We start from the raw sequence: 288,358 nt of genomic DNA, 5'->3' as shown, positions 1-288,358 counted from the left end.
TGGGGTCACCTCAGGGCAATATTAAATACTGTATCTTGCCAAAGGTAGGTCTCCCCAGAGTTTGCATGATCTCCTCCCTCATGATAGGGAGGAACTAGGCAGAAGTTGGGTTAAAAAAGCTGTTTGCTTCCATTCGTTTGCAGAATTCCCCTTGTTCTGTCTTACCTCCTATCCCTTCTGCAAGAGCACTCAACATTTGCCTCACCATATTCTCAAGCTGTAGAACTTTCTTTCCCAAAAGCCTCTTTCTCTCTCCAGGGAAACTGTAGCCTGGATCAAGTTGATAAATAGTTTACAATCCACCTCTCTTTATCTTTGAAGGCCATGTCTTCTGGGCTATGCATCACAATAGAGACAAATCTGGAGCAATACAGGGAGCAGGACAAGTCTGTATCTGATGTCTGGGGACCCAGGTTCAAGTGCTGCCTCTGACACTTACTATTCACATGTCCTTGGGAAAATCACTTTAACCTCTCTGAACCCCAGTTTTCTAATCTGTAAAATGAGGGAGCTGGAAAAGATGACCTTGAAGGTCCATTCTGACTCTAAATCTTGTAATCTCTTCAAGGGAAGAGATTTTCTTTTGCCTTTTTTTAAATGTCTCACGCATAGCAGGAGTTTAATAAATGCTTACTGAATTAAATTGAGTTGTTTCTATGACCAGCTTTGCTATTTGTGTGACCTTCATTTCTTGAGCCTCAGTTTCCTCTCCTGTAAAACAAAGGCATTGGGCTCTGTAATGATAAAAATCTATACTGATATTTGGCTTTAAGTCTTACAAAACATTATCCCATTAAATGCACACTAGCCTCGTGAGATAGGTATCACAGGTGTTGTTCACATTTTCTAGATGTAATGTGGGTCCTCTTTGGGGGTAAAGTAGGCTATAAAAAGGAAGTAAAGTGATGTTCTTAACTGAAAAACTACTTTTAAGTTGGGGTACTTTTCCACATTTCCCATTAGGTCTTATTGTATAGCCATTTCTTAACTGAAGTGCTCTCCCCGAGAGAATGGATTATGATTCAGAGTCTAGTCCTAGCTGTTCTATATTGGCACAGAGGATTGCTATTCAGATAGAGTGATATAATGGGAAAAGCACTGGAGAACAATGCCATCAGGGGACCCGGTTTTTAAGTATAGCTTTGCTACTTCCCATCTGTGTAACCTGAGGCATTTTACTTCATCTGTGTCTCCATTTCCTTATCCACACCATTAAAATAAAATAATACATGATAAATCAAAAGATGCAATAGTATGGCAGAAATTCACCCCCAAAATGAATGGATATCTAAAAACAGGACTTATAGGGAGGGAAGGGAACAGAAAGAGGGATGGAGAGAAGGAAAAGGAGAGGGAGAAGAAGGGAACTCTTTAAACTGAACCTGCCACCTCCCACTTCCATACACTTACACAAGCTATCCTCATGCCTAGAATATACTCACTCCTATTCCTGCCTCTTAAAATTCTTAGCTTCTGTTATGTGATGTTGAGTTAACCTCTCTGGGCCTCAGTGTCCTTTTCTGTAAAATGAGAAAGTTGGACTATTTGTTCTCTAAGAATCCCTGCAGCTCTAAAACTATAATCCTTTGATAAATTCATACAATCTTAATCTTAGGTATCATTTAATTTATCAGTCCTCACCCAATCCTAGTTGTACTCTCATCATTAGTTTTTAAAGTTCTCACTTCAAATCACCTTACATTTATTTGTTCATTCATACATTCATCTATACAGCTATTTATCTTATAATTCTTTCTATTTATCTATTCACTCATTTTTTAATTTATCCATTCCTCCATTTATTCCTTCATCATTTATTTTACTTTTCTGTCTTTTCATCTGTTCATTCATTCATTCGCTTATTTATCTGGAGACATGCTACATCCCCTAGCAGACTGAAAACCCTTGAGGACAAGGACTGCTTTCATTTTTGTCTTTGTACCCAGCACAGGTATCTTGCATATAGTAGATACTTAGTAACTGTTCGTCTAATTGAACTAAATCTATAAAATGGAAAGATTGGACTCTTGAGCGTCTAAGATCCTTCCCAGAGATGATCTTAGAATCTCAAAGCTTGTCTCTGAACTTGATGGAAGAAGCCTAGATGAGAGACTTGGGTTTAAATGCTATCTTTGTCACTATGCAAACACCTTAGCGCCTCAGTTGCCCCTCCCCCCTCCCCCTCTCTCCTCCCCCAACCAATTACAGTGGTTTCCATACCTCTTGGATTGTCTTACTTTCTTTAATAGGGCGATTGTAGAAAGCTAATCAATAACCTAATTCCCACGAGGGAGTTAATGACTAATAATTTCTTAGTGTATTAGTCTTCTAAGATGCGTTTGTCTTAAAACAGGTATTCTAGAGATACAAATGGAATTATATCTGTGACAATCCTTTGGATCATAAAGCTATCACATAAATGCAAAGGATTATTATTCTTATTCAAATAGCATCCTATCAATAAAAACAGACTACAGGGTCATGGACATTTGGTTGTTTATTCTGTGCCAGCCTCGTGCCCTTACCTTCCATTTCCCAAATATGTAGGTGCTGATTGACTAACTATGAATTTGGTAATAGAATAGCTGTGTGCCAGGAATACAATTTTCTTTCTCCAGCATTGTCCTAGTTATGCATGATTACACAGATTGTTTCTGGTAGGAAAATGCTAATTTTTTGGCACGGAGTTTGCCTTCTCTGCATTTCATCTTCTGTTCAACCTGGACATTATTCTTTTGTCAGGTAGAAGACCAAGGAAAATGTCACTGCCCCTGAGAGGCAGAGAGAAAAAGCTGATAAAACTGCCTGTGGAAAAAGTAGAAGGTCCAATGTTTGTATGTTTGTTTGTCCCCTGCTTTTGGGTAAGGTTAGAGTTACCAGTTAAGGAGACTTGCTCACAGGTGACGCTAGCTTTGACTGTTGTTCTCCAGGAGCAAAGTTCTATAGCCAGACTCATTCCCTACCTCCTGAGCCCAGCAATGCCTAGACAAGGGTAGCAGACAACATTCAGCATTGGAGAGAAGGATGAAACAAGTCATCCAAAAGGCAGTGTGGGCTAATGGATAATGAATTGACTTTGGAGACAGAAAGACTTCAAGCCTTGCCTTTGATTCAAATTGACAGGTGGCCAATTAAATATAAATCCCTCAAACTCTGAGTACTCTAGTTAAAAAAGTGGTAGGAAAAATGCTCACCTGGATTGGTAGAGAAAGGTTTCCTCAAGGGGAAGTACCATATATCGATGAATAGTAATAAATGAATGTCATCTCTATCCCTATGGAACAGTTCATCCCTTGCCCATTTACTTTTATTTTTTTTACCTATTTCTCAAGGTTCAATGAAGTCCACTCTCCTTAATAACTTTTCTTGATGATTTCAATATTCGTTTATCTCTTATTTCTTGAATTCTTTATGCATTTGCTGTCTATTCCACATCATTGGTACCCTATTTCCTTATTCTCTAATTCAATTTCACAGATACATTTTTTTTTCAGGTCTAATTTAGGGTGAGAGCCCTTGGCTTAAAGGTGCCCATAAGTAATGTGGTAAAGCCACTGGAAAAGGTGTAGGACTTGGATGAAGGGTTGGGGTTGAAGGTAGAGTTGGAAGTTAGTCACATAAAGGTGACTACTGCTACCATTGGAATGGATGAGATTTCTGATAAAAAAAAGAATTGAATAAGAGAAAATAAGAGGACTGAAGGCAGACTCTTGGGGAATCCCAATGTTTAAGGTTTGGGAGGAAGAAGACAAGGGAATCATAAAAAAAAGACATTATAGTTTGTTTTACGTGTGTCTGCTATCACACAAGAAGCCACCACCAGGCATCCTTTCCCAGTAATAGGGGATTGGACTCAGTTATGGATGAACACTCAGGTTGAGGCTGTATTTTGTCAATTTTGTCAATGCTTTTATGTCCTCATTGTCCTTGACTTGGAGTAACCTAGAACCTGGTGAGAGACTACACAGAAAAACTCCCAAGTAACATGGACACATAACACAAGCTTTTGATGTTGCTCCCTAGAGATACAGGATCTGCGGACAATAATGCTGAGGGAAATAGGAGGGAAAAATTAAATCAATGAAATAGAGCTGCTGCAAGCTTTTAGGAATCTGCTTGGCTGCTCATTCTTTCACTCTCCCACTCATTTTAGCATAATCTCACCAAAGATGGAGCCAATTTGATAAAAAGTGCACTAACACTAAAAACTTTGTGAAGCCAGCTTACATACCTGCTCTTTCTTGAACCAAGTATCAGGAGAGGTTCCAAAATTCATCCCTAGTGCTCAACTTGAGCTGTATTTCTCTACCCATTGAGCTCATGTGACCAGTCCTATACTTCTCTTAATGTGATAGTGAGTGCATAATAAATACCTATTGATTGACTTTAATAGCTGCATAGAAGTTGGCAAACCTGTCCTTAAATTCAGTCTTTTTTCCTCCTTAATCTTCTTTATACTTACAAAGTGCTTTGTTAACTGATCATTTATTAGGAAAGAGAATTTATGACTTCTTATGCCAACCAAGTGAGTTAGGTCAAGATGGTGATCTCTCTCTGTCTCTTTCTCACACAGACACACAGACACACATACACACACACAGACACAGATATACACACACACATATACACATACATACTTGTCCTCTTAGAAGATGAGATTTTCTCATTAAAGTATAATTTTGGTGCCTCATTGGGGCATGAACATGACCCTGGCTTCTCAAAGGCTATGCCAGTACCAAGTTGAAAAGACTTCCAGGCGTCAAGAAGGAATGGAAATAGATTGTCATCTGGACAACGGTCTACCGGACCTCAATGTGAAGCTAACAAGGTAGTGATTATTATCTTGGGTGGGCACAACATTATCAACAGTATTATGCCAAGTCATAGAAGGGTTGTACTCTATATTGATGGAGATCAATGGAGAAGGAAATTATATCCTTGAAGTAAGGATACTTCATGCTATAACATGACCTCTGGGACATTTCTCTACCTTGCATTCTGCACATGCAGTTTGGATCACCAGAAAACAACTGTCACTTTGACTTCTAATAGATCTGTGCTTCTAACACTGTCTCAGGAGCCCCCACTGTTGTACTTTCCATTAATAATCAGCTAGCAGACAATTCTTAACAAAGTTATTTACTTCAATGGCTCCAAAAGAACAATAGTTAGAAAGCATTATGCCCTCACCCCAAGGTAACTAGAAACGTGGAATGAATTCTTCTACAATTATACATAGTGCCTCTGGTATCTCTCAGCTCTGGGCATTTTCTCTAGCTGTCCCCCATGTTTGAAACACTCTCTCTACTCCTCTCAGACCATTAACATTCTTACATTTCTTTAAGTTCCACCTAAAATTTCACCTTCTATAGAAAGCTTTATCGAACTCCTTTTAGTTGCAGTATCTTCCTCCTTTTAATTATTTCCTGTATACCTGAGAGCCAGTATGGTTTCAGAAGGGGCTGAGGAACAGTCAATATGGTGTTTGCTGTCCGACAGCTCCAGGAGAAATGCCAGGAGCAGAACAGAGATCTGTACGCAACATTTGTAGATCTGACCAAGGCTTTTGACACTGTTAGTCATGAGAATTTATAGAAAATTATGTTAAAATTTGGTTGCCTGAAGAAGTTTGTCAGCATTGTACGTCAATTTTATGATAACATGCTTGTCTGGGTTCTGGATAGTGGACAATGCTCTCGTGTCTTCCCAGCCACCAGTGGAGTACAACAGGGCTATGTACTTGCTCCCATGCTTTTCAGCATGATGTTTTCAGCCATGTTGTCAAATGCTTTCAGTGAGGATGAACATGGCATCAAGGTCAACTACTGCATTGAAGATAAATTCTTTAATTTGAAAAGGCTTCAAGCCAAGACCAAAGTGGAGGGAGAGCTGGTGCATGATTTTCTATTTGTAGATGATTGTGCACTCAGTGCAGCCTCTGAAGCTGAGATGCAATAAAGTATGGATTGATTCTGCTGCATGTGCTAATTTTGGCCTAACAATTAACACTAAGGAAACATAGGTGCTCCATCAGCCTCCACCACCCCATCCATCCATGGAACCATTGGTTACAACAAATGGAGAAATTTTGAATGCTGTAGATAAGTTCACTTACCTTGCTAGTGTACTCTCCAGGGATGGACACATTGACAATGAGGCTGGTGCACACATTGCCAGAGCTAGCTTAGTGTTTGGGAGGCTCTGAAGAAAAGTTTGGGAGAGAAGAGGTATGAGTGACTACCAAACTGAAGGTCTACAGAGCTGTTGTGCTGACCTCGTTGTATGCCTGTGAAACATGGACAGTCTACCAGTGTCATGTCAGGAAACTAAATTACTTCCATTTGAACTGTCTTAGGAAGCATTGAATGCCAAGCATTCAAACTATGCTTCAGAGAGCACAACTCTGATTGGCTGGCCACATTGGTAGAATGCAAAATGTATGCTTGCCAAAAAGACTATTTTATGGAGAACTAGTATGGGGCAGATGATCACACAGTGGTCAGAATAAGCCATACAAGGACACTCTCAAGAACTTTGGATTTGACTGTGCAACATGGAAGACACTGGCACAGGACCACTCAGCATGGCGTGTCCACATCAGAAAAGATGCTGTGCTCTATAAGCAAAGCAGAATTGAGACAGCACAAAGTAAACATAGGATGCACAAATTTTGAGTGTGTACCCCAAATATTCAAATGGATCATCTGTGCCCAACCCGTGGTAGAGCATTCCGAACTTGTATTGGTCTGATCAGCCACATTTGGACACGCTGGAACTTCACTTTATCATGGTGATGTCATTTGGTCCTCTTCAAGAATGAAGGACAACAACCATTTGTCCTATGTACATTTTGACATACATATGTGTGTATGTATTTGTTTGCATGTTGTCTCCCTCATTGGAGTGTAAACTCCTAGAGGACAGGAATTGTCTTTTGCCTCTTTTTGTATTCCCAGTGCTTAGCATGGTACTTGGCACGTAGTAGGCAGGCACTTAATAAATGCTTACTGAATCTAATTGAGTGGGGCATAATGGTAGCAAAGCACAGATATAGGACAGATGAGTGGCAAAGACAATGGACAGCTCTTAGTACTAAAGTTCTGGGAAATGCAGCATGTCTGTTGGTTGAGTTGCTTAGCAGAGCTCTTAAGTTTGGCTGCTCTCCATATTTTGGCTCTAGATTGCCAGGGTTAACTCCTTGAGTCTGCTTCCTCTCTAGGGGACTACCCATATTTGTGAAGGTATGGAGCGAATGTCTCTGCTCCCCACTAGATTCAGTGACTCCTGCTGGTCCACTGGTTCAGTAACTCTCCTTCAAAGCTCCATGACCAATACTGAGGAGAGGAGGAATTTTCTTCCTCTCCTGGGATCTTCACCAGAGACACCTCTTGGCTTTTAATCTCCCCTACTCTCACACTCTAACTACCAAGATTCATCCAGGATTTAGTTATTTAAATTGTGGCTGCTGTTCAGTCGTTTTTCAATCTTCTTGACTCTAGGCTCCATACTCTTTCCACTGAGTCATCTAGCTTCCCTAAAGCTCCTAGAGTTATGACCAGTTCATTTGCTCAGCCAGTTTACCTTTTTCTCCCTTCACCCTGAAAGATTTGTACCTTACAAAGGGATAAAGGTGCCAACATCTTTTACTGTTAATCACTTTGTGAACAATCCCTCCTGATTACCTGATTATATCAGTTAAGGTAGAGAAGGAGTGCCTTCCTCTCCAAAGAGATTACTGGATAATCTGGGCACATCCCTGTTATCAGTGGCAGAATGTGGTCATTAGCTTCTACTGTCTTCTGAACCTCTGAACCTCTAGAGCATGAGCTGCCCCATAGAGTTACAACATGGTGTGTCTGTCCTTTATAGGGGAATTACAAATACTCAGAGCTGGCCCAAGTAGAATTGTGATGCTGTCCAAATATCTTTCTTTTCTTCATTTCCTTCTCCGATCCTCAGGCCCTCAAATGACTTTACCTTGTTCTCTAAGAGAGCAAGAACCCACCGCTACAACCTGAACCCGAGCTTGTCTTCCCTGAACTCCTGGTCCACATCTTTGTTTATTACATTTCTACAGAGCCTTGCTTTCAGCTATTCAGTACAATCACAGCTAATCCTCAATAAAGAGTTGATGCGAAAAAAAGCTATAGTAATATATGCCAAAAAGCAGAGTGCTCTTGGAAATGCAAATTCTTTACCTGAAGGAATAAACCTCTAAAGAAGAGTTTTCTTTCATCTCAGTAGGTTCATAGGGAAGACGTTTTTCAGTCAGGTAGATCTTTATGTGATCTCTATCCAGTCACTCCATGTAAATGACTTGCTATTTGAAAGAAAAGAGAACCAGAGTTCAAATCATACCTCTGACACTACTTGTAAACACTGGAAAACTCCTGTAATCTTCCTGGACCTCAGTTTTCTCAGCTGTAAAATGAGACAGTTGATTTAGATTACCTCTGGGGTTCCTTCCAGCTCTGAATCTATGATCCTACAAATATGGTCAACTAGGTGACACAGTGGATAGAAGGCTGGCCCTGAAGTCAGGAAGACCTGAGTTCAAAGCCAGCCTCAGACACTTAGTAGCTTGTGACTTTGGGCAAGTTACTTAATCCTGTTTGCCTCAATTTCCTCGTCTTTAAAATGAGTTGGAGAAGGAAGCAGCAGACCACTCCAATATCCTGCCAAGAAAACCCCAAATGCGGTCATGACAGAGTCAGACAAGACTGAAATGACTAAACAACACAAGTAAGATAGGGAATAAGAACTGAACTTATCATTTCATTGGAACAGGAACTCTTGTTGAGGAAATCTCTATGCATTCAGGTTGGCATCCTCCTGAAACTTACAGTCTTAGAGAGCAGCCTGGGAACACTGAGAATCTGAGTGACTTGTCCCTGGTCATACAGCTGCTACATGCCAGTGGTTAGACTTGACCCCAGGTCTTCCTGAGTCAAAGACCTGGTCTTTGTCCACTATACCATACTGCCTCTCATGGTCATACGAATGTGAATATAAAATGTTGAACAACCTAGGAACTGTGGTAGCGTTGATGGGTACAAGATTGGTCACCTGCTTTGATGCTAAATTATCTGTTGGTGCTGATTGGACTCTCTTTCCTTTGAGTTTGGTTGAAACTAGAGAGAAGGGAGAAGAATTACTTTGTGAATGGTTTTATGAGTTCTGTGGCAGATAGATACAGTTGTCATTTTTTGGAGATGCTACTGCCTGAGAGTAAAACTTCTTTGGGGGTAAAGTAATCTCGCCATTGAAAGAGGTTTAATTTCTCTCCAGTCTAATTTAATTTTCTCTATTTGGACAGACTATAATTTGGTGCTAGGAAGAAAGCCTTGTCACAGCTTTGTTGCCTTTTCTGACAATTATACAACTTACGTCACCTCGCCTTCTGAGACACATTGCACAACCATACATGACAGATTTATATTCTTCTTTATTTAGCTGCTATTTTGAATCAATTCTTTGCTGATATGAATTTAGGCAGACAAGACAGATCTTCCGGTTCTACTTACCATCAAATCATATCCAATCCAAAGGAGGAGGTCATTTTAAAATCACAGAATCAAGAGGCAGTACTTACTTTAAAGACCCTAATTGGAAAAGGTAACATATTCAGTGATGCCCTGGGACTCCTGGAGAGTTCATTTATCTCACTCAAATGAGCAGTTATTCTCAAAGAACAGTCTGCTCAGCCTCAGAGCACCTCACACCAGGCTTCATGGAAAGAAGCTATGTTACTTAGAAAGTCTCATTTAATCTAAATTTGTTTTCTGTTCTACCCGCAAGAGCCCAACTTTTATAAACCACTGAGCAAGCAACATGAGTTTAAACACTGTTCTGCAGTTCAGTATTTTTCTATGCATCTAGAAATAGCCCAAAAATATAGGCAGGAGTCAAAATCATACCCATCTGCTCTTGCTAGGCAAAAAGGGTTCTTTTGCATCACCCAGGCCTGACAGCTTCAGATTCAGTTGGAAGGAATGTGGTCTGACAAATCAGGTCAAGGGCTTGCAGTCTTTTTAACCTTTTCCTCCAGCACCACCTGCTAGAAAACTCAGCAAAGGCTACAAGAGATGGTTTAAGGCAGCTCTGTGTAGGGGAAAAGCACTTGATCTGGTTTTCATTTTTGCTGACTGTAAGACCTTGTGCAAATGACATCAACTCTTTGAAATCTCCATTTCCTTGTATCTAAATAGGGTTGTATAGAGCAACCTGTAAAAGCTACTGGGAGACATGCGAGGCCCATGGGGTGCTTGCTGTCTTCCTCTACAGGACACCCTAACTTTAGACCCATATTCAGGGACTGGCTTCTGTTCTGGATGGGGGGGGGGGAGGGCAGTGGTAGGAGGGAGGAAGATGAGTCTCTGAAGCAAAAGGTCAGACTTTTACTCTTGTATTCTGGGTTTTTTTTAATGTGCCAACTCAGAAGCCCAGGGCAAAATAACAAAACTTAGGTTTGAATCATGTCTAGAATTTCCTCAAAAGAGAATAAAAAGATACTCAATGTGCACTGTTTATTAGTTCTAGGATAGCTATGTATTTACTCCACAAAATAAAATGCTAAAAGTACAAAAAACTGGCAAAAGGAATTAAAAAAAAACAACTAAAGCTTGGAACTGTAATTATAACTACCATTGTGAGGATGGTATTTAAAACGTCCAAAATATGAGACATTTCATGAGATTGCTGAATTTTTATTTCACATTTATCTCAGCTCTGTGATATCCAAACAATTCTCTGAAGGTCTCTGTCTTCTGTCTAAGGACTGGCTTGGACCCATCATTTCTTCCTGATCATCTATTCCAAGAAAAGTAGAATTGTGGAAACCTTCTTTTGATGGTCTTTAGATGGACCCAGAAACTCCCAACCTTTTGAAATCACAAAATTTCCTCTAAGTCTAGATATGTCTATCTCGGGGTTTCTTTTTGGTTACCTATGCTTGGGGAAAGATACACAAAATAGAACTGGCAGCCAAAGGTCCAAGCTTGTGCTCTTCTAGCCAATACTTGGCACTAGCTGTCACATGCAGGCACTGGTGAGAGAGAGAGAGAGAGAGAGAGAGAGAGAGAGAGAAAGAGAGAGAGAGTGATCTATATAATATGTATATATATACATGTGTGTGTGTATACACACACACACACACACACACACACACACACACACACACACACACATATATGCCTTCAAGAAAGAAGAGAAAGTCAGGAGAAAGGACAGGGGCAAACTCTTCCTGATTCAGGGTCCACTCCTCTCTGATACACCTGGGGTGCAGCCCTACCCACTCTCATGAGGTAGAGAACTACCCACAATTTGCTATGTCACCTGAAAGTGGAAAATTCTTCAACACTGAACATCTTCCTCCAGAATTTTCCAGGGCACAGACTTGGCTTTCCATAGGAAGTGTCTCAGCTAGAACACATATCACTAAAAGCTGTGAGGGCTCAGGTCTACTTCCATGCATATGCCATGGAATGGCCACTGTTATATACCTGCTCTCCACAATTTACAGAACTCTTTTAAGGATTAAATGGTAAAATAAACATGAAATGATAATCCCAGCTTTCATTTACGTTGATGGTGCTATATCATTATCATAGAGATGCTCAGTCTATCAGAATCAATGGTAATATAGGCATGGCTTCTCATCCTATCGGAATATTATCTATATCATTCTCTAAATCCTCCATAGGATGTTTGCCTGACACAATGAGGTCTTTCCTCCAAGTCTTCTGATATTATAAGGATATCATTGATGTATATGTATGTATATGTATATATACATACACACACATATATACACATACACATGTACATACATACACGTATATACATGTGCTTATAATTGTGTGTGAATACGTAAAATATTTCAACAGACTAGTGGATAGGGAACTGGCCTCTAATCAGAAAGCCCTGGGTTTAATTCCCTCCTTCAAATACAGGTATTATCTACGTGATTCTAGGCAAACCATTTAAACTCTTAATGCTACCGGGCAACTCAGTAAGACTGCAAATTGAACAGTTGCTACTACTCTGTATTTGTGGAGAGAATTTCTTCGTAGGATTTCTTTTGACCAAATTTATAGATGAATTTATGACAGACACATACATATTGCATCTATCATATATAGCATGCATTTACCACAGTATGTTTATAATGCACACATGTACATATACACATGATGGGTGTATTCATGTCTATATGTACACATATATGCATATTTGAACGTAGAGTGCATTACTCTCTAATACTAAAAACTGATTGGTTCAAGACAGCATACTTGTTGTCTCATGAAATTAGAAACAATATAAAAGCTTGAACCTGCAGCCAGCTTCTTTTGTCATCTCACCTTGGAGAATAATACCCTCTAAGCTTCCTCAAGCTAGAGAAGGAATCCCAGATGGCAAAGGAACTCAGACTAAGTGGTAACGGTGCTGAGAGCTGTAACATCAACAAGGACTGTAACACATATCTGTCCCTCAGCTGGGAATGGCAGAGACAAGGCTTGAAACCCTCTTCGGATTCTGAGCTGAGTATGCTTTCCATTATAATGACTCAGCCTGATAAGAGGAAGAGAAGTTCTCTCTCTTCTTTCTTTTGATTGAAGGTGGGCAAGTAAGTTTGAAAGTGAACCTGGCACCTTTCCCTTTAAGGTCAGAGACGTTGAATTAATCTAGTTCTAGATTTCAAAGAACAGAAGTGTGGATAGACATTCTTTAAACTTTGCCAGACTCATCAGGGTTTACTAATAATACACAAACCGTGGGTGGTATACACAAAAGAAATAGCCAAAGGCATAAAAGCACCAGTTTGCTCTGTTGGCCATCCAATGTGTCTGATAACTGTTTTGGTCAAAGGATCATAGATCCAGAATTGGAAGGGACACCAAAAGCCATCTTGTCCAACTCCCTCATGTTGCAAATGGGAGACAAAAGATAGACTTGATCAGTCCAGGAAAAAAATCTAACCCACTCTGAACTACAGTACAGTTCTGAGACCATAGATGTAGAACTGGAAAAAACTTCAAAGATCATCTAATATAATTCCTCAATTTTACAGATGAGGAAATTGAGACCCAGAGAAGTGAAAACTCTGCTCAAGGGGCAAAGCTGGGAGTCAAACAAAGGCCTTTGTTATCCTCTAATTCTTTGTATATTTAACAAGGCTAATAGGAGTTTCATCTTTAGAACATGTTTAGTAAATTATTTTATCCACTTCAGAACTGCACAAAAAGTCAGTCAGAAGTTGATAGGCACTAGAAAATTTAGCACTAGTATAAACCCCAAAGTCTTAAGACACCCATGACTAGAGAGACCAGAGACACATGTAGCCTTCAGGACTCTGTATGTAGAAGTAGGCTCCTATAAGAAAGGCTTAGGGTAGTCAAAAAGCAGGAACCTTGGAAAATACCAAGAATGAGAAGTACAGTTGTCAGAATGTTCAGATCTGGACACTGCAGGCTTAGGGTTCTGAGGTCACTAGCATAGTGTTCTGAGATATCACAGAGGGTCCTGAAGATCCAGTGTTCTGGCTGTCAACAATCTAAGGGGTAGCATCAGGGTGTGTGTGTGTGAGGGGTGGGGGGGAGGCAGGAGGTAGTCCCAGAAGCTGGAATTCAGAGCAGAAATTCAGATGTCACAGGATGATTCCAAGTTGAGCTGACTACCCCCTCCCTCCCCCCACCCACACACAAAAGCAAAACAGAGGAGTGGAAACTAATCCTGTAAGAAAGCTCTAATTCAGAACTAAGGCTGGAGAGATAAGTAAACTAAAGAACATACAGAACGTTATAAAGATCCAAAAATCCAACCTAGAAGGAGAGAACAATTCTGGGACAACTACAAGTAAAGACTCACAGGGGGAAAAATGGATTTTCCATAAAGACTACATGAATGCCTAAAAACAAAAAAGAAGTAAGAGACTTAAAAAAATGTGAAAAAAAAAGTCTTGAGGGAAGAATTGGAAGAAAAATAAATAGCTTCAAAGAAATAATAAACCTTGTCCATATAGGAGAAGCCTTGACAACTAAAATAAACCAAGCAGAAATCAATAATTTTGTAAGACATCAAGAAATTGTATAACAAATCAAAAAACTTTTGAAAATAGAAGAAAACAGTAAGGTATTTACTATAAAAAGTAACTGGCCTGGAAAGCAAGAAAAGGAGAGACAATTTAAAAATTGTCAGGCTCTCTGAAGACTGATATTTTTTTAAAGAAATGGAAAATATATTTCAAGGAATCACAAATAAAAACTTTCAGGTCTGCTAGAACCAGAAAAAAAATTTAAAAAATAGAAATAAGCTTCCTAAAAGAAATACCCAAAGTAAATGTTTTCAGAAATATCATAGCATAAATGCAAAGTTCTTCAGATAAAAAAATACAATTAGCTAGAAAGAAAAAAAATTGGGCAGCAATGAGTCACAAGTCAGAATCACAGCAAGACTTGACTGAGAAGAGGTCGTGAAGCCCAAAAGGTAAAAGATACAAGCTTATAGAAAAGAATAACTCACCTTTCAAAGCTAAGTACAATCCTACAAGAGGAAAAATGGTTCTTTAATGAAATAGAAGACTTCCAAATCTTTCTAAGAAAAAGATCAGAGTTTATTGGAACTTTGAAACGTAATCACAGTACTCAAAAGAAATCAGAAAAGATGTGTGTATGTGTATACACACAGATATATAGAGAAATAGATACAGAGATAGATATAGATAGGTCTAGATCTATCTACACACGCACACACACATATACGTATATATATATATATATAACCACTTAGAAAGTACTATATGATAATGAAGGAATAGCTTTCTAATGGGGGAGAGGAAACAAGTGTCCCTTTAGAAGCTTAATGTGTTCAAAAGGTTTTGAAGGAGTTAATAACAAAAGGGAAATAAACTTTAAGATGGAAAAAAAGAGAAAAATAAGAATGTATTAATGTAAGAGGAAAAAGCAGGCAGGACTTACTCTCTTACCATTTTAAGTGAGTGAGAAGAGTATACAAACATAAAATAAGGTGTTAGAGAAGAGGGCTTCGGCTGAACCTCACTCTTATCTAAACCAAACAAAGAAGAGTTGACCACACACACACACACACACACACACACACACATGCACACACACACAACACACACATAGAGTTTGAAGTGAACATAAAACAAATTCAACAGAGAAATGGGCAGTGAGGGAGGGGGCAGATAATAGAGAAGGAATCAATGCAAGCAAAACAAGATTTCCTGACTCCAAAAAAAAAAAAAAAATTGAAACAAAAGAAAAGAAGTGAAAATTAAGGAGGATACATATATCAACTGCAGAATCACTAGACAAATTATGATATATTAATGAAATGAAATACTATTATTGCTCCATTAAAAATGATGAAAAAATTATTTCAGAGAATCTTGGAAAGTACAAACTGGTGTAATGCGAAAGAAACAGAACAAGGAGAATATTTTATACACTAAGTAAGACATTGCAAATAAAAACATCTTTGAAAGACTTAAGAACTCTGATTAAAGGAGCAACCAGTGATATCTCCAGAAGTCTATAATGAAGCTATCTCCTGAAAAAGAACTGATGAATTTGAATTACTGAAGGAAACATTTATGTGTGTGTTTATTTGTATGTGTGTATATATGCATACATGTAAGTACACATATGTGCATGTACATACACATATATACACACATGCATGTGTGTGTATATATATATATATATATATATATATATAGGTAAACATGGTCTTTATGTGGATATGTTTCTCTGTATACTGCTTACTTGTTAAAAGGTTCTCTTTTAATTTTTCTGTTTCACAGTCTCTGAGTTCTGAGCCAGAACTCTTTATGGAAAACTTCTTTTGTGGGGTTGTATGATGAACCCCACTCTCTCTTCCTCTCAGCATCATTGAAGAAATGGAAAGACTATCCTACCTCCTGGAGGCTGGCTGGTGGATTGGAGATAATACAGAGTTGACACCGAATATAGCCTTAATGTTCAATTTTAATAACTTTATAGACTCAGAATCTCAGACTTAGAAAGATCTTGAGGGTTGTAAGATCGTAAATTAGAAACTGTAAGGGAATTTAGCGATCACTGATTCCAACCCTCATTATACAAATGATAAAAACAAAACCCAGAGACTTATTCGTGGTCACATAGCTAGTAAGTGTTAAGGGGCTACTAGGTGGTACAGTGGATAGAGCACCGGTGAGGGAATCTGGAGGACCTAAGTTCAAATCTCACCTCAGACACTTGACACTCACTAGCTGTGTGACCTTGGGCAAGTCACTTAACCCCAATGGCCTCATCCTGGGTCATCTCCAGTCATCCTGATGAATATCTGCTCACTGGATTCACACGGCTCTGGAGGAGAAGTGAGGCTGGTGACCTGCACAGCCCTCCCTCACTCAAAAGAAAGTCAAGTCCAAGTCACGTCATCATTTCTCTGATGGCATGGTCTTCTTTGGCAACAAAGGACAAACACACACACGGTAAATGTAAAAGGCAAGATTTGAATCCAGGTCTTCTTGATGCTAATTCCAGCATTCTGCACACAAATACAACCTCTTACACCATGAAGGAACTTTCTCTATAGCCATCTTCTTCTTGGACATTTTAAATTATTTGGTATTCACAGGTCTTTCTGTTTTTTTATAACCTTAATTATTAGATTATTTTTCTTAATGTTGAACTAAAATCTTATCTCCCTTTCTCTGTTCTTCTCCAGACTGCTCTCCTGGTTCTCTGGACTTTCTCTACCATGCCTTTCTAACAGTACCCTCCTCCCTTTTGTAATTCCATTTATGCATTGTCATCCTACATTAGAATGGAATCTCCTTGAAGGCAGAGACTGTTCTTCTGCTTGTATAGCATTACAAATGCTTAGCATAGTGCCTGAAACATAGTAGGTGCTTAATAAATGCTCCTTGACTTGACAACTGTTATTTTCAACTTTTGGTTCCAGTTCTGCCCTCTGGAGTCATACTGGATAAATCTAATGCATTTTCTATGACAACCTTTCAAATACTTTTTAAAAAATTTATTTAAGTTTGCACATTCATTTCCACAAAATTTTGAATTCTGAATTTACTCCCCATTTCTCCCCTCCCCCACCCCAAAATGTTGAGCATTCTAATTACCCCTATTACCAATCTGCCCTGCCTTCTAACATCCCTCCCTTCCCTTATCCCCATCTTCTCTTTTGTCCTGTAGGGCAAGATAAATTTCTATACCCCATTACCTATATTTCTTACTTCCTAGTTGTATGCAAGAACTATACTCAACAGTTGTTCCTAAAACTTTAAGTTCCAACTTCTTTTCCTCCCTCCCCACCCATCCCCATTGGGAAGGCAAGCAATTCAATATAGGCCATATCTGTGTAGTTTTGCAAATGACTTCCATAATAGTTGTGTTGTATAAGACTAACTATATTTCCCTCCATCCTATCCTGCCCCCCCCAACTTTTCTAATACTTGGAAGTTGCCCATTCCCCCTGTCTTTTTTTCCCCTCTAAATCAGGGATTTTGACCTGCTATCTATGAAGAGATTTCAGGAGAACTGTGAGTAGGATGAGGAAAAAAATCCATCTTTATTTTTCATTAATCACATATTGACATTTAACATTTCCTTCAATTATTTGAAAATATTCCGAGAAGATGCCCATTGGTTTCACCAAGTTTCTGAAGAGTTCCGACATACAAAAACGGTTAAGAACCCCTGATGATGGCTAAAAATCCAGAGTTCTTTCAGTCATTCTTTAGAAATCTAGTTTCAGGTTCCCTTGACATCTTGGTTACTTTCCACTGGATGGGTTCCAGCTTGTCATGTCTCCTTTAAAGAACAGAACCCAGAACTCCAGAAGGCATCTGAAACAGTACCTTGAAACTGATAATATTCATTGATCTGGATGATATGCATCTATTTAGATCTCTTCCTTAAAACAACATCTAAATGTGAATTATAATTGTTTGTTATTTATCTGGATCATGTTAACTAAAGGAACTTGCTGCTCATTCACATCATACTATTGACTCATATTGAGTTTTCAAGCAATTAAAACCACTGTCTTCACCACAGGAGCATCATCCCTAAGTCACATTTTCGCAGTCTTCCATGTTTAAATCTTTGAATCTAAACTCCATTTCTTCCTATTAAATTCTCTATTACCCTATTAAGTCCATCATTCCAGTGTTTCTGGATCTCAAACATCTGCATAGTAATAATTTCTCTCAGCTTTGCTTCAACCAAATATTCAATAAGTGTATCGCTAATGTCCTTATGTCAATCATTGATAAAAAGACATTGAACCAAGTTGGATTGAAGACAACTGTAGAGCATGATGCTATGCACTGTGATGACTGACATCAATCCATTAATCAATAGTCTTTAGATCTGATCATTCATCCCACTTGAAATCCATTTAATGATATCATTTAGACTACTCCTATCCATCTTATTCATTAGGCTGTCATGAGAGCTTTTGTCCAATATCTTCCAGAATTTCAGATATCACGTAACTATAGCATTACCCTAATCTGCTAGTTTAGTAACTTCATCAAAAGGAGAAATGACCTAAATTTGCAAAGATTCTCTCTTGTGATTCTCGTGATTAATAGTTCACTTTCTTAATTGCTCACAAACTACTTTTACTATCTAAAATTTTGCTAAAGACTACTGAGAATCCACCTTTTTCTCTTCTGAGAAAATTGACAAAATTTATCTTTTCTGAGTTTTCTTTATACCAAGGAATCAACCAATATGAAGGAAAATCAAACCAAATCCATTAGATAAGAGAAACAAATAAAACAAACCTCAGAACCATTTACATCTGAACATTTTTTTGTTTGCTTCCATTAGACATTTTGATTGTGACTAGAAGCACATTTATTGATTGGCTCATTTTTATGGGGTCTTGTTTGGTTCAAAATGAATTAAAGAAGCATTGTTTTCCTATGGCCCAGTTTCTAGGCAAGCAAAATTGGGCTGCTTGGATGAGTATCTGAAATTATTTATCTTTATCAGAATCTGCCAGTCTTTTGTGTTTTTGCCCTTTCCAAGTATACATTTTCCTTTAACATGTCACTTTTCCAGGTGACAACTGCCCTAAAGAGGGTCATTTTCCCACAGCTGTATGTCAAAAACGATAAGCTTTCTTTGGTCACACACAGCCAAACCCGTAGGCTTTAAACACTGGTCTTTCCAGTCTATTACATGCTTACAAACCTTTGTTTTGCTGTCATTTGAGGGGAAAAGTGTACAAAGAAATTGGGCTAGGATTTTTTTTTTTGGAATTAATCAGTGAAACCTTTCTCCACTCCACTCCCTTTATTTGTGTAACTTGCAGTCCGCCTTAATTCCTCACTAATGGTAGCAGGCAGATGGACTGCATGGACTTTCAAGTTGCAAGTAGTCACGATGCTTGGAACTTCAATCAATCATAGCTGTACAAATGAGAACAATCCATGCTAAAATAGCAAAGCAAATTGTCCCTACTTTTCATAATGCAGCTTTGCACACGGAGCACATAATGGCCTTTAAATTAAGAAATTAGTTACATTTTCTTGATAGCCTACCTTCTTATTAGGTCACAGTTGGCTTACTTATTCAGTCTAGTTCTAATTATTCACATAATATCATCTTACATTTAAGAGTGGCCCATTTTCCATGATTTTTTCAAACCTTTCTATTAGCATTATTATTAAATGGCATATGCCCAGCTATTGATGTAAAAAGAGAGACAGGGAAAAAAATCAGCAAAGATCTTGGTCCTAGGATTGAAGGTAGTAATTATGCTCTGCTAAGCACATCACCGCAGCCCAGCTGGCACAATTAAAGAAATAGCTGATCAGTTCCAGTTATTGATTCTGCTAACATGTTTGTTCACGGTTGCTTCTTGTCTAATTAGTTTTTTCTGCCTTCTTGGTCTAAAAGCATACCTTTCAGTCTGGGCTATTTTCAGATCTTGGTGAGCAATGCTTCTTTTACATTGGTTTCTAGCTTGCCTTTTTTTTTTTTGTCCTAGGGAGTTTATTCATTCATTTAACTAGGAGATGGCCTAAAAGCTAAATATTTCTCTGAACTCATTCCATTTCAAATCTGAATTTCCCCATGCTTCTCTGTTTAGATGGATATTTCTATAGTATGATTATGGATACCTTTGAAGAACTTGTTATCATGGGATGGTTTGGGGTCTCTTCAGCTGAATCTCCAAAACAGAGGCAGAGTTAGACAATCCTAAAATCTTTTGTTGGACCCATTTCCCCAGAATTATTTGAGACAGCTTTCCAACAGTCTTTCCCCTTCTACTAGAAATATACTAAGTTAATATCACTTCATCTCCCAAAATCCCATTGCTTACCAAACAACCCAGATCATAACAAAAAGTCATTGTTGAAAGTTTCTTACCCTGGAATATAAATCTAATGGATCCAAGATTGAGGGGTGGAGAGAAGGGGAACTAACGAAAGTTGCAAAATTTAGAGCCTCTACTGCATGTGGAATGGGATCCTTTGACTTTGTGAAAGTTTATGGGAAAAAAAGCTGAAAAATATGGCAACAGATGTTTACTTGAAATGGAAGAAGTACCTCCATGGCCCAGCAGCACAGTTTACTAATAAACCTCTATTTGGTGCTCTATTTGTGCTCAATAACAATGACAGCTGTCAAGGTGCTTGGGGATCCTGCGATGCCATCAACGTTTTAATCATGCCAGGAAAAGCAAAAGAAGTAAATGTTGTTCTTTTAAAATATAGCTCCTTCCTTTCCATACAACATTTAGAGAGAAAGCAAAACTGTAATTTGGTTTTGGATTAAAACTCAAATGAAAAAGCCTCTCAGCCTTTCGATAGAGCTCTTGGTTCTGCTGGCAAAAAAAAGAACAGGGCCATTTTATTGGGGGTTTTGAATGTTAATTGCTGATTTAGATGGTCCTGTTGTCATAAACCTTTCAAACCCCAATGATGAACCAATTTCCCTTCTCCAACAAAAGAGCATCTTGCCGATTTTACAATTCCATTAACTTTACAGTTTTACTTTAGCACTGTATCGAGACATTGGGACACTTGAATTCCAACGATAGGAAATTAATTTTCACTGTTTTATTACATTTGCAATGGAGAAAACCTCCTAAAACTATTGATAGCATAGCTGTGGTCACATAAAAATGGCAAAAGGAAATATGAATTTTATTTCCTTCAGGGAAAAAGAAGGGGACAATTAAAACATGAGCACCACTGTCTCCATCCTAAAACTCACAAGAAGACTGAAATATGAGGAATAAAAACAAGAAAAATATGAAACTCCTTGACTTTTTACTGATGAAACTGAACATTTTGTTTAAGTGATGATATGACAAACTATGAAAGAGTGGGGAAAACACATTAGCCCCTAGGAGTAAATAAGCACAGCAACAGTGATTCATATCTATACAGTATTTTAGGTTTGCCCAAGCCCTCTTCTCCAAATTACCATCAAAGGGAGAGAGGGCAGGTATTGTCCAAGAAAACTAAACATGTAGGTTAGATTTCTGAGGAAAGATGCAGGAGGCAGGCCACGTATTATCTTTTTGTCTTTCTGAAAAAATAAGTATATCATAATACTAAAACATTTTCTTGTCTCACCTCCCCCCACTCCGATAAACATTTCCTAATGTGAAAATTGAAAAAAAAAAAGATGTATATTTAGGATACTCAGTATGATCTTCCTAAAAAAATGATGGAAAAAATATTGTGGACAAATGATGAGCAAATGATGTGGGCAAATATGGCGAACAAAAGATGGCAGAATTCCCAGAAACGTAGAAAGACTTGGATCAAGCAATGAAAAATCAAGAACCATAGATAGAATGACTACAACAATGTAAGGAAACTCAAGATGGAAAAGTATCAGAACTGGTCAAATTCCATAATGCACCATTGGTACCATTCTGACAAGGTTAAAGGAAGTGTCCTTCCTTTCTCTTAATGATCAATAAGCTAAATGCTTTGGGGATAATGAGTGTACTGGTGAGGAGTGGGAAGGACTGTTTGGTTCTTTGTTGTGTAAAAAAAAATTTCAATATATATTTTAAAATGAAGTCAAATACTATTTGAAGGTTATAATGGATTTCTAGAAGGGAAGGGAAAGGAAAAGGAAAAGGTAAAAGGAAGGGAAGGGAAAGGAAGGCAAGACAAGGGAAGGGAAGGCAGAGCAAGGCTAGAGCCTACTTTTCTAGATTTTCTATTCTTCCCCTTCACTTATTCTACATTCCAGACAAAAGAGCCTACTTGATATTCTTCAAACCTAGGATTCCATTTATTCCATCTATGCCTTTCCTCCAATTATCTTCATTGCTTAGAATGTATCCCTGTGACATTGCCCTGGTAGAGACTTTGGTTTTAGCCTTTATGTTGCTTACCCCTCCCATGCCTGAAATAGTGTTTGCCACAGCATATGCTGTTCATAAACACTGATGGGATGATTTGGGAGTCAGGCTGAAGCAGATGAAAAGCTGCATTACAACCAATACTTAGATATCCAGAAAGTACTGCCAGAAACCATGGCTTTTTTCTCTTCTTTGTTTCTCACTTCTTAAATCCAATAATCATTTGTTTTGCTTTTGACTCCATAAAATTATTTTTAATATCTTTCCTTCCCTCTCAGTCATTGCTACCATAGGTTTTACAGATACTGGGTCTTCTTGCTTTATTTCTATTCTAAGAAAGTGATACCTGAGGGGGGTGGAGCCAAGATGGTGGAGTAGAAAGACATACATACTTTAGCTCTTCCCCCACAGCTCATAAAATACCTGTAAAGAAAAACTCACAAAAAATTCTAGAGAGGCAGAAGCCACAGAAAGATGGAGTGGAGGAGATTTCCAGCCCCAGGTGATTTCAGGATAACACAGGATCTGGCAGCTTCTACATTAAGGGATCAAAGGGCTTGGAATAGGATATTCCAGAAGTCAAAGGAACCAGGATTAAAAGCAAGAATCACCTACCTAGCAAAAGGGAGTATAATACTTCAGGGGAAAAATGGTCATTCCAAGATATAGAGGACTTTCAAGGCTTCTTGATGAAAAGACCAGAACTAAAGAGAAAATTTGACTTTCAAACATATGAATCAAGAGAAGCATGAAAAGATAAACAGGAAAGAGAAATTATAAAGGACTTTCTAAAGCTGAACTGTTTACATTCCTACATGGAAAGATAATATGTGTAACTCTTGAGACTTTTGTCAGTATTTGAATAGGTGGAGGGATTACACACACACACACACACACACACACATAGACAGAGAGCACAGGTTGAATTGAATCAGAAGGGATGATATCTATAAAAAAATAAAATTAAGCAGTGAGAGAGGAATATATTGGGAAGAGAAAGGGAGAAATGGAATGGGGCAAACTATCACTCATAAAAGAGATAAGAAAAATTTTTCAATGGAGGAGAAAAGGGAGGAGGTGAGAGGGGAAAAGTGAAGCTTACTCTCATCTTAAGACTTAAGGAAGGAATAGTACGCTCACTCAGTTTGGTATGAAAATCTAGCTTACGCTACAGGAAAGTGGGGGAGAAGGGGACAAGTGGGGTGATGGGGATGATAGAAGGGAGAGTAAATGGGAGAAGGGAGTAATTAGAAGTAAACACTCTGGGGAAGGGAGGAGGTCAAATGAGAGAATAAAATAACTGGAGGATAGGGTAGGATGGAGGGAAATATAGTCTTACACAACATGGCTATTATGGAAGTCTTGTGCAGAATGATACATATATAGCCTGTATTGAACTGCTTGCCTTCTCAGTGGGGATGGGTGGGGAGGGAGGAAGAGAGAGAAGTTGAAATTCAAAGTATTAGAAATGAATGTTGAGAATTGTTATTGTATATAACTGGGAAATAAGAAATACAGGTAATAGGGCATAGAAATCTATCTTGCCCTTCAAGAAAAGAGAAAAGATGGGGATAAGGGAAGGGTAGGATGTGATAGAAGGGAGGGCACATTGAGGGAAGAGATAATAAGAATGCAAGGTGTTATGGGGTGGAGGGAGGGGAGAGATGGGGAGAAAAATGGAACTCAAAATTTTGTGGAAATGAATGTGGAAATCTAAAAATAAATCAATAAAACTATATATAAAAAAGAAAGTGATACCTGAGATTGGCCTTGAAAGAAGATAAGTTTGAAAAGTGGAGAGGAAGCAGGAGTACATTCTAGCCATAGGGGAAAGCTCATGTGAATGCATGAAGTGGGAGACTGCAAACTGAATTTCTGCAATAGACCATTTTGGCTTGAATATAGTGAGTGAAGGATGGTAATGTGAAATTAAGATGGGAAGGTTGGATGGAGACAGATTTTGGAGGCGCTTACAAATGAGGCTATCCACATAAGAATCTTACAGTTTTTCCTAGAGGCAATAGAGAGTCACTGAAGGTTTCTGAGGAAAAGAATAAGGCTGTCAGATCTGTGACTTAGGAAGAATATTTTGAAATAGGCAAAGTATATCTTCAACATCTTTACTTTCTTTTATATCCTTTATCCTCCTCTATAGCACTCCCCATCTCCTTAACAACCCCTATATCAAGACTCTTGTATCTTTATCCTCTCTTTACATTTCCTCATTACAATATAAAACATTAAGGGAAAATTATTTCATAAGTAAATTTACACTAAAGTGTAAATGATTGATAACAGGACCTATGTGTTACTCCTTTCTGGGGAATTTCATTTTCATGGGGGACAAAATTTTAACCCATGGCAGGAATCAACAGGCTGTGTGTGTGTGTGTGTGTGCGTGAGAGAGAGAGAGAGAGAGAGAGAGAGAGAGTCTAGGGAAGCATTCTTCCTAGTACCTTTCAGTTAACACTGGTACTCCTTTACAAAACCTTGAATTTCATTTTTTAATTAAAAAAACTCCATTTTCTTTCCTGGCATAGCAGAGAGAGAGAAGGGAGAAAGAAAAATTCCTGTAACAAATATCCATAGTCAAGCAAAGCAAATTTCCTCATTGACTGTTCTACATATGCATATAGACAGATATTATTATATTGCACACCCTATTATATATGCATATACATGTATGTATGAAGCATATGTATGTATCATTCTGCTCCCTGAATCTCCTGGCTGGTGACCTGCGCAGCCCTCCCTCACTCAAAACAAAGTCAAGTGCAAGTCATGTCGTCATTTCTCTGATGTCATGGTCTTCTTCGAAAACAAAGGATGAACACAACCACCCCTGAATACAGCCTCTCTCTGTCACGAGGTAGTTTGCTTCAACATTGGTCTTCTGGAATCATGGATATCATGTATTGCCCAGAGTTCTTACTGATTTCAAACTTGTTTGTTTTTACAATGTTGTTTAATTGTATAAATTGTTTTCTTAATTCTATTCATTCTATTTTTCATCATTTTATACGCCATTATAATTGTGTATTGCTATAATATTGATGTTACAGTAAAATTTGTTCTTCTAGTTTTGCTCTCATTTCATTCTTTCCAAGTTCACACAAGCCTTTCCATATCTCTTTGAACTCATCTATTGCGTCCTTTCTTACAGTCCAATAAAATTGAATTACATTCATATTTCATAATTTATTTATCCATTACTCAATTGATAGGCATCCTTTTAGTTTCTAGTTTGTTTTATTTTTTTGTTTGCCACCACAAAAAGAATTGTTATAAATATATTTGAACATATAGAACATTTTCGCTTCCTTTTGATTTCTTTAGTTCATATAAAGTATTCCTAAAACTATCTTCCCTCTAATAAATCAGTTTTGACTACAATATATTCCTTCCTCACCAATTAATAACTCTTCCCCTACTGATGATCATGAATAAACTCATTGATTTTCTTCAAAAAATTTCACCAGCTGTCCTCTACTGGATGACTTACTGAAGCATCTGACTCACTGTTTCCATGCATGCAGCCTTTGATTTAAATAAGTTCACTACTTTAGAGTGTCCTATTTTCCTACAATTCTGTTTCTATGGTGGAATTGTCCAGTGATAGAACGGGTGCTGCATCAAGTGGTGAACTTCCCGTTACTGGAAATGTTTAGCAAAGGTAATTTGGCTCAGAGAATCCTTACTTTGGGATAGAGGTTTGGCCAGATGATTTCCATTTCAAATTCTAAAATTCTATTACTTTTCTCTTTTTTAGCTTCTGATTCAATTTACAGTTCAAGATTAACGTTGCTATTCCTTTCCAGCATAACACACCCTTAAATTATCCCTAGTAACTTCCATATTCCATGAACTTTCTGAATGCCAAAATAATCACATCACTTTTTCAATCATGTCATTAAAAGAAGAGATTACTCCCTTACCCATCCAACAGTATGCCATGGGAATCAGAAAACTGTTGGAACCATACCATGGGTGTTTTCCCTTGACCAGCCTTCATATGTACTCAACTGTATCTTTTTTTCCCACAGCAAAGTCAATGACTGCATGAAGTACAATATGGCTTTCATGACCTATACGTACTAAAAATGTATGATTCTTTGAAGTGTTTGGATTATAATCCCATAGGATAACCTTTTTCCATGCCCATATGCATGAGAAATTGAATTGATTATGTTTATCGTTCCTTAGCCTGTAAATTGTATGAAGGAAATACCAAATTTCCATGCCTATTATTTAGCACTCAACATAACTGCAGTGAGCACTCAACATATTGAGCTATGTAATGGGTTGGGTAGGTGGAGAAACATAACCCAAATGAGTAACTATTAAATCAGACATGAGTTTTGGATATATGTGCTCATCTATAAGAAAAATAGGCTTCCATAGGGGACTTCAAGGAAAGACAGAAATATTTCTCCATTAAATAAAACATATTATGACATTTTTGTTTACTTAATATGTTCCTGAACTTTCTAAAAAGACCTCATTGTGTCAGGATTCCATCCTACAGGGCTATAAGTGAATCTAAGACAAGCGTTCCTTTCCAGGTACCAAAAATTAGACTCTTGAAATCCCAAAATAATGTTGGTGAAGGATAGACATCAATAAACAAGAAGAAAATCAGATGGCAGATATCTTTGTTGTTGTTCTGAAGTGAAATGTCCAGTCCCACAAAAGTAATGTCTCTTTGTGGTTAATTGTTGCATTGCGAACACAGCCTGGTGAGTGAGTCTGTCAATATAATCCATGACCAAAAATTTCAGATAGCACTTTTAGGTTTTCAAAGCATTTAACATGTATGATCTCATTTGAACCTCATGATCATCCTGTGGGGTAGATGCTTCTATTTACTCCAATTTAAAGAAGAAACTAAGGGTCAGAGAGATTAAGTAAACTGTTCAATATCACCTATCTAGTTAAGTGTCAGATATAGGATTGAATCTAAGATCATAAGTCTAAATTCAGAATACTCTCCAGTACACCAAGCTGCCTTTCACATTATGAAGAGACAATTGTCTTGGGCTGGCTCTAACTCAGTCTGATCTCTTGGAAGTTTAGGTTTGATACTGATATAAGAAGGAGGTTTACTTATGCAGAAATGAGGCTAATCAAGAGGGCAAGGTAAGGCATTCTCTAAGCAAAAGAGCAGGGGTGGGACTTGGTGGTAGAAGCAACTTGATGAAAGGAAGTAGAACCCAGTGCTGGGTGGGTGATGTTGGTCTGTGAGTGGATGGTGAAAAAAGAAGAGGGAATAGTCTCTCATTTGAAAAGTAGCTTGCCTGTCTTATGTTGGGACATTAATCAGAGGAGGAGCCTGGAAGCATCCAAGCCTCTTGGTGGGTAGAGAGTATTAACTCTGCCTTCAAGTCTTTGCTTAGTATCCTTCCCAGAGACACCTGCCAGTTTGCTATAATGATTACCACTCCAGTTCTACCCCTGAGTAATCAGGATTCTTGGATAAAATATTTAAAGTAATCATTTGTCTTACTAGTACCAAATTATCAAATTAATTTAAATGGTTAGCTACCATATAGTTTTCTTTTCCCATCAGTTTTGTGTGTGTGTGTGTGTGTGTGTGTGTGTGTGTGTGTGTGTGTGTGTGTGTGTGTGTGTGTGTGTGTGTGTGTGTGTGTGTAGGCCATTAGGGAAGGCAGAGATCATTACTATTAATATTCCTATGGTATACTGGGGTCTCTTCTTCCTCCACATGGTGGTTTTCACTCATAGCTTCTAATTGAAGGAGTCTTTCTGGCTATTTGCCTCAGGTGTGGTTTTTGATGCTTGACTCAGATGTAAAAAACTCCTAGTTACATCTCTCTGCCTTTTTTCCAGAAAAACAAATCCTATCTTCCAAGATTCATTCTTGAGTCATTTCAGTTATGTCCAAGTCTTTGTGACCCCATTTAGGGTTTTCTTTGCAAAGATACTGGAGTGTTTTGTCATTTCTTTCTTCAGATCATATTACATATAAGAAAACTGAGGCAAACAAGGTAAGTGACTCATTCAGAGTCACATAGCTAGTGTCTGAGGCCAGATTTGAACTCAAGAAGATGAATTCCTGACTCTAGTCTGGTGCTATATCCACTGTGCTACTTGGCTGTCCCCTTGCCTTCCTCTATAGTTTTTTTAAACCACTTACTTTCTGAGCTAAATATAAAGTATTCAGTTTCCAGAAGAAACTCTGATTCCCATAAATTCTAAGTCAATTTAATTCTACATAAACCAATTCAGTATTTATTTCAATTTTTTTCCATTGTCATTTTTTCCATTCCATTTTCCTAAAGCAAAACAGGGGCAAAATACAGTTATAATTATCACAGTCTAAGGTCCTTTTCAATTCTTAGAGTCTGTGATATACCCCTTTGAAAGTAAGGTTCAACTACCTTCAAATACCCATAAATAGGAGGCAAGTCACTATATCCCAGATACATTTCCTCTACAATTTTCTCTTTCGTACAGTTATTCTTACATAGAACAGAACACTAAGCCAATACTCTCTCTTTGTCTCTGTCTCTGTCTCTCTCTTTCTCCATATATATATATGCATATATATTTATATGCATGTAGCTATCTTTGTAGCTATCTTTCCATCTATTCAGTTAGTCTGTGATCTCAACGTTGTTACAGATTAAAACATGTTTATACCTGACTATCCAGGAAGACCCTTATCATATCCTTCCATTATACTCATACATGCACATGTACACACACACAAACATACACACACATTTATATGTGTATTTATATGTGAATATTTATTTGTGAGTGCATTTTTAACTATATTTGATGCAGTGGCTGAAGTGTTAAACTAGGAATCAGAAAGACTTGGTTATTTAGATCTGACCTCTCTCTCCAATCACTTCTGTAGAGTTCTTCACTAAGGGATAGATGGGATGTGATCTGTATTGGTGGAGGGAATTGCTATGCTAAGGAAATCATAGAAAGTATATATTGATTTTGATACATATGCATGTACGTGTGAATGTAGACATCTATATCGACATATCAACATGTAAGATGTTAATATGCATGGAGACATTCTGAACAATTCTGTTTGAACCCTCTACTTTCTGCTATAGAGTACTTATTTTTTTCAGTCATTTATCTAATATTTCCAAGTATACAATTCACCATTTTAATGGAAAATAAATAAAAGGAAAAATAAAAGCTAACAAATGGTGATTGCTATGACTTTGGACTGTCAGGTGTGAGCTAATCTTAACATTACCCCTTTATCAATCAGTGTTTACCCATCAAGTGGTGTGTTGGTATATGTTTAACAATATAAAAAAAAATGAAAGAAGAAGAAGAAGAAGAAGAAGAAGAAGGAGAAGAAGGAGGAGAAGGAGGAAGAGGAGAAGGAGAAGAAGGAAGGAAGGAAGGAAGGAAGGAAGGAAGGGAGGAAGGAAGGAAGGAAGGAAGGAAGGAAGGAAGGAAGGAAGGAAGGAAGGAAGGAAGGAAGGAAGGAAGGAAGAAGAAAAAGAAAGAAAGGAAAAAAGAAAGAAAGGAAAAAAGAAAAAGAAAGAGAAAAGCATGTATCACAAGGCACCCTTCTAAGTTTAATCCTCATTGTCAGTGTTTTCTCCATCCTTTCTCACAATCAGCCTAACAATAAATCAAGCACTGATTTATATCTTGCTGATTTTGGAGCAGAAACGCTCATGCTAAAAATCACCTAACAATTGGCTCCCCCAAACTGGTTTGAGAAAGGCTGCAGTCTCTCCCTGCTCATCCTTTAACAACCTTCTGGTTCCAACCAGGGCTGGGTGTCCCCAGGGATGCCCATCACCCAGAAGAGAGGCCAAAAGAATGTCACGATCAGTATCTTATGCCTCTTTGCCTCCTTTCTTCTGGATTCTAGACTTTGTCTGTCTAAACGACATGCTACTTTTTCTTCCGTGCCCACTTTACTTGCCTTCTGTAGTTTAACACTCTAGCCACTGCATCCAATGAAGCTCAAAAATACCATCCCAGATAAATATTCTGCTTGTCTTGGTCTAGAGAAGTTTGCCTAATGCTTCCAGCTCTTGTCTGTTTTGGAGATTCCTTGTGCCGAGCCTGAATAACAGTACCTACAAGCACCCTCCTGTCTAACCAATGGCAGGGAGGATGGGGAAAGGGTGTTGGTGCTGGTTCTAGTCAAGCTGACCCCTCTCTCCAGAAATATTGAACCATCTCCCTGTTTACCATAAAATCACAGGAATGTATTGTCTTAGCCTTCTTTTGAAACCAAGTGGAATCCATCTTTGTCTCCAGTCTAACCAAATACAATTGTTAATTAAATACATAAGAATGTAATAAGAGCACTGAGTTCAATGTTCTCATTTTACAGATAAGGAAACAGATGTATAAATGTGGATTGACTTGTCTAATGTACCCCATCAACTAAGCAGCAGAATAGGGTTGCTTGATCCCTTATCTTTTTCAGTTACAATGGAATAATCAAGTTCTCTGGACAGCTAGGTAAAGTAACTAAAGTGCCCAGCCTGGAGTCAGGAAGATCTGAGTTCAAATCTAGCCTGAGACACTTGCTACGATTGTGACCCTGGGCAAATCACTTAACTCTGTTTGCCTCAGTTTCCTCCTCTGCAAAATGAGCTGGAGAAGGAAATGGCAAACTACTCCAGTATCTCTGCCAATAAAACTAAATGGGGGTCATTTGTTTGAAAAACAAATGAAGTTCTCATTACATTCATGGGTATGACATTTTATATTAAACTATGTTCCAACTCTGGGTTTTTTGGTGATAGTATCAGGCAATTGCTATTTCATTGATGTAGGGAATTTCTAATGAGGAATATTCTGTTACTAATACTGATTATCACTTTCTCTGAAATTTGTAGTTTAGAGTTGTCTGTGGCAACTTAGTAGTTATGTCACATAAGGCATATGTATGAGAAGCAGGACATGAATCCAGATTATCTTGACCCATAGACTGTATCCATAGCCTCTTTGTCTCTGTCTCTTTATCTCCTCAATCTCTCAATCTTTCTGTCTGCCTGTATCTCCTTTTCTGTCTATCCTTTGCACCTCTTTCTTCCACATACATGTACAAATGCACATAAAGGACCCAAGTACTATACATAAAACCCCTTAAAAAATCATATAACTGAGTCTGTCAGATTACATGATGTCTATAGGCAGGGTCTCAAATGATTATTTTGTTGGCTGTCTAGACCAGGGCACCTCAAACTTTTCCCGCTCTTACCCCTTTCAAGTGTTATGTGCCCTGAAGTTATGCTCCATACAAAGTGCTCATGCTTTGTGTTCAGATCCAAGGCTGCAGTGGAGTTGTGCAATACAATGCAAGCGTGGCCAGAAGCACACACCTCAGATTCATTATGCATTTGATTTTATATATATATGTATGTGTGTGTGTGCGTGTGTATTCATTTAATTTATTTTTGATGTTCTACAATTACTACCATAAAACTTAGATTTTTTTCCCCTACTTACCCCCCACCACCCCCCTCCCTCCCCAAGACGGCATACGTTCTATATAGGATCTACGCATACATTCCTATTGAATACATTTTCACTATAGTCAAGTGCATTTGATTTTTAATTCATTTTTTATTTTTACCCATTCAGAGAACTTTTACTGTTGTCAAATTTTTCACAACCCCACGCAGGGTCGTGACCCACAGTTTAAACTGGACTCAAGACTTCATAAAGTCATGGAGAAAATGTTAAAAGTGTAGATTAAAATTTAAAATATGTCATGCATACAGTTTTAATGGGGAGTTGGTTGTTAAACATTTATCCCATTTATCAGCACAGATGACTTCTAACTCTATGATGCCATGAAATGCAAACAAAGTAAAATGGAGAATTGAGGCAAAAGTTCATAAGATAAGGTGAAAAAAATGTCAATAATAAAAAATCTAAAACGTATTGGATAGAGAGGTAGCCTCAGAAGACCTGGTTCAAGACCTGATGCTGAAACATATTAACTCTGTGATTGTGGGTGAATCCTTTAGATCTCTTAGTGCTTCCTGGAAACTGTCTTAAGATTTGATTTCAGAATAGTGTCAACGTACCTGGGCAAAAGGAACTTCCTCAACAGGAATTCCTAACCCCAATGCAAACACAGATTTGGTCCAACAAAGAATAAGAGGAGGATTTTGCTAGAGTTCATTTCTGTTGGTCAAACCCGCCAGAAAATTGCCCAACCTTCCATTTACGAAAGATTCTGTGTAATTTCATCAAGCTTTCAAATTGAACTCATAGTTGAAAAGATGAAATTACATATACAAAAAATTCATATAAAGTGGCAATAATTATTTGGTTAATTACATAATCATGTATTTTATTATTATTATTTGGGTTATCAATAAACTATTATTTCTATTCATATTCTTGTAAGGAGGGCTCTGTGACAGTGTCTCTCATCTAAAATCATTAAAAAACAAAAAAGCTTTCCAATCTCCACAAATTTCAGTCCCAAATCTCCCTATCTCCTCTCCCATGCCAACCCTCAAGTGGAAAGGTGTCGGTTTTTATTGTTGTTTGGATTTATAAAGTATTTTAGTTACTCTGGTTTTCCATAGTCATTTGCATAGTTCTGAAAATATATTACATAACGAGGCAGTTCTTTTCAATCAGGCTCCTGAAGTTCTCTGCTGCTCAGCTCTCTGTCTCCCACTGCTCAAGTGTTGCCATGGAGACCAATTTTTGTCTTGTACATTCCTCGGTCCTGTCGGGGCCCCTTTTTTGTCGTTCTTTGCTGTCACTACAGCTAGACACTGCTAGTTGCTACCTTATTATTTTATTTGTCCTTTATTAATACATATCACCTTTCGTCTCCCCAGGTGAATTCTTCACACTCCTTCAATAATTTGTATTTTGCTTAAGCAACGAACCCTAATGAAAGAAACATGTCTTCTAAATAAAATTATGCTGCTAGTAATGTTTCTAAAGGCAATAACGCTTAAACCACCTATAAGCCAAGTGAATTTATGACTTTGCCAGGCTATCATTTGACAACCGGTCATATCATAGCAGAGTCAATCTCATTCTTTTAAGATAACAGAAGTAAGCAGACTGCAAAACAGTTGGAACAAATTGGTTTGACCAGGTGGCAGTCCATTGTTGAGTGATAAGTTGGTATGACAGCCAAAAAATGCACACTGGTAATATTTTGGGAATGTAGGTTAAGGTGTATTGACTGGGCCTTATTAGGTGTGTGGCTAGCAAGACAATATCAACTGATACATGAACATTTCACCATTTGCCTTTTCTAAAGTATAGTCTGAATGTCATTCAGATTATAAAAAAAAGCTCTCAAATAAAACAGATCAAAGACAAAAATAGAACAATATATGCACATGAGATTTCATCCAAGATCAAAGATGTTAAACATAATTATCATGAATGGGAAGAGTAAAGCACACCCAGAAATGAATGCCTTTCACCAGCAAAAACGCTACAAAACAAATACTGTTCTGTGGGAGATCAAGCCTTCCATGTAGCAACAGTTATACATTTGTGTGTGTGTGTTTGTGTGTGTGTGTGTTTGTGAAAGTGTGTGTTGAACAAAAATGTCGAGTTCAGTGAAAATTATCAAAATGGGGTCACTGTGTATGAAACATAAAAGGGAGGAAGGGGACATGCATTAGAACCTTTAAACATTATAGGTTGACTGCCTTTTGAAATTTTTATCTTCAAAAAGAAACTTTAATCTTTCAAGATGTTTTAAATTCACTTAGTAAAGACAGAGTTTTCAAGGGTAGATGAAACCTTCAGGTCAAGACAACAGTTGAGAGAGCAGTTCTGCTTATTAAAACAAAGTAATTAATTTAATGCATATGAGGGAAAAACAAAAAGGGGGAGTTCCCCATATTAAATATTTATCACTGCATCCTTGGGTTCATGCCAGTGGAAGAAGCATATCATCAAGGATGAGACAATGAGGCGAATATTAAGTGTTAGTTTTCTCAAACCAAAAAATTGTTAGTCCCTTGGAAATAAGTTCTTAAGACTTCTAGACAGATCTAGCAAATACCGGGGATGCCACAATAACTAATATTCATATGGTGCTTTTTGAGGCTTGCAAATCACCTTACCTGTATTATTTCATTCGATCCTCATATTAACCCCAGGAGGAAGGGATTATTATTAGCCTCATTTTATAGACTGGGGAGAGAGAGAGAGAGAGAAGAGAGAGAGAGAGAGAGAGAGAGAGAGAGAGAGAGAGAGAGAGAGAGAGAGAATATGCAATATAGTATCCCCAAATGAAGGATGAACGACTATAAAGCTAATATATTGTATTCCTATTTACCAGAGTATTTCTAAAACTTATTGCTGATTTTTCTTTTAAAGAAGCTTCCACCTTGATATTTTATTTGGTTGACACTGCTTCGGATATCAAACGCAAAGAGCAGACTCTCCTTTTAATCCTAAAATCATGTATTGGAGCTCAAAAAATATATCTATTCCTACATACCTGCCTACCTATCTATCAATCTATCCATATTTCAGTGTTATATGAAGAAATATGAAATGTCATTTGAGAACAAACCCCCAAACCTAAAAACAAAAAGTTTTAGAAAGAAATGTATTTGGCCATTTGTCAAGGGAGAGGAAGCTGTACAAAAAGCAGATTGAGAAGAGTAGCATAGTCACTGCAGTATAAAAAGAAAGAGAAAAGAATACACAAATACAGGGATGAATGAAGACAGAGAATAGATGGGAATACAGAGAGAGCAACTATTAAGTTGTTATGGACCTATTATACATAGAAATCCATTTTAAGTATAAATAGTTACAAATGTACGTTAATCTGCTTTTGTTATTTAAAGGTAAGTGCATAATATTTTTAAAAGAATCACCTTTAAAATTATGGGGATGATAATGTAGTGGGTGTGTAGAGCACTCTCCAGGATGTGAAAGTGTTTTTACGTGCATTCAGCCTGATTATTTGGCGAGCCAGGTGGAGTCTGAGTTTATGCCTAAACCCTTCTTCCAGAATATAGTCATTCAATGTGTGATAGCTCCACTTCTGGATCCTCATGCTGTGATTAGGAATCTGGTGCCCAGAGGTGGACTGGCAGTCCCTTACACTGCACACCTACACTTTTCTTTGCATGGAAGACTTTTCAAAATCTTGCATGAGGGGCAGCTAAGCTTCACAATATTGTCTGCACAGCCTATTGGAATGGTTCAATGTTTCACAAAATGGTTGTCTAATGGTGGATTCAGAAGGCCCTTGCCCTACTCTCTAGTTTTCTCCTCATTAAAATGCAGGTGGGGTCCTGATGTTCCCTTTCAAATGCAAAAATTTTGTTTGATGAGTGGGAGGGCTGTGATGGGAGGCATTTATAAATTTGAGAGTCCTTCCAATCCTCTCAGACATATAGGGCTGCATAACATAGTTTTGCACACATACACACACATACTTATATATGTACATATGTGTGTAAGTATATGCATGTGCATGTGCATATACACACATGTATATGTGTATACATGCACACATATCCATTCATCTATCTATCTAAAAATCACCTACTTGGGACATGATTTGTCCTAACTGGAAGAGAATCCATGACTTGGTAAGGTCCTTTAGAATAAGGGTGGGCTTTTGGTTGTTCTTTTATAAATACAGTAGTTTGCCCTAACTCTAGAGTTTTTGAAATTACACAAAAAAATAAGTGCATCTTCCAAAGGGGTGAAGACGAACCCTGTTTTAGTGACAATACATGAATAAAAAATAGAATAGAAATTTGTAAACTGTCTTCTCCACCTGGCAAAAGATGCTCCACTCAACTTCTTGTACCCATGCCTCACTCTGTGCCTTCTGACCTAAAAAAATAATAAATTTATTTTCATACTTCATAGTCCAGTAAATGTCATTTGATTTTAAGTCTTAGTGTTGTACAATAAAGGGATAATTTAGGAGGGAGGTCAGGAGAGAGAAAGTGAAAGGAAGAAACTGATGGTGTTTATATTCCTTATAGTTTCTTTTATAATCAATCTGCATATTTGAAGGCTACTCAAGGCTTACTTTCATTTCTTTGACCCACTTACATAAAATATTGCTAGAGAATTTCTTGGTTATGTTAAGGCACTGATCAATCCTTTTAACATTCACTCAGAGGATATACTGAGTCCCAGAGCCCTGGATACAGATTTCTCATCTTCCTAGCCACATGGAAATTAAAAAAAAAAAATTAAACAAAAACCTACATGAAGAAGACAAATAATGAATACTAATGTCCAGTACTTTGTTTTAACACTTAGTTGTCTGCTTTTTAAATAACTAAATTACATTCAAGATCTCACCACCAGAAAATACAAGGTTTATGTGGAGTTTTAAATGGAGGATGAATAAATTCAAAGGTGAAAGTAAACTCCAGAAAATGAAGGCCAGGCAAATCCCAGGAAATCTCAGATTAACTTTTAAAGATCAGGACTTAAAGCCAGGATAACAAAGAAACTGTACTTAGGGGATGAGAACAAGGCATATGCTTAGATGGTTATCAAGAGAAATGTTGTAATTCATTGGCAGGGTAACTTGTGTGTACAAATAAGGAATTAAAAAGCTCTTTGGAAGGCCCGAGTCTACAGAAAAGATAAGAATGCAACCAAAGCAGAATAGATAGTGGAAAAGAGGGTAAATCTATGCCCAGAAAATTTTCTTAAAAGGTAGAGGAGATGAGAGGATTTCATAGGGATAAATACAGGACTCAGGGCACTATCACCTGAAAATAGTACGTGAATTTTAGTGGATGATCTGGTGAAAGAGAAAACCTTTCTCTAGCCTGTTAATAAGCAGAAACAAGTACTAAAATCACCAGATATCTAGACCACTGGCTGCTATCTATACATCAAGGAAAAAAAAAGCATTTTCCTTTACAACATGACTAATGCGAAAATATTTAATATGAATGTATAAGTAGAGCCTAAATCAGATTGCATACCGCCTTGGAATAGGAGGAGGAGAAGGAGGGGGAGAAAATTTGGAACTCAAAATCTCATGGAAAGGAATGTAGAAAACTAAAAATTAATTAATTAAAAAAAAAAATAAAGACTTTCTCTTCCCCAACCTGCTTTTCCCTCAATATTTCAAGGATAATTCAATTCCAGAAACCCTTAGTAAGTTCAAGATACTGTAAACAAAATGAAACTTCACCAGTATGCACTAATTAGAAGCCAGATCAGTTTGAGTTCTAGAAAAACCTGAACTGTATACTCTCTTTCTTTTCCTCTAAAGGAAGAAGTGTCCAACTACATAGGATAACATGATTTACTGGGTACAAAGGAATTGTCAAGGGGCTTATCTGATATACTTTAATTGATAGAAATGAATTCTTTGTGAAAAACAAGGTTAGTTTACATGTCAGTGAACACTAAAGGGGTTTTAAGGAATGCTCAATGATCTGATTCCTTAAGGAGATTCAGTGTTGCTTTCAGCTCCAGTCTTGGGGCTGTGCTTTTCTGACTGGGGAGAGTTTATTATCATAGATCCAAGAAACTGCATTCTGGTTGGGCCATACCCCATTCTTTACCTCCCTCCCCAATTCCCTGACTTTCCACCTCTTACTCTGGTAACCATTCTTATTATAACTCTACCCACCATCCCTGTGATCTCCTAGACCAAAAAAACAAAAACAAAAAAAAACCCAACCCTCCCTGGACATCACTTCCCTATGGTCCTACGTGAGCTATGTTTTCCTATTAGAAAGTAAACTTGTGGGCAGGTGGAGTTTTGCTTTTTGTATTTGCATATGGTGGGTTTATCACAGAGCCTAGCATGCAACGAACCTGGTTGACTGGGAGGTTTGTGCTCTCAATAGTTATAAAAAAAAAAAGAAAAGAAAAAAGAAGAGAAAAGGAGGAAAGAGAAGAGAAGGGAAGGGACAATAAGAAAAAAAGAAAACAGAGTTGTAAAGAAGTGAGGATTTGAGAGGAAAGACAATGTGTTTTGGATATTTTGAATTTGAAATACCTATTAGACATCTGATTGATCTGGATATAAAGATCATAATTTAAAGCGATAATGATGATAATAACTATAAGTTATTTGGCATTTACTATGTGCCAAGCACTGTGGTAAATGCTTTACAGATATTATTTTTTTGGCCCTCACATCAACTTTAGAGCAGTAAGGTGATACAGGGGATAGAGTACTAGTCCTGGAGTCAGGAAGACCTGAGTTCAAATTCAGCCTCAGATACTTGCTAGCTATATGACCCTGGGCAAGTGACTTGCCTCAGTTCCCTCATCTGTAAAATGAACAGGAGAAGGAAATGGCAAACCACTCCAGTATCTTTAACAAGAAAACCCCAAATGGGGTCGCAAAGAGTCAGACATGACTGAAAAGACTTAATAACGACAACAACTACCACCTTGGTAAGTACATACCAAAATTATCTTTTTTTACAAATGAGAAAACTGAAGCAAATAAAGGTTAAGTGACTTGCCCAAGGTCATACAGCTAGTACACTTCTGAGGATGGATTTAGGCTTATATATTCCTGCTCACTGCTCCATTTAGCTGCACACCTAGACTTAGGAAGCATTTGTATAAAAACAATGATCTATCCAGTGGAAAAGATGAGATCACCAAGTGAGATAGTATAGGATAGAGTGAAAAGAGCAGGATCTTGGCCAGAGTCAGCTGGCGTGACATGGATGAAGAATGAAGGAGACAGTGGAGTGTCACTAAATTTGGTAATTGAGAGATTAATGATAAAATTAGTTCATTCTTAAATTGCTTAGAAAACTTTTTCTCCTCATAGTTGCTGTTAAGGTAAATTTTAGGCTTTCCTGCACCCAATTACTATGAATTTTAAATTAATAGGGTCCAAATTTAAGAAGTCTTTTAATAATAATATTCCAAGTAGGTGAGTGTTGTGATATATTGAGTAATGCAGGTTTACTTGTATCCAAGGATAAGAACAATTATCTTAAAACACACACACACACACACACACACACACACACACACACACACTCACACATTAAAGCAGATTGAATTCATATCTCTACCAGAAGCTTTACAAGTATTTCTTGTAATGGAATCTCTCCAGAAGGACGTGACAAGTTCTTAAGACCTAATATATTCTTGCTAAAAATAATAAAAAAAAAAAGTTGGTCAATAAATGCAGAGAATTAAAGCAATTTTAGGAATTATTCTACTCACACTTCAAACAGACACTTAAAGGTATTCCTTTACTTAACTAATTTTCTGTGCTTTGATTATGAATGAGATAATGTAGGTAAAGGACTTTATGGCTATAAAACTATATATATGTGACTGTTTAATTAGCAGTAATTATGGCTAGTGGTCACTAATAAGTGAATCTCTACAGATTTAATGAGTCTTTACAAAATGCATTCCAATACATACATACATACATATAGATAGATACACACATATGTGTACATACACACATATGTATATATGCATATATACATATGTGTACATGTATACATACATATACATACACACATAATATGTGTGCATTTGTGTTTAGACATCAAGCAGAGTTCAAATTCCTTTGTCTGGCATTCAAAACTCTACCTTCATAGACTTTGTTTTACATTACTCTCTATCCCTACACGCCCTACACTCAAGCCAAATGAATCTGCGAGCTGCCATATTTCTAACCTCAGTCCCTTTGCTTTTGCCCTTCTTTATATCCAAGAAATCTTCTCCATTTGAAATCCTATCTATTCTTTGAGGTTCAGCTCAAATGCCGTTGGGCATTGCCTTTTCTCTGTAACCAGAAGAAATAGTAATAATGGCTAGCACAAATATTATCTTGCATTATCTTCCCAACAAGGCTTCATTAGTCCCACTTTACTGATGAGGAAAATGAGGCAAAGGATCACATACTCTACCTATTGTGTCCCCTAGGTGCCTTTGAAGTGAGGCCTCTTTTTAGTGATGCCTTCTACTCTGCATTTTCCACATACTTGAGCACTCTAGCTTTCATTACATTTGTTTGCCTAATGTTCTTTCTTCTACATCCTCCTCCTAACACACAATTTATCCAATTTGGAATATTTCTTGATGCCTTGCTCAATAACAGTCTCTTAATAAAAACTGAATGGAACTGAATTGAATAGAAATGAACCCACTATCTTAGGATAATACAAGCCCATATGCTGAATAACTGATTAAGTCAGAAAATTTTAGTGAAATCACCATCTTACTTGAAAATGGAAGAGCAGAAGAAGGGAATTTCATGAATTGATTAATATCCCTCTTTTTCTGTGTCAGTCCTAGATCTTATGGCAGGCATACTTATGTGATAGTCCTTTAGAGTATTCCATTTAAGTGGTCTGAACCATCAACACAATTAGTCATGAATTCTTAAGCATGCTACAAAGCAAGATGGAGGTGAGAAAAGACCTAAGGAGATGTAAACCTTCTACGAATCCTGGACACATTTGAGTTCTTTTCATGGAGGTCTTCCCTGACATTGATTACTGTCACTTACATTGTGAGCATTCTCTCCCTCTCCCTCCCTCCCTCCCTCCCTCTCTCTCTCTCTCTCTCTGTCTCTCTGTCTCTGTCTCTGTCTCTGTCTCTCTCTGCTCACACTTGTGTGCACATCTGCATGTGTAGGGTTTTGATCAGTTATAAGAAAGAGAGGTCAGAAGAGACACAATGATAATATCATGCCCTTCCTTCCCCACTCACATAAATATGCAGTGTTTTCTTGGGGGGCGTGCTTCTTAATTAAGGTAGGCAAAATCCATGTTACTGAGAGAAAAGGAAGAAATGGGGGAATGAAAGGGGAAAAAAGGAAGAAAGTTAGAAAAACAGAAAGATAAAAAGGAACGGAGGGAAGAACAAAGGAAAGAAGGAAGGAGGAAAAAAGAAAGAAAGAAAAAGAAAGAAATAAAGAGAGAAAGAAAGAAAGAAAGGAAAAGAAAGAAAGAAAGAAAGAAAGGAAGAAAGAAAGAAAGAAAGAAAGAAAAAGAAAGGAAGAAAGAAAAGAAAATGAAAGAAAGAGGAGGAAGAAGGAAGGAGAAAGGATAGGAGGCAGGAAGAAGGAAAAATAAAGAAAGGAAAATAGAAATAAATGATAACAACTTTTTGTGGATAGGTTATCAGCTCCATATGTCTAATTAATGGATAATATGAATGAATATCTTGACATACATGAAGTTGTAAGCATGTTGTATAAAAGACCATGAATTTCATGAGGTTCATCTGAAATGACCTATGCAAAGCCCGGCTTTTATGACTCTAAATGTGAGGCACAGTTGTTCCCGTTGTTTTTATTAGGAAGGCTTTAGCTGTGGAAGGGATGTCCTTTCCATAGAAGAAATAAACAGTGGAAGAAACCAAAAGCTACCATTTGCTGCTATTTGTCCGCAGCCTCATTCGTTTTATCTCTTACTTAAATGTAGTTGTCACACCTGATAGCATCGCTCAATGGACAATATGTTACTCTTTGCAAAAAAAAAAAAAATAGTCAAACTGCCCAAAGTCATAATTTCAAGTCTTAATTGAATACCAGCCACTCAATTATGACCCTGCTCCCAGAAGAATGGTGAAGTTCTCTGTGGTCTCCAAACAATGGGGATGCGTGGGCAGATGCCATCTGTGGTTCAGAGTAGGGGAAACAAAAAGTCATTTGACCAGGAGGGGATTTCTTACAGATATGATATAATGGGAAAGATCTGAAAGTCATCCATCATGAGGGTGACATAAATTGCAACCCACAAGAGCCTAAAGCCAGGAGATGTCAAGAACCGCCCGCAGCGTGTCAGTCCCTCTGGCATCAGCACTTTTGTACATCCTACTAGTTCTTTGTGGCCCCCTCCCCTTCACTGGATGGAGAGGTCCAAAGAATGCTGGGCTTTCCGCCCCTCCCCCACTCAACAGTCAAGACTACAGGCTTCATTATTGCACACTCTAACAGGCAGTCAAGGCACATTCATCCTTTGACACAGAGTGACAATCAATGTTAAGTGAGGGTGCCAACACCGCCAGATGTTGCTGGACCTTGTAAATTGTGTTAGCACAGTTGCGCTGTTACTTGAGGATGGGAACAATACAGGCCAATCAGGGGCACATGGGTGCTCAGAATCTCTCACATGGACAGCTGGCCAAAGACTCAGAATAAGGTCTAATGTCTCCATCTCCTCATCACCATTTGCATCCCAGACGTTAATTTTAAGCAATCATCTTAATGAATGAAATGATAATGAAGCCAGATTTATTGAATCAGTACAAATGTCTTAGGCAAGTGAACAATTTCAGGCTTTTTCACCGTTAGGAGGCCCTGTTCTTGTTCATTTGATTTTACAACAGTCCTGTCTTGTCCTCAAAGTGCCTGTAAGATACTCATTTGTTTTTCTGTTTCAAAAGAATCAAAATTAATTCTTTAATGCTGTTTCATCTTCTTTCTTGTTTTATATATGTTGGCCTTGTCTCTCCAACAAGAAAATGACCTGGTAGGGGACATAGAAGATATGTTAATGTTGAACATATATCAGTTGATTCATAAATACTCAATGTAAACATTGATTGGTCTTAAAATAAAATTAAAAAAAAAAACCCAAGAAGTTTTCCGACAACCTGGAAGGTGATCTGAGACATTGTTGAGATATATGGCAAAACCAGGGCTGGAATGATTGTCAGGCACAGTTCCATTTAATCACTTGCTCTGATGGATAAGTTGTCTAGCTCAGTTGTAAGCTCAGGAGAGCTATCTAGGCTAACAACCTAAAAATCTGCACCCCCAATGCAGTTTCTACCCTTGCTAAGAACCAGAGTGTAAGGAACTTCCTTTCACAAATCATACATTTCTAATTATATCTGGCAGTGGCTTCTGGGAGTCACATAATGTGCATCCAAGGGAAGTCTATTCCTGGCCAATACTTGACTGTGTATGAAACAATGGGAATGTCATCTGTCTTTAAGAATGAACAAATTCCAGTGGGAACGCATGACCTGCAAAGATGCACTCTCATTTCCTGAACTAGCACAGCAAGTTGACCAAGAAGTATCCCTGTAATATGAAAATAAAGGAAAGGGGTTCTGGTTTTACTTGAATAGCTATGGCGTTTTCATGTTAATGGTTTGATTCTGTTTTCATGCTACCTTGCCTGCTATTTTTGTTTCTGCAAATTAATAGAGAATTTTCTCTATTGACCGGAAAAATACACTGCATTGAGACTGTGCTCCCATATGGAAATCCAGATATATCTACTTTGAGGTTCCTAAAATGTGTATTAGTAACCACGATATCAATAATTCATTGCAGATTGAAATGGCTTTCGTTCTGTATGTTTACATCATGGATAAATATAACAGTACAACCTTATAATAAATTATAATTGTCTTTTAGAGACTAAACTCTGTTCCTATACATACTCCATATTACCTTACCCACAGTATACATTTGTTTGTTTATTAATAATTGAATTGGTGGGAAAATGAGCTTGCTCCAATGGAATTGAAGGTCTTATTCAAGTCTATTCCATATGGCATAGGGCAAGACCTATTCTTCTGATATATTGAGAAAACTTCATGACACAAAACCTTCCCTTCCCTTCCTTTCCCTGTTTCCTTCCCTTCCTTTCCTGCTTCTCTTCCCTTCCCTACAGAGATAGGAGGCACTTACTCAGAAACTTAGGGGAACAAGAGAACCAGATGTAGCTAAGATTTGGGGGTTTGCGTTTTTCCAGAAAGGGATAGTGTTAGATACTTTACAAAGATCTATAAGACATCTTGGGTCATGTAGGAACTGACTCTAGAAGAGAAAAGCCACTCGATCTAGAGAATGTTCAGTGCCAGATGTTGGATTTGTGGTCCATACAAAGATGACTGTGATTGGAAGGAGGCCTTTTCATGGAAATGTGGAAGTTTAGCCTGAGGAAGAAAAGACATATGGGGGACATGAGAACAGTTTTCCAGAGTGTAAAGGGTTGTCATGTGGCCCCAGGGGACAGAACTACGAGGAATTGGAGGTTTTAGTGCGTCTCAAATAAGAAAAGAAATTCCCAACAATTAGAGCTCTCCAAAAATAGAAGGCACTGCCTCAAGATGTACCACTGGAACTCATCAAATAGAGCTAGGATGATCACTTGTTAGAGAGGCTACCGAGGGAATGTCTGTATAAAGTGAACTCAGCCTTTGAGATGCTTTTCAACTGAGATTTGGTGTTTCTCTATTGTACTTGTCTATACACTTTATACTTGGAGAAAAAATAAAATAGAAAAGACAGAAAAAAACAATTTGAGCATAGCAGTATGTTAGAATTTATTAGATGTGTATGATTTATCTAGAACTGTTGCTGTTAGAACTAAGATATACATTAAATCACGAGTGTATGCATAACTATAAATTGTTATAAAGTAGAATATCATATTCTGTATTATAAATTTTTGTCAATTTTGTATTATATTGCTGAGTTCTTCCAAGTTGTATACATGGTATTATGCTAAGAATGAAAGGTTGGTTAGCATCTATTCATTCATCAAACACTTATCAAGATCTATTAAGTAAAAGGCACTATGCTTGTACTGTGAGAGATTCATGATGCCTACCTACTCTCAAGGAGCTTTCTTCCTTTAGGAAAGCTATAATACATCGTAGAATGGACAAGTCTATAAGAGCTGTGCGAAGTACTACAAAGTCTCAGATGGGTCTGTTATAGTTCAGCACAAAAGTAATCCTTTACAGAGTGTATTAGAAAGGCTTTGTAGATCATTATCTTAGAAACTACTCAGTATGGGAATGGGCAGATAATTTCAGTAATTATGATAACACATGCTACTTGTTATAGTGGAAAGGGTGCTAGGGTTGGGATTGGGAGATTTTAGCTGACAATCTATCTCTTACACATACTAATTTTGTGACTGAATAGATTTACTTTTCTAAGAATTGCCTTTTCTTAGCTCTAAAATAAGGGTAATATTCCTTAAACTAACTACTGCCTAATGATGTTCTGAGGCTCAAATGAGATCATGTATGTGAAAGGATATTGCAAGATGTAATGAAAAAGTGCCATCTAAATTTCAGCTATCATGTTATTATCCAGATTTAAGAATGAGTAGGAGAATCAGACAGACCTGTAAGATTTCATCAGTTGAGTGGCTAGAAATGCCACGACCAATACCACTGACAATTCCACCATTACCACCACCACTGATCACCATTTTACTACTACTACCACCACTACCACCACTAGTATTATTACTCCTTTTCTACTACTACTATTACCACTACTAATACTACTGCTACTACTACTCGTACTACTATTCTTCTACTGCTACTACTAACACCACCATCATCACCACCATCACCACCACCACCACTACCACTACTACTACTACTACTACTACTACTACTACTACTACTACTACTACTACTACTGCTACTACTACTGCTGCTCTTCTACCACCACCACCACCACCACCACCACCACTGCTACTACTAGTACTTGGCATTTTTGTATATTTTAAGATTTACAAGGTGCTCTGAATTATATACTTCAAGTACTATTATCTCCATCTTACAAATTAATCAACTAATTCTCAAGTATTTTTAAGTGTTTACTATATGGTAGACATTGTGCTGTGCACTGGAGATACAAATACAAGAGAAACCACTAACTTTACATTCCATTGATATGAAAACTAAAACCCAAAGGGATTGATTAACTTTCCCATATTCAATCAGTTTAATCAGTCAAAAGTAGGATTTTCTTCACCGCAAAAGCACTATATCGAAGTACCTCTCTCTTCTTATTCTAGCTAGTACAACATCAATGGATTATTCAAAGTAAATCCAACTGAATCTTTCAGACATATGGGATTCTGATTCTACCTGGCACACATCACTAGTAGGCTCTGCAAGTGATTTATTCTACATTAGACTAATTGGGAATGTGGGGGAAAATAAAATGAGGACCACACCAATGAAAGCAATGAAACAGATTATAGTAGACCCATAAGAAATTGTTCAAATGTTCATAAACCCTTGCCTTTATTTTATAATCTCATCAGCAGATAGGAATATCTAAGTTTAATTATTTCTTGTATAGTCATAAGAAACTTAAAATGCTTATTAAATCCTGAAATTAATATGTCTAAATATCAGATTATAATGTTCTATTTAGCAGTCCCATGGAACTAAAGAAATATTATTTTGAGAATATGGAATTAGATTTTTAGAATACTACTCAACATAAAGAATTTTATTGGAATTATTTTTTCCAAGTTAGAAATAATGTGAAAAAATTACTTTTCAGTAAGCAGTGCACATGCTTTTTTACAGAGCTAACTAAAAGGAGAAATATAAGAATCTTTTAGATAAGATACAGTATAGGTTTAATTAAAATTTCTGAAATATATGGGATATTGTATCAATACTTAGGCTATAAAGTCAGAACTAAAAAGTTCATTCAATGAGTATTGCAAGTTTGTATAAAGACTCATATTTTCTGTGTCTGGCAAAGTTTCTTTTTAGACAAAAATGATTAGGAATTTATGTTGGCATTTAATTCCACTGATGGAAAGCAGCATCCCCCTCCCCCACAAAAATGAATTCTCAATCAAAGAATCTATATGACTGAAAAGTAGCAAGGTAATGTTACTTAAAAATATGGGTTCACCTTTTCAGGTATATGTATGTACAGATAAAAACTTCAAGCAGTGTACTTTATAATTAAAATTATTTTTTTCTAAAGTTTTCAAAAGTAGCAAGCATCTAATATTCTGTTTAATTTTCAATGCGTAGACATTTGGGATAACCAATAAAACATGAAATTAAATTCCATAACTGCTGAAAGTCATTTCTCTAAGGAACTCAAGATTATCCTATGGACAAACTAGCTTATCCAAGAAACAATAAATTTTCCTTCTCCTACCAGATACCTAAGACCTTCCCTTCCAGATGTCAGTGGCTAGAGGCACCCATGAATATCTGCCTCCTTTTGTTTGTAGATACCAAATGCTTACCTCTCTCAGCAACAGAACAAATTTAAGAACACTAAGGACACAGACAATATTGGTGGCTTAATATATTATGATTCTTCTTGAGAGAAAGAGGACCAAAATTATATTATCCCCACAAAACGGTGTTTTGCAGGACTCTTATTTCCAGTCTTGGGACTGTCTTCTTCTTATTGTACTTGTTCTTTTTCTTATTCTTTTCCTTCACCTTCTCCTTCTCCCCCTTCTCATTCTTCTCCTCTTTCTTCTTCTCCCCCTTCTCCTTCTTCTCCTCCCCCTTCTCCTTCTCCTTCTTCTTCTCCCTCTTTCTCCTTCTTCTCCTTCACCTTCTCCTTTTCCCCCTTCTCCTTCTCTTTCTTCTTCTCCCCTTTCTCCTTCTTCTCTTTCACCTACTCCCCCTTTCTCCTTCTCTTTCACCTTCTCTTTCTCCTCCCTTCTCCTTCTTTTTTTTGCTCTTCTTCTTCTACTTCTCCTTCTTCTTCTTCTCATTGTTCTTCTCCTTCTCCACATCCATCTTCTTCTTCCTTCTAAAACTAACAAGATAAATTCCAAATTACAGTGAGTATACTACAATGAATATTTAATATGGTATACTCAAATATAATCAAACAACGCATCATGAATCAAACTTCAGTGTGAATGTAATCTACCACCATCAACATCAGTCTACCTTGGTTTTATGAGACAGATGAATGAAAAGACACATTCAGTTTTTTAAGGTGTTATGAGAATCATCAATATCAAAACAAAACTATCCACTAAAAGAAAGACGACAAAATTGTGTGACAATATTATTGTGAGGAACAGGCTCCATGCATATTATTGGAAAAAGATAGTGCTTTCAAGTTTGCTTTGGAAAAAAAAAAAGATATTGCCTTCAACTGTTTGAGCTAATAAAAGAAACTAATTTTTCTTAGTGATGACAATAAAAATGAAGCCAATTCATTTACAAATTCAAAAAACCCTGAAATGTGTGAATTTGCTGGAGTCTATATAAATAAATAATTACCAGTCCTCAACTTCATATTTTGATCTAGAAAGATTAAGTGGCTTTACTAATGAAAAAGTAAGAGCTATGGATTATAAATTCACTAAATAATATTTTGAAATTTTGCATTTTAAGTAATACTCTCCCTTTTCACAAAAGAAGAAAATACAGATCTGCTTATTAACCACTTGATTGATGTCGAGAAGCAGTGCTAATAATTTTAAGATCTAGGTATTTCTAAATATGAGCTGATAAGGTAACTATTTGGCCTTACTCCATCTGAACAAGGTTAGTAGGCTTTTCTTGTGATAGTAGATTGAAATAAACTTTTGAAATTGAAAAATATATTTGGAAAAATATTTTTTTCTCAATCATAAAATAAGGCAATCCAAATTTTGTTGTCACTTATTTTATCTTTTTTGTATCAAATGTGGTTTTCTGTTGTAGTTGTTATAAAGGAAAAAAAGTCATCCTGATGCATATTTTGACTGGAAAAAAATCAACAGGAATATGATAACCAGCATCTTGTTTTGAGAAACAAAACTGTCATATTCATAAGAATAATAATCCATTAAAACCTAATAACCAAAATGTTATTACATGATGCTATACCTAATATTTCTAGTTTCCAGACTCTGTGCAATGCGTTCAAAATACAGACTTAAAAGAAGTTAAGACTATAATCAAATGGGATAAGGATGAGTATATATGTTGATGTACATAGATGCATACCATGTTAACCTATCTGCTACTGGAGTTATACTAAGTATGCTTCTGGCAAATCTTCAGGAAAAAAGTTTACATTCTAATATTTTCATTCAACTCCCCAAAGGCCATTAATTTATCCACCTGTGCCCTAGTTTCCATTATTACATTAAATGTAACAAAAAAAAATAGAAGATTAGGGACTTGTCCCCAAACTATTGCTATCTGAACTCCATCAAAGAAGCTAAGAATAATTTTAATAACAATGATGATGATAGCTTACAAATATTAAAAGTATAACAGTCAATTAATAAATGTGTGTGGAGTATACTGTTGTAAGTTTAATATTTGTTTGTGTGGTCTCATAAAATTTCAATAATTCTATGTTTTATTTAGATAACATATAATCTAAGAAAATTATTTTGAAAATTGTGGAACGTTGGCAGGGGGAGGGATGACAAGTTTTACATAACAAAAAAATATATATTTCTTCAAACATTTAGAAATCAGTTCCCTAGACCTTAATAGACTTTTAAACAGTCATTTTATCAATGATTTTACTTTTATGGTCAAATTTCTTGAAATAATAGTCTGTACACATTACGTCAGTTTCACATTATCCACTCCACTTTTTTTTTTTTAACATCCATTGCTTCACTGATGTTTGAAGTTTCAGGTAAAGAACTTCCATTATTGATAAAGAGTTGTGTCTATGAGGCAACTTATAGTCTTAGAGAGATGAAGAGGGACACTGAGAAGACAAATGGCTGCTCTAAGGTGTGTGTCAGAAGTGGGCTTTGAACCCAAGCTTTCCTGACTCTTAGATCAGGTCTTCATCTACTTTGCCATGCTTCCTCTTGTCACTTACTCTTTAACCCACTACAGATTGTCTTTGACCTTGATCCTTCCATAGAAACTGTTCTCTTGGATAATAAATGACCTCCTATTTGCCAAATTGTCTGGACTTTTCTCTGGCTTCAATTTTCTTTACTTCATTCACTTCTCTGCCTTTAATACTTTCTTTCTTTGAAATTTTCTTCTCTCTCAGTTTCTACGATTTGACAATATCTTGACACTATGTACCTGAGTTTTCTCCTTGGATAATTTTACTTTCTCCTCTCAAGTTCTCAATGTGTTTGCACCCTAAGAATCTGTCCTTTATTTTCCACCACTCCTACATTCTTTATCTTAGAGATCTCGTCCATTGCCATGGCTTCAATCCATGACCTCCATGACAAAGCTATCAATTCTAGCCCTAACCTTTCTTCTGCTGACTAAGGGTGACTCCCTGGCTTTCTTATTGTCATTCCAAATTGTATTAAACTAGTCTCTATTGTTTGATTATATGATTCTTTTAATAATCTTTCTTCAGTAACGATTATATAACACTGACAAATTAATCTTCCCAGAATACTGCTTTACGCATATTATCTATTCAAATAAAAAATATTTGATGATTCACCATTCTCTACTTTTTCATCTGAAATTTGAGATCTTTAATCATCTGGTTCATAGCTCAATCTCCAACCTTAACTCCAATTATTTCTTTATACAAACCGTCTGTCCAAGCAAATGGATTTACTAATAGTATTTGGAGAATGCCACACAAAATGCCATCATTTTATTTTGAATATTTCACATAAAATAGTTCTATATACTTTGCCCCTTTATGGAATATTATCAGGCCTCAGAATCAGAGTATTTCAGATTTGAAAGGAGCTTCAGAGACCACTGAGTTCAACCTATACCTGAGCAAAGAATCCTTTTGACAGTAAAGTCAACAAGTCGTCTTTTAACCTTCCCTTAAAGGCTTCTAAAAAGTGGAAACCCCCTAGCTCCTAATGCTGCCAGTTCCATTTGGGGATGGTTAGGAAACTTTTTTTCCATCAGGTCTAAATCCTCTTTCCTCATCTCCTACTTGTAGCTCTTCTGGTACCTAGTAGACCAAGCCTATCTATCTTTCACATGAAAGCCTTTTTGATACTTGATGACAACTATCATGTTCTTCCTAATCTTATTTTCTTTATCCTGAGTCCCATCAACAAATTTTCATATGGCATTAACTCAAGGCTCTTTACTGTTGGCTTTTTCTAATTTGCTGATATTCTGACAGTTTGCTTGTACATAGTTGTCTACATGTTGTCTTTCCCATTAGACAGTAAACTCCTTGAGAATAAAGACTGTCTTTTACCTTTCTTTGTACTTCCAGCATGTGGCAGAATGTCTAACAAATAGTAGGTACTCAATAAATGTTTACTGACTGGCTCACTGAGTGACCATCCTCCAGTTCAGCACCAGTTTACGTAAGCCCTTCCTAAAATGCTGCTCCCGGAACTGGACACAATATTCCAGATATGTCTGGACAGAGGAGTATATGTTCAGGTTACTCTTTTCCTTGTCTTTGACACTATCTTTCTCTTAATGTAGTTTAGGTGTTTAACTCTCCAATCACACCGTTAGTTTGTCCTGAGCTTCCAGTGCACTGAAAGTCTCCAATGTTTTACAAACCAATGGTTGTGTAGCCATATCTTTTTCATGTTGTATTTGTGTTTGGGGAAGGCCTATGGTATGTTAGAATTAATCTATACACAAAATAAGAAGCAAACAAAATTATCATCTCAATTATCTGTATGTTTTAGATGAAAAGATTATCCAGATAATTATCCTCAATTTTTCATTTTTCTGTAGGTATATATGTATGTTTGTATGTACGTACATATGAGCATAGTTTAATAAACCTTACAATTTTTCTTTAAAAATAACCAGTCACTAAAACATCAAGAAATATTCAATAACCACTTTACCTCCTTCCCCCCACCAACCCCAATTTCGCATCTGACTTTCTTGTATAAATATTATTTTCTTTCCCATTTTTTTTGCATCAGCTTCTTCTAAATTTATGGGACCAAATAATGCAAACTAAAAGCAGCACCATAATGTCATTGCAGATTCTTTCCTTGCAGCATTACAGAAGAAGACTGAATTAATTTGGATTACACAAGTCTGCTCAACTGATTTTATTTCAGAAAAATTCAAACAGGTCACTGGCAATAATTTCATTTGTTATAGTTCCCTCCCCCAATTTACTTTTCCTTTTTGCACTCATCCGATAGAGTTAAGTTTAGTTTATAGCTATGCAGAACCCGAATGTATAGCTATCAAAGTGTTGAGAAACAGGATTCTTTTAGGGAATCTGTGATTTTGAGATTGCCTTTATTTTCTTCCAGCCTTTTGAAATATTTTGTTAAAACTGGCAAGAGAATTCCTGAACCAAAGGACAGCCACTGATTGACTAATTAAAAATGCATCCATCTGCTAGGGTGGCTGCTGCCTTGTTATTCGACACATGCCGATCTAAGGAGGTTGATTTATTTATGAAGACCTTATAACACTGAGAACTATGCATTCATAAACATGCAGTAATAAAAGTAGACACTGTTGCAAAAATTAAATATGTAGAGCTTTATAGAGATGTCCTAACTTGGGTTTGGGAGCATGTATGTTTGTAAAACAGAGGTTGCACTATTTCATTTGTTGGGGGAACAAAAATACAAAATAATGTTATATATTTCCATTGATTTATATCTTGCACTGATATTATAGTTTACCGGATTTACACATACATTTTAAAAGTTGCATGGGTCATTTCCAATGTTTGTTTGAGTTTTAAGAATTTGATGCCAAAATCAAAAGAACACCACATTTATTTTTGTCACCAAAGTCTCCTAACAATAAAAAAAGAACATTTTACTCTATTGAGAAGCTGCTTACATTAGAATGATACAATTTTAGACATAACCAGGATCTTAGAGATCAACTATTCCTGCCTATTCATTTTAGAGTTAGGGAAACTGAGGTGAGTGTAATTGTTCAAAATTATAATGTTAGTGAATGGTAGAATGAATTCTAGACTGCACTCCAAGCCCAGTATTCTTTATTCAATATAAGATCTTTCCATAGGACCATTGAATTAAACTGCTTTGTCCCCTCTCCCAACTTTTTAAAGCTAAATATGAGATGCATTGTTCATTATTAAGAAATGGGGAAGGAGAAGATATGATCTGGATGGATATATGCTTAGAAAAAAACTGCAGAAACAGAGTAGAAATTATAGGACCCATTTTATGTATTTAGAAAAATAGACAAGATTACAAAGAGTTTAGATTCAAAGAAAATAGATCATTTCAGATAAGGGGGGGCCCTGTGATGATAACACAGTTCACAAAATCCTAGTTTACAAAGCAGGCAGACTACTGATGAGATGTATTTTTTTTTTTTGTGAGAGGATTCTTTGCAATATGAGAGAGTGATGATCAGATGCCTATATTCACAGTAACTATGTTTGTGTCTGACAGATGATAGGTGGGAAAATAGACAGCTGATTGGCAGACTAGTGACTATGAGACCCTTTTAAAGCATTGCCGAAATTACCATGAAAGGCAATGGGGGAAAAAGAGAGATTTAGGGTTTTGAAATTGATTTACACACAAATTTTAAGGCAGTCTGTAAGTATGGTGAATATATGCTTTGTTATCAAGTTGGAGGGATGCCCCTAATTCCCAGCAAACACAAGTCTCCAGATTCTCTCTGTCTTAGGAGTCAGAAAGCAACAAAATGGAGAATATGGATGATTTCCAGTGTTCATGTATTAAAATGAAGGTGTCTATCAAAGCCTAACACTCTAAAACACAAGGAATTAGCATTTGAGGACAGCAGCATGAATTATTGAAAGGCAATATCAAGAATGAAATAGCAGATTAAAGGGCTAGGCCTGGAGTCAAGAAAACCTGAATTCACATTCAGCCTATGTGACCCTGGGCAAGTCACTTAAATTCTGTCTGCCTCAGTTTCTTCAACTATAGAATGGAGAGAATAATATCACGGAACCTCCCAACATTGTTGTGAGGAAGAAGTATTTGTAAAATAAGTGATAAACCTTAAAGCTTTATATAAAGGAAATATATATGGAAACATATGTGTGCATATATATGTATGTTGGGGCAGCTAGGTGACAGAGTAGATAGAGTGCCCATCCTGGAGTCAGAAAAACCTGAGTTCAAATCTGGCTTCAAATACTAGCTGTATGACTCTGGACAAGTCACTTACACCTCAGTTTTCTCATCTATAAAATGAGGTGGGGAAAGAAATGGCAAACCACTTCAGTATCTTTGCCCAGAAAACCCCAAATGGGGTCACAAAGAGTTGGACACAACTTAATTCAACTACAACAACCTGAGGGTCAGTCATGATCCATTCAAACTGTATAGACTCTAGTCTAATCTGTTCAGAGTTAGAGAAACCTACTGATTATATTTATGTCTTCTCTGGCCTAGGAAAGCCTAATCCAACCACAGATGATCACTACTTCCGACCACAATGGGGAGACTATGCTGTATTTGGATACCAGGAGAGAATTTGAGTTCTCAAGGTCCTGGGTAGATATTAAGGTCTAGGCCTCTTCTTTCGTTATCATTAGGAAAGAAACCCTTATTATTCAGCCAAATGGACACAGTATTATCACTGCAAGAAGAGCCTATACAAATCTGAAAATGAAGAAATAGAATTTTTTCACCCTAAGAATATTCATTAAAGTGCTATCTATGTTGAATCATTTGTGATTGTTGAAAACAGAAAAAGGAATAAAAATCAATACCCAAACTTTATTTTATCCAATAATTTCAATATCTTGCCTGGTTCAGTTTTTATATTTTTCAAACCAGACTTACGAATGAATAGCTAAGTTAAACAATTTGAGTTTTATTCTCTTTTGCTTTCTGCTTTCCAGATCAACTGCAGGTTGGCAAATGGCTCAATGGCAAATAGTAAGAAGAAGGAAAAGCAGGAAATAGACTATTTCTGGATGATCCATAACTAGATAATTAGTTCCTCATATCAAAAGGCAGAGAGACCTAATGGACAGAGTACAGACCTTGGAGTCAGAAAGATTCAAGACTCAAGTTCTGCCTAACTATGTGAGCATAGGTGAGTCATTTAGGTTCTCAGTGTCCAGGAAACTCTCTAAAACTACATATTAAAGGAAATTTCCCATCCATGAAGGAAGCTTCCACTCTGGGAAGTGCCCTATAGTAATGAAATCACAAATCCAGACTATTGCAATAAGCAAAGAAACAAACAAATGAGTGAATGAATGACAAAAAAAAACCCCACAAATAAATAAAGAAATAGATGAATGAATGAATGATCAAAAGCAGTGTGGTGTAACATAATTAATAACATCTGATGTCTTTATAGTCCTTTCAAGACTGCAAATAATAAGTAATTATTTATTTAAATATTTTTATTTGAGTTACACAAAAGCCTGAGATATAGACTTTACAGAAAATGTCATCTGTGGATTTTGTTTGTTACAGATGAGAAAACAGAGGCTCAGTGAGCTTAAGTGATTTTCCAAGGGTTGCACAAGTAATAAATGAAAGAAATTTGGTTCTGAATCATAACTCTCATGTGAATGGTGTGACCTTGGGCAAGTCATTTAACCTTCCTGAGCCTTGATTTGTTCCTCAGCAAAATTGAGTTTCCTCCTCTTAAAAATGAGGGGTTTGGATGAGTTTCCTTCTATCTCTAAATCCTACAGAGACAGACAGGGGTAAGAGTAATCATTGTGTCTACATTGTGGGAAAAGTGGATGTGGTACAATCATCTCATTAATTTTGCCACAGCAGTGACCAAGCAACTGTGTGGTTAACCATCAAGACTGCTGGGATCAGGCAGCAAGCATTCTAACGAATGGCATAGGGCCCCAACAAAAAGAAAACTTGAAAGCTTTCTTCAAAAATCTGTGATTCTGCTATTGTAGGTAGTCTCTTCAACAACACAGATAGCAATCCTTCTACCCTTGGCAGATAGTCGTCTAGAGTGGTTATGGCTGAAAAATCTAGCATCCAGATGCCATCCTCATGATACATCTTTCCATATTTACCAAGGTTAGTCCTCAGAAAATAAGCATAGTCTGCCCCTGACCCCATTCTCAAAGTCTTTCTAGCTTAGTAGAACCTGGCAGAATTTTCATTTCATTGCCATGATCTTTGAGACCCCAAGATCAATTCTATCCCATGACAGTTATATTACACCAATTTAGCTGAGAAAGAAATTAAGGCTCAATCTAACACCAGAGAAGGATAAATTGAGAAAATCTGAGAGTAAAGGGCCACTAAATTCATGAGAAATGCTTCAGTTGCAATAATTTCAGATATCCTTGCTACCTTTATGACCTTGGACAAGTCACTTAGCCTCTCACTTGAACTCTGTTTCCTCCTTGTCAAATTAGGGGATTGGACTGGATGACTTCTAAGATCCCTTCCATCTCTAAATGCATGATACTATGATCGTATCAGAAGCCTTTAAATAATGCCTCTCTTTGCCACTCCGCCAGCTGTTGGTACTTCCCTGGTATTATTATGTATTTACCCTATATATATTTTGCATGTGTTTAAATGTTGTATCGCTAGATAAAATGTAAGCTCCATGAAGACAAGGAGTAATTTATCCTTGTCTGCCTAGTGCCTAGCACAACATTTTGCATTTAGTAGGTGCTTAATCAATGTCTGGGAGACTGCTCTGAATTGATTTTGATTCATTTACAACTACATAATATACAGGTGCTTCAATTTATCTGAAGGAATAAATCACCACTCATTTGAACAATCTTTCCTATTGTTTTGTTTTCTAGACAACCACTACCAAAAAATCCACTTTATGTACAGTCATCTTTTCTAGTGAAAGAATACAGCCATTTATGTGACTGCAGAGAGCAGAACATACAACTAGCTTTTTTCAACACGAAAATAAAAAAAAAAGAGGGTCCGTATGTACAGATGAAGGTTTTTGAATTGCTTGTTTTTAACCTTGCTAATTCAAGTAATCTTAGTTTGGTTTTCTTTTCTCTCTTATGTAGATTTTTTTCTTCATTGTGAGTCACAAAGTAAGAACATGCCATTGCTTAGAATTTATATTCCATGGAAATGACAAACCTCTTCATAGCCTGACAGGTAGTCTTTCTGGATGTGTTTTGACTTGTGTTATATTTACGCAAATAATCTCCAGACACACTTTTGCATTGAAATTATACCAAATCAACACAAATTGGATCGTCATGATTCTGGCATTATCCTTGGCATTGTCTTACTAAGAAGATAACTCATGAAAAAGCAACTTCCATATACAACCGAGTATAATTTATTGAGAATTTCCAGCACTTGAATATATAAATTTTAAGCACTATATTTATTAATAGCAAAGTCATCATTTTAAAAATGAATCAAAAATTAATCAACTTTCAAAAAAAGTTGGAATCTAAATGATACTAAGCTTAAATTATGCATGTGTTTTACCAGATGAAATGAAAATTTTCAAAAAAAATTCCCAGGATAGTTTCTGGAAAAATATATAGTTCGGAAAATAATCTGTCTTTTCACACTGCCTATAATCAGTGACATGGTTCTATTTTTACCAGTTAAAGCCCTTCTAGCATTTGCATATAGTAATTAAGGTTTTATAATCATTCTACTTATTACACACTCTATGAAAAATTCAAATCATGCAAATATCACATTTTGCAATATTTTTATTGCATATTTCTCTCACTTAATGTGACTTTTTTAATACTGGGAATTTCTTATTTCCTAGAACTTCTTTGCTGCTGAGTGGTTACTTAATATAACCTATGTATCTAGAAAGAACAAAACTTGAGGATTAAGAGTTGTCACCAAAAAGAAAAAAAATTCATAAAAGAAATACTTTAGCTTCAGCAGCTTTAAGTAACTGAGGGAATCGCACATTTGCCAAACATTCCTCATTGGCTCGTCAAGCATCTGTGCTAACATCCCAAATAAACTCCAGGGTTATAAAGTTATTTGCACAGGTTTATTGGCTGAATGTCTGCCAGAGAGAAACACAATTTGCCTTTTGCCTGGCCATATGAGGAGACCCAACTGTCACAGGGAATTGTGCTTCCTGCCACGTTGCAGAGATTGGCGTTACTATTCAGTACTTTGGATTTGTTCATAAGACAACAAGTTACAGTAACTCAATTGACGTCATTATCTATGATTTTTTTCTGTTTGACCTATAATTTGCTTTCATATTTTCCTTTCCTTAAAGAGTCTAGCTAACTAACATCCATTGTTTTTCTTGTCTGAATAAAGCAAAATGTAAAGTGCAAACTCAGATAATATTAAAAAAAATATTTTGGTGGTGATATATTCCTTTCTAGAATCTGAGATATGGAAATTGTTGCGTATCTCTAGACTGGTTAAGTGCTCCTACTGATGAAATCTATCCTTTAATGATTCTTGTCTGCAAGGTGCTCAGAGAAACTCAACACTCAGGATTTGGTAAAGAAGTCTAAGGTTGATTCTTAAGCAACAAAGGTGCTAAGTGTCTTGTTTTGAGCCGCTCAGCTGGTAAATGTGTGTCACTCTTTGAACTCAGATCTTTCTAACTCCAAACCTAACAATATATTTTTCTACCATGCTGCCTTTCCAGATTCCTATGTAATTGGTTAAATCAAATTTTTGACAAATTAAAAATTTGCTCCAATCCTTAAGAAGCATAATGTCCATTTGCCAAAGAACATTCTAATCTGCATGAAAGCACAAGATGAAAATTCACAATACATCTTAATTTAGCAATCTCATCTTCTAAAGACCAGACTTCTGATTTTATTAATAATCATTTCATAGACACAACCAATTGTAACCAGTAACTGTCATCATCTATGTGTTATGATTTTATAGTCTAGAAAACAATAATTTTCCCATAGAAATGCATTTACTTGATCAGGGTGAGATCTTTCCAAAGGTCCAAATGCTTCTATCTGATCTTAAATGTTTAACAATAAAACAATAAAAATTCTCAAGCAATTTTATTAGTAAATGTGCATACTTACGTCAGCTAAGAATCTGTCAGTCCATGATAAGAAAAACTAGTTATATAAGAACATCTATACTAGGAAGGAAACTTAAGGCTGTCCTCTGCTGACTACCTCCATGAAAGGACATCTTGGGTATTTTATTCCTTAGGACAGACAACTAGACTACTAAGTGCTCAAGTAATTTTATCCTCAATTCTCAATTTTGGTGTAGAGCTGTGGCTGTGGGAGTTTTGTATGTGTGTGTGTGTGTGTGCGTGTGTGTGTGTGTGTGTGTGTGTGTGTGTGTGTGTGTGTGTGTGTGTGTGTGTAAAAACAGCTTGGAAAGGAGCTGGATACCCAAAACCTCCCACTAACCTTCATCCACCCCCAGCTTTGCCAGAGGATTGCATACGAAAGGGAGCTGCTGGATCCAACAGACGCCCTCCCTCCCCCTCCCCCCTCAACCTAAATGTACCGCTGGGCCTCGGGAGGCCTATGCAACACAAAGCTTTCATCTAAGGCTGTCACTTGACTGACAGCAAAAAAGCTTCTCAGGAGATGGACGGACATGAGTAGGTGGACCAGAAAAAAATAGAAGGCTAAACAGATTAAATTAGAATCCAGCCAAGTGATGGTTTTAGCATCATTCTCTGGAAAGTTCCTAAACTCAATGACCTGGGTCATTAGATGTGTAAAAAACAAATGTAATCATTTTCATGTTAATCTCATTCCTAATCTATTTTTTTTTGTCTCTTCCAAGCATGTGAATAAATGGCATGTTTGAGCTATACAACCTAAAATAATTTTTTTTTACAATATAGTGTAATAGGTTTATAGAAACCTGCAGAACCCAGCATATACCAAGCATGCCACGTTTCCTTGTTCAGTTCATTTACTTTCTGCATTTTTAATCTATTCACTCAGTAACTCAGCCATGCTGAGCTGTTAGGCAATATGGACATTTAGCAAAGTATTTTAAATTGTGATAATTTAAGTGAAGACTGTAAAACTTTTCAATGAGGACATAATGAGGCAAGCAGAGAAAAGTTGGTCATGCATTACTGAGTAACATTAAGCTTACCATCTAATAGTATCTTGTGGATTAGTTTCCGTTCAAATTAAATGACTATGGATATGTGGCCACCATAATGCAAATAGGCAGGTTACTATCACAGGGCTGAACTTGTAGGCTTGAGTGTTGAAAAAACTCTCTCTTGGACTTACAGAATCTTATTTTGTTTTAAGTAAGGCAAGGTTTTTCAGTAATATAAATCCAGAAAAATAGAAATAATGGTGCGGAGGCAGGATAAGACATTTGTTTGCCCTAGGCAGGGTTTGAAAGTAACACCTCATCTGTGTACTGTCCACCAGATACTTGGAGATTTGTTCTAATACATGCAGCTAGATACATAACAAAATACAGATCTGTGTGCCGTGGGGAGTGAACTCTTCTGAGGTTTTCTTTAAAGAAACATAAAAAATGTCCCATGTTGCCCCCTGCCTTCTACAGCCTGGGCAACTGTCTATCCAGCCTGTCTGTTGTTCCCACCACACTTGAATATCACCATGAGGCATGAATTCAGACCGCAGACTGAAAATGTGTACACTACATAAATGCTCTGCATAGGAGACTTGCCCAAATCTGACTAAAACGGGCCTCAGAATCAGTCAGGACTCATCTATAGGAAGTGCCGTTAAAGGGTTGGCTGTTCCTATGGCCACACTTTAATATTAACAACAATAAAACAGCAGTACCCCTCTTCTCTCCATGCCATCCTTCTTGTAGCCACCACATGAAGAAATAAAGCTGTGTACACACACACACACACACACACACACACACACACACACACACACACACACACACCGTAGAAAAATAAAACAAAACCATTTGAACTTATGGGAGGAATTTTGTGTGTGAGTGTGATGGGAATGGGGGTAAGAACAGTTCAATTCAGTTAAACAATTGGTTATAATCTGAATTACATTTCCCACCCCCATCCCTCTACTTCAAATAACTCATTGTTCAACTGAATTCGATTATTTTTTTTATGTATTTTGTGGCTACAAGATGGTAGAGAAGGAATGACTCCTGGAATTGGAATGAGGAGACAAGTTCAAATCCTAGCCCTGATTGTACTTATTCCCTGTGTAACTATGGGAAAGTTACTTCTCTGAGACTTAGTTTCTTTATCTGTAAAAGCGGGAGAATAATACTTGTCACTACTATTTGCCTTCCAGGGATATTATGAGAAAAATACTTTTTAAGTATTAGTGTGCAGCATAAATGGTGGTCAGTATAGTCATGTGTTCAGATCCAAAGTCTTAAGAAAAACTAGTTTCCAAAATTGAGGTGCATAAACTCCATTCAATTGCATTCCTGCTTGTGATAAGGGGGCAAAGGTAGATTTAAAGGAACATAGAGATCAAAGAACATTAAAGTCCTTTGGTGACCAAATATATTTTTCTGAAGATCACTGAGATGAGTGGTGCCATTTTGTACCTATGCCTCATAATTTTGTAGTTAAAACAAATCCTATCAAGTTAGACATAGTCTTTCGTTGCAGTTATTCAGTCATGTTGGACTCTATAATCCGGTGATAGAGTTTTTCTTGGCAAAGACACTGCAGTAGTTTGCCATTTCATTCTTCAGTGGACTGAGGCAAACAGACACTAAGTGACTTGCCAGGGTCACAAAGCTAGTAAGTGTTTGAGGCCAGATAGGAATTCAGGTCTTCCCGACTTCAGGCTCAGCCTTCTATCCACTGAGCTATCTAGCTGCCAAAGTCATCTAGCTACCCATTCTAGTGCCCTAGACACTATCTGGATACTTTGAATTCTGCATTAACAATTGGTTATATAAATCAATCTCAGTTAACTACCATGAAAGAAATATCACTTTTGCATTTCATCAGATGAGAATAGATATGTTTAACTGCTTTGAACAAGTTTTCATGGATTTACAGTGAATCCCAGGAAGTAGCTGATGAAAAATGGGAAGTATGTAAAGCAAAATAACTATTATATTCTGGGAGATTTTAATTGAGCATACCTTTTCTATTTTGGATAAATTGCCAAGGAAGGATAATTCCCTTTCTTTGTGTGTGTGTATGTGGGGAAGCCCCTCCCTATTCCCTACTTGCTATATAATTAAGAAAATGCATCATTTCAAAAGTTACATTTTACAGTTTATAAAGTTTCTTAAAGGACTGCTTTTGTTTCTAAAGAAATACATTAGGTATCTTTTCAGGAATCTTTAGAATGTTGGTTTTTGAAGTTTCAAAATAAATGTTTTTAAAATAAGTGATCCATAAAGACTGCATAGAGTAATGGAAAGAAGGGAAAAGAAGTTGGGTATTCAACATCACTGGTTCATTATGGAGTAAGTCAGAAATTACTTTCATTGCTATAATCTTTCTTTCTCTCTCCATCTCCTTTCTAAGATTCAATTGCAATTATTCTTTCTGAAAAGACTTGGAAAGCTACTTGGAAAGCTTTCCATAATTTTTTTTTTATTTCAGAATAATTAAAAAAAGAAAAGAAAAGCAGTGTTATAGGTACCATTGTAATTCATATAATAAAAACCCACTTTGATATTTGTTTTCATAGTAAAATTACATAGTTTTGAAGATTCTCCCAGGAAATCTAATAGTCACTGTAGCCATATCTTTAAACGTAAGACCAGAATCTAATCAAGAGTTTAGTACTGGTATTTTAAATTAGTGCAAATGAATGCATTGTACCCCGACATGGCTATCCCTGGGTTGGATTCTGCCAGGTATTATGTATGCAAGGCTCCAATTAAGACTTTACCACCCTTCACTGAGGGCATGGCTTTCATTCATAAAAGACCATTCAAAGTCGTAAAACATACTGTTATGCAATAGGATGTCAGCATAGATTGGCTCCTATGTCTTCCTGAAGAAAGGAGCAAGGTCTCTGCAAAATCCTAAGGGGTCAAAGAGAGCTAAGGAAAGCTTTTCAATAATTCTAAGAATTCTGAGCTCTTGGCTCTCTCTCTAAACTGAATTCATGTTGCATGTTTGGTTGTGCTTAGAATCAATTCTCAGCAACGTTGTGGACGAAGAAGCATTTGTTCATTTGCTTCCAGCTTCCTTTCTGTGTTTCCCCTTCTCTCTCCCTGAGACTCCCCCCACCCTTTCCCCCCTTCCCCTATCCTCCAGTCTGCATTACTCTCTTGGTTTCTCGACATGGAGTATCAAAACCTGCTTTCAGATCCTTCATTTTGCTTAAGAACTGAACTACGTTTCAAGTGTCATGCATGTTCTTGGGGATATTTTCATGTCAATAAGGCTCTAAGACTTAACATAAAAGGACGGACATTCCAACAGGCCTTATTATCCTCAACAAACATTTATGGTAGCATACTGGGGGCAAAGACGTGAATTTCTTTATCTGTGAACTGAAGGCATTGGACTGGATGACCTCTATAGTCCCTTCCATTTCTAGATCCTATAGTAATCCTATGATGCCTAGGTGTTGGCCAGGCCTTACTCCATTGTCCCTGAGTGTCTTATCTGATGAAGTGAGCTACATCAACCTCAGATGGCTGCATGATTAGCAATATAGCTATTTGGTTCCCTTGGGTTAGAAACAGCTTCACCACTTTAAAACAAGATCCCTTCATTTGGAAAAAATGATTCCTTGAATTGCAGAGAGGTGAGAAATGTTCAAGAACTCCTTGTGTACCATTCCCTCCTCCCCTCTTCCCACCTTCATGCTTTTTAATATGTGAAAAGCAAGGGGAGCATTGTGGAAAGAAGACTAGATTTGGAATCAGGCAACATTGTAGTTAAATCCTGGATTTTGAACACTTATTGACTGTGTAACTCCAGGAAGTGAGGTGGTACAGTGGATAGAATGCCAGGAGTTCCAATCCAGCCTCAGATACTTACTAGCCATGTGATCCTATACAAATCAATGAACCCTCTTTGCCTCAGTTTCCTCATCTGGAGAAGGAAATGGCAAACCATTCCAGTATCTTTGCCTAGAAAACTGCAAATAGGATCACAAAGAAGTCTGACAGGACTAGAAAAAAAAAATACTGAAGAAAACAACCCCAGGGAAGTCACTTAAATATTTTGAGACTTTCTTTCTTTCCCTTTGAAACTGAAAGACTACTATTTGAAATCACTAGGTATCTCAAAAAGTTGTGTTGAGGGAAGTGATTTGTAACACTCTCAATACTACACCTGTAGAAGGGGAACCATGTAGATTCATTATCTTCAGTATTTGAGGGGTTGTTGTGTAAGAAAGGGATTAGACTAGTTCTATTTGTTTCCAAATCACAGAACCAGAGCTGAGGTAACAAATGGAAGGATCAAAGAAGACTTGTACTTGATTTGTACAAAAAACTTTGTACCAATTGGACCTACTGAAAAGTTCACTGGGCTGCCTTGGGAGGTAGTGGGCTCTCTCTGCTAGAAGTTTTTCAAAAAAAAGCCAGAAGGCTAGATATTATAGAAAGGGTACTGGGTGAGGTACAATCTGGATTGAATGGTCTTAGGTGTCTTCTGATGGAAATGAACTATTATGAGGGAAATATATATATATATGTATATATACATACATATATATTGTTTATTAGTCATGTTTGTCTCTTTATGACCCCATTTGGGGTTTTCTTGGCAGAGGTACTAGACCAGTTTGTCATTTCCTTCTCCAACTCATTTTATATCTGAGAAAACTGAGGCAAATAGGTTAAGTGACTTACCTAAAGTCACTAGTAAGTATCTGGGGCTGGATTTGAACTCAGGTCCTCCTGACTGCAAAGGATGTGCTTCATCCATTGTGTCACTTAGCTGCCCTTGAGGGAAAAGGAAATGGAAAAAGAGATCCTGAGACTTACCTGTTTTTTAGCTAGATAGTGGCAGAACTCAGACCTCCTAATTCTGCCCAGCTGAAAAACAAGCCTTAAATGTCAGAATTTTAGGTGTCTATTTGTAAATTTAATGAAAAAAGAAAGTGAAATAATTTTAAAAGATATAAAGGCATATTAAGCTTTAATAGTTTAAAAAAAAGGCATTAGGAATTTTGGAACATCCTGTATATACAAAGTCAGTCCTAACCAAAGGTGGAACATTGCTTTCCAATTGCATATATACATATATAGAAAAGAAGAGACAGAAATGAAGAATGGCGAAATTTCTAGCCCTGGAACCTTTCGGCAGATCCATTTTATATAATAGTTATAGGATGATTGGGTTTCCACAGATCAATGGAAGGAAATTATTTGAGGACTTGCTTGCAGGTGGGAGAAATCATCTTCCTCTACTACAGTAGAGGTGAGAAGAATGCTTTTGACACTCTTAGACTTCAGAAAATGACCTCCTGCTGTGGAGGGAGAGAATCAAGATTAATTAAAGATTTTCCTTTTCCTGTGCAACATTTTTTCTGCTCAAGAGACTGTGCCATAAGGAAATTACCTAAAAGAGTCAAGGTTTTCATTCATTGACCAAGACTGAACCAATCTCTTGTTCTCTGCTCTATTGTTAATAATCCGTGGGCCAAATTCACTTTCTCATTTAGACTTACAATTGCAGATCAACAGGATACATGCTACTGTTCTAAATATGGTTATTGAATTAGACTTTAAATTATAATAACATTTAAAAAGTTGAGGCAACCTTAAGTTAGAGTATATTAAATGATTCTAAGATAGGACTCTAAGTTAGGACCTGGGTAACTGCTAAACTAAAGGGGATATTTTACATCTTGGCATCTTTCTCTTTGTTTTGCCCTTAAATGAACTTTGAAGGACATTTGACCTTGTTGCAAAGATGAATCCAAAGCATCAAACAATTTTCTGGCAGTGTATATGTCTGGTCAGTGTTTCTTTATAGAGAGGAAAGAGTAAATTTAAAGAGTAGAAGAGCTCAAGCATTGTTGCTTTTTTTTAAAAGAGGTATAGTAATTTATTGTATCACAAGCACTGGTGGGTAAGTACTTTTAGACCTCTCTCAACATCTGTGGGCATTTCCTTTCTGATAAATAAGGAATTCTGAGTTGCTAGTAGACTAGACTCTGGCCAATCCAAATCTCCCATCAACCCCCTGGCCCTATTTTTAGGACTCTGGCTGTTAAAGCACTTTTCTCTGTATTGGAACAATGCAGCAATGTACAGGGGAATTTTAAGCAGCTGATTTCTGACCTCCAGAATAAAGCTGTTCCAAAGGTGAGTAGTTATGTTACAGGTCTTCTTCCAGGTAGGGCTCTTGGCCCTCCAAATTATTAGGCTGCTATGGGGCCTCAAAATGAAAAAGCAGGAGAAAAAGAAAAAAGGTCACCCAGTGTATCACAGTTAAATGATGCATTGGTTTTAGGCAGCTGTGGCTGGAAAGGCTTTCTTTAATATTCTGGGTGCGTATTCCTAAAAGTCAGTACATGTTTGAGAATTTTCCCTGATTTTTTAAGGATTCAGGCAGCCTCCTATGGTCCACTTCAAACAAATACACACTGGCAAAAATAGAAATGCTCATCAGGAGAGACAGCACATAAGCATTTGAAAAATTCTAGTGTTAGTTATTATTGGATGAGTCAAATGGACAGGCCCAGGAAAAGCCATTGTCCTTCTCCCCCAAACCCTGAAGGGAGTTGAAGGCAACTCAGAAATATTTTTCTTTTAATTAGTTTTGTAAAGTAAGCTTTTCGAAGGAGGGAGAAGAAGGGGTTGGGGGTCTTTAAAGCCAATGGTTTCGGATATGAAACTCCACGAGAAACCGGGGCTGCTTCGGTGCAAAGGGCTTATCCAAGTGCTCCTCAGTCCCGAAAGACTTGGGAAAGCTTAGGCAGTCGCTGAAGCAAGGCAGGGTTCTAGCTGGCGGACTCCCTTTCCCCCTTTCCTTCTATCTGTTGTCCCTCTCACCATTCACATGCATAGATCATACTTTAAAGAGACCAGGCAGCTGCCTCTTGGAAAGAACCCTCCTTTTTAACTACCATGAGTTTCTCCTTCAAATGCTTTCCCATTCTTTTCTTTAGAAGCTTTTCCTGGGCTGCACGGGCTGCGGTGGAAGGTTGTACGGCAGAAAGATGCCCTCCTGGAGAGAAAGACCTTTCCTTCTCCATTGATTTGTCACATTGACGTCTTTGTCTGCACCCCCGCCTCCCCTCCCCTTTTCCCTCTTCGCTCGCTTCTCCCGTCCTCGCCTTCTGGGTCTACGTTTCCCCAGAAGGTGGCACTATTGGTTTAAAAAGAGCCGCAGTCTCTGGGCTGGAGCCCGAGCCCGCAGCAAATCCCCGGGCTGCTGCCCTCGGGGGGTAGGGAGGGGGTGGTGTGTGTTAGCTTTGACTGTTTTTTAGGCTTGGGAGGAAATCCCGAGGAGGAAAAAAATAGGAGGAGGGGCAGTTAGAAGAGGAGATGGAGGATGATCTGAAGAAAAGAAAACACGACTGTAAGAAATCCTGGAAGGTTAATGTGCCCCTGGATCTTGCTCTCCATGCGTGCCCTGTCCCCCAACCCCTTCCCACCCCCCCACCCCCCAAAACAGGCCAAGCAGAACTGGTTCTGGGCGATGAGATCAATGGACGGCACGGGGGTGACCTCTATCATGTCATTGCGTTGAGATGTGCCAGGTGCCTAAGTGCATTTTATTTAAGAGAACAGAAGTCCCTCAGAGGACTTGCTCCCCAGACAGAAAGAGATACTTTCTATTTATTATTTTTTCTTTTACAAAGTGATTGGGGAGATGAGAGGGTGGGGTAGGGTAAGAGAATCTATCTAGTCTTTAAAACTGACTTTCATGTACACGTCATTTCATTCCGAGGATCCAGGCTTTCGCATTTCTTTATTCCCAAACTGTGCAAATTTTGGGGGGGGGGGGAAAGGGAGGCATCATTACTTTCCCCTCTCTAGGTTCTTATTTCATTACCCTGGAACTTCACCTGAGAAGAGGAGAGGGGGCTGAAAGCTGCTAAACCAACCCGTGCTGGTGATGATCTGTTTCCTGGCTATGTTTCCTCGGTTTTTACCCCTCTGTTCATCTATATTCTCCCTGATGCACCCTCTCCCAGCTCCTGCACCCTATTGTCGATACCTAGAGGGGGACTGTGGTCCTTGTTTCTGACGCTCTCCTTAACTGATTGGACGAGATGGAGATCAGCATCTCCACCTAGAAAAGAAAAGGATGTGTATGGGGATTGAGCATGGAGGGAGGGAGGGAGGGAGGAAGAAGGGAGTCTTTTATTGAATTGCAAAGGACAGGTAAGAATTATCTGGGTAACCCCTGAACGCCCCACTAGACCAGAGTTGTCTTAAACTCGGCCAATTGAATGGATCATGATTGGAAACAAACATGAAGAAACAGCTACGCGTATTTTAAAGGGGTGGTGGTAACTGGGCATGAAAATATAAAACTTTTTTTAGGGACCTCATCTCTTTGGTGAAAGGGGGTCCCCACTCTTCTTCCTCTTCAATTAAGCATCCGTTTTCAAGATCAACAACTCCCCTTTTCCATACTCTCGGGGTTTTGATTCCTATTTCAGGTACTTAGGTACTGACGACCCAGCAGATGAAGGATCTTAAAAGATGTACCCTTCACTCTCCCCACCACCACCACCCCAGCCCTTTATTCTCCATCACCATCATCCTTAGGCTGGAAAGGGAAAGGACTGACACTCCAGATTAAAGTAGCAACCCCGGAGGCGGAGAGCCCCCAACGCGCCAGCGTCTAGCTCAGCAGAGACAGGCACCCGGCAAAATGCAAAAGCGGGAGGAAACCCGAGAAGTACAGACTTTAAGCAGGAGGCGGGGGCGGAGATGAAGCGGCGCGATCTCCCTCGCCATTGGCCGACCCCTTCAGACTGGCGGCCTGACGTCACTGCTCTCCTCCCCCTTGGCAATGTCTACAGCCCGCTGCACTCCTAACTTAAGCATTTATTCCACTGGGATAGAAGAGGCAGGAGCGGCGCTGGCATCGACAAAATCATGGCTGGGATTTTCTATTTCATCCTCTTTTCGTTTCTGTTTGGGATTTGCCATGGTGTCACCGGTTCTAGGATATATCCCGCCAACGAAGGTAAGGGTTTGCTGGGTGCGCGCTCTGAGGACGGACGGGAGGAGAGAGGATGGTTTGCTCGGCTATTGCGGAGATCCTGGATGCGGGGTCCGAGCGTGCGCCATCCTCCTGGCTGTCTGGGATGGGCTGGGGTGGTGCAAGGCGGAGAAGAGGAAGTACGGAGGGATTGGGGTAGCCCAGGTGGGCGCCGCCGGGGCCACGGTGGGTGCAAGATGCGAGTCTGCCCAAGTTTGGTGAGAAGGGCCAAAGTTCGCTAGCATCCTCCGGCCAGCGTCTCTAGAGGACCTTACAGGGCACCGGGCACCGGAAAGCGGTGTAATCCAACATCATGCAGATCCCAGAAGGGACTTCTTCAAAGGATCGAGAGTTAGTGGTGGGCGAGAGATGCAAGTCCAGCGCCTGGAGAGGGGCGGGGTGCGGATGCTCTGGTTCTTCCAAGACTTCATCCCTTACTCCTGGCATCTTAAAGTTGCTTCCCCCCCCCCCCCCCCCCCCGCTTCTAAGCTATTTTCTTTTCTTTCCTTCTTTTTTTCTTTTCTTAAACCCGACAAATAAGGCTGCGAGGTTGCAGCAGGACGGCGGCGTCTGCGCCAGCCAAAGGACGTTAGTGACCTGATTTTGCAGGGACTTGCCTCCGACGCTGCGCTCCTGACCTGGCGGAGCGGGAGCTCTCCCCTTCCTCCTCTAAAATAACCCTTATTGCTCTCGGAGAAGCAAGTTGGAATCCAACAGATTGTAGGCTTTCCCTTTGCAGCCCTCCCTGCGAGTGTCCCTGGAGGTGGCGTCTTAGTTCCGAAAGAAAGCTTTAGACAGCTTGATTCTGAGCTCTGTCTCAGTTCATTCGCAGCGCGTCTAGAACGAGCGCATCTGTGCTGTCCGAGAAACTGGGTTAATGTATTAGGATGGTGACCTAACAAGGGAGGCAATAGAGAGGTGTGTGTGTGTGTGTGTGTGTGTGTGTGTGTGTGTGTGTGTTTGTGTGTGTGTGTGTACGCTCGCTATCATTTCTATGGATCGATCTCTCGATCGATCTCTAATCCATGCATTCCGCTCCAATCTATCATTTTCTTCCTACCAAGGGAAAGGGGGACTGAAAAACAACCTAGTCCCAGCGACGTCATGTGCAAGTCGACGGATACCCAGAGCTAGAGAGGGTGGAGATCAGAGACATACACACCTGACTACAGAGAAAGACTGTCTATGAGGGGGAAAAGATGTTTCTAGCTCATCCCGTCCTCAGTCCTCCGGATCACGCAGGGCCTACTCTCAGCTATCTTGTCAGGTGTGGGAGGCGGCAGATAATCATCAGGCCCTGTGCGCTCCCTCTGCCACTTCGTGAACTTGATAGTCCGTCCCGGGAGACTCCTCTATTCCTGTTTGCCACCCAATGCAGAGCCCCTTTCCTCTTTCTTTTTCGTTTATTTATTTGTTAGGTCGGGGAAAGGAAGGGGAGCCCTGGGGCTAGGGTAACCTGAAAATCTAAACTTGGAGCTGGGGTGAAATAGCTGTAGCCCAAACCCACCGACGTAGCTGCAGTAGGGAGAAGCCAGGATGTCTCCTCCCTCTCGAACTCCCCCTCCCCTTATTTTTTCAATAAATTCATTTTGTTGCTTCTTTTGATTCTCATCACGTTTCCTTTTCTCCCTTTTTACCCTCTCCTCCCCCCCCCCTTTTTGTAAATTGGGTCGCATTGTTCCCTTTGTTTCCTTAATCCACCTTACATTAATCCAAATGGATGTAGCATGCTTTTTCTCTTGGGAGAGAAGAAAGATGTGGAGGTGGGGGAAGGGTGGAGGGAGATCTAGGTGCTGGGGAGGGGGGGGGGATTTGGGGGGCCCCTGGGGAAATGGCGGTTACATTTTAAAATAATACACAGATCAAAGATATTTCAATCCCTCCATAGGAAGAAAAGGAAGAGGAATTCTGATTATAACTGATGGGTTTGGGAAGGGGGGAACCACTGGAGAGCGAAGAATTCAGAATAATGGGAAGGGGGCGGTGTTGGAGTGAGGAAGGATTCATCATACCCATTCCGGAGAATTGTTATCCCTTATCCCATTCTGGATGGCCTTGCTGATCAAGTTAATAAGTCACTGGTCGATTTTAGTGGATCTTTGAGCCTCCAGATCATCAGAGACTGTGGGAAAGGGGATGAATATAGAGAATTGGAAATTCATTGGAATGCTCTCAATGTCACAAAGGTAAATGACCTTAGCTGTTCCCAAAAAAGAACGTCTTTCATACTTCTGTGGTCTCAGAGCGCCCTGATTTGCAGTTCCCAGTTAAGCGGAGAGAAACACATCAAATCGATTAGATGCTACAGTATATACCTAAAATTCAAAACTCTAGTTCCCTTCAGAGGTGTGAAAGGAAAAACAAAGGCATTCACAGCAAACCATCTCCATCAAGAGACCATAGACTAAGAGATCATAGGCTATGTTATTCTCCATACTTGGCTATGATCTAAAGATGCCACATCAGGCATCTTTACTTTGAAACTTTGCTATTTAGAAAAAACAGCTTATCCCCTGTTCGTGCCCTATAATTTTAGTTGTGATAAGCAAAAAGAGAGGATAAAAGGGGGAAAAATGAACCCCAAAAAAGATCCTTTAGTCTTTTATGATCTTTGGGGGAATCTCATAAAGAATTCAATTATGACTTTGCCAGGCAGTTAGTCACCTGAAACTTGTGAAAATAAATATAATTCCATCCAATGCCACTCACAGATATCTTCATATTTTACTGAGCTTAATTGCCCCATATTGTCTTCTCATTTTATTTTGAATTCTGCATTTGTCTTTAAAACCGAGTGGATTAACAGAGTCCTTGGAAGGAATTTTAACTGCTAGGCAAGTTAAATAAATAAAAACCTGCAGATTTAAAGGGGGGAGAAGATCAAGTGAATAATGATTATTTACATAAGTGAAACAAAGTTTGGGTTTAGATCAGAGTTGGATGTGCTTACCCTCCTCACATATGGAAACGCTCAAGCAAATAGTTTCTGTAGTATTGGCTTTTAGTGATTGGAAATTAATCTATTTTGCTTTGTTTTTCTGCAGTTACCTTATTGGATTCCAGATCGGTTCAGGGAGAGCTTGGGTGGATAGCCAGCCCTTTGGAAGGAGGGGTAAGTTCTGAATGCAGAGTTGATCAAAAGAGTATTTTTTGAGCTTTTTTTTTTTTTTTTTTAAGAGAGTGATTAGTAAGTTTCTGGAGAGTCCTAATGGCCCGATTATTGTTGATTGTGGTGAGGAGGTCAGATTTCCTCCATGGCCTATGAAGTGAATTAGGCTTTGTTGGAGAAATCCTATACTCCCTTTGGATAACTCTGTCATGGAAGAACTAGAAACCAAAAGGGCAGAAAGGAGTTTCAAAATTAGGAGATTGGTTGAGGCATGGACTTAGATGCCTATTTAAAACTAAAATACAGACAAGAAACATGATCTGGGGACCAAATTGGAATCTATGCCTCTTTCTCTTACAGCTGTGGAAGACCTTATAGGGGTTAACTTTAGAGCAATTGTGTTATTTCCAGATTAAGAAAATGAATAAATAAGGATAGAGGAGGGAGAAGGGAGGTCTTACTACATACACGCCTGTCCATTTCTGAGGATACACATGGTGAAATTCTCATACCTCCATATCATAATCTACAATCATTAGCATTTCCCTCTGTACTTTGTGGGAAAGCCATATGATGTCAGACCAGTTGCATTGCTTGACTTCAATAGAAACAGCCCAACAGCTTGGGTTTGTGCATTGTTTGCAGTGAATGTGAAAAGTTAGAGAATTTCCAGTCTAAGGTTGTAGGGGTTATTGGGATGGCTGATTAAGTAGGAGAGACCTCATCTTTGGTGCAAATATTCACTGTTAATTTATCTCAGTATATGTAGCACTTGCCGATCACTGCCTGCATCTGAAGATGTAAGAAATAAAAATAGGCAAACGGCAACATTTCTCCTCCTTCCCCATCCCCCCTTAATTATTAATCCTAGGAAATAGTGTTTGAAATATGTCAGCATTGTGCATTTTGCTCCTGCCAAATTAAAATAACTCTCAAATCCTTTAGAAATTAAACAAATGACCCTGTCTAACACTCTTAGTATTCTGACTAAGATTTGCTGATTGAAAATAATGGGTTTCAAGATTAAGAGGCTTTACTGAGCAAAACACAAGAACTAGTCCCCAGTATGGTGCCACACACCCATGGGCTGAATAAACCCTTGAGTGACTTAGAAGGAAAAAAAAGATTTAGAGGAACTGTTGCAGGTGAACATGTTCTCCTTCCAAAAATAAGGCCAAGGAATGGTGAGTCGGGCTGAAGAAATTTTAGACTGCCTTGTAAAGGTCCTTGTTCTAGCAGAAATTTGACTTGGCCATCTGAGACACATAATGTAATACTAGTTTGCCTCATTTTTTTTTGTTTGTTTTTTTTGCCTGAACTTGACTGAAGTTTTCAGTAGTTCTTTGCTGAAAAATACTAGACAGTCCTCAAAACCATTTGTTTTAAAGGGACACTATGATTGGCAGGGCTCTGGAAGTGTAGACAGGCTGTATTCTCTGTTGATTGTAGGTGATTGCCCTCATCCTTTGACAGTGGAAAAAGGTACAGTTTTATCTCAGTAAGAGTCAGGCTTCTTCTTAATCCTATACCCTGGAAAGGTCACTGATTCACACAGGCTTTCCTGGCTTCGCCAGGGGTACTTCTCTGTAGATTAAAATATATGAGAGCTATCAGTAAAATTGATGATGGAAGGTTCCAGTGAATTATTAATCATGTTCACTTGCCAGATTTTCCTTACGGAAAGTTATTCTTCAGCGTGAGGAGGGAATGCCTACAGTTTCACGTTGGACCTGACATTTCACCAAATCCCCGTGTGTGTGGCCTACTTTAAGCAAGTTAGTGACAAATTTTAGACCCCACTCTACAGCCTGTCTGGTTCTTTGGAAGTTTATATTGCAAATTAACACATTCTCAATTTTTCTTTTCCAGAATTGTTGAATGAACATCCTAGTCACTTTTTGTAAACAGAAAACTTTCTCTTTTTTTTTAAACTGTGTTTAAACTTTATATATTGAAAACTATTCCTGGATAAATGTATATACTGCAGACTTGTCTTATAGGTCTATTCTAGACAATTCTTTACATGTCCAACATTATCATGTTATTTTGGGATGGTGGTGATAAAAGTTAGGAATTATATACCACTACCTATTCCCAGATACAGAGTAGCCCTAGTATAATTAATATTTTGAGTTATAGACTTAATTTATGATATTCTGTAAATTTCATAGTTGAAAAAGTTTAACGCCTCATAGTTCAAAAAGGAGTTGAACTGAACTGTTAAAGCTGTCTTTTTTTTTTAACTGCTTATCACAGGCAGTGATATGTAAACTTTAAAGCGCTCTATGAAGTAATATAAAGTCAGAGAATACTATAATTGTTATTATTTATAACACGATATCTTTTTTGGTTGGGAACCTGAAATACAGTCACCTTGGGATAATAGCGACTACTATGCAGACGCATTGATTGGTTTTTTTTTTTAAGGACACATTTTTAAAAAGACACCAAGCAAGTCATCATAGGTCAGGGGAGACTCCTTATTCTCTCTCACCTTCATCCACGAGATCAATCCTACAGAATCTAATCTCCATGGCATCTTTTTAATGCAGGAGCCATTCTCATTGAAAAGAGCTGGCCACTCATGGTCTTGCACCGTGTACCATAGGATGCAGTGAATGGGGAGTTTTGTCAGTGGTTCAGTTAATTTGAGCTATGTAGTTGGTCAAGCAGGAAGCATCGGTGGAAAAAGCACACTTTGGGGCTTTAGATATCCTGTTTCATACTGTGTAGACAAAACCTGTGTGTCTCCATTTAGATCGGGATATTCCCTTTGCTCTGAGATGGAATAATTTAGTGAATATTTCTTGGGGGGAGATTATAAGTTGGATTTATCAACTATTTTCCCAAGTAAAGGAAATTACTGGCAATTGCTTGCTAATTGGAAGGAAGAAAATCAATTTTGATTCATACTGCATACTTCATCCCTGGCCCCAGCCTCAATCCAACTTTCTTAGTGGTAGCAGATAAAATAAAGAATTTATATATTATGAAGGCTCTCATGTATAGCTAATACATTTTCTCCACTACTAATATTCAATAGTATCTCTGGGGTTGCCTTTGGAAGATATGTAATAATGTTATTACATTATACACATATACATATATATACATTTGAGCAAAATGAAGGAACAATCATGCAATACACATATTAAAATCCCTTCTAGTGATATTCCTCTTTTACCACTCTGACAGATTCATGTCAGGTCTGTAGAAATTCAGTGGATTGGATGTTAATGAAGGATTGGGATGGACAATCCATCTCATGGCTTACCATCCTATTACACTTCCAAACCTATCTCCCTATAGGGAGGGGCATCTTTAACAAGTGATAAGAGAAGTATGTGGTGCAATGGAAAGAACCCTCTCTCTGAAATCAAGGGACCTGGGTGTAGATCCTACCTCCGATATGACCTGTGTGACCATGGGCAAGTCCTTTCCTGAGCCTCAGTTTCCTCATCCATAAACTAAAGGATTTGAATGATGTGGTCTCTAGATCTGTAATCCTTTGAATAACAAATAGGACCAAGCAGATTTTCCAGGCACATCAAATTCAGGCTGCATGTCACGGCTCCCACTCTTGTTAAATTTTCTCATTCTTGGTGACATAATTTCCATCTGCTAGTTTATTTTCCACTCTTCAAGGCAGATTTAGAGTGAAATAAAATGGGTTCAATGCCATATTCCTTTCTTAAAACTTCTGGATTTCTGAAATTTCAAAAGGAATAAACAAACATACATAATGATTATAGGGACAAATGGTTTTAAAGTTGGAGCTGCCATTGCAAATGGCCTCATATCTGATATTCTTGGCTTTACTGTTGACTGCCCATTTTCTTGGGATCACAGAATGGTGTGATTGTTTTTTTTTCTTTTTAAAGAATAGTGATTGTGCCAAAAAGAAAGACTGACATTTTTTAGGTATTAGGGAGCAAAGTTCTGACAGGAGTTCTACTAATTAACTGATAATTGTCTTCCTTTGGCAAGCTACACTCTTCCTGTCCTTAATTTGCAGGTCTCTGCTCAATTGTTGAAACAATACACATTACTGGGTTTTCATTTATAAGCAAATTTGAACTGTTGCCACTTCCAATTGAGATTGTTGTAATAGGTGAACTGAAGGCTCCTGGACCACCAGAAATAACTGTGGAGAACTCACAGACAATAAACTCACCATAAAATGGGATTACCTGAATCTTTGGCTCTTATTCAAGAAATAGAACCAAGGGAAAAATGCTTAGCCACCAAGATATCTTATAACTAATAATGATCGTGTTCTCATAAGAGACTTCTGTAGTGGATTTTTGTACTTCTCAGGTTTAGTGTACCCACTTTGTGTGTATATCACTTTTAGTAGTTCTGATGCTGGAAACAAATAAAATTAAGGTCTTATCGTAGGAAGAAAGAATTATCAAGTAATGCTTTGATGTCAATTTTCATTGAGTTTATTTCTCTTTGGATCTTCACAGTGGGAAGAAGTGAGCATTATGGATGAGAAAAACACCCCAATCCGTACTTACCAAGTCTGCAATGTGATGGAGTCCAGCCAAAACAACTGGTTACGAACTGATTGGATTCCTCGGGAAGGGGCTCAGAGGGTGTATATTGAGATTAAATTCACACTGAGGGACTGCAACAGCCTACCAGGAGTTATGGGAACTTGCAAAGAGACTTTTAACTTGTACTACTATGAATCCAACAATGACAAAGAGCGATTTATCAGAGAAAGCCAGTTTGCCAAGATAGACACCATCGCTGCTGATGAGAGCTTCACCCAAGTGGACATTGGTGACAGAATCATGAAGTTGAACACTGAGATAAGAGATGTGGGGCCATTGAGCAAGAAAGGGTTCTACTTGGCTTTTCAGGATGTTGGAGCTTGCATTGCCCTAGTGTCTGTTCGGGTTTTCTATAAGAAGTGCCCATTGACAGTTCGAAATCTGGCTCAATTTCCAGACACCATCACTGGGGCTGATACATCCTCCCTAGTGGAAGTTCGAGGCTCCTGTGTCAACAACTCAGAAGAGAAGGATGTGCCAAAAATGTATTGTGGGGCAGATGGTGAATGGCTGGTACCCATTGGCAACTGTCTATGCAATGCTGGGCATGAAGAGAGAAATGGAGAATGCCAAGGTAGGAACAGCCATATTGTACTTTTCATTAGAGCTTAGTGCACATAATTAAATCAGAGATGAGACTAAATGGAGTAAAGCCAGTAATTAGCAGCCCCTGTGGGATGCAGTGGGACAGAGGGGTCTAATGAGCAAGTCCAAAAGCTCCAGGTGGCAAGGCTAAGACGTTTATAATTCTGACAAAACAAATGATCTTGCTATAATCAGCAGAAGGTCAAACACATTTGCTAACAGGCTCTTAGATCCGAACTGGCTTGACGTATCCTATGCAATTTAAATGAACCCACTGAAGCAATAGATACACTTGACTGATCCTCACTTAAAGAGAGAGGGCACTCATTTCTTGAGCCATAGTTTTCCTAGTAGTAATGTTTGGTAAAGTAACAAAGCACCAATGTGTGTAGACATGTGTTAATGTATGGGTAGAGTCAGATATGATGAGATGATTGGGTCATTCCAATCCAACTAGCTCAGTTAATTAAGATGGACTCACTGAGCATTTTGTCCATTACCACTGCATCCCTGTCCGTCTTTAAACAACATGCCACAAACTGGTATGGCTGTTTCTCCCAGGCACACTCACTTCCACTATGCACAGATAGATACCACCTCTAAGTAAAATGAATTTTGACATAAACCCTCTTTATTTCCCTTAGGAGGTGGTGCAAAGTTGGTAAGAGTGCTTTGATTTGATTTGTGGTCAGAGGCAGCAAATTGTGATTTATTCTGATTGTTCTAGCCTTCTAAGAAGTCTAAGGAATTTATCTCATTAATGACTAATGGCAATTTTGTTGAGTAATTTGTGTGTGTAGCTTATTGCTACCTCTTTTTCTGTAACTTTCTGATTCAAACAGAAGACTGTGATTTTGTGTATGTGTGCATATATGCATATATGTGTACATATCTATATATGAATACATATATACATATATTAAATTCTATTTGTAGTTATTGTTCTTCTGTGATAGAGACTAAAAAATCCATTTATAATGCCCTCTGGGTCTGTGCATTGATAGGTATAAAAGGTTATTGAAGAGACAAAATTGTCCAGTGCTTTCCTAAACTGATTTTTTAAAATGTGTAGCAATGATTTTTATGTTTGTTGTCTGTTGATATTAGAACTAAACAGTTCCAGTCTAGCATAACTCAGAATTGGCCGATAGGTTGCTTATCAGATTTTGCATTGCTGAGTAATAGATGGAATTGCCACATGTTCATCTGATTTGGTCATTAGGGTGACTAAGAGAGTTATTGCCAAATGGCTGTTCAAATCTTTTAACTAACTTAAAGGAGAGAATTGATCAACTATGTGGCACTCCAGTTGATTGAGGGGCAGATAATATTTATGGCTTTTTAAAAAAGGAACTCAGATCATAGAAATGTATTGAATTTGATTTTCATAGTTCATAGTAGTTAATGAGGTATTTGAAAAGGATTTTTAATGGCAGCTCTCCTGAGGTGTTGCTAATTTTTCTTTTGGGTGAGATAACTATTTTCAGCTCTTGTTTAATTTCATTATAAAATAAGGAGAAAGGTTGTCTGTCAACTGTTCCTGCAGACCCAGTGTAAAAAAGTAATTTGCATTTAAACATCACACTTGAAATACCTTTAAAACCTTAATTCCTTGCCATTTCGTTAGTTTGCCCTTGAGTTAATAACCACTATTTAGCCTACGCCACATTGCAAACTTGTGATCCTTTCTGACATTCTGATGAGAAAATACTTAAGCATATCTTATAGGTAACTAAGTCACAACGATGACAAAAATTGAACAACACACAGTGAAATGACAGGGCATCATATTTAGAGTAAATTATTCTGTCTTTTGGATTTCTGCGAGACAACAACTTACATATCTCTACACGTCAAGAACCGTTGAAAACATGGTTGGCTTCTGGTTCCTGCTAAATGGTCACTCTTTGAGCGTTAGTAGTTATCCAAAGTCATTGATTTCCAATTATTGTAGAGTCCAATAACTCATCCATTTCTATGTGTGGTTCTTGATATTTTTACAATTCAAATGGGGGGAAGGGGAGAAAAAGATGGAAATTGGGAGGAAAGACAGTTGACCTAGCTAGTGATTTTTTAATGAAAATCATCATGGGAATTTAGAAGGGAAGAGACAGAATAAAATACCACCTAACAGAAGGTCCATGAGGAATTGTTGAATGAGTCAGGTGTAGTCCATTTCTGGAGCAAACTGGTTTTAGCTTAAGAACCTCCTATTTATTGATTGATAGTGGAGATAAGTTGAGTCATTTTAGAATGAATCAGTATATGGAGAATTTTTCAGAGGTTCTACCTATACTTAGAAAGATTGAACTTGCCTAGTCTTTCTCCAATATCTTCTACTTTTTATCTTCTGCTGCTGAGTTTCTCTATTTCTAGCCCCCTATTCAATAGCAATCTCTGTTCAAATCATGGGTGTCAGAGAGGAAAAACTTAAATGACAGAATTCTTTCAATGCCAAATTAGTGTGTGGCTCTTTCTTATGTGACTTAAAACACTTAAAAAATCAATGGAAATACAAATTATTTCCTTCCATCGTTATTGTGGTTTCGTTTTTATCATAATCCTTATCCTAAGTTCACAACTATATGCCTGGACCCTGGTTGAAGGTCAGAGTCCTTTATAGTAATATTGGTTTCCCTCTGATATTAGATCCATAGTCCTACCAAAAGAAGTTAAACATTCGAATGTTTTATTCTTCTTAAAAATTTCATTGAGTCAATTTCTACTCGTTTCTTGGTGCCTTAGAAAGAAGTAAAGTTTTCTATTGAGTGAGATGAGTTGGGATGGAGGCTGGGCAAAAGAGAATCTGAGTGAAAAAAGCTTAAGCCTGAGAAAGCCTATAGAGCTGAGTCCTGGTAGAAGCTTCAGAACTCTGGGGGCAGGTTCCGCCCCAATTGTTTTTTCAATGGGTCTACTGTGGCAGGATAAATACAAGAAAAGGGCAAAGGTCACCTGCTTCCTCATCCATCTTTCTTGGGTGCTTGGAGGTCAGAGCTAAGATTGATTAAGATCTTAAATGCTTGACAAAGGATTCATGGGCAAAAATGGCCATGTGGCTGAGGGCCTGTGGTGTCCTGTTGTTTGAGATCTAACCCTGGTCATCTGGTGGAGTCTTCAAGGGACCTTGGGGACAGAACTACATTTCCTCTTCCCGTTCTTACCTACAAGTAGTACATGCTAATGGAGGCCAAGAATGAAGAGGCATGTCAAAAGTTTAGAAGGTGACTGTTGGTTTGCTCCCCAAAGCAGCTGCAAGTTCATTCTGGCTTCTGCTCTCCAATAACATTTTCTGAAATGATTTTGCTCATTTGAACTGAGACAACAAAGGCTGTTAAGTAACTCTTCTGCCCTCTCAAGGAGAGTGTATAGCAGTTTGAACTTGTGGAAGGAGGGCTTGGGACTGAGGATAATTGTTCTGCTGAGACCTTGTCATGCTGTCAAGAAAGGAGAAAGAAATCCACCTTAACGATCCCCCCACTTTTTTTTCCCTGAGGAAATGTTCCAGATGTTTTACAGTGATTTTTCATTACTTCAGAAATATTAAGCAGTTCTATTAGGGGGTGTGGGAACTGGAGGAAAGGAGCCTCTTTTTATTTATTTACTTTTTGGCAAAGTTTGTAAACTGAGAAGTTAATCCCAAGATGTAGAAATATTTATTCTTTTTCGTTTCTAAAACATTAATAAACAATATTGTAGGAGAAACTTCATAAAGAATACTGGCAGCAAACTAGGAAATTCCCTTGCATAATTACTGTCTGAAGGCCAAAATGCTTACAGTTTTGAAATTTAACATAACTTTAAATGCATCATTTTGATGTAAATTACGGGACCTGTTTTGTATTTAGTTATATACACGTCTTTTTCTAGGGAGGGGGGGAAGATATTTTATTTCAAATCTTTTTGAAAAATAGAGGAAAAATAAAGCACCAATAGATCAAGATGTCTTTATGTTTGTAAAACCGAACATTTCGATATTTATATTCTTTTGCTCCAGAAAAATCGATATCAAGAAAGTGAATACTTTTGTTTTTCTATTACACGATAGTGAGCCTTAGGAGAAGGAAGGGTGAGAAAGTATTTAAAATGTAGTTCATTCAGAGAACTGTATTTTCATATCCTTGCTATTTTTTGAAATTTTTCTTTTACCCGTTGGTAAGTGTCCTTAGGAAGCAATCACTTGAATAACATGGTTGCTTTCATCTCAGAGGTTTTGAAACATACCTATGGCAGTTGAAAGGAGAATTTCATTTTATATCAGAAGAGCAGGGTTTAATTATAATCCTTTTTTTCCCCTCTATTATGACTTTTTTTCTTTGCTTGTGACCAGATTTTTGTAGGACTCAAGTATTCTGGTCACATCAAACATGATGTAGCCAATCTTTCAGTTAGGGAATTTTCTGTTTTCTTAAGATTTTCATGTTCCCCCCACACCTCCAGCTTCTCTGTACCTCACAAAGAAACCCCAAACAAAATAAAATTTAAAAAACCCCGCAATTAATTAAAAGTATGATAGGTTCAAGAGGATTTATGCTAAAACATGGGGCAGGATTGAATTAATTCAATTACAACAGGAAAATTTGGATAGACTCATGCTAAAAGTGTCTCACTCCCTCCTCCAGTAGAATGTAAACTCCTTTAGAACTGTTCTTATTTTGTTTTATATTACCAGTACATACTGCTGTATTTTATAAGTAGTAAGCATGGAATAAAATATTCCTTAGGTTGGATTGGATTGAATTAGGATAGTATCTTTCAATTAAACTGACCTATCTGCTATTCCTCCCTCAATTAGCAAACCCCCTTCTGCCTCTGGGGCCTTTGTCCAGGTTGTTCTCCACACTTAGAATGCCATCCCTCCTCTCTTCTCTGCTATTGGAATCCCTAGTTTTCTTCAAGCTTAAGTGCCACCAGCTACACAAGACCTATCCTGATTCTCCAGGTAGTTAGTTCTCTCTCTCTCCCTCAAAATTACTTTGTTTATATAGCAGGAGTAACCAAGGGAATCCTCCATTGTTGAATGGGGCCATATTGCATGAATCTGGACATGCACTTTGGTGAAGTGATATAGGAAACTCCTGATTGGTCCCTAGTGACAGGGAGTTATCTTGAACATGATTGGAGATCAAGAGTCAGAGGACATGGAGTCTTATTGAGGAATCTTCCCCATCTGTGGTTCATGAGATCTTGTGCTTATGCCGCAGTCTTCATTGCCATATGTGGGTGGGGCATCCCATCTCTTCCCGGATGGTTATGGCACTAAATAAAGTACTATGAGAAGGAAGACGGTCCAAAAGGGAAAGGAGCAGAATCATCTATATAGTAGGTCCGTTACTTTGTTACCATTGTCTTTGAGGATCTAACTGGTGACCTATTTAAGAGCTCCCCATGTCATCTTCACAGAATGTAAGTTCCTCCATCCTCTCTAGGAAAGTATAGTTTATTTCTAACTCTATGAGATCTGCCTCAGTCTAGCAAACCAGAAATTCCTCTACCTAATACAATGCACTACATAGAAAAGGAATGTGATAAATACTTCTTTAGATGAATGCATGAATGACTGAATGAATGAACTTCTGAGTCACTAAAATTTGATAAAAAATGCCTTCTTTATAAACAAAACAGAACTAGTTGTATTATATTATTGGTGCAGCTAGGGGAGCAGTGGGTAGAGCACTGGACCTGAAATCAGGAAGACTAAGCTGAAATCTGAAATCAGACACTATCTGTATGACCTTGGGGAAGTCACTTAACATCTATCTGCCTCAGTTTCTTCATCTGTAAAATAGCGATGATAATAATAGCACCTACCTCTCAAGATTATTGTGAGGATCAAATGAGACATTATAAGCAAAACACTTTGAAAAGCTTAAAGCACTATTTAAATGCTTTTATAATTATTAGTCATTATTCTGACTATATTTACTTTGTACAGAAGAGATTATCACCCTTCCATGCATCTCTCTCCCTTTCTCTCTCTCTCTGCATCTCTCTCTTTCTTCCCCCTTTCTGTCTATGTACATATATACAGATATACATAGATGCACATGTATCTACATATTCATATATTATTTATGATGCATTTATAAAATTCATACATTTGTGCACAATTTATAACCTTTGTAATTTATATACACATATATGTGTCTCTCCATTTCTCTCTCTTTCTTCCCCCATGTGCATCATCTTCACAAAACTCATGCCTTCTGCAAAGAGCCAGAGCTCATGTCTAGCTTTGTGAAAGGTGCCTCAGTCTAGCAAACCAGAGGTTCCTCTGTCTAGAATAATGCACTGCTTAGAGTAGAAGTTTAATACATATTTTTTTGGATAAATGAACTTTATATATGTGTGGATATATACACATATAGAAAATACACATCTACCCATATAGATACATATACAACATATATATGCACACATATACATACGCATATATCTATACAGTATGTGTATATGTGAACATATGCATAGAGAAAAGGGAAAGAGAAAAAGTGAGAGAGAGAGGAGGGAGGGAGAGAGGGAGACAGAGATGCATGGAAGGGTGTAATAGTCTCTTCTGTACAGAATAAGTATACTCAGAAAAAGTAGTAGTAATTATAATAGTATATACACACACATTTCTGAAATGTATGTGGGAGGGGCATTGAAGGTAGGGAACATGCAGGGCAACTTAATATGATATTGACTGACTGTTACATCAAGCATCTCTCTTTCATGGAGTTATGCTTTTGCGTTCATGGGAAAGTGGTATATCTGAGTTTGTAATAATAAAGAATCCCATAAGAGTGTTGTATAGGTAGTTCCTATATATTCATAGAGACCCTATAGCACTTTCATGGTGAAAGGCAAGGGACTGATAGCATTTTCTCTGCAATGCCTAAAACTATCAACAAAGCATGGAGTTGTGGAGATTTGGCAAGTCCACCTTTGAACATGCAGATGGTTCAAAGAAATCATTCATGCTTCAGAATGGATTTTTGGATGTAAAGTGTCTGGTTTTTTGGCTCCATTGATTAGAGTGGAGGGACCATTCCCATTACACCCTCAATAGGCATAGTGTAAATTTCTAATTTTTTGCCATAGGATATGCTGCCATTTTAGATCTTCCAGTCTTGAATTAGACTTGAATTTCCACTCACTTTGTGAGTGATTAACAACACTTTCATTGAAATAGAATTTAAAATTTGGTCATTTCTAAACCAAAAATTCAAAATAGGGAAGCTTCAGAGAAAACTTAGGCCATAACTCTATTTGTTCAACATTTATGACATGTCCATACAATTAAACATTCTGCCTATAGATCATGGCTGTTTAAATACTATTTATCTTTGTTCAATAACATGGTTCAATGATCTCTGATTTTTATTGCTCTTGTAAGAAGAAACGATGAAAACGAGCCTTGGCTGTACCCTTGTCTCTTTTGAGACTATCTTTTTTCACTCGTGGTGCAAACCTTCCTCATTGCATCCCATTATGGCTGGTTCTTTTGATATGTCTTTAGGGAGAGCAGGTGAGGTCACAGAATTTCATGATCCAGGAGACAATTAACACTCCCATGACTAAATGGACATTTTATGAATATTCAGACCTTGTTCAGCTCCCTGGGAAACAAAAATGTTGGTACCCCTCTCGTCCTTCCCACTGGGGCCTCCGAAAGTTTTTTTTGTGTGCGTGTGTGTGTGAATGGGGATTGTCAGCTGTCTGGCCAGTCTTCCCTTTTCAAGCAGCAGATTCCTCATTTGCATATTTTGTATACACCCTCATGCAAAACAGCACACCCATTTCCCCCTTTCACAAAAGAGATAAGAGCTTCCTTTGGAAACCCTAGCCAAAATCCCCTTCTGTTTATGCAGAACCCCGTGATTTGGATTCCATGCAAATTAATTCGGTTTTGATTTTAATGCTTTGTGGAAGAGATTGAGGGGTGGAGGTTGGGGGCAGGGAGTTGTCCCTATTTGCACAGGACTCCTTTTGTCCCTGGGGTTTCAGCTTTGCCCCGTGGCTGGGTTTCACTCTCTCCCGCCCTGTACCAAACAACTGAACCCTTTGCTGCTCATTTCATTTTGACCTTTGGTAAGGAGCTGCACATTGGAGAATCCTTCCAGCCTGTCTATGCCAAGACTGCTTCAGCTGGAGGCTTTGGTCTTATCTTTCTGGTGGAGATTGGTGGGAGGAGATGACAGAGCTCAAACACCTGTCTTTTGGCCTGGGATGTTGACAGGTATCTGCCAGTAAAACGTGAAAGCAAATTGTAAAGCGAAAGATACAACTGATTCTTTGTGGGAAATACTGTTGCTTTTCAGAAGTCACCCAAAGGATCTGGGAGTGGAATGATGGGACTATAAGTGACATTGAGAAATGTTTATGTATTGTCCTGGATTCTTTCTTGTATCTTTTATGTACCTAGTTATTTTTACTTTGTATCCTGGAGTAGAAAGGAATGTCCTTGAGGGCAGGTCTTGATTTAACATTTCTTTGTAACTTCAGCACTTAGGACAGTGCCTGGAACATAGTAAGGTCCTAATAAATGCTTGTTGATTGACTATATTCATACAATTGAAATGAATCTGGTTAAGGATTCCCCTTGCTGGAATCCCTACAGTCAAAATGCCTTCAATTTGTTTCTTTATGATATTTTCCAAGTTTATTGAACTGTTTGGTATCCTACATGGGTGGGGGGGTGGTGTGATGTGGGGATGCTGCAGTTGACTGGCCATGTTTCACTTATCTCTGGTATTCTGGGAAAGCTATGATCATTAGCGTCTAATAAACAAAAGGAGAAGATTGTGTCCGGTGTTTTTCAAAGTCTAGTAAACAGACTAGTTTCCCAGGGTGCCAAAGATGGGATCAGACTACAGCATGATTAAGTGAAGGATGCCAGGTCAGCTAGCACATCACGGAAGGGTGGAAAAGCTTTGGTCGAACTCCACCATCCTTTGAAAAACTTTGCTGGTGCGGTTCAAAGTCCATTTGGGATGGATTATTAGCATTAAAGAACAGCCTAAGACTTCTCTGTACTTGGTATTTGCTCTGGTGTCATTAGTGAATGAGAAAATTCAACTGAATTATCTGGCTTTCTTTTCTATAGATGGATTTAAACCGACCCACACTTCACAAAGGTGATCCTGCTAACCTTCCCTTAATAAGTTACAGATCTCAAATTGTTCCAAATCCTTAAAATACCATTTGAAGTAAAGTTGATTGATAATTATCATTTCCCCTCTCTGTGTGCAGATATTTTCAGAGCACCAGTACAAAGCTGTGGTACAGTTTCTTAATTGCCCAGATAATCCTGTTTGCTTGTATTTTTAAACTATGAAGTGCTGGGTAATTATTCAATTCTTATTAGAAGGCAAATGGCAGCGTAAACAATAATTAGGATGTTAGACAGACTAATACGCTTCAAAGCAAATTGGATTTTTTTTTCATACTGTTCAGCATGAAGTCCCATAAAGCCAACAATTTAGGAGCCAGGCAAAAAAAAGCTTCATTTTGATCATATTTTATGGTGTTATCTCTTCATGGCTTGTTTCTGTGAATAGCAGTTTGCACCAGTGAAAATGCCTGCTCCAAAGCCAAATGTTTCTTTAACAATCCCTTCCCTGCTGCTTGACATTTGGCTACAGTCTCCCATGGCTTCAGATTGGCTCTTTGTCTACTTTAGTTCCATAGGGTCAGAGGTTAACAGAATACTGATTTCCTCCCATAATACCATGGCAGGTAAATATGGGTAAACCTCATGATTAGTTAAGACACAGTTCAGTTTGGAATGCCTTTCTGTTGGGGTATTGTCCACAGGAACTTCTCTCCTTTAAGATCAGGAGTTCCCTAGCATTCCTTTGTAGGATTCTGATTTCTAGTCACTTCTCTCATGAACTACCACCATTCATAACTAACATGTCCCCAGAAATGTATGACCCAAAAGCCGTGAGCAAATCATTGCTTTTGATGAATTAATTTTGCAAACTTAATATGATAATACACTCTCCAGTCTTAAGGTGCTTAATTTTGTCTTGTAGTCGCATCTATTCCTTATGTTTCATTGATGGAATAATAAGCAGATAACAAAGGGAGGAGACAAAGATCCTTTAATAATGTTGCTGTCACATTTTTGTGTGTCTGGCTTTCATGGTGTGTTTCCAATCAGAGGTGTAATTAAATGAACAATCAGCTTTATTTCTCATTATCAACACTTTAAGGAAAGGTTCAAGCATTCATCAGTATCAATGCTGTTAATGAATTACAGCAGTTTAATTACAGCTAGCTTAATTTTTTATCCTAAGACCAGGTGGCTAGAAACAAGATCAGTGCCAGCTTTCATCAGGTTATAGGGTTTTGTTTTTGTTTCTTTCTTAATCCTTATTAGTTATAATGTACACATTATCTTTAGAGGTCGATTAACAATATCTTTTAATCCGCTGGAGTCCCTGTCTTTGCAGATTTTTTTTTTGGTGCGCTAATAAGTCTTGCCTTTTTTAATATTAAATACACTGTAATATATTGTATCCACTTGGCCCATTGGGGAAAAAAATGGGATCAACCATATTGGCCTATGAACTTGGTCCTTGAATTCATTTGTTTTCAGTTTTAAGTGTTTTCTGTGATTGAAAAAGACATCTCCACTTTCAAAACAGTTTTCTTTTGAAATGTCCTGCCTGGCTGTGATTGAAACAGCCCTAAGCAAATTAGCATGTTAAAAGAATTGGATCAATACCTTCCCCTGGCCCCACCCTTCTTCCTCCCTTCCAAAGGGAAAAGTTAGAAGCCAGCTAGGAGGCCTTTGACTGATGTGCCAGTATGTTTCAAGAGCATTGTCGATTGCTGGGTGGGTAACATTGACAACTTGATCTGGAGCCCAGACTATGTCTAGGATGGCCATTTGAAAACAGATGCAAAGAGAATTGACAGCTCCAGGAAAGCTCACGCATTTCACGTAATTATAGAGAGGATTAGAAGAAAAGTGTTGGGAGAAATAGGAGATCAATACAAGGGCACTGGAAGACTGAACTTCTCTTTAATTGTTCAAGTACTCAGTTTGGTACCACTTACCCTGTGCATAGAGAAGAATATTTTATAGGTGGGTGTTTTGGGTTTTTTGGAATGGTGTATAAATCTAGCTATAGGAGAAGGGAAAAAACAAGAAATAAGCAGCTCCTGATTTCATAGAATGTACTGAGTGCAGTTATATGTAATTAACAGTAAAATGCTTCCCCCACTTAAGACAAGATGCAAAGGTGCTAATTAACTAATGGTAGAAGTTGTGATTTCATTACTCCATGTTCCTTAACAAGGTGCTGTTACTGTAGTGCAGCTGGAAATATTTATTCATTCAGTGTTCCTTTGTAAAATACCTTTTAAAAAAAGCTGCATTTAAGATCCACCTCCCCCCTCCCATTTGAAAATCTTTGCAACCAGGTTTCACCTCAGCTATGATGTGAAAGACTGTTAGTTGTTACTCTTATAATTTTCAAAGAAAAAAATGCATAGAGTACTTAAACCTAATAAAGTATGTTTTGTGTGCTATCGGAAAAAGGGTTGGAAAAATGTGGTCTCCTGGTAAGCTAGGGGACAACTGGACTTGGAATTTCTTTGATACAGGGAGGTTTCTGAAGAGAAAATTCCCCTTCACCAACTCCAGATGGCATCTCTGTTATTTGCAGGCTTATAAAATTGCCTACAGCACTGAGAAGTTTGATTTGCCCAGAGTCACACAGTCAATATATATCAAAGACTGGACTTGAACCCATTTGTCTTGGTCCAGAAACCGGCCCGCTATCCACTACAGCTAAAAGTTGATCTTGAAAGTATCTTTTTCATGCCATACAGGCATTTCTTTGATCTCAGTTAGGGGGCTTGTAGTGCTACCCTAAAAGAAATATACCAATTTAAAATGTAATCTCAAAAAATTAACTTAAACATTGAAAGACGTATGGCACTTGCCATTAAGAAATGTTATAAAGACATTTAATTTGGATAGGAAATATAGAAGAGGAAAGATAGAGGATAAGAATTTGACAATACAATTGGTACTGTTTGGAGGGAGAGGCTGTTCTGATTTATAGACTAAATCATCTCTAAGAAAATGAACACATATATGTGCATACATATCACAACACTATAAATGAGTACCTCAGCTGATGACAGTATCTCTTCAGACCTCCCAATTCCCTTTGACTCTACACTCACCACATTGCCTCCTGATCTTAAAATGTCATTTTCTCAAATTGAATTTCTTGCAAAAAGAGGTGTGCTTACTAGCTGATGGGAGCATTCATACCATTTTGTAAGTTGTCTATTTCTGTGCAAATTAAGAAATTGACATTCTAGCTTATCACTCAGTTTCTTGAGTTTCTCTGGTGAGACGCAGACCCTCAGACCTTGGATGCCCTTTATTGAACTGAGAAAATGGAGTTTCTGAATATGCAAAGCTGAAAACCAGCCCCTGGACTTTGGTGATCTCATTGTGGGGCATATATCCTATGAGACTCAGATCATTAGGAACAGAATTGCCATGGGAGCTACATTAAGATAACAGTGATAAGACAACTACTGTGAGGTCACTGGTCTTCTTAAAAACTTAGGTCCTTCAAAGGACAAACAGTAACACATATTGAAGTAGAATAAGAGTGTATCCAAGTAAGACACGTTCCAGGTTAGTATTACTCAACTGATCCTACTTTTGTTTAAGCAATTATGGATATTGGACATCTCCAAGACTGAATGCCCTAGGTCTTAAGATCATTATTTTAGAGGTAGAAGTGACTTGATAAGTTTTCTAATTGACTTTTCATTTTATAGATGAGAAAACTGAGGCCTGGAGAAATTAAGTGATTTTTTCCAAGGTCATGTAGTTATATGGAGGTAGGGGAAGGTGAGGTACATACATCCTTTAGAAAAATGTACTCACTTGTTCTGTTAAAAAGATGTTATTCAGTTTTAAAATTCCAATTTTCCTCTTTTCCTAGAAGAAAAAAATTTCTTTTGGGAAAGACATTTTTGTTTGTTTGTTTACTTTGGATCTATCTGTGGATCTGTGATCTCATTGATATAGTAGATTTTCTTTCTCTAGGTACTGTTCACCATGTATTCATACCTTTTCTTCTTCTATCATTCTTGCCCATATTTTTCCATGAATCCTTCTCAAAGGCTCTACCCAAGGTACTACAGGTCTTCTGAGCCTTTTATTATTTCATATCTACCAGCTCAGCATTCAAGATGCCTGTCTTTTGTCCCTCACTTTCACTGCATGCCTGGTCCATTTCCATTTATAATTATAAACTCTTCTTATGATATCTCTTACACTGTATTTTCCCTCTAAGTCATGGCTGGTCATTTAATGTAGATATATGTACTGTACATCCTTTTTAATTACTCTTTGGGCTGACTGAAAGCAAAATGCAGTGCTGTCAAAAGTTCAAGTAGAATTGAAGCTTTACACGGCAGGTATCCCATGCGCTCCAGAGAAATCTAGTTTGTTCACTTTGAGGATAGATAATTATTGAAAAATTCAATCCCACTGAGCTTTTAAAGTAACTCAAATGGCTTAACATACCAATCCCTCAAATGCAACAGTAGATACATTTCACTTGACCAGATCATTCTCAACCTTGCTGCCTTCATTGAGTCAAAACAAGGATTCGATTTCCTTCCCCTTCCATAATCAGGTTACTGGATTTTCCCTTTACTCATGTAAATCCTGAGCATTCAGGCTAAAGCAAAGTTAACTAAAATCGGAGTTAATCTTTGGGCACAGTTGGGTTACTCATTAATCAGAAGGTCATCTGTTAATGAGACTCTAGCTGAGAAAATATTTCAGATCCTCTTGGAAAAAGCTACATTTCATCAAAAAAGGAAGCTTAGGTGGAGCCTCACTGAAGCGTATTGTTTTGTTTTGTTCTTGGGCATATTGATGGCCCAGTGTGGGATTCCTGGGTACTTAATTGTGGATGGACCTGTTTCATTTCCTGACTCTGCCACTGACCAGCTCTGTGACCTTGGACTAGTCATCTTTCATGGGAACCTAGAAGTTGGAAGAGACCCTAGAGATCATGAAAGTCACCTTCTTCATTTGGCAAATTAGGACATCAAGACCTAGAAAAGTTCGTGGGATCATAATCCTTCCTCCATACCACTTGCCCTCTTTGGAACTCATTTTTCTTATCCTTAAATGAGAGATGGAGCAGATAATTGGTCAGATGAGAAAGGACACCTGAATGAAATACTGCTATAGCAACTCTGAAATGATTATTTGCAAGTATTTATTCTCTTCCCCTGTATGACTACATGACTTAAAGAGGAAAAGAAGTAGAATTTCCTATTGTTCCTTCAAGGATCGTAGAATTAGAACTCAAAAGGACCTTAGAGGCTGCCTAGTCTCCCCTCTGTACATCCCCCACCATAGTTGGAAATTAGGTCCAGAAATCTTAAGTGGTTTACCAATGATCACACACATGTGGCATACTTACTCCTTTTATTATAGTACATCACAAAACAAGAGTCATTGCTAACACACGTACAAATTATGCAACTGCATGGGTGACAGATATAGGTGGCAAGGGTAGAATCTTGGAAAGGACTTATGTTCAACTATGCTATCCCCTTCTTCCATTATCCCAGCACCTGCCACTCTGCCATTGGACTCAGAGGATAGACAGCTAACAGAAAGATCAAGAGACGTTGGTCCAAATTATGGCTCCGATGCTCACTAGCTATGTGATCATGGGTTAATCACTTCATCTCTGTGGTTCAGTTTCCTTCTTTGTGATATTGCTTTCTTTTTCTCCCTTACCCCACAAGAAGAAATCACATTGAAAACTTTAGAGCACTATATAAATGTGATTTTTTAAAAAAAAATATTATTAATGTTACATAGTGGCCAGATGAGATAATACTAATGGCTTAGCCTTCCCCCAACTGAGCCATGTCCCTGAGCATGGTGTGGTCTGTGTGCAAGGTAACCTAGCACCAACCCTGTGAGGGAAGTAGTTTATACCATCTATACTCTTTTTTCTTCTAGGCCTGACAAGGCGGGATTGATTCACAAGATGCCTCAAAGTTTCTTAAATCCAATCTTTTCTTTCTCTTGGTAAGTTTGAACAGAAGAGGATGGAAAAAGTTATCTTAGATTGGGAAGGCAGGAGTTGAGGATATTAACAATTTTTACAGAAAAAAAAAATTAATCCAGTAAGGCTTTGGATCAATACTGATAGGAGGAAATGTGTTACTTTTATAAAAGATATCTGATTTGACTTTTTGGGTATTTGTATGTGTATGTGTGTGTAGGGGGAGATAGAGAAGGATTGCCCCCAGGGAGCTTATATGAGGTATAAAACTTAGCGACTGATAAGCTTCGAGATAGGTACTTTCAGCCGCTCTGTGAACTTGACTTTTATTTTTCTTTGTTCTGATTATTCTGCTGAGAATTTCAAATGCCTGAGTTTTACCCTTATGTAAACAGCATCTTGTACTTTTCACTGAGGTCTGTGCTATAAAATTCAAATACATTTATGTCAATCAGGGGCTTCTATATAACTTTAGCCTTTGCTAAGTCTTTGCAAAGAGAAATATGACTATATAATTCTTAAGGTTGGGGGCCTCCAGTTAGAGGGGGTTCCTGAGCAATTACTATTTTTTGATTCTACCACAGCAGGGAGGGATGGCAGATTGTCCTTGGGCTTTGCTAAATAACAGGGTTATGGGCTTTGAAGGATATCTCCAGTCAGCAATAGAGAATCATTTCACATCCCTATGGGTAGGACAGACTAGCTAAATACCTTTTCTGAGTCTTTAAATGCTGACCATGAAATCCATAGAAGTTTAGGAGAGAACTTGATTTGACTGCTGGATTTAGACTTGGAGAATTCTGCTCTTTTCTACTTGTTTGACCTAAGGAAATCCCTCTCCCCACTCTGGGCTTCACTTTCCTTACCTATATAATAAAGAAGTTGGATTAGTTGTTATCCAAAGATTCTTCCAGTTCTGGAGCCTATGATCCAAATAAGAAGATAAATTGCTAAGAATTCTAAAACCTAGAGGTTCAAACCCCACCTCAGAGTCTAGTTGTGGGATTCTGAGAAAGTTACTTAACCTCAGTCTACCTCACTTTCTTCATTTGTAAAGCATAGCAGGGGGGAGGGGTTTGACTTCCTTGGCCTCAAAGATGCCTGCTAATTTTAAATATATTATGTTATGACTATTTGCCTGGAATGTATCCTGAAATAATTTTCTAAGAGAAGATATGGTTATCTATATCCCCTGCAGCATTTTGCCTTTTTTTTAATAGTTTATAATTTTTCTATATCATAAAGGATTAAAAAAGTCAGAAGATAAATTGCATGTAAGTTTCTTGGGTAGTGATCTTGCTACATTGCTTAGTTCCTACAACAAAACAATTCCTGTAATGTGGTACATTATATCCCAAGGAGGGATTCCCTGCAAAAGTCTTTTTCTGTAGTCATTCAGATTATTTCATGAAAGGAACACAGAGGCACTGACCTTGGAATTGGATGACCTGCATCCAAATTGCAACTGCCCAGAGCTGTATGACTATATGCAGATCACGGGAACTTTCTGGGTCTCACTTTACTCCATTACAGGAGTTGGGTTATATGGCCCCTAAGCTCCTTTCCAACTTGACATTCATGATCCAATGAACAGTGTTTCCCAACCTTCCCAATTATTAGGACTCTTTTGTTAATGTTAAATGTTTTGTGTACTCTAAAATACTTTATTGTTAGTTCAACTAAATGAGAAAATATGTAATGATGAGAAGCTAGTCTGAATTGTCATACTTTGAAAGGGTTATATTGTATTGGTTACAATAGAATTCACATACATTTGAAAAATAAAAAATATATGAGTGTGACATTTATTTAGGTTATAGCTAGCATCTTCGCTTATGAATTCATTTTTGCATTTGGGGACTCTTTGCAATACATCCTGGAAGTGGGTGCTAAAGCTTGGAGACTACTGATAGAGACCAGGGAAACATCTTGGACTGTTATCCAACAAAAGGCTGCTTGATCAGTTATTACCAGTGTTATTCTTAATAATGTATAAGTTGGATTCAGTCACCTAAGAAGTACCTTCTAATGGTGACGTTTGTTGTCCTTTGGGGTTCTGGTCTTCTCCCTCAACCTGATAACTGGATGGGGAAGAATGATGTTACTGTTTTCTGCTGAGACAACAGAGGAAGAGACCACTCCTAATTCTGAAGATGATGGAAGTCTTTCTAACTACCTCATAGTGTAAATTTTCCTTCCCTGTACCTTTTGGCTTAAATGAAGAAAGATGGAACCATTCGACAAAGGATTATAGGCCCCAAAAGCTCCTCTCCCCATCTCCAGCAACTTAGGGAGACTCTTTGCGGGATCTTCTGAGACTCAACTTTTTCATAATCTCTTCCCTCCCACCCTCCACTCCATTTTTATCGTTCTCCAAAGGTGTAGAATTTACTGCAGTCTCAGCTGAACCTCTTCTCTGTAGAAATGTTTTTATGAACTCAGTATTTTCATTGATCCTCAGTGTTCTCTGAAGATCCTAAGGAGTATTTGCATTTATGTTTGGAATTAATTTCCTATAAATTGATTCTGGGGAATCCCAGAATGGGACTGTATTTGGGGAGGTCAAAATGTTTTCCTCACCACTTTGTAATTTGTCTTTTAGCAAGGACTCCAAATACAAAATGTTCTGTTATGTAGATATGATCTTGTGTAGACTTAGACTCTTGGTCAAAATATTTTGCTCACCAGTTTCTAATATGTCTTTGAACAAGGACTCCAAAATACAAAATGCTTCTGCAGTGCAGACATGATCCTGTATAGACTTAGACTCTTAGTCACCCAAGTATTCACTTTATTCCCTACCTCTTTGTAAAGCTGGTGTACCAAATTACACTTTTCTTGATTATATCTTTTTTTTTATGGATCTGAAGAGAGAACAATAGATCTTTAAACAAAAATGTTTCTATAAATCTGAGTCTCCAAAATTTAAGAAAAATGTGAACCTCAACATTAGTACCTTTTGAGGATTTGCATGCTGCTTTTTTGGATGTACAGATGAGTCCATCTAATAATCTCATAAATGTGGTAGCTACATTGTCAGTGGAAACCTCAGCCTTTTGAATTGTAGAGATGTGGTTTGAAACCACTTATAAGGAATAGGAGTTATCAAAAGAGCATCGATTGTGAGTTATGATGTCATTACACATATCCTAGGCAGTAAAACCTACAAAAAAAGGATAGATGAGGATCGTGAACGGCAAAAATCTTACCTATGAAGTGGGTATTATCTATTAGCTTTCATACAAAGTCAATGAATGAGATGAAATGAACCTCCACAGTGGATGCAGCAGTCATTGGCACTTGTGTGTGAGAAAGCTTCTCCTCCATTCAGGTTATGCCAACAAAACCTTTCTTTCCATTCTAAAAATCAATTAATTGTTCAAGCTTGTTTAAACAAGGTTCCTCTTGATGGGCTATATTACCTGCTCCAGCTGCCCTCAGTCGCTGCTAGAAGGGTGATCTTTTTAAGGCTTGATAGGAACTATTGTTCCTCCTTCTGCCACTAAGGTTTTATTTTCCCCACTTTCTAGGTGAGATATTACTTTTAAAAAAACTTAACGAAAACCTGTGTTTTGAAGGACACTGTTTGTTGCAGTCATTTTTCGTATAAGTAGTTCCTCTTGTTTTCCATTGGAAAAAAAAATTAATAATGCCTTCATAAGTTCACAGACCGGGAGAGGAAATGACTTCATTGACTAAACTTCAGGTTTTAATACCTACATATACTGGAACCACAGGTTCAGGTCCCACTAGTGTTTGCTAGCTTTCCTTCCTTTTAGGCTGTGGATGACCATGTAATCAGGTTTTGAGTGACCTTAAAAATCACTAAATCATGGTTGGAGAGGCCTTATACCTTTACATCTGGTCACTTTGGTATCTTATGCGAAAATCCCACATGGGGATGTCATGGTCTACTCCTTCACCACTAGATTTTAATTTGGAGAGTTGAATTGTAGTTAGCTAGGTCTAGGATATAAATTTCTAAAATATTTCCCTTTTTCTTTTTATAACTGTATCTTCCATATTGTTATGAGTTGAACATTTTCTTCTTTCCAAGGATGAGGGCCAAAACAGGAATATCTTTGGCTACTCTTTCCTTGCCTTTTTCAATTTTGGTTGAAGTTAATAATAATTATGTAGAATTGGAAGATTTGTAAAGGACTTTGCCTACATTTTCTCTTTTACTCTTCCTGACAACCCTGGGAGGTAGGGGCTATCATTATCCCTTTTTGCAGAAGTCTGAAAATACTTGTTCAGGGTCATACAGGTAAGGGAGTGTCCTAGGTTGCAGCAGCACTTAGGCCATCCTAATTCCAACTGTAGCACTCCTCCAAGGTAACAGGCTCCCTCTCAGCTTGGTCATCCTGGTGAGTGTGGGAACAGGCTAGAAAATCCTCATTGGGTGGGAGATTGGCAGTGAAGGAAAAAGCTATTTGAGGGATGTTGTCCTTGGAGAATCTGGGGAAAGTTGCAAAATGTTAAGGGCTGGATTTCCTCAGTCAGAGGACATCCTTCTTCCTGTGCCCCACCCCTTAGAAACAGGAAAGCCAAAACAAACAAAAGAGTCCATGCTTAGATGGAGAACTTCAAAGGTATTCCTTCTCCCAAATGCTTTTTAGCCAATATGTCCTTTTCCCCACTTCAGCAGTTCAAAATTTTTGAGCAAAATTAATGTGCAATGCTAATGTCTGTCTATGCATGTGGATCATTTACAGCTTATAAGGCCTAGAAGGGATCATAGGATCATAGATGTCCTAATCTAAGAGATCACAAGGGTCATCGACCTCAGCCCCCTTACTCTGTAGAGGACGCCCAGAGGTTGGAGGCTTGCTCAACATCAGGCAGGTGGTAGATGGCAGAACGGGGTTTTGAAACCATACAGTCATAGGTGTTCCCTTTCTGCTTGGTGCAGTCCTTCACATTTCAAGGTATTGTCCTTTGTGTGAGCAGCCTCAGTGCTCCAGTAACTGTGGCAGACTTGGTATGCTCCATTGTTTGTCTTCTTGTTTCAGTTGTGTCCAACTCTTTGTGACCCCAAAGTGGAAGATTAGATGCATTCAGTGTTTGGGAGCCTTACCTTTCTTTTCTTCCTCCATTCATGCCTTCTTCCTTCTTTCCTTTCCCTCCTTCTTTCTTTCTTTTCCCTCTTCCCTTCCTTCCTCCCTCCCTCCCTCCCTTTTTTCCTTCCCTCCTCTCTCCTTTTCTTCCTTCTTTTCTTTGATTTATCCATTTATCTATATCTTTATTTAATTTCTTATTTATCAATCTCTTTATTTATGTATTTATTGTTCATTTACTCATTTATTTATTCATTTCTTTACCTATTTATGTATTTGTTCTTTGTTCATTTATCTATCTATAGTACCTACGTATCTATTTGTTTGTTTATATTTATTTAACATTTAGTAGGGCAGCTAGTGGTGCAGTGGATAGAGCACCAGTGCAGGAGTCAGGAGGACCTGAGTTCAGACACTTGACACTCACTAGCTGTGTGACCTTGGGCAAGTCACTTAACCCCAGTTGCCTCATCCTGGGTCATCTCCAGTCATCCTAATGGATATCTCGTCACTGGATTCAGATGGCTCTGGAGGAGAAGTGAGGCTGGTGACCTTCATAGCCTTCCCCAACTCAAAACAAAGTCAAGTGCAAGTCATGTCATCATTTCTTTGCATCATTTCAGCAACAGAGGATGAACATGTATGTCAGGCCTAGAGGCCTAAGGGCTACCCGAGTCTTTCCTTACCTGTCGCAGGTCTTCGGCTGGCCAAACCGGATAAACGTGTGAGAGAAGAGACTTTCCAGAGTCGAACAAGGGTTAGGCTTTATTCGGGGTCTTGGTTACATGTGTAGGGGGAATACTTCCTCAGGAGAGAGGAATCCTCCTCCCAAGGAGGCAAAAGATTGTACAGCAAGAGAATGGGAGTGGGAGAGGAGAGGGACCTTCTGCCCTCTAAGGGCCCCTCAGCACGAAGAGCGCCTTCAGGCTTTCCTGACCCTACTTAAGCTCTCCCGCCGCATAGTTTGCACCTGAATACCGTGCCTGCTCTCAGCCCTTAGCTAGACAACAACAGGTGTGCTCAGACCATGGATTAATCTCAAGGGTGGAATGCTCTCCCCAGCAAGTTTCCCACGGGGAAGAGGCAGAAATGCACGAGATAGCCTGGGTCTCACTCCTCAATTCCCAGCTGTTCCCTGGGGGGCCTCATGAGAACTCTAAGGTTTAGAAGTCCTCACTTTTACCTGCCCGAGACTGTCCACATGAAACTGAGCTTACACCCCCAACACATATACTGTAGCTTTAGTAATTGTCAGCATAGCACTTGGGCTTTCCATAGGTCACTTGAGAAGATGAAATTTAATAGGAATTAAAGTTAAGTCCTGTGGTTGGACTTGACAGGAAGTTTGGCATCATGAATAGAGCTGGTTTTAGAGTCTGAAAGACCTGGGTTCAAGTGCTACCTCTGATAAATAGTGACTTTGTGGCCCTGGGGTTTTAGTTGACTACAAATATAATATGCTGCATTAAACTATACAACTAAAGTTGTATACAACTTTAAAGTACCACAAGTATACAACTTAAGTTGTAAAGAAAATAACACCAAAAAACAAGCAAGCAAGTGGAATCTTAGGCTGCATTCATAGAAGTATAATGTTCTAGATAAAAGGAAAACAGTAATACTAAATTACTCTGTGACATAGCCATGGCCTAGAGAAATGAGCACCAGATTAAGAGCTGAAGGACTGTGCTCTTATGTTGGCTTTCTATTTACTATATGTGTTGCCTTGGGGAAGTCATTTTATGTCTCTGGGTCTCCATTTCCTCATGTCTAAAATGAAAGAGTTGGGCTTGATGACTTCTAAAGTCTTTTCTAACTTTGTGTCCTTTGACCATATTCGGAAAACGCATTATCATTCTGTCAATTCTGGGTGACACATTTAAGAAGACATTGACAAACCAATCCCTTTCTAAAGTGGGACAAACAAGATGGCTGGATCTGGAAATCATGGCCCTAGAAATGGTTCAGGGACCTGGGAGTGTTTACCCTTGAGTGGAAAAGGTTTGACATGATATATTGATATCCTGATAGCTTTTTATAATACTTAAAGTATTGAGTATTGCTTTGCCAATCTATGTCTCTGGATTTCCCCAGTGCAAAGTCTAAACCAAATAACGTTGATAACAGTGTTCTCTGAATATTCAAACACATGGCCTTGTACTTGTTGCACTCAATCCTGGAACACTAGAAGTGTAGAGCTTTTTATGTAAATTCTGTCTCCCACAGTAAAATATCTCTCACTTTTTTGTGTGTCTCCAGTACTTGGCCTGACATACAGTAGGTGCTTAATACATGTTTGTTGCTTAATAATGTAAGCTCCTTGAGAATAGTTCATATAATTGTTTGTACTAGAATTCCCAGTGCCTCAGCATGATAGGAGCTTGTTGGCTGACTGATTTCAAGTCACACCATATTTATTTATTTTTTCTCTCCCTAATGGTATTGTGCAATTTGCTTGTCTAACTTAGTCATCAGGCTTGGATTTAAATGTTGTTTTTGATATTTCCAAACTCGGATCTACTCCTACTTAGACCAGGAAGATTTTTCAACCACTGGAGACAGTGTCTCAAGTTTTGAAGACAATCCCCAAAAAGGAGATCCACCAGAATTTAGCAACAGTATTTTGAGTGTAGTTGAGTGAGTTGTAGTTCCCAATGTAGTTGCTTTAAAAAAGATATATTCCTTAGGATATATAAACTATGATAGTTCATTTTTAAATGACTCATTTGTTTTTGATGTTCACACCTCTTACATTTTTCCTGCTCCCCCTTGGGCTTCTGGAATGATAGATCCAGGACAGGTATTCACCACATACCTGTAAGACTGAAAACACTACCACAGATAGAGATGAGGAGGCTAACAGGGGCTGAAAGATAATGCAGTGGAGTTTTATATTTCAAAGGCACAAAAATCAAAGATCCCCAGAGATGCAGCAATACCAGGAACTTATTCCTAAATTATTTTTGGACATGTTAATCATTGTCAGTGTATTCTGGGCTAGGGAGGTACATGACTGAAAATGTTGCTTGTGTAGAAATGAATTGCATTCTATCTCAGTGATATGTTGAGGGCTACCTTATGTCACTTCTCTAGGATGATTAAGGGATTGCCTAAAGTCCTTTGATGAGTTACTAGAAACCTTACACTTGTTAATGTTACAATCCGTTGGGTTTTTCAGGAAAAAAGGAAACAAACTTGAAGCTTATTCTTTCTTTTTTTTTTAAAGAGTAACTTGCCAGAATTCACAGAACTCAGATGATTAATTTTTTTTCTTGGCACTTGGCTAAACCCATGAGTTTATGCTGGCAAATAGAATGAGTGCTGAAAGTTGAAGTCATTCTTTGATCTGGTAAATAAACCCGTAGAAAATTCAACTTCAATTACAGTATTTAAATTTATGACATATACAGTGCTGTAACAGGGTGGTGAAAAATGCTGGTTTCATACTAAAAAATGCTCTGCGTTCATATGCCCATAATTTGGAAATCAATGGGCTGCTTACAAACGGACAAAAAAAGTTTTTGCATTTTTATAGTCTTTTTTAAAAAAAAACATCCAGCAGTTCAACAAACATTTCTTAGGCATTTGCTGTGTAGTAGGTATTGTGGGATGTTCATAATGAGAAAAATTCAGTTAAAGAGCTTAGGACTTATGGTCTAGTAGGGAGAAGTAAGACGTGCATATATGAAAGAGAGAGAGAGAGAGAGAGACAGAGAGAGAGAGACAGAGAAAGAGAGACAGAGACAGAGAGAGACAGAGACAGAGAGAGAGATTCTACAGATCTAGATATCTATCAATCAGTAGATAGATGTTGTGGACCTGTTGGACAAGCTAATACTTGCAGAGCTATAGTGAGGAGTTTTTGTGCCTAGGCCAAGAAGCATAAAATATTCCTTCAATTAAGTTGATAGCGTGTGGGAGGAGATGGTAGAAACCTCAGAGTACCATGAATTTGCTGCTGGGGAGGCCACACAGGGGTGGGATATTGGGTTGGGGAGAATCTTCCTGGAGTGTAATGGTTACGTGATGAGAGATAGGTTAAGAAAGCCAGATGGTAGCTTTATATTTTAATTTTTTACTAAGTATTAACCTCAGTTTCTGTGTTGCAGAAGATCTGAAAGCCTAAGTTTAAGGCCCTAGGATGAAGTGCTGATTGACCCTCCCTTAGTTACAGGTCCTTTCCTCTGTTTAAATTAAATGGTACAGGAAATGAGTAAGAGACTGATGGTGGTCATGGATTGTGTTCATCCTTCATTGTCAAAGACCATGTCATCAGAGAAATGATGACATGACTTGCACTTGACTGTTTTGAGTAAAGGAGGGCTGCGTAGGTCACCAGCCTCACTTCTTCTCCAGAGACATCTCAATCCAGTGACCTGAGATTTCTCAGGTGACTGGAGATGTCCCAGGATGCACTGGAAGACCTTGGGTCCTTTAGGCCAAGGTTTTTGCAGGTGCTCACTTAGGGTGAGGCAATGCCCATTCATTGAAAAGGCCTGTTTAAGAAGTAGCCAGGGCATGGCCCCTTTAATGAGGTCAAGAGAAACAAAGACATCAGGCTGGGTGGGAAACAGCAACATTTACTAGTTAGAGGGCCATTAGATGGGGCAGTGGATAGAGCACCAGTGCAGGAGTCAGGAGGACCTGAGTTCAAATCTTACCTCAGACACTTGACACTCACTAGCTGTGTTTGACCTTGGGCAAGTCACTTAACCCCAATTGCCTCATTCTGGGTCATCTCCAGTCATCCTCATGAATATCTGGTCACTGGATTAAGATAGCTATGGAGAAGAAGTGAGGCTGGTGACCTGCACAACCCTCCCTCAAAACAAAGTCAAGTGCAAGTTATGTCATTATTTCTCTGATGGCATGGTCTTCTTCGGCAATGAAAGGCGAACACAGGGTGGTCATGGAATGAAGCCACAGAAGGGACAAGTGTCGAGTAGCAAAGTACATTCTATTGTAGACACTGAACCAGAAACCTAAATCACTATGTATCATGCTAGATCCCAGATTCCTGATGACTGAGACATAGTAAACCCTACTGATGATAACTGATATGTCTTTAGCAGCAGCTGGGATCATTCCCCACAATGCCTCCCAAAAAACTGAATGACTTGACCTTTCTCCCATCTGTCTAGATGGAAAACTAATGACACAGCTTTTTTTTTTTTAACTGAAACTAATTCTCATAGGGTAGCAGTATATTCCTGATGTTATAATCTTGGGCTTGAGACTTTTTTGAAGATGAAATCTATCCTAGCTGGCCTTTCATGGGACATCTACAAAAACACAGTAACTGTGAGCAAGTAAAGGGTGGGAAAAGGCTTCCCCCATTCTGATAGAAAAGCCAGAGGTTTGAGGGGAGCTTATGCCTAGGAAATAAACACAATCAAAAAAGGCAAAATTCATAGTGTTAGTTTGCTCTTGGGCACCAGAAATTTAAGTAGAAACATCAAACTCAGAGCATTGAGTACCTGGATATCTCATGTTTGTTTGATGTGATTTGTCAGTCCAGGAGCATTTGTCAAGTCCTTATTATGTGACAGGAAGTACTAAGTACCAGAAATACAAAGAAAGGCAAAACCATGGTCTTTACTCTTAGGGAGCTCCCATTTCAATGGGGGAGAGAATATACAATTAACTATATACAAACAAGATCTGTATAGAGTAGGGAGGAGGTAGTTTTAGAGAGAAGGGACTAGCACTGGGGTTTTGAGGTGGGAGGTCAAGATGTTCTTCAGATTCTGTTCTGGCTCTAAATTCTGTGAAATCTGAGACAATGAATTTTGAGACACTTTCTAGCTCTGACATCCTTTGTAGGCATCTGAATCTATGATGACCCTGCTGTGAAGTGTAAGGTTCAGTAGAGGTGCCTGTGTTGGGTCCCACTGTGGTAATGGCACTGTTTGTCCAGAGAAGACATGTGGGTAGGTGGCAAAAGTGTTACTGAAATGGCCATTACTGCCATACTCCAAGTATTTGAGAACACAGTGGATTCTGTAATCTCTGACCTATCTAGGTCAACCCTTGATAACTAGGGCTTAAGTGAGTGATTTTGGTGGCCTTCAGCCAAATCAAGTAAATCAGTGTTTATATCGAATGATGTCATCAGAGCAAAATAGTCAAGAATTAAGTCATGTCAGCTTCTGATGAGGAACATGCTGGTCAAGGACAGTGATTTGGGCATTTTGTTTTCTACAGAGAACTACTGACCTAAAGACATTTAAAAAAAATCATTGGCTGTCCATACACAGATAGCAGCTGGTCACTTTGGGTGTGCGTAACCAAGTAGGTTATCAACCATTATTGGTGCCCTGTATAATATTAAGCAGTGATAGTTATTTTTTTCACTTTATTTCCTTTCTTTTCAAACATCCTTTTGATTTCAAGATATCGACTTATTCTCATTGAATTCTGGTGGGGAGGGGTTCTAATTCTCTGTCTGAATTTGGGATAAGCCCAATTTGAAGAGAGAGTCTGTCTTTCTTTATGTAAAATCATTACCCCCTGGCACTCTCTCCTGGCACTTCTGGTATCTTGGTGCCAGGAAAATTTCCAAGCATACAGTGGTCAGCATGCTTTGGAAAGAAGTTGGGAATATTGTAGGTATGGAAGTACCATGGAAGAAGTAAGCTCTCGTTCTCAGGGGAGATAAATACTACAGTTACCATTTCTCATTGGCAGATTTGCAGAGCACTGTACCCTCTAGGTTCATAGTGAATTGGCTTTGAAATTCTAGGTCAGATTGCATTTAGAATCACTTTGAACTCCTTGGAAGAAAGGCATTTTTATTATATTTTAATAGCTTCATAATGTCTACATTAGTGTTTCATTCTGTAATCCATGAATCTAGAAGCTCTGTTGATTTTAGGATTAACAGATGGGTGTAGACCAGGGTTTCTCAACCTTTTCCAATCAGGAACACACCTGGGAACTTTCTAGGACATATTAGCCTTCCTCCTTGCCCTGTAGTCATTCACTGGTCCATTGTACTGCCAACATCCTACCCTCCTATTAAAATCAAAGGTCTATGAAGACATAATGAGGCTACCTTCACTGTGCACTAAAACATGAGACCTGTACAGGCTGCAGAAATAGTTCAGATACAAGTCCAGAGGTGACAGGATCTATTTAGCATTTGTTCCAAAATGTTTCCTTGTCCTAACTTGCAAAAATGCCAATGATTAGAGATGTGAGAGGGTTGAACCCTTTGTGATCTATACAATAGAATCAGTACATGTGAAAGCTTTTGAAATAATCTTAAATTCCAACCTTCCCCCACGCCAGCCTCCTTCCCATCCCTAAGCCACACTGGCTCAAACTAAAAATCACATACAGTTTTGCTATCACAGTTGTGTCCTCCAATTTCAGGGCCAGCCCTGGCATTACTTTCTGAGGAATATGAGAAGGGAGAATTCATAACTTTCCTCCTTGAGCAGCAGGAAATAGACATTAATCATGGTTATTGGTGCTGACAAGGAATCTGGTTAATTCTAGAACCATTTCTATTCTTGAATGTAGCTAGATTGTTAAGCTTCAGTGTGTCAGTTTTTTTTTTTTCCTTTCATCTTTTCAGGAAGATAGTTCAACTGTCCCTATGACAATTGAATGGTATTTGAAATTCACCTTCCAAATATCCTAGGCCTATATGCTCTGTCCCAGGTCCTTCTCCTCAGGAAGAACACTCATTGCTGCAGTTAGCCTTGGATCAATCAACCTATTGACAGAGAAAGAACCTGCTTCCTGATGACTTTACATTCCAAAATTCAGCCAGAGATATTTCCCAGTTAACCACCTTTGCCTCAATAAAAATAAAGCCTGAACATTTCCAGGAGTTTCCATAGGCAATTAAAGCTGGTTGTTGAAAGTGCAATTAGTAAAATTCAAAAGAAGCCACTATATTCTTGGAAGATTTAAATTTTGTGTATGTTTTTAATTTTAAAACCATGTACTTGAAACAGTAGATCACAATTCATCTTTGAAATAAGCCTCTGGTGTTCCATATCAGCTATTAGGTTTGAAGACAGATGTGCAAAATCGGTGCAGCCAGGTGGTGTAATAGAGTGGTAGGCCTGGAGTTAGGAAGACCCAGCTTCCTGAGTTCAAATCTGATCTCTGACATTTGTTGGCTGCGTGACCCTGGGCAAGTCACTTAGCTCTTTTTGCCTCAGTTTCCTTATCTATAAAATGGTGACCTTGGCAAAGGAAATAGCAAACTACTCCAGTATCCTTGCCAAGAAAATCCCAACCGGGGTCAGAAATGACTGAACAATAGTGTATAAATCTTGCAAACTTTTGCCTTCCTAGTATGACCCTGGCAGCCTTTTCTGACACTTAGGTCTCCACATATTAAAAGAATGTGATTTGCTATCATTTTTAAGGAGGTAGGAGTCTTTCTTGGGATAGGGTTCACCATTTTTTAGATTATCTTTATTTGAAGAGGAAGATTTGCCCTTGGAAAGGATGCTATTTCCCTTGAGTCAGGTAGAAATGTCCAGTTCAAATCTTTGGTTTCTCATTTCTATTTGTCATTATTATAGAATTCCCACCTTGCCACAGACAGACTGGCTGGTGTTTCAGTAACAAAATTATCGATGGGAAAGACCTTTGAAAGAGGATTTAGGGTCCAACGAGTGTTTTACTCCTAGAGCTTACAAAGTACACAAGGATTTTGCAAGTAGAAACAGGTTTAATGCTTCAAAGAATGTAAGAAATGATCAGTATTTCAGAAGCACATGAAGGAGTTGAGTTAATCTAGGAAAGGGTATAAAAGCTACCAGGATAAACATTTTATAGCTAGACTTTCAAGGTCTAGGCTAACTGAAAAAGGAAAGCAGCATGCTTATTTCTGCATTTTCTCCAGTGAACATTTTTTTTTGTTGTTTTTCGCTTTCTTTTGTTTTCACTAATCACCCCTCACCAAGGCCAAGAGTCTAATTAAATATAATGGAATGGTGAGTTAAGCATTCAGGCTTGTATGTGTGTGAGGCAGGATTTGAATCTAGTTCTTCCTATCTCCATGGCCAGTCCTCAAACCAGTGACATATCTCTCTTTTATTTGACCTTCCTTGGGCTCAGTCATTCATGGTCTTGTTATACATTAAAGGCCACCATTCATACTGTGGCTCATGCCCAATGTTATTATGAATGAATGAATGGCATGGCCACTCTCTCCCCTTACCTAAATTAACAAATGAGTCAGGATGGTTGCCATATTGTTTGTCCTGAAAAATAACAGCTGATGGAGACTTGCTGAAACATGTAGCGTAGGAAATGAAATGACATTGCACATAAGAAGTTTGGATCTTTGCCCTAAGGTGTTTTGTTTTTTTTTTTAAGGAGGGAAAAAAAAAGGAGGGGATATGGTACTAATCATCAGCTTGGGCAACAATGTTCTTTGTTCCAAGTCTAATGAGATCTGATTCCCAAAAGAATTATGATTTACTACCTGTTAGTACTGGACTGTTTGCTTTTAGTCTTTATCATTTTCATATTTAGTGAAAATAACATTTGACATAATTTCACTTTTTAAAAAAAGTCAGTTCTTTGTTACAAAAACAACTGGGTAAACCAGTACTTACTCAGGGACTGAAACTTGGGAGATCCTGAATCACCTTTTCTCGTCTTGGTATTCTGCCTTCAGCTTCAGGCAGACATAACCACTATTCCTGGCCAAGTGAGATGACTTTACTTAGAAATCAAACTCTTCCATAGCAATGTGGCCCAAAGCCCATCTTTGCTCTGCAGCACAAGCAATTTCCTATGTTCTATACAGTGCTAAGTACATACCCAGTCCTGAATGCAGTAAATTTAAATAATAATCCAAGCCAATATTGCCCTGGAGATACTAAGGATTTCTGGAAACATTTCCTTTTGGTTTTCTCACTTTGTGGAAGTGTATGTGGCTAGAATAGTAAGTGATTACCTTTCTGAGAGACTGAGGAGTGTGTGGGGAGGTGCCTTTCACAACAGAAGATCAGTTTAGGAGTTGGCCTATAATAATGAACTCTCCTTTCCGGGTGCAGGGTTTTTGCTTTTTTTCTTTTTCTCCTTTCTCCTCTCACATGTTTCAGAGTATAGGTAGACTTAGTAGGCTACAAGTCAACATCAAGGGTGTTTATGTGTATAGAGAATTTCCAACCCTTGGGAACTGCAAGTGGGGGTGGGATATTTCCCAGAATCTACAATCCTTGGTGATGAGAGGAAGCTGTCTGCTCAGTTTCCCCCGTGTGCTTTATGAAGTGTTGACCAGTACCTTCAACCCTCCTCCTTCACAGTCCTCTTCAGGTCTAGGAAAGAAAAAAAAAAAAGTCTCTCCACCAGCTGGACACAGTAGCCCTGTTCTTTTAACTTCTTTCCTTTCTTTCCCATGAGACTTCATTTTTTTTTTTACTTTTCAAGAGGCAAGAAAACCCTTATTTGCTTGAGGTCAAAACGTTAAGCAATTAAAACACAGGAGGCTGAAAATTCTGACTTGCTCCTTTGTCTAGATTTACATGTCTCTAGGTATATCTGTGACAGAGACAGACAGAACACTTTTATAGTTGTGAGGGGATTTAAAAAAAGGCACCTTTTAAAAGCCTGCCATGGCAGTATATTAGCTAGGAGCTGGGAGAGTCAAAGGATTAGGGAGTCTGGGATAAGGAAAGTCAAGGGCAAAAGTGAAACAGACAAGGATGGCTGGAGATGATTTAAAAGGGAGCAGAAGAGGTTAATTTTCTGTTGCTTTATAAAAATAGCCTTAAAATTCTATATAAATGAGAGCTATGATGCAAGTCAAGACCTGTGATTTATCTGTTTAGGGAACTCCTAATGTGGAAATTGACTACCAGTGAAGAAGAGCAACACTGAGGCTTGTAACTTACAAGGCTTAGAGAGTTTCCTGAGCCTGTGGTCACCCAGGAGCTATCCAGTGCAAAATTAGGTCCCAGGTCTCCATCCTGCCAGGATTTTACTTCCTCCTCTTCTTCCTCATCATGATCTTCATCATTAACATTGTTATTAAATTTCCATTTTATAATACTCTTCTGCAAATTCTTGGAAATACCAAGTGTTACAGCATTGTCTTCTTAGAGTTGTAGTGTTTTTCTCATTGCTTCTACATAGCAGCATTATACATCTCTCCAAGGACACAATTCCCCTTTCAAAGAATTTTGCCATAAAAGGTCAAGAGAGCTAGGGTGGGACAGTCTGGGAAATTCTTTAACAATGTGTGTGTGTTTTCCCAACCTGTCTACAAGGCTGACACATATTATGTATTGCACTGTTTGTGTTAAAGTGGTTGTTTATTTCCAAGTTGAGAATTAGCCCACCTTCCTAATAAGAATATTTGTGCAGGACAATTTTCTAGAATAGAGAGAACAGTGTCCTGGTCTTTTTTAAACACTCCAAGTCAGGGCAGCTAGTGTTTTCTGGGTACCTAGGCCCTTGAAACTTTTTTTCCCCTCTTTTACTATGTGTGTTTACCTGAGTGAATGAATTCCCCTGTATGACAGATAGGTTTGCTCTCTCACCTACGAGAGCCTTATCAGACATTTTTGGGGGATTACAGCTCTCAATATGAGGAATCTCATTTCATTTACACAAGAGACAGAGCAGAGCAACCTGTCTGTGTGTTTTAAACAACAGATAAGGTTTTTGTGTGTGTCTTATAAACAAGCTTGATGTGTGAATGACTTTCTTTGTCTCAACTCCTGAGCCAAAGTAATTGGATTGGCAGGGATTCCTGGAGCATTTGGGACCTGTCTCTACTAGCTCTGTTATACAGTGTCTCTAGACTCAGGGTAACATTCATTTCTGTTATTTCACCAGATTGGGATTTTAACTACAGAACTGGAAAAAGAGTTTGTAGGACACATTGGGGCTGAGGTTATGAAACCCTCAAAGGTCTTGTGGTTAGCCTTTGGAGTTGATCTCCAATGGTACTTTGAATTCTCAATGCCCTTGGTGCATTCAGAATAAATTCCAATTTGATGTGACTCTGATACAACCCAGGTTTCCTTCTGGCCTCAAATATACAGTTGACAGTGATGTAAATGAGGGGGCCTCTCAGAACAGAGTTTCTGAGTAATGCCAGGATGCCCAGGAATATTGTTTAGGGGAGCCCTTTGAGAAAAGTTATGCTTTATTCCAAACCAAAAAGCGTTTATGAAGCACCAACTACATGCAAGGCACTGTGATAAGCACTATGTATACAAACACAAGTAATAGACTCCTCCTTTCAAGGTATATATATACAGTGTATGTATATCTATATGTCTATATATGTGTATACACACACACATTTATATATATATTACATTCCATTTAAATCTTTCTGTGGTTTGCAGGGGTTATGCTGAGGATAAAATAAGATAATATTTGTAAAGGGCTTAACACAATGCCTGATACATAGTAGGCACTTTATAAATACTTATTCCCTTCCCCATCTTATTTCCCTCTAAAATATTAAATATGAGATTTTGTGTTTCTCCAAAAGACATCCTCCAATGTATTTTTTTTGTCCTTATTGTTGGGTATTTTTTGTTATAAAAATAGACAACGTCAAAATATCCCAGTTCCTCCTTTTTGATTCTTGGAGTTTTCTGTGTCCCCCTGATCCTGAGCCAAAATCTATGGGCTCCATGAATCTATTTCCAGCACCTTAATGTTCCCATGGCTAAATGAATTTTGGAAGCACAACTCTGGATGCTCAGATTATCTCCCTTTACAAGAGCTGGTTAAGTCCCAATGCCCCATGGGTCAGAAGGTCCATTTCTATAATCTGACACATGCTGAAGAACATTTATTTTTGCTCCATGTTTCTGTGACCCTAAATAGGAAGTTTCACTTGGGGCCTGAAGTTATCTTACACATAAATTACACAGACTAGAGACCGGACATGAGTATGGTTTGCCTTTGAGCTATTTAGAAGGCTGAACTACTTAATAAGTTCATCTCACATATACAATCTATTTTGTCACATCTTATGAAATGGAGAATTCCATCTGTATAAGCAGTTTGCTGAGCATTTAAAAATTAAAATCTATCCACAAAATCAGAATTAGAAGGGACTTTTGTGGCCACAGAGGTCAATTAGTACCTGACTGACATGCTTCCCCACAGCATATACTAGAAAGAACCTATCCAGCATTTTCTCATAGTCTTCCAGGGAATGGGAAACTATTGTATCCTGAGGCAATCCATTATACTTTTGGATAACTCTAATTATTTGAAAGTTCTTTCCTCTGTCAAGTTTAAATCTGCCTTGCTGTAACTGCTCCCAGTTACTTCTCATTCTGTCCTCTGGGGCCAAGTGGAATGAGTCTAATACTTTTTGTTTGGTTTTGTGAATATGACAGCCCTTTTGATACCGGAAGATCACTAAATTTTTTGCCCCTGTAAACTTTGTGTTCTCTATTCTAGTGAATCCCATTATATATACACATACATACATACATACATACATATTGTATATATATGAGTATATGTTGCGTATATGTACATATATTGTATGTTTATGTATGTGTATTGTATATATGTGCATACATATACACACACATATATATACCACATACATACATATACATGTATACAAATCAAATTAAGATAATAGAGGGTGTAGGCACTGGCAGCTGGAAGTATCAGGAAAGACATTTTGTGGGAGGTATCTTGTGAGCAGAGCTTTGCTAGGGACTCTTTCAGTCAGTCAGACAAGAAGCATTTAAGTACCTACTATGTGCCAGGCTCAGTGCTTAGTGCTGAGGATACACAAAAAGGCCAAAAAACAAACAACTGCCCCTCCAAAAAAAATTAACCCAAACCAACAGCAAAACAACCTGACAATAGTGGTAAGGATGAGGAAGCAATGTAGTGGAAGCCAAAAACATTGAGGACCAGCAAGAATAATTAAATTGTATGAGGGAGACTAATGTAATCATAAACCTAGAAAGGTAGGTTAGAGCCAGGGTTGTAGAAGGATTTAAATACCAAACAGAGGAATTTCTGTTTGATCCTAGAGATAATAAGGCATCACTGAAGATTACTGAGTAGAGAAGTGACATGGTTAGACCTATGCTTTAGGAAAATCACTTTGGGAATACTGGGAAGGATAAATTGGAGAGAGGAGAGAGATTTGATGCATGGTAACCAATTAGAAAAATATTACAATATGAAAGGTGATAAGGGCCTAGCTTGGAGGGGTAGCCACATAAATTAGAAAGAAAGGAATGGATGTAAGACATGTTGTAACTAAATTTTATGAATAAAAAGTCTAACTTTTTTTAAGATCAGATTTTCTCCAGAAACCCACCATTGAATTGAACCCAAAGAGACTCTGGTCATGTGGTTTCAATTCCTATGTGGCAGAATATCTCTGTAGCTGTTAGAGGAGAGGGCTACTGTATGCCTTTAGGGTATCTGTTATGTGAGGGTATTACTATATCCTTCACAGTAGTTCTACATCTCAGTGTGACCTTCAGTGTGATTCATGGAAGTCACTTTCAAGCCTGTGCTGACAGAACAAACTTTGGTACACCTACCTACCAAGCTGGAAAAGTTTCATCCATAGGCCTGGTGATGGGTTGTATTTCCAGGACAAGCCTAGCTAACTTTGAAAAAGTCCTTGAATGATATATTTATCACTCAGTGAAGAATTTTTCTTTGACTACGGTAACTGGTGAAGATCATCTATTAGGGTACGGAAAGAATTGCAGTCAGCATCAGTGTAGGGAGTACCCATGCAGATGAATCTAGACATTATTGAAATATTGAAGAATTATTTTTGTTTTAAAGGGAGATGATTTAGATCACAGGTATCTTTAAATTCCTTTAATAATGAACACTCTTTTATTTAGTCTTTCTAAAATGGAGCCTTTAGCAGAAAATGAATTGGTCATAGTATAGTCAGTTGGCTGTGTTTTGGCCACTTTCCCAGTCAATCATGTAATTTCTACTGGCTTAACATTGGTATGATCTGGTTCATTCATTCACATAGTTAAAATAAATAGATCAGTCATGTTTTTGGTCATGGAGTCTCAAAGTGGGTTTGTCTGTTTCAATTCCATATTTGTTTTATAATATACATATATGCATGTTGAATTGTGAAATACTTAGTCATTAGTGATATATATATACACACACACATACATGCACATACAGACGCACAGACATGCACACACAGACGCACAGACATGCACATGCACACACACACCCACACACACATATACAACTTGCAAATATTGGAGATAGGCTTTGAAGCAAAGTCTCAGACTCTAAACTCAGAACCCTTAGAATTCTTCCTCTTTCACTGTGGTGTGAAAATGATACCAAGTCCTCCGTGTCTGGGCCACCAAATCTTAGTTTCTTGGAGCTCCTCCCAAACTGAACAAGCATAATAAAAGGGCTTGGTGATTAATTGTATGTCTGCCATCTGAAGATCTGCCTTAACACTTTCAGAGAGGTTCACCATCAGATTGGCTGCTGGGTGGTGAATTTTAGGCTAATGATATTCTTGAAGATATACTAAGTAAGAGAGAATTTATGATCTATAGTTGACTGTTCTTTGAATCATTGGAGTAATTTAGGGTTAAACTGTTCATGTAGTACCCATCTGAACACTTCTGATATTGTTCTGATGTGTTATTCCATGGTCATTGCGTTCAGAATACCAATTAATTACTATTAGCAGATGTTCAGATATTCTCTGTCCTTCCATCTGGGAAGAGTCTCCTCTTGGAATGGAGTAGCCATCCAGTTCCTTCCGGGAAGAATTAATATTTCTATGGTTGATAATAATAATAGTTGAATTGATAATAATCAATACAATATTTTTCCTATCTCCCATCACTTAAGCCAAATTCCTCTACTTAAGACCCTTTCTATAGAAGATTCAGTCAATGGATGAGAGCCAGTAAGAGCTATCTTGGTAGCCTCTTTGGAGGGGAGATAGAGGTTGGATGTTGCCTTAGACTCATCTGATCAGCCTAAGGAGAAGACCCTCCAACTCTTAAAAAACAAAAACAAAAATACCAATAGGCTGAAGAAATGAAGGGGACAGAGTGGGTTTGCTTTCTCTCCTTTTGAATCCTTCCACTCTGAGAGCTATTATATGTTTGTCTTTGGTACTATTTACCATAGGATTGAAGTCACCATTAGTTCTCTATCTTAAAGTACAATCAGTCAGTAAGTATTTTTAAGAGTCTGTTTTGCTGGAGACCTAGTGCTAGGTGCTGGGAATACAGAGACAAAACTGAAATAATCTCTATCCTCAGGGAGCTTATATCTATCTTGTGGAGATTTATTTCAGCCTTGCCAGCAACTCAGAATGCCCCTCCTTATTTTTAGAACTTCTGTATATAAATTGAACCATAATCAGGAAATGCTACAACTGCCAGAAATACAGATAAATTGGGGCAACTCTAATTTGTGGTCACATAACTTGAGGATCATCATAATTGCTTGCCCTGAATATGTTTTGCTCATTTCCCACTTATTTTACAACCAGTGTAGAAATCCCAGATATGATACTGTAATGGGATTTTTTTAAGTGTGTCTCCTTTGCCTGAAAAGTTTCCTGTGCCAAAAGAATTGTCTGTGGGAGGGTGTGACTAACTCAGCAAAGGACTTATCTGCTATCCTATCTCCCTGAACTCCCCAGTCTGCCTTTGATGTATGACTTGTTCCTTCCCCTTCATTCTCACCCCACCCCCAACCTTTTCTGTTATCTTTGCTAAGACTATGATTCATATCTAAATATTTTAAACTTTCAAAGTAAAACACTTATGGACTGATTGGATGGGAATACGGACCAAGACACTCTTTCTTTACCCCCACGGACACAAGAATGATAGGATGAGAATTTGAATTGCTGGGGTTTTTTTGTTTTTTTTGTTTTGTTTTTTAATTAACCTAGCTCCCAGCTGCATGAATTGGGTTCCTTTATTCTTCTGGCAGACTTCTGTTGAACCAACTACTCATTCTGTGAGGCCATTTTAAAGGAATTTAAGAATGGCAAAACAAACCTAAGACAAGTAAGGTGATCCGAACATGATCTCTTATTCACGGACTGATTTGAATCTGTCTTCAGTAGTGCATGGAGTTAGACTCCTCGGGATGTTGTAAAGGATTTGAAATTTGATCATTTTTATGCCTTGAAATTAGGGTTCTATTGAATATTTAGGCTGTAACTAGCTAATCCAGTCCCCTCCTTTTTACAAATGAGGAAAGTAAGACCAAGGTCCACTATGATTAGCCCTAAAGCCCAAAGGATCTTCAGCTCGGGGTTTTCTTCCTGACCAAAGGAAAGGTGGTTTCTGAACTGGAATTTATTTAGAAATAAAACAAAAACACCAGGAAGAAAACCCTAAATTACTGTGTATACTTGTAATAATGTGCTACTAGATAGGCTCATGAAGCTGTCAGATCTCTTCAGTTTGGGGCTTCTAAGCTGCAGAAGGCAAGGCTGACCCAGTGTCTGTACGTCTGTAGCTTGTTCTCTTTGTCCTAAAAGGGAAAAAATAGGAACAGTGGGTGGAAGTTAGGGTGAGACCCATCTATCAGCTTGAAGTAGGAAAAGGCTTCCTAAGAATTAGAACCATCTTAAAGTGAAATGGGTTCTCCCTCAATAGGGGTTTTCAAGCAAAAATGGAGTGGTCACTTGACAGAAGTATTATAGATGAGTTTCTTGTTCAGGTACTGATTAGAACTCCCTTCTGTCTCTTGAGATTTTGATGCAATGAAGAGGTATAATAACCAAGAAAAATAAAAATGTCCTTGGCAACAGGTAGCCCCCTGAGTGTCATACAGTAGACATATTGCCACTTCACCCCACCTCTCCAGAAAGCTAGCTAACAACTACCTTAGAGATGATCTAATACAGCTCTCAGTCTCTTTCTCTCTGTCTCTGTCTCTGCCTCTGCCTCTCTATATCTGTCTCTCTCAGCTTGTATCTCTTAAACTGTCTGTCTCTGTCTGTCTCTCAGAAAACAGGAAGGTGATTTGTTTGCTTCCAAAATAACACAGCTGCCCACGCCACCAACCAGCACCAGTTAACGTCAACTTCCAACCTAATAACTCTTAATTCACTTCCTTGATTGTTGACTTTCATAAGCTTCTTGCCCCAAGGACCAGCCTGGTGGAGGTTTGAATCACGCTCAGGAATCTGGCCCCCTCAGCTGACAGGTTCAGAGGGTAATGCATCAGCGGCTGCCATCCTCTTCTTCTTCCTTTGGTTATCAAGGTGTGGCCCTCCCCAGAATGGTTTAGACCACATGAGATAGTTAAAGGCTACAAAACAGTGAGAAGTACATTAGGAAATCAGAGAGGCATTCAGTACCATAATTGGTTGTGGAAGTAATGTCCTCTCAGGTAGATCTAGATCTGACTCATTTTTTGAAGGACAGTAAATAGGGAGAGGGTTTATTTCCTTATATGACTTTACTTTCAGGTCTTAGACTTCCCTGAAGGGAAAAAAAAAAGATCTTTCTTTCTTAGGTTTTCTCAGCTTTGGGCAAGGTCCTCATCTCTGTACTTGTTTTCTTATCTGTAAAATAAGGGACCTTCATCGGATGATCTCTAAGACCCTTTTCAAGGCTAATTTCAATTATGTTTGCTTAGCATATCGGTAAGAAATGAAAGAGAAAGAACATAAGAATCTGTCTTATGGCTGGTGATAGAAGGCTGGGGGTTCGTAAGTGACAATGCATGAATCCCAATAAAACCCATAACTCAGGTTTTATTTTTAAGAATAGAACACACTGATATGAAAGAGTGGAATCATTTTGGCCTTGGGAATTTGCCCCGTGGCCAGCCTATAGATGAGGACTTATGTATTGTGGTCATCTTTTCCCCTGGAAAGAAAGCAGAGCAGTGTCTCCAAACTGTGAAATGGTGACTAGCTATTCCATTAGAAGAGGTCATGACTGCTTTTGAAAAGTGAAAAGTTAGAATATAAATGTAGAATTCTAGGAGGAAAGTACAGATTTCACCAAAATCAACTGTGTTGAGTACGTTAACTTTAATCTTTTGTGCCTTCCTCAGAGGTTAGATTAAAGAATACGTTATTAGTGGGACGTGTAAGTATTACGAAAGTAAAAATGGTGCTGAAGTGAAAGGACCTAAAGCTTCAGTGGGGTTCAGTGAATCTAATTAAATGACTCTTCATTCAAAGAATTTTTGTTGTCTCTTACTTCTCTACTCCACTTTGTGCCTGGAACTGTGTAGACTGAGTAGCACATAAAGATGAATAAACTATCAATTCTGCTCTCAAGGAATTTGTAAGCTAGCAAGAAAGATGTAATTCCCATCCTGCCTATTCTATTTAAGATTACATAATGTTAAAACTGAGCTTGTTGTTTTCAAACCTTATTGACAGATTCACTTGATCTAACCTTCTCATTTTACATATGAGGAAACTGAGGGTCAGAAAGGATAGGTCACAATGAGGTGATAAAGTGGAGACTAAAATTCATTTTTTGCCAGGTCCAAAGTCAAGTATCCTTACCTCTAAATCACAATTTATGAAGACTTTTTGAGACTCAGTGGCCTCATCTGTGAAACAGGGGCAACAACATCGCATCACCTACCCCATAGGGTTGATATAAAGAAAACCCTTTGTCAAACGCATAGTATCACATAAGTACAATCTGTTAATTGAACTCTACATTATGAACTGACAATAGTAGATTCCACTTATGACATGTTGGTATTTAATAAGGGTTTCTTCATGATCCGTGACATTACTCATATAAATAGTATGATCCTTCTTTTATAATCATGAGTGAAAAATTGATTGGAATTGTCTGTTATTTTAAATAAATGCTTTATTGATGGTTCTCCTTTAGTAAACCCCTAGCAAGGAGAGATTGTCTTTTTTTTTTTTTTTTTTGGTATCCCCAGGGTCTAATACAGTGCCTGCCACATAGTGAGAACATCATCAATACTTGTTAACTGATTGATCATGACATCACTCTCCCTTCCTGGTGACTTCTTTACTCTCCCCATTGATTTTTTTAATGGAATCCCTCTCCACCCCCCACACCCCAAACAGCAAACCTGCAAGCAGTATGCTATGTATGATGGAGAATACATGTTCTACCCAAATTATGCATTGGTCATTTTTGTCACCATCAAATCTAGCTGAGTCATGAAGCCAGAATGTTAATAGAACAGGTCCATCATCCAGGCATTTGAACAAAGATGAAAACGGTGAACATGAGATCAAGAATTCTGATATTCACAAGGTTTGTTCTTGGATTCTGCCTAGTGGTGAAAGATTGAAATATGATAATGGGGGATGGTGATTTGTACTGATCCTTGATGGAGCAAGGGAGAGAAGGGATGGCTAATATAATGTTGCAAGATCTTTGAGCAGGATGGAGAAATGGGATCCAGCGTACAGGGAAGTGAGGGAGGTGGCCCCAGTTCTCCTCAGTCGAATCAAGTCAAGCTGAGGGTGAATGCATTTTAAGGTGTTTTAGGAAAATATGAAAGTTTTGTTAGAAGAAGTTTCTGCCAGAAAAGCAATCATGATGCCATAACTACTAGAGGTGGAAGAAATCTTAGAAAGCATCCAGTTTGGCTCTCTTTGATTGACAGATGAGGAAATCTAAGACCAGGATCACAAAGGGCTGGAACCATAATTAAAGGCAGCTAGGTAGTACAGTCGATAAAGCTTTGAGTGTAGCATTAGGAAGACAGGAGTTCAAATCTGGCCTTGAACATTTGTGTGCATTTGGGTAAATCACTTCACCTCTGTTTACCTCAGTTTCTTCAAGTGTAAAATGGGGATGATCATGGCACCCACCTCAAAGGGGTTGTTATGAGGATCAAGTGAGATAATAATTTTAAAGTGCTTAGTGCTATTGCCTGACATATAGTAAATGCTTAATATATGTTTCCTTTCTTCTTGAGTGCCTTCCTAGGCCATTCTCTATTATAGTACATGGTGCCTGTACTAACGTATAGTTTTGCACTGCAACAAAAAGTACTGTATTCCTGATGCACCTTGAGCTAAACAGTTTTATTTCTGGCATTTACCTGACGAATGCTTTTTCTGTTTGAAATGATATTTCATGGCTTCTCTTTTCCAAACCTGAAAAGCTTTCAGAAGGCATTTTCTTTAGAGAATGTTGGGAAAAAGCTGAATGAATTCATGTCGTCTTGCTATTAAATAAAGCTTAAGTTCTTCTCAGTGTCTCGGTTTCCTGGGCTATTGAGATACCTATCATCTACTTTTATAGCCCCCTTGGAATATCTAATTAGTTGCTGATTTTCAATTGCTTTGAGATACCCAGAAGGGAAGAACAATTAGCTCTCGATATGCTAAACCATTTCCTGAGTCCAAATTTGTAGTTTCCTGCGAAGTCCAGGAAGCCAAGTAGCTCAGGGAGGATTCTGGAATGATTCACAAGACTCCCATCTATTTATGTAGGAAGGAAGTGATGCGGATAAATCACACCTGCCAGGTTACCTACAGGAGAAAAGCACCAGAGGTATTAACCTTTCTCATTTGGATGCAATAAAAACTTGGAGTCAGTGTGAGATTGCAGATTGCAACATTCGGGCAGGAAAACTGTGTTTGAATTCTGTTTCTGCTCTGTAACATTGGCGTGATAGTAGATAGCTTTCTTCCTTTTTCTGTGCCTCCATTTTCTTATCTATAAAACAAGGGGAGGGTTGGACTGGAATGATCTTTGTTATCCATTCCAACGCTAAATCCTATAAATCTATGAGATTTGCATCTGAATTTCAGCTCCATTACTCAAGAGTTGGGTGACAGTAAGCAAGTCATTTCTTAACCTCTTGAGCTTAAGTTTCTAGGTTTAAGATTTTGTCAAAATAGGTAGAATAATACTTTCCTTAAACATCTCACATGGAAACTGCTTTGTAAATTTTCAAGTGGTATCTATAAACATTACTGTTTATTTATAGATCTAAAAATGGAGAACATTGAGATGCCATTAAAGAAATCTAAACTATTCTAGGTACAGACTCGTTTTGGTGTTCTGAATGATAACCCTATGTCTTCCCCCTCAACACCTCAGGAGTGGGTCATTTATTATGGGTCACCCTGCTGCACCCTACAGAGCCACAGAATTCAATATAGGTATACATGTATACATACATATATATTACAATAGAAGTGTATATATATGCATATATACACTCACATGCACATGTATATATGCATACATGTATGTATATACACATATGTGTATGTGTATGTATGCATATACATATTTGCATATATGTGTATATACATATAGTAAATTCATATATTAATATAATTTCCCCTCAAAAAGTTCTGCCCCATCATTTGTTTTTTAAATAATATTATTGGTAATATAATTGTGATAAAATATGATTTGTAAAATAGTTCTAGATGTAGTTTCTCTCTCACCATTTTATATGTGTATGAAATATACACAAATGACTCTGGTACAAAAAGAAACAAAATGAGGGGAGGAAAGGGATGAAAAATTGGAGGTTTGAGGAAGGCTTATTTCCATCTGGAGGAATCTAGGAGACAGTGTCCTTAATAGCTAGAGCAATAGGAGGTGCTGTCTTGAGAGGAGAGTAGTGTGTAGAGCCAGGCTTAGTGAATACAAGTAAGATTCTTGGGTTTTCTTGCTTGGGTCCCCACTTGATGCCTCATGGTGATGCACCAGTGACCTTGTATGCTGGTGGGGCACAAGCTCCAACAGGTTCTATCCCTTTTGGAGAGTTTGGGGAATGGTATTCAGTGATGGAAAAAAAAACTGAGATGAGAAGTGTACTTTAAGGTTTACAAAGCCCTTTACATATATTACCTTACTTGATCTTTACAACAACCTTGCTTGGTAGGTATCATTACTGTCCCCATTTTACAGATGAGGACAATGAGGCAGGGAGATGTTAAGTGACTTGCCCAGAGTCACCATCACTAGGAAGTGGCTGAAGCAAATCCAGTACTCAATCCACTGCACCACCTGGAATGCAGATACCATGCTGATGACTTCAGATTGAGTTATTTCTTAGTGCTGCAGTTCTTGAAGAGTGCCTCCTCAGTTACAGACAGATGATAATCTACCCTGAAGGGAGTGGCCCATACAGACAAAAATGATAGATCTTGAAAGTACCGAAGCATTTGTCATAAAACATTGTTACAAAGGAACAAATTCTGACTTGTTAATTCCCTTGACGTTCCTGTTCATGATTTATAATTTATATATAGGAGAGATTTACTGACCTCACTGATAATCCTCCAAACACAAAGATAAACACAGTTAGAAGCCATCAGTGTAAATCAGATGAACTTGAAAGGGACAAGGAATTCACCTGCGAGCAGGCTTGGCATCTGGCCCTTTCCCATGGAATGGATTGGATGACAAAGAATGCAGCTGCTCCTCAGGTACATAGCATGTATAACCACCCAGAGCACCCAAGGGTGGGAAGCTGACCTCAATTCATTTCAATTTAACTCAATTGGGTCCAATAAAGACTTTATTAAGCATGCACCATGTAAAAGGCACTGAATGAAACAGAAACAAAGATAGGGTGCCTGTTCTCTGGGTGCTTCCACTCCATGAGGGAGTAGGAGAAGGCAAGGCATGTGGTTGCTGACCTTTTACTTCCTTGAATAGGAGAAGGAACACAGGCAAGACAAGACAACTTTGTACATTTGATTTTAAGAGCTTTAGTTGGCTGTATAAGTACTGTCACTTCCTTTACCATGCTCCACCTCTCTTTGAGTACATTCCTCTGACATGCTGTAAGGTAGCTAGATCATAAGGATGCCCAGACAAACCACTCCAGTCATCTCCAGCAAGGCAGAGGTGCCCTCTGGCACTGAGTACCATTGCATTTTCTGCTTGGCATTTAAACCAACTTCTTAGAACAACACCGTCCATTTCAGTTTACCCAAGAGTCTTGCTGTGGATTTTATAAACACAAGCCATCTTTTCCCTTCCCTTCCCTTCCCTTCCCTTCCCTTCCCTTCCCTCCCATCCCCTTTCTTTCCCTTCCCTTCCCTTCTATGCCCTTCCAATTAATTTGTAATAAATCATCACAAACAAGGGGATGGAAGGGTTTTATTTCCTAGTCTTGTGTCTAATCACTATGTCAGGCTCTACACAAAATCTGCCCTTTCCCCCCAAAAAAAATCTATCTAGGTCACTGCCTCCTTGAAGCCTTCCTAGACCTCCCCACCTGGAAGTGATCTCAACTTGGACATCGAACACTTGGTGATAATAACTGGTTTGGAAAGTGATTTGCATTCACCGTCTAATTTGGAACCTCTTAAAACCCCTATGCAATAAATACTTGTTCAGTTGCATCTGTCCCTTCATGACCCCTTCATGGAGTTTTCTTGGCAAAGATCCTGGAATGGTTTGCCATTTCCTTTCCCAGAGGATTAAGGCAAACAGAGGTTAAGTGACTTGCCCATGGTCACACAGCTAGTGAGTGTCTGAGGGCAGATTTGAATTCAGATCTTCCTGAATCCAGGCCCAAAAGTCTATCCACTGAACCAGCTAGCTGCCTAATAAATACTAGGGGCATTATTTTCTTTCTTTCTTTCATTTATGAAGAAACTGAGAAAGTAAGTGACTTGCACATAGTCACATGATTACTTAGTGTTAGGTATAGTATCAGAACCCAGGCCTCATTTGACTCCAGTTCTGGGATTTGTTCCCCTACAGCATACCTCTTTTACTTGATACCATTCCTATCCTTTTTTGTTTCAAAGTCATGGTCAGATCTTTAAATCTGGCTATTGTAGTTGTCACAAATCCATGTTTTCTATACTGAAAACCTATTCTAGAAAACATTCTTTTTTAGAAAATGAAAAAAAGTGTATGTATACACACACACACATATATGCATACATATACACATCCATATCCATGTACATATATACATACACATATACATATATACATGCACATACACATGCTATACACATACATATACGCACATACATATGTGTGTATACATATATATATATGTATACACACACATTTCTCCATGAAGGCCCTCCTTTTATATCTCATGCCAACGTGGAGGGGATTCTGAGCTCTTGAAGTACATTCCAGCAGAAGTTAAGTTCTGGCTCATTCCATCTTGGATTTGAAGGCTTGGATTTGACCTACTAAGGTTGGCATCTGACAACAATCTAAGTTTGGAGACTTCTACAGAAGGTAAATTTCTTGGGCCACACCTAAGTCTTTGCAAAGGATTTGAATTTTGCCTCAGTAGAAATGACTTCATAAGTCTTTTGGAATTTAAAGAAGAATCGCATTGAAAAAAGAAATCAAAACGGATAATATTTTTGTTTAATATCTGACATTTACAAAGCACCCAGAACTCATTACAATTGTGCCCATTACTTCCAAATAGACAAACTGAGACCAAAGGTATAAGCAGAACTAATAATGCAGTTGTAAATTCAATTTAATTTAACACATATTTATTAAGTACTATGTGCCAAGAGCTGAAGATACAAAGAAAAATGGAGAGGGGGAGAACAGAATGTCATATGTACATATAGAAATAAATATATTGAAAATTAAAATGATTGAGGAGAAACTGAAAACTGAAGTAATCAAATAAGGCCTCTTCTAGAAAGTTACATTTGAGCTGTGTCTTATAGGAGCTAGGAATTATAAGAGGTGTGTGTGGGTGAGGGAGAGGGAATGGAAAACATTCCAGGTATGTAAGACAACCTTTTCAAGGGCACATAGATAGAGGATAGCTATTAGTCTGGTTTGGCTATAACAGAGACTGCATGTACAGGTAGCCTAGAAGACTGTAGCCAGATCATGGAGGGCTTAAAATGATTAAAAGATGAGCTTGTAGTTTATCCCCAAAGTATAGGGAGCCATTGACACTTCTTGAGCTGGGAAATGACATGGTAGGAATGATAATCAAATTGGCAGCTGTGTGGAGGATGGATCATAGAGGGATATAAGGGAGATCAACTAGGAAACTGTGGTTGTGGTCTAGGCAAGAGATCATGAAGGCCTGAACTAGGAAGCTTGCGGTTTGAATGGGGAAATGGGGTTGCTGTGAAGGTAGAATGATCAGGTTTGGTAAGTGTATAAGAGGATGAATGAGTGTGAAGATGGGGGAAGGTGGCTCTTACCTTTTGCAAGAAAGATAAGAAGAGGAGAGAGTTTAGGGCGAATGAAAACAACCCTTGACTTGAGTTGTGGCTAAATGGAATGAGAGTCACTCAAACAGTTAAGAAGCATTTATTAAGTGCTTCATACAGGCACCATGCAAGTTTTCAGGTTTCTTAATAACTAATCTTTATAGAATTTAGAGGCAAATTTAGCTGTTGGGGGGTTGAGTTTCTTGAAAAGATGAGAGACAAAAATAACATTCATTTCCTTACCCCCCTTAGCGGGACTTGTGATTTTTTTTTTATCTGCACATTTTTAATAAGCTCCTGTTCTTTGTATATCCTAAATACCAAAGAATGAAATAGAGAAAACAACTCATCAGAAGTCTGGCCCTTCCTGAAATGTCATGGGTAATCAAGTGCAGGGGCTAATAGATCCTAATTTGCATGCCATCCTTGATTGATGTCCCACGTGGACGATTAGGATTGATAGCTTACACTGTGTTGCTTAGTCAAGTCTTTTGCCTTCCTGTCTAGGTATTTTCAGGCATTTTCTGCTCAACCACAAGGCAATGATAAGGTCTGTTTCATAGCTAATAATCTCCCTTCTAATTTATAGTAATTTCTATGTTCTGTGCATGGTGTTATGTGCTTTTATTTTTATCCATTTAAAGAAAAGGGGGCTTTTTTTGTTGTTGTGGTTTGTTTTAGATGACTCTCCAGATATATATTGATTTAAAAAAATAGTTTCCCTGAAGTTGTTGTCTTTTCTGAACATGAATGATAATGTCGTAGGAAGTCATTAAAATATTAGTCATATGTAAAGAGTATCTGTTGTTGGGGGTGTAAGCTCAGTTTTCACGTGGACAGTCTCGGGCAGGTAAAAGTGAGGACCCCTAAACCTCAGAGTTCTCACGAGGCCCCCCAGGGAACAGCTGGGGATTGAGGTGTGAAATACGGGCTATCTCGTGCATTTCCACCAATCTCAAGGGTGGGATGGTCTCCCCAGAAAGTTTCCCACTGAGAAGAGGTGGAAATACACAAGATAGCCCGTGTTTCATCCCTCAATCCCCAGCTGTTCCCTGGGGGGCCTCGTGAGAACTCTGAGGTTTAGGGGTCCTCACTTTTACCTGCCCGAGACTGTCCATGTGAAAACTGAGCTTACATCCCCAACAATCTATATTATCAAGAAGTCTCACTCAATTGGTTTTGGCACAGTCTACTGGACTGAATGATCTGCTCTTGGTCCTGAAGTTAGCCCCACACACCTCATTGGCTTCCTTTTGGGGGAAGGGGCCTTGGTGGGCAATACAATGTTCTCCTTGTGTAGTTACAATCAGTCATTTGGAATTGGAGTTTCACAAGGGAAGGAAGAAACTCCCACAAACCTTTTATAACTTCCTAGGATTAGGTTCCTTTTCTGATAATATTGTTTTTCCTCTCCCAAAATGAATACGAAAGTCCATGGCTATTTTGGAGGCTTATTATTTTTTCTTTTTTAAATATAGCAGATTTTCTGTTACTTTGTGTGTAGGGATTTGAGGCAGGGTGAGAGTGGGAGGTATGGAATCTTTATTTAAGAAATTTGACATTCACATGCTTGCTATTCTAATTGCTGTGTGGCATCCTAATTTAGACTTTCAGCTTAAGGAATGGCTCTGCATTTCTTGAGAACTGAAATCATTGGCCCATTTTTTTTTTTTTTTTTTTTTTTTTTTGTCGTGAGGCCGTTGCTGTTAAGTAAATTGATAGGGTAAGGCAGTTTTTTGTTTTTTTCTAAGTCTCCTACCTGACAGACTCTGCTTATTTGGATTAGTTCTTTCCACATGTAAACTTGTAACATGGGAGCATAGATTTAGAGCAGGAAGCAATTTAAGAGGTCATCTCATTTAACTCTCTTTATTTTGCTGTTTGAGGAAACTGAAAGCCAGAGAGATTAAGTGATTTGGCCCAAGATCAGGCTGATTGTAAGTGGTATAGCTGGGATTTGAACTTGGGTCCTTTGAACTGTGATCCAGCCCTCTTTCTACTTTGCCACGATGCCTATAGAGTAAATTTAGTAATAAACCCTAATTAGGAGGGGAAAAACACTAGTGAAAAAGACGTGGCCAAGACTGAATATCATCAGTGACAAATTCATCTTAGAACTAAGCCCTCAGATCTGAAAATGAGGTTTCTTTTCAAATATGCTTAATTCTTCATATGTCATATCATAGCTTTGGTCTGAATTTGGAATTCTAAGTGTGTGTGTGTGTGTGTGTGTGTATGTGTGTGTATGTGCACATGCACATGTGCATGTGGATGAGCATGTGTGTTTTTAACTGAATCTGAAGATTTTCCAGCAGGCATTTTGAGAGACATCTTAGTCCCCATCAATACTTTTACATGCATTAAACAGGACTTCTTTGAAAACCTTTGACAGGCTCCTCAGCAATGGGATTAAATCTTGTAAATATCCAGGATCCTGCTAATTAATTGGCTTTATCCAGGGTTTAAGGAAACTTTGGTTAGCAACCTTTTCTGTGCAAGGTACTATCGTGTACCCAGCAAACACAGGAGAGTCATTTGGGTCCTTCTTTTGGGAAACTAGTGTCTCCTAGAGTACCAACAGAAAGAGTGCTTAAATGATTTGATTATTCATTTAAAACTACTCTCCTTGCCCCCCCCCAAAAAAAAATACCCCACAACTTTTTCTACCTTATTCTTTTTTTCTTGTTGAGTTTTTTATGGGTTTAATTTGTTAGGTTCTATATGTGCTTTTTGAAGAGGAAGGGAAAGAACAGGTGTTAATGAACCACCTACTACGTGCCAGGCACTGGGCTAAGTTCTTTGCAAATAATATCTCACTCGATATTTTGACATTACTTATCTGAAAGCCATCTGCAATATTAGTCACCACAGATTTGCCCACATAACTATGGGAAAGTGTTGCACTCTTTGACTGGTAGTGAAATAATCTTCTCATGTCTCTGTCTACAGTTTGTAGGCAGATTTTTCTTTCTTTTTTTTTTTTAATTTAACTTTTAACATTTATTTTCACAAAATTTTGGGTTACAAATTTCCTCCCCTTTTATCCCCTCCCCAAACCCAAGCATTCTAGTTGCCCCTGTGACCAATCTGCTCTCTCCTCTATCCTCCCTCCCTGCCCTTGTCTCCGTCTTCTCTTTTGTCCTGTAGGGCCAGATAGCTTTCTTTACCCCTTAACCTGTATTTCTTATTTCCCAGTGGTAAGAATATTACATTTGATCCTAACACTTTGAGTTCCAACTTCTTTAGCTCCCTCCCTCTCTACCCCTTCCCCTTGGAAGACAAGCAATTCAATATAGGCCAAATCTGTGTAGTTTTGCAAATGATTTCCATACTAGTTGTGTTGTATAGGACTAACTATATTTCCCTCCATCCTATCCTGTCCCCCATTACTTCTATTCTCTTATGATCCTTTCCCTCCCCATGAGTGTCGACCTCGGATTGCATTCTCCTCCCCATGCCCTCCCCTCTATCCTCCCCCCCACCCTGCTTGTGCCCCTGTCCCCCACTCTCCTGTATTATGAGATAGGTTTTCCTATCAAAATGAGTGTGCATTTTATTCTTTCCTTTCGTGGAATGTGATGAGAGTAGACCTCATGTTTTTCTCTTGTGTAGGCAGTTTTTTCTAAGAACACTGAGGATCTAGTTCAGGTCAAGAGGATTGTGTGAGTGGGGTGTGTGTGTGTGTGTGTGTGTGTGTGTGTGTGTGTGTGTGTGTGTGTGTGTGTGTGTGTGTGTGTGTGTATATGTGTGTGTGCGTTGGCATGTTTCAGGGATGAACACAGATAAGGAGTCACAGGGAGACAGGAAGAGAATGAGAGCAGAAGATGTCAGCCCTCCCCAGTGCCTCCAACCAAATTAAAATGTAATTGGGAAATATTTAACAAAACAAATAAAAATACAAACAGAAAATTTAAAAAACTTTAACATTCAGTTTTAAAATTTGGAGTTTTTAAATTCTACTCTTTCCTCTAGCTTGTTCACCACTCATCGAGAAGGCAAGCAGTAGATCAACTATACTTGTGAAGTCATGCAAAACATTTTCCTATTAGCCAGAACATAGATAATGTTAATCTGTGGCTTTCCAAATCAATATGCTAGATTATGTCTTCAGGGAGTGGCTCCATAGGTCCTTTCAATTTATGCATTGTGAAGGTATGACAATTTTAAGAAAAGTAGCAAATATGACAGCAATTAAACAACTGCTGTCCTTAGTTACAATATTACTATTCTGTTGAGCAGGAAAATACACTTATTTTTATCAGGAGGCGGTGTGGTATAATGGATAGAGTACCAGCTTTGAAGATACACAGCCTGCATTCAGATCTTGACTCAGCCACTTGCCACCTGTGTGGCAGTAGGCAAGTCACTCAGCCCCTTGGGAGTCCCATTTTCTTATCCATAATATACAGACATTGGACCAGAGGTACCCTAAGATCTGTCCAGTTCTTAATTTATGTTTTGGATTCTAATTTTGACCCTGCTCCTTCTTAGTTGCATCACCTTGCCTCATTTTTCTTATCCATGACATACAGGTATGTGTACTAGATGACTCCTAAGGATACATCCAGATCAAAATTTATATTTTAGATTCTATTGTTGGCCCTGCTACTTCTGGTTTATGACTGTGGCTGAGTTGTTTAGCCTTTCTTGGCTCAGGCTTTTGTCCTGTAAAATGAGGGAGTTGAAATTAAGCTGTTTCTAAAGTCTCTCTCCTACCACTACCAATATGTGATTCTGATGGATTTGGAAAATTTTCTGTCCCGTTAAGGGAGGGACACACATACACACATGCACCACACATACATATATATACACATAAACACACACGTTATCACGGATGTCCAGTATTTTCTAATTAGCCATAAGCAGTGCTCCAAAACTGGACAATCTTTATAACCTTCATTTGGACAAGAAGCCAAAGCTGAAATGATCATTATATTTCCTCAAAGAAATAATTAGCCTGTTGGCTCTGGATAAAACTTCTCATCAATTTAGCAAAAAATTGGCCATGGCAATGAAGTGGCATCAAATACTCAGCAAATACACGATAGGAATAGTGACTTCCTTTGAGAAATCAGGGTTTCTCTAGTTAACCCCAAGTGTAACTATCTTCAGAGTTATTTTAATTCAGTTTCATTTTTAAAACAAATGCATGCTTATCTAACAGGCTCTATAAAAAACTGACCAACTTTGGATCCCTATTCATGGTAGAGAGCAGCAGAGATGGATGGAACTCACAAGGTTAATCCTTGGGAAGAAACAAGACAAGGCCAATTTCACAGTGTTAATATCAAAAGACTTACTTGAGGCAGCATTACTAATACTGCTGTTGGATTCTACAACGTGACTTTTAGAAGAACAGATTTCTGTGTGGGGGTTTTTTCCTCTTTTTTTTCTGTTCATACAGAATTGTTTTCTTTAGAATCTTCTTCATCAGGGTTGGTTCCAAAATTGTCGTGGGCATTACCAGGATTAATTACATTGGGCCAGAAGAATGCCATAATTTCACAAAGGATGCTTAATTCGTTCCACTGATGCTGCTGCTGCTACATTTAATGTTGTGTGCTTGCCAGATTGTAACCTTTGGTCAGTTGTTAGTGCAGCTTTAACTTCATTTTCCTTCTTTTTTAAATTAACGAAATGATTTGGAACTCAAAAAAAATGTTAAACTTTTTTTACATGTAATTGAGAAAAAAATAAAATATTCAAAAAACTAAAATTAAGGAAATATTTTTGATTTATTAAATAATCCTCTTTGAGTTTGGAACTCAGAATATGAAATTCTTTTTAGCATAATTATTTTTCCCTTCACATCAGGTGTTCTCCATTGTTCATATAGGGGAAGTTGCATGCCAGTCATTTTGGAGAGAGAAATGATATTCTGGCTATTAAATGATTTTAGTATTTCTAAATCAGTTTCCTTGGTCTTCTAAACATGCTACATATATTGAACCCCACAGAATATGGGGTGTCCCTTGCCTTCACTGGAGGAGATTATTTTGATCTCCATGGTGGGACTGTAGGGACAGGGCTTTTTTTCCCAAGATATCTTGTCTCCAGTCTCTGACTACCTTAGTTGCATCTTTTTTTTTTTTTAAATTAAGGTATAATTGGTTTCTTCTGAACTTCTGTTAAAATATGGAATCCAGGAATGCTGCCATTAGCCCTTTCATCCCTACTGACACTTTAGCAACAAATAAATTGATCAGATTATTTAGAATGGATTGACTAGAGAAGGTTCTGAAGAACTGGGGTCCAAGACATAAGGAAGTGGAACCTGAAAGCTTTTGTACATAGGGCTCTGACTGGGCAGGCCAGCTTTATAGGTGATAGTACCACAATAGGGACCCCTTGGGAGCAGAGCCAGAAGGGGGCCTGCAGGAGGACAGTGTATGACGGGTGACAATGATCTAGCAACAATGGGGACAATTCAGAAGTCAAGGGGAAAAGGTGGTTTTGCATTCTCATGCTATGCAGGGTCAACCCTTTCTTCATTTAATTTGTGGGATGTACAAATAAGAAATCTGAATCGTTCCACTGGTGTTTTCATACAAAAAAAAAAAAAAGAGATGAAATGATCTTGAGTGTTTAAAATAAAGAGAAAATTTAAACAAAACTCATAAAATCAGCAGTCATGCTAGTCATTCCCCCCACCCCAAACAGCAAAGCCATTTGATGGGGTATGTGTGTGTGTGTGTGTGTGTGTGTGTGTGTGTGTGTGTGCTTTCCCTCATATATTAAGAGTAATTGAATGAAAGAATTTTCCTGAGGAGTTTTAAGGAAGATTTATCTTAAAATGTAAATTTCTTATGTTAGTGGATGATCTCAATGGAAGAGGAGAGGAACAGTGAGGGGAGGGGAGTTGTAAAGCAGCAGAAAACTAATTAAAGCAAAGCAAAAGAAATCAAATTCAAAGTTTGTATTTCACATGTGAACTAATCTTGGTACAATGGCATCTCTGGAAAACTGTGTAAGGTTACCATTCACACTCTGTCCTGTCAAGCAAATCCTCACTCTAATAAGGAGCAAAATGCAAAGACTCTTAAGCAATTCTTTCTAGGTTCTCCACACATTTCTTACCCATTAAGCCATTAGCATTTAAAAAATGCAGGATGATATTCTCAGCCATAAGCCTTGGATAGGTGGTCATGAAGTATCATTGCTATCTATGCCCCAAGAGCATCCTTTATCAGAGTTTTGTTTAGGGTAAAAGATACAGCAAATGATTTAAGATGTAACTAAGGCATCCATCTATTGTAGTGAGATTTGAAGTGCTATGAATCACAGAATATAAAAAAAAATGCCCCAACCATCCATTTCTAGGCCTTATTGAATGTAGAAACCAAAAAGGCTATTTGGTGTGTGTGCCACCCTCAGCATTTGAAGTAAGAGATGTGCTTTAAGGTCCTGAAACATCAACAACATATCTTGATGTAACAGAAGACAAAAGCATGGGGTGTTGAGCTCAAGGGTGGAATGGGATTGCCAAGAGAACCAGAATTGTACCTCCTTTCATTTAAAAACAAAAAAATCAAAGAGGGGAAAAGGGTAGTTCAGAACACTTAACCACAGCAGACAGATATTTTGCCTACAGTCCTGCACTTTTACAGATCAGTTATGATAAATTTTTATAGGAAAGAGACTATTTTTTCCTTTTGTGTTTGGGTAGCATCTAAATGCAGCTGAGAGCCCAGTGTCTAGATCACTGGGCTTGGACTCAGGAAAACCTGAATTCAAATCCATTCTTAGACCCTTTGATGTTTGACCTTGGGCAAGTCACTTAACCTCTGTTCTGTTTTTTCATCTGTAAAATGAGAATAGTAACAGCCCTGCCTCCTAGGATTGTAGAGAAGATAAAAGGTGAATATAGATTGTAATTATATATATATGTATGTATATATGTATACATACATATGCACATATACACATACATATAAACATATATATATGCACATACACATACATACAATGTTATAGTACTTATATATTGCAATATTTATATAATTATTCTATATATTGAGAGAGAGAGACAGGCAGACAGAAAGACACACACACCTACAGAGTCAGAGCCAGAGACAAAGACAGAGCGACACAGACCAAGAGACAAAGAGAGAACTTAGCATGGTAGCTGGCACGTAGTAGCTACTTAACAGTTATTTATCTTTCCCCTTCTTTCTTACTTTCTCATAGTATGATAAATTTAAAGCTGCAATGAATCTTAGAGATCATTTATTCCAATTCCCTTATTTCACAGTTGTGAAAAAAAGAGACCTGGACAATTAAAATGATTTGCCAAGGGTCATCACAGCTAGTAGACACTAGGATGATTCAAATCCAGGTCCTCTGACTCTTAATCTAGGACCTATTGAACTAAACCATAGAAAAAAGATAATTATTTATTGGATGAGATTGGTTTAATTTGTTCTTGGTATTAACAATGATGCAGTATTATTAACAATGAGGACTGGGAGGAGCCAAGGGAAAAACAAGGTGGAGGAATGGAAGAAAGATATCGAAGATTCCCTTTTCTCTTTTAGGTCTTTTATTTTCATTAATTATTATTAAAAACAACCACCAATGACCATCTTCTCTTAAACCTGGAAAAGGGTTGTAGTAAGAGTCAAATGAGATAATATTTATAAGGTGCTTAGCACAGTTCCTGACACATAGTAGGTGCTTCACATGTGCTGGTTTCCTTACACATAGTAGGGACTTTATATATGCTGGTTTCCTTACACATTGGAACTCTATCCATGCCTTCAAAATTTATGGAAATTTACATGTCTGCATCACATACTTTTATGCTTCATTCATCCGTCTATCTATCTTCATCTATTCATTCATTTATTCGTTCATTCATTTATTTATTCCTTTAGTCTTAAGGATCTGGATCAACTAGAAGTAGAAATCCAGTTGTCCTGGGTACGACTTCAAAGTTTTATGGTTTTGGCTACCCAATGTCAGATCAGAATAAAGCAATTATCTTGTCCTTCCATCTGTGGATTTTTAGATTTTAATTTTGATTGCTCTTTGTACACATGAAGACCAGTGAGGGGTAAACAGGGCTTTCCCCCCACACTTTTGTCCAGATGTAAAAGAAGGGCACAGAGATAAAATAAAAGTAATTTGGGCCCGTTTGCTTGAGCCTCTGCAACAGAAGCAGAGTAACCAGTCTTAGACAAGCTGCCTTTGTTTCCTGGGCCTGACTGAGTGACAGCCTGTGCCCGGTGGGTTTGCATTGGCGTTCAGGGACTTATTGTGTTTGATGTGGGAAGGCTAGGCTTGACCCCCTCTGCTTCTTCCTGCCAGAGCTGTGGTTTCTGATTTAAATCGAAACCCTCGGGCCAGTTTAAGCCCAGCCAAAAGGCACCTTGCAAGTTGAACCTTATCTAATTATGAGATGTGTATAAACTCTAGAAACATAAATCTTAGTCACTGGAGCAACCTGTTTTCTAAGATTCTCTGGTCCAGTGAAAGACAAAGCAAATGAGAAAGAGATTGATCTCTTAGCACTTTTATTGTCAGGGCTGCACACATCATAAAGTCCGAACTCCTTAGAGGAAATTCCATAAACAACTTCGGTTAATAAGAGTGAAGTTACGATGTCTTCCTTGCACTTTGGCTAAATTCTCTTTCCGCTCACCATGACCAGCACATGATTAACAAAATACCAACAGGATGTGCATGAGAGAGGAATGGGTTTTGAATAGAAACCCACACGGATGCCTGCCCTGTGCATGAGTAATGCTGGGATGACTGTGGCTAGGTCTATGTGGAACCACTGAATCAAATCGTTTTTGTTCAGGATTTCTTTATCAGGTGGCTTCAGTGCAATCTGGTGCATGGGCAGCAACAGCAGTGGCTGGGGCTGGTTTAGTTGTTGCCAAGATGATGAGAAGCAGCTGGTTGACACTTTTTTTCCAGTTGGTATTTTTGGTTATATGGATACAACCTAAGAGATAATCTTTAAAAGGGAAAGAAAAGAAATGAAAATGAATTATGCAGACAATTTTAAGGATGACTGCCATTCTTTTGGTTCTCTGATCTCATGGAATAACTAGGCTTTTCAAAATCCATTTATTTTTGCCTTTTCTTTGAATCTTTGTAAGCTAATGATGTTGGTAGGATTGTCAGGTCATCTTTAGTAGTTGACCATCTTGGCTTGTATTTTATCATAGAAATCAAGGATTCTCTGTTGTGTTATGACTGCTTATGTGTCTGCCTCCCCCTTTTCCTTCCTTCCTTCCTTTGTTCCTTCCTTCCTTCCTTCCTTCTTTCTTTCCTTCCTCCTTTCCTTTTGATTCCTTTCCCTTCCTCCCCCCTAGAAGTTTTCATTTCAGGCCAGGGAGATAATTCAAGTCTGACACAATTGAAAAGCGGAGAGAAAAGGTTCAGAGAACAAGAAAAGGGCAGGGCCTTGTATTAACCATATTAATTTTAAAAATTATTACTCCAGTATTAATAGTGATTCCCCCCCCCCCCCCCCACATACTATAAAAGCAACCACTGGCATCAGCATGGTGTTTATAAAGCTGATGTCATGGAAAGCTTGCCAATAGTATAAAGAGGTCTATGGTATATATATTTTTGGCTCCATTTCTGGTCAGGAAGGGCAGTGAACTGGGTGGGACAGGGAGGGGACAGAACAAACTCTTTTCTTTTCCTTCCTTCTTTCTTTTTCCTCTTTCTTTCCTTCATTCTATCCTTCCTTTCTTCCTCTCTTTCTTTAGAAGAGGTAGAATGTGGTATATCATGTTTCAGAAAGTGGGGAGGTAGATGGATGGTTCAAGTCCATTTTCTACTACTAAAACCACAACTTCAGTCTGAAATATTAACTTGGATCTTAGACATGGAGAGGGAAGAAGGAAAGAGGAGAGGAAGGATGGGAGCAGGGGAGGAATGAAGGCAGAGACAAGAGCCAGAGGCAGAGTGAATGGAAATGGCCTTGTGTAGAGGCAGGAGGTGTCCTGACTGAAAAATACACTTAAAGCTTCCACTGCTAGTTTTGAGGTGGCTGACTGATGAGTGGGAAGGTTGGTAGCCCTGAGATGGTGACAGTGATCAGCCTTTATAAGCCTGCTCATCTCAGAGTGGGGTCAAACTCTAGGGTCTCTTCCCAATCAGGAAGATGACCTGGGTATGTGTTACTACTGCCTGCTCTAATCATAATCTAAACACCTGGTGTTTTTCCTCCCTTTTTACCCCTACAGCCTGCAAGATTGGATACTACAAGGCCCTTTCCACCGATTCTGCCTGTGCCAAATGCCCGCCCCACAGCTACTCCGTCTGGGAGGGAGCCACCTCTTGCACCTGTGACCGAGGCTATTTTCGAGCAGAGGATGATGCAGCTTCCATGCCCTGCACTCGTAAGTTGAACGCTTCTCTCCCAGGCCCATTCCATCTCTCTCCTGCCTTTCTTCAATCGTGCCCAGAGGGGAAACAACTACTATCACAAAAACTCCCTTTGAGAAGCTAGACAAACAGAGCTCATAATTGGCATTAATCTTCTTGCCCTGGTGGGTTACTCTGAGGGGCAGCACTGGGTACTACCAGGTCTTCTCCCACCATGCCACCCTGCAGTGGGCAAATTAGGTCAGAGTGATTTCTCCCCCTTCTGTCCCCTCTCGCCACCCCCCACCCCCAATAAAGCAGGATAATGGCCGATGGAAATGAGAGGATCTGGTTCTCTGTTCTGGTTTCATTTCAAATGCATATCCTGCCAGCAGAACACTTTGTGCAGGGAGCTACAGTTGAGCTTTTTGTGGGCATCTGACAGTATAATTAGGGCTGAAGATTTGAATTTATAAACTGCTTTACCATTCCATCCAGGGTGCTCAATAATCTTGACATTTGAGGGAGAAACATGTATAGGCAAGGTTATACGAATGGGATTGTATATATAAAGGTCCTATCAGCCCTTTGGAGGAAAGGAAGAATGTAAATACAAGTATTATTAGAACCATCATCATTAAAGTATAGTCTATCTCTTTGTTTATACATTTATGCTGTGCCAGTTTCGATGGAGAAGTGAAGAAATCTCTACCATGAGTAGGGGCAAAGTTCCTCTATCTATGCATAGTGTGCTCTGCATAGACTCAGAGGAGAATATAGCCCAGGACTGGGCAGAGCACATTACAGAATATAGCTCCATAGTTCATTATAGCTGTATAGTTTCAAGTAGTTTATTACCACTATGATGTGGCAGTTCCGTTTCCCAACTATTGTACACTGTTGCCTTGCCCAACCCTGCCCTACCAGAGGAAACCACAACTATGCAGATGACAGTTTTGTAATTGCAAATCTTTTCCAGGTTCCCCCAGGTAGCTGAAATAATATTTAGGATATTCTCCAGGATAATCAGGTGCCTGCTCAGAGAATTGGGGAACAGCCTATAGGAACCCCAAAGACCAGCCATTCAGAATGCAAATGGGGTAGTTCTGAATGCTCAACTTGACTCTGAAATTTTCCTTACTTCATGAAGTTCTTCATGGCTAGAAATAAATTAGAGCCAACCTTGACTCCTTCTAATTTTAATGGACTAAGAATAATCCTAGGGGTCCTCCCTGGTCTAGAGCAACCTCAAGTGACAAATGATTAATCAGTACTGACCTTAGAATTGAAAAGTAGCTGATTTGCCTCCAGACATTCCCATCTCTCTCTCTCTCTCTCTCTCTCTCTCTCTCTCTCTCTCTCTCTCTCTCTCTCTCTCTCTCTCTCTCTCTCTCACTCTCTCTCTCTCCCTTTTTACTCCATTTCTGGGTGCCCCTTCCCCATTATCCTTTGCCCCAGATTCTCATACCATTCCCACTTAGTCATCCTACCTTAGCCTTACCTCATTGGTTAGAGCTCCTTATTCCAATCTGTCCTCTTTCATACTTACTTCCTATCACAATTTAACTTTTCAGTGTCTCCTTCCCCAGGCTCTTCTTAGTAACTGGTTTTGATGAACTAATTCTTCTGTTCTCCCTTCCATGTCACTCCCTTACCTTTGTGATACCTTTCTAGGAGATGTTTACAAATTCAAAATAACTTAGGACCATAAGACTCTCTTATCTAAATAATGGGAATTAAAAAAAAAAAACCAAAAAACTTAGGCCTTTCAAAGTTCTCATCATATAGAAAATTCTCCTTCCTCCAAATCCAGCATACATAATTCCAGTCTTGTCTTGAACTCCACTGCACCGTTAACCCCATAGAGTTTATTATTTGGTGAGAGAATGGGATTGTATTTCCCTTTTCCACAATTTCCTCCCTGTGATTCCAGGATCTGCTGACCAATGTAGAGAATGATCTTATACAAATCATTTAATCATGGCAACTTAGATTCATTGCCTGTGAAATGAAGAGTCTTTTCAGCAGTCAGGTGCTCATGTCCTAAGAACATTGAAAGCCATATTCATCTGACTTCTATATGTGATAGATGAGGCACTGACCATTCTCACTAAAGAGATGATAGCACAGCATGTCAACACTATTTTTGGAGAAATTGTCATCCAATTTGCTAAGTGAATGCAGGTAAGAAAAGAAGAATAATCATTGTTCTTGGGATTTCAAAGTTCATTCAGAGATTTGGCATATGGCTTGACCCTTCCCCCCAAAAAATCAGATTAGCACCTCGGGCCACTGACCAGAATAAAAGGTGGGTTTTACCATGCAGAGGACTGAATTTGCTTTTTTCCTTAATATTGCAAGATGCATGCTGATAAATGAGCTAGGTTTCATTCCTTTTTCTTGTGTGTCTGTCTTCATGGAAAAATCTCCCTGGCCTTGATGCTAAACAAAGTTGAGACTTTGTTCATGTATCTGTTCATTCCTCAGAATCTGCTGACTGTGAAGCATGTCCCTACTGCAGTTGTTAAGCTAAGGTCTTTGGTCACAGACTGGCACAGACACGAGAAATCTGTCCCATTCAATTCCCTGCAGCAATATCCATGTCCCTTACTTCTTTGGAATCACATTCACTTCCTCTTTATGGTTGATTTTATAGGTCTTTTCATCTAAGGGTATTTAAGCACTTGGCAAACATTAACTAATTAAGGATTTTAAAATCTCCTATGAGGGTAGAATGATCTGGGTTCATTTTACAAATGAGGAAACTCCTGTAATAGTGAAGGTGCTTGATTTCATCAGTAGTGAACTTCCTAGTTAGTAGCAGAGTCAGTAATAGAATATAGAGCCCCATTCTTTACCTTTAGGCTTTGGATTTTCCTTCTAAGGCACCATCTTTATTTTTACTCTACCTTATCTTACCCTTACTTCACTTCATTTCACTTTTTCTGTCTCTATACTTATCTATCTATCTATCTACCTACCTATCTATTTATCTATCTATGCATCTATCTATGTATCTACATCTATGCATCTATCTATCATCTTTGCATCTACCTGTGCATGTATCTATGTATTCATCTGTCCATCCATCCATCTATCTATCCATCCATCTATCTATCTATATGTCTATCTATCTACCTATCTTTCACTCTGTCATATATCTCCTTCTATCTCCCTCCATCATCCGTCTATTTCTATTGTAGTCTGTCATTGATTTCTACTTCAATTTCCAAATCTATCTCAATGTATCATCTATTTATCTAAGACTGGGTCTTCCCATCTCCCCCTTGGCAGGTAGTACAGTGCAGAGGCCACTCACTGAACTAATCTTAATACTGATTGGTAAAGGAACTTTGATTTGTTCTGTTTCTGACCTGGATCAGTTTATTCTTCCTTAGCCAGCTGGTTCCTTTCCTTGTCCCCATCTCCCTGGGGCTCACCGTACTGGCATCAGACTTACTGTGAACACCTATCTGCTTTAGTTCACTACAGTCAGAACTCCCAAGCACAAGTGATCCACCAGCCCCAGGGACTACAGGCAATTACTATGCCTCTGCCTTTATTTTAAACTTAAGTATCCCCTTTTCAATTTTTTTGTTCTTGTTGTCTAGACTTACAATTTAATAAATTCTGAGGAGCTGTCAGTGTGAAAACTCCTTTCATCTATGCAAACATGTCTGTAAGTTATAACCTTAGAGAGTTGCCTGGGACTCTAGTAGGTTAAGTGACTCACCCAGGGTCATACAGCTAGTATTTGTCAAAGGCAAGACTTTAAGCCAGGTCTTCCTGATTCTGAGACTGGTTCTCTATCCACTATTCACCCTACCTCCCTCCTATGCTAGTATTCTTTCTGAATGAAGTTTCCTATTCAGGATTGTTAAAATTATAGCATCAAACATTAATTAAGCATAATCATAAAGCATTAGTTAGAGAAGAGGCATTACATAATGAAATGAATGTTGGTCTTAGAGGAAGGTCAGGAAGACTTGGATTCAGTCTCTGTCACTGACATATAGTAACTGTGTATTCCTGAGCAAGTCTTTTAAACTCTTTGTTCTAGATATCTCTTTAAGTCTATAAGTTGCAAAACAGATGCTGAATGATCTGCTCTGGTAGGGGGAGTCCCCTCAATTAAGAGTTTCTGACGTCAATGAAGTCACACACATACATACACACTTGCAAGAACTTTGGAACTTTTTAGGTAAATTCCATTAATCTCCATCTTTTATAGATCAGGAAACTAAGGCCCAGAGGGATGACTTAATTTGCCCAACTAAGGTCATTCAGCTAGTTAGTGGCAGAAGCCAAGTCAGTTGTCACGTAGGCCAATGTCCTTTCCATTGCCCTATCCTGCCTCCTTTGTCAGTCTCTCTTGACAGGCTATGGAGATGAAGGGACACTTCAACATGTAGGGAGGGATCTTTTCAAACTGATTTCAGCCTCTAATCATTTCTTCCCAGTTGGTTAAGCCAGGTGACAAACCCAATTCCCTTGTGCTGACAGCCATGGTAATCAGGCCCCTTCTCTGTTCATTATGCTCTCTTTAACCCCGGCATTCTTATTCAGCCCTGCATTTAGTGAGCACTCATTGTGACGGCGCACTAATGAAGAAATAAAACACACTAGCAGAGGCCCATTCTTCTAGTGAAAGATAGACTCTGCTCCACTGGCTTGTAAAATCAGGTTTTTGTTCACTAGCAGAACTATTAGAACAGGTGAATAAAAGTAGCCTTGGCTAATTTAGAAAGAAATACCTGGGATGGGCTAAAGTTCACTTCTTCTACCCTTTTCCTCAGGGGATTATGAGAGGAATGTTATCTTCTTGGGACTTTGGGTGAAAAACTCCCTCTTTGGACTCTTGATTTGGTTAATGCTGTATTGACTTAATGACACTGATCCATGGCTGTTTTGGGGATACTTTCATGTGTTCTCATGGGAGGACCTTCTGGATATTCTAAAGAAAATGAAAGATTGTTATTTTTTTTCTGGAAGAGTTTAGCTGCTTTTCTGATTGGAGTCCAGTGGAAGAAATGAATTTCTAGTTTCTATAATGCAGTGATTGTATTTTCTTTTCCTGCCTCCTGGCCTGGAAGAAGTTAATGGATATAGCTTACATGGCCTTTCTTTGGTGATGTTAGAAAGACTTTTCAAATTTCCTTCCCACTCTTCCATACTGGAAAAAAATTTGTTTCCTTTCTGAGGAATTGAAGAATATTTACTATAGTCTGGGAAAATAACTATAACAACCACAACAAATTAGGCCCTTTCATCCAATGAATAATGAGTAAAATGCCCACATCTTATCAAAAGGATCAGTTGAGGCATATTAAAAGGACTTTTGGAAAATTTTCCTCATGAGCAGGGTAGCTATCACCACGCAGGTAGCAGCACACAATCTAAGGCTGTACAGGAATCTTGGTTTCATAAATCATTTAATAGAAATATTTGAGAATGTCAATGAAATAAATGCCCTTGCACCTCTTGGTCTCTTTCCTTTCCTTTTCTTTTCTCCTTATATTTACCTTGTTCGACTAAGTCAGGAAGGCAGACTAGAAATCTCCTCATGCAGTGAAAATGTCACCTGCATGCTTGTGCATGAAACCACAGGATTGACTCATCACACATCTACCTGAACATGGACTATAAGAGAATAATCTCTCCCTCCCATCCTCTGTCCAACTCTGGAAGCAGAGACAATGTCATATTAATGTAATGTTCAACCTCTCGTTACATTTCAATCTTTGCTCTAGAGATGGCTTGTCAAGAGGTGAGTCCTTAAAGAGAATTCTTTATGTGACTGGGAAATAGGTACTTTTTTTTTTTATCATTTTGATAACCTCACTTCTGAGCTTGTTACTCTTACTCTGATGGATCAGTGACCCCATCTCTGTGGGGGCTCTCTCCACCAGTACAGTTGGAACCCACCCACACTTTCTCGTGCTGTGTAAATCCTGTCACTATCTTTCCATAAATCTTACACTGAGGACCAATGCAATGTATTGGAAACATTTAAGTTTTCATTTTTGTTTTTTGTTTTACGATTTTATATAGTAGTGAAATAATTGGACTACCCACCTCTTATCCTTCTCTTGTGTTGCATGACCTGCCTGAGGATTATTTCTGTTTGAGTTCAGTTATAAAAAAATATTTAAAAACCTTTTTTCATTTGAAATTTCCTCTCCAACTCTTTGGTGTTCTTTATCTAACTTGCGCTAGAACTTATTAGTGCATTGTGCTTGGGGATACTTTATAAATGAGAGATCATTATTTTAGATCGCCAAGTTGAAGGGCCTTCATGAAGCTGTCTCCAAGTCAGTGGCTTTGAACTATCAAGTCAGCTGTGCCAAACAAACAAAGAGTGATTGAATGATATCCCTAAAATCACAGTTTTTGAGACAGTTTATCCTGGAAGAGCTTGGGGCTAATGAAAGCAAATTTCCCACAGTGTATGACGGAAGGGCCCAATTTGGAAAAGATCTCTGCAGTTTTAGGTTAGCAAGAAATTGAAATGGCCCTACTTCAGACAACAGACGTCGCTTAGTTTGTCTTTACATTCGCCTTTTCTAATTGAATTTAGTGCACTGCTATATTTCCTCCAGAAAGTATATTGTTTTTAAATTACCATTTCAGTCCTATTACTCAAAGCCCTTGCTTCTAATGCTTTCTGACAGTTATCAACATAATGAACCATAATGAAATGATGAGCAATCCTCAGTGGAAACCCAATGTGGATTCCACTGGTGCTGTGTGACTGTGTTGTTAAAATTTGAATGCAAATTAAAATAACATCGTCTTTACTTGTTTCCAAGGTCAGAGTGAGGTTTTTTTTTAAATGGAATTTTTATAATGCTTTAATCTTAGTTGACGTGCATCTGCTTTTTAAACCAGTCCTTAAATGTGTGTCTGATATAATAATTCAAATATCTCCCCTTCCCATCCCGGAGTGTTATGCTTATAATAGTCTGGGTTTTGGAAAGGCATGTGTAAATAGAGTTTTGTATTCAAGTTATCAAATAAAAGATGGCACTTAGCTTCAATAAACCAGGAGCATGAATATAGGATTGGAGGGGACCTTAGCAATCATCTAGTCTAACCTCCTCGTTTTTACAACTGAAAAAACTAAAGCTCAGAGAGGTCAAATGAGACAAGATTTGAAGCTAGAGCAGCTAAGCCACTAAGTCTAGGCCTGTAATTCCAAACCCAAGTGTCTGTCCATGTGCTGTTGTGCCAAATCAATGCATAGATTTAGAGGGGGATGGGACACTGAAGGGTCATTTAGTCCAGAGATGTCAAATACGTGGCCCAGACCACATGTATTCAGCAACACTCCTGAGTGTGGCCTGAATCAAATTAAAATGTAATTGAGAAATATCTAATAACATTTGTAAAAATACAATGTAGCATTGCATTTTAAAACTGTCAATGTATAGCCTGGAGGACTCTCATGCACAGATTAGTGCTCTTTCCCATTTCTATTTGAGTTTGATACCACTGTTCTCTTCAACCCCATAGCTCTGCAGATAAGGAAACTGAGGCATGCAGAGTTTGCTCAAAATCCTGCCAATAATAAATGGCAGAGCCAAGAATCAGATGCAGATCCTTTGACTCCACATGTAGTAATACTCTTTCCATTTCACCATACTGCCTATTTTTCTTTTCAAAAAAAATAGCACACAGACATATGAACTAAGAGTCACAGCTTATAAAAACACTTTTCTTACAATGATTCCATGAGCTAGGTGGTATGAGTATTATTAATCCATGTTATAGATGAGAAATCTGAGACTTAAGAGAGGCTCAGTGATTTGTTCATGGTCACAGAGCTCAAACATGGTGGAACCTAGAGTTCAACTCATAGCTTTATGAATGAAGTTCAAGTCTCTTTCTAATATGCTACAGCATGTACTTCTTCCATGTTTTTTATTCTAATTACCTTAATTATGAGTGGAATGATTCTTTGTGAGATGTCCTCTGAAATAAAAGGTCTAACTAAGGATAAGTCAACTAAGAACTATGCCATTGCAAGAGATTTTCTTTCGTATTCAGAAGTGACCACTGATAGTAACTCATAGTTTCTGTTTAAATGGACATCCGAACAGATTCCATAGTTAGTTCATTTTGGGCAAATGACCTATTTGGACTAATCATGTTCCAAATCCCATCAAATACTAAAATAATAAAAATGACCCCCAATAATACTGATGGAAGCTTAAATGTGATTGCATTTTTATGGAGTTTCAATAGATTTTAATCAAGAATGGATTGATTGTTCAGTTATCAGATTAATCCTATCCATTTCCACTCCCTTTCTCACCAGTGCCTTCCTTCCAATTGGCCATTTGCCAGCAGAAAGTGACCATGGCACAAGTGAAACTTACTCTCCACTTGTTAACAACCCTGGACAACAGGAGTCCTGTTCTTCCCGTAGTGTGACCAACCAGCCTGATTCCTTGTAATTTTTAGCGATTATGAGATGCTAAATTGTTTCCACCACAATTTGCTGTTTAATTTTTAAAAAAATCATTGATGTCTCATCAAAAGCTAATACCAATCTCAGTTCCAAAGGGGCTTATCTAAGGAAGTACCCTGGAATAAGGAGTGAATAACATGTTGGATTTGGAGTCAAGAAGACCCCCTTTCAAATATTCCCTGTATGACCTTTGGCAAATCAAACAACTTCTCTAAGCTTTGATTTTTCTCCTTTGTAAAATGGGTATAATGATGCCTAAAGTTCCTTCTTTCCTCACAGAATTGCCGTGAGGCTCAAAAGACATGATGTTTGTGAAATTTGCTGAAAACTTTAAGAGCTCTGTGCGTCAGGAAGTATTGTTTTCTTTTGCACTGGGTGCATATGGGAGCCTTTGTCCTCACAGAAGTGGTTCACAGGAAAGTGTGAAAAGTACTGCCATGATTTGGGGCTAACATGAAATGATAAATGTCAGTTTTGTTCTGTGACTCCGAAGAATTAAATTCCAATTGAAATGAAATTACCACACTTTCCTACCTTAATGATATTTTGGATACCATGTCACTGTTCCTGAGAGGTTCATAGTCACCTGCCTGTTAATCATCCTCAGGGGAAAAGCTGGTCAACAACTTCGCTTTCAGCTCCTCTTGATTTTTCTCTGTTGCTTCACTTGGGACCTAGCAGCAGTGGTAAAGGATGGAAACTGGAGATGGAAACTGAAGGGGAAAACAACATTGTCTTCTCCCTTCTCATACAGGGTACAGGAGGGAACACAGAAAGCATTTATGTAGTGCTTATGAGGTGCCAGGCACTGTGCTAAGATCTTCTAAAAATACTATCTCATTTGACCATGACTTCCAAGATTAGAAAACACCTTTGGAAGAAAAACAATTGCTATATTTCCTTCCAAGAAGTCATGAGTCACATACAGAGGCTGAAGTCTGGCTCTGATCTGAGGAATAATGTCACATATATTCAGCGTGGAGTAAACAATAGAAAGCTTGGAGCAGTTGAATAAAGGGATGGGGTGAGGAACAGCAGTATCCAGTTGGGGTTCAGTGCTGTGATTTCATTCTTTTTGCATGGCTTAATCTGAATTATGGTGTTGGCTTGTTCAACCACTAACAAATGCTCATGTCGTCCTGACCTGAAAAACAAACAAAAGAAACGATGGAAAAAAAACTAGAACAAAACAAAAACCATCGATCTTTCTTGGGTCTTACTATTTCCTTCACTCTCTTTTCCCCTTTTCACTTAATTATTCTTGAAAGAGTACTCTAGACCCACTGCCTCCTCTATATTTTCATCTGCTTCCTCTTCAATATCCCTTGCAATCTGAGTTCCATTCTCACTCTGCTGAAGTTGACCTCTTCAGACTCCCCAAATGACAAGGAAATGACCATATCCAGTGTGCTTTTCTCAATCATCATTCTCAACATCTCTCTTCCCAAGAGAGAGACAGTCCACTGATCTTAAACCTGTCCATTCTCCTCCCTCAGCTCTCATATCAGATTCTGCTGGCTCCCATTTTTATCTGACAACCTTTTAACTGGCTATTCTGCTTCCTCCGCCATGGGATTGTCCTCTAGGGCTTTACCTTGTACTCTCTATTTTGTCTATATCTTGTGCCTTGATGATCTCATCTACTCTCACTGTCTAAACTATCACTCCCAGTCTCATGACTCACAAATCAGTATTTTTAGCCCTTATCTCTCTCAGTCTCCAAATTGACATTTCTAGCTGCCTACTGGATATTTCCATCTAGATACTCCATTGGCATCTCTAGCTCTACACATCCCCCAAAGAATTCGCCATCTTTCCCTTGAAATCTGATTTTCTTTCTGACTTCACAAAGCGGTAGTATCACAGTTTCCTCAATCATCTACATGCATAAACTTGGAATCTTTTGACATTTCTCATATCTGCTCAGTTATCAAATTTTATTGCTTCAAGTATCTATATTCTCTTTTGTTCTCCTTATGATGCTCTCTGCCAACTCCTGTCCTCTCCTTCCTTTGTGCAGAAATCTCTTCATTCATACCAGTCCCCTGTAATATTTAATTTATTCCCATCTATGAGGTCCTTTTATGATTTTCTCCAACATGCCAATATCCCCTCATCCTTATAGGGAAAAAGAAAACAGAATCTTCCATCCTACTTCCATGACACTACCATCCTTTCAGATCATCATCCTATACTTCTCTTCCTTTTCATAGTCAAAGTCTTAGGAAAAATCATATCGCTACACACATTGCTTCCATTTTCTTTCTTTCTACTCACATACAAATCCCTTGTGATCTGACTTTTGGGTCACCCTACGTCTTTTGAAATCTTCTAGTATTGTAGAAGGATTCCTGAATTTGTCATCAGAAGACCTGGGTTCAGATCCCAGATTTGCCACTTAATAGCTGTGTGACCTTGGACTATGGGCCTCATTTCCCTTCTTTGTAAAATGAGGGAATTAGACTAGCTAATTCCTATGGTCCCTTCCAGCTTCAAAGTTGGAATATCCTACCTTTCCTTCAAGTTGCTTTCATCACTATGAAGTTTTCTCTGATTTTTCTATCCAGTAATGATTTCTCCTTCCTTCAGACTCATAGAAAAGGCTTTGGCTTGCTATAAGGGCAGGCCTCGGTTCAACTCTTTCCTCTGACATTTGCTGTAGCTGTGGACAAGTTATTTTACTTCTTTGAAACTCAGTTTTCCTATATAAGAAATGAGAATATTGATAACTGTAGGACCTATTTCTTAGTGTAGTTGTAAGGCTCAAGTGAGCTGAGCAACTTTCTGAAAATGTTAAATAGATGCTGATTGTTATAATAAACCAGATTCAAGTGCATTAAAAACCTCAAGGGTAAACAACTGTTATAAATATCTGCTTTAATACACACACACACACACATACACATACACATATATACTCAAGATTCCCTGTAATGACTTGGATAATTAAAACTTGATTGTATAATAGATTCCTACTATACATGAATAAGCTAGTTTTCTCAATATAGCACAATTAAGCTTTCTAGAAAAGACAAAATAATCTTTGAAAGGTCTTTGGGATAGAAAAATTACAAGACTAAGAAGGAAATAGTGAAATTTCTGTGGCAAACTGGATCTTCAAAAGAGGCTAACAAATGAACGATGCCCTGATTTTTCATAATGGGCTGCTGAGTTTTGATCAGAACCATTGAGAGACCACAGAAACTTTCGTGATAAAAGGTTGAGGAATGGCCATGCTTTTCCAGAAAGGGGGGCTGCAAGAAACACAATCCTTATGTAAACTCATCCCCAGCAACAGGGGCTGGAAGAAAGCAGTTAGTAGCAGCAACATATACAACTGTCAGTGGGGAAAGTATGGGCTTTATTTCATAGTCAAAACTTACACATCCCAAGTGTTTACTCTGCGTTATAACCTGTCTTTCTTCAGCTGGAGAGAGATTAACAACAAAGGCTTATCTGAAGGGTTTTACAGCTAAGACTCTGAAGTATTATTGACAATCCTGAAGTTGTACATGATTAATGAAGCCCTATGGAATGGGAGAAGCAGCCTAAGATGCTTCTTTAGAAGATATGTACCTTGTACCAATTGACTTGGCATTGGGGCAGGGTGACTGAGGGGCCTAAGCATGCTTCTCTCTTTACGAGTCACATATCTATGCAGGAGGGCTATTTCTGTCGACAACCAGCTTTGGTATTATGGCTTGGGCATTGAATTTTAGCACGATGATTAAAAATCCATTCAGCATTAAAAATGTCTACTAGCCCTGGAAGCCACTCATCGCATGGATCCTATCTTGGATGTTCTGCTACTTGTCACATTCCTTTTCTTACAGCCTGAAATAGATTTAATTTTATCTCATCAGTTTACAAACTTTTTTTTTAATCCATTCTATAAAAATGTTTTTACCAGACCTTCTCACACATACTAGTGAAATGGTGGTGATACATCTGGTGGCAATAATAAAAATCAGTTGTTTGTTGAAGTACTTGGATTTTATTTATACATTCCTACTCACCAACAATATGAGTTCTAAGTTATCACTTTGTCTCTGTCTCTCAGTCTCTCTCTGTCTCTGTCTCTCTCTCAGGGTCTCCCTGTTTCTCTGTCTCTGTCTGTCTGTCTCTCTGTCTCTTTCTCTCTTTGTCTCTCTCTGTTTCTCTGTCTCTCTGTCTCTCTGTCTCTGTCTCTGTCTCTCTCTCTCTCTCTCTCTCTCTCTCTCTCTCTCTCTCTCATTACTGTACTTGGGCCTCTGCTGATTGACAGAGTTGTACTTGAATCTTGATTCCAGAGCTCAGAAGAGGAGAATATTTGGTATTGAATGATATACTGAACTCTATGCCTACACCTATGCTTGACCTTTTAGAGAACCCATCTCTGGTTGCCCTTACTGTGGCTGTTTTATTAAAGATGTTCCTATTTTGTGCCACATGTAGAATTTCAAGTTTGCTCCCAGGAAGACCTAGTTGTATCCCACCTGGTTAGGGGACAAGGGGAGTTATTTTTAGCAAGGGATTCTGTTCTATTTATCATACATTCCAGATCTGGTTCACAGATGGGTCAGTGTCAAAGAATCACTTTTATATGTTTGTTTATAACAAAATCTACTTAAATTTCCTGATGGTAAAGCATCTTTGTTCAGTGGCCATATTACCATTCATGTAGGACTTATGTGGTTATGACATTTACTTATCCCATAGAGAGGAAGCCAAAAATGAGAAGTGTTCTGTTTGGTCATTTCAATCATCTCTGACTCTTCATGACCCTTTTTGGGGTTTTCTTCACAAAGATAGCAGAGTACTTTGCCATTTCCTTCTCCAGATCATTTTACAGATGAGGAAACTGAAGCAAACAGGGTTAAGTAGCTTGCCGAGGGTCACACAGCTAATAAGTGTCTGAAACCAGATTTGAACTCAATTCTGCCTCTCTCCTGGCCCTGAGCTCTAGCCACTGGACCACCTGGCTACCTTGATAACAGAAGTGAACAAGTAATGGTATTAATAATATCTTACAATTCTTTAAAATCCCATGTGTAGCATAAAGACTGTCTCATTTGCTCTGCTTAATACCCAATGCCCTTCTGAGGGAGACACTATTATCCCTATTTCATAGGAAATGAGAAATTGGAAGCTTTGAAATGTGAAGACACTTGCCCTGGGTCACCCGCCTATCAGATGTTAGAAATGCTTAAGCACATGTGCTTCCTAACTTCTGGGATCTGGGAGAGCTATGGAATTAGGAGCATTCTCTTTATTGCCTGGTATAGTTTGCTTTGTATTTTACAATTGTTCATTCTCATTGCTTAAGTCAGGAAACTTGTTCTCATTCCCTCACTTCCTCCCCTTCCCCTCCCCCCCAGCAAAGATAACCCATGATTGGTTAAAGATGACAAAAACTCCTTTTCCTCATATGGGAATCCTACATCTGCATTAGAAATTGGCTACAGCTTACCTTGAATTTAACACTGTCAAGTTAACGTCAAATGAATGCGAGGTGACATCCCACCAGAAAATAATAATTACCCATTGTCGCACCTTTCACCAGGATCCTGCTGGGTGATGCAGAAAGAGTATTTTACACCACTGAAATGAATGGATGCTCATTAAATTTATTCATATTGGGAAAAAAAGGTAGTGCCCCTTTTTTATGGAAAAATGTACAAAATATGAATCAGGCCCCTCTTGTCTTAGGCATCTGTAATTTTCTTCTATTTTTTAGTGGTAATTAGCACATAGATGTTTTTTGTCACTGGTGTCACTAGAGAAGAACCTGGTTCTAGGCTGAGGGGATCATTGTTAGAGATAACAAGAAAAAGAGGATGGCAATAAGGTGTATATAGGGGTTTTGCCTAGAGGGGTTTTAGCCATTTTTCCATCAGTAGTTGTGAAGAAATGGAATACCTTGAGTCCTATATCCAAAACTCACTTTACAGATCACCTACTCCGTCTCAGTCATTTTACAACTCCAGTGGCTCCATATTGCCTCCAGGATCAAATACAGGCTTCATTATTTGTCATTTAAAGGTCTTCAGAGCCTGGCGGCAGTCTACTTTGACAGGCTCGAGACCCCTCTTAGTCCCCTTCCAACCCTCTATGGTAGAACCAGATTGGTCTATCTGTTTTTCACACATGACACACTATCTTCTTTCTTTGTGGTGCTTTGTCTATGTTATCTCCTGTACCTGAAATGAATACCTTCTTCATCTCTGCCTCTGAAATTGTAGCTTCTTTTACTATTCAGCTCAAGAGGCCTCTTACACCAGGCCTATCCTGATCACCCTAGCTTCCAATTCTTTCTCCTCCCTCCCCTCTGCCCCGCATTTTACTGGATGTATTTTTCATCTACTTAAGTGTGTGTATGTTGTTTCTCCTAATGGAATGTTAACCCCCTCTAATTCAACATAGAAGTTCTATGAGAATGATCAGACTATAAATTCCTTGAGGCAAGGACTGTCTTTTGCCTCTTTTTGTATCCCTAGCATTTACCACAGTGCTTGGCACATCGTAGGCACTTATGAAATGTTGATTGATTGATCATGGTTTATTGAAAAAGCTGAGTGGGGTAGCTAGCATATTCCATATCTGTAATACAAAAATTTAAACAGTTTTTGGCTTATAGTGCTAGTAACATAACTAATATCATGGTAATTCCATTAGATTAAGATGCTTAAAGGATATTAACAAAACAAAATTGGTGGTGCTTTTCCTTAAGCCTTTTTTACTGTATAGAGAGTATGTTTGGTACCCTGGATTTCCTATCCTTCAGTGGCCATGGACCAGAAGGAACTTGTCCTGTGGTTGTGACATTTGCTCCTCCTTTCTAGTGTCCATAGCTCAGTCAAAAGAAACTTTAATTTAATATTCAGCCAACACACCCCCACAGGCTTCCAGGGAGCATCCTTACAAGGCAGACTTTCTTCATTCTGAGAGTCATGATTTCATCCCTGTGGATACCTTTCCTCCATGCTGATCACAACTCCTCCCACGCCTTCATAGACTATTTATTTCATGAGCTGCCATGAATGGAAAAAAAAAATTACTTCTTGATGCCAACCCCTTTTTGAAGACCTTCTTAAAATGTAGTTGGACAGGTCCTTTGACTGACTAGCACATGGTTCACTACAGGGCTTTTTCTTTCTTTCTCCCTCCCTCTCTCCCCTTCTCCTTTCTTTCTTTCTTTCTTTCTTTCTTTCTTTCTTTCTTTCTTTCTTTCTTTCTTTCATTCATTCTTTCTTTTTTCTTTCTTTCTTTCTCTTTCTTTTTCTTTTTCTTTTTCTTTCTTTCTTTCTTTCTCTTTCTTTCTTTCTCTCTCTCTTCCTTTCTTTCTTTCTTTCTTCCTTTCTTCCTTTCTTTCTCTTTCTTTCTTTCTTTCTTTCTTTCTTTCTTTCTTTCTTTCTCTCTCTCTTTCTTCCTTCCTTCCTTCCTTCCTTCCTTCCTTCCTTCCTTCCTTCCTTCCTTCCTTTCTTCCTTTCTTTTTCTTTCTTTTTTCCTTTTTCTCAATAGAACCTGCCAGAGCTTGTACTCTTGCTGGCAAAATATTTGAAAATGCAGACAGGATCTTTTCCACACCACATCGAGGCAATTTCTCATAAAAATATGAGACATGTTACTCATAAAACACAATATGTAAAATTATGGCTAATAAACCCTTAGCTTGAGTAAGAGTTACCCATGTTTTTCAGAAAGTCAACGTAATGTTTTGGGGTTTTACCAAATCTTCAGAATTTTGGACTCAAGAGGGAATAGTGCAAAAGCTTGGTAATAGGGAAGTCTGATACTATTTGGGAGTTTAGAGTCTCAGAGGTGAAAGGGACCTGAACAGTCATCTAGGTTCAATTTTCCCTCTGGAATCCTCTCTTCAATAGCTCTAGCAGGTACTTACCCAGTTTCTACTTGAATACTTCTAATGAAAGGCCACTTACAACCTTTCAAAGCATCACATTCCTTTTTTTTTTTTTTGACAGCTGTATTTGTTAGAAAATTCTTTCTTATTGATCTGAAGTATGCCTCCCTATAATTTTCTGCCTTCTGATGCCAAGTAGAAAGTATCTGATGCTTACTTGCTTCATGACAGTCCTTCAGAATTTTAAAAATTGCTATCAGGTCTTGTCTAAATCTCCTTTCAATGAGGAATCCCCAGTTGCTCCAATTATTCTCATAAGATGTGGTTTTGAATTTCCCAATCATTCTATTCTTCATGATATTTACCAATATCTACCCTAAAATATGATATCCCAAATTAAACTTAGTATTGATCAAAACAGATTGTTTTATGGACATTATATATTTGTCAAAAATACTCTAAAGCCAAAGTTAATTGCTTCGTTAAGCAAGGTTTTCCCCCATTGTGAACTCCAGAAGTAGTTCATTTTTTGAACCATAATGCAAGACTTTACATTTATATTCATTAGATTTTTATCATTCTAGATTTGCTCCATCATTCCAGACTATGAAGTTCTTTTCAGACCAAATTCTTCCTGTCCACTAATAAACATTTATTACTGTTGAAAACACAACTGAGTTCTAGGATGATAGCAGTTCTGACTTAGAGTTGGAAGGGACCTTTGAGCTCATCTACATTTTAACCTTCAGAAAAAAGAAATAGGGAAACCACCTTTGGTCTTCCTTTACTATGGGGAAGATTTGCCAGATGTTTAGCTTAGCAAGTGCATTTCCTATTTTTGAAGAAGTTTATTCTCTGCCACCAGTTACTGTAGAATGATCCCAAGGACAAGGTCCTAGAACATAAGCTAATTCCATGTTATGAAGGATATATCAAAATCTTACATTCCAGACTAATCATGGCTAACCATAAAATAAACTATCCTAAATATGGTGCCCTCCAGCCCCAGTAATCAGTGTTCGAAATTATTCTAACAAAGCAATAATGAATATGTTATTGGTATGGTTTGCTAGACCCATGAAAAAGCAAAGCAATATTCCTCTTTACCACAGACTTTTGACATTGGAAACATAGTTATGATGTGAGTGATCCTCATTGCATGTATTAGAGCCCCATCCTCTTTTCCCCAAACTTACTGCCCAAAATGTAGTTCTGACATTATAGACATGGCAGAAGCTTCAGACAATTGGAGTTCAAAGATTACTGTTGGGAAATGGTTGCATCTCCATGATATGAAATATCCAAATATTTCCAGATATTTGGCCTATGAAGTCAAAACATCCAGGGGATCATTCCCCCCACCTTGTTTTGATGCTTTGGCATTTGCAGAAATAGACCTAATGCCACCTTGCTGCCAGATGATTTTCTTTTTAGCTAAAGGAAATGTTTCCTTTGTCCATAATTATTTTAAGGTGGTACTGTGAAGTAAGTCAGTTGGCACTAGATTGAGTGCAATTCTGAACTTCTCTTCTTGGGTTGATTTGTTGGTGTTAGAATCATATATCTTAGACCTAAAAGTGACTGCGGAGTTAATTTTTAATCAAGTCCCTCATGTTATAAATGGATAAACTGGGTTCCAGAAAGGTATAGACTTGCCGAAGGTCATATGGTTAAGAGTCATGCCCAAGTCCTCATCTTTACATTTAGATGATATGTATTTTCTCCTGTTCTCTGAGAAAAAAGGATTTGGGAGGGGGGAGGGGAAGGGAAGAGGAAAAAAAAACATTTGAAATGGAATTTTCTTATTATTGAGGAGAAATTGATTTTACCAACATGAAAGCATCTTCATTGCCAGTTCTCTGAGCTCTGCTCTAGTGGTTCCATTAGGAATAATTGTCAGGAAGAAACATCCCATGTTTTTTTTTTGTTTTGTTTTCCCACTTTGCTCCATTTTGTAATCCATTGACATCTCCTCTTTCAGGCTAGGGCTGCTACTTCTGTCCCTGGGACCTGTTGCCATTGCCTGCTTAATTTCTGCTCCACTTCTTTTCTGTTGACATACTGCCATGACTGCTCTGTCCCACATGCTAATGACTGACTTCTTGCTGCTGCCTCCTTTGATTCACAGTGGCACATTTTCCCACGTGAAAATGGACACAGAACTTTGGCAGTAAGCTTAATGGATTTCAGAGTCATTCTGAGTTAACCTGAAAGTTACTGCAACCTAGGAACCAGTAGCTCATCTCTTCTAGAGACCAAGGCATGATGATATATTTATGCTAGAGAGTGGTGATGCGTCTCACATTAATAGCTGCTATTGGCTACATTTGGTACTTCTGAAAACAGCCTTGCTCTCTGTTTCTCCCTTTAATTGCCAAAAGGATGAACCAAGCAAGTTTCACAGAAATTTCATGGTTTACTATTATCTCTCTCTTTAGTTTTACTCCAGCATTTGACACAAATAAACAGAAGGGAAATACAGTCATAGACAACTCTATGAACCTGTTTTTAGAAACGGAGTAGGAGAAAGCATGGACTTGTGGGCAGAAATCTGAGCTCTTAATATGGTATAAAAATATTGGCTTTGGAATCAGAAGACTAGGAATTCAGATTCTGTCTGTGATGTTTATTACCTGTGTGACCCTAGACAATATCATTTAACTTCCCTCATTATTTTAATCTCTTCCAGATATCTGTATCTGTAGATAGATGTGTTTAAATAAATATATAGGTGAGTAAATGTATGTGTGTATATATATGTACGCGTATATATATACGTGTTGCAACAACAATATACACACACTTAAAAACAAATGTGAGATGTGCACATTTAGAGTCATCTCTATTCCAAATATTTATCTGGGCCATTTGTGTCTGATGCGTGGTAGAACTGGTCTGATGAACCACAGTTGGAAACACTGTACATTGACCATGACACAGCAATGTGGTTTTGATCACCTTAAATTACAAAGGACAACTCACAAATATATATCTATAGATGTGAGTACATATACATATATACATGTGTGTGTGCACACATATATATGTGTATGTATATCCATATATACCCATACATATACAGATAATAAAAACACACACACACACATTTGCTTTGGGGTCCAAATGAGAGAGAAATTGCTACATGCCTGCTGAAGACTTCACAGCAGTATTGTCAAGAATTTTGGGGGGGGTCTGAATTCTAACTTCATGAATTAGCATTTGTTACCGATAAAAATATTGATGAAATTACCAGGATTATAGATTTAGAACTAGTAAAGGCTATCTAGTCCCTGCCCTTCATTTTACAGATGAGGAAACTGAGATGAAGGCTAATTTACTTGTCCAAAATCAGCCAGGAAATAAGTGACAGAAGCCAGCCTTAGACTTCGGTCCTCTGATTCCAAACCTCAGGTTCGTTCTGTTTCATCACATTGCCTTCCCTTGTTGACTATTCAGAATTAATTGAGGTCTTGAAAAAGATACTGTTTCCTCAATTAATTTGTATGAGGAGACAAGAATAGTGAATTATTAAATGTTACCACTAAAATCCTTTTACCATCCATCACTATGAGCCAAATAATATATAATAAATTGCCTACCCCTGTAAGTTGACAAGTAGTTGACCTCCTAATATTCTACAAGGTTTACTTGTGAGAGAGGGAGTATGGTCTAGTGGTAGGGAACAGATATAGAATTCAAAAATAGCCAAGTTCAAGTTTGGCATTTGGTATACACTGACTTATGTGATCCTGGGTAGTCAGTATCCTAAATAACTCTCTAAAACTATAAGAGAAAGTGTTGGTCTTTATTAACAGAGGAACTTCCTAGCAAGAATCTTCCTGAACCAATGAAAATTATAGTTCTGGGTTTAAAAAAATATCCAAAGAATTTCCATGAAGCTCTGGTGATAGAGCCGGGATTTCCTTTCCAGAACAGTAAATGACCAATTAGTCGGTCCTTTCCTTGAGTGAGCAAGGCAGGACCAAAGAATCACACAGGGTTTCATCATCTTCATTATCTTTCCTCCAAAGGATTTGAAATAATCTTATGTCCCCACAGTTCTTAAGAGCATAGGTGTCAAGGAGAGCCCTCTCCTTTTACAGATGAGGAAGTGGAGTCCCAGACAGCTTTCATGATTTGCCCATGGTTCTGAAAGTAGTCAGGCATGGCTGGGATTTGAACTCAGATGCTCTGACATCCAATTGAGCATTGTTTCAAGGTGCCCTGCATCTCCTACTATGAGTATTGATTTAATTACTATTAATGAGCTTAACTACAAGTCATGATATCTCCAAGGATGGGCGTTTAGGCCATTCTCTTGATGGGGAAAGAGAGAAGCTGATTTTCAGCCTTCCAAAATGAATAAACACCAAACATCATTGTGACTACTTTATAATGGGAAATGACTGTGTACAGCAAGAAGAGTTGTGGTCTGTTATCAGACAACTTAGTTTTTTGTCCTGGCTATGTTATGCATTGGCTGTGTGACCCTGAGCAAATCATTCATTGATCTGGGCTTCAGTTTCCACCTTGTAGGACCCAGGGAGTTATAATAGATTATCTCCAAGTTCTCTTTTCTAGTTCAACAATTTCATCTCATGGATCCCTTGGAATAAGCCCAGTCTTAGAAGGTGCCTTTGTCCCCAGGTTCAGGGAGATTTCAGGGCTTCTCTGCACAGAAACCCTATTATCTTCTGCACAAAACAAGAATATTTATTGCTACTCACCCTTCCCTAAACACTGTGTGCCTGCAATTGGCAGTTGTCCTTCAAAACCACCACCATTAAGGCAATCGTTTAAACCCACATGCTCAAGAATGAATGGGACCTATATCATCCCTTCAGCTCATATTTGTGCAATCTTTTTAATGTCAGTGGGAATGAGTGAATTAACAAAGAACATGATGGAGCTCTTTCCATTTCCAAGGGAAAGAGGAGGGCCTGGAACCAGCCCAGTCAGGCTCTGGCCTGATATCTCCCAATAGCTGAGCCTCTTGCACCTATGCAACCAGGTTAAACCAGTTCGGCTTAATTACCCCTAAAGAGTTTAACCCTTCTCGGCCTGTCACATTCTGCTGCCAATGGCAGATCTGCAAAATTCAGCTGTTTTTTTCCCCATAATGACATTGATGATAACCTGTACTTTTGTAACATTTTTATCTACAAAAGTGGTTTGCAAACACTAATTAACTGGGTCTCATAACAGCCCCAGGAACTATGATTGTATTATTAGACCCTTTTTCCGGATGATAAAAATTGAGACATAAAGGAACTGTATTATGGTTCTCTGCCACTTCAAAGTAAGTTTACGGATGGGCACAAGAAACTGTTTGATGTAAGATTGTCCCACATGCCAAAGGAATACCTGACATAAGGTTGTTGTCCCAGGAATTAAAATGAATCTTCAGCAAAGCACCTTTTCTCACATGATTCTTTTAAAGGACCTACTCTCGGCTTGTTTTGCTAAAGAAACAGTTTGGCATAGTAGATAACATATCATAGGATGGGAGATATGGATTCAGATCTAGATTCTAGCATTCCTGTGTAATCATCACTAATTTATTGTCCTTGAGTCTTACAAAGCTCTTCACTTCATGGATGCTTAATTTACTGATGTATTAAATGTGACCCTCTCATTTTATGTAAATGAGCAGATTCTGAGATATCCTTACAGGAGATTTTTAGCTCCTCACGTATGTTGTATTTAATTGTTTCCACAGGCCCACCATCTGCTCCCCTCAACTTGATTTCGAATGTCAATGAAACATCAGTGAACCTGGAGTGGAGCAGTCCTGAGAACACAGGAGGCCGTCAGGACATTTCGTACAACGTGGTGTGTAAGAAGTGTGGTGCTGGTGATGCCAGTCGGTGTCGATCCTGTGGCAGTGGTGTCCACTATACGCCCCAGCAGAATGGTCTCAAGAGCACTAAAGTCTCCATTACGGACCTCCTGGCACATACTAACTATACTTTCGAAATCTGGGCCGTGAATGGAGTGTCCAGGTATAGCCCGAACCAAGACCAGTCGGTTTCAGTTACCGTGACAACAAACCAAGCAGGTAGGATCCTCTGTCTGCCTTCTGGTGTCAAATTGACATTTATTATGGGGAATGGAGTATGGTGTCATTCTATCCATAGGCAATGTTAAAGTTTTGCAAATGAAGTTGAACCCCATGAGTTTAATGAAAAATCCGTAAGTGGTATTTCACCAGAGGCCATAGTGAATTTTTATTCAATCAGGTATAGCCTAATTATGTAAATGAGAGGAGGAACAATCTTTTCTAGGACCTCTCAACTCAATAAGACGGAGACCTAGCACTGTAACTGTAATTTTCATGAACATATATTTTTCTTCTTTGACTTTTTCCCCTCCACATGAGTTAATATGGACCCATAGTTGTCAATCCAGCAAATGACTTTTGGTAAGCTTCCCTTTTATTTAGGAATGAAAACTTTCACTCATGCTACCTAATACCAGTTTTATTTATATGTCTCTCAGTTTTGTTACTGGTAGAGGAACTTGTCTTTCCCCTAAATGATTTTCTTTCTAATTAATTCCCATTAAAAGCAGTATCTGTACAAGGGAATCCCCTAAATTAACAGTAAATGTGGTTAATGTAATATTTGTTGTAACAGGGAAAATTGCAATAGCCACAGATCCTAGTTTGTCATGTTTTCCAAATAAAATGATTTCCATATTTTATGAAGTCCTTGGTAATTGCAAGCAACCTATAACTCTGAAAATAATGCTATGTTAGAAATTAGGGGAACCAAGTTCAAATCCTAGCTATGTTATTTGCTACCAGGGGAAATTTTAGTAAGACATTTATCCTCTGGGTTTTAGTGGGCAGATGAAGCATCTTGTGTGAGGCATGTAGCAAGTTGGCTGGCGTTACTGGATTACCAGGTATATGGAGACAAGCAGAGTAAAAGAAGACTGGAAAAATAAGAAAGGACCAGGTTATGAAGGGCTTTAAATGTTCTTGGATGTGATAGGGATCTACTGGATTTATTGAATAGGGGAGTAACATGGCAAAATTTGGTTTTTAGGAAGATTAATTTGATACCTGAATGGAGGATGGAATGGAGTGAGGAGAAATCTAGGGCAGAGAGGCCAATCAGGAGGCTGACATGACATCATGAGGGCCTGAAACAAGGCAGTAGCAGAGTCAGAGGAGAGAAAAAGGTACATATAAGACATGTTGAAAAGGTAGAATCCAAAGGACTTGAGCTGATTGGTGGTGAGAAAGAGAAGTCGAGAATGACATCCAAGCCTGGGTTACTGGCAGGATGGTGATCCCCTCTACACTTACTAGCTGTGTGACCTTGGGCAAGTCACTTAACCCCAGTTGCCTCATCCTGAGTCATCTCCAGTCATCCTAATGGATATCTCATCACTGGATTCAGATGGCTCTGGAGGAGAAGTGAGGCTGGTGACCTGTACAGCCCTCCCTCACTCAAAACAAAGTCAAGTGCAAGTCATGTCCTTATTTCTCTGATGGCATGGTCTTCTTTGGCAACAAAGGACAAACACACACAATGTGGAAGTTAGGAAGAGGGGGAGACTTTTGCAGAGGGGTAGATAATGAGTTCAGTTTTGGACATGTTGGGCTTAACATGTGTACAGGATATTCATTGTGAAATGTCCAATAGGCAGATGGAGAGAAGAGAGTGGAGGTTAGTGCTTGATAAGCAGACCCAATGATCAATATGGAAATGATGACTGAATCCATGGAGGCTAATGACATAACTAAGAGACATAATACATAGAAAGAAGGCCCGGAAAGGGGAAGACAACAGGCAATTATATATTGCCTCTTATGTGCCAAGCATTGTGCTAAGTGCTTCTTAGTGATATTACCTCATTTGAGCAGAAAAGAATGTTGGGGTTCACCCACCATTAGTAGGTATGACCTAGATGAAGATATATTAAAGGAGACCAAGAAGGAGCAATGAGGCAGGTATGAGTAGAACCAGGAGAGAGTAGTGTCATGAAAATCTAGGGGGCAGAGAGTATCAATGAGAAGAGAATAGCCAACAATTGCAAATGCTGTAGAGAGGTCATAAGGATGAGGATCAAGAAAAACATTCATTAGATGTGATGATTAAGAGACCACTGCTAACTGTGGAGAAAACAATTCCATTTGAATGGTCCAGGTTGCAGAGAGTTAAGAAAATAAGAGAAGAGTAAATGGAAGCCCTAAGTAATGACAGCCTTCTTAAGGAATTTAGATACAAAAGGAAGGAGATATATGGGCTAATGGATAGTGGAAATGAATAGATCAAGCCCTGCTCAAAGAGTTAACGTCTGTTATTGGTAAAATGCAGTTTCTGAATTTGAGTTCAATTGAATTATCCTCTTTTGCCTTATCCAAGTGCAGAATCCCTTATTTTTTGTTCTTAAAACACTTTTTCATCAGATTCTCCGAGTCGCAGAGTATAAGTAGTCTGGGGTAACATTGTTTCACATGGAGATGCCATCTGCAGGTTGGGAGGCAATGAGATGCTCCCCCTCACTTCCCAACAGGAGTTCCCAATTGAATGTGTTCTCTTCTGTGCATCTTTGGGGGATGTATTGCTGTGCCTTGCGGGCTAGAATGGGAAAGTTGATCTCATTAGTTGTTATAAAGCCTTGTTCGCCATGAGTGCCATTTTCTGGTGGTGTTAGTTGTGTGTTGACTAAACCTCTAGGAGACTTTACCCTACATATGTATTCAATGCAATTCAACAAGTATTTAATATGTTTTCTCCAATGCATCCGTGATCTCATCAATGGGAATATTCCCTCTAAAGATAATCTACCTTTCCCTTGCCCAAGCTTATTCATGCCCTCCTGTAATTGTGCTACATGAGGTCTACCCAGTGTGCTGGGGGGCCTTCCTTCCTTGCTTTCTCTCTTCCCTAGGAAGATGCCATTAAGAGAAAAGAATAAAAATAAAACAATTCCCATCCTCAAGGATTTCAGGGATTCCCCTTGACAAAAGTAGAGTAGAGAAAGGAAAAGTGAAAATTTCACATATTTTTGAATTATGTAAGTGCCTTAAATATTCATTTTTTGTCTATACTTCTTTGATATTTAATATTGCCTAGTCCTTGCCTACTCTTTCAATTACAACCAAAGTGGCCTGCTAATTGTCCTCTCCGCAAAACTTGCCATTTCTGCCTCAGTGGCTTGTACAAGATGTGGCCTGTGTTTGGAATGCACTGCCTTCTCACCTTTGCTCTTTAGAGTCCTGGCTCCTTTGTGACTCTGGGGCCACCTCTATGTGAAGCTTTTACTAATCCCCTCATTTCTTAGCCTTCTTTCAGTTTTGGTATTCCTTTATTGTTTTGTCTTTAAAAAAAAGGCTACACCATCTATGGTACTTAACTTACCAGGGTATTGGGAAACTTGATGAACTTTACAATATGTTAAAATATAGATGAATCGTATATGAAATAAATGGATATCATATAGGAATTATATGGGGAAATGTCTTTGAAAACTCTAAAATGCTGTAAAACCATTTAATATGATGTTTTTGTTATGTAAGATTCTTGAGGGCAGGGGCTACTCTCCACCTCCCCTTAGCACCACCCCCCAGCACTTAATATGATTCTTTGCCCAAAGTAGACACTTAGTATTTCTCATTGACTCATTCATCCATTCATTCAACAAACTTTTTAAAAGCACCTACTATGTGCCAGATTCTGTACTCCATTCTGGGGATATAAACAAAATCAAAAGAGTTCCTGTCCTCAAGGAGGTTACACTGTAATGGGAGAGGCAATAGGTCAATAATTGCATATACTGCGAAGTAGATGGAAGGTAACTTCAGAGGGAAAGTCATCTGCCTTCATTGATGTAGATATTTTCTCCCTTAGTATATGTCAGAACTCATTCATATCTCCTGAGTGATTCTCACGCATGATCTTCCATGGGTCTTCCACTGAGGATATGCCCAATAAGATGAAAGTCTTCCTCAAGTGGTAGGTCTTTTTACATTTCAAAGGTATCAGGAAAGCCACTGTGGTAGTCCATCTATTATCCTTAGCTCAGAACATGATTCCCCTTCTACACACACCCCTGCACATTCTTTTCTGATTATCTTATCTTAGTTGATATCAGTTCTTGAGCTTAACATAACAATATGAGAATGCTGCCACTTACTTATACCTAGGATTGAATGTCTAAAATACATAAATCTATCAGTTGCAGTTATATTTTCCATTTGCTATTTCAGTTGTTTCTTAGTCTTAATGTTGTATGATAGAATAATTCCAGTCAGTTTCATAACTTTCACATTTGTTGTTTCTTAGTCCAACATGTATCTCATGTGGGGTTTGCTATCTTTTTAAAATGATTTTTTTGACCAAACATTTTAAAAGCCCTCATTCCTTTTTCTGATAGCAAAATATTTCAAACATAAGTCCCAATGTAGAATTGACACCAAGATTTAGCATAATACCAGACTGGTGATGATAGCATTATAATGGAAATTAAATGACATTGGAAGTTTGTCTATGACAAAAGGGAGAGTGTTTCATTTTTCATAACAAGGGGGCTAAGATATTGACATTTTTTTGCATGTAATTTTTAATAAAGTATTCCTGGTAGACTTTGAAGCATTTCAGTCATCTTAAGAGCAGAGAAACCTTATATTGCCTGCTAATTGTCTTTAAGTGATTTTTCTAGAGTCTTTTTCATCTGGCATGTTTGAATGTCAGGATTCACTTAGCTTAGATCACAAACTGCTGTCTTTGTACGTGAACAACAGCCTTTGGGTGTGCCTACCCCAAGACTCCAGAGTAATACCACTGATGACACCTAAGAGTCATTATTGGGAAAGAGATGAGACCCACTCAGTTTAGAACCTACATAATGTGAAGATTTTCTTCAATGCTGAGTCTTTCCTCAGAGCCTGAGTGGTTTCTAGATTTTCCCAAGGCATTTAGGCCCAATCAGAATCTTCCTCCTGTTCTACTGGTGCTAACCCTAAGAGAGTGACTTGCTTAGGGTCACATAGTGAGTTTGTGGCATGAAAAGATCAGAATTCAGGTCTTTTTACTCTTACATAAGCATTTTTTGGAAAAAGGAACTCTTTCCATACGACATAGTTTATTTCTACAGTGTCCTGCGGGAATGGTATAAATAACATCAGAATGAAGTAACTGGAAAACTAAAATGAATCCTCTAGTGATAGATGAGGCTAAAGAAAGGCTGTAAGGACTCTGGTGTGGTACATACATTTAAATGGTGTGATTCTCCCCATGGCCTTCTGGAGAAACAAGTTACAAAGTAGAATCACAAACTGCTGCTTTAGCTACCTAGCAAAAGATAGCCTTTCTGAGTCTGAACATTGAAAATGGACTTATATATATATATATATACATATACACACACACACACACACACACACACATATATATATATACAAATTCTTTTTAATCTCACCCAGTAACAATAGTAATGATGATAATATTATTGAGAATAGCTGGCATTTATATAATGTTTAAAGGCACTTGACAAATACTGTGTCATTTGATCATAACAACAACACTGAGAAGTGGGTGATATTATTATCCTCTCCATTTAAAGTTAAGGAAACTGAGGCACATAGAGGTGATTGACCCATGCTGCCCAGGGTCACACAGCTAATAAGTATCTGGGGTTGGATTTGAACTCAGGTCTTCCTAACTTTGGTTTCAGCGTACGCCCCACCCAAAGATGTACTTACATATACACATAATATGATATAATATGGCATGATATAATATAATATGACATGATTTAATATAGCATAATGTAATATTTTGGAACATAATGTAATATAATGTAACATAACATAATCCTTGGAGAGAAGAAGTAGAATATGCATGTAATTTATACACACATACATTATATATATACACACATACATACATACATACATATATGTATGTATGTATGTGTGTGTGTATGAACTTTGATGTCACTGGCATAGAAAACTCCCAGAATTTGGAAGTTGGAAGGCACTCCATCAGCTCTCTAGTCCAACCTATACATGAAATGAATCCTCACTACAGCTTAGCTTGTCTTCTTAAATAAACTATGGTGCCCAGATTTGACCATAGTACCAGTACTCTAGCTAAAGTCTGGCAGTGAGGACGTTACTTCCTATTCTACCACTTAGAGTATCAGAGACTTACCTGCAGGCATTGTTCATGTGATTGTTCCACATTTGCACAGTTAGTATATGTCAAAGGTAAGACTTTAACCCAGGTCTTTTCAAGGCCAGACACCTACCTGTTATACACTGATTGATTAAGACTAGACTTGTGGTTTCATTGGTATAGAAAATTTCCTGGTGAGGAAATTCCTTCTACTAGTGTAGGTCACAAACCAATAGTCTTAGAGATGCACTAAGAACACTAAGAAGTTAAGGGGTTTGCCCTGAGTCTTATAGCCAATATGTATCATATGCAGGACCTGAACCCAAGTCTTCTTGGTTCCAAGTCCACTTTGATAGCCACTATGCCATGTTGCCTTCCCCACCACCAACACCATGGTAAGCTCTAATAAATGCTTGTTGATGGGTCGTTGATTAATTTACATCCACTTGCTCATGTACACAATGGCTTTTAGGAATTCTGAATCATCACAAAGGTACCTCTAATGTTCGGTTTGTATTTTTTGTGCTTGATTCACCTTTGAAGTAATGCAACCAAGTGTTATATCTAAGGGCATATTCATGTAGATATATTCATTTGGGCAAAGCATCTGATGATAATAGAAGACTGAAGTCATTCAGAGAGGTCTGAGCCTAATATTATACACAGTGGGCAATCTGGCTTGTGGCAAATCAAAATTCTGTACTTTATGAAACTTCTGAAAGGCACATAATGCTTTAAATTTCACTTGTTAGCTGAGTTTGGGATGTGTCTCTTGATGGATCATTTGAGTCATCACTTAAACTCAATGAAGTAATTCTTATGGGGGGGTGCGCATCTAGAAATGTGGATGAAGACACTCAACCATCCAGAGATAGACCTGTGGGGGGGTTTTTTTGTTCTTTTGTTTGTTTGTTTTTTCCTTCTGTAGACTTCTCTGGCTACCCCTGCACTCAGAATTGGTTAGCTTAACCTCTATAAAGATACAGAAGAGAAAGGCAAACAGGGTGGACATAGATAAATACAAAGGCATTTGAGTTGATACAGGGCACTAGCAGCTGGAAGGATGTGGGAAGGCATCATTGAAAAGACGGCATGCAAGCTGAGCCTTGGAGAAGATAGATAGGGATTCTGATAGGATGATCAGGAAGTTGTGCCCTCCTTGCAAAGGAAGGGAGACACAAGGCACAAGTCTTAGCTTGGGCAATCTCTTGCAGTACAGGTTGGCTGGAACATAAAATGGGCAACATTCCAATGCCTCATTTTATTCATCTATAAATTGAGGGGATTTAACTAAATGGTCTCTGAGATCTCATTTAACTCTAGAACTTGGTGTAGTGGAGAGTGTGCTTGACTTCAAGTCAAGAAGATTTGAGTTCAAATTCCGCCTTAGACAATAACTGTGTGACACTAGGCTAGATACTGATCTTTGTTGAGTCTCAGTTTCCTTATCTGTAAAATAGAAATGATATTAGCAACTATCTCACAGGATTGTTGGGAGGATCAAATAAAATAATGTATTCAAAGCACTTTCCAATTTTAGTGTTATATAAATGCTAGTTATCATCACCATCCATCAATCATCATCCATCTATCAAAGTGATGTTAAAAACGATTGTAAAGATGTAAGTTGGAGCCAGATTGTTGAGGTCTTTTACTAGAAAGAGTCTGCATTTTATCCTAGGACATGATAAGAAGGCTTTAATCAATTTTTATCAGGAGCATAAATGGTCAGATATTTGCCTTAAGATTATTTTGGTAAATCTGTGAGCATGTTGTGGAAGGGAAGAAGGAAGTTTGAGGGAGACTAATGAAGTGCCTATTCCAAGACTAGGAATTACATTATGCTTCATTAAGTGGATGCAGCCCTATCAATGAATAAATCATGTCCCTCAAAGCACAATAACTGTCTACATGGTCACATGTGTCACCTTTAATACTTTCATAGGACATTTTGTATATAGTAGGTGCTCAATAAATGTTTCATGGATTGACTGAATGACACAATGATAAGTGTTTGCTCACCCTCCATATGTTTATAACTGTGAGAGAATCAGTAGCAAAGTGGAAAGAACTCTGGACTTTGGATCAGAAGACTTGGCTCTGCCACTTATTACGTGTTACCTTTGAAGTCATTTTATCTCAGTTTCCTCATCTGTGAAATGAGAGGATAGTCCTAGCTTACCTCCACGATCCCTTTCAGTTGTAAATCTATAATCCTTTATGCCTAACAATATGGACTGTCCCAAAGAGACTGAAGTTAATAGCATTAATAGCTTAAAAATAAACTAAGACTTTTGGGATGTAGTGTGTGTGGACTTCTCTTCACATACCCTGAAGGATAAATTAAATTGTCTGGCATCAGAGATTGAACAGAATCTCAGAATTCAATGGGATCTTTGAAATCATCTAGTCTAAGCTATACCTGAACCATATCCTTGAGAAATAGTCCTCCGGCCTTTGCTTGAAGTCTTCTCATAGGGGATTTGTGTTTGTTGTTTTTTTGGAGATGGGAGGGGAAATGAGGAGAGGCTTATCTCTTGGGGTAGGCCATTTCCCTTTCATATAACTAATTGTTAGAAGAAATTTTTCCTTAAATGGAGCCAAAAATCCATCTCTCTACAATTTCCAATCCGAATCAAAGTGATTATTTGTCCAAGGTATTTTCCATAATGCAGCAGCTTTTCATTCTTTAAAAAGCAGGAGAAGGTGGATAAGAACTTCTCATGACACTAACAAAATGCCCCCTCCTGCCCTAGAAAGCAGTACTGGCAGGAAGTTTGCTGAATGGCATGGAATGGCATATAATTATTTAATTTTCTTAGAGGGTAATATTGGGAGGCTGTTCAAAATTAAAAGTAAATCTTTCCATAAAGAGACCTCCCATGTGGCCTTCCAGAAAACCTTTGGTTTTGGAAAGGATAGCAGACAAGCCCAGTAAAACCTTATTACCTCTCCATAATTTAGACTTTTACCAATTCAAAATCACCAGAATAGTTTACCTTCACTTAACAAACTCTTCCTTCATAGTTAGTGCAAATTAACAGAGTAGATGAAGATTCTGGGTAAATGTTTAAATTCCAGAATGTTTTAAGCTTTCTCAAACACATTAAGAACACCCATTTAAAAACACACACTCACACACACACACACACACACAATTATGTGCTAATTACAAATCATTCCAATCTTTTCATTAAAGCAAATTCCTTTAGGACTTCTACTAGGCAACTTAGTTGGCCTATTTAAAATATATCCCTTAAAGCAGTAAAGAGGCCTTTGAAAACCATTCTATAGGGAGACTTTTCTGCTAATTCAGACAGACTTTCACAGTTGCTCTGAATTCAATTACATAACTCATCAAGCTTATTAAATGCTAGTTGGGAAAGGAACAGGGGGGAGCAAACAGTCCCTGACCTCAAGGAACTTTTCTTCTTTCTGGAGGAAAAATTGCCTATATGGAAAGTTAAATTTTAAAAACTGATAGAGCATTTTCCAAAGATTTGCTACTAGAAACCTTGGAAGTCAGAAGAGGCTTCCTGTAGGAGGTGAGATTTGAGCGTATCTTTGACAGAAACTAGGGATTTTGTGAGGTTCAGGTAGGAGGATGTGCTTTCTAAGGAGTAATATGAAATAAGCTGCCATGGAATGTAGACTGGTGCCAGATTGTTCAGTGCTTTGCTGACCAAACACAGGAATTTGTATTTTATCCTAAAAGCATGAGAGATTTGCCATAGCGTCTTGATCAGAGGAATGAAATGATCAGACTTGTGCTTTAGGAATTTCCATTTGGCAACTATATGAAGAAAAGATTGGAGAGGAGAATGTCTGGGAATGCACTGGTGCCAGTTAGGCTGCTGTTATACAAGGCATGATGTGATGAGGACCTGAACTAAGTTAGTGGTTGTATGAGTGGAAATCAGGGATTGGATGAGATGTATCATGGAGGTAAAATGACAAGATTTGGAAAATGATTGTGTATGAGGAGTGAGTCAGAAGGAGGAATCAAGAATGACTCTGAGGTTGCAAACCTGGTTGTCAGGAACGATTGATGTACTCCCAAGAGAGATACAGAAATGGGGAAGAAAGGAATATTTGAAGGGAAAAATAATGAAACCTGTTTTCAACATGTAGGGTTTGAGATATATCATTTTCAGGACTTTCTATTAGAGATTTCCATTAAGAAGCTGATTATGTGGGATTAGAGTTCAGGAATTAGGTCTAGCTAGATTTGTGTGGGACTCATTTGCATAGAATTAATAACTGAACCCATGGGAGCTGGTGAAATCACCTAGAGAGAGTATGTGAAAAAAAAGAGAATTGGATCCAGCTTAGAACTGGGAGGTGTATCTACACTGAGAGGATGAGACAGTGATAAGGATCACATGCTACAGAGAGGTCAAGAATAATAACTAAGTAAAGGCCATAAGATCTGACATTTTATACATCTTTGATAACTCTGAAGAAAATAGTTTCAGTTGAGTGATGAGGACAAAAGCCAGAATTCATAGCACTGATAAGTGAGTGTGAGGTGAGAAAATTGAGTGAATGAGTGAGCTCTTTCTACATGTAACCGATGATATATATATATATATATATGTACAGATATCATCTTTTATATATATATGTATAGTCATATACATACAAATATACACGTATATATGTGTATATATACAGACACACACACATACACATTCTGCTAGAGCTATATTCTCACAGCCTAGTGGAAATTGTGTGTGTCATGAACATAGTAGACACCTCACATCATGTCTCCCAATAAAAGCTTTTTATGTAAATTTTACTGATGGCTTTTGTTTTTAATACCATAAATATTCAAAGATTTGTCTGCAATCCTTCACACCAGGAGCTTTCCCTTATGGCAAAGAAAAACAGATAAGCAAAATCAGTGGTTACAGTAATTGTGTTTAATAACACTTGCTGTCTCCTGCCTCTGTACTAAAAAGATAGAGATGTGTTTCATCATCTTTGGAACCAGAATTGCCAACCCAAACTTCTTTACGTTTCATTATTTATCCTGTTATGTTAAATTCATATTCAACATAAAAGACTGTGACTTCCCTTCCTTCCTTCCTTCTTTGGAAGGAGGAATTAACTAGTTGACATTTAAAACCAAACACACGCTGAGTGTTGTTCCTTTTTCAGAATACCGTTAGTTTACTTGGTCTTAAGTAGGCCATCAGAGTCAGATGAATGTAGGATGTGTTATATAAGAAGGAATTGTCATATAATTAAAGTAAAGGCAATTTTTATTCACCATCCAACTGAACTGGCAAAATTGAAAGGTGCTATTATGGCAGCTAGTGGTGGGTCTTAATATCACTGCCCCTCATTCTGTAAGCTCTGTGTCCCTTCACTGGGTAATTCAGCTATCTGTTGGCCTTAAAGTATGGCTTCATGACATAAAACAGTGACCGACCATCCTCTAAGACCTTCTCAGTCCAGCGAGTCCCACAGATAGATGTTTTGTACTTTTGGGCAAGGAAGACCTGGATAGACAGTATGAGTGGGTTTCATTGCCGAACGAGTGGACACAAATCAACTCAGTTCCTCCTCTGGATCTCATTTTTGCATTAGTGACTTTAAGTAACTGAATTTTACAGAATCTGATTTAAGTGAGTTCACTGAGTGAAAAGCAGAGAGGTATTTTGTTCTGTCAGGGATTTGACAATTTTCTTCTTAAAAATTTCTCATCTATTGTTTCACTTCCTATTTTGAAGCTATCTTATTCAATTGGATAATTTTTTTAATCCGTAGTACTCTGAGTTAAAGTCATTATTTTCTCCTTTCCATCCCCTCCCCTCCCCTTCTTTCCCTACCCTTCTTTTTGCTTTACTGTGTTAAAAAAGTGCAAGAAAAAGTATAGGTGCATTTAGTGGGATGATGTAGGGCACAAGGGATTCTGGCAGTTATATGTAAAGGGAAATAGATATGTCTTCCAGATGGTAAGGGAAGGTTTCATATGAGACGAGAGAGAAAGCTTGGCAGGCTTGGCCCACTTGGCCTGGGAACACATTCCAGGGTACTCCTCATCTTGCAACAAATGTCAAAGGCTGTGGTGACATTACTGGGGACAGGGTTATCAGGACAAAACTAGGAAGACTGAAGATAGAAGGGGAACTGAATCATTCAGGGTGAACTGGTGAGGCTAAAGATGAAAATGAAACTCTAAGCAATTTATCATGGTCAAAGAATTAAACAGGAATGAAGCCTACTGGTGGTTTGAACTTGGGTTAATGTTGTTATTCAGTCAATTCAGACTTTCTGTGACCCCATTTTAGGGTCTTCTTGGCGGAGATACTAGAGTGGCTTCCGGAGTCTTTCATAGATGAGGAAACTGAGGCAAACAAAATTAAGTGACTTGCCCAGGGGCACATAGCTAGTAAGTGTTTGAGGTCACATTTGAATTCAGGTCCTCCTGACTCCAAGTTCAACATTCTTACTGTGACTAAAGCAGTTCTGAAGGAAAGGAAAGGACTCAGGAGATTTAAAAAAGTAAAAGTGGTTGGTTTTGTCAATAGCCTGAATATGCAGCTAAGTTAGAGATAATAACAAAGAAAAAATGGCCCTGAGGTTTTATTCTCTTGTCTTACTTGGTGAAAAGGAAAAAACAAACAAACAAAAAGAGTGGGCAGGAGAGTGATATAAAGAATTAACTGTCAGGTCCATCTCCCATTTGGTATAGTATGGATTTTCAGAGGAGGCTTCTGAAGTTCAGAAGTCTTAAAAATGCATATACTGTTTGCATTCTAAAGATGGCCCTGTAGCAGGCTGCAGCTGCAGCACTTGTAGCAGTGGTTCTTCTTCTTCTGCCCAATTAGCAAATATTTATTTTCTATCTCCCACCATCCCTCCCATTTGGGGAAAAAAGTGAGAAAAAGAAAATTCTTGTAACAAATGTACATAAAGCCAAATAAATGCACGAAAACATGCATCCCATTCTCTGTGCTTCAACACTGATCCCTTGGAATTGTGGCTGGTCACCGCTTTGACATGATTCTTTTTTCCAATTCCACTGGCTATAGATGTAAAATTTGATGTAAGCATGATTTGTTCTAGGCAATGGCCTGATTCTCATTCACATATGCATTTTCAGTGTTGTAATTACTTAATGCTGGCCAATATGTATGCATGTGTGCATTCACGTGTATGCATGTATAGTATATACACGCACATATGCATATGTGCGTGTATATATATGAACACCCATATGCACATGTGTATGTATTAATATCAACTACTTTGCTTCCATATACAGCCCTTTAATTCACTGAATCTTTTTTGGGGTGAGGGAAGGGTTATCTCCAGAAATACAAGGAAGGTAAAACTCAAGAGAAATGACTGAAAATCCTTGTATGACACTTACAGATACAGAATGTTTCCTGAGAAGTCTCTTTGCCATTCACCTAGGCTCAGCTGTTGAGATGAGATCTTTCAAGACCTCAAAGGAGCAGAAAGGAATGATGACCAATTGAAGTTTCCCTTTCAATGCACATGTGATTATAGGCCTGAGAAAGCACCCCAGAATAGAGAGCATTGTAGCCAAGTTGTAATTTTCTCATTAACAACTCTGTATTCAGACACAGACTGCTGGCTGAGTTGATAGCAAATGTTAAATGTATATTTTAAACCATGCATTTATGTCTATTAAAACAAAAAGAGGAGATGAAGTTTGCATTTGGTTTCATCATGAAAGGAATTTCAATTCTATTGAATATTGGTACCACTACCATTGTCGTTAGTGATGAGTATTAGTGGAGATTGTGACAGTGGTGAGTCCGGATCCATCCTCTTGTGGCTTCAGCCTGGTGCCCCACCAGGTTCCATAAATTTGCATTCTAGGTGGGTGATACTCTATGCCTTGGTAAGGAGGGAGAAATCCCAGCATTCCAAAGAGTCTTACTAAATTAACCAGCTTCAAGCTTGAATGAACAGCTCAGACAAACAGTATGCCAAAGACAGCCAAGTGGTAATTGTGGCATTTAAATAAAAGTTTGGTCTCATTTTTTTTCCTCTGAAAATGTGAATGTTTCACTGTGAGAAATGAAGGTTACTTATGCATCCCCCAGGCTGAGTGCACTATTATTCCTGTCTTCTTCCTTCCCTCCCCTCACTCCTCCACAAACACAAAAAACACACACACTCATGAGGACATTCGCTCCCCAGATTTTTCTTAACACTGTCTGGAGTTTGATATTTCATTTCTTGGCTTGTTACCCTGAACACCACCAGCTTGTACACCCTCTGGAGAAGCCATCAATTGCTTTGAAAAATACATACCATGGCTGGGATGAGAAATGAATACAAGGCTAGCAGAGGTTTTTGATGGACTTCTACATTTTCTCCCTGTCACTCCAACTGACCGAATTAATTACTCTATCCCCTAAAGTGGCCAGAGACACCAAGGGTCCAGTCTGCAGTTGAGCATCAGTAAAGAGATTCAGGGAAACTTTATCAAAGCTTCCATTAACCCCCTGCTGATGTCCTTAAAGAGGATTTTTTTTTTTTTTTGACAATATGAAACCACAAAGACAGTACTAAACCACTGGCTCTGTGAGTGCACTGAGACGTTTTAAATCTATGATGGCTAATTAAAATGCCAGGCTGTGGAGCACAAATAAACATGGCCTGCTTCTGGATCTCAGAGTTCCTGGACTATTTCACAATTTAACGTGTCATGCATGATATTTATCCCAATTGTCTGTGGTGGGAAGAGGCTTGTTTTCTTCTAGGTACAAAATTGTTGATATTATTTTTTATTTGGTTTGATTGTTGTTTTTTGCCATGTAAATGGAACATTGGCATCATCTATATGAAAAGTAGCTTGCTCATTTGGATGTTTCTTTCCTCAATTCCTTCTCCTCCTTCGAATATATAAGAAGGACGTAGAGAAAGAAAAGATTCTATAGGATACTTGTAGGTCATTATAATCAAAGATGAGAAATGCTACCAGACATTAGCGTGGTCAATTTCCTGGCGAACGCTGCTTCTTTGATTGTGAAATGTCACTTTCCATTTGGAGCTACTTATGATTTGGTGTATAGGGTGGTTCTATTAGTAAGTCAGGGCTTCAGTCACTTCCTCCAACTTTCAGTGAGTAGGACAAGTGCCTTGCTAATATTAGTATGCACTGAAAGGAGACTATGGAAACTGTTTTGGTCCATCCAAACAGCCTGGTTAAATTCCATAGGCATTTTATTGAAGTCTGATAAAGCAGTCAGGTCTACCATAAAGTAACTTTGCTATGGATCCCCTGTGCACCATATTTTGCTCTTTGCCTGTAGCAAAAAAGTGATGGATTGTTTCCAAAAATCTCTCTTTAATGGATTTTGTAGGCAAATTGAAAGATAAATAAAACATCTTATCTGTTATTCCTTTATTATTTTGGTGTACACCCCAGGATAGGGAGATTATTATTTGAAATCCTGTAGACATGCAGATACATTCTTCATGTTTAGAAATGCGTATTTGTCAAAGGCAAATGCTAGGGTTTATTTTACCGTCTAAATGTCTCTTTTTTCTGTGAGTTCAGAGTCAGTGGCATGAAGCTGCAAAGGTATACGGCTGATTCCTAGATTTGAATATGTAGCTATGAACTCAAGAGTGTGAACTAAATGAAAACACCTGCCCCTAGACAGGCTGGATATGTGCATTGGCAAATACATGCAATTAGACTGGCTAACATTCATTCATTGGAATGAACATTGGAGTAGGACATGCTCATAGTGGATCCCTGGGAATATTGCGTTTGTGTAGTTAACATGCTACATGCTTTTTGTCTTATGAATCAACCCTGATTTCTTTTTTTTCTTTTTTTCTTTTCTTTTCTTTTTTTTTTTTTGTAAAGCAATAAAGACAGGTCTAAGTCCACCACTTTTAAACATTCTTTTCCAAATCTTTGGCTACTCACAGCCACAAGCCAAACACTTTGAATATCCAAGTAGGATCATGCTTAATCGAGTATTCCTCCTACTTCCAAGATAAATAAAGTCTTTTCTATCATTTGAAAATTAGATTAGTTGGCAGAACTCTTGCTTAGGTCAAAATTCACAGGAAGATAGGTTTTCCTCAGAACTATGTGGATATGTGCATTCCTTATGGAACTTTACTGATGGGAGACAGAGAGATAGGGAGATTTCTGAAAGTTTGTCATTGTTTTAGCTAGCATCCATTCAGTCATTAAACACATTCCTTCTGTATGACAAGTACTATAAGAAGGGGTGGGGATGCCTGGAGAAATGAAAAATGCCTTTCACCTTTAGGAAGCTTATATTCTATCAGAGAAAACAACATGCATAGAGATAAGTAAATGCAAAATCGATAATATTTTTGAGCATGGAGGGGGAGTAGTGGAAAGGAATGATAGACATAAGAGTCAGGAAGTCTGAGGTATAAATCCTGCTCAGGCAATTGCTTGCTATGGGAATATAAGGAAGTCACTTAACTTTTCTCAGCCTCAGTTTCCTTATCTGTAAAAGAATAGTAATAATGCCTACCTCATAGTATTGTGACAGTCAGATGAGATAACATGAAAATCACTTTGCAAAAATAAAGTGCTATAAAAGTGCTGACTGCTGTGTCGTTATCCCTGTTGTTGTTTAAGTATAAATGATTTCCTTGGGAGAAGCCACTAGTGTTTGGGGGGGATCAAGCTAGATGTATCATAGGAAGTGATTCTTTGGCTGATCCTTGAAGTTGGGTAGGAATTGTGGGAGATAACATGAGGAGGGAGTATACTCCAAGCATGGGAGACAATGTTTTTGCATGGACTATTGCAAACAGTCCATAGTTGGCTGGACCACAGAGCACTTTTTTCTGTTGAATAAGGGAGTGTACAGTTATAGGCTTAAGTGTTCTGCCAACTTTGTCTTTGAGGGGAAAAAATATGCAATTAAACAATTTAATGCAGAATCCAATCCTATAGAAATAATAGTACCCTAATTGATCTCAATGGGTGAGGTTTGTGATGGAAAATGAAAGGAACAATGACCATATTTGTAGCATCTACTGTAAACACATGAACTATAAATGAACTCATATAGATCTGAAAATAAGGGTCTGTGAATTTTAACAGATTATTCGCTCAGAAGATTCTTTAAATGTATTAAAAAGCTGATTGTTCAAGGAGGAGGATAACTGAGAAAGTCTTTAAGTTTCCTCATTAACTCTCTTCAAGAGTTTATCTTTCATGGACACGAACTTTGGAGGGAACACTTCCCATATCAAGCCATGAATTAGACAGCTTCCAATAAACAACAGTGAAATGGAGCCATGCTCTAATGCCATTTATGGAGCCCAAATTGTGGGACTCTTTATAGGTGAGATATACTGACATTTTTCTGGCACTTCCAGATAGTTTCCAAAATGAAGCATTACTAAACTGAAATCCCCACTGTAGCAAGTTGTGTTATGGCAAGTCTCCAGTATAACACATAAAATGTTCCAAATGGCACCTTAAAGAAAAAGAAAGCTTTTCTGGAAAGTTTGGAGATATTTTCATATTGTGCATTTCGTAAAATCCACAAATAATGTAGAACATTGCAAAGGACTTCCTATTTTGGGTGGTTTGGCCAAATGAGAATTAAGATGCCCCCACCCCCTAAAACTCATAGAATCATAGAATTTTTGGAGTTGTATGGTGTTTTAGAGGTCCTCTACTCTAGACCCTCTCATTTTGTAGACACATGAACTCTCTCAACTCCTTTGTCTGTTCTTTAAACCTAATTAAGCATCATCACCTTCTCTCTGCCTTTACTCTTAGGGGAGAATTCAGTAAAACTCGTAAGGTTCATTTGCCTGCCTGTAACCTTGATCCCATTTCCTCCAACCTCTTCCAGGACCTAGCTCCAGCATGAATTTCTTTTCATTCACCTTGGAGTCCCACCCTTGCTCTTGGTCCCTTTCTGTCCACCTATAAGCATATAGTGTCTCACAGATATTATAAAAACCTTCTTTCCTTGACCCTCCTGGCAATCTAGTCACAATCGCATCTTTCTTCTCCCCGTTCATGCAGAACTTCTTGAAAACTTTGAAGATTGTGTCCCGCTGTCATCATTTTACTGATGCTCTCTCTGAGTTCATTGAAAATGGAATTTTCATGCTGATAGCTGTTTACTCATTTCTCTTACTTATTTGTGATTTGGAGCATTCTTTTTCACATGACTGTGAATAGCTTAGATTTCTTCCTTTGAGAGCTGCCTTTTCATGTCCTTTGACTATTTCTCCATTGGTAAATGTCCAACTTAATTTCATATTAATCTTCTATGTGTACAAACCTGACTACTTTCTATTATTTTCCTTCCCCAATCCCAACCAAATCTGTACTGTACTTTCCCTGTCTCTGTAGCCATTGGTACAGGAAGCAACATTATTTCAAATATGCTGTATTATAATTTAATCTACAAGTTCTCCATACCCTTCTTCCTATAGCTTATCTCTGGACAAAGAAAGTGAAATAATGAACTATCCTATCTCACAAGGCTGTGAGATAGCCTTGCAAAGAGGCACCTTAATGAAAGATAATACCAAAGCAGCCCCTTGAAATTTGGTTCCTTATTCGTGGAACAGTTTTCCAAATAAATTGGGATAAGGTTGCCTCTAGAGAACTTCTCTGATTCTATCTATCCTAATAATTTTATCATCTTCTACTTTGTAATTTTCATGTCTCATTCGTGTGTCTTTTCCCAGTTCTTAGCACAATTCTTTATTGCTTGTTCTAGGTACTTAATAAGTGTTTCCAGAATTGGAATTGAATCTGTTACACGTACTCGCAGAACAGTTTCTGTTCAAGCCAAGTTTGTAGTCATCCTAAAGAAGGTTAACAAACTTTGGCCTAAAAACTCCCCTCCCCGCCCCAGAACAGTAAAAAACCCAGCTCCAAAGCCAACTCCATGGAATTGTTTACTTTGGCTTATCTTGGTCCTCCCTTGTTTCCTTCCATCCAGAACTGTAAGCATTCTTTGTCAGTGAAGTTGCTGAGTTTGTTTTTCTCCTGTTCGGTAAGCATGTCCAGTGTATTTCAAATATGAGGAAGTAGAAAGGTGACTTCAACTTCAAAGGCATTTCGGAGAGAGAAATCCAAAGATTTCTTAGGGCTGACAAAGCAGTAAGGAGCTGGCTTTCTCAGCTCTTTGGCTATGATATTTTGTTCTTTTGAATGTCTGGATTGCCCTCTTACAGTGACCATTAGGAAATTAGGATTCCCTTTCCAATTGCATATATGTGAAAAGGAATTGGATGGCTCAAAAAATAAGTAATGGGACTCTAGACCTTTTTTTCTTCTTTAGGTCACCTTCTTGATTCTAGAATACATCAGTAAGTGGCCCAAGTCCTTGTCATCTGGCTGCTGCTTAGTGGCTATGTAAATGGAGTTGGTCTCAGGCCAGGTCTTAGTGGACAGGTGTTCCCATTATAAGTGACACTAATTGACTCCCCATTATCTCAGTTTAGAACAGGATGGACCTTCATTGATAAAATGATGGAGAATGAGATTATCCATGATGGATTCAGGTGCCATTCATAAAAGGAGAAAGCGAGTTTCCTGAGCCAAGAACAATGTGGCACTTCTTGCAAATGTTCTACTGCTCTTGCAAATATGATATCAACCTGGAAAATATAAAGCGGCATTCAGTTTTAAGGGTTCCAATAACCTAGGGGACCTGGATTTTTCCATTTTGCTGAGGTCAGGAAAACTGTTGGAGTTTGCATTTTTGTTTTCTATTGGAGCTTGGAGCTCAAAGCTCTTCCCACGTTTTCTGTATCTGTACACTATATGGAAAGAGATGCACAACTTGATGGTGTCATTCACATTGCCCATTTTGACAATGTGTGGATGAAGTCACTTATTAAAATAAAGATCTGAATGTGGCTTACTTTGGTGAGGAATTTAAATTCTGCTCTAATTATTGTGAGAAGTGGAAAACAAAACAGAGTAGAGGTCTTTGATTGTTTTTGTTATGACCAATCTACAATTTCAAAACTCAAATTCTGTTTTAATTAAAATAAATAAAATCTCAGTCAACCACAAAGACAACAGCAACCATGAGCCATATTGCTTTGTGGAGTTGAAAGATTCTATTTGGTACATGGACCACGACCCAAAAGTGATCTGGTCTCAGTGAAAAACAAACTGACAAAGACACCAATGTGAAATTCCTCATTCCCTTTTTTCCTTTTGATCTCAAGGGTGTCCTCTTTGGTTTCTAATTTTTATTATTTTGCTATGTGTGGTTCATCTGTGGTGGGAACAATCTCATTCTCAGGTGTCCTTAACACATGTTGAAAATCAAAATGATGCAACCTCCCCAGATCAGTTTGTTGAAGAATTAAAGCCGCCTTAGGAGGATGAGCAATACCTTAGCAATGTCTCAAAGGTTCCTTCATGGGTTGGAAATCTGCAAGAGTGTGATAGAGACTAATGAATGAACCTTTTTCTATTGGCTGGCTTCTAGAGTGGGATCTTAAGGACTTTTTTTATTTTTTTGCCTCTAAATGTAAATTTCTGAGTATGGGAGGTGAAAGGCAAGAAGAAAGATTTACTGTGTGTATATGTTATCTAGGCTTTTAGAGTCCCTGTGATTAACACATCTCTAATTGTGGATGGATCAACATGCTCTGACTGTCAAAAAGTGAAATGCTTTAGGCACTGTCTTGTTGGTTCCTAATACACCAGGTTAATTAGCAGTCAGTTGGGTAACAAGAGGAACCTAAACCTGGAAGAATTGTTTTCCTGGGTTTTGTTTTTTTTTTTTCAGATTTGGAGTGCCTGAAGCCTATGATCCATCCAGTGGAAGGAGGGAAGTCTTAGAACAGAGCAACTGAAGGCTTCCCTCCTTCTGTATATTTAGGCTTTGATCTACTAAGCAGAAGAATTCATTTCTCACTGACTTCATGCTCCATACTCCAAGCTAATGTAATAGAACTCTGGTACCCACTTAAAATATTCATTTTGAGAAGGGCTCCCCCTTCCATTGAATTGCAATTTTGGGGGATCTCCAAGTTGAGAAATGTGACTATGTTGAGCATTTCTACTGGATCCTGTGAAGATTGAGGGAGTAGGGCAAAGTGACTCAAGGGGTCTAGAGGTGATGCTATCTGCTTCAAACACATTGAAATGGTAGTGGTAATAATAAACAATAATGTCTTGAAAAAATTAAAAGAATAATGACATGAAATTCCAAATCATTGGCATGGTGCAGGGGAAAGAGTGTGTTGCATTTGGAATCAAAGCACCTGGATTCTAATGCTGGCTCTACTTATGTGATCTGGGCAAGAGCAACTAGGGTGCCTGGCCTGGAATCAGGAAGACGAGTTCAAATCTGACCTCAAACACTTAGTAGTTATGTGACCCTGGGCATGTCACTTAACCCTGTTTGCCTCTGTTTCTTCATAAATGAACAACAATGATCTTCAGCAGACCAGTCTCTGGGTCTGTTTGCTTATTTGGAAAATAAGAGAGTTGAACTAGACCTTCTTAGAGTTTCCTCCAGCCCTAATTCTGTGATCTTAAAATGTTCCATATTTGTAGCTAGATAATATCTGAAAAAATTTGACTCTATCAGCAGATTCACCTCTCCTGACCTAATTTCTATACTCAGAGGATTGAAGACTTAAAAGCAAAAAAAATTCCTCATTATTTTCTTTCATTAAAAGTCTTAGTGCTCAGTCCCATTTTTACGTATTTCCCTTCAATGGCAAAAGTTGTTTTCCTGTTTGCCTTAGATAGGCATTTATCCTTAAAGGAAGCAGAGGCACAGAATCCTGCCATGTTTCTGTTGGCAAGTAAGATTTCTTAGTAAGTAAGCAGAAAATGAGACAAGGAGTGCTCAGAACAAACAAAAGGAACACTCCAGTTATGTGCAGAATAATGGGTGTCTTTTAATTCCAAATAGGGGCTCTGCTTGGGGATGCTAATTTGTAGTAATGCTGGGGCATATCTTAGTACTGGCTTGTAATTGTACAGCTAACTGTACATATCTGTGTAGCCTCATTGACTGAGGATGATATGTGGCATTTTCAAACCCGAGAGAGATGGAAAGGGAGGCACTTTCTTTATTCCAGAGGACTCTAGTTGCTGGGTGGCTGTTTCCAATGACATATAAGAATCATTGTTAGATACCTTTTAATGTGAAATTTGATTCTTAAAAAAAAGCAAAAACAAATCCTGAATCTTTATGGACATTTTCACTTCAATCTTTACCCAATGGTTAAGTAGAAACAATGGGTATGTCCTTCAAAAAAATAGTCAGAATTTGAATCCATGTCCTTGACAGTTATGTGACTTTTGGGAGACATTTTAAGATCTCTAACCTCAGCTTCCTCATCTGTTAAGAAGACAAGATCAGAGTGCAGGAAATGCGCTTTGGATCTAGGACCCAACTGTCAAATTTAGGAGCCCACTGATTTTTTCTATTTCTGTTGTTGTTGTGTTTGCCCTTCATTCTTGAAAAGGACCATGACATCAAGATGATGACATGGCTTGCAGTTGACTTTTATTTGAGTGAGGGAGGGCTGTGCAAGGTCACCAACCTCACTTTCTTCTCCTGAGTCATCTGGGTCCAGTGGCCTGATATTCATCAGGATGACTGACTGGAGATGGCCCAGGATGCAGTGGGAGACCCTGACCATTTTAGGCTAAGTTCTTATCAGATTCTCACTTTGAGTGAGGTACACACATTCAATGAACAGGCTGCTGTAAGTAGTTACTCAAGGGATGGCCCCTTTAATAAAAAAAAAAAACAAACTGGAGGGGAAGACCCTCAGGGTTCCTGGGTAAAAGAAAAACAGTTATTATTGTCAAATGATTGTAGAAGAACTAAGCATGTTCCCAGCCTTAGCACTCTCTATAAATTAAGGCCCCAAGGCACCACAAAGAGTCTCAGAAGTGGTTCATACACTAAACTGAACACACTCATAGGCAACCAGGGTACTTCTTGGCATGGCCAGAAACTGTGGTATCAGCTGTTTTTTCCCTGTCCCATCCATTATAATCTTCTCTCTTCATGTACATACAAGGAGAGGAGCCCAGTTCAAAACTGGAGCACATATAGAGACAAGGGTGCAGTTCAAGGAGTCCACAAGTGGGTACCTACTTTAGTATATACCAGGAATTTTGCTTATGCTATCAACTTGTCATGATATGCCAGAAGTCACAAATGCCCAGGGGTAGGAAGAATAAAGTACATTTCAGCAATTTTGGACAAAATTGCTTTAAAAATTTCAGGCAAAGAGATAAAATTGACAGGTGGTATGGCATCCTAGTATCTGAGATTTGTCAAATCTTGCATGAAATGACCTTCAATGATCTTTCTGGTTCCATGACTCCATGAATTACCTGGCTCAAAATTCACATTGTCATTATACAACTAAGACCAAATCAGACCTTCTCTAAAGGAAATTGGTCATCTCAGTTCACCCATGTTTTTGGGCCTAAAATTCATTATCATTAGGACCCAGAAGCATGAAATCATTCATTCAGAAGGACTATTTTCATTCCTTATTCAATCAAATTGATCCACATTTCAGATCACTCCAAATCACTGACATTGACCTATCCACAGTCAAATTCAGTGGAATATAAATTTTCAGGGTGAGACTCTTTCATAGTCCCCTTCAACAATCCCCTTTACTTTGCCCCAGATGAGATTTCCTTGAAATTGCAATAAAACTAAGGCCCAGTGATTTAAAATGACTTATGTTTCTTGTATTTTTGAGGAAACAGTTTTCCCATCTTATCCTTAAAGTAAAATACATTTCCATTCTGAATTTGGGGAAAGAGAACTAGGGTGGTTCAGTGGAACAGGTGTTGAGTTTGAACTGAGGTGATTAAATTCAAGCTAATTCTCTGCTCTGCCCCAAGGTGTATCCCACTATCCCAACAAGTCCATATGTGGACCATTGGTTTAGGGTGCGTGTGTGTGTGTGTGTGTGTGAGGGGTGTTAAGGTGTGGCAAGACAGAGAATTAGGCAGGATTTAAATTTCTCAGGTATCTCTGTATATAAGATAGCTGAGACAATGACTTGGTAAGCTGCGTAGGATATGGAAGGCATGAAAACTGAAGGGCTGGACTTCTCAGCATTGATGCTGTTGACCTCTTGGGAGCAATCCTTCCCTTGGTGGGTGGGTAGGTAGGGAGGATGGAAGAAGAAAAACACTTACTATCAGAATTAAGGCTCCTAAGATCTCCTACAAGGTAAAATCCCTTGTCTTGAAAAAGATGTTATTCATGTTCTGAAGCACTGAATGACAATGCTGAACATCATCAAAAAACTGGAAGGATCAAATGAGACCTATGGTAATTGGGAGAAAGGAAATAAAACAAACTAATAACCCATAAGCTTCAAGTAATTAAATTTAAAAATGCTATTTGAGAATAAAGGAGATAATGTATAAACTCTGGTTATTCTTTCCCCTCAGTGAAAGACCCTTTGAATAAACAGGATCCATTTAAATTCAAATCCTAGGGAGTGGAAAATAAATTCTGCTGTGGTTATAAAGGCATCCTCCCTGAAACACTGGGTATTGTGAGCCATGGACAACCAGGTGCTCAGTTCTGGGTGTCTCATAAAGGACCGTTTTCATTCTTGGTTGCCTAGGGGTAACAGGCCTCTCATGGCATCTGTTTATTTCTTGTCTTGACCCTACCCCTCCTCACCCTGCTAATTTGAGCCAGCAATGAAATGCCATCAAGAGAGTTGCTTTTCTTTCAAGTGTCTTTTGAATGCTGTACTTGTCCATGAGAAAGCTTCTTGGCCTGGGAATGAAGTTTTGTAGTTAATCCTTTCCCCCCTTCTCCACCTCCACATGCCTCCCTTCTTTTTATCTACCCATTTCTTATGCCATAAGTACCCAACTAATAGGTATTTAATAGCAAATTATTGCAGGGGGGAATGGATAGCTGTGAATAATGTCATATTAAAGCAGAGTGAGTTTGTTTTGTTTTTTGAAGCAGGTAGAATTCTGTTCTTTGAATCAAACAAAGCTAAATTTACCATTTTTTAAATTTTGTTTTAATTTATGGAAGTCATGCATTTCAGTAACATAGTATAAAAAAATATGCACATAAACTGCAAATGTTATGCACAACTCTCTATTCCTTTCAAATATATAATAAAGTTATCATGGAAATTTCTTTTTTTTCTCCCTCCCACACTAGAGATGGCTACCATTAAACACAAGTAGATGTGTATATGTCTGTATGTGCATTACATATATACACATATATATGTATATGTATATATGTGTGTATATGCACATATGGATACATATGTATGTAAAATTTTTCCATACATACTTCTATTTATCATTTCTTCCTCTGGATGCAGATAGTATTTTTCTTCATGTCCTTTTTAGTTAATTTGGGTTTTTATAAGAGTCAAAATCCTTATTTGCTCAAAGTCATTCTTAAAACAATAGTGCTATTACTGTGCGCAATGTTCTCTCGCTTCCACTCATTTTAGTCTTCATTGTTTCTTGCAAGTCTTTCCATGTTTTTTCTAAGATTATTGAGCTCATTATTTGTTATAGCACAATAGCGTTCCATCACCATCATATACCACAATTTGTTCAGCCATTCTCCAATTGATGGACATCTCTGCAATTTCCAGTTCTTTGCCCCTACAAAGAGAAAATGTTTTAGAACATATAGATACTTTTCCTTTTCCCCTAATCATCCTTGGAAATAGACCTAGTAGTGTTATTGCTAAATTTACCATTTTCATGAAAGAGAGAACCATCTTCATTTCACATCCAGATATCTTCTGTAATCCTTCATTGTGAAGTACCTGAGGTCAGGCCCTGAATCACCATGTGGCCGTATTATCTATGCTGTTACCTTTTATCAGAACGTGCTGAGAGAGGTTGAAAACCTCTGTTTGCATATCCTGAATTGCAAGAAATCCATCATCTTTAAACCAATTGGTCCTCACCCAAGGTCCATTCTAAATGTTCATTTGTAATCTTTGTGCCCAACCATGGTGTGGTCTTCTGAGCTCATATTGATCTGATCAGCCACAGTCAGACATACTGTATGTTGATCCTGACATAATGATGTCATTTTGGCCCTCTTTGATTATGAAGGACAAAAACTTCACTCAAGAGTTTTTTTTATAGAAATATGTGGATCTTTCAGAACCCAATGTTATACCAGGTAAAGTTTACTTAATTGAATTTTCCCTGGAAAGTCAAATCTTTTAACTTTATGGGTTTTTGATCAACTGTTACTTCTGAATTGCCTTTTCACTTTTTCCTTAGAAATGATATTAAGGAATGAAATCTTAGTTCTTCCCTCTCATGGAATACATGATAAATGAAGAGATGACTTATAGTACCTGATCCTAGTTCCAAAACTTGACCGGCCTTCATCTGTTGTGATCAAATATTCATGGAAATGTGGATGTCTTCATTTTTTATCTCCCTGCTTCCCCTCCCCTGTCCCAGTAATGACTTTTTTACCCAGAACTGAACCCCAACATAATCAATAATCCAGTAAGGCCTCCTTGTCACTTACTGACTAGTTCATCCAGAGCCCTGACTCCTACCCTGGCATTATTCTCCAGGTTGGCTCTAGTTCTTAAAGAAAGATGAGTCTGGGGGTGCTTTTTATTCCTAGAGTTTGTGGTTTGAGGGGATCCTTCTTTCCAGAGAAAGGCAAAAACATGGGAAGAATCTATGGTTCCACTACTAGAAATTACCTAGGGATATGTTAATACAGAAATAGAATGATTGAGTAGAGAAAGGGCTAGTCTGTCTTTGAGATAGGAAGATTGAAGTTCAAAACTTGCCTCTGGCACATATTAGCTCTGAGACCACTGGCAAATCTTAAACCCTAAGTACCCTAGACTACTTTGGAAATTAAAGAGGAGGAAGATTTGCATCAGTCTTCCCTTGATGGATGAAAACAATAGTCAGGACCAAAATGCTCCTGAAATTGCTGACCTTGCCAGTGCCTTAGGTAGCCTAAACAGGAAATAAGAAAGCATATTTTTTGAAAGAAAGCAAACCAAACTACTTTAAGGGGTGGTAGAAAAACATTTGTGCAAACTGACGGCAGATGAAACGAGTAGAACAAGAAAAACAGCATACACAAAGATGAGAACAATAAAAAAGGAAAATATTAATAATATTAAAATTATTATGATATAAATAAGAACACTAATGATATTAAATTTATTATTATAGAAATGAAAATACCACTAGTAAAACGCATTTGAATGCACTGATTATTTATTAAAACCTATATAATTATATTAGAATTATTATGATATAAATGATGATAGTGTTCATGACAGGCAGCTGAATTCTTCATTACAGTGGTAAATCTTGGCTGAGGACAGCAAATGATAAAATGTATACTCTCCTAACACGCACATGCCCTATAGGGAGGTGAGAGAATACAGCTATATATATTATCAGACTGTCTCTGTATTAGCTTATTTTTCCTAAAATTTCCTTTGTTAGATATAAGAATATAATTTATTATTTTCATAAATAATTTTATTAATTTATAATTAATTAAATCAATTTAATAATTTTATTCTGTAGTAATTATATATCATATATACTTATATTTAATTATATGATGTTATATTATATAAAATATAAAATTATATTATGTATAATATTACATATTATATAATCATTAGATATATTCAACAATTTTATTATTATATAATAATATAATTTGTTATTATTATTATATATTATATGCATATATAATATTATATGCTATTGAGGGAACACTGTCAGAGTGCAGATGGCATGGTTTGGTAAAGTGAGGAAACAGAGGCTTCTGGGGGTGACCTGCCCAAAGTCACATAGGTAGTAAATATCATTTCCTGGTACTCAGGAAAGATTTGTTGATTGAATAAATGCATTATGGTTGAGGTTTTTTTGTGACAAACAACTAAATAAGAAATGTGAAGTTTTAGCTTTAAAAAAAATGAGATAGTTGGAAACAATGTGAAAAGCTGCACCAGAATAGATGTTACACAACAGAAGTGTCTTTTTCCATTGCTTAAAATAATTGTCATGGTTTCAAACTTGAGGAATTCCCAAGTAAATCCCAAAGGCTCAGGAAAGCTCCAAATTCTAGATTCCTATTCTATTACTTTGTATATGCCATGTTAGGTCTGTTACCACTGTGCTTTAGAATAACCATCTTTCCTCTTCAAAGACAGAATGAAATTTTGGCAACAAGTTTGTGTTTGACAGCACCTAAGGATTATAGCACACTGGTAGGCTTGAGGGACAATTTTGGTTTCTTTGTTAGTTTCTAATGTTCTAAAAGTTCTGAATGAGGACTACAATGGAAATCATTAGCCATGAGCAGGAGGCAGAAACTCTGCAAAGTCAGTCCTTTGCCCATTTTAGTTCCCATGATGCCACATGCATTTTCTTCCTAAATGCCAAAACTTTTCTCTGGTTTTTGTAACTATTTCCCTGCTGCTCACCTCCCTTCTCACCCCCAGAGCCCTAGAAATAGGGTGATAGCCTCTTGTTGTTTAACTAGTAAATAGAAGGTGACAGGCAGGGATATGTATTCCTCTTGGCATGAGTTATTTGAAGGTTTAAAGAGCTTACTGAGAAGATAAAATGAAACAAATAATAAATAAAAAATTTTTAAATTTTTAAATTCAATTTAGGTTAAATTGAATTTAAAAATGTACCAACTTCTGGATGCCATATAGGGAGCTTATAAGACATTTTCTTAATGCCTCTACCTATCAAGTGTTATTTTGTATTATTATTATCATAGGTCTGTCTTCTTTCACCCTCTATTAGATTGTAAGTTCCATGAGGCTAGGGACTATACTTTATCACTACCCCTATGTCTAGAATAATGCTTGTTGATACCTCTGTTTGTTGAACTGAATTAAATTACATTTCAAAGTACATTTTCCACATCCCTACTGAATCTTTGATTCATTCTTGGTCAATGCTTCCTCGTCATATGGTCCTGCCCTCATCACCATCCTGTCCCCCATTTGGTTTTGTCCCATAGGAAGTCCTGTTAGAAAGGGAAGGATGTTATAAGTAAGTGTATATTCTGTCTTAACCTATCAGAAACATGGACCTTACTCAGCATGGCTTTTCTTATCTCCCTCTGAAGGGTAAAAGAATTATTCATTCATTCTCTCACAAGGCTAAAAGCCATAAATTAAGTAAACTTTAGTTTGGAAATCAATGGTCAACACATACATGGTCTATTAATTTGCTGATCCTTGATTGACAACTATGATCCAGTTGACATTGAAGTAAATAACCCAATGTTAAGTCAAGATGGGACAGTTTGATGTTTAGTTTTATGAACACTGACATCTCTTCTTTGTCTAGGAGCAGACTATTTAGGAATGAATGGCCTGGGAAGAAGCCAGTATTTCAACTGATGAGAAAAATTGATTACAGAGGGAAAGTAAAAAAAGCATTTCCTCAGATTCAAAGTTAAAAGTGTTAGATTGATTTGAGGTTGGAGAAAAAAATCTGTATCCAAATTATAAACTTTAAAATCAGAATGTTATGATGATTCAAATGCTTATAGTGCTAGAGCTTTTGGTAACTGAGGATCTTATTCTTGAACATAACCTGTGCCCAACACATGATTATCATGAATGGCATGGTAGAAACAGCACTATATTTGGTGCCAAGAGACTTGGCTTTGAATCCTCTCTCTGACACTTACAAACTATATGATCCTTTAAAAAAAAATAACTAAATAATATAATGAGTTTTTGTTTTGCTTTCCCCTAAGTTTATGGAGGGGAAGGTGAAAGGGTGAAAAAATAAATAGTTGTGTATTTAAAAAATAATTCAAGAACACTAAATTATAAACAGTTGAAAAATTACTAATAATCAACAAAAGGGTAAATCAAAATAACATCAAGAAAGTCACAAAATATCCACTATGCTAGCAAAGATGAGAAAACCTCAGGGGAGGGACTATGAGAAGATCACTGTATTCATTCATTACTGGAGCAGCTTTGACCTGATTGAGCCATTTTGGATAACAATTTGCAATTATACGAGAAAAACTGCCAAATTGTTTATACCTCCAAATATATCACTACTTGGATATTGTTAATTTTAAAAGATTCAGTTATTCATATTTATGACAACCATAAGGTAGAAACAAAAAGTACATCCAATGATTGGAGAATAGCAGAAAAAAATTCTGTATATGAATATAATGGAATATTACTGTACTGTAAAGGAATGACAGATATGAAGAATTCTAAGAAATGGGGGAGAACTTCCATGAAGTGAACCACAGTGCTGCAGAAGGGCCCCAAAGAGCAGGGAACACCATGAATGCGTCAGTGTAAATGAAGTCAACTTTTTGAGGTCAATAAAACGCTGGCCAAATGCAAGGGTCGATGTTATTCCATACTCCCCAAAGAGGACACATTCCATTCAGTTTGATTTAACAGACATTCATTAGGAAGCTTTTATGTGACAGGTACTATATTAGGTGCTAAGGACAAAAAAATGAAATAAACCTTATCCTCAAAGAACATATATTTTAGGTGTTGGTGCAGGTAGGGGATGGTATAACATGTACTACGTAAATATATACACAGAGCAAATACGACAGCCACTGGCCTCCTTGCTGATTCTTAGCACGTGTCACAGTCTCACTCCAGGCATTGGCCCTTGGCTAGCCACCATGCCTGGAATGCTTTTCCTCTTCATCTCTTATTTCCCCAATTCTCACCTTCTGGAAGGACCTTTTCCCAATATTTCTTCATGCTAATACCTTCGCTCATTAGCTAACTTGTACATAATTGTTTTCATGTTGTTTCTCCAGTTAGACTGTGAGCTGGAGATCAGGGAGTGTGTGTGTGTGTGTGTGTGTGTGTGTGTGTGTGTGTGTGTGTGTGTGTGTGTGTGTGTGTGTGTGTGTGTGTGTGTATCTGTGTCTGTGTGTTGATCTGAATCCCCAGTGCTTAGAACACAGTAAGTACTCAATAAATGCTTGCTTTCTTGAAAACGTGGTACTATCATAGCCAGAGGCCACTAGCACCTGGAGGGACATGAGCTGAATGCTCCCAAGGAAAAAAAAATCTTGCATTTTAATAGGAATTGAAAGGCCCATAGAATCACAGAATCTCAGAGTTGGAAGAGTTCTTTGCAGGCAATCCCTAGAGCCTGGTTTAGACCAGTGACATCAAACTCAAATAGAAATGGAGGTGGCTAAATGGGACATAAAGATCCCTGTGGGCCACAGATTATTTAGTTTTACAATGTAATGTTATTTCTGTTTTATTGTATTTTTATTTATTTTCCATTTTAATGTCTCAAAATGCATTTTATTCTGGTTGGGGCTACACCTGTGATTGGCACTTCTGGTTCAGACCATGAGTTCTTAACCTAGGTTTACAGATGTATGGAAAAATATCAGGGGGTCCATGAACTTGGACAGGAAAAGAAAAGTACATCTTTCTCTTCACTAACATCTAGGTGAAGTCTAGCATTTATTTCATTTATGAATGTAGGCAACAAACATTATTTTGAGAAGAAGCTAGTTGGTGCAGTGGACAGAATGCCAGGCCAAGAGTGAGGAAGACCTGAATTCAAATCTGGTTTTAGACACTTTCTAATTGTGTGATGCTGGGCAAGTCACTTAATCCTGTTTGCCTCAGTTTCCTCATCTGTAAAATGAGCTGGAGAAGGAAATGGTGAACCATTCCAGTATCTTTGCTAAGAAAATCCAAAATGGAGTCACAAAGAGTCAGACATGACTGAAAAGACTGAACTACAAAGTGAAAAGAGATGAGATATTCTACCATACCACGTGACTATTTGGGTTGCTAGAGGAAAAGACAAAGCAAAAAGAAAGAACTCTTCTTTGCATGGCTGTGTGGTATGATGGCAGGAGTAGGGTCTAGTGGGCTCACTATTATTAAACATATTCAAAGAAGGGGTGGATGAATACCTATCAGGGGTTCCATAGAATGGATTCCTGATCAGGCATGATTTCGTGATTCTATAGGCCTTTAAATTCCTATTAAAATGCAAGATTTTTTTTTCCTTGGAGGCATTAATGTAAGAGTAGAACAAAACAAAACAAAACCTTTTCCCTCTCTCTCTGCTCCCTCTCCCATTATTTTTCTTTCATATCCAGTTATGTTATTAGCAAAGAGTAAGGTCCTAAGGAAATGGGTTCTAAGACAGGTTAGCTGGCATGGGACTGCTATAGGGATGAGTGGGGGGACTCTGACAGAAAGGGAAAGCCTAAATAGAATGGAGTGGGAAACTCTGGTCAGTACTAGGGCACTGAAAGGGGGTTATTTAGGATATGTGCTTGAGGGGAAAGGAATCCCCCCAGGGGAGATAGAAGAGGAATAAAATTTATCTACCTGAAAATTTTTCCTTAGAGCAAGCCCTGTAGAAAAATTGCAGGGTTTCAGTTTCCTAGGCCTTTACCCCCATGTTGATATCGACATTGGGCCCTCTCTGTTTTTTAAACTTCAGAACATTCTCCTCTTTGTCTGAAATTTATTTCCCCCCATATTGTCCCCTTCCGTTGCCTTCATAACTGCTCAAATAGGGCACCGAGAGTTGGTTTTATTTTTGCGTTTTTACTAAGAAGTTCCCCCCCTCCCCAGTATACAGGTATGCCTGGAAATATTACATTATTCTAACATTTTTCTATTGTTCATTCCTGCCCAGCACCATTCTGGCATCTCAGGGATCACATGCTCCCTTTCGCAGTCATAGTACAGTAATACTGCTTCTCTAAGTTCTAAAATAAAAATCAGATTCATTTCCTATGGCCGATGAAGGCTAGCCTAGCTGGAGAAAAGCTCCTTGGTTAATCAGTGCCACTCGCAGGACCTGCAGGTGGATTTTTCCCTTGAATTCTTCAGGTTATCATTATCTCACTCAGGCCATCTCCAAGGGAAAGTTCAGTTTATGATTTTCCCTTCCGCATGCTCTTTTTCTAGTCTCCTCATGTCTCCCAGCCTGAGAATTAGAATTTGAAGAGCCTTTCTTTGTTTTTACAACATGCCCTATAAAGTAATCCATTTAATACCTGGATAGAAATGACCCCTCACTGCCAAAGAGGATTTGCTTGTGACCACATGTCTTGGGGTACAGTTTTGTGCAATTTATCAAAGATTACTCTGTGCCATCTGATAGAGAGGCTTCTTGATATCTCCAATGAGGATGTTTCCAGTTTCCGTAGATTTTTAGTGGTTTCTTTGTTTTTTCAGAGGTCCTTGTTTAGAATTCTACTTTTCCTATTTACTACCTGTGTGATGTTAGGCAAGTCTTTGGGCAGTGTGGTACAAGGGAAAGAATATTGGATTTAGATTCAGATGACCTGAGTTCAAATTCTGGATCTGTAAAATTTACTCATTTTTCTGATTTTGGGCAAGGCACTTAACCTTTAGGGGTCTCCAGGGCCATGGAAGGGAATTGGACAAGTTGGCCTAGTCGGTCCCTTCTAGATTTAAATCTTTGATTCTTTACCTGTAAAATTAGGACGATAGACTTTATGACCTATAAGGTCTCTTCCATCTCTAAATATGGTGATCCTAAAACCCAATGAGAAGGAAAGGGAGAAAGAAATAGCAAACCACTCCAGTATCTTTGCCAAGAAAACCCCATGGACAGTATGGTTCCAGGGTCATGAAGAGTAGGACACAGTTAAACCAAACAACAAGGCCCAGCTTTGGCTTTGGCTAAAGGTAGCATTGTAAAATCAATAGAATATACTAGTCCTGGTGTAATGAACCAATCAATCAACAAGATTTATTAAGCTCTTACTATGTGCCAGGCTCTGCACTAAGACCAGGGGAAACAGTAAATGAAATGGACCCTGCCAGAAAGGAGCTGAAAGGCCTGGGTTTGAATCTTTCCTCTGACACATGGCAGCTTTGTGACCCTGGGGAAGTCGTTCACCTTTTCTGAGTCTCACTTTTTCATAGAATGAGGACAATACTAATGCTGATGTCAGAGGGTTGTTGTGAGGGTCAAAGAAAGCTTCCAATGTTGCATAAACATAGGCCAGTGCTGTTGACTGAGGTTGAAAGAAGGAAGGGAAAATAGCCAAGGGTATTTCCTACTTTTGTCCAAATACTTGGAAAAGAAACTGAAGAGTTCTGTAATAATTTGGAGGACACTTGGTTTAAAGGGGAGGGGGAAGGGAATTTAAAGAAAGCTAATCTTCACCTTTGAACCAGCCAGTCACAATTCAACTGGACAAATTACAGCTCAGTGCTAAAGTGTACAGAGAACAGTCCACACTTAGAATTTTGGTGTAGAACACCCAGATGACCTCATTCAAAGTGGTGGACACCCTCCCAATTGGACACCATGTTTCTGTATACCTCAAAGTGCTATGAAAATGTCAGGAATGATTACTTATCTGGTTTGGTATTGCTTATCTGAAGGATATTTCTCTCGTGTCATTTAATGAGGATGTTAAGTGTCCTCTCTGATCTCTTGTATATGTTCCCTTAAGAGATCTCATCTACGCGTACATAGCATTGTGGGTAAGGAGGAAGACCCCAATTTTATGTGTATGAGTGTGTGTGTATGTGTGTGTGCATGTGTGTGTATGTGTGTGCGTGTGTGTGTGTGTATGTGTTCAGCTCCAGAGGCATCTCTAACAGAGATGCCAAGCTGTCAAACATTAAATCAAGGAGACTCTCCCTGACGGCTTTGCTTCAGCTGGGACCCCTTTTATTCCCCTGTGGTGTCTGTTGGTTGTTTTCATTCCCATCGGGAGAGCTGTCAGATACGGTCAAGCAGATTTGAAGCTTTTTTTTTTGTCATTCCATTTCCATTTTGGGTGACAATTGTATTTATCTGCCTTACCTTGTATTTAGAAGTTACCAGTGGGGCAGGGGGAGGAGGGGCTGATGCAATTACATTGTATTGGCTCCATTTTTCAGTTGGCTTTCAATTTGTCTGTAACATCCCATACATTTCTACAGTTTAAGAGGCAAAAATAAATAAATAAATGAAAGGAAAGAAAATACATTCAATTTAGGAAGACCTCTAATCTCTGCTTCTACAGGACAGCTTTGTTAGATAAGATTAAAAATTTCATGAATGTGCCCTTTTATCCCAGGAGACCCCACATTTGTACCAATGATTGTCAGCCATGGCAGAGCTTGATAACAGCTGGCTAGAGATTTGACCACACAGTAGCAACGCAACAGAAATTGGGCCGGCTGGCTCATAAATCTGGAGCAATCCATTTCCTCAGTAGAGTACTGAATCTGTTCTTGTATGGGTCAAGGAAAGGAGGCATTGTCCTCTTGCCAACTTCTCTACCCAATCCCCCCCCCCCCAAAAAAAAAGAAAACACTGAGAAACTGCTAGAAAATGCCATCTATGACCAGAGAAACTAATTATTGAATTGTTTGTATTCTTTCCTGATTTTACTTAGTGCAAACTGTTAAGAGTGCTGCGTTTGACATTTTAACTGGGATTGTTAAATTACACAAACTGTGTATACTACAGAATCGTGTTTCCCTTTCCAGAAAATTGGACATATGAATTCTCTTCCCCATGATCCCATACCCTTAAGAGAGCTATGGATTTTCTTTTCTTTCTTCTTTTTTTTTAATGAAGTTTAAGACCAATAAAATGCCACCCATTACTATTTGAGAAGAAGGATGATCTAGTTTTATAGAGCTAAAAGAAGTTCTTCTAAAAGCTTTTGTGTTTTGCAAAAGGTCAGAAATAAGTCAGCATTCTATAACTTTGACCTTTTACGAGGGATTGACTATAGGCACTGTGTAACATCATGGCACTTTGGACCACCAAGCTCTGATTTCGGGGATCCTCTTTAGACTAAAGACCAGGAAACTAAAATGCTTGTGAATTTTTTAAAAATGAGAATATTTTTGTAAAGTTGAATGGGGTAAGGGAGTAGGGGTGAAGATGGTCTGCAGGTGTAAAAAGAAAATAAAGGAAAAAATTGACTCATTATGATCATTAATATTTAGAAAAATTGTAAAAATAAACTTTTTGCCTGTCTCTTTTAAATGTTTCTGGCAGCTCCATCTTCCATCGCCTTGATCCAGGCTAAAGAAATAACGAGATATAGTGTTGCCTTGGCTTGGCTGGAACCTGATCGACCAAATGGAGTCATCTTAGAGTATGAAGTCAAATATTATGAGAAGGTATGATTTAAAAAGAGGAAGTCATATTTTCTTTCGAATTAAGAGTAAGACCAGCCCTAGATACTTGCATATTTTCAAGGCTGAATATATTTGGCTTCCTAATAATCATTGTTGGTTATGAACTTCTTATGCTCAAATAGAGACTCTGAATAATAAGAATGATAAAATGCCTCTTGGCATAACTGTACATTTTGTTCTAAGGATGGAGTGAGGGGTATTTACCATGTAAATCAGCATCACTTAAGAAGTTCAAGATACTAGCCCAGACAGTAATGTAAGAGAGAGACATATAAGACAGTAATAATAGTAACATCTGTTTAAGTGCATAGCTTCTGTTCAGTATGATGGTATGAGTTTGATGGCTTTTAATAGAAAATAGGGGAGGGAAAATTACATTCTTCAGCCTAAGTTATAGAAAGACAATTTTTTTTTTTTTTTACAAATAACTTGTCTCTCTTCAAGAAAAGAACTATGAAAAGAGCTATTTGCATGCAAGGTTGTCTAGAAAATGAACAATTACCTTCTCTTTCTCTTTTTTAAAAAAAGATAATCGCTTATTTGCAGCCTATTAAAAGCAGAAAAGGACAGAAGATTTTTATTCAAACTAGATTACAACATTTTTTTTGACATTTCCTAGCCAGAAAATACAAAGAAGACTTTGACAGGGTCCTTCATGTACTTATTTCTGTCGTCTACTGTTGAGGGGGGAAGCCTACCCGTTTTCATTAAGTGTTATTGTCAAAAGAGATTATAATCAAAGATCTGGATGTTTACCTGGAGTTTCCAGCGTTCTGTGTCAAAAGTGATCACTGATACCTAACTATCCCATGTCTTTTCTGTTTGGTTGAGAGCCAAGAAGAAAAAAATAGCATTTAGAAAAGTGAAGTGTGTTTGGAACTTAAAAAAAAAACACATATATTGTCAATCTCTATGCCAGTTTTCTTTTCCTTTTAATCAGCTTCTCCTTTTCTTCAACTATGCCTTCTCTTGTAGGATCAGAATGAACGCAGTTATAGGATTGTGAGGACAGCTTCCAGGAATACTGACATCAAAGGCCTGAATCCCCTGACTTCCTATGTATTCCACGTGAGAGCCCGAACAGCAGCAGGTTATGGAGACTTCAGTGAGCCCTTTGAGGTCACAACTAACACAGGTAAGAGGAGCAAAGGCCTGACCAGGAGCAGAATCCTTCTGAGACTTTCATTGCAGTGATAAAAATATTAGTGACAATAATAAGAACCGTAGCTGATGTTTATGAGATCCATTCAAGTCTGCAAAACACTTTTCTCTACTTATGAAGTACAGATTAAGTCCTAGTAATGATAATACATTATACCTTGATAAACTCACATTTATAAACACTTTAAGGTCAGTAAAAGGCTTTACAAGGATTATTTCATTTAAGCATTGAACTCAACATCAATCAAGTCCCTCTGCAAACACTCATCCAGGGATTTGTTTTGTTGCATATTGCTTTAAATAAGTGACTGTGACTTGAAAATCTTGTTATTCACAAATCCTCTGTTAAAGGTGTTTGTTTCCAGCCTTATCTTATACTATTCCATTTCAGCTGTATCATACCTTACTTGGCCATCTGGACTGCTCACTGTCTTTTGTACTTCATTGTCTCCTAGAAATTCCTCACTGTTTTCTGACACTCCTAGAATGTTCTCCTAATGCTTCCCTGCCTCTCCCCCACCTCCACCCCTGCCCAGTCCACTTTGAATTCTTATCTGTTCTTTAAAGCCCAACAATAATGTCACCTCTTCCAAGAAGCCTTCTATGATGAGATGATAAGTACCTAACCCTATCTTGATCCTCAAAAAAACCCTTTTCTTGTACCTTTTTATGTATTTGTGGTGCATTATTTTGTATTAGTTATTTATCTCTTTGTCATCTCTTCATACTATACTGTAGCTTTCTTTAGGGTGGGACCATGGATTGACCATGGATTTTCTTGATAGCTAGCAAGGGTTGGTAAGATGAAATGAGAGTTCTTAAGGATAGGCACCCATGAGAGTGTTTATGGGTATCAAAGGAGTCAGTAGACAGGGAGAGATGGAAAGTAAGAGAGTAGTACAATGGTTGGGGGTGGATCTTCTGGAGAAGCTAAGAGAGGAGGATCATGGATACCTTTGGAGAGGTTGACCTTGTTTTTGTTGATTGGTGCCATTTACCCACAGTTTATAAAAGAAAGTATCACAAGAGAAATGCCTAGGCAAATCTGGACTATGAAGTCAGAGGAAGAGGAAGTCTACTGATTAGGGAAGGCTCCTTTTGTAGGAGGTAGTATTCAGATTTCTTGTGGGCAGGGAGTATTTTGTCCTTTGAACCTGAGAGCCTGACTTTGTTCCTTGTACACACTTGATGAGTATTTATTGAATCCACTGAGATATTGGCAAGTATGGAAGTCATCATGGAGCATTCAGTCACATGGTCATAGAGCTAGATCAAGATCACAGAGACTATCTAGTCCAATCCCCTTGGTTTCCAGAGGAGCAAACTGAGGCCAAAGGAGATCAAAGCTCAAGGTCACACAGGTAGTAAATGGCGGAGCCCAGATTTGAACTCAGATTCTCTTTCTCCAGAATCTTTTCATTGATCATGTGCAGGTTCTTTTGCTTTCAGCAAAAAAAAAAAAAAAAAAGATGGGCAACAATGCACTAGGTGATGATAAAACCTTTTTGATTCCAGATTCATTGGTTTAAGGGGTCATTTAATCCAGATGAAGAGTTTTAAGGTGAGGAAATTAAGGTTCAGAGGGGAAGTGACTTACTCAAAGCCTCACGGGGCAATGTCTTTTTCCAGATTTAGATCAATAGTCTCTTCTGCCACTTGGCCTCTTATTATGTCTTTCCCCTGAGGCATGAGTTGGATCAGGCTATCTTTCTTAGCAAGATAGAGTTCTTCTCTAGGCCTTCTGAATAGGTTGCTATCTCATTAAAGCTTCTAGTAAGGAGGTATTGCAGAAATGCTTAATGAAGGACTAAGAGAAGCGAGGACAGCTTCCCCAGATCTGGGCTAAGAGGAAGATTCTAAACAGAAAGTGTTGTGGAGAGAAAGGCCTTCTTGTCCCATTAGGGACAATTGTCCCCTCACTCTCACTGAAGACATGTCATATTTTAGGGCAAACTGTCTTATTTTCTTTTTCCAGTGCCTTCCAGAATCATTGGAGATGGGACAAACTCCACAGTCCTCTTGGTGTCTGTTTCTGGCAGTGTGGTGCTGGTGGTCATTCTGATAGCAGCCTTTGTCATCAGCCGGAGGTAAGGATTTAAGCCTCAAGCCTGGGGCCCCTCCTCCTACTTTAGAAGGGAACCTTTTGTCTCCTCCACACAAAGCTACATTCTTGGATTAGCATCATAAAAGGACATTTGCATTACAAGCTCCCTCCCTTGTCCCTTTGATCTTCAGATGCTGGGGCCTCTGCCCTCCAAAGGCTGTGGTCAGACTCCTAGCAGCCCTTCAGGAAAAACGAATGACAATAACAGTAACAAAAGGTTACCTTGCTTAGTGAAGTTATATAGTGGATGATGAATTTAACGGGTTATGCGTATCTCCTGCTATGTGACCAAAAGGAAGAAATGAAAATCTATCAATAATTAATCAAGAAACATTTGTTAATAGCTTCCCCTGTGCCAGGCACTATACTAACCTACAAAATAAACAAACAAATAGAGATATCTTTTGTTTATAGACAGCTCTTTAAAATTTGCAAAATCCATTGTTATCTCTTTTGAGACTCAGGACAACTCTAAAAGGAACAAGTGACATTAGCCCCATTTTATAGGTGTGGAATCTTCAACTCAGAGAAGAGAAAGTGACTTTCTTGTGGTTGCACACCATTTTAAGAAATATCATTTTAGAGAGTTCTGCTTAGTGAATTTTATCTTGTCCCATTGCCTAGAACAGTGGTATTTATTGAATATGTTCTTGAATGAGTGAATGAGGGTATCAGGGCAGTCTCCCAAGGGCTGGGTCAGAATTCCATGCTGCTGCCTGCATCTAGGCATATTCTGTTTTTACTGAATTCTGTAACATTGGCTTAATTCAGTCATGTGATGATAGTGGCAATGACTATTACTGAATTTTCTTAGAAGGCTTTAATATTTGCAAAGAACTTTACATCCATTAATGTATTGGCTTAAAGGGTAGCTAGGTGGCCAAGTGGATAGGACATAACAAATTGACTGGGTTAAGAAAGTTTTCCTTATTCTCTCTGCAAATATCTGCATTAAGGGTAATTCTCTTTAGTGAGGAGTATATAATAAGATGTGCCTGAAAAGCAGCCTGCCGTGGTGGACCAAGCACTGGGTTTAGAGTCGAAGGACCTGAATTTAAGTTCTGACTTGGCTATTTACCGGGTCATGACTTTGGGCTACTCATTTAGCCTTACTTTGCCATGTTTCTGTATCTGTAAAATGGGAATAAGTCCACCTACTTGATTAATAATTGTTTATTGACTGATGATTGATTATCATGAACAAAGTAACATACAAATATGAAAGATAATGATTCCATGTGAATCTTGATTCTGCTTTACTACCTCTGTGACTTGGCCTGTCTGAATCACAGGTTTTTCATCTGTAAAATGAGGGATTTATACTACATTACCTTGAAAGTTCCCACTGGCCTCTCTCGAGTTCTGTAAAGCTAGGATTAAAATCCCTACCAAAAAAGGAATGCTATTTCACTATAGACATTGATCAGTCCCTTAAAACATTTCTCCTAGAAGAGACATCTGAACATACCTTGTAAATGTTAGTTTACTGAGGCAGGGAATTTGGAAGCCTAGTTTATTTCTCATGGCATTTCTTCCTGAGAAGGCTCAAGGTGACTCTGACAGCTCAGATTTCAAGTGAAAAGAAAACATTATAATGTCTCAGTGCGGGGTAAGAAAATAATCTCATGAAAAGTAAGTCTGACATCTTACCTTTTATTAAGGGTGAGTGACTGTCCCTTTGCAAAAGCAAATAGCCACCGGTATTATCTAGCTCCTCTCTTAAGATCGTTCCAACTTTGCTCTTGATTTCTTTTAATTTTTTTAAATTTTTAAGTGGTCTTTAAAAAAGCAGTGAAATCTATATAATTATAAATAACTCATCCTGCGTTGTAATAGTTTCTTTCTGAGGCTTGGCCTCTAGCTCAGGAGCTGGTCCAAAGAAAGGAAATCTGAACATATGAAAATGTAATGTAGAGAGACAGGTTTATTAAAAGCCATGGCTACAGAAAATAGCATCGTCAAGCTCAATGACTTAATTTCCTTTCCAATTTTATTGATCACTTTATTATTTAGGGCAGGATTGATGGCTGAATGCATCGGATTTCTAATTATGAGTCGCCACCTTGGAGAATTGAGCCTGCTGAGTTCCCAGAGATGATTCCTGTCCCATCTCCTTCATAAAAGAAAAAAAAAAAATGTCACTTCCCAAGGCTGATAAACACTGCTTGGTGATTGGCCCTCAATGGATCACTTTTTAGAAAATGAAATGTCAACCCCTTGCCCTCATATTGATTCTTCTTTAGTATTGGCTGTAAAGCTGTCAAAGGAAAGGCTGCCTGGAGCCAGGTAGTTGACAGGCTCACTGTGGCTACTGCACACTCAGGCAATTCTTCTCCCCACTCTGACTGTCTATTTCTTTATCTCAGGTTGGTAGGTAAAGAGGAGACAGGGACCAGGGACAAAAGTCTAGCCTCGGCTTTTAGGGAGAGTAAAAATGAAAGGTGGTAAAGAGATGAGGAGAACTTTGGGGATCCTCCCCTTGGATGACAAGCCAGAGTTTGGCAGAGGCTCCTGGAAAGCAACAGATGAAACAGAGCCAGGGAAACTAGGATGGCCTCCTCTGCTGATTGCCCCAATTCTTCTAAGTGTTCTGCTTCTTAGAAGTGGGTTTGTAGAGCTGGAAGCCACTCTGGAGTCCAGCCCTCTCACTTTATCAATGAGGACACTGAAGCTGAAAAGGAAAAGTACCCAAGGTTACAAACTGATAAATGGCACAGCCAGAAATTGAATCCAGGTCTTCTGACTCCAAATCCAGTGCTTGATCCACCACAGCAGGCTGCTTTTTGGGTATATCTTCTTATATAAGAAAAAAATCTAGTCTAACCCACACCTAAATGAGAATCCCCTTTACTACAGCATCATCACCATTGTTAACAGCAGCAGCATCTCAGAGCTGACACAGTACCTCTTCAATACTTACAATATACTTTACAATGTACTTTTTCTCATTTGAGCCTTAATACAATTTCATGAAGCCAGCTGGATGATGCAATGAATAGAGGGCCAAGCCCAAAGTCACAAAGACTCATCTTGCTGAGTTCAAATCTGGCCTCAGACACTTCCTAGCTGTGTGACCCTAGGCAAGTCACTTCACCCTGTTTGCCTCAGTTTCCTCATCTGTAAAATGAGCTGGAGAAGAAAATGGCAAACTGTTCCAGGATCTTTGCCAAGAAAACCCCAAATGGTGTCACAGAGAGTCATACACAACTGAAATGACTCAACAACGACAAAATATCCTCACCCAATTAAGAAATGTCATAAGGCAGGATTTCGATCTATGTCTTCTTGGCATTAAGTACATAGCCCATCAATCTACCACTTGAGAGATGGACAGCCTGGCTTTTGTTTCAAAGAATTCTTATATGAGAGGGAAACCAACGCTGCCCTAGGTGACCTATTCTCTTTTTTTGACCCCTCTGATGGTTAGGATATTTCTTCCTTACTTCTGGGCTAACTCTACATCTTTACAACCACTACCCTTTTCTCCTAGCTGTGTCTTAAGGGACCAAGAAGAACACTTCTAGTTGCTTTATCGTTTATAGAACCAGACGTGTGTCTCTCCAACAACTATTGTGTTCTCTTTTCTCTGGGCTAAACATCCCCAGTTCCTCCATCTGGTAGTTAGTCTGCATGATCTCTAGGCCCAGTACAGTAGAAACCCAAACTAGAGCTTAATGTATGCTTGTGGATTGATTGATGGATTGGTCCTAGTTACTGTATACTGTTTTTGGACTCAGAGGATATGGGTTCAAACCTCAGTTCTGGTATTTACTTGACAAAGTCCCTTAATCTCTCTCGACCTCAGTTTCTTTATCTGTAAAATGGGAGACACTGTAATGCTAGAAGCCTTCTAGGGTTCCTTTTCATTCTCAATCTACAATCATCTCTGGGTACCATAGTCCTTCCTCAGGATTCTCCTTCTTAAGTTGACATCTTAGCATATTTCGGGGCTCATTGTACATATTTAATAAATGTTTGAAAATTGATTTCTTAAAGCTAATGGCAGGAACAGGTGCTACACCAGGTTTCCCAACTTCTGGTTGAATCTTAAATAGAATTTAAACCTAAGAGTATAACAATTCAACAGTTGTGATAGCAGGCAAAGTTTTGGGGTATTTTGAGGCCGCTCTCTCAAAGTCTCCAAATCTGGGTCTACTTTCCATATGAATTTCTGTACCAGTAAAATGTACAGCCAAGTCAGACTTCAAAAATCTGCCTTCTGCTTTTGTCGAAGGTTAAGTTCCTCCACTAAGGATAAAACAATTCATGGGATGCTGGCCTGTTTCCATTCAGCCCGCTTTTTCCCTGGGTGCTCTGTTTGCCTCTTCCGAAAGATTACGTTTGCAGAAGAATAAATGGTCACTTAAACTGACACTGATGAAGTTGGGTAAACTCATACAATGCAGGAAGGCAGATGGTGCTGCCTGAACATTTCCACCCGACTCTTGACTATTGTATTCCTGTAGTCCAACCACCTCAAAATGAAGGAAACATTGGTGCAAGCCACAGAGACGACCAAAGGATGGCTTTTATGAATTCTCATCGACAATACGGCCGAAGCCTTCGAATGTCCCCTAGGAGCCATTCTGGTTATTTGGCTTTTCTTTTTAATCTCCACTCCAGCTGAATAAATTACCTACCTTTTACGAATTAGTTTTGGAACAGTGGACTACATCAATCAAACTCTTCTCCTACTCATTGAAGTTAGTATCTTAATCAGATAAGGCCTAACTCTGGATTTGTCAATTTGTTTTCCTTTTGTCAGGTTTGGGAACAGTCAAGATGCCAACTAGAAAACACTGGTTGAGAGGGCTGTACTTAGGAACCCATGCTGTTTTCTGAACAAAGCTAAATACTTTTTTTTTTTTTTTTGCAAATATCCCTTAGCCTATAAGAAGGCTTTCATCGCTCTCTCAGGCTCACCTGTAGCTTTCTGTCTTCTTGGAGTCCTGCGGTTTCTGAAAACTTCTGTGTGCCCTCTTTATTCTTTCTTCTCCCTCCTCCCCCCTTTTAATCAGCACCCTCCAAATCCCTATAATTACCAAATTCAAACTTCCCACAAAGGTTTCCTTCTGTCATTCAGGTGAAGCAGCCTCTGGATGTCAGGTCTTCTTAGGCCTGGGTGTTTCCTAATGGCCCACTGACTGAATAATGAGCTTCCTAGGGGTTTTGTTTCCTGGACAATAACTGACCATAGTGTTCTTCTACCCTGAACCAAAGAGAAAAGGTCAACAGGTGACAAAGCTAGAATTGGAAGCAGGGCATTTTTGTTTTTAAAGGTATTATTAAAAGCTGATAAGCTACAATTAGTGTTTGAACAATAATCTTTGTGTCTTCTTTTTGCTTCTTGCTGTTTAACAAGACCTTACCCTGTTCCCCTCACCCCAAAGTCAGAACTAAAGATGTTATTAATAATAAAAAAGTTTACCAGTAACTCCAACCTGTTTATATTAATTTCCCTGTTCATATTTAAATATCCATTCAACTAATTTTACGAGGGGGTCAGGGGTGGAACTTCAAATTAAATAGTATTTTAATTTATTATCTTATTTTGTGTTTTATTTATTATTATGTTGCAAATTTACTATTATGTTGCAATTCTTGCCTTGTATACTTTGGGAAACATGCTTGATGCAGGGATGGCATTATTACCATCCTTTAACTACTGCTGCAGTTAAAAGACTGGCATTTCCTTACTAGACTTTGATTTTTGGAACTAGATAAGTGTGATACCTGACTAAGTTAATGAACAGAAAGTCAAAATTAGGTACAAAAACAATCCCTCCTGAGCTTTTACTTTTTGATGGAAAGCAGTTTGTCAGTGTTTTAGACTAGAGTGTATTTAAAGATATTCTTGTAATTTCAGGTAATGGTTTTAGGCATTCCAATAACATGAAAATCATATAGGCACTCATGGTCATATGCGGCTCTCTACATACAGCCACATGTTTGTTGACATGTTAGCTCAATTTGAACCTGCTCTAGGTTCTATGTTTCAGAGTACATCAGGCTATTTAATTTCATCGATGAATTAATGAATTTTAAGAACCTGTGAATCCAATTGCAGTGGCCTATGCCTAGAAAGTATAGCAATGTGATATTTGCAGAACATTAGTGTCGGAAGTAACCTTGGAGATTATCTGGCTTAAATATATCTCTTTTCAAATAAAACCCAGAAAGCTAAAGTCAGTTATTCAAGGTCACATGGTAAACTAGGAAGCTGAGAAAAATGAAAGACCAAGTGGAATTGACTTCAGGAGACTTAGATTCTGGTCCCAGCTTTATTATTATCTAGCTAATGGGTGATTTATTTCACCTTTCTAGTCATCAGTTTCTTCACTAAAATAAAAAAGGGATTTGTTTTCCCTAAAAATGGATATAATACAGGTCTGGATATTCAAAGAGTTACTTTTTTTTTTTTAAATTTGAAGCAGAGATATATACGCTGAAACATCAGAGAAGAGAACTTTGTGAGTTTATGACTCAAACTAATAAAATATGTTGGCCTATGGATTGAAAATCAGAGGAAATTCTGTTTAAATTATTCTGGAGTCTTAGGTTTAATCATCCATATTTTCTTAATCATTATTGATAATGTAACCTATAGGGTTCTTTCCCTCCCAATCATGATGACTTCCCACTTTCAACACTGCCACCTGGCTAATTTATAGTCTGGGTATTTTGTAGAATCCTCATATGAGCACTCACTAATATGTTTTACTTTTTTCCAGTCAGCCAAATGACAAACAGTTCATAACAAAGGCATTTTATTTTAACTCAATAACAAAGTAAATAAAGTGATCATATATCTGTTTTATAAATGTTGAGCTTAATCTCTCATAAATACCTACTGATTCAGTGTGCAGTGAATGTCAAAAGGAGTGAACATGTGGCCAACCTACCTTCATAAAGGGGTGGATACACAAGGAGCACGTGATCATTACATAAACATGGAGGAACAATTCATGTGTACAGTACAGTTAAGCTCTAGATGTTTTCTATTGATGTACTTTAGCTCATATACTCCCCTCACAGCCATGTGCAATTCAGTCTTTCTTCTACTGGAAATGTTGTGATTAGTAAGCCTTTCACTTGAAAGGATGCATACCTTAGTTATTTTTCCCTTGCCCAGGCTGTACCATGGCCTAAGTAGAAATCAGATTTGTCTTTTAAAGTTTTCTTAAAACTGTCCTATTAACTGTTTCTCTTTTTCTGATTTTTTTTTTCTGTTGAAATGTATTCTTTTTAAACTGAACTGACCTCTGCTACATCCTCAAGGAAGCAAGTTCACCTATCACTTAACTTGTGGTCAAAAAACCATTTTACATTTTAGAATTTATCACATCCTTTGAATGAGGGTAAATATCCCCTGGGCTCTATTTCCTCAAATAGAAAGAAAAGTGTTTACCTGACACTGTGGTAAGAAAGACAGCTAATCTCATCCCAGTAGTCTTTTTTATTATATGCAAAATAGCAGTAGGTTTTCTGGGAAAAGAATTCTGGAAAACTCTTCATCTCTATTTTCCAACCTGGTTTCCATCTTTGATGTATAGTAACAGCACTTATAATAAATGAGTGGAATAATAAAAAAATTAAATATTTATTATATGCTAGTCATCGTGCCAAATGCTGAGGTTACAAATACAAAAAAAAAAAAGGACAATCTTTGCCCTTGTTTGCTTACATGTGATATGGGAAGACAGCTCATATAAGGGAGTGTCCAGGGACCAGTGTTTTAGGCTTGGAAATGACAGAGATGGTGAATAGAGCTATAGGGAAATTGATTGACATGTCCTTTCCAGAAATAGTAAGGTTGATTTGATTATGGTTCCCAGAGCTAAAGGGAAAGATGCTCAGTGACATGGCATGAGCATTGCCACAGAGACACAGAATCCTGTGTCTGGGTCCTAACTATAACATGATAAAGCAAGAGTTCACTGTTTTGAGTGTTAATGGTATTATCACCTGACTCCCATTTTAAGCTTCATTTGGTAATAAGTGGCTTGGTTCATTCACACTGTTAGCCTATCTTTAGGCAAGATATTGATTTCAAATTCTAATAGACTGGGATTTTTTAAAAAATTGATTTTGTTTGGTTCTTTTTCCCCAACAGACGGAGTAAATACAGTAAGGCGAAGCAGGAAGCAGATGAAGAGAAACATTTGAATCAAGGTAAAATAAAGAAAGAAAAAATCTTCGAGGTTGAGTTTTTTGATCTCTTCTAGGAAGCTCATATCATGTCCTTATGTTTAGGAAATGTAAATGGTCTTCATCTGGAGAGACCTATTTTGTGTTTTCCTTTCATGCAACCACTCAAAGTAATTCACTTCAAGTGAATCAAATCATAAGAGCTACATGAGATTTCTTCTTTTTTTTCAAGGGATAAAAGGTTTGGAGAGCAGGAAATTCCTTAATTCCTCTCCTCATTACCTCCGTCCCCCTTTTTGCTTTCCAGCCTGAAAGGGTATCATACTTGTTGACGCCTCTTTTCAGCTGGTGGTAAGACATTATTACTTTATTCATGTAGGTGCTGTCTTGGGTGAGACAGATCACAACTCCTTCAAGCTTTAGTTGGGGGATTATCTCTAAAGAACAAGTACAACAAAAATCATCACCTGACCTTGAACTTATTGGAGACCAGCTTCTCCAAACTACAGACGGCTGATACTCAGACACATAGTCTGTCTAAGCCTGTGCAGGATATCTTTCAGTCTTATTAGAATTTTCTAGATCTTGGGGTCCACTGGTGCAGCTTTGAAGAATTAAAGTCACCTCTCTGCCACAATGAGATAATTGATATTCAGTTTAAAGAGAAAGATATTATCACCGTCAATTCATTTTTGTGGAGAATCAGTTATAAAAAATGTCAATGGGATATAGCACAAAGATTTTCAGTGAAGTCCTTACCCCATCCCTCACCATGGCATGGATAGAATTCTGGACTTTCATGGGTTATTTCAAGGAATATTTGAAAAGGTCCTATCAACTTGGAAAGGCTTTGAGTAAGGGACTTGGTATGAAACACAATATATATCTATTTTCAGAGGGTCAATCTAGTTCATTTCAGAGAAGCTAACTACCCAGTTGGCTACAGGTTGATGACTCTTCTTTTTCTCCTCCTCCTCCTCCTCCTCCTTCTCCTCTTCCTTCTTCCCCTTCTCCTTATTCTCCTTATTCTCCTTTTCCTCCTACTTCTTCTCCTTCTTATTCCTCTTCTTCTCTTCCTTTTCCTTCTCCTTCTCCTCCTCCTCCTTCTTCTTCTTCCTCTTCCTTATCCTTCTTGTCCTTCTTGTTCTTTCAGGGCAAATCTTGAAAATGATCTACTTAGTTCTAATGGGATTGTGAGTTCAGTTAGTGAATGTCCCACAACCAATGACATGACAGATCATTGAAGTATAAAACATAGTATACTCCTGTTTGAAGATATAAAACAAAAACAACTAATTTTCCAAAGAAGAAATCCTGGACAAACAATGGAGTCAGGATGATATAGAAGTCTGGAATTTTCAAAGTTTATTAAATCATTTTAAGAAATCTATTTTATCTACAAATAAGTAATTTCATAGTCTTGAATGAATGGTCAACTCAGTAATAAAAGGTTGTCATAAATATGGAGAACTGAGAAAAACACAAACTTAAGTTGTCCTATTTATTTGAAGATAGGAACTGGGCCAGGTGGAGTGACTCTGGGGTGTCCAGAGAATGGGCAGAGCCTCAAGGAAAGGGAGGGGCTAACAAGAGGTCAATGAGGGCTGGTAGACTGGCAGAAGCATCTTAGAGAATTATTGACTCTAATGGCTATCCTACCTTCTTTCTTCCTCTTTTCTCTTGTCCCTACCAATCATTCTATCAAAATCCTTGCCCAGGGTTTTAACTAAGAATCCTGGACAGTGTGGGGGTTAATAACACAGAACATGGTGGAAAGAGTCTAGAATTGCAGGTACAAGAGAGTGGGGGAAGAAGGGTAATTTCAAACAACCAGGAAGGAAAAGAAGTTTTTGTGGGTAATTGGCCATCCTATTGGATGAGTCATTTTTAGATGACCATTCCTATGTCAGAATCCTGTGTCAATTGCGAACCATCTTTCAGTGACCTAAACAATTGGCAAGTTAAAAAAAAAAAAACACCTCTCCATAAAAGCTCTCTTTTCTTCCATTTAATCTGTTCTGTATAATATATTTAATATATTATTCCATTTAACATATTCTGCATAAATGTTGTCCTCTTCATTCTTGTATTCCTAAAAGGCAGTAGGCAGTAGAATTTCAGTCTTCAATACAAAGGCCCTCCTTTAAGAAATAACAAATTTTTATCCCTAGCTAGACAAGAGCAGGACAGAAATCTAAACATTTTTATATATTGTGTGCATTGCTCAATGGACTTCAGTTCTTAATTCATAATTTACTTAAGTCTAAACAGTGATATTAGCCATATGTTCTCTTTCTTGCTTAAAAAAAAAAAGCAAGACTTTTCTGATGGGCATGGTCAAAGCCTTAAACTAAGCTGCCATGTTTTTGCTTTTAGGTGTAAGAACCTATGTTGACCCTTTTACATATGAAGATCCCAACCAAGCTGTTCGAGAGTTTGCCAAAGAAATTGATGCATCCTGCATTAAGATTGAAAAAGTCATAGGTGTGGGTAAGTACTGGAACTGTTTAACACTCCTATTTTGATAGGAATAATGAATAATATTAGTCTTGTCTGAAAAATAAAATTAGGTATACAGTGGGGAGTTGTGGCAGAAAATTTGATTTGGGGGTGGGGAAGGGGATGTGATCACAAATGAAACCCTAGATCCTAGTGGGTACTTTTTTTTCTCCTAAAGGTGAGTTTGGCGAAGTGTGCAGTGGACGTCTCAAAGTACCTGGGAAGAGAGAGATCTGTGTGGCTATTAAAACTCTGAAAGCTGGGTATACAGATAAGCAGAGGAGGGATTTCCTGAGTGAAGCCAGCATCATGGGACAGTTTGACCACCCAAACATTATCCACTTAGAAGGTGTAGTCACCAAATGTAAGTAGGTCACTCCTTTTCCAAGCCGATCTGGGAATCCCTGGGAAATTAAATCCACATTTTCTTTCTAGGAAAATGACAGATGGAGCAGATCCACTGATTGCTAATAGGAGGAAATCAGTGCAGGACAAGTCATTAATCTTGTTGTCAGCTCTAAATGGGTTTATGGTTTCATCTGATACCCTACCTCAAGGCAGCTTGTGTGTGTGATTTTCAGGAAATTAATACTGCAACTTTTTTTGTATGCGGTGGCATTGTTCAAATATCTGCTAGGCCAAAGTGATTGTCACAGGACAGCCTAGAGCAGATGGTGAGCCAAATAGATTTATACACTTTTTACATAAATACAACAAAATCTTCCCTGCACCTTGTGTTAGAAATTTCAAATCCAGATGCAGCAGGTTGAGTCGAAAGAATCTTTATTATATTTAGAGACTTGTCTACTCTTTCTGATTTATGGCCACTGAAGCTCAGCTCCCATTCCCAGTAACACCTGGTTGAACCTTGCTTTCTTAGTCCATTAGCATTCACTGAGCCTGTGAACTACGCTTCAGTTAAAATATGACAGACCTCAGCAGATGCAGTTTCCAAGCCAAAGCTTAAACACATCTGTAAGGCTGGCTCAGCCCAGCTTATAAAGTGGCATAAAGACAGTTGAAGCGGTTACTGTTTGGAATGGCCCTATTCCAAAGGCAGTGTGTAGCGAATGTGCCCTCACGTCACACTTACAATGAGTTGAGGATCAGAGTGAACCCAGAAGTATGTTTTCAGTGAAACCAGTACTTCTCTTGATGAGAGAGGCACCATGGTCTAGCAGAGAGAGAAAAGCACTGAATTTGGAATGGTGGGAACTTGGCTCAAACCCTCACTCTGCCACTTTTGTGTGACTTTGCCTTGCCCAAGTCACTTGACTTCTCTGGGCCTCAGTTTCCTCATCTGTAAAATGAAAGGGCTGGATGAAATGACCTCTAAAGTCTGTTCCCATGCTAATTCTACAGTCCTAAAATGTGGTTTATATAGGATTTTAAAAAATGATATATGGAATTGGAATGGAATTACTGTAGTTGATAGAAATGAAAAAATATTATGAAAATAAAGCTAATGAGATATACAGAGTGTTTTGTTGGAGGCTGAGGGAGGAGAAATATGCTTCAAGATGTAAAAAAGAGAAGACATGTTATTACTGATTCCCAAAGACATCTTACAAGCTACCTGCTTCTTTCCCTTCCCCCAAATGGAATTCTCAACCAATAGAAGTAACTGAAATGACTGGTATCTATCAAGATCTCAATCAATAAAGATCTAGACAGATCTAGAGTCTTTCCATAAAGCCAATCTTAAAAATCAAGTGAAACGGGCTATGTTGATTACATTTTCTGTCATTGAAAAATTATATATATATATATGTATAATTATTATATACCAGGGATATTTTTAAATGCCAGAAAATATATAAAATATAACATAATATGATATTTCTTATGGTTGAGAATGCAATTAGCGTTGAATATCTCACTTTATTTTTTAAGATAAGTTTTACAGAAAGGATATTTTTCTATGGCCTACAGGGCTGCTCTGAGCCCTTCAGTCCTTTAATTAAAAGATAACATTCTGTTTAAATACTTCTGCAGTTCCATTCTGTAAAAAGAGTCTCTGTTTGGCTTGGGGTATTTTTTTGCCATAGACACTGAATTTCATAGCACCTCAGTAAAAGAGAGAGGTAACAGGGGATCTTTGTATTAAAATCCCACTGTGCCTCTAAAACCCATAGCTATTACAGCTGTAACTGTTATAAATGACTAGATGCATTTGCATAATGCACTTGTCACTGAATTAAAATGATTTAAAATTTACACCAAATGAGGTGGTGGTTGGGAGTGGATGGTGGTATGTGTGGTAGTTGGGAGGGTGAAGAAGGTAAATGGGATTGGCCTCCCCTCCTCCCCCCATTGGATTTCTGTCTGTCTAGCTCCTGATGAAGGAGTCTTCTGTAAGCCCAAATGGACTGTCTTAGAGCTTACCCTTTTGTTAGCATTGCTTCTTATAGGAATACATTTATCTTCATTTTTCTTACAGAGCTTGTAAAGGCTGTGGAGAATGCATGCCTTTAATAAACAAAAATAAAATGTAGCCCAAAAAATATATATGAGGAGGTACCATGGGAGTTGAGCTGGCTGAGTGGGAAGGTGTAGAAGTGAAGAAAGAGTGTGACTCCATTACCAGATGCTAGCTGAACCACTTTTATTATTGATGGCAGGATCGTAAATTCCCTTCGCCACCCCCTCTATCCTGCCTCTTTCTATTTCTCTCTCTTCCCTACCACTCAAGTAGTATCTGAATAATGAAATTATGGGTTAATGCATTGAAAGAAGGGTCCCCACCCTTGTTGGCTGACAAAGTATCTTTTGATAGAGGCAGGTTAATTAAAACTCATTTAGATGTATCTGTCCTGTCAAAAGACCATGGTCAAGGATGCAAGGGGTAAAGGAAACTGGGGAAATAGGCAGTTTGGGTTAGAGGTTCTCATTTATACTGAGGAGTCATAGAAAGGTAAACTTTCCACCCTAATACAGTGAAGTGAGGGAGAAGGGAAGGATGATGTATTTGCTCATCTCTTTGCTGGCCTCCAAGATTCTTCCTCTTTCCTGCCTCTTACAGTTTCTCACATTATGGCATCCATGTCTTATTCTCTAATCTAAAGGTTTCACTTCAGAAATTAAGAGCCCATTCTGGAAATTGCAAGTAGAGTGGGACTTTGGAATGAACAGAAATTTATTGGTGCAGAATAATTGTGGGAGCTTTTCAATGTTGAAGTATTCCAGAGCTATTTTCCCTGACTGATTGTCTAAATGGATACTGATGGTAAATGCAGCAAGCAAATTGTGAACATTTTTGATCTATCAAGCTAGCATTTTACTCTCTTCTAGGGCATCTTTAGTGACCCCATGCTTTTTCCCCCTTTCCCCCAGCCAAAAAAAAATAGGGGGAGGGAAATCTCTACTTCCAGGGAAAAAAATATATATATATCAATGAAAATTACTTATGACAATGCACATTTAAAATCAAATGCAGCTTTCACAGAGATGTAAAATCTTGAGCTCTTTGCTGGAGCTGAGGAGGCTAATAAGCATAACTTTTCTTCAGAACCTTCTTTGCAAAAGGAAAGAAAAGGAAAATAAACAAGCAAAGTCAATGTTGTTTCCTCCGCCCTGCTTAGGAACAATGGGTTTTCTCTGCTGTACTCATCACAATGAAATGAAATGTTGATATTACATTCAACTCCCCTATGGATAAAACATTTCACTGAGTCTTTTCTCTGGTGGTACCTAAAAAAAAAATTAAACAGATGGATAGTTTATAGATATATGGAGGAAAAGAAGAAAAAAGAGGGATGTGCAGAGCCTGATCTAAGAAAAAGAGAAGGAAAAGTTTAAATCATGCATGCTAAGTGTTCAAGAAGTAATAAGGAAAAGAGTCTCCTCATCCACTGACTCTTTAGCATCACACCAGACTCTTGCAGAGATGGGAGAAGAAGGGGGTGAATTTAATTATCCTAATTTTTTTTTCGTGTTTAAACAGATCTGCCCCTTTGTCTTTCCCCTCCCCACTCCCAACTTGAATGAGCAATTATCCATTCATATGGTCCCTGGATACCAGAGGCCACTTTAAAGACCTTGTCAACAAGTCACCCAAAGGGTTAACCTTCCAGATGGAGATTAAACCTACTCGTCCTTTTAATATTTCATTCCCAGCTCCCCACAGCTGAGGCATAAGCTTGGCTTGTTTTAATTAAATTAGATCACATAAGACAGGTGTCTTGGCAGTAAAATCATGCATAGCCCATTTTTATCTCATTAACGGTGGTGTTCATCAAGGAATTATGTTTTTCTTTCTGAAAACTCTAGGTAAACCTGTAATGATCATAACCGAGTACATGGAGAATGGCTCCTTGGATGCATTCCTTAGGGTATGTGACTATTTGATAGTACATTCAAGATTGTTTGCACTTGGTAAATGAATTCACCCCCCATTCTAGGTGTGACTTATATTTGACTATCTTTATTGACTTTGAGTGGGTGGGGGCAGGAGAAGAAAGGAAATACAGGATCAATGATTTTTTAAAGAGCCTATTAAATAATCCATGATTAGTCAGTTCTCTGCTTGATTTATCCCCTTTCAGTGGGTGAATTAGTGTCATTGGTCAGAAAAGCAAAGAAACAATGTGGTGTTTGTTATGTTTTGTGGTAGATAAGGATTATCAAAAATAGCTGGCAATACTTGGCAATAATTCATTTTGGTATAGTGCTAATGAAATGTTCCCCATTCCTTCTCCCTCTCCCTTTCTGGGCAGAAGAATGATGGAAGATTTACAGTGATTCAGTTGGTTGGGATGCTTCGTGGCATTGGTTCTGGGATGAAATACCTCTCTGATATGAGCTATGTACATAGAGATCTAGCTGCTCGGAACATCTTGGTCAATAGCAACTTGGTCTGCAAAGTATCTGACTTTGGTATGTCTCGCGTTCTTGAAGATGATCCTGAAGCAGCTTACACAACCAGGGTAAGTCTGGTACTATTGGTTTTTTGTCTGAAAATTTGATGATGAACATTTTGGCTTCCAAAAACCCATCACCCTTTCGCGTGTCAGGAAAATTAATAACTGATCTAAAAATAATCCTCAGTTCTCTGGACTGGTTGTCTAAATAGTTACTCTATTTTTTAAGGTACCTTTCTCAGAAAGATTTTGACTCAAAAAAAAAAAAAGATTCCAAATGGGTTAAGTTTCACTAGAACTAAGCAAAATGAACTCTATCTCCATTTTTTTTTTTGCTTGAGGAGTAATCTTAATTAAGTTAATTAGCAAATTAATTTAAAGATAGCAGCAACTGGAAAAGGAAGGAGATGGCATCATCAGTTAGATATAGAGTCATAGGACCTGAAATTGAATCTTTGTTGTATTACTTCTTTCCTGTGTGTCCTTGGGCAAGTAATTTAACCTTTGTGGGTCTCAGTTTCCTCTTTTGTCAAATGAAGGAACTGGGTTAGTCAGCTTCTCAATTCTCACCCAGCTCTAAATCTATGATACTCTGAGAATACTTTCTCCATTTTGTTCCTCTCTGATCTTTTAGTCTTCATATTTTGAAAAATCCTTCCCCTCCAAAATTTTTTTTTCTCCATTTTGTTATTTAGGGAATGTGAAATGTATAGAATATGGATTTATAAAATATTTTCACTATGGGGAATTTTTTCCGGTTGCTCATGGTCTGCATTTTACTGTTGAAAGATAAGCCAGGATTTGAGTACAGTTAAGAGTTATCAGTTGGCAGTTAATGAGTCTGCTGTCCTGCCTTAGCAATCTGAGTATAAAATACTAATGGAATAAACACAGCAGCTCATAAAACAATTTACTGACCATTAAGACCAGCACCATTAAAATTAACACAGAGTAGAAAGTTTCCAGCCTTTTTCCCCCCACCCTCTTTAAATATTTGCCATTTTCCATCTGTGCCTGGAACCTAATTTCAATATTCAGTCTTCTCTGGCTGTAATTGCTCATTCTAATCTGTACCCTCTTGCATCTAGAGTTCATTCACTTAGGAAAGGAATAATCTGTGCTAAACACAGAAGAGCTCTCCTTTTCGCCTAATAATCTGAAGGTGAGCAGTTACAGCAAACATTCTAGGAGGCAAAGATGAAAGTCAATGTGGCAGTTTCTGTAGGAAGAAAAAGAATTTTCATGTTAGATGATCTTGTTCAGAGGAAACTGTGGAGAAACAATGGCATTTTCTACCCACTCTCTAGTCTTGCTTTAGTATCCATAATAAAGGAAAGGAAACTTTTGGATTCTTTCCACTGAACAGCTTAAAATGGGACTACTTGAGTTTGAATCAGTTCCCCCAGATGGTACCCTAGTAAAGTTTAAAATCAATTAAAAACACCTTGTACATTAACATAAACAAACAGAGAAATTCCTGGCATGGGATGACTATGGTAAAAAAGAATCAGATAACTGGTTAGAATGTCCCCTAAACTCTAACAGATGGCCCTCTACCTTGGTTTGAAGAGTTGTCTTTTTAAAACTTCAATAAGAAATCACACCTTCCTACTCCTCTCTCACAGTGGCCGGCTCATAGAAAAAAAATGAATTAATATAGTACTATATCTAGTTTCTTCTCTTTTGTCTCTAAGATCCTACTTACCACTTTGTCCCCCTGCTACTTTGAACGTGTCTTTCATGCTCAGAAAGGGGTGGGATGATAGTATGAGAAGAAGAAGAACATATTTCATACCCTATTTTCAATTTAGTCTTGATTTCATGATTTCTGAAACAATCTTTAAAGCAGGGACCTTTATGTTGCCTAACTAATAAGCTTCTAGGATATAAGGCAAGAAAAAGGCCCGATCTTCTAGAACTACATGCACTTTTACATTTTGTCTACTGTGGATAACATATTCATCTTGTTCTTCGTAATGTCCACCACCACCAAAACTGTCCTGATATCCTATTAGACTGAGGTCATATAGGAGGTTGGTTTAAGCAAAGCACATTAAACAATTTACTGATCCATGTCCCTGTGATGAAAGGAAACATATGGGTGAAATTGCCTCTCTCAATGCTGAAAACTTAGATGAAACAAGCAAGGGTATCTTACTTTCTGGAATTGTTTTGGGAGCTGTCCCAGGCACTCTACTGTCCTCTTCAAAAACAGTGATGTCATTCACTGTTGCAGAGTCAATGTTGTGCTTAGGAAATAACTTCCAATTCAATGTTTATAGGGTGGTAAGATTCCCATCCGGTGGACTGCACCAGAAGCAATTGCTTATCGTAAATTCACATCTGCGAGTGATGTATGGAGCTATGGAATCGTGATGTGGGAAGTGATGTCTTATGGAGAGCGACCTTATTGGGATATGTCCAACCAGGATGTGAGTTCTCTGTTCTGAAACAAATGGATTTGGATTGAGACTCTAAGTGTTGTGGGATGAAGGAGGAGTTGGGGGGTAAAATGGGGGGTAGAGGTGTAGAAGAGTGTTCTGTGAAACAATAAACTGTAGCAGTCTAATGCAGTTATGATCATCCAATCCAACAAAAAGAATTATTGCTCCATGCAAGTTACTAATGATGAAGAGGGAAAAAAAACCTCAACGAGATAAAAATCATTCCTTTTTTTTCAGAGAACTTAGATTCTTCTACGCTTTATATTATAGATATAAGAAATAAAATTGTATCACCTGCATCAGCAAGCCCTTTCACACTTGATAAGCTTTCAAAACTAATTATTTGTTTGTTTTTGAGAAGGGGAAGTTGGGGGAAGGGAAAATTAAATATACCCAAATGTGAGGTGAACATGAATTTCTCACACACATTCCCTGAAAGGTTAGGGTTAGTGGGGAAAAAAGGGGTTAATATTTTAACTGGTGAAGTTGTAATTAGAACTTGCACGTATCTCACTAACAGAAAGCTGCCCCCTGAGAACACTAAAAATCAGCTTCACTAAATGACCCTTTGTAAATTATGCACATCCCTGTAACTGTGCCATCTGGACTTGGAGTCCCTTTCATAAGGGAGTATATCCACACAGTGCCTGCAATTTCAGGAAAAGCACTCAGTAATGACACTAATAAGATTCTGTGGGGAGACAACTTGGTGACAAACATCTCAGGTGGAAAAGATCAAAGAAACAGCAACAACGAGGGCGTCAACTGATTTTCCAGGAGATTGTTTGGAAGATATTTAAAAATAAATAAATAAACCTGGATTTTGAACTCAGCTGTTTGTGGAAAGGAATTATAATAACAATTCATATCCATATAGTGCTTTGGAGTTAATAGAGTGCTTTCCTCATACCAATTCTATGAAGTAAAGTGTATAAGTATTTAGTAGTCCATTCTCTAAATGTGGAAACAGGCCTACAGTTGCAAAGTGTCAATGAGGTTACTGACACCTGGGGATCCCAATAAAATGATTGTAGGAAGTGGTTGTTGTTATTGTGTGAACATGTGTAATCTCCTATTGTATAAATGTTAGATTATTGGCAAGAATTTAGATCTTGCTGCCATTTCAAGGTGCCCTTTCTTTAAAAAAAAAAAGATACTCTTTTATCAGAAGTAGTTTGTATTGGGTGTTTTTGCTTATTTGTTTTTCTTTGTTATAAGAGAGGGTTCAATCTGGAGTGGAGGTAAGAGTCTCCTCTACCCCCATGATTGTGACATAATGACAAAAGCTTTCAAACATGTATTTCCAGTTAAAAAAAATTAAGAGTATCCTTTTCAATTTCCTCCTCGTGTGAATACTCTCTAAGACTTCCTTGCCCTCCTGAATCAACAGGAGGTCATGAGGGCTTAACAATTAATCTAAAAACCAGATGTGCTTAAGAAAGATGATGTGTTTGATATTTCATCAGTGAAAGATTGCTTTGGATCAAGAGAGTAGTTAATACATTTCTTATTTTGTGGGTCAAAAAAGATCCTGGAATCTGAATAACTGGATTAAATGAGGTAGTTAATGTTGACATGGTATTATCTGTAAATTGCAAAGAACAAGTCACTGCAGATGGGGGGAAAGGCAGCAGCTAACATAACTGATGGATAATTACAGCCTTGAAAAGATGGTGTAGTGGTGACGGGTAGCATAATATATTGTTTGGTACAATTACTCTATGCAAAGAGCATAAAGTGGCTTCCTGCAGTATTAGGATTCAGGTTGGAAGCTCAGAGAGAGAGAGAGAGAGAACCAAAGATAAACCATCCAAGCTAAGGGAAGCTCATGCATTTGTATATTTATTTTGATTTTTTGAGCTTTCTTCAGTTTCATCTGAGACTCAGGGTATCATTCCCACAAGAGTAGAGCCTTTAAAAATATTTCCAGATGTCCGTTGTCCTGCTGTGTCTGTTTTCAAACTTGTAGCTTTGACAAAGTCCTTTAGCTATTGAGCTATTTCTTTCCAATTTGGAGTTTTGGGGAAGGCCTGATTTGTCTCACCTTGTGACCTGCCTATTTTACATCATTTTGAATATGCTTTTCATTGTCTTAAGCTTTTAAATTTTTTAAATTATATAGAGAAAATAGAAGTTTCCAATAGACCCAGATTATCATCCTTATAGTATTAGCTGGCCATCTATATGTGCGTAGCTTTGGGCCAGGAAATGTATAAAACAAGTGTAAATTCTTGTAATTGTGAAACATATAGCACAGATATGGACAAATCTTGACTTCAGGAAATACAATTGAATAATGGCCTCCATGATAAAGAAGTATTGGCACTTTTAAGCATTGAGAAAAAGAAACTGATGGAAATATGGCTTAACATCAGCAAGATTTCTGATTCTGTGCTACATGACACACTCATCAATAAACTAAGGAAGTGTGCTCAAGGAGGCATAAGTAGTTTTCCAACTGGCTCCAGGGTTAGTGTAAGTCTGACATAACAGATGGTGGTAGGCAGTCATCGGTCCCAGACAGCCTCCTACCCCTCACCCCCCAATGTTCTATACTTTTTTTCATTAGTTGAATGTAAAACCTTCTCCTGAAATGTGGAGTTGAGTCATGATCTCAGGCATGGCCATTAGCTAGAAGGATGTAACTAGAAATCAAAAGTTCTAAAAGAGCCTATTCCAATCCAACAATCATTTCTTAAGTGCTTCAATATGCTAGGCATCGTGGGTCAAAAACAAAATAAAATCAATATCTTCCCTTAAGAAGATTATGTTCTATATTTCTGTCCTTCCTTCCCCCCTCAGTATGATCTACTATTGAAGTTTAGATTGTGCATTTTCCTCCTCTCCCTTCTCCACCCCCAGCTCACCTTGAGCCATGGGTGCTAACACTCCTACTAATTTTGTGCTTGTTTTCCAGTGGAGAGAATCTTTGCTCCTTACTTCTCACTTCCTTGGCTTTAATGGGAATTTAATTCTTAAACTGATGGGAATAGTGAATGAGGTTCAACAATTTCAACCATAGGGAACGATATAAAAGGAAGAAAGACTAAAACTACAAATTCAGCCTTGGCTATTTGTAGTTTTAGAATAAAAAGTTTGGGGTTTGGTTTGGGGGCAGTTGTAAATACAACAATGGCATTAAACTGTCATTGGTGGGCACGACCTAGGCCCACTTGTATCACAAAATGGAAATGACTCTTTCTTAGAATAGGGTCACAACTGTAATGGTCACTATAATGGCTGCTGCACAAACTCTATGGCAGCTCCCTTAGAACGTTCAGCTATTAGACATTGCCAGGACTGAAGAAACTAGAGTTGCTTGGTAGCTTACATATAGAGGATGCAGAAACTTTTGAGTTATTCTTCCTTTTCGCTCAGCCCTGGGCCACAACCTAATACAGGGCTTTGTATCTGGATTCCATATTTGTGAAGTAAGATTTTGAGACTGTGGAGAGGATTCAGAAATGAACCATGAAGATGGTTAAGTGGTTGAAAAATAGTGCCTATGAGAATAAGTTGAAAGAATTAGGATTGTGACCCTGGAAAAATAAAGACTGAATTCTGACAATAATGCTATAAAAAAGGAGCTTTTAAATAGCATATTGGCAGGTTCATTAAATGGAAAAAGGTCCCACTTCTTATAAAGTATGATTTGAGGAGGCAGAAATAAGGGCTTTCTCCTTTAAAATAATCAACTCTCCTACTGGTCATTCCATCTTTCCATTTTTAAAAATCACAGGATGATTGATTGAGAGTTAAAAGGGCCCTTTTAAGTCATCTAATACAATCTTCTCATTTTACAGATGAGAAAATTGAGTACCAGAGAAGCAATTTTCTTAAGGTCAGAACTGGGATTTGAACTTGGGCCCTGTGTCTCCCAATCTAGCATTCTTTACTTTCCTGCCCCACCAAGGACTTTCAGAATCCTTTTAAAAAAATAAATACTCTTTTCTGAGATTATCTGTAAATACCTTTAGTAGATGATAGTGGACAGGCAGCTGAGTAGGAATGAGTCACGAGCTAGATACCTGGAAGGCTTCAGGGGATGCTGAATGAAAGAGAAAGGGCCCTGGAGTAAGGAGACAGATGCCAAAGACAAACTTCATCTCCATCACTGTTTTGTGATGGTGATCTGTCTGTCTGGTGCTGGTGATCAGCCAGGTCCTTTTTATAATCTCTGCTCCAGCAGAATAAGAGGAAATGTGCTTAAGCTGAAAGATGAGGGATTTATGTCTTAGTGAGGGTTATTACACATTGGAACTGCTTTCTAAGGAAGGTCCTTAAAAAGAAGTTAGAGTTCACTTCTCCTCTCTAGGATTATTTAGCTGTGATTATGTTAGATATCTACAGGGGCAGAAGAGTAGAATAGATAATAGTTCCTTCTAATACCCTCTATTTCTTTGATAGTGTTGTTATCCAGTCTTTTCAATATGTCTGACTCATGACCCCATTTGGGGTTTTCATGGCAAAGATACTGGAGTGTTTACCATTTCCTTCTCCAGATCATTTTATAGATGAGAAAACAGATAAACAGGGTTGAATGACTTGCCCAGGGTCACCCAGCTACTATGTGTCTGAGGACAGATTTGATCCCAGAATGATGAGTCTTCCTGACTCCAGGCCCAGCACTCTATCCACTGAGTCACCCAGTTACTCCCCTTCAGTTTTTACCTTTCCTTTTAAAAACTGTAAATTTCTATGTGCTCTTGCTTCAGGTATTCAGATAGGGAATGCTTGCCAGTAAGGAACATTCCATAACAACTCACAACCTTCCTTTTCCATAGTCAGAGATACAGGCGACAGATTTGGTCATTGTGAACAAGATGGAGCAGGGAGCTGCTCCCAAGTCTTTAGCTTGTTGGCAAACCAGGCCCAGGAATAAGAGTAGGATCAGGATAGGGAACCCATGTGCCAACTTGTCTGACAACCTACGACTTTTTTTGTATTGTCATGTACAGGTTATAAAAGCCATCGAGGAAGGCTACAGGCTACCTCCACCAATGGACTGCCCCATTGCTCTCCATCAACTGATGCTAGACTGCTGGCAGAAGGAAAGAAGTGACAGACCTAAATTTGGACAGATTGTCAACATGTTGGACAAACTCATCCGCAACCCCAATAGCTTGAAGAGGACGGGTACTGAGAGCTCCAGGTCAGCAGTGCTTACTTAATGGTGATGGATGAGGGAAACTATGGAAGGTGACAGGCAAGCAGTAACTCACCCTCACTTGGATTCTGTTCTTATATTAGAGGATGCTTCATGGCTCTCCCCAGTATGGGCAGCCTTTTCCTTCAATGAGGGATTGTTTTGGAGAAATGCTTCTGCAGGCATTTCTTGTTATGCTGAAGAGCTCAGCACCTAACAGGCTGAAAGCAATAATAATGATTTAAAAAGTCAACAAAACCATTGCCTAAATCTAGTTACTCTTGAAAAATTTAGGAAAAAGGGATATCACATGTAGTTTTGAAAGGTGTTCCATGCCAAGTAAAGATGCCAAATTCCTGAAAAGGGACAGTAACCTAGAGGCAGTGTAGAAGAGATGGAGATGAAAAATGGTTTAGAAACTAAAAATGCATTCTGTTTACAGAAAGCTGAGACTGATCTTGGATTTTCAAGGGAAAAATCCAACGTGAGAAGCTGTTCTGATTCCTTATATAACAGACATTGAAATATTAGTTTGAAAAAAAAAGTTACTATAGATCCTAAGACAGATAAACAGTTCTAACCCTCTAGTACTTAATATGTGGCTTCCAAAGTGTTTAGACATTGAGTTAATGTAGTGGGAAAAGACAACACTCTGAAGCTTACAAAATCTGGTTAAAATATAAAGTAATTGTACTGCCCATGAATAAGTCATTTTGGGGGAAGAGAAAAGCTGAGAATGAGGGGAGCAAGATAAAGAAACTGTTGGTAAAGAAAATGAACAAACGGGCCCTGAAAGCATCATAAAGACCAAACAGTAACAATGAAGCACAACCTGGTTGAAGATCTTCACAGTGGCGTGTAATTAAAAATAAAATAAATCTGGAAACTTCTCAAATGTCTAGCCATAGGAGAGTAGTTAAATCAATTGTGGCCCATTCTTGTAATAGGCTATTATGATGCAATTAAGAATGACAAGTGTGAAAAATACAAAGACATCTGTAAAGACCTTTATGAAATAATGCAGAGGGGGAGGGGGTAAGCAGGAGGAGGATGAGAGAGAACACAATACCTACAACCAAAGAAGAGGAAAGAGAGAGAATGAATGGATAATCAGAGTTCAAGGGGGAGGGAGTGGTGAGAATTTGTAATAATACCTTTACATGTAGAAATTAATTTAGTATGGATTGTTCCTAAGTCAGTTTTGTTGGTTAAATTGATGTCCTGTATGAAGTTGTTAATAAAATATTTAATTTTTTAAAAAGAGTAAAAAGGTAATGTGGTTTGTCAAGCAAAAAAAAAAAAATCAGTCTTTTTCCAAATAAAGACTGTGATGTAACCTGTGAATCTGTATTTGTTACATCTCCCGTCCATGGACAATGCACAAATATGCTTGGTATGGTCTTAGAGCAGCCCATACAAAGGTTAATATTTTCAATCCAGGGAACTTCTTGTGTTGTATGCATGAGACCACAAAGATAGCATAAAGAAACACATATTCACACACAACACATCTGTAGAACCAATTTCCTTATGACTACTCCTACCTATTTGTTTGGTATCCCACCCACCTCCTTTCCTTTCACACCCTAACCCACATACACGTACACACACACACACACACACACACACACACCCCCAAACATTATTCAGCACTATAGTCCATAGAAATCTGTCCTTAAAGCCACAGCAGACCTGGATTTAAGTCCCACTTCTGGTACACACGGATTGCGTTGCCCTGAGCAAGTCCTTTAACATTGCTTGGGAAGTGCCTAAACTGGATTAAAACATAATTGGCAAATGGTGAACAAAAGAAGTAAAAATATAATACCACACAGTTAATGTTAATCTGTAGTTTTCTGCAACCCACAGGGATTTCTTTCAGTATAAATCTGAAACCACAGCTTTGTCTCAGAAGATGCTAACTTGCATTGGTAGAAGGAGTTTTCACCAATTCAGTCCCTATACTTCTAGAATAAACCCTACATGGGTAAGATAGACAATAGTTAGTAGAGAGTGTATGACCAGGCCCCCTTGGCATCCTTAGCTAGTTTTATTCTGGAAATGGGATGGCTGAGGAGTGAGGGAAGCGGAAGCATTCATTCCCTTGCGCATCCTTATCTCCAGCTTTGCATACTAACTAAACTTAGGATACCCGGTTTTGCTAGTGACAAAATTGGAAAAGATTTGGTGATGGGGATTTCTGTGAGGTGTGCTTTCCAATTTTCACATTCCTCCTTCAAGCGGCCTTTGTGCCAGTGGTCACCTTACCTTGGAAAAGACAGAATTCAATTATCAGTCATGCTGGGTGTTGTTCTTGGTCTCTATAAGTGGGGCCAGGACAGGAGAGGAGAGAGCGCAGTATAAATGGGACATAGCCACTGATGAGTGGCCACGTTTCAGTCAGTCATTATGTCTGCACATATGGTGGGTGACCCAGAGTGTGTTTTCTTGAAGTGATAAGTAACAAGCAAGGTGTTGCTGTTCCTAATTCTGTTCTGTTCTGGAGAGCATCAGGGGAAACCCATTTTCTGGTTTTGAGCAGTTACATTCCTGGATGATGATTTATCATGTACATTCAAGGAAAGGCAGGCTATTGGACCAAACAGGGTATCATTTATATTAATTCCTCCACAATGTCTACAAAACATTTGCTGACTCACAAGTGAAATGCAACATTTTTGGTTAAAGCATTTCAGAAAACAAGCATAATAATATCAAGTAACTCCTTTTCCTTGTGCAGGGAGGTGTTATCTGTTCTCACATTTTGCTGTGTGTTTTTTTTTCTTTCTTGCCCTAAGCCAACAGATCCCTAAAGTGGGCATATTTTTTGCTGTACCTCCCCCCAATTAGCTTTCCCATCCCTGTATTATATTTTTAATATGCTAATCAAACTCATAGATCCTATAAGATGTGGAATTGAGGAGGGTATATGGACCCCTTTGGAAGTTTAGGGAAGCCTGTTATTCCATCTCAGAAATAATATTTTTAAATGCATAAAGCCAGATATGTAGGATTATCAAGAAAATCAATTATACTGAAATGCATTTATCAAAATGTTAAAAAATTTATGGAGCCCTGAACTAAAGACGTCTTTAATAGACATGTTTGCTTTGTTATAGAAGAGAGAAAGGGATCATACAAATGTGGATTCAGACCTGGAAGGGACCTCAGTGGTTCCATTTTACACAGGATGAACTTTTCCAGAGAGGTGGAGAGATTTGCCCAAAGTCTCAAAGTGGTAGAGCTGGAATTTAAAGTCCAGCCCTGGAATCCAAATCCAATTTTATTTTTACCCTACAAGGATTTGAGACTACGGGCATCATTCAAAGCAAATCAACCTTTGTCAATATCCAGCATCTTAAATAAAATCCACTGAGATCATAACATGCAGATCATAATTCACATACGATAAATTTACACACAGAAATACTGAACAGTCTTAAAGACAAAAAAATCCCACAAACATCAAAATGATTTTATAGTTAATTTTAAGTAAAAGTATACTAGATGACTATCAACATAGAGACTGTAGGATTGGGTGAAGAGAAAGAAGACGGCAACCATCCTAATAGCTCCTATTAATATGGTAGTGTTTTAATACCACAAGGAATGTCAAGAATTCTGTCGGGATCCTTGGTAGCATTTGACAGTGACCTTATAAAAAACACCTGGCATGAAATATACATAAACTAATAAATAAGCTAATAATAAGTGTATTGAATTTGTTGAAATCATTATTTTGCAACCCCAGCCAGGGAATATGAGAAGCACATTCCACAGCCCAAACAGTGATCAAAGTGACCATTATTCCCGCCAGTCTTGGCACACGTGCTGCTCAGGAATGGATTGATTAAAAGAAGGATTAACTCCCTGCTGTCCCAAGTTTGTTTCAATGCACCGAATTTGCCTGAAAAACTGGTTGGAAACATGCTTGACTTGAGCTCTTGCTGCGTTCTGTGCTTCTCTCAAGTCTGGCAGGCTGCAGGCTCCTAGTTCCCGCCCTCTGTCTCGGCCCCTCCCTGCCCCCCTCACCCCCCACTCGTACTTCACTAGGGTTTCTATAGCTGCTGAACTAAAGTCTATGATATGTCATGCTGGTGAAGGCCAAGCTCATACTGTGTGGGGACGTGGCCAAAGAAGCCCAGCCAAGGTGTGAATGCTATGATAAAGAATATGGTAAAAGCTATGAACATTAATGTATTGGAAAATCCAGCTTTGACCAGTCCTGAAAATTGAATTAAGAAAAACACAAAATACAAATATGTCAGGTCACATATAACCTTATGACTTTGTGAGAAGAAAAAAATATATATATATGTACACATGTAGGTATGTGTGTATTTGTATATACATATACACACATACATATACATACACACATATACGTGTGTGTATGTATATGTATTGGTTACACTTTATAGTTATGGTATCTGGAAGAGGTAGCATTATCCAAAAGGTAGTGCCGTGGCCTCAAGGTCATGTAGATCTAAGTTCAAATCTTGTGTCTTATCAATCCAGATCTGGTGACCAAAGCCAAGTCTCTTAAAGTTTTAGTGCCCCAGGCTTCTTTCTAAGATTTAATATATATTATATTCAGTAAGTGTTTCCTTACTTTGATACTGCCTGATAGCCGTGCTATTTAATCTGTGCCTTGTAGGATAGTGAAATCACAAGTTTCTGAGAAGAGCTCCCCACTTTAAGCCCCAGTAGCTTGCCTACAGCTCAAACAAGCCAACAATCTGCCCCTTGCTCTGTCTCTCACTTCATGCAAAAATCTCCTGAGTCCATTTCATTTAGAGAAATGTACAGGTATAAGTTACAGATCTGGATTGTAAGTTACAGTCCTAAAGCTACAGACCGTAAGTTGCTGATCAGTTTTGGTAGGCAGTTTCCAAGTCAGAAATTGAAATCATAGGTGCAGACTTTTCTCTTCCCCTTTGAAAGGAACAAAACAGACCCTGATATGCCCAGGTTTTGTCCCTTCCTGCTTACACTCATAATCTTTAGGTAGTTTGAACTTTGTGACTTCTTCTCCCTTTGATACTAACCATTTGTCCCCCCTCCTTCTACTTCCAGGCCCAACACTGCCTTGTTGGATCCTAGCTCTCCTGAATTCTCTGCTGTGGTATCTGTAGGTGATTGGCTGCAAGCCATTAAAATGGACCGGTATAAGGACAACTTCACAGCTGCTGGTTACACCACCCTCGAGGCTGTGGTGCACATGAACCAGGAGTAAGTACTCAGCGATGTAACAAAAAAGGGTAAATCTAGATTTAATCAGTCTTTTAAATTTAATTTAATTTATTTCTTTATTTTGTTCGGAGCTTGCATACTCATCTTGCTCATTACAACATGGAATGCCTCTCATTTTGATGGAATGTTAATTTTGCAAAGCACCTACGTTGTTCCATTAAATTGCTTAACCAAACATTTCTCTACACCTGCCTTGTTGCACTATATTAATTGTGCCTGATTCAAATGTGTCTCTGCATCAGCCTCCAAAATGAGAACCTGAGCCCTCTTTTCTCTGTCTTTTGCCCCCGATACAGTGACCTGGCGAGAATTGGCATCACAGCCGCCACGCACCAGAACAAGATCTTGAACAGCGTCCAGGCAATGCGGACCCAAATGCAACAGATGCATGGCAGGATGGTTCCTGTCTGAGCCAGTACTGAATAAACTCAAAACTCTTGCAATTAGTTTACCTCATCCATGCACTTTAATTGAAGACCTGCACTTTTTTTACTTCGTTCTCGCCCTCTGAAATAAAAATCTGCAGCATTGCTTGGTGGATGGAATTGCTGAAACTGTGGGCCTCCACTAGAGAAATGACAACATGTCATTGAAACCAGACCTGGAACAAATTGTTTCTCAAAATATATTGCCGTCAATCCACAGTGTGTAATATACATGTACCTATATAAATATAACATCACCTCCAAGTTTTTGGTGTTGTGTTCGTTGCCAGATGCTGGGCTTCTACCTACAGCCTTTCTCCTCTCCCTTTGGAATTACATCCATAGTATTTGATTTGTGGGATAAATCACACTCCTGCATCTTTCACTGGAATGAAGAATTTGCCCAGGATATCCTCTACAGACTTGATCTTGGCTTACAGGGCATCATAGATACTGAGGGAAAATCTCCATGAAAAATACCATGTGGCTGCTCCGTGCCTCACCATAGGTGCTTGGCTGGGGCCAGGTTTAAGCTGCCTTGTGGATTACTGGAAAAGAAAAGAAGAAAGAAAAAGAAAAACAGGGAAAAACATAACACACCAAAACCTCTACAAATGAGGTCTGTTTCTTTTCTGGTTGTTTTCTGTGCCATATAATATCTTACCCTATGAACGCTATGGACTTTTTTGTAACTACCTTACTGACAGCTAGCTGCCTGTGACAATCTTGGATTGGCAACTTCCATTCTTCCCTCATTTTTAGAAGCAACCACAAAGTGAAAAGGTCAGTGAAAGAGCAAACAATGCATTTTTCCCCCAGTGTATACCCCCATTGTCGCCTTACCTGAAATACTGCCTGATGAACATACTGTTTAATCTGTGCCTTGTAAGACAGTGAAATCATATATTTCTAAGAAGAAGTACTCCCTTCTCTGAGCTCCAGTAGCTTGCCTAGGGCTCAAGCCAGACAAGAATTTGCCCTTACTCAATGTCTTACTTCATGCAAAATTCTAGTGATTATAGTTCATTAAGAGCAATCTTTGATGACCCTGGTATAACTCTGACTGAGCCGGAGAGAACATTTCCCCCCTATATTTTTCAGTCTTCTATAATAAGCCAAATATATATTTCAGTAATAGATTAATATAATAAATTGATTGATACATTATTAATTGATATGTTGATAATACTTATTCATTTATTAATACATTTTTTTCTAGTTTTAATTGCTACCATTTTCATTAAAAGAAAAATCACACTTGTTTCCCAGTATTGGAAATGTCCATGTCACTGAACCTACCCTGGTTACAAAGAATCTGCCCAAGAAAACATCTAAATATGACAGTATGAGGCAATAAACCAGACCTCTAGTTTCCTACTTCTCTACACCTCAATCTCTGATCTATAGCACTAACTTAATTTGCAATTAAAATGACTTTATCTGGCTTTTAATATTTCATTTGCTTTATTGTAGGCATATTTTTATGGTATTGCTTCATTTACTCTGCGTCATTTTTTAGTATGTCTCTTTGAAGTAGCGATATTTATTTTTCTTAAGAATGAATTAATGAATGAAAAAAGAATTTATTATGATCTTACTGTTTTCTAAGTATTCTGCTAAGGTCCAGGGATACATATACAAGAAAGCAAGACTGTGCCTTACTTGATAAGCTTGCATTTCAATAGGGGAATACAGCATAGAGTTAGGAGAGGACTGGCCAAGGAAGGACACCTAGGGCCATGATAGGGAACAATGATATGCCCTTTTCTGGGAACAGTGGAAGAGTTGATTTGATAATAGTTCAAGAACTGGAGGTAGGAGTCGGGGAAGGGGTATGCAAATAGCAGCAAGGTGGTTTATGGGTCTGTAGAACAGACTTTTGAGTACTGGGGAAATGAAGCAAAGCAAGGCTGAGACCAGGCTGAAATAATAGGTCAGGTGCGACAGCTGCCAGTTAGGGAAGCAGAGGAGCCCAGAGGTAGATGTTTCAGAGATGGTGATGGGATAAAAACATTTAGACATGGTTTCAGGTCCAGGCAGCAAGGTTATTAAGATCTCTTTTATTGTCACTGGGTGGTGTAGCGAATAGATCTTTGGACTTGGAGTATTGGAGACCTGAATTCAAATCCTGTGTGTCCCTGGGCAAGTCACTTTAGTGAAATAAGGAGTGATACTGTTCTAAGTCTAGTTGAATAAATAGACCCTGAATGCTTAGAAAACCTAGAATACTGTTGTGAGTTGGGGGAATTTTTCTTCTAGGTAAAACTAAAAACATGAACTTTAGAAGAATACAATTAGTCAACAATTAGTCTCTATGAACCATTGGGGTTGTTTAGTTTAGTTGTGTCAGTGGTCACACTGTTTGTGACCCCGCTTGGAGTTTTTTTGGCAAAGATACCAAAATGATTTGCCAGTTCCTTTGACAGATAAGAAAACTGAGTTAAGTGACTTGCCTAGGGTCACACAGCTAATAAGTGTCTGAGGCCAGATTTGAACTCACAAAGATGAGTCTTCCTGACTTCAGAAGTTGGTACTTTAGCCACTGAGCCACCTATCTACTTACTATTAAAATTCTAGTACGTGCCATATGAAAGAGAAGTGATGAGGAGATGCACACAGTTCTATTCAATCATGGAGAACTTATACAGGAAAGCAAACGGGCTTTGTAAGGACAGGCCACTCAAACTCATGGAGAAGTTGAGACCCTTCCATATTCTCCCTGAATGGGTTCATTTTTCAGATCTTGTGTAGAGATGGCCCAACATACAATGATATTCCTCCAGGAAGGACTCTACAACGGTGAACACACCATAGGGCATGGGCAAATATGTACTCTCTATCAATAAGATAGAGCTCTGGTTAGGGCTAGCCTTGGATTTTATAGATCCTATGGCTTGGGGAACTCAGACAGTTCATGAGAGTAGGACATTGGGAAGAAAAATGGAGAGGAGCAGCCCACAGCCCCGGGTCCTACAAACTACACCATAGTAAGGAGAGGAAGAACAGTTCACAAAAAGAATGAAATCTCAGGAGCTCCCCTGAGGTCTTGGACCACGATCTCCTTGAGAGCAGGGACTAAGACCGTCTTTTGCTTTGCTTTGTGTCCCTAGCACTTAGCGCAGTTCCTGGCACGTGGTAGGTATTTCATAAATGTTTATTGACTCTGACTCTGGCACACAATAGGCACTTCATAAATGTTTGTTGACTGATTACCTGAAGGAGAAACACTCTGAGGCCCTTGTCTTTTTTTCTTTAATACTCCTTTCCTGTTATATTTACTAATGCTAAGAGCCATAAGCAGGACCAAACAGGGAACAATTCTGAGGGCCCCCAACTAGGGGATCTGAGGCAACTGCTCTTGACTTTATGGAGATTGCACTCCCCCTCCCATTAAAGGGCTCCATTCCGTACATCTCAGCGATGCGTTCAAAAATTCATCTTCAAGTTGTTGGCTTAAAGAGCTCCATTCATTCCCCAAAGCAAATCCCTGGATTTTTTTCATTTTTGGACTGGGAAAATCTAACTTCTTTATGTATTCCATTTCTATCACCTCTAAACAATGGCAGCCAGATTCTAACAACATCTCCCTCTAGACTTCGACCTGAAAGCCACTTCTTTGGTTTGTGTGATGTTAAATTTGATGCTGTCAAGTGATGACAGTTGGGTGCGAACCTCATTTGCAATACTGGTAATAAAGTCCTTTTCTATTCAGAAGGAATTTGAGATTTGTTTGAAAGAAAAAACCTATTCCGATGATGCACGTTTTAGTGCCAATTCAACTGAAGCTTAGGAGGCTTAGATATTCATGGGAAGACATGACAAATGGAGATTGTTTTTTTTTTTCTTTAAACTAGTTTGGAGTCACCGGACCTTGTACTTCCTTTAGGATACCTATAGAGAATTTTATTTTCTCCTTCTCTTCACAAGTTCCAAAGACATAGTCTTATCTTTTAAAGGGGAAAAAATAACGCCAAAAGAAATCAATCACCAAGACTTATATGAGAAGATTCTGAAGAATTTAGAGTTATTTTGACTTTAGGTAATTTGACATTTATATCAGACTGTATCACAGTTGATCCTCACAACAGCCTGTGAAGTGGGTTTTCTCTTCATTTTTCAGATGAAGCACAGAGAGATTAAGAGATTAAATGGTTTGCTCAGGGTCTCTCAGCTACTGGGTGAGATTTAAATCTAGGTGCAGTGCTATTTCAACCATAATAAGGAGGACGATAATAGCATTTATAAAATGCTTTAAGGTTTACAAAGTGTTTTAATATCTGATTTGATCCTTAACAACAACCTTGGGAGGTAGGTACTATTATTATCCCCATTTTACAGATGAGGAAACTGAGGCATACAGAAGTTAAGTGACTTGCCCAGGATCACACAGTTAGTAAATATCTGAGGCCAGATTTGAATTTAGGTCTTCCTGATTCCAGATCTATCCACTATGCTGCATGATATTTAAGTCAAACCATGTCTCATTAAGAACCTACTATGTACTGTGCTAAGACCTGGGGATACAAAGAAATTTCTGATAATTCCAAAATGTTTTTCAAAATTTCTACAGTTGTGAACTCTGGCATTAGTTAATTTTCTCATGCTCAGTCAGTACTTCCATAAAGCAGGGACTTGTAGGTGATGGAAATGAAGGTCCAGGTTGAAGCCATTTTTTTTACTGAATTTGTTTCAAATGCTGCCTTCTTAGTCTAGCCACTTTAATGTGAGAAACAACAGCATCAAAAAGCCTTTGCAAATTGTCTGTGTACTAGTGCCTAAGGATATTGAAAGGTATTTTAGCCCGTCTTTCCCAATGACATGCTATAGGCATCAGAGTAAATAGACAGCAAAAAACAGAAATGTTGGCCATGGGAGGGAGGAGACAAAACACAGCCTGAAACTGAGAATCTGCCAGATCCCTGTGTGTGCTGAGGGTGACCCTGGGAAAGTCACTTAGCCTTTTTAGCAGCTCTGTTTCTCCACCTGAAAATTAAGGATAATGACAGCCTAGTAATGATACGTTAGCTAACTCACAGGGATGTTGTAAAGATATATGAAATATTCTTATGTGAAACACCCTGGGCCCTTGAGAAGAAAGGTGCTATATAAATCCAAGGTAGTTGTGGGATCATTCATCCATCTTTCACTGGTGATTCAGAGTGTTTTATTGAGACATGCCAGACAGGGGTGAAATGAAGTTCATTAACATAGTGGAGTACAGAAAGGGACTTACTCTTTTTGTATAAGCAAGCATATTTTAAAATTCAATTAAACAAAGTCTTGAACATATTATCTTCTCCCCCCAAGCCCTCCCTTCTTCCTAACTTCTCAATTATTGTCAAAGATATGATCATCCTCCCAGTGACCCAGACTTGCAAGCCAGGTATCATCATCATGGACTCCTATCTCTCTCTCTCTCTGTCTCTCTCTCTCTCTTTCTCTCTCTCTCTCTTTCTCTCTCTCTCTCTCTCTCTCTCTTTTCCTCACCTTTTAGTCTCTCCCTCCCACCCCTTCACTCCTCTTTATTTCTCTCTCCTCCACCTTTTTCACTGTTCCTCTCTTTCTCTGTCTCTCCCCACCCCCCTCTTTCTGTCTCTCTACCTACTATGTGTCACACAACTCATTTGAAAAGCCATCTTTTTATTATCCAATATGTTATCTTTTATGTATTGGCGCTTTGTCAGTCAATGAAAAAAAGATTTCATTAGAACCTAATACATTCTACATATGGGTTCTAGCTGCAGTGTATATACAGTAAAAAATTAGTCATTGTCTCAAGGAATTTTCAGTCTATTGAGGAATCAATACACGCACACATTTTACAGATATATACAAATACACATATATGTATATATGTGTATATATAATATATATTATATGTATATATACATGCGTGTGCATATGTGCATGTGTGTATACATACACACACATACATATATGTGCGCACACGAGCGCGCGCGCGCGTGTGTGTGTGTGTGTGTGTGTGTATATATATATATATATATATATATATATATATATATATATATATATATATATATATACATGAAATAAATTCTTCTCACCTGAAATTGGTGGTGTCAACCAGATGTGATACTTTGGGATTTTATACTGTTTTGGAAGCATTCATTTATTCCTTTGTGCAACAAAAATGTATTGAGCACCTGCCATACAGAAACACCTTGCTGCATGCTCAGGCAGATAATGTTTAGATAAGATATAGCCCTGACATCATGAAGTCTACAATGGGAAGATCTAATGTGATTTTTTCATGTTCTGCCATTAGGTGCTTAACACTTCTTCACAAAGAGTTATGGCATGTAGTGTTTTAAAATTGGAAAAGACCCTAGAGATAGCTAATCTAGCTGGATTCTGAGGAAGCTGGGCATTTTTATTCTGTTTTTCAGAAGAGAAAGCCAATGTAGAAAGTTTCAGCAAAATTGTGTGACTGAGCTAAGATTAGAACTTGAAGACCTTTTTTCCATCTCATTTTCGAGTTTGCTGCCTGACTTGCCACATCATATTTTCTGTCTAGATCTTTTTGTAGAGAAGGCTTGAAGTTAGCTGTCCGCCTCTAAACTCGGCCAAAACATTTGTCTAATACGTTCCTGTCTTGTCTTTCGTTTGTAGGGAAAGTGGATTCTTTTTTTTTTTTTTTTTTTTTTTTGGCCTCACAGTCCTTCCCGCTGATCATATTGACCATGGGGAAAAGAAAGTCAAGAAGCCAAACTTGAACTTGAATCCTTCCAAATTCCACGGGCCTCCTGCTTCCACCGCACCAGATGGGATGGGGCAGAGACACTGGACAAAAAGAGCACTGGTCCCTACAAAGCAAAAGCATGTAACTTTCAGATTTCCTTTTTTACATTGGAAGAAGATGCCATCACCACAACCAACACCGCCACCGAACCTCCTAGGCTCAGCATCTATTCTCTCCAGCTGTCACTTTGAGGAATGTACTGTACCGAAGCACTAGCCCTGCAGAGTACCTGTTTTTCTCCTTTCTATGGTTTTATTTATACATATTTCCATAATTCTTTCCTGTATGTCACTGCTGCATCTGGATGATGGCAAGTGACCCAACGCTACAGGTCTTAACATGGACGCCGAGTCAGGTGCCACCATGCCGAACAAAGCCAGTTCATGGGAGCTGCCCAGTATATGCATTGCTGAAGTTACATTTTACACGAGATGTGCCATTGCAGTGATATAAATATATTTTTTTTCTAGACTAAATAATGAGCTGACTATCTCTTTTGATGTGTGTACATAGGGGTGTGTGTGTGTGTGTACGCATGAATGAGTGTGAGTACAGGCATGTATGTACATGTATTATCTCATGCTTAGAACTGCCCATGGATGTTTTGGAAAGCCCCTCATAGGGAGCTGGCTTTCCACGACGTCCAAGCTGACAAACTACATGAGATAGAAGGTCTGTAGACTATGTCTTTCCTACTAGCAAGAAAACACAGAAGTGTTAAGTTTCCTGTATCTCTAAGTGTATTTTGTAGCTGCCACGCTAACCTTAATCAATAATCCTGCAGCCTAAGACGGAGGCACTTTCACCTTAGTTACGGAATTGATGTAAAGAAAGTTCGTTCAGGCCATGGAGCGGCCATCAATGTTGCTAATTCTGATTCAAGTCATTCTCAGAATCACACTTATTGAACGAGGGAAGGGATGAAATCTGTATCTGGTTACCTGAAATGTAAAACAACATACATCTATTTTCCTGCATAAATGGACTTGTTAAATGTGAACAAATATATGCAATTCTTATATACAGTCAGAGCTGCACTCTGACATCAGCGTCAAGTGCTAAGAAGGTTGTGTCCTGTTATTAATAGCTTGTCTCCCAACATCACAGAAAAACCACATAACAGTGATGCTTGAGGGTACACTCTTGGGTTCATGCCAAGTAGCTTTGAGCACTTCCAAGTTCCAAATTTTCATGGAAAGTTACTTTTGTAAAGGGAAATAATCTACCATAAACTCCTATTGTCCTCACAATGACACCAGCATCTAGAATCCAAGGTCTAGAATGTGAAGATTGAGTGTTGACAAATACTACTCGTTCTTGGACGGGAAACGTATACCAAACTCCAGCCAATGTACTGCCATTCCATGGGTTAGGTGAAGCGACTGTCATGCGTGGTGGGTGCAAAGATTTCTGTTGCATCATGTACCAGGATAAAAAACACCACTAACAAGAGGTAAAATGCCGAACCTATACCCACCATCGACCAACCTTGATTGTATTCAGACAGGGTGTGGGGCACTATACTCTAGACACTGTACTAGAGAGTCAAATTTCATTTTCGTCTATGTAACCCCTCCTTAGGCCCTTAATTTTTTTTTTAAAGGGAAGTGCCTATAAATAGATACTTGGAGAATAATAGTATAAACTATAAACCATAAAATGCTCTGAGCAGATTCTCTCTCAAATATAAGTTTATTTCCTGATCTCTAAAATGAGAGGGGTAGATAATTGGCCAAAGAGGTCTACTGTGCTAGAAGCAGAGAACAGGATAAGTGGTCCTGTTTTTGCTTCACTTTGTATCTTCCCTGGAACCTAGCACAGTGCTTTGCACATAGTAGGCACTTAATAAAATGTCTTCTTTTTAATTGAGTTGAATCAATTGTGATCCAGTTTTCACACAAATACAGCATGCTCAGATAGCAAATTGCCATCAAATCATGAACAAGGCAGCTTTAATTAATCTCTCTCCTTACCCCAGACCAAATTAAACGATGCCAGTATTTGTCTGCAACCCTTTGTTCTTGAAGAGGTTATCAATGGGACTCTCTACTAAGTAAACTCCAGTATATTGGGGGTCAAGGGAGGGAGATGGGCTAGGGGAAGGTTGTGCTCTTGACACTGCTGGTAAATATACCTTGAGATCTCTTGCTGTATTCAGTATATGATGGAGATGTGTATTAATGCATATACACTTATATCCACGTATATGTTTGAAGACAAAAAAAAATTTCTCACCAGGAAATGAGACTTTTGAAAGCAATATTTTCATTTAACATTCTCCTACCAAGAACAAACATTGACACAAACTAAAGAGTGCATTTATTTTTTTGTATCACTGCAAGTATATTGGAATATGCAAGGACTGTGGTTAAAATTAGAATGTATAAGGCATATTATCATTTAGTTCATGCTAAAAAAATTTTTTTAACAGACCATTGCTTGGTTCATAAATGTCCATAAGTTTGAGTGATCTCTGAGTTAGACATAGATTTTCTATTTTGTTTTAATTTGTCATTTTTTTCCTGTTTGGACTTTAGGTACACATAACTTATGTCATTTATTTATGGTCTTTTATACCTAGTTTGTAAATTGTAAAATAGCAAACTCAATGCAAAAGTTTGCATTTGAAAATAATAAAGTAGTTGCTGTACCAACAAGGAATAAGAGAGTTGCTTCTTTTCAGCATCTTTGCTCTAAGAAAGATATTTCTGTGAATGTCTTTTTTCCTCTGATTCAATAGCGCTCCATTTCTCACTGGTTCATGATTCAAGTACAAAAACTTGAAGTGGCCCCAACTTAATACAACACAAGCACGCATGCCCACCTCAGCTCCACCCTTGGGAACAAGTCAAAATAACATGGACCTGACAGTCTACTACGTTGCCTGACCTTAGTGTTCTCACCACCTGATGGCCTGCACCAAGCTGTCACCTTGCACAGGGGCTGTCCTCTGGTGTATACAACTCCTATACTATGCAGAACAGCCAGGCATGTCCGAATGAGGCAGTAGTTTTAAGGAACAAGGTCTTTCCAACCACAATACCGTGTTATTTATTTGAAGACCTCATCATGCTATTGACTGCACCATCAGAGCAGTTAGCATCAGAGAGGAATGTCAGGAGGGTAGATGGAGGTGGTGCTTTGTAAAGCATCAAATCTTAACCTTAAGGAGATTAGGAATGGGGACCTTAGGGAAGACCTCATTCTTGTTGGTGATTTCTCCAAGGGTTCCATCCAAGGCCATTCTTAAAATGGGTGGAGTAACTAGGGCTTTAAGGTGGGCAATGAGTAAAAGACCTGAGTTTCAGTTCCTCAAACTGCCATTTGCTACTATTTGACGTTGGACAAGTACATTACGTCTCTTGGCCTCAGTTTCCTTATGTGTAAAATGAGGTGATTGTTCTAAATGAGGTTAGATTCCTCTTAGCACTGGCACTTTTATGGTGAGTAGTGGGGATCTTCACTTGAGTAGGCAAAGTTGATGACCCCTTTCCAGAATACCTCTTCTACTACCTCTCTTAAATGTCACCAAAAGATCAGAGTCCCTGCTCTCAAGGAACTCACTTTTTATTGGAGATCACAGAGTTATTACTGAAAGGCCCTGTAGTCCAACCTCCTTGTTTTAGAGATAAGAAACCTAAAGCTCAGAGATGTTGAGCCACTTTCTAAAGATCACACAGTTGAAATTCGACAATAAGGTCCATTTCTTTAAGCTCTGAGGCTTTTGATTTTCTTGTCAAAATTTAGAGCTCTTGGTGTGTGTGTATGTGATAGTGATGCCCTAAGACAGAAATTATTTGACAGGGAGCAAAGTGCTCAGGGTGGGACTTACAGAAGGGATGAAGACAGGAGCCAAGGAACAGAACAGAGAGGGAATAAAAGATTAACTTCTTTTAGCATTTTACCTAGAACCAGTCCTCTGTCCACTCTAATCCTGCAGGACTAGACAAATCTGTACTTTTATTCTACATACAAAGTCGTTAATATGGAGTTGCTTACTTCTAGGTTGAAAATATCACTAGGTTAGAGAAGAGTTAATGACAATTTCACTAAGGTTTACAAAGCACTTGTAAGTATCATTAATTGTGCAAAGTACTTTGAAGGTGCTTGCTAGCAGTTATGTAATGCTTTAAGGCTTGCAAAGTACTTTATAAATATTATCTCATTTGATCTTCACAACAACAGATAAGCACTATTAGTGGCCCCATTTTACAGACATGTGAAAACTGAGGCAAAATGTCTTTAATGGCTTTTTAATGACTTTTAAAGAGATTTAATTCTCAGCCACAAAGCTAGAGTGTGTCTGAGGCTTTTCATATATTATCTCATTTGATTAGATTCATGGAATTCGTGGAAGATTAGATTCAAATTAGAACACTGAAGATTTTGTAGAGATGGGGTTGATGGGTAAATACGTCTATAGGGACGTATAGGGAAAACACAACATATACCTCATCACTGTGAGAGACTTGGAGCTACATGGACCCTTGACTCAAACTTGTGTAGCACTTCTTATGTTCTTATTGTCCTTTCTGCTCTCACACTTTTTAAGTTTTTTACTTTTATATTAAAGTTTGAATTTTTCTGAATTTTTTAAAGCTTGAGATCAGCTCTTCACTCACAAATAATCAACTCTTTCCTTATAAACAGTGCCTTTGTGCCCACTAACATTCTTCCCAAATGAGGCTCCAGAAATACCCTGGTGCCAAAGCAAGTGACTCTCGCTCCGTCGCATTTTTCTAGCTGCAGTTTTCAGATTAAATCAGTCCTCAGTTAGCTGTGGCTCCATAGCAGCTGTCCATCAAATTAGAGAGGTAATGTTGTATATAGTGAAGAGGGAGCAAGTCCTGGAAGTAGGAGGTCACATCCCATTTCTGATGCCTGCTTGCTGGGTGACTATGAGAAGTCACTTAATCTTGGCATGCCTGCACTTTCTCATCTAGAAAATAGTGAGACTGGGCTGGATGGCCTCCACCATCCCTCCTCGTTCGAACTCTGTGACCCTAAGACTTCCCTCAGATACCAGCTACTTTTCAAAGATGGTTGGTTGTTGCCTTTCACTTTCAAGAGGACCAAAATGATATCATTGTGTTAGAGTCAAATTATAGTGCATCTGAATGTGACTGATCAGATCAATACTAACTTGGGATGCTCTACCCACAGGTCAGACGCAAATAGTCCATGTGAATACTTGGATTAGATTCTCTAAATTTGCACATCTTGCATTTCTTTTGTGCTACTTCAATTCTGCTTTGCTCATAGAGCACATCACCTTTTCTGACGTGGGCACACCATTCTGGGCTGTCCTGTGCCCCTGTCTCCCATGCACAATTGATTCCAAAGTTCTTTATAGAGACCTTGAGAGTATCTGACTCTCATGTGAGTGCTTTTTTTCTGACTACCATGTGAGTGCTTTCCCGGTGTGAGTTCTCCATAAAAGAGTCTTTTTGTCAAGCATACATCTGGCATTTGAACACTGTGGCCAGGCCATCAGAGTTGTTCTTTCTGTAGTAGAGTTTGAACACTTGGCAGTTTAGTTCAAGAAAGGACTTGTGTCTGGTCTCAAAGATGCATAAGAGTTGAAGTTAGAGCCCAGGTTTACAGGTTGATTGCATTGACTTGAAATCTTGGCTTTGAAACTTCTCAATTTTGAGAACACCTTTGACTCTAGGTGCAATTCAAATGTACCCCTTCCATTGTTATTGTTGTGTTCGTCCTTTGTTTTCAAAGAAGACCATGCCATCAGAGAAATGATGACATGACTTGCACTTGACTTTGTTTTGAGTGCGGGAGGGCTGTGCAGGTCACCAGTCTCACTTCTCCTCCAGAACCATCTGAATCCAGTGACCAGATACTCCTCAGGATGGCTGGAGATGGCCCAGGATGCAATGGGAGACCTTGGTCTTTTTCAGCAAAGGCCTATTCAGGTGCTTACTTGGAGTGAGGTGACAGCCATTTGCTCACTCCTTCCATAAAATATTTCTGAATCATGTTGGCTAGAAATAATTCCATTCAAGTGCATCAAGGCTACATGTGTACAACATACCATTTTCTATAACTAAAGTGTAGACTCCTTGAAGGTGTCCTTTTATTGATCTTTATTTGATTTTATTGATCTTTACTTTTCTGACAGGGCCTAGCACAGCTCTTCACGTGTAGTTGTTGTGACCCCATTTTGGGGTTTTCTTGGCAAAGATACTGGAGTGGTTTGCCATTTCTTTCTCCAGCTCATTTTACAGATGAGGAAACTGAAGCAGACAGGGTTAAGCAACTTGCCCAGGGTCACCTAGTTAATAAGTGTTTGAGCCCAGATTTGAACCCAGGAAGATGAATCTTCATATTCCAAGTCCAATATTCTATTCCCCGATACATGCAGCCTTCACAAGTAATAGACACTTAATCAATGTTTGCCAAATAAAATCACACAAACTCCCACAACCAAGTTTGCTCGACTGCTTCATCAGTGGGCTTGGTGGGTCCCTTGTTCAGTCATATATACGCCAGGAACATGCACTGATTCATTCATTTTCACAACATAGTTTTCCAGTTAGTGAGACTTGTACTATAGGGATTATGTGAGTTGATTATCCTTGCTAGAATATGGGTGGCCCAACCATAAATTAAATATCATACTACCTACCTCACTGTGTTTAGTAAGAATTAATTTATGGTTGAATTTCCCTTCTTTGCCTTTCACTAAAAGCACCGAATTACTTGTTGCTTCACAGATACCTAGACGCTATATCTCCTAGATGAGGGGGTGATGATTTTCCTAATTATTGTTTCCATGCTTTAAGCATAAAGGCATCAGACAGGTCTTCTCACGGACCATTTTTTCCCCTGAGGATGTACAGGTGCTATAGGTAGAAGCTAATAATTAACCAAGTAGAGCGAGGAGATGGTCCCAGAGACAAGGAGTCAGTCAGCTAAAACAGAAGAAAAGGCAGCAAGCAATGTGAGAAATGTGGCGAGAGGCAAAGAAGGACATGGGATCACAGACACTGAGATGCAAAGGACCTCAGAGGTTATGTAGTTCAACTTTGTCTTTGAAATTAATTTTATTGATTTCTTTAACTTTGATATCTTCAGTTCTGCCTATAACCCTCTCCCTAACCTGCTTTTGCTACTCATTGAACCATCTTTTGCAACTGCATCAAATAAACAAAAGTCAATAAATGAACGAAGGACCGAAAAAGAAAGAGGAGGGAAAAGCAGTTGAACAAATGAATGAAAACCAACTAATTAGTACAAGATCTGCACTGTGTTTGACAGCTTGCAGGGTTTCAAACCCATGATCCTCTCTAAGTAAGGAAGAAGAGAAGGGGGTAATTTTAGCATCTTTTTTCTTTAGGGACAATCTTGGTCATTAAAATTCAGTAGTTTACATTTCAACCTCTTCATTTCGCATTTTGCTCAAAATCACAGAAGTGTGAGTGGCAGAGTTAGCACTCGAACCCAGGTCCACTGTACTGAGTGCTCTGAGGTATGATTTGAACTCTGGACTTCTAACTCCACAACAATGTTCTTTTCACTGTACAACACATAAACAGTTTTTATTAGAGCTGGGACTAATCAGTCTTCTTAAAAATTATTATTTCTTCGTGTTCTTTTCAGAAGAAAAGTGAAATTCTACCTCTTAAAAAAGAAAAAGCTTAAGAAGCATGACAGGAGGGAGAAGAGGAGGAAAGTGATGAGAGAAAACCGTCGTAAGTACAAGACAGAGCACTCACTTCGGCTGCACAGGTGCTCATGAATGGTGTGAAACCAGAAGTGAACCCAGAAGAACCTCATCCTCGACGTTGGGGAAACCATTTTAATGAGCTGCAAACTAATTGAATTGCCAGGTCTAAGATTAACTGGCTGTGATTTTCAAGTCATTATTCCTCTCTAGAATTAACTTTCCGTGAGCTTCGAGCAAAGGTTGGGCCAATATGGCGCTTTTTAGCTCTAAACTTTGATGATACTTTTGGGGGGATAACAATCAGTTCTACCCTATTAATGCAAGCATGGCCTTTATACTATTTTATTAATGGAAGAAAGTGAAGCATAAAGAGACAATGTGAAGAAACGTGGTCTGATGACTTATCCTCTGTTAGTAGCTATGAAAATAATTCTTTCTGTTCTTCAGACAAATGGACAAAAAATCGGGAAGAAAAATCGTTCTAAATGTTTTATTTGTTTTTAGATGTTCTTTGAAGCTTGAAATCAATGCAAGCTACGTTAGAATAAGAGAGACAACATGGTATAGTTGATAGAGGGTCAACCTGAAAGGCGGGAAGACTTAGGTTTAAGTCTTCATCTGTCATAAATGGGCTGGGTGACCCTAGACAAGTCGTTGGATCTCTTTGTGTCCCAAGTCATTTTCTAAGATGAGAAGTTGAAAATGAATTGTCAGGTCTGTCTAGTGGAAGTTTCCACCACAGGCATTCCTTATACCCGTTAAATAATAGGGTTGAACCAGGAAAAAAAATATCCTTATGTGAATTTACATTTCTACAACACGTTAAGGATTACAAAGCACTCTGTTTCCAATCACCTTGTGAAGTAGGTAGGACAACTATTAATTTATTATTAATTACAATAATTAATACAAATATTAATTATCCCCATTTTATAGATGAAGAAACTGAGATTCAGACATTCTGGTTTAAGATAATACAGTTAGTAAGAATCAGAGCCCTGATCCAAACCCAAGTCTTCTGATTCTGAGTTTATCCCTTTCTATTGCACTGAGAAGTTTCCTGTATAACCAATTTAAATATTCTTAGTCTTTGAAAACTTTATTTACCCCCTCATTGACCAAGGGAGGAAACTGAGACTCAGAAGTTTGATATGACTTCTAAGGCCCCACAGATAGGAGCCAAGCCAAAGCTAAAACTTAAGACTCCTGACTTCTACTTATCTCAGTATGCCCCTCACCCACTCCTCATTAATGCCCTCCTCTACTTCTCCAAGGCTCTCATTTTGAAAGAGAATTGAATTTTACCTCCTGATGATGAATATGATAGGATCCATTAGATGGTGAGCTCCTTGAAAGTAGGGGCTATTTTTTGTCTCTCTTTGTACGCTCAGCCCTTACCACAGTGGCTGGTATATAGAAGGCACTTAATAAATGCCTGTCAACTGACTAGCTGAAGATAGTGCTTCTGGACCCATTGTAAAATTTTAGTTCCTAATTTCTTGGCAGATGTCACTGTGTTTTAAGCTGGGTGGCGTATGCACAAGTCACAGCCCTGGTTGAGATCTGAATTTTTCAAAAAATCAAAATAGATTGTGACAATGAAAAAGTGCATAGTACATTTAAATCAACACCGTAATCAGGACTTGCTGCTACACTGCAGGCCCTGACCTCTGTTATTTTACCCTTTCCCTTTTGAGGAAGTACCCTTGGGCCATTGACTGCCTCTCAGTCCAATGGGTAATAGGCCTCTGACATATCTTATTTCTGGCAGTAGCCTGGAACTTAATTTGGGGTTTACAGCAGTCCTACAGAAAATCTGACGAACTCTTAAAAGAAAACACAATTAGGACCAAAAGTATTGGGTTAAAACCAGCATAGCAAAACATGTCTGCTGCTTTGTGCTTGGCTGGACAAGTCAGCCACTAGAGAAAGGTTGCTTTGATATCTTTCCATAGAAACTCTGGGCAGTACCCATAATATATAGGAGTCACTTCTAGTCTGGAAATCTGCAGTGTATCACCGCCTAGCAATCAGGCTGACGTATTCTAATGAGACCCATGTTGTTTGTAATCAGTCTGGCATTGCTTATTCGGATCTTTATTTCACATGATGCACTTTGAAATGGTTCAAATTGCACCAGATGCTTTAAGAAGTAACATTCTGCTTTATTCCATTACTAATGTTTCCCCCGCCCCACCCCTTCCTCTATCAATTAACATAATTTTAAAATCTACCAGAAGAAGCAATAAGTGGCTAAAATGTTTCAAAGAAGCTCAAGAATTTACTTGTCAAAAACAGAAACTCACAATTTTGCTTTGCCTTGTTTTCTTTTGTTTTAAATGGACTTGGAACAATAACAGAATTCATATCAATTTCAGGATTCAAATCCTATAAAGTCATCCAACATTTTTCACCTGTGATTTATCGAAACCTTAGGATCTTCCATGGACTGCTGGGTTGGTAATTTCTTATCGTCTGGACATTACCCTGTGTGTTCCATTACAGAATTACCACACAGTTAAAGTGGTGCTGTGGATGGAACACCAGTGCAGGAGTCAGGAGGACCTGAGTTCAAATCTCTCCTCAGACACTTGACACTCACTTACTGTGTGACCTTGGGAAGTCACTTAACACCAGTTGCTTTATCCTGGGTCATCTCCAGTCATCCTGATGTATACCTGGTCACTGGATTCAGATGGCTCTGGAGGAGAAGACTCCTCCAGAAGGCTCTGGACCTGCACAGCCCTTACTCAAAACAAAGTCAAGTGCAAGTCATGTCATTATTTTTCTGATGGCATAGTCTTCTTTGGCAACAAAGGATGAACACACACACACACACACATATCACACAGTTAAAGTTTTTTTTCTTAAGTTTTAATGTAACTGGAAAATGTAATTCTCCCCAACCTCCCCAAATGACAAAGGAATTCAGGCATATTTAGAGGCAATCAAAAAATATGCAGAGACTTTCCACTATCTTGTTTTATGGGTTATAGCTTTGGTTCTGATGGAAGATCTCCTATGAAAACCTAAACTACTTTGAACAGTAGCATAGATGATGAATAGCATTTGCTATCCTTGAATTGATACCTAAGCATTGATTGACCAAAGTGCTGAAGATAGCATGGTACCTGCTTTTTAGATAGCATATGTTTCTTTTCTCTCACTTTATTTTTTTTTGGGGGGGGGGCGGTGAGGCAGTTGGGGTTAAGTGATTTGTCCAGAGTTACACAGCTAGTAAATGTCAAATATCTGAAGCCAGATTTAAACTCAGGTCCTCCTGACTCTAGGGTCAGTGCTCTATCCATTGCACCACCTAGCTGCCCCTTAGTATATAGTTTCTTAATGAAGATAGAATAACACCTCCTGACAGTGATCTTCCAAATTATGCACTGATAGCCTCTCAGTTACTCAGAACCAAATCATCGAGACCTGAACTTCATTTGGAAAATTCAGATTGGGAATAAATACACCATCATTTATGCTTTAATTATTCAAGTCTAAATTTCAAAGTCAATAAGATGATCAAACATTTACCATTATGGTTAATAAACACGTATATTTACATAACACTTGAAGGTCTCTAAAGTGCTTTTCTTACTAGAACCCTGTACCTATGTAGTCACTTAGTCTCCCTGTAGCTCAGTTTCCTAATCAGTAAAATTGAATAATAATATCTACATCAGACAGCATATTATAGTAGTGAGTATGCACATATACATACATACACACATATATACATACACACATAGAATATAGAGTGATGGCCTTGGAGTAAGAAACTTGGGTCCAAGTCCCATTTTTGCTATCCACTGCCTGTATGATCTTTATTTACCCGCAAAGTGACCTAGAAACTCCCCAAGACTATAAGGTACAAAGACGGTATCAAATTGCATTGGATAGAAGGAGTTTACCCATTTGGCAGTTACTATGCCGCTGAAATCACAAATCCTGCCCCTTTCATTCCTCTATTCCTGTTGCCCTGCTCAGAGTTTCTATGAGCATCAAATGTGAATAAATACTCTGAAAACTTTAAAACAGTAAATAAATGTTAGCTATTATAATTAGCATTAACATTACTGTTATAGCCATTCTTATGATCACTCAGAGATCAAATGGCCTCTATCGGAGGATCATGTCTACAATTCAGGTATAGAACAAATACACCAGTATTAGCACATAGAAACCAGCTTAATATTACAATTTAAAATCAATAAGATAGTTGTAAAAGATTCATTGTTGTAATAATAGCAGTATACATATAGTACAAAAATGTATATATGTACATAAACATACATTTTTGTACTGTGTATATATATATACTCATGAAATCCACTCTAGACCTTTCAATGAAGTTAATTTTCCCCTGCAGAAAAAGAGGTGGGATTTTCATTTTATCATTTTTATTTTATTTTATTTTTGGCCAAACCAGGACTATGATTATTCAGTCCTCAGGGACAGAAGCCAGGTAAGTGAGGTAAGAAAAAGAGGGATTTGAGGAAATGTGCTGAGAGTCTATTCTTATTCTGTTTCCACTGCTAGCCATTGATTGTTTTTCTAGTTAAGTGTTAAAGGATGGGAGTATTTAATGATCCTCAGAAACCCACATGTGATTTCTTTGGACTTCCCCGAATTTTTCAGCCATGGCTATTAACAGGGCAGATACTTTAAGAGTTTGATGTATTTCATTAAGAAAGTAGGCTTTTGGCTCCCAGTACATTGGAAATGAAGGAGAGGGAAGAAACAACGCTATTGGCATTGCGAACAGAAAACAGACATTTTTATCATTCCTGAAAAAGTAAAACAAATACAAGAGATGCAATTTAGGGATGTTTTATTGACCAATACCATAATATTCTCAAACAAGCCTGCCTTCTCTAAGCTGGACATTTATAGAAAATGGAAATGATTTCTGTGCTGACCCCTTCAAATATTAGGATCATCATTGCTCTCTTGTGGACTGGAAATGTGGGTGGATGTGGGATTCAGGATGACTTGGCTTTGCTTTTCTTTCTCTGTTGATAGCTGCCTTGCTAAGAATGCTCACTCACCTGATGCTGCTTCGCTTTGTTTGAGTCCTATCTACCTGGCCTTTTGTTCTTCTGATTGCCATTACCTCCTGCACATTTCTGAGAGGCTCCAGGAAGGGCTATCACTATACTTGGCTGAATTTTGCAGTCGATTAGTTTTAAAGTTCGCTTATCTTGCTTATTGGACTGAGTGTACTGCATGTGTGCTTTTTTAATTAGTTTAGAAAGTGGGTGGAGTTACAGCAGAAGCAAAGTCAATTTCAATCAGCCCTGGTTGGCTGAATATATTTAGCTTACTTAGTAGATCGATTCTGGATTTCTATGGAAGGTCGGTTTTTGTGTTGGTGGTTTTGATCTTTTATTTCTAGTTTTGGATGAACTGAATAATCCTGAAAAATTATTTTATTATCAGAAATCACTGCTTTGTTGTTTAATTTACTCAGATTGAATTATATTCCACATTTCATCTTTAATTGGATGAGTATACATATACATATAAATGTATATATGTATATACACATAACATATACATACATATATGTGTATATATATATGATATGTATATATACACATAATATCCAGAAGGACATTAGAATTGCAAATTAATAAATTAAAGGTAAAATGCAGAATATAATTATGTCATAAAAATGATACATATACCATGTATTTTAGATCTACAACATAAAGATACTTCATAATAAGATTCTATTACCAATTATATATACTGATTTCAAACTACAAAAAGGATGACTTGGTTTCCTCTTATTTCCATCCATTTTTTCTTAGTCATGCTAACAATTATTCCCCTCCCCACTCATTATTGCTATTTTGTGTATTTAATGTAAGGGAGATAGGGGTTTTGTCACAATGGTAGGAGTGCTGGCAGATGCTTCGAACTTTTGTTTCTCCACACCAGGCTTTTTTATGCTTTTATGGAACTTCTGGATGCTCTACTGGCAGTTAAGCCTACGGGAGATTACACTGTTATGTCTATCAAATGTGTGTATGTGTATGAAATATACTGAAATTTAGTCTACAATTTTATTCATCCCCCCTTTTACATTATTATTCTCCCTATAGAAATATTTTGTTATTTGATTAATGGTTTTTGCTTGGCTTGATAATAAAGTAGGTACCTGATGGGGTCTTGAGATAACTACTTCTTGTATACTAAACCTAGTAATGCAAAGGAATGCAAGAGTGAATTGAAGATATGCTACATAATACATTCGGTAACAATCAATAAAATAAACACTGATACAAACAAAATAAAAATATTACCTTTTATCAAATAACCATCTCCATTATTTATAATTCTAGCAAGTATTTCTGTAACTACTCAAACTTTTACAAAAGTATTTTTAGTGTATTAACATTAACTACATGGTTTTCTCTAATATAATTTCTTAACGTTTATGAGTTGGTAATCACACAACATTTTATAAAATGTCAAGTGATGCTTTTCCATAGAAGTAATGAGTCAAATAGGGGTCATCCTCCACTTCTCACTTTCACTCAGCCTCCAAGTCTCATAGGTTTTACATTTTATCCTATTTCTTGTACTTGTTCTTAAGTGATGAGGAAACTGAGATCCAGGCAGTCTCATAGGCAGTGCCCCAAATGGGATTTAACCCAGGATTTCTGGCTATACTCCTTAAAATAAATAGGTAAGGATTAAAGAAGGAAAGAAAAGAAAAGAGTTCATTTTTGGTATAGGGAATAAGATGAGTAAAACGCAAGGCAGCAAAAAAAAAGTATATATCCTGTTTGGGAGAACAGAGCCTATTATACACTAGCTAGTGATTAGAATTCATGGCAGAGAGTTATAGGACATAAGACATGGTAGGACAAATTTTGCTAGACTTAGGGCAGGAAAGGACCCTAGAGATCTAGTTAAACTTTCTCACTTTACAAATGAAGAAATGAGTCTTGGGAAAAAGTCCTGACTTGTCCAATTATATACAGGTCGAAAATGACAGCGCTGTGATTTGAACCCAGGGTACATTTTCTCCTCTACAACATATTCCTTCTCCACTGGAGGTTTAGAATTCCAGCCTTTCATACTAAGTCTTCTCCTGTAGTCTGAACTACATAAATTTTGATTAGGAACAATCCTTGAAAAACCCAAAGGGAAAAGGAGGAAGAGGATCCTTTTTCTTTTATGGATATGTCAATGTGAATAATTAAGATAGGGAAGGGTGGCCAAGTGAGAGAATTCTTGTTCCCAGTTGTACTTCCAAGGTATCATTATTCTTGGTCCACTGAGATCCATGTTCTCTAAGAGACACTCTTTACCAGGGCACTCATTGTGTGATGTCAGGTTGCTGAGGAACCTAATTTCCCATGAGAGGAGAAAATAGTTCCCCTTCCCTGTCTCCAAGGTACAAATGGAGAACAGAGGCTTCCCAGTATAGATTCTTTAGAACTTATTTTATTTTTCAATTTCAACAAAAATCTACCTTCTCTACCTTTTAGTTTCCCTCCTTAAAAAAATCTTTTATTTAGTAGATTCACCTACTATACTTTGTTCAACCAATTTCCAATTGATGGGCATTTCCTTTGTTTCTAGTTCTTTGTCACTGAAAAAAGGCTCCTAGAAATATTCCTGCACATATAGGTCCTTTTTCCTTTGTTTTGCTGTGATCTCTATAGGGTGTAAGCCCAGTGGTATCACTTAGTCAAAAGATATATGCAGAATTTAGTAACTTGGGGTAAGTGTTCCAAATTGCTTCCCAAAATGGCTGGAACACTTCAGAGCTCCCCCAACAGTGCATTAGTATGTCTATGTTCCCACAGCCACTCCAACATTTGTCATTTTCTTTTTTGGGGGGAAGAGGTCACCTTGCCAATCTGATGAGCATAAAGTAGAATCTCAGATTTAGTCTAGTTTACATTTCTCTATTAGTGATAAGGAGCATCTTTTCATAGAGACAAACATTTTGGATTTTTTTCTTTGGAAATTACTTTTTTAAATATCTTTTGACCCCTGTGCACAGTTGAATTAATTTTCATTCCATTCCTCTTGGCTTGCAGGAGGAAGAGAGTTCTGTGCTCAGAATTTCATTTTTTGTCTTAGGGGTACATGTTTCTTGGTCTTGCTCTCCTCTCCATTCTGCTCTTGAAAGTCATTTTTTTTTTCTGAGAGTTTTCACCCACTTTCTTTAAGCAGAAAAGAGTGAATTTCAAATCTCTGGTTGTTTGTGAGAACCATCCCACAGTCCCTTGGCTGTGCGCTGAAACTATGTTGGTAGTATGGATGACTTTGGGGACTTGGATACAAGAGTAAAAAGAGGCTTTGTGCTGGCCTAGTTCTTCTCTTTGAGGAGCTAAGAAGGCCCTGGGAAGTTACTTGATCTAATGCACCTGTCTTCTCATCAGTTAGATCTTTCCGAAACGCCTTGGGGAATAATTAATGAAAGGTTGTGCAGCCAGCCTGAAACCCAAGGTGCTAGGGAAACAATTCAGTAGTGGTATAATGGCTATTTCCTTCTTGCTCAATGTAGGCACTTGATGGAGCAATCCCTTAAAGTCCACCCTACTTCAGGGCAGACTTGCCTTAGGCAAACCTGTGAAGTAGGCCCTTTGTCTCCAGAGGTTTTCTTCACATAGATGGAAGGCACATGACTGCTTCTGGACTTCGTCAGCCTTAAGAAAAGTAGGATGGTGCAATGGTAATAGTACTAGATTGGCCATTTCAAGGGTCGGTATTGGAATACCCAATCTACTCTTTATCATTTAGGCAAGTCCCCCTGCCCCGCCCCCGTCAGTGCCTCGGTTCTCTCTTCTGTGAAATGGTATTAGTAATGGCACATCTTAATATATAGGATTTTAAGTTTGCAAAGGGCATTACATACATTATCCCATTTGATGCAAGGGGGAAGAAGGAAAGAAGAGGACTCTTTCCTTTTTTGGTGAGGGGAAGACTCGTTGAAGGGGAGGAGGAGGAGACCTGGGCTGAGAGTCAGGAAGGCTGAGTTTAGGGGTTATCTTGAACACTAGGGGCTGTGAGAATTTGGTCAATTAAATCCCTTCACCTCTGGGTGCCTCCAGAGAATGCTGAGACGTACTCTTTAAGTTGTAGAGAAGGTTCCAGTTTGCTTTATCAGAATGAGTTTTTTACCTTCTGAACTCTGATGGAATTAAACCTCATAGACCAAAAAAAAAAAAAAATGAAAAACAAGCACAGGCTATGTCATTCCCATTTCACAGATAAGGACACTGATATTCAGAGAGGCTGATTTACTGGTCCATGATCATACAGCTAGTAAAGTTTGAAGTAGGGTTTGAACCCGACTTTAAAGTCCACCATTCTATTCTAAGCAACAAACCCTTAAGAAGTTTCCAGCTCTAAACTGAAAATCCTATTATTTCTTCTTTTTCTCCCCATCAGTTATTCAATATTCTCTTAATACACATCTTCTCTTCCCAAGTGACCACCTACCACCTTCTTAAGAGGAAAGTATATATGATCCGTTATTAAGATCTCCAGGTCTATTAGTTTCATGAGCTTCCAGGGATATGTTGGAACTGGATCCAAAGAGCCAACTGTTACAGTTTTAGTGGGGACATTTACACAGCAGATATGGGTAAGTACTACAAACCACAGCTCTATTTATTGTTTCACTGATTGTTTAGACTTAAGAACGTGATGGAGAGAATGTTCAGGCAGATTAAACTTTAAAATGTATTCTACTTTTCAGAGTCTATTATTAAAACATTTTCCAACATATTTCATTGTTTCCCTTTTAAGGAGCATTTCTACGATCTCATAGAATCATACCTCTAGAACCAGATATGGCCTTAGAGACCATCTGGTCCAGACTCCTCATTTTACAAGGAAGTGGAGAAAAGTCACCTTTGTCAAGATCCTAAAGGGCAGGAAGTGTCAGAGAATGGATATGAAGTCAAGATTCCTGAATCCAGAGCTAGTGTAGGCTGAGTGACATGACAGAGGACTGGTTCTAGTACCAGAGAACCTCCCTTCAAATCTCACCTCTGACATTCGTTCCATGAATGATTGCATGCAAGTCTCTGTGATTCTGGATCTATTTCCTCATCTGTAAAATAAGAAGGCTGCTCTATTGCATGCCCCTTTCAGCTCTAGAACTACGATCCCTTCCCATTGTAGAAAAGTCCAACTATGTCTTATTCCTGACTCATTTTATTTCATATACTGGACACTTATAGGAATGGGAGGTGGTAGAAATTGAAGCCTCTCAAATCTTCTTTTCTGAGACTGTCCCTGATCAATTCTGCTACTTCATAACTTTTCTGAGTTGAGCTGAAACTTCTAAGCATAGAGTTTGGCACCAGCCACTATGGTGACAGAACAGATTCTAGCCCCTGTGTACTCTGGGCACTGTTAACTGGCCCAGGAGCAGAGGAAGGCAGGAGCTGACCAAGTTGTTTCTGAACTTAATTTATTTGATATTCTATTTAGTGCTTTCATGATGGAATATTTTGGATCCTAAGCAGAAGACCTAGGTTCACTGTTTATTTTAAACAACGAACACCTGCCATGGACTCAGATTAGAAACACTTGGAGGAACCAGGCAGCAGAATATTTATAAATTCTCCCAAGTCTTTTAATTGTGATCAACAGAAGAAAACTCAAGTTATAGGTTTTTCTCTTCCTGAAGAAGGAAGGCCTCCATTTCTTTTTCCATAATCTAATCACCGTGTTTCTGGTAGAGAAGGTCTTAAGTCAAGAGTGCCAGTCTGAGAAATCTATTAGGGTAATCCTGGGCAAGTCTCTACCACTCCCTCTCCGATAAAATTATAGGCTAAAGGAAGGGTTGCTGACCATATCAATGGAAGAAGTTTGTGCAGTGAGAATACCTTACTTACACTGATGAAAGCATAAGCCACCTTCCCACCCCCCCCATCCCAGATCAAGCCAATTGAGCTAATTATCACTGACACATAAGAGGGAAAAGCAAAAGTCTAATAAGAAACACTCTGTATTCCAGAAATCTTTCAGGGCTATGAAAGTACCTGTGTTCTAGTTCATAATATGTATTCGGTATGGGAAAGCAATTTATCTGGATTGGCTGGATTTATTTTTTTTTCTTTTTATTAGAAGGACAAAAATAAAAGGTAGAAAGCACATATCAGATTTTTCTGATTTGTCTTAAATCGTCATCCTTCTCAGTGAAGACAATGTTCCCATCCTCTCCCTAAAGGATGATAAATAATATAACTCACCTTCCATAGAGTATGTGTGTGTGTGTGTGTGTGTGTGTGTGTGTGTGTGTGTGTGTGTGAGAGAGAGAGAGAGAGAGAGAGAGAGAGAGAGAGAGAGAGAGAGACAGAGACAGAGAGAGACAGAGATAGAGACAGAGACAGAGACGGGGGGGGGGGGGGAGGGAGAGACAGTGCATGTGTGTGTGTATGTTTGAGACCATCTCTTTGATTCAGAGCCTTGGAACAATCTGCCCTTGGTCTTTCTTCCTTCCTTCCTTCCTTCCTTCCTTCCTTCCTTCCTTCCTTCCTTCCTTCCTTCCTTCTTTCCTTCCTTCCTTCCTTCCTTCTTATAAAACTTACCATGCTTCTTGCCTCATTGGGTTTCTACTGGATCTTTGCGATACCTGCATTGTTCTGCGTGTCTAGGGAGTCTGCCCTAATTAACCTGTGAATTATGCAGATCATCATCCCTTTTCATCAATACTAATTTTGAAGACTGCAAAACACTTCACAGATTTTATCTCAATGAATCAATAAACTTTTATTAAGAGTCTACAATATGCCATGCATTCTGTCAAGCATTAGGGATATGTAAAGAAACAATATACAGTACTTGTCCTTAGGGAGTTTATAATCTAATGGGAGAGATAATGCATATATACAAACAAGGTATGTACGGTATAAATAGGAGATAATAAGGGGAAGACAATGGAATTGAGAGGGGCTGGGGATGCTTCCTGTAGAATATGGGGAGTCAGGAGGTAGAGCTGAGGATGGGGAGGGTTTCAAACATCAGGGACAAAGAAAATACCTGGAGTTGAGAGATGAGGTGCCTTGCTCTGGGAACAGCCAAGACGCCAATGTCACTGGACAACTACCCTTCAAGGCAAGTAGGTGCAGTGGATAAAGTGCCAGGCCAGAGTCAAAAAGACCTGAGTTCAAATATGACTTCAGATACACACTAGCTCTGTGACCCTGAGCAAGTCACTTCACCGTTTGCTTCAGTTTCCTCATCTGTAAAATGAGCTGTAAAAGGAAATGGCAAACCACTTCAGTATCTTAGCCAAGAAAACTCCAAATGGAATCACGAAGAGATTGACTCTACTGAAATGACTGAACAACAAGGTCCTTTCAGCTCTGACATTCTCTTCTGTAAATTCTATACTATAAGCTCTATGGGAGAAGGAAGGACAGTGTGGCAAAATGAATAGAGAGATGTATGTACTTATACTCTGTGTATATGTATCCATATATGGATATGTGGAAACAGACACATACAGGTATATTTATTCACAGATAGATAGATAGACAGATAGATGACAGATAGATAGATGATAGATAGATAGACAGATAGATAGATAGATAGATAGATAGATAGATAGATAGATAGATAGATAGATAGATAGATAGACAGACATGGGTATATGGTGCTCTAAAAGTCTTAGTACAGTATTAGGTTTTAATAGCTTAAAGATTTTTGACACCCTGTACATATGTATATGCATCTATATGCTTATAGATATATACATGTTCATATATGTGTACACAGTTAAGTCCCAATTAATGTGAATGATGAACCTCATCACATGTTCTTGTATATTTCCATAGGTCTAGAACCAATGACCATGTTTAAAATAGTTATAACTCTGAATTATGCAAATTTAAATATTGTTGTTCAGTCATTTTTCAGTCACGTCCAACTCATCAAGATTCCATTTGGAGTTTTCTTGACAAAGATACTAGAATAGTTTGACATTTCCTTCAGTTCATTTGACAAACAGATTGAAGTGACTTGCTCAGGGTCACATAGCCAGTCAGTGTCTGAAGCCAGATTTGAACTTAGGAAGATGAGTCTTCCTGATTCCAACACCTGAACTCCATGCATTGCTCCACCTAGCTACCTGCAAATTTAAATATACATAACCACTTCCACAGAATTCATTATTCACATTAATTGGGGGCTAGTGCTCTAGTACTCTCTCTCTGTCTCTCTTGCTCTCTCTCTCTCTCTCTCTCTCTCTCTCTCTCTCTCTCTCTCTCTCTCTTGTACACATATAACTATATATAAAAGAGAAGGAACTATACTTAGACAAAGTCTCCTTTGAGTCAATAGCTGACTATCTCATTTAGATTGGACCACGGTGAAGATGGTTGATGTAGGAGACTCCTCTGATCCTCTCTGGCTTCTTCCTCTGAGCCCCAGAGAGACTCTTATTGCATCTGTTGGGACTGACTCTGTGAAAGAAAACTTGCATGGAGTGTTATCAAATTTCAGCCAAGACAGAAAGATGAACATCTAGTCCTGCAATCTTGGAGCAAAAAATGGATGATTAGAGCAAAATCCATTGTCTGCCTAGAGTCGTTAAAGAAAGATTGAAGAGCTAGAGGAAGGTTCAGCTGAGAGCCGTGGAGGCATCTGGAAAGCTTTATTTCATAAGATGGAACATAAAACCTGCCGTCATCTTAAGGCTTCTGCTCTAGTACTTGCTTTTTATCACTCTAATAAAATAGATCAAATATAAAGGAGTCTCATTAAAAATTAGTGAATTTTTAAAGTAGTCAAAGGACAGTGGAAATAAGCACAGTAATGGTTAGTTGACTTTGTCCATCTTCCCCGAAAAGCAGCATTTCTTCCTTCTGCTGTGTGGCACAGTAGATAGCGTGCTGTGGTTGAATCCAACAGACCTGAGTTCAAATCCTGCTGCAGGTACTATATTACTTGGGGCATGTCATTTAATCTTTCTCATCCTGATTCCTTATCTGTCAATTGAGGATAAAAACCAAATTTACCAGTCGAAGTTGTTGTATGGATCAAATGAGATAGTATATGTAAGGTACTCTATAAAACATAAAATATTACATAAATGCTTGCTCTTATTATCATATTATCCTATCAGTATTTTTTTCAAACTTTTCAGAATGCCACAGGAAGATAAATGAGAAACAGAGATGCTCAATATTTGACAAAGAAAAAGTACTTAATTTCCCAAAGCAGTCACTCCATTTCTGGATACTTTCCACACACACAGAACCCCCCCCCCCCCTTTCTCTCCCTTCTCCCCTTCTCCTGGTTGATGCAAATTTTGTTATAGTGGATTTTTTTCTTCTAAATTTTTACACATCATTGACCGAATTAAATTCCATTTCCTATTTCCTTCTCCTAATTAAGTCATTCCCCTCCGAAAACCATGCTAATCCACATTCTGACTCCTCAGTCACTGTTAGAATAGTACAGGCACATGAATATTTTATACTTTGAAAGAATGGTGCATTTTGCTCAAGTGAACAATAGTCTTATGAAATTCACTACAAGGCAGAGTGGGTATGTGAGTTAGGGCTAAAAAAGGCTGAGAGATAACAGATGGACAGCCCCAATGCTGCACTCATATCCATGAAATATTTAAAGAACTAAAGAAAGGCTTCTAGCATGTTGGATAGGTTCTGTATGGAGGATTTATGGAAGAACATGAATTTGGGAAAATCATGCAGGGCTTTTAATGACCCCGAGCTCTTTTCCTGAAACAAAGGCACATCCTTTTAGCACTAATATTCTTAAAGTAACGTGATCTGGTTGTGTAGCATGGAATAACAGTCTCTGAAGACTTCAAATTGCAGGTCACCCCAAGAGGGAGGGAGTGGAAATGGTAGATTTAAATAAGCTGCAGCATGTTAACAAGAACGAACTACGGAGAAGCTACATCTGGAGGAGGTGGGCTAGCCTTCTAGTTGGTTAGGTGCTGTAAAAGATAGAGTGCTGGTCTGGGAGTCAGGAAGACCTGACTTCAAATGCATCCTCAAACACTTCCTAGCTGTGAGATCCTGGGCAAATCATATAATTGCTTGGTGCCTCAGTTTCCTCATCCATAAAATTTTATTAATAACAGCACCAACCTTACAGGATTGTGTAAGGGTCAAATGAGGTAATATTTACAAAGCACCTTGCAAATCTTGAAGCACTATATAAATACAATTATTATTTAATGACAACAAGGTGAGATAACCAACGGGTAGTGTGCATGTATCATTGGTGTTCAAGCAATGTCAATAGCTAACCAAATATTCTTCAGCACACTAGATGAATTCCAATGAACTATTTATACAGGGCCATGGAGTTGCCTTGGATGAGGAGACATGGATAGGTTGGAAGAAATATTACTACTGATGAGCTCATAGATACATAAAAATATTTAAAGAAAGAAAAGAATGGTCCAGGATGAAAAAGCATGGGTCTGCACAAGTAGGGAGAGTAGCCACAATGATGAGATCATGGGGCCTATGAAGCATCCAAAATTCTGCCAAGAATGTTTAGAGAACCAAGAATTTCATATCTAATGATACATCTCCAGTAATAGTTTGTATCCCAAGGAAATTATATCGAAAATCCTTGAATTGTGCCTGTTTTGTATGATCATGAAATCAGTGTCAATATGCCTCTTTCAACGAGGTATTGATCTCCAGGGATTTTTCTAGTGAAACTAATAAGAAAGAGGTTGTGGACCCAGTGAAAGAGAAGCAAAGAAAATTATTTATGGATGAAAGCCAGTTGGTCTGGAGAATTGCATCAGAGAGCTTGACTAGCTCTTGTAAAGTCTAGCACTACTTGCAGAGAAGACAACTTCTGTTCTCATTAACCCTTACTTACTTACTAGTAGGAAAAGAGTGCTACTTTTATTCTGAAACACTATCCATCCTCAATTCTTCTATGGTATAGAAAACAGACATGTTTTCTGTATAGATCTGGCATAAAAGTCTTGGCTTTCAAGATAAAAGCAAGTACATTGAAGTTGAGACAAGCTATGCTGTCATTTTTACTTTTCTTTGAAATCCTGCATTGTAGTCTGGGAGCAACCATATATTTATCATAGATTTCCAGTCCAGACTAGATTGTTTGAAAAGAAAACTTCTTCCATGTAAAATCTGAGACCCGTTTCCTTCCTGAGAACTATGGCTCTAGTGACTCTTCTTACCAGGGTAATCACTTATATAAATTACAGCCTGAGCCCCCATTCTAGGGCAATATTCTTTAGAATAGACAAAGTTTCAGTGAACTATGGCCAACAGGCCAAATCCAGCCCAATACCTGCTTTCATAGAACTGTGAGCCCAGAAACCATTACTGAAACCATTATTAACCATTTTCTCCTGGGCTTACAAAAATAGGTGGCCAGTGGAATTTAGCCCATGGATCATAGTTTGCTCACCCCTGGAAGAGACCATGCCAGAGTCACAAATTCAAAGCTTTTAATTAAATTGTAAATCCATGCAAAATAGCAAGATTGAAACAAACAATAGAGGTTTTCTTCCTCATATACACAAAGGTATAATTGCCTTTTCAGAGGTAGAAATTTATAAAGAAGTAGAAAAATTATCCCCCTGTTCATTTCCCTGTCTTCTCTCAGTATGCTTTCAGCATAGATATCTACTGTAGTCCAGTTGGACTGCAAATCTGGGCTGCCAGCTCCTTCCATATGGAATAAAATTCTCCCATCCCCATCCTCTGAAGTCTCTGGAAACAAAGGTGCTAAGAATAGGTTGAAACATCAACATCCTTTGCTGATTGGACCATGGTCTACAACATCAGACTGGTCTAGTTCAGCTTTTTACCAGTGGGAGTTCAGGAATGTACCAGGATTCATGGTTCCCTATGGCTTGCTGTCTGTTCTCTCCCATCCCTTCCTCTAAATTCAGATGTACTATGACATCAACCCAGTGTGCAGGCATACATAAAGTTTGGTTGGATTGTGATTGCCTGGCATTCCTTCTAATGGATATCAGCTCTCTGGTTTCATTCATCACGTTCTCAAAGTCAGGCAAAATCTTCCTTCCATTGAGGTTAATATGACATGTTCCTTTTACATACTAACAACTCAAGAAAGAAATTGAGTATAGATAGCACTGACTTTTGATGTTATGACTTTATTTTTAGTTACAGATATTAACTCTGTCAGTTACATGAAAAGGAGTATCCAGAATATTATTTAACATTTCCTTAGTACCACTTGGGCATCTTTCTTCCTTGAATGAGTCCAGCTACATGACCCCTTGGAAAAGAGGGGGAAATATATATATGTATGTATGTATGTGTGTATGTGTGTGTATGTATATATATATATATATATACACATGTATATGTATATATATATATATACACATATTTGTGTATACATACATACATATACATGTCTACCAACTGCTTTTGTTATGCCACAACCATAGTCACTTATACATTATGCATAGTTCGAAGGAAGAGGATTTTTTTCAGTTGATCACATCATCTCCTAGATAAAGCTACCCTCTTATATATTTCTTCCACTTCCCAGCCAGACTCCAAAGGGTGGAGAAGCTGTTGACACTCCCTGGTTCTCCCTCCACATTTTCATTTCTCTCCTCCTTGCGACCTGGCTTCCAACACTACTACTCTACTGCAGTTGCCCTTTCCGAAGCTGCTGCTGATCTCTTTAATGCTAAATCCCATGACTTTTTCTCAGGCTTCATTTTCCTTGACTTTTCTGAGGCTTTTGATACAATAGTATTTCTTCTTTCTTGAAAACTTTCTTCAATCTTCATAACACATCCTCCTCTAGTTCTATCTAGTCCTCATTCCTTTGCTAGATTATCTCTCTCTTTTCCTCTGAGTATGGGTGTCTCTCAGGTCTGTCCTGAGTGCCCTTATTTCTTTCCCTCCACACCTTCTCTTTTAGTAACCTCATTGATTTCCATGGATTCAATTATCTTTTCTTTTCAAATGACTTCCAACCAGCCCTTATGCCTTTTCCATCCCCTCAACACAATCACTTGCACAATAGATATTCCCATTGGCATTGTAAGCTCATTGTGTTCAAAACACAACCGATTATGTCCTCTCTTTTTTCTTTCAAATTTTCTGAATGGATGAAAGCATCACCAGCCAACTATTCACCCAGGTTTTGTAGCATTAGAGTCATCCTTCACTTCTCCCTCTTCATTATTGCTCATAGTCAATAAATTATCCTCTTGTTAATTTGGCCATAACATTTCTTACAGCTGCTCCCTTCCCTTACTTGCATAGCCATCTCTTTCTCAAAATTCTATTAAGACCTTCTGATTGGTCTATCTTTTTAATAATTCTTCTTCCATATAACTACCAAAAGAATCTTCCTAAGATGCAGGTCAGATAATATTATTAACAATCCAAGTCATACTTAGCTTCTGCTTCAATTTCCCTGGCTCTCTTAACTGTCTCAGAGTTCTTGTACTTCAAGGATCTACCATAAGACAGCTCCTGTGTGAAGCCCTTTCTGATCCCCACCCTCCTCTCCTAGATAGTAAGGCTCTCTCCTAACTCAAATCATCATCCTTTGTACTTCTGTTGTTCGACCTAATAGATGATAAGATCAGAGATATAGAAATAGAAGTCACTAAGTCCAACTTCTTAATTTTACAGATGAGGAAATTGAGACCAAGAGTATTTAAGTGATTTGTCCAAGGTAATACAGGTAAGATTCAACCTCAGCTCTTCTTGACTCCAAATCTAGCATGCTTTCCCTTGAGTATGAATTTATACAGAGAGCATTGTTTTTGTATAGCCAATACCTGGCATAGATCTTTGCATGTGTTTAATAAATATTGAAGTGGACTGAATTAAAGGGAACCAAATCAACTGGACCAAGGTCATACAGTTTACTCTTATTGATAATTATTGTCAGATCAATAGACTAGGATCTGAGTCTCTTGATACACAGGCCAGTTTTATGTACATTACATCATTCTTCAAATACTCTATGCCTTGCGTGGAAAAAGCAAAATAAAAACAAAATAAAAGAATGCTAATATTAAAATATATCCCTGCACATATGGACTTAGGTACAAAGGTATACCTACTTCTCCACAGCCCAGAAATATGTGCTGAAAATGTGGTTGCCTTAGCTTCTCTAAGTGGAATATTTCAATGGTTCTTGTGTGATGGATTGCATTTAAGCATCTGGCCAGAAAAGGAGTAAAAATAGACTAAGACTAAGATATGGCTCTATGGCAAATGAAATATTGTGGTGTTGACACAATCCTGTGTAACCTACTAAAATTTCCAACCTAAATTTCAATGAATGAGCCAAGGTTCAAATGTGAGTGATGTCCCATGCTTTCCCTAAAAGGAGTTTTATTTCACCCTGTAGTCATAATAACAAGATGATGTAGCTAATTAATCCTGCAGAAGCTTTTTTTCAATTTGGCCAATTAAAAACATACTCCCTGATACCTAGCAAAACTAGATGTCATTTAAAAAAAATCTGTTATAAGGTACAATCTGTTACTAGTTAAATTGTCTTGTATGGGAGTGCTTTATGAGAGACAGCTTCCAGATTAAAACAAAGAAGAACGGCGGATGTCTATAATGGATGGCAGACTGTGTTATCTCTTTGGCACATCTGATTTTGCATCCGTAATATGTAATGTTGTATCATTTTATTTATGGAATGAAGCCTACCACCTTGCCCCATAGATGATGAGATTAGCTTAAAATTCTGACTTTAAAAACAGACCCTGATGCATGGAATAGGCTCCTGAGCAAAACATCGTTATGAGACTATAGATTTTTGGTTTTTTAGATTCCAATCAGTTAGATGGATGCTTAGCATATCCTGACTGATTGATCTATTGACAGATTGAATGTCACTTTCAAAAAATGATACTTTTAAGATAGTATTAACTACTTCTTGTTTCTAGACTGTCATTAGGAAATTGCTGCTCAAATTAGCTTGGGTGTAGAAGAGGTAAGAGAGTCCAAACATTTTGTTCAACATATTACCCACCTTTCTCTCCCCCTCCCCCCAACTAGATCAAGCTATGCCAAATCTGGAATGTAAAACTGGATATAAAATTGACTCATTCAAATGACTCATTAAATATGACAACCAGTCAAAACAGAGGCCTGTCTTAGGAAAGCTTCCAGTAGAGAATTAAACAAAAGTGGAGTAATTAGAGAGAGAGAGAAAGAAAGAGAGAGAAATTGAGAGAGAGAACATATAGGGACACTGCCACATTCAAGGTTAGAAAGAGAGAGTTGCTGGGAAATAATGAGGGTGGCAGTCGTCTCCTCGGTGAGTCATGTCACAGAGTCTACTCAGCTCTGTAGTGGACAAATGATAGCTAGGAGAGGGTGGAGAATGTAAATAATAATAATATCTAGCTTTTATATAGCACTTTATGATTTACTAAGCACTTTACAAACGTGATGTTATCCTCTTAACAACCCTGAGAAGTAGATGCTATTATCCCAATTTTTATAGATGAGGAAACTGAGGCAGAAAGAGTTTAAATGATTTGCCTTGGGGTGGGAAGATGGATCTCACAGTAATTATCTGAGGCTAGATTTGAATTTGAGACTTCTAGAGCTCTATCCTTTGTGGCAGTAGCTGCCTATTATCCCAGGAGTGCTTCTGTTTTCTCCTAAGTCCACATGTATCCTGAGTCTGCCCTTTGTCCTAGGTATAGCGTTCTTCCAAAATTTCTATGTCTCTATCTAAAAATTATTCCTGGTAGATATGTGAGTCCAGAATGAGTGGATATTTATTTACTCACTGCAATGGTTGAGTTGTGGGAAGGAAACAAAAAACAAATTGGGCATTTCCTGGAACTCCTGGATTCGGGTCACTTTGCACCATCTGAGGGACATCAAGGAATAGAAGAGAGCAGAGAGCTCATGACTGCTTAGTACATGTTATATTAGCATGACTTGCTCTCTTGTTACTAAGTACTGTTTGTTTGTATAGTGATTCTAGGCTGAGTGCAAACCAGCTGTCTACAGGAGCGTATTTTTATCTGTCTTTGTGGAGAGTCACCTCCATTATGCTAAGGCCATATGACTGGGGTGTACTAAAACATCTTTAAGTTCATAAAGAAGGTAGGATTTAGTCTCTTCTAAGTGCTAAGTAAGAGCTAATTTTGATTGAGTAAATGTCCTCATTAACTCCTAACAGTAAATTGGCATTACAAAAAGGAAGTCAGAGAGAGGTATAGCAATGTCTCTGACTCTTTCAGAACTATAGACAGCAGGGTCATCCTTACCATTTCCATATCCAGCAGGGCATGTCTGAAACACCAGGGTAAATATGAGACTTCTAAGGATACAGATCCTTTTCTTGAAATATTGAACTTTTTCATCTAAAAATTTTTTTGATGCTTTTGTTTTTAAGGGCTAACGATTCAAGAATATTTTTTTACTTCTCCCCTGAAGCTTGTGAGTGTTCTGTTGTAGGAAAGAAGGTGAAAAAATTGTTACACAAAACCAACCCACACATTCGATGTGCTTGACATTTGTATGTGTCATTCATTGTGGACAGTCACTCATCTCTCAAATAAAAATGTATTTCCTCATCTCTTTTTGGGGAGAAATCTGGTCATTTTAATTATGAAACATTCATTTTCATTTTATTGTTCTTTTTATTTACATTGTCATTATGTTTATATTTCTCTCATTTCTATTTACTTCTTTCAGTATCATGTCTTCCCAATTTTCTTTAAATTCCTCATCTTTATCATTTCTTATAGTAAAATTAAATCCAAATATATACATATATATATATATATATATATATATATACATATACAAGTATATGTATATACACACCCATACATATACACATATATATCTCTAATATTTTAAGCAATTTCTTTATTGATGAGTGTTCATTTTGTTTCCAGGTCTTTACTACCACAAAATTGCTACCATGAACACGTTGATGTTATAACACCCATCTTTCTGTTCTTGGTATATATGCCTAGCAGTGGAATCTCCTCTTGGTTAAAGGGTATGTATATTATAATCACTTCTTTTTTGTGTAATTTCAAATCATATTCCAGAAAAGCTGGACCAATTCATGGCACCACCAATAGTGTATTGGTGTAAATGTCTTCCTGTAGCTCCTCTGACATTGACTATTTCTGTCTTTATAATTTTTGCCAGTCCGTTGGGTGTGAAGTGAAACCATAGGGTTATTTGCTTTTCTCTTATTATTAGTGGTTTGGAAATATCTTCCATGCTACTATTCTTAGCTTCCAGTTCTTTTGAGAAGTATTTGTTCACATACTTTGATCACTTCCCAGGGGTGAATTGCTCTTGGTCTGATATATTTGTCTATAAATTTGTACCCAGCAGGAACAGATACTATGGGGTACCCTTTCCCTCCTCACCCCTTCCTATCAGTTCTCATTTGATGTCAAAGGGTCCAAAAAAGCAGGAACAAATTTCCTGCCTTCTCCCCTTTCACTTTCCATCTTCTGTCTAGATGTTGATAACCCTGTCTGAATTCCCTTGAGAGGTAATATAGAGCTCCTATTTCACTCTGATACTTGGGGCCATATTCTCTCTTTCCTAAGGTTATGGTCTGGGCTCTTCTACCACTTTTCTCTGTGAATCAAGCATGGATGTTTAAACCACTTGGATGTGCAGAGAGTCATCAACCACAGTCCTTCTGACAAGATCATAGACCCTTAGGGCATGTTACCATCTATCCTGCCACACCCCCTATTTCAATAGCATTATACCCTGGGTAGCTGCCGTGCTCTCTAGAACCTTGGAAATTGTCATATGGCCTGATAATTCTCTCCAAGAACCTCTGGAAATTGCCTTCTACCTGCCCTGATGTTGTACCCTAAGGACCACTGAGCTTTTGTCTATCCAATATCTAAACCCTTCTATATCTGTTGAATTCCCTAAGTAGGATATCAACTTATTAAGAACAGATATTATATTAATTTTCTGTTTTTATCCTTTTTATCTTCAGTGTCTAGTACCATATTTAAAACATACTAAATAATTAATTATTTTTTCATAAATTTGCTCATTTCTCCATATAATGGGTGTTTCCAAAATATTAACCACATAGCATATATAGATGTAGACATAAACATATGTGTAGCTACCTACATAGAGGTATTTAATAGTTATATAGTATATGCTTTAATAGCTATAGATTTCACATAATATATACATATAGATATGCACATATATAAACTTATACGTTAGAATGAATACCAAACCTTTATCATAGATATTTTATGCAAAGATTTTTTTGAACAATTGAGTTTTCCTTTCTTATCCAAGCTACTTTGATATTATTAACAAAAAAGTTTCACAATTTCATGTAATTGGAATGATAATGATGATGATGATGATGATGGTCTCTTCTATCTCTTATTTAGTTAATAATTCACCTCAAAACCCATTGCTGTGAGAGGTATAACCTGATATTTTCTCTGGTTTCATTTATGATACAGGCTTTTATATTTAGGTTGTGTGTCCATTTACAACCTATATATGGTACAAGATGTTGTTCTAACAAACTGTTTTCTAAACAATTGTTGATCAGGAAATCCTTTTCAAGGACTTAGTGAGATTTTTAAATCAAATATTGGACTACATAACTTTTCTTTCTGATTGTTCCTGAAGTCTATTCCATTGATTTACTTTTCTATTTTTTTAACCAATAGAAAATAAGTTGATGATGACTGTTTTAAAATACTGTTTTATATCTGGGAATATTCTCATATCTTTTTTTTCTTTTCACACTTCCCTTGAGATTTTAGTTCTTTTTCTTTTGCAAGTGAATTTTGCTCTGTCCAGTGCTATAGTTCAGACTATAACATGGTATAAAGCTAAATCCATAAATCAATTTAGGTAGTATGATTATTTTCTTAAAGTAGCATGATAAAATCATTAGGTTAAATATCTCTTCAGTTATTTAAGACTGCCTATATTTCTGTAAAAATATTTAATTGCACAATTTATATGTCTTGACTGTGTCTTAGTAAATTGATTTCCAGATATCATAGGAAATTTCAATTCTATATTTATTGGGATTTCCTTTCTTATATAATTTCTTCTTGGATTTTGTTATTGTTATATAGAAAATATGGTCATTCTTGTGTATATATAATATATATGTATATGTATTATATATATGTACATGATTAGAGCTATTAATTATCTCAAGAGGTTATTTTTTCTGATTCTTAGGAGTTTTCTAAGTAAACTGTCATATCACCTGCAAATAGTAATATTTTCCCCCATTTTTGATGATGTTTATACCTTTAATTCCGTCTTCTTGCATTATGGCTATCACTAGCATTTCTAGAACTATATTAAATAACAACAGAAGAGGTGACTTCTTTGCTTAGACTTTTTTTCATTGTAGCTAATGTTAGATTTTGGTATTATGTAAATTGAAACACCCTTCTATTCCTTTTTTAAAAAAATAGCACAAATTACATATATTGTCAATGATCTCTATATTTATTGATATGTTATGTATTGGTATGATATGAGATTATAATTGGTATAATATGAGTAACATAGTAAATAGAAAGCTAGAATTCAATTGAGGATTCTGTGTCTCATCTCTAACATACAGGGTGTGTGACCCTGGACATGTCACCTAACTTCTCAGGGGTCCTAGACATGTAAGACTTAATATAAGATGATTTTGATTGGAATGTTATAGATTCCTCTAAGTAGGATGTCACATGGCAAAGGGAGTAGACTTATTGTGGTTAACCCTGGAAAGCAGGACAAGGAGTAATGAGTGGAAGCTGTAAAAATGAGAATTTAGGCTTGAGGTAAGGAACATTTTCCTGACTATTAAAGGGATTGAAAAATAGAATAGATAATTTAAAGATGTAGTAGGTTCTCTCTCATAGGAGGTTTTCAAGAAAAATCTGTTAATTGTATTTTGGAGAGAATTCACTTTTAGGTATATGTTGGACTAGGTTGCCTTTGAGATTCCTTTAAATTCTGAGAATCTAAGATTCTCAGATTCTGCAATTTCTACTTTTTATCTTTTATTTCTTTTCATGCTAAAGTACCTAGCACTTTCTTAATCAAAACAGATGATTAATAAATACAACTTAATTTGTTCATTTTGTTATTCCTTCAACATGTTTCATTACAACCCACAATAAGTCACAGTATCAGTACATACATGTATACAAAATGCTTTTTAAACCTTAAAGCACTATATAATGTAACTTCCCACCCCATATGAAGCAGAAAACATTGATTTTGTGAAAACAGACAAACAGAATAAAGACAATGGATGACTGAGGGGGAAGACATGACAGGACAGAGATGGTAAGAAAGTGATATAAATACAATTTTAATTACTATTATTAACAATAATGAAGATATGACTAAGGAAACATTTATACATAGAGTTGGTAATCAATAAAAGGCAGAATCATGTAGTGAATGGATCTCTGGTCTTAGAGTCAGGAAGATCTGGGTTGAAGTCCAACTTTGATTGTATACTGGTTATGTAGGCAAGTCATTTAATCTCTAAATGCCCTCAGACAACTCTAAAAACTGTAAATTACAGAGCACAATCCATTTTTCATTAGTAGAAAGAATTCCACACTGGGAAAGATCTCTATGCTGATAAAATCACAGGTCTTATACAAAAACAAAATATCCATTGACCCATTTTTGAAGGACTATTACATGTAGCTGCCACAACAGATCTTCTCTGATGTCACATTGTAGTATTGAGGCGTCTGGGTTCTTTTCTGTTATGATACAAGCTCTGACAGTGCCTAGTAAGCTAGAAAGGCTGCAAGTATTGGGGTGGTGGATGACAAACTATATGTCCGTTGTCAAAGGAAAAATATAGCTAAATTCACAAACCTTTCACTAGGGTTGGTCTTTAGATGATGATTGTGGGAGATAGGGTAGTGCTGTGGAGATGTTCATATTTAGATTTTCTGTGAAAGTAAAGCCATAAATTGCATCTGGGGAGGGATAAGTAATCACCCTGAAGAAATCACAGATTTTTGAAATAATGAAGTGTTATGTATATAAAACATTGCACTAAACTCTGAGAAGGATAATGGGAAATGTATTGCCTTTAGAGAATGTATAAGACATACATGCATAAATAGTCAAAGGATTATATGTCAAATGCCTATACAACAACGATCATCATTTAAACCACTAGGTGACATTGACAGCCACTAGCCTGCTCCTGTTTAGCTACAAGAATCTATAGTGATGCGATCAGAAAGATGACAGAACAATTTATTTTTCTCAAAATTCTCCAGCTTTCCGAAAGGGAAATATGTACCAGATCTATAATTAAAGCTGAATCCTAGTGATAAATAAAATAGAAACACAACATAAAAAGCCTCATGAGAAGTTAAACAGTTTGAGCTTCCACTCACTCACCCCACCCACAGTGCTGGATACAGTCAGTGCAACCAACCTAACAAGCTTGTGTTTCAGGTACCAGCTGCAGGAAATCTTGCCCAATTTCCCCATAACATTGATTCAGTCTAACACCTTCCTACCCCATATGAAGCAGAAAACATTGATTGTGTGCAAATAGACAAAAAAAGGAAAGACAATGGATGACTGGGGGGAAGACAGGGCAGGACAGCAATGGTAAGAAAGTGACTTCTATGACCAATAATAGACTCCTAGTTAGTGGTCAGTTCTCTCCCCAGCTGTTTTACTCTGCACAGGTAACATGCTAGATGCTTCCATCTTCCAATGTGAAGACAATAAGGACTCCTGTTTTGAGGTTTCTTCAGGGGAGATCATTCCACATCAATACAAGGGGAAAAACCAAATATGGAGATAGGAAGCCAGAGGCAAGTCACTATGAGTACAAGGGAAGAAAAGATGAAAGGTAAAAAATAAGATCTAAAAGAAAAAAAAGCTAGGTAGAAACCCTAGTGTTCCTGTAGATAAGCCTATGGTGTCACTAATGAGAACAGAAGGGAAATGAGTAAAAGAAAAAAATTAAAAAGAGACATACTATATTGAATAAATGTTATATTCTAAAGGAAAATGAACTTTAAAGTCCCAAAAACTGACTAAGCCTAAAGGGGGTGACAAGGTCTGAGTTCAAATCCCTTTAAGTAACTTTGAAGAAAAGTCATTTAAACCATAATTCCTTTAACTGATCCTCTTATGACATGAACTCAAGCCTTTTATTCTCCTGGATGTCCTCCTTTACAGACTCTAGCTTATCAACATCGCTTATGAAATATTGGATATAGACCTCAACACAATGATGCCAATGCGGTCTAATCAGAGGAGAATATAGCAGTTTAATATCTCTCTAGCCCTGGCCACTATGACTCTCTGATGCAGCCTGAGAGTTCATCATCTTTCTTTTTTTCTTTTACCATATAATAAGAATAGCTAATAATAGCTAATATTCATAGAGTGCTTACCGTGAGACAGATACCATGCAAAACTCTTTACAGTTATTATCTCATTTGATCCTCACAACCCAGGAAGGTAGTCACTATTATAATTCTCATTTTACAGATGATGAAACTGAGGCAAATAGAGGTTATATGACTTGCCCAGGGTCACACAGTTAGTAATATCTGAGGTCCTTTTTGAAACCAGGTCTTCCTGACTCCAGGCCCTGATGGAGTCACACTGTTAACTCATATGAAACTATTTACAATTAATTAGATTAAAATTAAATTAGAACTAAAGTGAAATGAAATAAAAATTAAACTGTTTAAAATAAAGCTATTTTTCAGGTAAATTGCTATCTAGTCATACCTCTCCTATCTTCTACTTCTGAAGTTTACCTTTTAAAGTGAAATAAGACTTTTTTCTTTTTCTATTTCATCGTATTAGATTTGGTTCAATGTTCTATCCTGTAAAGATCTTTTTGAATCTAGATTCTGTCAACTGTAGTGTGAGTTTTCCTATTGAGCTTTATGTTAGCTGGGATTTTACTTAAACACAAACTGATTAAAGACGTGACTTTCTAGATGGAGAACAAACTTTATCATTTCTCATCATTCATTTTCCCTCTACTCTAAGTTGTTCCTCTTCAAATTCCAAATCCTTATGAATACAATTTCTGTGCTGCCAAGTTACTTTACCTTGATCAACATTTATGAAGTTGGCATATTTTGGACACCGGAAAGCTGGCACAATCAGTTTCTTGTGTTTACTGTCTGGCTGGATAATTAATATTGTCATTTGTTCAAGTTTGTGTTATTTCCTTGTGAGTCACAAATGTTCCCTTTCCAGAAAGTGGTGTAATACTATCAGGGCATATAAAATACAGGCAGAAGACACCAGGTGAAATGGATCATTCTTTGTATTTTTGAAAACTGCCTGCAAAAAGAGAAATGAAATAGAATAATAGAAAATGATACTTTTCTGAGTTTATTGGTTAACCGCTGGCAAAAATCACATAATGGGTGCGTAATTGATGGGATTGATTTTAGACTTTGAAATGTTTTTCATAATCTTAGTTAAAGATTAATTTAAGAAAATTCAAATTCTTGAGTTTTATATTGTAAATAGAGGTACTCGATCTTTTTCTTTTCTGCAAAGTGACCAAGATATAAAGAAATAAAGGCAAGCATAGGAGAACTGGAAAATCTGGAAACATGAATTTGTGTTATTTTTGCCTTCTTACCTACATAATCAGAATATAATTCTCATCTCAGACATTGAACAAAATGTGTAAGAGACAGTATAGCGGGAAAACAAACAAAAAGCCTCTCTTGTTCATTAATCAGGTCTTCACTACTCACGTACTGCTGACTCTGTGCCTGATTGTTTCTCAGTCTCAATTGTACTTGCTCAGGATGTGCTTTTCCTCGTGGCTTCATTCTCAGTCTTAGGGTCAGATTTATATTCCTAGGGAGTACTATGATTGCCCTAAGTGTTAGCCTTGTATTTTTTTCCTGGCTCTTTTTTGGCTTCAGTTTATAGAATCAGAAAATCTCAGAATCTCAGAATTGAAAGAGACCTCAGAGGTTATCTGGGGCAGCTAAGTGGAGCAATGGATAGAGCGTTGGACCTAAAAGTAGGAAGGCCATCTTCTTGAGTTCAAATCTTGCCTCAGATACTTACTAGCTATGTGACCCTGAGCAAGTCACATAAGTCACTGTTTGCCTCAGTTTCCTCATCTGTAAAATGAGCTGGAAAGGAAATGACAGACCTCTTCAGTATCCTTGCCAAGAAAACCCTAAATTAAGTTACAAAGAGTTGGACACAATCGAAAAAATGACTCAAGAGCAACAACAGATATTATCTAGTCCCACCTGTTATATGAAGCCCCACTACTACACCCATAGTAAGTGGCCCTCCAGGCTTTACATGAAGGCCTCTAGTGATAGGACAATGGATGCTGTTGGTCAACACTGAATTCATGGAATTGTTTTGTTTTTTTCTTTTTCTTACATTGAACCCAAATTTGCATTTGGACATCTTTCCTTTCTCGCTCCTACTCTCTCAGGTCTTACTCTTTAGAATCTAGGAATCCTTGCTTCAGTATATAAAAAGCTAAGCATAATTCCTTTAGAATGAATGAATGACCTGTTAAAAACCCCAGTTGATTTCCCTGCCTCAAGTATCTCTCCACTCTAACTCACCCTGCTCTCTGCTATTCAATTCATCTTCTTAAAGTATAAGTCTGTCCATGTCACTCTACACCCCCCCCCCATTCAATAACCTCCAGGGGTTCCCTATTATTTCCAGGATTAAATATTAAATCCTCTTCTTGACTTTAAAACTTTTCATAATTTGGCTCCTTCCTGTCTTTCCAGTTTTCTCACACTTCACTCCCCTCCATGTATCTCTGAGGCAGTGACATTGCCTTTGCTGTTTCTCACAGAAGGCACCCTTATCGTTTGACTCAGAGTTTTCACTGGCTATTCCCCATGCCTGGTGTTCTCTCCCTCTTCATTTCCATCTCTTGGCTTCTCTGGTTTTCTTTAAATCCCCACTAAAATCCCTTCTTCTACAAGAAGCCTTCCTGATTCCCCATAATGCCAGTGTCTTCCCTGTATTGATTTTTTCCAATTTTTCTTGTATGTCTTGTTTATTATTATTTAATATATAATATTTAAATGTATTCATACGTAATTTTTAATGATTGATTTATGATTTAATATACTTCATTTAATATTTAATAATATCAAAATTTTCAATAATGTTTGCTATGTGCCAGGCACTTTGCTAAGTATTTCACAATTATTATCTCATTTGATCCCCATAACAACCTGGAAGGGAGGGGCAACATAATTGTTTGCCTGTTGTGTAGCTCATTTGCCTGTGAGCTCCTTGAAAGCAAAGACTTTTTTTTTTTATCTCCAGAAATTAGAAAGTGCCTGTAAATAACAGGTGCTCAATAAATGCTTACTCACTCACTAGCAGCAACAAAGAGAAGCAGTCCGGACCTATTCAGGATATGTCTGTGCTGAAATCCCCATGTTCTGCTTTCTTCCTGTGTTCTTCTACATTAGCCTACATCGTGAAATTCAGTCTCGCAGGGCTTGGTTTTCCAGGAGCCCGTGGTGGGGTTTCCTTCCTAATAAATACTCATGCGTCACCTCATTATGAAATTTGGATTCTCAAAATGATTGATGGTGATCTGTATCAGCTGAAAATTTTCCTACAGTAAACAAACTTATTCACATAGTATAATTTAGGGGTGCATTATCTTGCAGGCTTGGCTCAACTCTGCTCCTTAGGGAAGCACTGCCTACACCCTGGGGGGAAAAATTCCATTTCTTGGCAAAATGGAGTGTGGCCCTAAAAACACTTAATTCCCAAACAATAAATAGCTGACTGGGCTGAGACCAAATGAACATCTAGCTTTTCAATGAGGGCTCACAGAAACAATGAAGCTCAAAGTGAAAGGAATAGAAAGACATTGAAGATTACTGATTGGCAGGGAGGCAGATCAAAGTAAAGGAATCAGGCAGTGACAATGGAAAAGACATAGTAGGGGTTAGTCACTGCAATTTATAAAAAGAGACTCAGTCACATATTTGAGCCAGAAGGTTCTTCAGGAGGCAACTAATCCATTTTAAAGACAAGAAAACTGAGGTCAAGCAAATTTTCCAATCATACAAGTAGTAAGTAGAAGACCCAGGATTCAGACCCAGGCCCTCTGACTTCACATGGAATATTTTTTCCTTTTCTTCTTTTAATAAATTAAATTAAATTTTTGTTACATTTTACATTCCAAGCTGTCTCCTTCCCTTCCTCCCCATCCTGTACTAGGGAAGGCCACCATTTTACACACACACACACACACACACACACATACACACACACACACACATACACACACACACACACACACACCCTTGTCTAATACTCAAAATAGCTTAGCCATTCAGTTATTCTTCAAACGGTTACAATATTCAATGTTGTCTTCATTCTGTTCATTTCACTCTTTACTATTTCATGAAAGTCTTCCCTTTTTTTTTTAAAATCAACCAGATCATCACTTCTTCTACCACAGTTATATTTAATCACAATCATATGCCACAACTTGTTTAACCATTTTCCAACTGATGTGCACTCCTGAATTTCCAGTTCTTTGCCACCACAAAGAGAGCTCCTATAAATGTTTTGGAACATATATGTTCTTTTCTTTTTTCCCTGATCACCTTGGGAAACAAATCTAATATTTCTAGGTCAAAGATCAGTCTTCATGACCCCATTTGACAGAGATACTGGAGTGGTTTGCCATTTTCTTCTCCAGCTCATTTTGCCGATGAGGAAACTGAGGGAAAGAGGGTGAAGTGACTTGCCCAGAGTCATACAGCTAGTGAGAGTCTGAGGCCAGATTTGAACTTACAAAGATGTGTCTTCATGGCTTTATGCCTGGTACTCTGTCCACTGTACCACCTCAGAATATGCTTTCCAATACTCTCTGGTGAACTTCACTATTCAGTCCCAAAGCAGTTTCTTTAATCTCCCTGCTCAGTACATTAGCACTATTAAAGCAACCATCAGGTAAGCTGCTAGGGATTTTATGATTGCTTTCGTTGGTATGAATCAAACTGGTTTTATGATGTTCAAAATACAACAGGTTATAAGAGACTTATGTTCATGCTAAAAGGATATATGGTGGTGGGGACTGGAGAGATACTTCCCAGTATTTCTTGTTATTATTATTCTGAACTTGAGAAGCACCAGCAAAGATGGATATTTCAATTCACAAAGAAGAACACAAAAAGAGTATTGCATACAAAACTAAATCTCATTATGTAAAGCTCAATTTTTATTTGTTTGTAAAGTGTATGTATTACATTCAACATGTTAGTTCCATGTGTGCTTTCTGAATATTCACTGCTTGGGAGGTAAAATGTTCAGGAGACTTAAACATTGGAATTAGCATAGATAGTCTTTGGAAATGAGCTTGCTAATGAAAAATTAAAAGTTTAGGGACTTCTTAGACAATTTTCTCCATGTATGTTGTGGTCATAGATGGAGACTAGAACCAAGGAAGTTATATGTATTTTTTTAATTGCCTCAAATCAATCATTCTTCTCACTCTCTAGCATCTTTCAGGTTGGATCAGCAGTCAAGATGTCCAGCCTCCATTGGTGCTAAGAGCCTGAGATGGGCCTTTATAATGAGAAATATTTCTAATGTACATTCATCATGAGCTAATAAGGTTTCTTTTTTTTCCTTTCTCCCTAAGCATGATCTTTCAAGGGAGTTTGATTATTCATGGTGGCTATGGGTTTGTTTGTTTTACCAGAACTTTATTTTCTAATTCACAATAATGAGAGTTGACATGGGGCCATATTTCATCTTTTCAGGTTTCCCAAATAGTTTCTTTAAATGGAAAACCACTGCAAGCTCAAAGCTTTTCATCTTTCCTTTCAGCTTTTAAATATGATGTTATTTGTATAGGGTAAAGCATGTCAGAGTAATGATCAGCAGGCTTCCATCTTCTCCTGTATCTTTTTCCATTTGTTCCAGATGGAAAGGACCCATGACAATGTCAGAAAAAAACTATGTGACAACCTGGTCCATTATTATAGCTTCCTTTGGATACCATGACTCTCACCTCAAGCTTATGCAATGCCTAAAGGAAATCCTAAAACTTTAGTTCATTCATGCTTAGCTCCTCTTCAAAGATACATGGAATCTTACAGGACATATTATATCAACTTGGGTATAGAGATACCAACGATATGTTTACATAGCACCAAACTAAGAGATGAAAACAGAAATTAAAAAAAAAAAATCATTGCAATCCAACAAACACTTATTAAGGATCTGCTTACTGTTCTAGACATTTGAGATACAAAGACAGAATGAAAATCTCATCAAACATCCAGACATTTGGTGTAAATGATGCCAAACATCAGAATATTTAGGAATAGATAAATGCCTGGATTTTCTCTTGTTTCATTCGATACTTCCTTTTAAAAAATATCACAGAAGTGACTTTCCAAGGGCTGTCCAGAAAGTTGGTAATGGCACTGAAAAAGTATGAATTAATTACAAAGACTCAGGCTGCTTCTGTATTCAAGGATTTTTTCTTTCTTTTCTCTTCTCTCATTCTTTTCTTCCCTTTTCTCACTTCCTTCCTCTCTTCCCCTTTTCCTCTTTTCTTTTATCTCCCCTCCGTTTTCTTCTCTCCCTCCTCCTAGTTTCCTTCCTTTTGCCATCACTTTCTTTTACAGCTCTAGGCCTGAAACTAGGTCACCAGACTGTCAAGATGTCAGTTTTACATTTAGTTCTCAATTCCCTGTCTTTAAACCACTTTACAGTTTGGAGATGGTTTGCTCTTCCTTGTGGTTAGAGGGAGCAATTTGAATATCTCTGACCGAGCCAGTTTTCTTTTCAATGTATGGATAGAGAGAGATTTCTCTGTAGTTCAACTTCACAGGTTAAAGGTCAGTTTAAAGGCGTCCTGAGCTTGCTAAAGAAGTGAGACGCACCACAAAAGGGATGCAAAATTAATTTTTGTCTCTGCGTTTATAAAGCATGTTCCATTAACCAAACACAGCCAGCTCCTTACAGATGTAATTACAGTTGTGACTAATCAAGGAAATGTGTTTTTAGGGGAAAAAAAATGAAAAGAAAATGGGCCACGACAAACTCAAATATCCTCCAAAAGTTACAAATACGGAAATCTGGTGTTCATTAAAATACTTGAATGCTAATGGAAGAGAAATATGTAAGCCCAATGTCTCCATTTCATTAGACCAGGATAGTGTGGTTTCTCAGTTTTCCCAGGGCTTGGCTGGAAGCTGATGGTGAACTTCTTAAGATGAGAAGTAATAAAGGCTAAGATGATGTTGTGGGAGTCAGAAGAAGGACTTATTGAGAGAATATGGATAAGGGGGCCTTCCACTGCTAGTGAGAATTGGTCTATTATTCTTTCTCATTAAATATTTCTCCTGGGAGATACTACCAGATATAGTAATAATAAACTACTCAATTATAATGACTTTTCCTTAATTTTTTTTGTCCCTCTTTCCCCTGCACTAAAAACAGTGACTGGTACATAGAAAACACAATTAATGCCTGCTGACTGAACGGATGATTAGAAGTTCCTAATTTACAATTGACTTATTCAAGTAAATATTAAAATAAATTTCAATAGATCAAAAGGCGAAAGGCTCTTGGGGAGGGGGAGGAAAGGCATTAAACATTTTTCTTCTTCTTTTATACCAGTTCTGATGATCACGGGTCTTAAATGCCATCTTAAAGAGTTTGGACTATACTTAAAACTGAATTTACACAGAGACCCATGGCTTGAGAGTCGGTGTAGCAAAACTGATAGAACTGTTATTTGTTGACCTGAACCACTCAGATTCCCAGTATACCAAGCAACTTTCCAAGACTGTAAGTTTCAGAAAAGATGCCAGTCTGCAGCAGAAGAGAGAATGTTCCCTGTACCAAAGATATCATAAATCTATTCTCTTTCTCTACCTGGTCAGAAACACCTCTAATGTTGACTTCAGAGATTCTAGTCCAGACCGCTCAGGAGTCCCTTGAGAGCACAGGTGTGCCAGTGATACTGATCTCTACATAAGCACCATCAGTAGTACCATGTCCCATCAGTAGGGATCTAGAGTGATTGTGTGATGAAGAGTAGGTAAAGTCCCATAAAACACTAAACACAAAATACATAGGCATCTCTCTTGAGAACTAGGCATGGCTTTGGTAAAAACTGGGACATTTTGCTTTTCCTTAGCAATCCAGATGATCATATTCCTTACTGATTTCACCAACAAAATATTTTTTTGTTGACAATAGTAAGAAGACTTTTCAGTGCCCAGGACCACTATCCTATTTGAGGAGAAAGCTTGCCACAAATTTAATAAGAGGAAGGAAACTTATGGATAGTAGCCTGGAGCAGTGGTTTTAAACCAGTGTTCATGGGATACCAGAGGTTTTCTAGGGGGTCAGAAAAACTACCCAGAAAGTTCTTTTGGAATGCCTGGTTTGGAGTATGCTAACCAACCCCAGTTTTTTCTGGGATTCACATCGAGCCAGATGTAACAAGGGAATGCTCCCCTCTGTCTTACGATAGCTGTGGTATTTCTGAAGAGTAGACTTTCCTGATTCCAGGATAATTTGAGCACAAAAACCATTTTGGCACAGAAACATGAGCACATGTTATTTCTCCCTAGAAGCTATTCATGTTGGGATTCACCCTCTTTGTATTTTAGACACAGAGCCAGGGATATCAAATGATATTGGTTTCTGATCACATGAAAACAATTTGTACTTTAGCCAGTCTTGACTTATGAATGCAACACTGATCACAGTGAGCTAAAGGGAGACCATGCATTGCAAAGACAAACCTATATGACCTCAGGCAGTCCCTGTGCACAGAAGGATTTGATGATCATATTATTCATTATCTCTAGACTACAGTTTTCTCCTTTGAAAAATAAGAAAATTGGACTAAATGACCTCTAACGTGCAGGAATGTTTTAGAGCCAATTCTAAACAGTTTATGGTATCCAATTAGTTGGAAATCACAAGATGTTACAAATAAGTAAGTACTTGATTTATTTATTTTTTTGGTTGTCTAAATTTAAGAAACTGAAGGAGAAAATCTTAATCATATATTTTGCTATTGAAAATATGCCATATGCATAATTGTGGTTTTTTTTTGAAGAGAACTGATTATTAAACATTTATTAGCCTATCCCTGGATCTAAGGTCCCTTCCAGTTGTAAATATTAAGATTCTATAAGGTTCACTGGAGAATGTTTTTGTAATTAAAATCACTAAGGAAGGTCATTCCTGAACTCAGGAGTAGGATAGGAAAGGTGAGACTTAGTGTCAATTACACAGTGAGTCTCTTTACCCTCCAACCTCTTTATAAAGTTAAAAAAGAAAAAAAAATCATGTGAACATCCAGGACATACTTGATCAATAGAGTTATGTGCATAAACATTAGGAAGACTAGATGTTGAAGTATTTTAGTAGAAAAGAAGCATCCAAAGAGACAGCCACATGGGAACATTCAATCTGAAGGATGGACATATGTTGAAAAGGGCTGGGAGGAGGGCTGGGGCAAGACCATCGATTGATTGCTGTTGACGAGCAGCCAACAACCGTTTCACCCATATTATCTTGGTGACAGGGGAATATGGAAAATAGCTCGGATTTTTTTTTTTTCAGTGGTGAAAACTTGAGCGTTAGTGGAAGAGGTTTCACCAAACAGCTTTCAACCCATCTACAAATTAGTAGATGAGTCCCAGAGACTCTTCAGAATCAGATAGGTGAAGACATCCATGATCTCACAGCTAGGACATCAGAGTGAGAACTTGAACCTGAGTCTTTCTGGCTCCAAGCCCAGCATTCTATCCATTATACTGACAAAAATACTTTAAAAATATATGTTGTAGTGATGCTTTTAAAAAATAACTATCATTTTTCAATATTTCCTTGACCCTAATAGGACCCTGTCCTATACCAAAGCAAAATCAATCTCTTAACCATATCTGAAAACGTAAGTTTCATTCCATTGAAATGGTCTAGTATCACTTTGCCAAGAAATGGGAGATATGTTTCAACATCAGTTAATTTGGGTTAACAGCAACACATTCAGCTCTAGATAATGTGTCTCTACTTTGAAACAACATTTTTTGGGTCAAATCCCTTCTCATTCTTCCCTCCCTCCTTCCTTCCTTCCTTCCTTCCTTCCTTCCTTCCTTCCTTCTTTCCTCCCTTTTCCCTTCCTTCCTTCCTTCCTTCCTTCTTTCCTCCCTTTTCCCTTCCTTCCTTCCTTCCTTCCTCCCTCCCTCCCTCCCTCCCTTCCTTCCTTCCTTCCTCCCTCCCTCCCTCCCTTCTTTCCTTCCTTCCTTCCTTCCTTCCTCCCTCCCTCCCTCCCTCCCTCCCTTCCTTCCTTCCTTTCTATTTTCTCTTTTAGGTTTCTCTGCAAACCTTGGTTTTATGTCTTCTATAGGGGTCATTTTGTTGTTCTCTAAAAGATCTGCTCCCCAAGAGGTATTGCTTTCCTATCCAACTGGTTGTCATTTCTGGACATTTTCAAGAATAACACAATACGTTGAAACAACACCTGTTAGGATTGACAAGTTATGGGTCTTTGGAGCACTTTCACCATTCATTGGGATGGGAGTGTAATGTGTGCTGTGGGTAATAAGTCTCTCCTTTGTAGGACTACAGATGTAGATCCTTAGCGATCATTTAGTCTGACTCCCTTACTGTGTTTTTGTTCACTTGTTCAGTCATACCTGACTCTTCATGACTGTAGACCATAGAGTGCCAGGCCCTTTTATCCTCCACTATCTCTTGAAGTCTGGCCAATTTCATGTTCATTATTTCTACCACACTAACCATCTCATTCTCTGACATCCCCTTTTCCTTTTACCTTCAATCTTTTCCAACATCAGGGTCTTTTCCATTGAGTCCTACTTTCTCCCTTATTATATAGATGAAGAATTGAGGCCAGAAAAGGATAAGTGACTTGACCAGGGTCATATAACTAGAAAACCAGAATCAGGGTTTGAACCAAGGTCTTCTTCTGGATTCCAAATCTATTGTCTTTCCAATATGCTTACCATGAAGCTTTACCTGCTTGATTTCTTTCATCCTGCTCTCCCAGCCTTTATCATTGCTTCTGTTCTGGTACTCTGTTGAGGTTCTGTGTTCCAAGCCATCTTCAACTCAGTCTTCCATCTATGTGTTGTGGCATGGTTAGCCGTCTATCTGCTCCCAGGAAGAGAGTACTCAGCTGTTCTCAACCAATGACTCCAGACTTCTCTTCATTCAGGTTTGCTCAGCTCAGTTGAGAGTCCATCATCTGAGTGTCCTTTTGAGTCTTCTTTCTCCTCCAGGTTTTATCAAAAGATTTAAACATCTGACTTGAGATCAGGTCTGCTCTGTGGTCTCTTCTCAAAACTCTTCAGTAAATGTCCTCTTTTTTTCTGTATGCTTATTTAAATTGAACCCTTAACCTATCTCTCTATGGCTCTCTCAGTTCAACTGGTACCTAAATTGTGATCCAAAGCTCCTTTGGGGTTTTAGGATTGGTCTTATATCTATGACTAAGGTATACCTCCCCCAGGATTCTCCTTTCTCCATCAAAAAGGCATTGAGAGACACTTAGTAAGGAAACAGACTTGACCTTACTCCAGGAATTCCTTTGTTCCATTCAAAAAAGTAATAACTGTGCTGGCTAGGGAATCTTGAGAGATTCTATGATCTATATTTGTCTCTTATCCTCTAGAGTCTGGTCTTAGAGTAATATGTCTCATTGCCTACTCTTCCTTTTTTCCGTCTCTACTTAGAACTCTGTGGTCTATACAGCATCCCCAACCCTACCCCCAAATAACTCTGGCTATAAAGGAAATGATGTAAAGAACTTCAATGACAAAAAGAAAAGTGAGCCCTGGAACTAAACACTTTGTATTAATAATCCCCAGCTTTGTCCAGAAGGAAAGATGAGATAATGAATCTCCCTTCCTTTCAGAGGTGGGGGACCATGAGTGTGGAATTCTACATGTACCATCTGAATCAGTTGATGTGTTGGTTAGTTCAGCATTTTTTGTTACAAGAGATAGCTCACTGGTTGAGTAGGGGAAGGACTATATTAATACATGAAGATTATTCTAAAATGGCAATACCTATTAATTTTAAAATAAAATAATCCTAGGAGCGAAATGTCTCATTTTTCTATTGTATCTGACTCTCCATGACTCCATTTGAGATTTTCTTGGCAAAGATATTGGAGTGGGCATGACATTTCCTTTTCCAGTTCCTTTTACAGATGAGGAAACTGAGGGAAATGGGATTAAGTTACTTGCTCAGGGTAATAAAACTAGTAAGAGTCTGGGACTGGGTTTGAACTCAAAAAGATGAAGATTTCTGACTCCAGGTTTGCACTCTATCCATTGCAACATCTAGCTGCTCATGAGAGAGATAGTATACATATTGTAATAATGGTAATAGTTACCATTTACGAAGTGCTTTAAAGTCTGCCCTGCACTTGACGTATCTTATGTCATTTGGCCCTCATGGAAATCCTAGAAGATAAGTTCTATAATTATCCCTATTTTATAGATGAGAAAACTGAGGCAGACAGAGGCTAAGTGACTTACCCATGGTCACACACAAGTAATAGATGTCTCAGGCATATTTGAACTCAAGTTTTCCTTACTCCAAGACCAGCATTCTACCCACTGCCTTCTCTAGCTGTTATGTTGATACTATGACCCCCCATTTCCCAGATGAGGACTAGCATGTGATAAGCACACAATAGCTTCCACCGGTTGTCCCTTCTTTTCCTTTTTTGCCTGGTTGGGTATTTGAATCACTTTGAAGTTCTATTTATGCTAGGGAACTACTCTGGATAAGTAAGTAAACTGATACAAATCTTTCAACTGAGTCCTTATAAAATAAGCAAAGCACCAGCTGGTTTGAAGCCCAAGTTCCATGGTAATTCTCTTAGTCTAGTCTGTATTTGCATTATAGCTATTATAAAGAAGTATATTAGGGTGAGCTGAAGAAACTGGGGATGTTTAGTTTGGAGAAGAAAAGTCCTAGAGGAAGGGTGCATGATCTCTATCTTGGGTCTCTTCCAGTTTTAAATCTAGAATCTTATGAGCCAAAATATTTGAAAGGCTTTTGTGTGGATGAGGAATTATACTTACTCTGTTTGGTCCCAGCGGGCTTAACCAAGAGTCAGATTTTAGGCTTGGTGTCAGAAAAAAAATCCTAGCAATTAGAATTATCCATCAATGTATTGTCTTGGAATGTGTTGAGTTCCCCCCCCCCCCCCCCACCGCCCCAGTTTGGAAGAATTCATACAAATGTGGATTGGCCACATTAAAAATCATTATGTGACATTTTGATGAACCAGTGTTATGACTGGGTTGTTGTGAATAGCAGTGCAGTCTATGATAATGGTCTGGTTCCAGTCCAGTTAATTGTTAGAGTTCTCTGGGATATTTTGAGGTCTGTGTGTATAGCAAGGGGATTTGTTCTCTGTCAGTCCATAGGAATTTTGAATATGTAATTCTAATCACTAGGTCATGGTCATGTCTTGCTAGGTATTCAGTAGGAGACATTTTTTTTTTCCAGTTTATGGTAATGTACATTATAAAACTTCCATCATTTCTTTGAATAATCTACATTAATCACTAAGCCTAAGGTCTTTAAGGATAATCCATCTCTAGTTTCTCCTGGCAGTGAAGAGGTCCCAAATTGCCAAAATCAAATTCTCCATTTCCAAAAAAAATTCCACATGACTCAGGCTTGTGGTTGGTTTTTTTGTTTGTTTTTTTGTTTGTTTTTGCCAACATATCATTGGCTGACTTTGTGTGGGTATCACCCATGGAGGGTCTTTTGATTCCACTCGGGGTTTAGCTGTTTCCTAGGCTCCAACCTGAGATGAAGCACTTAACACCAGCAGCTTAACTGATAGTGCTTTGAAGTTTACAAAGCCCTTTACCTTTTGTTATCTCATTTGATTTTTATAAAACCTTAGTAAGGGGAGGGCTATAGGTGTTTTACAGATGAAGAAAAAGACTGAAAGAAGATAAAGACCTTGCCAAAAGTTGCATGGTTAGTAAAGATGTGAGTCAGGACTCAAACCCAGGGCTCGATAAGTCCAAGTTTAGCACTTATCACAGTATGTTAGAGGTGGTTAGGACATTAGGAACGATCTAATCCAAATTCTTCATTTTGTAGATGATAGATCTGAGATTCAGAGAGGTTAGATAATGAAGGTGATTATACGTGGTGGCGTGGGTCTACTGGAGCCAGCTGATTGATCAAATCTCACTGTGAACATTTGTACCCCAAACACTGGCAAACAACAATCGGAGCCTGATTTATTGCCTTGTTAACTCTCATCTGGGCAAATTCAAAGCAAAGAATGGGTTTTATATGTTTAAATACAAAAAAACTTTATTTAAATTTTTTTTGAAGGAGGGAACATTTATTTTTATATAATTTTTTCTCTCTAATTACATGTTAATATTTAAAATTATAAAGAGAAAATCCAACAACATTCTTAGCTGATGGGCAAATACAGTATGCAGGCTGCTGCCTATGGTTTGACAATCAGAGCCAGTGATGGAAAACAATTCTAATAATGCAAATTATACTGAACGTATAGTTCCCCACCACCACCAGAGAACTGGTTGTTAAACATTTACCAGGACATTTCTGTTTTCACAGTATTAAGTGCTTGAGCAGCAATCTGATTATTGACGTCAGATCCAGTGATCTTTCTATTTATACGATACTATCTTTCTATGCATATTTGCTCTCTCTATTTAGGACATAGTTTGTGTCCTGAGGGCAAATACTATGTGTTATTTATCTGTGTAATCCTGCAATGCTCAGTCAGCAAAATGCTCTGTACATGCTAATACATATTTTTGTTAAGTGGTTGATTTAGGGAGAGATGTAGTGTGGAATATTGGAAAGCATTTGGTCTTTGAGTCAGAAGTCTTGCATCAAAATCTTGGCTTTGATATAAACACAAGTAAACAACTTAACCTTGGTTTCCTCATCTGGAAAGTGGGGGAAATGATATTTGAACTACTGTCGCCACTGGGATATTATAAGGAAATATGCCAACCTTGTGTAAATTTTATCATTCAAATACTGGTTGTTGTTATATTGTGACCTTCTCCTCTCCTTTCAGAAGCAGCATGAACAAAGGGACGGAGTACTGGCTTTAGACTCAGGAATTCAGGAACCAGTTTTGCCTCTGACACATAGTGGCTGTGTAACCTTGGGTAAGTCACTTAACCTCTATCAGTGCTCTAAGAAACTCTCAGAGATAATAATTGGTACAAAGGTTCATGGACAGGATAGGCAGAGGAAGTTTCTTCATCTTGGAATTTCCTGAACCAATTCCTTCTGAGGTCCAGTCCCCATCCTTGAACGCACCACAAAGCAGGAAAACTGTCATGCTAAAGGGTCTGGATTATTTTTGTCCCTTTGTTGCCCTCCTTTTCATCACCATCTCTAACCCCTGTGTTTTTGCTCATTTCCACCCATCCCTTTGCCCTCAACTAAAAAAAAAAAAAAAATTCGAGGTAGGCTTCCTTTCACCTGTTGATATAAGCCTAGTCTCTGACCTCTGGGTCAGAGAATTCACTCATACTCATTCCAAGACCTTTATTGTTTTTACACAGCTGTTTGAGAGCTCAAATCTCCTTTTACCCTTTGACAAGTTCTCTGAAAGCCAGTTGTTCTCTATCTGCTGCTTTAGATGATAATCCAAAGGCTCTGTAACAACAACAACAAAATTTTTCCTATTTCTGGCGGCAGAAATGTCTAGGTCTCTATTAAGGTGTTTTCGATCTAGGAGTCAACTCCTGAATTTAGGAAAAACTAAATGGATTTCTTTTTAAGTTTGAATGGAATGAAAAACAATGGTGGCAGATAACAACTGTCTTAGAGTGGTTTGGTTGCAGCCTCAGGACCAGACCCAAATTAGCTTTACTCTAAGTTCTCCAGAATAGTTTCCTATTTTTTTCTCAGCAAAGGCTCTGAAAAGGAAGCTGAGCACACCTGGCCTGAGTATTCCCTGGGACACCCAGAGGTGCAAGGCAAAGAACAAGAGATTGCTTCCAATATTTCCTCTACCAGCTACTGCCTGGTTTCTTATTATGTGATTTTAATGGTAAAATGCAAATGCATGGGAGTTGGAAGGAGGCGGTCAGTTTCATGGCCTGGGGGTAAAATTGCATTGGATATATCAGGCATTAACATGATTTTGTTAGATAGGAAGAGGAAAGCACTTCGAAAAAGGTTAGAACTCTGCCCAAGGTAGCCAACACTCATGACCTCAAAAGACTCGTGATGAAATATACCTCCCACCTCTTGGCAAAGCAAGCATTGTACTGAATGAGGTACAGAAAGAAAAATACCTTTTCAGATATGACTAATATGCTGATCTGTTTCACTCAATTATGTATATTTGTTGCAAGAGAGGGTTCCTATTTGGAAAGGGTGATGGTAGGCTAATAGATAGTGACAGACAGGAAAAAAAATCAGTGGAACATTAAAAACAATGCCTCTCTTACCTCTGCCTGGTAGACTCCCTCACTTCCTTCAAAAGATATCTTGGAGGGTTTATTTCTTATGTGAGGACTTTCATGATACTCATTGAAATTAATTATTTTATATAAACTTATATTAATACATATCAATAAATTGATCATTAGTTTTCATCCCCTGGAAATTGATTTTTATATATGTAGCATATACTTTGTGTTTACTGATCTGTGTATATGTAAAATCTGCCTTACAGTCCTTGAGAGCAGGAGCACTTTAATTTTGGGACTTTTGTTCTCATTGCCTCGCACAATGGAATATATAGTAGGCATTTCATAAATGTTGATTTAAGTAATTTGAAAAATTTTTAGAAGGAAAAAAATTGCTGATAATTCAGCTGAAATGAATCATGAATAATGCTATATCAAATGCTAAGATCTAATTAGGCAAACTTTTAAATGATTCACAGTATTTGGGATGTCACGCATTGCTAGACAAGTACAGTTATAATAGTAATTATTCACATTTATGGAGAACTTGAAGGATTATAAATTACAACAACTCTAAGAAGCAGATTATGAAACTCCTTTTTTAAAATTTCTATTTCACAGAGGAGTGATTCAAGGCCCAGGGATGTTAAATGACTTGACCATGGTCATTCAACTAGTGATTTTCAGAGTTGAGATTTGAACTTGGCTTTTTTCTACTATGCCACATTGTTCATTGCCTCAGGATCTGTGTCCTTTAAAAACAAATGCCAAATTTGTATGTGTGGTATCCAGAATTAGTCATGTAATGGAGTACCAATTGTGGGCAGGTCACTGTAGCCAAAATATAAACAAAATTCCTGATTTGATCCTCTGGGTCTTCTGAGTTAATAAAAGTTAATAGCTAGCATCATGTACTGCATTCTGGCTTATCAGGTTCTTTTTACATTTCATTTTCACAATAACCCTGAGAGGACAGGAGATACTAGCAGCCCCATTTTACAGAAAATGAACCCGAGACTAAGAAGGATGACTACATTTATATAATGCTTTCAGGCTGGCAAACAGCTTATGCTGATCAAAAAGGAGCTTCAGTGACTTGTCTGGTATCATACAGCTAGTAAGTCTCTGAGACAGGATTCACACTCAGGCCTTCCTAACTCCAGATCTTGATCTGCTAGCCTGCCTGCTTGGTCTTCCTGAGTTTCTATGAAAAAGAAATTATTACCATTAGGCATCCTGCTGGGGATAAACTGATCTGTCTTGGAGAATACAAACACAAAGTCTGTCATCAATCAATCAACATTTTTAAGCTCCTACTATGTGCCAGAAACTATGGTAAGCGCTGTGGATATAAAAAGAGGCAAGAAAACATCCCCTATCCTCAAGGAGCTTACAATATAATAGTGGAGATATCATGCAAGCAAATATGTATATATATATTTAGAGAGAGAGAGAAAGAGAGACAGAGACAGACAGAGACAGACAGACAGAGAGAAAACAAACTATATGGAGGATAAATAAATAATTAAAAGAGGGAAAAAATGGAATTAAGAGGGGTTAGAGAAGGCTTCCTGTATAAGATGGAGTTTTAGTTGGGACTTAAGAGAAGCCAGAGAGGTCAGAAGTCTGAGTTGAGAAGGGAAAGTGTTCCAACTATGTGGGAGCAGTCAGAGAGAATGCTCAGAGCTAAGAGTGTTCAGTTTGTGGAGCAGCCTGGGAGTCTGTGTCACTGGATCCAAGAGTATGTATAAGAAGACTGGAAAGGTAGGAGGAAGCTAGGTTATGAAGGGCCTGCTAAGTGCTAAGACAAAAATTAAAATGTCCCTAACTTCAAGAAACTTCTGTCCCCCCCCCCCACACTTTTTTCTCACTTAATAGTATTTTTTCCCCAAATACATGTAAAGATAGTTTTCAACATTCACTTTTATGAGATTTTGAGTTCCAAATTTTTTCTCCCTCTCTCCCCTCCTACCTCCCCAAGATGGCAATCAATCTGATATAGGCTACATATGTACAGTCATATTAAACATATTTCCACATTATTCATGTGAAAGAAGAATCAGAACAAAAAGGAAAAAACATGAGAAAGAAAAACAAACAAAACAAAGAAGAGAAAACTGTATGCTTTGATCTGCGTTCAGACTCCACAGTTCTTTCTCTGGAGGTGGACAGCATTTTCCATCATGAGTCTTTTGGAATTGTCTTAGATCACTGCATAGCTGAGAAAAGCTAACTCTATCAAAGCTGGTCATCACACAATGTTGTTGTTAGTGTGTACAATGTTCAAGAAATTTGCATTCTAATGTTATAGTACAGATATATGCATAAAAGAAATAAAACAAATTTCAGATAGTTTGGGAAGATGAGCATTCTATCAGCTGGCAGACAATAACTCTTAAACTGAATCTAGAAGGAGATCTGGGATTTTAAGAGGAAGACATAAGGAGAGAGTGCATTCCAGGCAATGGGGTAAGCTAGAGCAAAGCACATGATTCATGCAGGAAGCAGCTCCTTCAACCTCCTAGGACCTGCCAGAGCCCACACTTCGCTGCCACAGTCCTTGATAATGAGGTGCCACTTCAATATGGAATGAGGCATTGAGTAAGATTATAGTGTTGGCATAAATACATAGCTTAAAGACAAACTATAAATTTAATGGAAAGTGGATTCAGTTTCAAACCAGATAACTTAGGCCATAGTCAGATGTCAATCACACAAAGCTCAAGGGAAGAGGCCATCTGAAAAGTCACATAGGTGGGTTGCTATTTCTCGAAAATCTCTTTCTCCTTCAAATCCAGGAAAAGGGTACACACACACATACACACACAGAGAAACACACACACACATACACACACACACATACACACACACAAAGCTGAAGTAGACAGAATTCTCTCCGATTTCGAGGAATTAAAAAATTCCATGACAAATATAACCTCAACTTGCTCCACTCCTTGACTCCTGAAATCTATACAGTTCCTCCTCTCTTATGTGAGGGGAAATGCAGTTATTTAATAAATTGAAAGTCTATTTCTTATCCTTTTAATACGTGGAAAACGGCACAATATAAAGCTTAATAAAAGCCGAATGCATCAAAATGACTCTGGGAACTGATAATATGACTACATCAGAAGTCTTTAGAAGGGCAAGATTTTAATGGCTGAATAATACGCTGGAACGGAGGAGTAATTTCTTCTCGAATGTTGGGATGAATTATTTATGCTTTGACAACATTATGTGTCTCTAAAGCAGTTTTTAGTTATTCTCCTATTCTATAGTACAGCTGATCCCGCGGCCCATTCTTGTAATTACATTAACCCCCTGACTCTACATGACAAGCTTTTCCTGGGAGCTGCGATCAATAGCCCATAACTGCTACCTATTTAATAGGGCCACGGTTACTCTCCAGTTCAGATATAATTAGCTTCTCTCCGCCACCCCTTTTCTTTTCTTTTTTTCATGTAGCATGTTAAAGAAAAAAAAGAAGAACCCCACCTTGCTCTATTCTGATGTTTGAGATTAAATAAGGGTTGCTAAGGTTTCCCCTAGCTATACAAGTATGCACATCAGAAATGAAGTCACATGGTAACATTATAGTTAGCGGCTGGACGAAAGAGCCATTCCTCCAAGTCAACATTTACCATAAAGAGAGATCATCAGCTTTGGTACAAAGAAGGGGCTTTTCAAGACCCAGTAGTTGGAAGTGATCATCAAATTTGTCCCGGTCATGAAAGAAAAACAAAAACCTCTGTTTTCAGACCATGGGAGTGAGACTTAAGACCCTTCCACATTCTAATCAATCTGCTCCAATTAGCTGTAATTACACACCCACTCTCTCTTTGTCTCTGTCTCTATATTGCTGTCTCTGTCTCTGTTTCTCTGTCTCTCTCTCTCTCTCTTGATTGATCAGTCTATCTATCATCTATCTTTTGCTATATGGATAACTAGAGACAGAGAGACAGATAGAGAGACAGAGACAGAGAGACAGATAGAGAGACAGAGACAGAGAGATGTTATGATATCAGTGAAGGTTACTCCACTGATATAAATCAATAACTCTTTCAGAATTTATAGTCTTAGAAGATAGTTACCTGAGGCATTAAGAGTTTAAGTGACTTGCTCATGCTCACAAGGCTAGCATGTGTCAAAACCAAGACTTGAACCTAGGTGATTTTAAGTACAAGACCTTCCATTCACTGCTACAGAGTGATCATATATAGGGACAGGCAAACACATACTTATGGGACTTAAGACATTTCTTTTTTTTTTGTGAACTCACCTCAACATATACATACATACATACATACATATATGTTTGCTTATACTTTTTAAAGGTAGATTTGAATCTGCAGGATGAAATAACCTTAAAAATACACTTCTGTACTTTTGCCACATTTTGGGGTGACTCTACTTTGGATCAGCTCCAGATCCACTTATCCAACCCCTTCCGGTCTAGCCTAATGGTAGGCTGTAAACTACTTTGAGAAACTTGGCCAAGAAGATTTCTGGAAATTATTTATTCAAAGACTGGCATAAAGCTGAAAGCTGTATGTAACCAGAGACAGTGGAACCATAGAGGGGCAATGGAAGGAGATTGTCATTATTACCTCCATTCTCCCACAATCTTCCAAAGTAACATAACTTTATTAGCTCCTACAGCCCAAGTGCCATGCATGTTAAGGATTATAAAGTCATACTTCTTGTTATGAATGATGGTGACTCAAAGCCTAGACCATATTCCCTGAACACCATAGACTGAGATCTCTTTGAGGGTAGGGACTGTTTTATTTTTGTGCTTTGCTTTGTATGGATTCACAGTGCTGAGTTCAATGCATTCAATGTAATAGGTGCTTAATCAATGCTTGGTGGCTTGACTTGAATGGGAAACCAATAGTGGCGGCATAGATTTTATCAGGCTAATTGGGTACAGTGGAAAGTCCCTTGGCCTGAGAATTATGTTGACTGGGTTCTAATCTCATCTCTGCCATTAAACAAGTTTTGTGATCTTGGTTGATTAATTTTGTCTCCATTTGCTAAATTTGTCCACATTTGCTAAATTAAAGTGTTAGATTAGA

At 38.2% G+C, this 288,358-nt stretch overlaps 1 protein-coding gene across 4 annotated transcripts; it reads left to right on the top strand.

Moving 5' to 3' along the window:
- Positions 1 to 68,760: 68,760 nt before the first annotated feature.
- EPHA4 (EPH receptor A4) lies at positions 68,761 to 234,804 on the top strand. 4 transcript variants are annotated; one of them, XM_072617933.1, is made up of 18 exons: positions 68,761 to 68,907; positions 71,967 to 72,034; positions 76,501 to 77,164; positions 134,612 to 134,767; positions 156,762 to 157,100; positions 193,199 to 193,323; positions 194,317 to 194,476; positions 196,478 to 196,589; positions 204,720 to 204,778; positions 207,131 to 207,244; positions 207,432 to 207,617; positions 211,523 to 211,584; positions 211,972 to 212,178; positions 214,395 to 214,544; positions 219,515 to 219,708; positions 224,779 to 224,934; positions 225,252 to 226,163; positions 232,011 to 234,804. In XM_072617933.1, exons 1-17 carry the CDS (start codon positions 68,817 to 68,819, stop codon positions 225,364 to 225,366), a joined length of 2,958 nt encoding a protein of 985 aa, XP_072474034.1. In that variant the 5' UTR covers positions 68,761 to 68,816; the 3' UTR covers positions 225,367 to 226,163; positions 232,011 to 234,804. The 4 variants fall into 4 exon arrangements, with proteins under 4 accessions (XP_072474034.1, XP_072474033.1, XP_072474035.1 ...); XM_072617932.1 differs by having other exon boundaries at positions 211,969 to 212,178; XM_072617934.1 differs by lacking the exon at positions 214,395 to 214,544 and having other exon boundaries at positions 211,969 to 212,178.
- The last annotated feature ends 53,554 nt before the right edge of the window (positions 234,805 to 288,358 follow it).

The sequence above is a fragment of the Notamacropus eugenii genome, chromosome 6, assembly GCF_028372415.1.
Source record: "Notamacropus eugenii isolate mMacEug1 chromosome 6, mMacEug1.pri_v2, whole genome shotgun sequence".
NCBI classification, from domain to species: Eukaryota; Metazoa; Chordata; class Mammalia; order Diprotodontia; family Macropodidae; genus Notamacropus; species Notamacropus eugenii.
This window is presented reverse-complemented; position numbering and strand designations above follow the sequence as displayed.

What these genes read in the sequence shown, in the direction of transcription:
- EPHA4 (XM_072617932.1), top strand. Translation starts at nt 68,817, where the DNA reads ATGGCTGGGATTTTCTATTTCATCCTCTTTTCGTTTCTGTTTGGGATT. An exon ending in GGGATATGTCCAACCAGGAT is followed by an intron (nt 214,545 to 219,514) that starts GTGAGTTCTCTG and finishes TGTCATGTACAG; the next exon opens with GTTATAAAAGCCATCGAGGA. An exon ending in GTGGTGCACATGAACCAGGA is followed by an intron (nt 224,935 to 225,251) that starts GTAAGTACTCAG and finishes CCCCCGATACAG; the next exon opens with TGACCTGGCGAGAATTGGCA.